The sequence below is a fragment of the Amblyomma mixtum genome, chromosome 5, assembly GCF_055824585.1.
Source record: "Amblyomma mixtum isolate Tamu chromosome 5, ASM5582458v1, whole genome shotgun sequence".
Lineage (NCBI taxonomy): Eukaryota > Metazoa > Arthropoda > Arachnida > Ixodida > Ixodidae > Amblyomma > Amblyomma mixtum.
The window spans coordinates 157,900,911-158,189,268 of NC_143016.1; the positions used below are offsets into that span (position 1 = coordinate 157,900,911).

Below are 288,358 nucleotides of genomic sequence, written 5' to 3' on the forward strand. Positions count from 1 at the left end.
TTGTCAGGCTGACGCAGTCCGTTCGTGAACACCTGGCGTGAAATTTTTCAAAAAAATCCGCGTCCTTGAGGCGCCAAGATCGGCTAAGACTCGATGTGGGCACAGCTGCTGTGGAGACGGCAAACCCTGGACGATATGAATTTTCTAGAAGAGAGGTCTCTGTGGCCCCGATTTGTGCAAAACCAACCGCCGCTACTGTCAGCCAAAATTTTACAGATACGGTTCAGCTTGCTTCAGTTTACGGCGAGGGGCTGAAAGGTGCGAGGTAGGTTTTTCTCTGCACCATCTTCACCATCTGCTGGGCAATGAATCCCACGAGATTTACGTGCAACACGCTGATAACTATTGCTACGTGTTCCGGAGAAGTGACACATCGATTTAACTTTTCTAAATACTCCATAAAAACAACCCAGTTGGTAAAGCGCATCCGAGAATTTCGGAGACAGTCGACTCAGCGAAGACATAGATGCGTCGACATGTAATCGCCTCCGTACTTCTCGGTATAACGCACCAAGCAGGACGCAATGACTGAAATCTTGAAGTTCAAATCTTCTGCTGTTAGCTGCATCAAACAAAAAGGCGGGGATCCCGTCGTTGGGCATGCTAAGACCAGAACCGTAAATAAAATTGCCGACGTTGCGTCCTCGAGCGTTTGCTACAGTTTCTACAGGCATTGTGTTGCGCAATAAATCAACCTCAGTAACGTGGGCTTTAGGCTCCTGTTAAAAATCGATTTCAAGAGAACCGTTTGAAATCTACTCCTCGACGAGACCCAGTACTGGCCGAGGCTGCGCTGCACTTGAGCTTCCGATTCACGGTAAATATATTCGTGATTGGTCTGCTTAGAAGCTTGATGCCGAACATATGATAAGCCGCACACGAAGCGATTCTATAGAACTAAACCCCCTGGGCTGCGGAGAACGCGTTTTCAACTGCATCAAAGCATTACTCTGTGACAGAGCAGCCACCATTGGGCTGGAGACACGCCCTTAGAGCTCGAAATGCCTCACAGAGGCACTCCGCAAGGATCCCCCCCCCCCCCCCCCCCCCCCCCCCCCCACTTCCACCCTGTTCCCAACTCTACATTGCGATGATGGGGTAAGCAAAGGTGTACTACAAATAGGACCACATATTGCCTTCACTATCTACATCCACGACATCACTATACGGGAGACCCGGGGCTCAGTGGCCCAAAAAGGGGAAGCCCTCAAACAAGTATGCTCAAGTGGCGATGTACACTACAAGGAGTGTACACTGGTGAGCGCCAGAAAAACTGCGAGTCACCCGAGTCCACAAACACCACTACATTAGCCTCGGCCCGATAGAAATCTATATTGAAGGACAGCGCATCCAGGAATCCACGCAGATCCGAATCCTAGCCCTACGCACCCGGAGCTCACACTTTAAACTCTAAAGGCAACCACCAGCAAAGGACACGGATGATCAGGCGTATCACCAGGATGTGGAAGGGTGATAAGACGACACACACTGTGTCGTTCAAGGAATCTTTATCAGTAGGATATCCTACGGGCTACCCTACCACTGACTCAACAAAACGGATCAAGACAAACCGAATACCATACTAAGGTACGCTACTACACGACGCTGGGGCTACCTCTCCACACCTCCAATGAGAGGAAATAACGCTTAGGACTCACCGAAACCTTCTACGAGGTAAAGGTAGCCCTCCTAACATCGCACACCGCAACTACTCCCAATCACCAAAACAACACGCACCATCTACAGCAAATGGCCTCACCTGCGGACAGAAATTAATGGCTTTAAGGACTTCCCTTAATCACCAGGAGCAGAATCAGGGTGGCCTCCAATCACAAAACACATGCACAAGGAAGCCCACGTGGGTCGACGTGAACTCAGAGTGGCACGACTTGAAGGCTCGAATGAATAGGGTCTACGTTGGCGCCTCTGCCTATTCGAAAAAAAAAAAACTAACAAACAAGGCAGCCGTAGTGGCTCTTGACCACCAAAACCAACCGATAACCTTAGCATTCCTAGCGAGCTGTAACGCTCAGATGGCAGAAGCAGCAGCTGTTTGCCGCGGTTTCACGCATGGAGAAGCGACCGGACGATCTCTAACAAAACTCTACGCAAGCTTGCCGAGACTTCAGAAAGGGCATAATCCCGGAAGTGGCAGTAGCCCTGCTCACTAGGGTGGGTTCCTCCCCTCCGCTTTCACAAAAATATTGTCATCTGGATTCCTGGACGTAATGGCCTAGAAGGAAACGAAGTGGCGAACAGTATAGCTTGGGCACTAACCAACCAAGCAGGCCACGTTCCTCGCCTCATAGCCCTTCCCCAAACAACGGAGACCGCCTAAAACTCCTCAAATTAAAGAGAAAAATACTGTCCCTATGTCATAAAAAACCGAACCACGAGAGAGGCCATATCTTAGCGACAGATACAAACTCATATCCCAACCTGTAATCACGCAGTTGGCATTTCCTTATGGGATACCCTAATACATGCACCTGGTGTGGCAACCACCCAGCACTCTTCCACATCTCATGGAGCTGTGGTGATAAACCACCGCACTTAAAAACACCATACGCATCGTTCGAGTAGTGAGAGGCAGCACTGTCCAACAATGAATGATCTGAAAGATCAGCGCAAGCTCATCGACTGGGTCAAGGCAGCAGCGGGAGCCACCGGCATGGATTACCAACCTGCCCAAGCCTATTTTGTTCTGAAGACTATTTCCAGTACACTGGGCCTTTCTTCACTCTCTTCGTTTTCTTCTGAACCTTGTTCCTTCATTTCTCTCGCCCCCAATGCTGAAGTTCAAGCTCGTGCCCTTTCTTTCTGCATTCTAGCGCTTGTCCCGTCTCGTCTTTGTCCTGCGTTCTTCCCGCGCTATGTCCACTGTGTTACAATGGATTACCAACCCGTCCAAGCCTATACTGTCAGTAGTAAAATGCAATTTTTCTACTCGCACGACACTGCGGTCACAACGTTAATATCTAGACTGCGTTGTGTGCCCTAGTGGAGATAAATCTCGCGTCTTTCGACAGCTACAGCTTTAAACTCCTTGAGTCGCCGCTAGCGTTTCGCTGTTTCGCGCGAATATTCAGACAAGTAGTGATTAATGATACGAATATTCTATTCGTATATGATTAGGTTTTTTTCGCTACTTGATCCGTATTCGATTCGGTTTCTGACTGCAATAGTTGTATTCGATTCGGAAGCAAAGCTGGATTACCCGCATTATATCCGGTTTCGGAAAAGTACTATTCGCACACCCCTACACGCAGACCATACCGCACGCATGGGCATATCCGGTCGACAAGTCCAACAGAAATGTTTGCGTCGTGACAACATATTTTCTGTAATATTCTTCACCAAAAACCTGTAACAACAGAATTTTGTGTACTTGCTAAAAAAAGTAATACAGTACTATAGACTGTAGAAAACTACTACAGCAGAAACGGCAGTACTACAAAAGAACCCCCCCCCCCCCCCCAAAAAAAAAAAAAAAAAACAGATAAATCTATTATGACAAAACTCAAAATATTTTTCGTTTTTTTTCGACTGGTAACGTTCATTCTCATTGAGTGGGACGCACTTTCAAACACCTGTCGGAACCTATGTGCGCGCCTGTGTACGAGTTATAAGTAGTTATAGGAATATATTCAGCAGCTGTCTTATAGTCTTACATTTAAGCAAGAGTTGAAATTGCTAGAGATTTAAAAAGCAGGACACGCTTACACTTGCTGTCGCTGTGTCTGGCAACCAATGCAGCACGGCGTAAGCGCCGTGAAATATTTAACCACGCGAGTTCCTCTCGCTTCTTTTTCTAACTGAACGAGAGGGTTCACTATTACGCACATTCTTGACAGACTGCGCTGGATGTCGATATACGTCCACATCCGCAACTTTAGGGCATCAGAACTGTCCCTGCTAACGCTGCAACCACGGGGCTGGACTGGATAGAATTGTTAGTGACTGCGACATTGCAACTAGCATTGAACAATAGAATTGGGAGCGCAGCGGAAGTTGACTAGTGACTCGGTTGGCATAATCGTAGTGTTGTGACAAAGGGGCGCTCGTCCAAAGGAACGAGAAAGAACAATGCAGAAGCAAAATAAAAATAAACAAGCCGCTTAAAACGAAATAGAAATGTGAGCAAGTGCAGTCTGGTGATTAAGCAGGATAAGCGGTCAGTGAAAGCTTTCAGCTTACACGGTTAAAATTTTTGGGCAGGAGACACCTCTCGCGTAACCCCCCAGCTTTGCGCGCGCAGACGGTAGCGCTTCACGGCGAGCAACACGTGCCGAAGCGTACGTGTATCCCGGATGCGGAGGAAGCGTCGGGAATGACTTTCGGGACCGCCGACGCCGGGAAAGGGGAAGTGAGGAAGAGGGAAGGCCAGCGCCTTCTCCATATAAGCCTCTGGCTTGCGCGAGACACTGGCGCGTTGTATTGCTTTACGATCGCCGTCGCCTCAGCGAAAGAAAGCTCTCCCAGGAGGGAATCTTCCACGCCTGCGCTGGACGTAATCCCTCGTAAAGGGAACGCTCGATAGCGCTGTAAATAACCGACGCAACGGTACGAGTGGGGAAGAAGGGAAAACAATAAAGGGAAACGCAGCGGCACCAGCGGCGCTGGACGGCAACGAAAAGATAGAGGACGAGCAACATCTGGTTTGCAGCTTCGAGACCATGCGCGCTTGATTGCGCGCCAGAGCGTTTTCTATGCAAACTGACGGGAATCGAGGAAACAAATTGAGAACAAAAGAAGAAAGTAGAGAAAAACGGGAGGCCCCATTGGGCAAGAAGGCAATCGAATAGGAGAACGACAATGGTAGTCGCCTGAAAACGCGTCTCGGAATGGTCGGCCTGTTTGTTTTCCCATATACGTTCGCCACGGAATAACGACGCTGATTGCGCCGTTCACGAGGGAACGATAAGTATGGGGGAGAAAAGGTAAAATAAAAGGTAGGACGGCCAACCCAGATTCCCGAAACCGTAGAGCGGTTGCAAGAGGGAGGCGACAAGGAAATAAAAAGGGAAGAAAAGATAGAAAGAAACACTGGGGGAGAAAACAAATTAAATGAGAGACAAGGATGAAGAAAAAGCCCGCTTCTGATTGGAATCGCATTGCAGCGTTTTATTTCGCGAAAATGGCCTTTTCATGCGCTGTAGCTGTTCGTCGCCGGACTTACATAGTTTTGTTCTACGAAATGGCAGGCGTGGAAATAATGTACGCCGTTTCTACGGCTGCTCACTTTTTAAACAACGGGCAATTCGTTTTGAGTATAGCAGGGCTTGCATTTGCCTCTTCTAGGTCGTTCTTGTGCGATTTGGTACGCCGGCTTAGCACCCTTTCCGCAAGAGCGGCCACTCGAAAGCGGGAAAAAAATTCGGGGCTGAGGGTGGATGGGCTGTTCTCGAAACATCTGCGATGCTCGTTAGGGGATAAAAAAGTCATTGGGTAATCAGTTGCACGTCCTTCCCTAGGCGCCTCGGGTATCGTCTGCCACCTGCTCTTGCACTGCGGGCCTTTTCGTTGTGTTATTGATTTCCTCTTCTTAACTGCATCGTTATTTTCGCTTAGACGGCCTGCCATGGAGGATGCTGTTTAGAAATTAAAGTGAACGAACCATGGTCTAGCTTCTTGAACTGCGTTGGGAAACTTTTAAATTCAAATAATGTAAACGGAGAAAAAACCAGTCACACAAGACGACGGACAAGAAGAGTGTACACACCACAACGACTGTGGTGTGTACCACCAGTCGTTGTGGTGTGTACACTCTTCTTGTCCGTCGTCTTGTGTGACTGGTTTTTTCTCCGTTTACAATGTACCAACTGGCCCGCATTTCAACCCTTCAAATAATGTGTTTGTGCACGCAGGCACGCATCTAGGATTGGAGGCACGACCTAATGAATGATTGCGGATCTATTTTGACCATTCGTGGGATTTTAGCTTGCACTTAAATTTCTGTTCGCGATCTCGCCGTAGTGGCACAGTGGCACCGAGCGCGAGGTCGCGAGTTCGATTACCGGCCTAATTTTGAGGCAGGCGCAGTGCAAGGATGCTTGTGCGCCTTACTGACTTTCCACGCGTCACGGTGAATCTCTGTCTACCGCGGTCTGTTCAACACAGTTGGCTTCTCTCAGTCCTCCCTTGCCCCCCCCCCCCCCTCCTCTCCTAACATAATCTAGCCACAATCAGTGATCAGACGATATCTGCACCTGCACTACCGAAGTGATCGATGAGACGGATTACATAATGCTTTGCACGAAGATCCTTCTGTATACTTCCGGAAGCCAAACCTTGAAAGTTGCGACTATCAAACGAGAAGTCCTGCTTCCTATTCTTCTTAAGTTAAAGTGAATGTGCCGCCGCGGTGGCTCAGTGGCTATGGTGCTCGGCTGCTGGCCCGAAAGACGCGGGTTCGATCCCGGTCGCGGCGGCTGAATTTCTTTGGAGGAGAAATTCGAGGCCCGTGTACTGTGCGATGTCAGTGCACGTTAAAGAACCCCAGGTGGTCGAAATTTCCGGTGCCCTTCACTACGGCGTCTCTCATAGCCTTAGTCGCTTTGGGACGTTAAACCCCATAAACCATAAACCAAACTAAAGTGAATGTGGATTAAGCTTGCCATAAACACGGTTTATGACGTACAAAGCGGCAACAAAACTTATTATGTACTCCAGGTCTCCCACTGCGTTGGACATCACCTCCAACGTTTTCATCGAATATCTGCGACATTTATAGGTTCATCCAATTTCGAACCGATGCGGCGAGATTGATTTTCAGGCCTGTTTGTTTACGCAGACTGGGCTTCGTGTACCTGTATGGGAGACAGTTTATTGCTCATTTCATCTATCGTGATTATTCCTATCAGATTATTTGAGAATTCCTGCAGGTTAGCTTCATGACCCTGCTTTCCTGCTTAATGTTTTCTTCAAATTTTACCGACCGCCCTTGATACTAGGATTATGTTGCTAGTTTATGCTTCGATGCATTTTTCAACAGTCCGGTTTTTTAACGACTACGAGGTCTGTTAGAAAAGTATCCGACCTATGGCCGAAGAAAAAAAACTGGGATAACTGGAGCATTGGAAACCTAATCACCTTCAAAGTAGTCTCCTTGGGACCCCACACACTTCTCCCAGCGGTGCTGCCATTGCTGGAAGTATTCCGAAAAGGCCCCTTGCGGAATGGAGTTTAGCTCAGCTGTCGTTGCAGCCATAATGTCCTCTCTTGTATGAAATCGCGCTCCTTTCAATGGCCTCTTGATTTTGGGAAACAGCCAGAAGTCGCAGGGGCCATATCAGGACAGTAAGGAGTCTGTTGAACTACAGGAGTCTGGTTTTTCACCAAAAAATCTGATTCGAGTGCGAGGAATGTGCAGGAGCATTGGCGCGATGCGTGCGCCAATTTCCTGTTGACCTCAGCTCCGGGTTCTTGCGCCGCACAGCATCACGTAGGCAACGGAGGACGTCCCTGTAGTATTTTTTGGTCATTGTCTGACACTGTGGGGTGCGTACTCGTGTTGTGCCACACAGAGGGAGTCAAAGAAAGCAGTCAGCATCACTTTGACAATGCTGCGCACTTGGCGGGCCTTCGTTGGTCTTGGTGACGTGGAATGCTTCCACTGTGACGAATGGGATTTTGTTTCCGGGTCGTACCCATACACCCAAGACTCGTCACCAGTGATTATGGTGTTGATGAAGTCGGGGTCACTGTTTGTGGAATCCAGCATGTCCTGTGAGACTTCAGCACGAAGCTGCTTTTGCTCCACCGTGAGCAGCTTCAGCACGAATTTCGCCGCAACTCTCTCCATGGCCAAGTCTTCGGTGATAATAGAATGTGCAGAAAAATTGCGATGTCCACCTCTTCCGCAGTTTCTTGGATAGTCACACGACGGTCCCGCATAACCACATCGTTCACTTCGGCAATGACCTGGTCATTTCGGCATGTTGATGGCCGACCGGAGTGTGGCTAGCTCTCCACCGATGTGCGGCCGTCTTTAAGCCAATTGTACCACTGCTCAATCTCTGTGCTGCTCATAGCATCGTCACCGAAAGCTGTCTGAATATTCCGAATGGCTGACACTTGGCTATCGCCCAGTTTCTGACAAAATTTGATGCAGTAGCGCTGCTCCTGCCGCTCCGCCATTTTCCTTGCAATAAAAAACCGATGAGGGCACTGCGCACTACCTCACTCAAACGCTGCATCCCAGCGACTGACGCTATCGACAAGCAGGAAAAAATTCGTGCTTGCGCACGAAGGTTCAAGGTCGCCTGATGCAAGCGTGTTTGTATCATATCCATCAGGTGTTCACAAAAAGAAAATAAAGTCGGATACTTTTCTAACAGACCTCGTATACTTATGCTCAGTTTTACGCAAGGATATATTCAGGGCATTGATAACGGTATTTTTTCCGCCTCCGCTGTATTGCTCTGTCTACTTTGGTCCCAATGAACGTGATGTGTTAACCCGAGTACGTAAAATGCCGATTTCTCCTTGCACTAAAAAGTTTTTCTATCGACTACACATCGAACGACTATCGATTGGAACGTGGCTTCTTAAGAAAAATATTTTTGCCTCTTCTGTTTACTGTCGTTTGTGGGATGTAGAGGAAGCCATCGGACGCAGTTTGTAACGTTTGTTTTATCAACGTGCTACGAAGGAAACTAAAACAACAATTTTGTTTTAAATTATGACACTGTAAAATACCTGGGGGCTTCTGAAGATGATTACGAATTCTACGCTATAAGGTTCCTGACTGCGGAAAACGTGCGTGTTGTGCCGTAAAGCTCTACCTGTGGTTTCCCCCGGAACACTTGTAAGAGGAATGATGCAGGAGCTGAAGGACATCTCTGAGCAAAATTACTTTCCACTCGACAGGGCTCCATTGTTTATGCGTTATCTTTGCTTGCTGCACTTTTAGTTGTGTTTCCGTAGTCGCGTTTTCTGTCAAGCGAACGCAGCGAAGCCGCTAGCTGATTGCTTTTTATATATAGTGGGTACAGGCCCTTCCTGGACATGCACATAGGCGCATACAAAAAATGGCACGTGGGGGAAAAAAAAAAGCCTCCGTGATGCAGTCAGCTAGCCCATTCGGCTGTCAATCGATAGGTTTAAGGTTTGCGTCCTCCCGGGGTTGGTCACTTTTTTGCAGTCTTTTTGTTCCTTCCAATTATTGCTTTTTCAGTTCTATGGCCATGTCCTTGCGGAAGCCGCCAGCTGATTTCAGCACGATCAACAATGCCAATTAAGTGTCGCACGATAAACCTTTTAAAAAAACATGTTGAGCAGGCTGAAAAAATTAACTGAAATTAGGTATTTCATGATGCGCGAGTATATTGCATGCTCTATTAAAGGGTCCCTGAAAAGGGTGTTTGAAGTTGGCTATAATACCCTTGCATTACGAAGAATATAGACGACCGAGCGTTCAAGCCACGTACAAGACCCCAAAAGCGAGCTAATTATTCACAATATATTTTAAAAAATTCGCGCTTCTACGCTTCGGGGCTACCAGCGGTGCCGGGCTTTCCCCCGAATCTGCGCTCAACGCGTCAGGCAGCGCGCAGTACGTCAGCATTTTCAGAATTAACTGGGATTTGTGCGCAGCATACTGAGTAAAGGGGATAAATAAAAAATGAATGATTCGCTTTGAGAACTTGTGAAGTATAACATCTTTCAGCATCGTAATATTTTTGCCATGCGTTTGGATTCTTCGCCCGTGGGGCGGGTCGAAAATACCCTTTTTGTTTTTAAGGCGCTTTAGTGCGTTAATGAACCACGGCATTGTAAGCCGCTCGGTTACAGTAATTGTAGTAATATATCTCTTAACGAGGTCGTGAATTTTGTTTTTGAAGAGTGCCCAGTTAATCTCGGAAGTTCCTTGTTCAGCGTAGATTAAAGCCAACCACAGAAAGCGTCGAGTTCTTGATTATAATGCTAGCGTAATCGCATTTATCGTAAAGTGCGATTGTTTTAGTTGCTGTCTTCGGCTCGGGCAGGCGGTTGAAAAATGTGGCGTGCTGTATTGAATGATCCCTCAGCCCGGGCAAATAAGGGAGTGAAGATATGGCTTCTGGGTGCGACGTTAGCATCAGATCAAGTATGCTAGAGGATTAAACAGTTTGCCTTGTTGGAGAGGATATCAGATGGGTTCAAGCGAAGGTTTGACACGTGTTGATAATATCACACTTATGGGAATTTGATGCTGTTTCAGACGAATTAGACCAAAATACTGCGGGGAAATTAAAGTTACCTAGTATGAAGACCGTAGCATGTGGAAGTTTTGTGGTTACCGTGTGAAAGGTGCTGTGAAAAAGCGGGATGAAGGAAGCTCCAACTCTCGGCACCCCTACGGTGGATTCAGGTACGGATAGTGGTCACATGGTTTTGATGTGAAAGTTTGAAAATTAGATTGAGGACAGTGCATCCAGCCATGCAAAGAAAAATAATAGGGACAACACTAGAAGACAGTAAGTTTAGAGGCATGGATTAGAGAACAAATGTGCCCTACTGATACTGAATTTGAATGCCAGACCTTATCGCTTATTTTAATGCTTCACCATGTAGCAGTGAAATGTTAATCTATGCAGGACGCGGTTTATGCAATGCTTTTACAGTGCTAGCAAACATAGACGACTTTTTTTTTTCTTAAACGCAACCTGCCTTCGTTCAATCATTGCAGGTCAAAAATAATAACAGTGGTAAGGGGATAAATCAAGTGCATTTGGTGAAGTATACTGAAGTGGTGATAGTACGCTATTCTTAGAAAGGCGGTCCAGAAAGCTTTGTGCTGTGTGCGGTTTAACGTCCCGCATCGATTCACGGGCTATGAGGGACGCTGTAATGGAGGGCTCCGCCTTAATTTAGATCTCCTGGATTTCTTTAAAGTGCTCTGACATCGTAGGGCATGCACGTATTTTTATTTCGTGATATTGCAATGCCGCCGCCAGGATTCGACCCCGCGGCCTTTGGATCAGCATGCAAACACCAAAGGCACTAATCAATCAAGGCGGTGTGGCCTAGATAGCTTTCACAAGTTACTAGTATGTTCTAAAGCAATTTTTATTCACAATCATATACTCAAAATTTCCACAGTGCGCGAATTTCTATACCGGAAGCTCCAGGAAACATCATCGGCACAGTTTTCTGTTCTTTAGTTGGAGCTGTTGTGGCCCATGTCGGTCAGGAACCAGGCGGTCGGTGACGGACTTGAGAGAGAGATAAGCTTTATTATTATTTTCTTTTGGCTCATGACAGAGCCTTATAAGCCCTTTTAATGTACACTATGCAGCGGGTTAGAGAGAGCTGGAGAGCGCTGAAGAGGAGACGGTAGAAGTTTATTTTACATATTTACAATTCTCAAAGAAGCATCATCCAATAGCCATGCGTCGGGTTTTATGAACCTTTTCATGACACTAGAGAAAACCGTTTTTCAGGATTGTGGGGAAAACGTGGGGGAGCTTAATCCTCAACTATTTCGTGTACTACGAGCCCAGCCCAGTGCCCAATAGGGCGGCGCATATCGCCCCTGTTTTGAAAAGGCTTATACCCTCCTATGTCTCTAGCTCCTGAACTGGGGAATCTCGGCACTGTATGAATGTCCAATCAGGGATCCCTCGAGCAGACATGGGTTGCAGCCCACCGCACAGTATCCCCCTCACAGCGCATCCGGTGGTGTTGACGATGATGCCACCGTGACTCATCAATATTTGCGGCGATGGCGATTCACCGATACTTTTAGTAGAATTTGCTGAAATCGAGGTTCTCCATTTACAGACGGCCATCCCCTTCGAAGAAGTGATCCTCTATCAGGCGGCTGCTCGGAGGACTGGGGCCTTCGTTTCCCGGCTGTCCTGCTCACTCTATGTCCGGCTGCCCGCCTGATTCTGTCTCGCGCTATTTCGAGCGCCCCGTTGAAGTGGCCTGCAGGTGAGGTAGGGTCATACCTTTCTTCCCCGAGACAAAAGGGGGATCATCGTCGCAGCCACCGTCCTCTGTCTGGAAGTGGTGTCGCACCATCATGAGCATGACGGCTTTGTTAACATCTCACGTGTTTCGCGTGCTTGGGTCCGCGTGGCTAGAAGTACGATCACAACAGGGCAGTCGGCGTCTGCGCTGCAGCATCTTTCTGAAGACTTGGCGTGGAAGACGTCGCGATACTATTCGAAACCACACAGCTGCGGATGAGATGTGGCTTCATTTTCTCCGCGGCGTGCGGCTCAATTGGTAATGTTGGTGACACCATTTTCGGTGAGACCATTTGTTGACTTCTTCACTGCGACCCGGTGCCGGTTCGGGGATTTCGCGCGTCCTGTTGCTTTGGCCCTTGCTCCCATAATTGTCGCGAACTTTCCGGGAAATGCGGTGTTTATCAGCGCGCAATTTTCAAGCAGCATTCTGTGGGCTCTGATTTTTTATTTGGAAAAGTACGACATTAAGGGGAAGAGCTTGGCACAGGAGCCTTGTACTCCCTTTTCACTACAGCAGGCCGCTTATGTGCTGAGCCAAGGACCACTGCTGGCCTTTTAAAGCGGCGCTGGGTGATGAGAATGCATAATTCATACGCCGAAATTTGCCTGTCTGCAAATCGCGCCTGCGTCTGTACCTAGAAGTAGCCCAAGAATAGTTATAACAAGCCTGAAAATTACGAATTACGTCTCAAAGCTGGCATAATGTAACAAGCTAACTTAAAGTTAACGCAACGCTCGCGATGCAGATAAAAAAAAAAAACGTTTAGGCAGATGCGACGTTCACGATGTGTCGTGACACTTTTTTTTTGTTTGTAACAAATGAAATTCTGTCTTCCTGCGATGCAGACTCGCATGCCAGCAGGTGTTCCTTCGAACCGCCTACGAACCTCGCAGGAACTACCCAGGCAGGGTCAGGACCTGTGACCAAGAAAGCGTAATCTGCACGGCGTACCAACAGGCCCCGGAAAGTGCATTACTTTCTCTTTTGTTTATATCTTGGGCCATGTTACTTACAGCCCATCCTACGCTTCCTTAAAGTTCCTCCTCTGCGCCTTCCTGCTCCCTGTGTGCTCTTGTTTGGTGCTGTAGGCATCCTGTGTACTTCGAATATGTGCGATGCACTGCAACCGTAGCTTTAGAAATCCAAGAAGCTCTCCTTCAATTCCCCTTCATTTAAGAGTGAAGTGCTCTCGTTTACGCCACATCGGAGAGCAAGAGCAAGAACGAGGACAAAACACGAGGGCCACGGGGGGCGGAGTCGGAGCGACCAGCAAGCGCGGGATAGGCACAGCTAGCATCTTTATTTTCTCCAGGAACGTTCTGAACGGCGTCTGCTACGTCGTTGTTTGCCTACTAGCGACATCGTCGCTAAGGGCCCGCCTCTCGCAGGGCGGACAAGGAGACGCAGTGGCCCGAAAAAAGCAAGCTCTTTGGCGCGCGCGCGCGCACGCTTTTACGACGCTCTTGATCTCAAACGAGCTAACGAGGGAGGGACCCGACAAACAGAAAATCAAAGTGCACCTCTTCTCTTTCTGTTCAGGGCAGTGTTGCGAAAGCTAGTTGCATGAGCGGACGGCGCTCCTGAATGCGTTCTCAGTTAGTATGTATGCGCTCGTACCGCGTGGCTTTGAGAAGAGCGTATACGCCACGATGTCAGATATCTTCAAATCAAGCCGTAGTGTGAGGAATAAAACCCACAAATGAGAAGCTACAAGGTGCGGTAAATGAGAAAGAGAAATCGCACTTGGGAAGAGAGTGTTTCTTGTTCAACAATACCTCCGAGGATCGGAGATACCACGCTGCAGCCTGGCCTTCAGTGAACTGCACCTAACTCCTGAGGAAGGGCGAATTGGCGGCAGCTTGTTTCGCTGCGACTTCCTCGCGCACCTATCCTCGCCCTTTGATGCTTCCTCCTGTACACGCTTCACATGCTGGGCGTCTCCTATACTAGACTGCTTGGAGGAAAGCGCTGCCCGGGTTCCGCGACGCAGCACCGCTTAGGCGTACAATAGCGCGCCTGTAGTCTCCCGCAGCTGCGCAAGTCCGGCCGGCTTTCGTTCAGACACTGCCTCACAGTGTCGCGCAGTTTTCGAAGGCAGCGCGCAACGATCTTACCACTTACCACTTCCTGCGCCTCGTTACCAATCGTAAACTGTTGTTGCCTTCTGAGACTGTTGAACATTACTTTGGTCTTCTGCATGTTTATTTTAAGACCTACTGTTCTGCTCTGCCTGTCTAACTCATTGATCATGCTTTGGACTTCACCTCCTGAGTGACTTAGCAAGACAATGTCATCAGCGAATGGCAGATTACTAAGGTATTCTCCATTAGCGCTTACCCCAAACTGTTCCCAATCGAGGCATCTTCATACCTCTTGTAAAGAGGCGGTGAGTACGCGTCTCCCTGCCTGACACCCTTTCTTATTGGAATTTTATTGCCGTTATGAAGGACCATGATGAATACTGATGCCAAAAGTACGGCACCATCTTGCACGAGATTTCGCGAAGTTTTGCAAAACCTTCCGCTGCGACAGAAGATATTGCGCTAAGTTCTACTATTTTCTTCTTTAGGTTTGACATTTCTAACGCACTATAGTTAGAGCGTTGACCTTTGAAATGTTTGGCAAGTTTTGAATGCCGCTAAGTCTTGGTTTAAGTGCCATTGTATAGCTATCTTCCTCTTTTTGCACATTAATGGTCCTTTTCTTTTGTCGCGAATTCTTAACTGGCATTGCTGCTGCAAAACATCTCCTAATCCGTGATTTCCCTAGACACTTCATATGTGTGGTGCACAGCCCCCTTGTTTTTCGGAAAGCACCTCCTGAAAGGGGCCCTGCAACATAATCTGAGTGCATTGTTTTGCTTCCTTGTTGTAGTTGTTGAGTTATGGCGACGCTATTACCAACGGTCATACCACGCATATTTCTGCATTTAATATTTTAATTTGCTCGAGAACCAAAATCATTGCACTCACGGCGTCGGCACACAGCGGTGGTCTTTTGCAGCGGATTTGACTTCAGCTGGCGGGCGATTATGATTGGATGAAGAACTAATAACAAGGTAATTGTGTTCGTTAGCAAAAATATATTCTGTTGTGTCGTTTTATATTAAATTGAGAAAAACTAGCATCTTTTCTTACGCAAAAGCATTTCAAAGCTTGTTAGAAAAAAAAGCCCCAGCAGAGGCGCTGGCTATTACTTTGCATCAAATAACTTCGCGACCTCCTGGGTGTATTGGTACCCTCTACACATATGTTGAGCTTGCTTCCGATGCATTTCCGCTGGTTTCCGATGCATTTCTGATGCATGGCGTTTTACATTAAATATTTTCATGACAGTACCTTACAATTTTTTAATATTCAAAATGTTTATGCCAAAATTTTGGATATGGAGTGATTGCAGGTGAACCGTGTGCGCTCGTTCTATGGCCTCGCATCGATTGCACGGTGTCAGGGAACGAGACTCCTGGCGAGTCTGTATCAGATGTGGGATGGTCGCAACAACTGCTGCTTAACGAGAGAGTTAGGCATCGGGGATGCACGTGCTTGCTACAAATACCAGAAAAGGAGAAAAAAAAAATAGGCACGACGACAAAATTGACTCGATGGCGTCATTAACTCTCGCACGCGTAACAGGATTCCGTATCGGGCAAAGCGGACGGTCTTGGCCGCAGGAAATTGCTTCCTGGTATCGCTCTGAGCTGTTCCACCGCTTGCCATTCCTGTTTGTTTCCCCTGTATTTCCTTTTTTCTCTCTTCCCATTCAGTTTCCTCGATGCAATGTCCCCTACCTCGCCCCTGTTTGATCTGCGAATGTGGCCCTTTGGTGGTTCTCGGTTATGAGGACCTTGGTCGACCACTTCCGCCATCTTGTGTTCTTGCTGCTGGGGGATATTATGTGTGCCTTTATTTCTGCATATACGCGCATATACATTTTTCTGGTGGTTGCGGTATTCAGCTTAATCTGAAAACCCCCAATATTGATTTCTCGTGACAAACGTATTGAACAATAAAAGTAAGGCTGCAAATGGAATACGAACTGGATGGACCCCCGTTCGCATATCCTAGATCGTATACGTGATGTTTCCCTGCATTTCTTCCTTTCTCCCCTATTACAGCCACTTCATCCATTCGCGTACGGCGAGGTATGCGTGTCCACATGGTGTCAGACGGCCACCGCGTGTTTCCTTCCCTCGTTCCATGGGAAAGAGATTCATCCGCTGCCCTCCACTATGCCCCACTTTTTCTCTTCCTTCGTTCGCTCCATCTTTCATCACATCCCTCTAAGCGCTGTTGCGGTGGTCTCATTTCTATGGGAGCGAAATGTGAACCCCTGTATGTTGTACGATGTCAGCGCACAGTAAAGAAACCCAGGTGGTCCAAATTCTGGAGCCCTCCACTGCGGCGTTTCTGATAGCCGGTGTCGTTCTGGGACAGCAAACCCAATGAACCGAACCAAACTGTCTTTCTGTACTACCCCTACCATGGCATTTACTGATCTGTTTCTGTGTATGGCTCATGACAGCGCATCCACTAGTCTATCCGAGACGAAGCCAGCTTTGGCAGCATAGACCTCGTCGGCAGATCCTGCCCTGAAACCGTGCTCGAAATAACATGCTTTGTTCGTAATATAACTGGATAGGAAGTTACGCGGCCGCAAAGCGTTCCGGTATTAGCTAGTCTCGCGAGTCTTCCGGGCAAGTCTATTCCGGGCAAGCGGCTAGTCTTCCGGGCAATGGACGAAATTTACTACAGACCAAGAAACTGAACGAAGTGACAAGCGACAGTGGTTTGGAAGCTGCCAGTCCGCCACGTCATGGCATGCTGCGGCGTTGTTGTTGTTGTTGTTGTGACTGAGAGAAGGATGAAGAGGAAATTGCACGGGCCTGCTACTGGCTCGAGCCAAGCCACCACCGCTGCCACGTGCAGATAGAGGAGAGTTAAAGAGCAAAAGAAAAAGAAAAAGGAAACAAAAGACGCGCGTCGCAGCAACAACTGCGTCCGCCGGAGCGGACGCTGCTCAAAAAACAGATAAGCGGCCGAAGCCGCGCTCGCCGAAGCGAGAACAGATACTCTTCCCTTCCCTTCGGAATTTTTATGCTGCGGCGTGTCGCCACGGTCGTGTTTTACAGGGCAGTGGGAGTACAGGGCAACCATTGCTCGAGGTGCGCCGCTGAACGTCAGAAATTTTTTTCTGGCTTAAAACAAAAAGGCATCCGATTGAAATGACTGAGAAGTTTAAATGAAACTAGCTACCAATTGGGCTACATTTGATATTTTTACCAGAAACGCCTCTGTGCTAAATTTATGGCCGAAAACATGTCAAACACACTTTTCCCAAGTTCGACATTTTTTTTGAGAAACATGTAGATTTTTAATAACACTCTAAACATTCAATGAGACAATACATATTGTATAGAAGCGCCGAAACATATGTAGTTGCTCGCTAATGTCGCGATACAGTATAAAAAATAGAAAAAACGGTTTTCCGTGGGAAAAAATAGTGAATTAATACAGCACAAAAACTTTGTGCTAACTTTTTTTTTGCTGCGCGATAAAATGCCGCAATGATAAAATTTTTCGAAGAAAAAGTAAAATATTTGAGTCTTTGTAAATATTTCAGTCAGACCAACTTTCGCAATCCTGTGAAATTCAAAGGGCTGTCCCGTGGCCAGAAATTTTTTTCCCCAAAAGTTATTAAGGATAATTACTTTAGACTGTTCAATAAAGAGCCACGAATTTTGTGGACAAGATCGCGCAAACTCTCGTACGTTTGGCATCGGATGACCCTTTAGTAAGCAGACGAATGTTGTATTTTTGACATGGTCGAAAGAATGTTTAAAATATTACTCAACATACTTAGAAAACATTCGTTTTGCTATTTAACTGTACAGCCCCGCCGCGGTGGCTCAGTGGTTACGGCACTCGGCTGCTGGCCCGAAAGTCGCGGGTTCGATCCCGGCTGCGGCGGCTGAATTTCGATGAAGGCGAAATTCTAGAGGCCCGTGTACTGTGCGATGTTAGTGCCCGTTAAAGAACCCCAGGTGGTCGAAATTTCCGGAGTCCTTCACTACGGCGTACCTCATAGCCTCAGTCGCTTTGGGACGTTAAACCCCAATAAACTAAACTAAACTATTTAACTGTACATAGGGACAAAAAATTCGAAATCAATATGAAATTAAGACAATATATTTTAAATGCATTTTTAGCACTGCCTTTTTTCGCGAACGGCTAACTGAGGAGCCCTTTTCATATTTCTTAGAGGTTGTGCGACTGGACTCTAATACGCGTGCAGTCATCCAGGCTTTATTCGACTTTCTTTTTTTAGCCCTGATTACACTTCACTGCAAACAATAAATGCGGCGGCGAGTAGCCAGCCTTTGTTAGAAGTTCACTTTCATCCACTCTGTCATCGTCGCCACCGACAACGATCCCGACTAACCCCATTTCCAACCCTTGGCGTAAATTAGCTGGTTAGATCAGTTAGATCAATTTGAATCAAGCCAACGCCTCTACTTTAATGCCTTAATGTTCCCTCGACGCTAATTTCTTGTTGTGAGTTAATACAATCGAGCTTGCTTTCCTCCACCAGAGACGTCTGCAGTCTGAAGACGTTTAGCGTGCTGCACTGCGCGGACCGGAACCCCACATGCAGCTAAGCGATGTGAATCTCAGCCAGGGACAAAGGCATCCTGGCGGTTGAATCGATGCCAAACGCTTCGATGTTTGAAGTCTCTCGGTCGGTGCAAAACACCACTGTGGTCCCTGATTCTCGAGGGCATATATCCCTTACAAAAAAGTTTTAGAGAGTCTATAGAGTGTCTATAGACTTCTGTCTATAAAGTCTATAGACAAAAGTCTATAGGCAATACAAAGACCAGACAGTCTATAGATAATCTATAGATTTATGGCCATACACTTTTAGTAGACTTTTATCTATAGACAGTCTATAAACTACGAATAGACAAGCAATATCTATAGGAAATAAATAGAGTCAATATGAAGTCTATAGACTGTCTATAGACCATTTTCATAAGGAGCACCTTTTCCCTCCTTCTGCCCTGCACCTTTTCCGCTCCACTTTTATGTCCTTCTCCACCATTACGCAACAGATGACCTGTATTCAGATACCAGCAAGAGGCTGACCAGCATTGACGTGGTCGGTAGGACTTTTTTTTTTGCAAACAACCTTCCCGCACTTACACAATTTTTAATAAAAAAAAAGGATGCTATCAGTATAGCTATTGGCCAACACCACAACGCGTAAGGGCAACTGAATACTCAGTGGAAGCTGACACGTACTTTTCTGGTTCCGTTCATTCCAATTTCAACGATAGATGGATAGCAGCGAAAGCTTGGGCCCTCCCTTTGGCCGCACCATGTGGCCGCGGGCGAATGCATAATGCAAGAGGTGTCGCCAAACACCCGCCGCCTTCCTCCTTTCGTTGTTCGGGCATCCAAACGAATACGGCCAAGTCAAGCCAAGTCAAGCGCGTTGGGAAGTCTCCGGATTTTGCCCGGGAACCGTTTTCCCTGTTGCTAGAGAGCAGAAGTTCATGCGGGGCTTGTTTTCCTGAGTCTCGGCACTTCCGTGTAAGCGACCTTCGCGGTGAAGAGCGCCGTTTGACATCCCTCTACTTACCCGACTGCATGGGCACGACGTGTATACCGCGGAGGTCGAAAAGGGCACGTGTTCTTGTCTATGGTGACCGGTTGCGCAGAACTCGCTTTGTACAGGTACCGTCAGAAGTAAATGGAAGGCAATATTAGCTAAAAAATTTAATCATCGCCCCCCCCCCCCCCCCCCCCCCTCACCCCCCATTTCATGCATCCTTGAATACATATGTGCAGCGTAATTGTAATTGTGCGAATTGCACTGTGCACCGACAAACATAGACCATTATGCTTCAGATTTAAAGAAATTAAATTTTTTTTAGGAAGTCGCCTTCCATTTACTTTTTACGGCGAGTGTGCATCACTTCTTGATGGAACAGCGCAAAACAACGGAACAAGAGACAAGCGCTTGTCTCTTGTCCCGTTGTTTTGCGCTGTTCCATCAAGAATGATTAACCAACATGCCCAAGCTGCTGTCCTGTGCATCACTTGCTATGGGATTGCAACACGACCGGTGCACTACATCGCAAAAACACACGTACGGGACGGAAAAGTGCGAAATACAACGGAAAGTTCAGCTGTAGGTCAGCGCTTCTGTTCTTTTGCATTTTCGTTCTATCCGTGTGTCTTTCGCACTGTTATCAAGGGAGAGAATCCCTCGTGCATTACACGAAGCATTGCAGTCTGCTTTCAACGGGAGGATTCGCAGAACCCGGCAGTTGTAATGGCGATTCTATCACGCCGGCTGCTGCCCTTACATTGCAGCACTAGCTGTGTATAAGAGGTCTTCTGAGTGGTTAATGGTTTCACAGTCAGCGTGTTATGCTATATCTACAGTAAAAACTACCACGTATTTCTTCAGACCGATAAGAATGTGACCCGAGTCGTCCTGAGCAATATGGAACATGTGGGCCTGGTTATTGGCTCATTCATTGGTAGCGCGGGACGCCACGCAGATTTTACTGCCACCTTTTTGCCCTGGGAAGAAAAAAGTTGTGGGTTCTTTTTTTTTTTGCCTTTTGCTCTATTACCTACATTTTACTTCCTTTACCAAAGAAGTAACACTCTTCAGCACAGAGAGGGGCGGCTGTGAAAATAGAGACCTTTCGCCACTTCCCAGTGCGAGCCAATAGCACATCCCAGAGAGACCGCTCACTCCCAAACCCGCCTGAATGACGTAATGGCCACAAGTTCCCCATTCTCGAGAGCGTCCGCTCCACAGCGCAGCAGAATAGCATTTTCGTTGCTCAATGTGAGAAAGCGTTTTCAATTGCTCATACCAAGGAGAAACTACGTCATCGAGCAGGATCTGTAAGTAACGCAGTAAAGGAGGAAAAGGAAAGGGGTAGGCTAAGTGGCACTTTAAGAAGTGCCACTGTACCTCGCTCGTATTTCTCCAGGAGATAATATGATAGTGTTTTTGTGTTTGAATTTCAGTTCACCTTATCGTGTTTGGTGTTTCGCAGAAAGTACATGCTGATTTCGCGCTGAGAAGCCTTTCATTCATTCCGCTCTTACCAACGCACCAATATGCGCTCACATTTTTCCCCGGCCAGGAAAAGTGCAAAATTAAGCCCGACCCAACGCCCTCTTATTGTTTTTGTCGGTTTTCAGTGTCTCGCCAAACATGAACGTTTTAAGAAAAATCTCGTGCTCGGCTAGTTTTCTATGTGACGTGCACGTAACGCTCCACTTCACGATTGGGTGCTGAGGGTGCACCATGCAATTCGTTTGCTGACGGCATCAGTAAATAGAACGTCAGTCTCAAAGATCGGGTGCCAGCCCATTACCGCAGGTACAAATATTCCCTCCACCGCCCAACGCCTGATCCTTGTCGGGCCTGAAGAGATAAAAGAATTAGACAGTAGTGCTGGCAGAATCCGCAATGATATCTGCTCTAAATGAGCATTTCAAATTTCCTTGAACCGGACTGTCGTTTGATCAAACTGCCGGTCTTGTGCTGTTACCCGAGGTTTTTCAACGGCAGCAGCAAGAGATTTCAACGGTTTTTCAAATGATTGGCGAGTAGAGCGGACGTGGTCTACATGCTATGCTGGAAGATCACCGGCTGTTGCTACGGCAGTGGACTGCGCACAAAGAAACTACCAGCGTCATCATTACAGACTACATGCCTACCAAGGCTGAAGAGGTCACTGCAGCTCTAGGGGTAACCATCGGCAACGTGCGGGAGAGCCTTTGACCATAATCACAGACTGCAGGAAATCAGCGGACGACTAAGCAAGACAGCCATGCAGCTCATTTATCAACGTAGGGGCCTCGAGCCCTGGAATCAAACATCCCATACTATGGACATCAGGACATGAAGAGGCTCTGCGGGAACCACACGGATGATGTCATCGCTCGAGGCCTCACTTAGAGAGCGGGTGATGAATCGCGGCTCCCGGAGCCTGCATCCAAACGATAAAGCGTAATACTGGAGCGCATAAGGGGCAGTAGGAGACGGTACCAGTTGTGTTCCCTACCATAACCATAATTTCCCTCTCTCTGCCGGCACATAGAACGAACTTCCCAGACAAGGTAACAGGTAAAATACAAAGGTTTAATTACATGAAGAAAGTAAGACAAGAAGGTAAAGTAGGGAGACAAGGTTACAAGATTGAAGAAAAAGCCCCTCTTTCCATGCCGAACAGCGGCGTAAATAGGGTGTCCTGTCCCCAGGTCCCTAGTTGGGGAATCTGGTTAATCAAAAATGCGTCCAATCACTGCGAATTGGGTCACGTGTCCATTTGTAGTGTTCCGCCCACAAGGACGTCCCCCAGTTCACCCTCGCCACTTCCTCGAAGATGCTGTCCGGCCGATCCCTCGCAGCAACGATGACAAGCCGTTAAGGTCGAGCCATTCGTCAGCCGAAACACAAGTCTGACACCTGCACTTCACAGCGAGCCGCGGGGACGGAGGGCCGGCGTCGCACTTGCGCCGAAAGGTTCCAGGAAGACCGGAAGCCGTTACCGAAGCGCGAGCACGACAGCACCCGCGCTGGCCACAAACAACACAGAACAGCCGCCGACACACCATACCGTTGCGTTGCGTTTGGGTTTGGCACCGCTAATGGGAGTTGAGCCAAAGACCGTTCCCGTGCAGCGAATGTCCCCGCATAAACCACCAGGGGGTCCCCTTGTTGACGCCGCTCCCTGCTTTCGGGGTGCCGGGGCCGCCACGCCGACGCCTCTCCGAAGCCTGTCTATTGACAGTTTCCAGAGGTCTGTAGATTCCCTGTAGGCTGGCGCTTCCCGTCTTTAAAACATTAGCAACAGCCCCAAGGAGCCGTCCCGATGCTTCGGCGTTTTGGCGGAAGGAGTCGAGCGTAACAGTACCCTTCGCGTTATCCTAAGCTCAGCAAAGAGGAGGCCACACGTTTGCTGCAGCTTCAGACAGTCATCTTTCCGTGCCTATATATATCCAGAAAAATTCATCTCACCAGGTATGAGGATAGGTGTCGTCATTGCGGGGATAGGGCTGCACTATTCCGCACCCCGTGGGCCTGCCAACGTAACAATGCAGTTCTTTCACACTCAAGGCACACATTGGAGCAGTGGGAAGTGGCCTTAACCAGCATGGTCCTGGAGGACTAGCTCGCCTTCATAGACTGAGCCCGTGGAGCGGCTTTCTCAGTGAGGGACTAGAAGAAAGAAGTCCTGAGTGGCCCACACTGCTCCCACCGAGATGCCTTTCAGAATCAAATTTAACTCTTCTTCTGTACTCTCATGGGCACTGCTTTCACACCATATTTTCGAAAACAAAAAAATTACAAGAAGATAAGTGGGTTCAAACATGGATTAGATGAAACAGTGTTTTCCTTTCAGCTACACAGAATGCCGGTTCCGATGATTATATTCTGTTTCGTTGGCATTTGCCTCCTCAGTTTCAGAGTCTAAATACTCGGTAGCAGCCGTCCTCAAATAACTTTTAAACCCTTCATCGGCGATGCTTTTACATCCCCCCATTCATGATTGTAAACAGCAACTGTAGCACTCTCATGAAACTAGAGAACGGAAATCTACGCATGCACACGAAGCGATGGCAAATGAGTGTTACCACGGAGTAGGAAAATAAAGATGGCCGCCTGTAAAAATTGGTCAAAGCGACATAACTCGCTTGCATTAAAAAACAACAAATAAACGCCAAATGACGTTCATAACGACTTCTTCGCATTAGTAACTAATTTTTCTTACAGAGGTCAGCCTTATGCTTGAAAGATTCAAATAAAGATATAAAACAAAACTTCAAGGCAGCAGCGTTTGTGCAATAGGCCGAGTTAATGTGGAAGCTTCCAGCCACGTTTTGAAGTCGTCGTGAAACATCGATAACTCCCTTGATTACGCTGCGATCATTGGCTATGGCACTCAGCAAATGTGGTCAACTCGTAACTGAGTCTTAACTGAGAAGGCAAAAGGGCAAATTGGTATCCAAGGACAACAGCTAGTGATATCAGCAAGGTGGTGCGTGAGAAGACCGGCAGTAGTTATATAAAAGTTTTTCTTTTTTTTCTTGCACATTCTTGTAGAGTATACGCCGGAGGTGGAGCTGCAGAGCGCTATTCTGGAAAGTTGAGGAAGACGGTGGATTTTAAAACTAACACGCGGAAAACCAAAGTAATGTTCAACAGTCTCGCAAGGGAACAGCAGTTCACAATTGGTAGTGAGGTGCTGGAAGTGGTAAGGGAATACGTCTATCTAGAGCAGGTAGTCGCCGCTGATGTGGATAATGAGAGGAAAATAACTGGAAGAATAAGAATGGGGTGGAGGGCATATGGCAGGTTCTCTCGGATCATGAATGGCATTTTACCAATATCCCTCAAGAGAAAAGTATACAACAGCTGGACCTTACTGGTACTCACCTATGGGGCAGAAACGGGGAGGCTAGCGAAATGGGTTCAGCTTCAGTTAATGACAACGCAGCGAGCAATGGAAAGAAAAATGATCGGTGTAACGATAAGAGACCGCAAGCGGGCGGAGTGAGTGAGGGAACAAACACCGACTAATGACTTCCTAGTCGGAATCAAGAGGAAAAAATTGACTTGGGCATGGCCTGTGATGCGCAGGCAAGAGAGCCGCAGGTCATTAAGTGTAACGGGGTGGATTCCAAGAGAAGTTAAGCGTAGCAGGGAGGCAGAAAGTAGGGTGGGCAGATGAGATAAAGTTTACCGCAGGTCCTTAAGTGTAACGGGGTGGATACCAAGAGAAGGTAAACGTAGCAGGGAGGAAGAAAGTTCGGTTGTGAGATGAGATAAAGTTTGCGGAGATCTGGTGGCCGCAGCTGGCAAAAGACAGTGTTAATTGGAAAGACATGGTAGAGGCCTTTGAAATGCAGTGGGCGCAGTCAGGCTGATTATGATGATGATGATGATGACTAATTGCGAGCATTCTGGAAGGAAAAGCTTAACGGGCATTCATTAACGAAATACTCGTGTTTTTTTCAAGCGGCGCGATCAGCTTGCGATCAGGTATGACGTCTCTTGAATCCTGCACAATATTTCATGAATTTTTACCTTCGCAACCTCAGCAATTTTTGCATTTTTCCACTTTGTACTTCTGACAAGGTATGTGACTTCGGCTTTTATTGGATTGTGGATTAGAGCACAGTATTAGCTTCTTTATCACTCCTACCTTATTTTCTTCATTGCAGTGCTTGTCAGCTGTTTATTTCACCTTTATTTTATTGGCCTTCTCTCTTTCTTTTCTGACTCCTTTTTGCTCGTCCCACAGTACTGTGAATGTGCCGGCTGGGAAATGTATAGAATCGACTTTTACTGGTTTGATCAAGTGTCTTTCGTTTCTTGTTTTTGTAGTTTGGCAGTCTGTCAAGTTTCACATCCCAATATCTGGACAAATGGGTAGACAATAAAGCAGAGAGAACCGCGATCGGGAGTTAACCGTTTGCCGCCTGTCGTGGTATCCGAAAGTGAGCTGGCGCTTTTTAAACTTCAGTAGGTCAAAGAAGCTCGCGTAGCGAAGGAACAATATTTTCTAGATCCAGGTCCTCACAGCAATGAGCGGGCGCAGAGTCGCAGGAACCGGCTGCGAGCAGCCACCAATGCGCAATATATGCGCGCTCACAGACTGACCGCTGCTGCGCTGGCCCATGGGTCCGTGGCGCCTTGGCAGCACCGCAGCATCGGCCGCTGGCAGGCACGACGGGAAGAAGCTCCGAGCATGGGACAAGCGGAGGAGCGGCCCATTTGGAAGTCAAATTCGGCGGGGGCAGCTTGCACGCGCGGGAAGAGGAGGAAGCGGCCAAATCGCTTCATTCCCGGCGGGTTTCCGGGCAAAGCCGGCGAACCCATTCATCCTGAGGCTGCAGGCCGCTAGCTCCGCGGAGGGAACGCGGGAAGACTTCAATCCCTGAGGCGGCTGCATCTCGGATCGCGGCTCCGTCGACTTTCTCCTCGGCACCGCCCGCTTCTCGGCGGTGCGTCGACGACTCGGCGCTCCTGATGAATCGACCTCATATCGCCGACCGGCGCCCGTCCTGTTTGGAATTAGCCTGCGTGCCCGGCGGCGGACGGAGGGCGGTGGTGTTTATGCGCGGGCAACGCAGCTCGCCGAGGGCGTCCTTCCACGTCTATATGGATTCGCGCGAGGCGCACTCCGGTGTCCGTAGCTATATAACTGCCTCGTTTGGTGCTCGAAAGAGAGGAAGGGTAGGATGCGAGTGGGGGAAAGGCAGTTGCAGTGAGGAGTGCGCGACTTGGCTGGCAGAATACAGTGGCGGCTCAGTCGCAAACCTCACACGCGCCACACGCCACTCCTGGGTGACCCGCGGACCGTTCCGTCTAACACGCCGAACGAATATATATATATATATATATATATATATATATATATATATATATATATATATTATGGGGCCCCGCTAGTATAGCTGCATAGCTAATCGGCGTGCCGCGGGTGTTTATATAGGGTTGGCCTTTCATAAAGGAGTGAGGATACGGATGGAGGAAGGGAGGCGAAGGGGAATGTGGTCGGGGCCGGAACGGAAGGAAGTCCCGCTGGTGGCGAACAGATTGAGAGCACGGGGTCGGGTGTTGGCACGCTGCGCGAGCGAAAGGAAGAGTTTCTCGCGATTCTGCTCATCGCCTGCGGACTCCTCGCGATGGCACGGCAGCTCATCGACTGGCGAGGCTGCAAGAGCTCTCGCTTCCTTCTTGGGGCGTCGGAAGCGCAGCCAGTGGCGAGAAGGAAAGCTTACTCCGGGGAAAACGGAGGGCGAGAGTGCTCGTGAGCAACGATGCGCCGCGAGAAAAGCTCATTTCAGGCGCGCTCCGCGGCCGCTAATGTACGCACATGAATAACGCCGCGTTGATCTCTTAAAACGAGTTCCGCCTAATAAATCCTTCCTTTGCGCTGAGCCGCTAAATGCTTTTGTTATGCGTTTTTTTTCTTTTTGCACCACTCGCGGCTTTTCCCGCTAAATGTGCGTGGTCTCTCGATTCTCGAAGGTCCCGCGAAATAGCCTCGGATGTGTTTATTGGCTTCCCGCACGCTGTCCAACGAAAACCTCTGCTATCGTTCTGACGATCGAATAACGCACTCCCCGACCGGAAGGCCTCGTCGAAGCATCTCTCGCTTCCGCTTCTGCAAGTTAATTTATTGCAGATGAATGCTCACGCCATGGTTAGTCTTGATTGGGTACTTCCTAAACAACGCTGCGAATACCGAAGCTTCCAGTGTAGTTTGGAATTGCATGATACGCCGATCTGGCAGCTCTACTGAATGAGATTTCCGATAAACTTCACGCCTCTTACTTTGTGAAATCTGAAGTTACTACTGTTCATCGACCACTTGTCGCCAAACGAGATAAAAGGCCGGGGGTCACTGCCCAGCTCACGAAGCAGACAATGAGGGATATTTGTATCAAGAAAAAGAAGAATCTTGATGCAGCCAAATAAAATAATGAGAGAGAGACAAAGGCGACAAGCTCGTTCTCAAAAGTGAGGTAATGCGCGGAGTTAATGCAAAGAGGAAAGCTGATTTGTACCGTCTCCAGCTTTGTTCTTGCTTTTTTTGTTTTCTTTGACAGGCAGCCAAATTGCAGAGGATGTGTTGTCATCTCCTGCTTGACCTTAACAGCTTCTCTTCCTGTTTGGCACTCACATCTATTAACGCTATGTAACCAATTGATGTCTCCGTAACAAATAAAACAATGTGTTTCGAAGCATTCTGTCGTTAATTTTCATTTGCGTTTTCTTTGATTATGCTCTGTGAAACCCGGAGTAAAATCATAGGATGCTCAACTACAGAATAAAGTACGGCAATAATTTCGGTTTTTGCAGTGGTGGAGTTGCATCGTTGCTGTATGATTTGAGAATTTTGTATGCGAATTGCTGGACTTGTACAATGTAATGATTTTCACCTGTTTCCATTCTTCATCTGCAGGTTCGTGTTTTCTTGCAGTTGTCTTCTGCAACTTTACCTGCAACTTATTCTTGAATTCTATCACCATTTTCTCGCATTTTCCGCCGCTAATAACCACAGCCGCATTACTGGAGCTCGTTTTAATATTGGCATGTCCAGAAGAAAAAAAATTGTTGGAGAATTTAACAGCTGTTTGGTCTCCAGGTATTGCTATCAATATGCCAGTAAGGTTTACACCACTGCGAACTTCATTCCACGAAGCAGAAGCAGGCGCACCTTCGTGTGGGATCGAGATTGATCTCCCAGTTTTTTCTGTCTGGGCAAGACAGGAAGAGCACCGAGCTGATGAAAAAAAAAAAGTCAGTGCCAATGCATAGCTTATGCTTTGTTCAATTCCTTTGACGGCTAACTGGCACAAAGGATTTTTGATAAAGTTGTAGCACAGATGATGCAGATATGGTTTATAATGCCTTACTTCTTCCATAGATAGGTAAAGGTGCCTGGTCAAAAAATTAAACCTTCATTTTCCGCCATAAAAACACCTCTTCTCACTTGACAAGAGACCAAGTTATACATGACACCGCGATAACGATCACCGCTTTTAATCTTATGCATAACTAAAGCCATCTGACCCACATTTCCAGAAAGCCATCCGACCGAGACCTGCCGTGGTGGCTCAGTGGTTAAGGCTATCATCTATTTATCCGGAGTACCCGGGTTCGAACCCGACCGCGGCGACCGCGTTTAGATGGAGGCGAAACGCAAAAGGCGCCCGTGTGTTGTGCGATGTCAGCGCGCGTTAAAGATTCCCGGGCGGTCGAAATTATTCCGGAGACCTCCACTACGGCGCTCGTTCAGCGGTATCTGTTTTAGCTGCCGCCCGTGCGGCCATGAAATTTTAGGAACTCTGCCATTCTTCCTTCACCTAAAGCCTGCCTTCGTGAATCGAAATAAACCACTGAATTCCTTATGTTTTTTGCGAACCATTAAGCATGACACGTGTCAACATGCACACTTTCGGGCAGTCACGAGTTTTCATCGTTCGATATTCTGCCAAGGAGGATCATTGCAGTTGCTGACAAATGGCACTGCAGAGCTGTCATTGCATACATGTGTTCCACGTTCAAACACTGTATGGTCATCCCTCTTGAGAAAGCAGGAAAAGGCAAGGGAAAACGGGATAATTTGCGGGGCAGTGTGTTCGAAATTTGATATGCTTAGATGGTGCAGTTGGTTCAGATTCATTATGAGACATCATCCTCATCAGCCCAACTATACCCACTGGAGGGCAAAAGCCTCTCCCATGTCTTTCCAATTAACCCGGACCTCTGTCATTTACGTCCACCGTATCCTCGCAAACTTCACAATCTGAGCTGCCCTCCAAACTTTCTGCCGCCCCCTCCTATGCTTGCCTTCTCTTGGAATGCACTCCGTTACCCTTAAGGACCAGCGGTTATCTTGTCTTCGATCTACATGCCCTGCCAGAGCCCATTTCTTCCTCTTGATTTCCACTAGTATATCATTATCCCGCGTTTGTTCCCTCACCAACTCCGCCCGCTTCCGGTCTATTAACGTTACAACTATCATTTTTTTTTCTTTCCATAGCTTGCTACGTTGTCCTTAACTAAGCTGAGCCCTCTTCGTTACCCACCACGTTTCATCCTCGGTAAGTGAGTACGGGTAAGATACAGCTGTTGTATACTTTTCTCTTGGGGGATACTGGTTAACTGGCATTCATGATCTGAGAAAGCCTGCCATATGCGCTCCAACCCATTGATATTCTTCTAGTTATTGAAGTCTCATGATCCGGATAACCGGTCATTACATGCCTTAAGTACACGCATTCCCTTACCACTTGAACCACCTCGCTACAAACTGTAAACTGCTGTTCCTTTGCGAGGCTGCTGAACATTGGTTTAGTGTTCTGCATAATAATTATTAGGTTCACCATTCTGCTCCGCCTGTCTAACTCATTGAACATGCTTTGCAGTTCATCTCCTGAGTTACTTAGCAAGGCAATGTCATCAGCTAATCACAAATTACTTAAGTATTCTCCTTTAACTCTTATCCCCAGATATTCCCAATCCAGGACTCGCAACACTTCCTGTAAACAGGTGGTGAATGGCACTGGCGAGATCGCGTCTCCCTGCCTGACACCCTTCCTTATTGTATTCCTGGGCCGCCGCGGTGGCTCGGTGGTTATGGCGCTCAGCTGCTGACCCGAAAGACGTGGGTTCGATCCAATGGAGGCGAAAATCTTGAGGCCCATATACTGTACGATATCAGTTCACGTTAAAGAGCCCCAGGTGGTCGAAATTGTCGGAGACCTTCACTACGGCGTCCCTCACAGACTGGGTAGCTTTGAGACGTTAAACCCCCTATATCATGAACAATATTATGTTCCTGACTTTATGCAGTACTGTGGTAGCTGCTGTGCAATCGTTATAAATATCTCCCAGTATTTTCACATAAGACTCTTTTACACCGTCATGACACCCATTCTATATTTATTATGAGGCAAACAGCGCAAAAACGATGCGACTCAACATAAAATAGCAGAACTAGCGCTTAGATGATTAGTAACCCGTTACATACTCGGAAGGTGTCCTCAAAGCCGCAAATCGTCAGTGGCGTTCATTTCGTGACCAGTGATCCCATAAGAAAACTGGCTTCGATGCTTTCTATTTTAGTTTAATTAGCTCTCTTACTGCCCGAAGCTCACTTTTCTGTGTTTATTTCCGTCGCCTATAATGAACTATCCCTCCACTTCGTAAAATACTGCCCCAAATTTTGCAACGTTTACTTTATTTTTAGCCGCTCTCTTAGACTATCAACGCCTTCGAAAGTAAATGTTGCTCTACGTGCCTTAATCGCTGCATCTACACGAGTGGTACGTAAAGCAGAAAATAGAAAGCTGATTGCACGCGCAGCTTTTGATATTAAGGATCTTTAAAACTTTGACCATAATTTTCAGCAATTAGGTTTATCATCGTCCTGGTATGAATTTTTTTTGTCATTTCCGCATGCGCATTATGTAAGCGTGCAGTTTGTTTCGTAGACGCCACTCTTCTCTACATGGTGTTATCTCGTAGGTTCGATGCCATTACCGCGCTGTCTAGCGCAGCTTTCGGGGCTAAATCTGCGTGGTAAAAGATCTTTTTTGTGTAAAATAAAAAAAGAAAATAGAACATCGTGTTGAAAAAAAAGTGAGGCTGAACCTTGCCCCGAACGGGTCCAGAACGGTGCATCTTAATAACTCCTGTTCGGGTTCAGTTTCACGTGTGTGGAAAAAATGCGTTTCAGTCCGGTTCACGTTCCAGCCAAAAATACCTGTTTGGGTTAAATTCCGGTTCTGATTACAGGTCAGCACCCTGGATAACTAGTTATCCAGCCTACTGGTTAACGTGACTCACCTCTTTTCTGTTCTGACGTCTTCATCCACTAGTATTACAATGCCACAAAAGCCCCTTCGTACCTCAAAAGTTTATTTTTAAATATTTTTGGCGGGTTTCGCTGAAACTGTATGCCGATATGTGTGTGGGAATGCCATCGAGCTCGAACAGCCCAGATCGCAGTGTCCGAGAGAAAAATTGCCCATCAAGTGGCGTATACATCACAAGCTTTCTGCGTTGCCAACAGCTCTGACGCAGAATGCTATCAGTTCAGGTTAGTTGCATAAATAAATAAACAGCTTCTTGCAAACCCAACCAAGAGCCCTCATCACGCGCTCTCAGCCCGATCCTTCCGGTGGTTGATAATTGTTGCCACCGACGACGTAGTAATAAACTTTCCACGTTTTGGTGTTGGATCTTTATGCTGTAACTGGAAAAAACAGTTGTTTTTTAGTGGATCCTAATCATTATTTCGTTTTCAGAAACTGTTAGACTGATTGTGTTGTGTCAAACTTAGAAATGAAACTTAATGAACATGCTTTTAAAAACTAGGAGGTATTATACGCAAACTTAATCTTTACTGGACAGTTTGTGTCGCCAAACACGAAATCTCAGTAAAGATTGCAAAAAAAAAATCGGTGAAGGGAAGCCTATACACCAAAACAAAAACTGCATACAAAATATGTGAAATATTCCCCATTATACTAATAAATCTTGGCGCGAAAACCTAAGTTATAGCTGGCAGAATCTTTGACCTATAAAAATTCGAGTCAACCCTTATAACCGACGCGCAATGCGGCGAAGCGGTTCAACACTCAATGTGGTAACACTCAATTACACTTCACCGGTCTTGCAGAAGGTATTTATTTTGTGCTTTATTGTTTTTTTGTTTTCCTACCGGTTTTGGCAGTTTCGACGCCTGTGAATTTCCACTGCTGTGTGCTTGATACCTGCGGGCGTGGGAGGGACATGAACAGTGGGTGTGCCATCGAGTTCGAGGAGTCGATGCACAAGCTATAACCTAGAAGAAAGCCGTAGTTTAGAGCTCGCAACTGCTGTCCAATTCAGAACCGTCTATCGATGATGCGACATAATCGTGAGATGCACCACAATGCCGCACGTGGGATGGGCCCTTGTCTGGCTGTGGGTGTCAGTGGTTACTACGCGGCATCGATTTCGCGGCTGCTTAAGAATCTTACTCTGGCTACCAGAACTCGAACTACACAAAAATCGACACTTTAGTCACTAATCTATCAATGAAATGGCGGGATGAGCCCGGCGCCCAGGAAAGGTTTAGATATAGGAGCTATTCACATGACGTCATTCGCAAGGGTCGCTAGCGTTCGGCGCGGCATTCGACATGTTGGTGGTGGCCCACGTGGCCGCGGCAGCGTTTTAATAGCTAGTTATGTGTGAACTGTGAGTGTATTTCGCGTCTCGACGCAGATCATTTCTGTCCTACCCGTAACACCACGCGATTGAGTGGATATTGTGAACTGCGCGAAGCAGAACAGATTGGTTTGGTTTATTGGGGTTTAACGTCCCAAAGCGACTCAATCTATGAGGGGCGCCGTAGTGAAGGGCTCCGAAAATTTCGACCACCTGGGGTTCTTTAACGCACACTGACACTGCACAGTGCACGGGCGTCTAGAATTTCACCTCCATCAACATTCGGCCGCCGCGGCCGAGATCGAACCCACCTCTTTCGGGTCAGCAGCCGAGAGCCGTAACCACTGAGCCACCGCGGCGGGCCGAAGCAGAAAAGAGCTGGAATGCTGAAAAGGTTCCACTTTGTGAAAATATTGACCCGTAGGAAAGCGGAGCCGCCGGCGCGGCGTGAGATGAACAGGACTGCTGCCGCGCGTTGAATTCACCGGTATCGAGGCCCGCCTTGTGCACGGCTTAAGTTTGCTGGCAGGCCAAGGAATTAAAGCATACAAACCTATGAGAGGGTGCCATTACTTGACAAACGGGTGAGTCCAAGAGCCGTGCTGAGGGGTGCCGACGTCCGAGGTGCCGATGGCCGAAGTGCCGTTTTTGGAGAGGTAAGAAATTTGAAGGGTCTGTTCGCTTAGCTGTAGCTTAACTTGTCATCTCTATCTGCTGAAAGTGACGTGTTACTACTGAATCTAGCGGAATGGCTGCACACTGCGTTCTGCGAAAGGGCTAGACGTCTGCATACGAAGCAGCGCTGCGTAGCGACAATCAAAACTGCAAAACATTCTCGCTGCGTCTGCCGTTCGTGCTGCGAACGCATGTCAATATTTGTTTGACCATTCTGTCGTGTAAATAAGGCAGCTATGATGCTTTGCCTTTCTGCTGAAAGACTGTCTCAGAAGCTTCAGCGATTCGCGGACTAAGGCGCTGGAAATAGGAGTTTCTGCTGCGCCAGTTTTGGAATTTCAGTAATTAATCGTGCTGTTTATCCACGATGTGCCCTGCATGGCTAGCTGACACTTATTAACTGATAATAAAAGTTGCAAGTCGTGTACATTCTAGCGTGCAGTGCAGTCAGCCAGTTCTGCTGCCGAGTTAAGGCAGCTCGGTTATATCACGGCATAGAGGAATTTTGCTGCAAACTTCATGCACATTAAGTATTGCACAAAAATGACGCAATTAATAACGTGCAAATATGTTATGGATCACTAACAGTTCAGGCCGGGTACCTCACGGCGCACCGTGACACTGCGCGAGCTGGCGTTAAACAACCGCAAACATGGCGCGTTTGCCGCGACGACGCTCGCGCCGTCTGGCAGCGCGGCCTCAGTGAATACCTCCTGTAGGCGCTCATATCCCCCGATCACTGATCGACGGTCCACGGGCGTGGTTGGAAAACAGCTAACTTTGTGAAAAAAGTGCTAGCGTTTTCACGTTTTTATACCGTGCAGACGTTCGAAACCGCATGTTTAGCCTTGTGGGATCATGGTTTTGCATTGCTGCGTCGTAGACACTCCGCAGGTTCAAAACCCAGTCGTGACAATATTTATTTGATTTCTGCATGGGCTGTTGCTACGCCACGTTTGGTCATGGTCGCCTTCAAGGTCCCCCTTGCATCGGCTGCAGCTTGCGCGACGTTCCTCCTGGCTAATCCGATCTTACGCGAGTCATTCCGAGGCTTCACACAAGATTATTTTCGGACAGCGTTAAGTAGTGCTTTCGCAGTAAATTACTTCCGTACCTTCTGGCTATCTTAAATTAATAAACGCAGTTGCGGCAACTAAAAGTCTTAGCCACACAAAAAAAGAGGCCTTCGAATTCTGAAACTTGGTGATGTGCTGACAAACGTAATATCAGAAAGTCTGTCAGTGAGTCTCCTCTGGCAGCGCACTTTCATTTTTCCACAGGTGTATTTTCATGGCAGCTACGAGTGGTCCCTCCTGTGGAACCAGGCAGGTAGTCCTCCCTTTGCTTTCAGGGCCATCTCAAATGTCATCTCCACTTCTTCGAGCGGCCGAGAGGATGTTATTGTAAACTTGGAGAGGACCCTGGCCAGAACAACCTTGATTTCCATCATGGCAAACTTCTGCCCTGCGAGCGTGTATAAAAATGGGCGGGTTAGTCCAAATATTTCATTCTTTGAATATTTCCGTCGGCATCACTACGTACTAGCCCACACCTCAGAATAAGACAGGAAAGCTTCTTAAAAGCACTGCAAGCCGGCAGAAAGCTCGGGTTACAAGTATCTAGCAGGTAAGGGAGATACAACTGAGAGTGACCTTGGTGAGTCCGTTGCTATTCAAACTTTGATTCGCCTCGCTGCTTTGAAAACTAGGGTCCGTGTGACCCAAGCTTTCTACCGGTCAATGATCAAGAACTGCGCGGTATAGAAAGGAAAACAGTTTTGAAATTATATTTCCCGTAGTTCAAGCGGTAGATACACGCGCAGTGAGGAACTGAAGATATGTACGCTTACAGCTTTCTGGATTCACAAGCGCTATTATTTACTGAACAGGGTGGTTTCCAGCTAACCTCCTTGAGTGCTGCCAAGCTTATTCAGGTCAGCGGCATTCCTTAAAATTAATTAGTGAATGAAGGAATGAATTATGAACATTTACTAAATGACTATGCGTATGCCTCTGATAGCATAGGCTGGGAAGATTATATTACCTCTTCATGACCAAAGTTCGTCTTGAGGACGTCTGTTTAGTGAAGGTTAATTTTCTGTCATCTCGGCCTTATCGATGTTATCCTCGAGAACGGTGAGCTCTTTCAGGAACCTTTCGACATCGTTTTGTGTTTTCATATGTTTTCGAATTCTTTAAATATTTTCTATCGTGCCTTTACTCGGGGCCGGTAAATCGGCTTGAGAAGGTAACTTTTACCTTCAGCGTTTTCTCTTGCATGGTGGTCTTTATGCTCAGTGTGCGGATATGTTAAAGCGTATTTCGGCTTGTGGGTGACGGGTATGCATTTTTTCTTCACTATGCAATTGATGGCCCAGCTGGCCTTTTTCAAGTGCGGAGGGAACACGTGTTTCTAACGGTGCCGTTGAATGATATGTAATAAGCTGGTGAACCTTTGGAGTCTTTTTTTGACAGTTTTCTGAATAAATCATTTTTAATTGCCGTTCTAGCGTATTTCTGCGATTACTGTGGCCTTCTCTTCTTTTTTGTAGAGCTGTAATTGGTTCCAAGTCTTTTCACTAGCGTTTTCACAAGTGATACCCTGACTTGATGGTTGCTTCAATGAACGAGTGCAAATAATGGCCTCTAGCAAATAGCGTTGTAGAGATTTTGTGGCTGTGGGGCAGCACGTCACAATGAATACTTATTCTCAACACCACATTTCCGGTGCTCTGTTTCTGCAAGTGCGGGTTGTTGCTCAAATGCTTCTCAGCCGCTTACCTAGACAGGTTTCAGGTGCTGCAGAAAAAGGAATGTAGGCGTACGGGTGCCAGCGAGTGTGCTCTCCAGTCATGAACCTCTCCGGTTTGTACTCCTCCGGGTCCTCGAACTCGTTTGGATTTCGATGCAGAGTGAACAAATTGATGAAACAGGAGAGACCTCTGGGTAGGTAGTGGCCATCTGCAGAATACGGGGGAAAAGGTAATGCCAGAACACTTCATGAGCGGAAAGCGCCTAAAAAATAAATCCGTGTTCAATGATAACGATATTTAAGGAACCGGCACGACAATGGCAGTGAAACCACGCAGAAGGTAATGTCCCCTAACTTCTTTCTCCCTATAAAAAAAAAAAATGAAATTTTCCAGACTGGAAAAATGATATCACCCGATTTGATGCCTGCCAATTTTCTCCAGCGTCACACAGATAGAGCCAAAGTACGAGTTCAACAAACATGGCGTTGATGTCCGACGCATGTTATGAGCAACGAATTGCTAATGACAAGAATGAAAACTGTCTGCAACATTCACCAGAGTTAACATGTTGTGCATACAAGTTCTCCGGATGATATAAGGTTGGGAGGGCACCAGGCTAAGGCAATAAAAATAAAAAAAATCGCAGAAACAGCTCTGCTGTGCATATTCTTCCAACATAGCAGCGCTTGTCGTCAAGCTAGCTTGAAAAAAAGATGTGTCTGTCAAATTCCGTTCGACGGTAGCTGGTAATGCTCTTAGCGTGCAGTCTAGCGTGATTTGAAATTTATCACGTTCGTTTCTGGCTAAAACGGACCAATGTTTCCTGGCATGAGGTCACTTAGTCCGCAACGAACATGATGGTGCAGGATATCGGGATCTTTCGGATAGATAATCTTAATCATGTTTAACAACCTTCTTGCGAAAATGAGACTCGTTAGAGCAGTTTAATCCGGCTAGGTGATCGCTGAAGTGATCACCATAAAATCGCATTAGACTGCATAGAATTGGCACCGTCAAATCGTTGCGTTCTGTGGGCACTAAAGCATGAGCCTTACGGATGAAGATTTCAGACGGACGAGGGCGTCATTCTTTCTCCAAAAGAATGGTTGCGCCAAAAGAAAGGAATCATGCACAAGAAAAGCATGGTTGTTTCTGTTTGCGCCGGCATAAGGCCGCAGTATTTGGCCTATTACATAAAAAAAACAGCACTCGACTGGGACTTAATGGCTTTACTTCACGTGAATTTGAGTTTTGAGCAAACGGTGTTCGAAAGAAGAAAAAATGAGGGGCTTTACTTTATGGGTGCAGTTAATGCATCGCTTTTTATTGGGCAGTATTTAGCGCGAAAAAGAAAATCCGCCTTTCAAACGATTTCGTTAGAACTAATTTAGTACTTTCATTCGTTCAAACTTCTTTAACGAGACATTAATAAAGAGTCAGAAAGGGACCATGCTTCTGCATGGTGCACCCTTACTGCGCCCTCGATGACAAATCGTAGCCACACACTCCAAGACGACGAACGCTTGAATTTTACAACCGTTCAAAATTGTGCACAAGGAAACGAAACGCCTGACATTGACGTCTGACTCTGCTTTTATGCGGCTGCAGAACCAAGACAAAGACCGGCATGAGCAGCTCACCTGAGTGGCAACATGAAGCCTGCCAGAAATAGTGTCAAAGACCATTTCAGGGCGAATGGCGTGAGGGAAAAAGTCGATACCAGAAAGGCGGCTCGTCGCTAACCTCGCGAAAATAATCCACGCCTTTAAATACAACAGGAAGACGCGCAGGTCCGCTTGTATATCTTAAAGAGCCTACTCACAGAGGTCAAGGTGCGTCCCCTCTTATACTTCCTGGTTGCGTCAAAAGCGATTGCTGAGTGCGAGTTTCCCGGACGCAGTTTTCCGCTGGGCGTCTGTGCACGCTTCTCTATCTCGAAAATAGAGGTGCTGTTCGAAGGAGCAAGTTGACAGTTTCGAGGATTTGTGATAGCTTTGTTGGGTTTGTGTAATGTGCGTACCATCACGTCTCTGAGGATTCACTGCTAAATTGTTGCGAAACTGCGAAGGAAGCGAAATGACAGCAGATTTGCAGGTAAGTCATCAGCGATATTGTAATTCGCTTGCCTGCTTCAATTCTGCTTTTCCATTCCACGTTATTACATTTGAAGCTAAGTTCACTGTATTTGCCTGATTGCTGCAGCTTGAATTTTTTCTTATGACCTTTCTTATTTCTTTAGGAACACTGCTTTTTGGCCCTGGTTCCTTACGTAAGCTCATAAGAATTTCGTCCAAACTGTTTGACGTGCATAAAGAAGTACCTTTTTAGATTTTGTCGCACTTAAGATTGTAACTCGCAGCGCCCATGTAACTAAAATCATATCATCTGCTAACAGAAGTCTGGGATTATTAAAACGCCGTCTACACCACGCGCCACAAAGAATTGTTTGCATAGAAATCGCTTGTCTGATCTAAGCAGGAATAGGCTTCTGCCATCGAGAGCCCTAACCAAATATATCTTATAATTTTTTCAGAGTAGAGGCACTAGATTCATTCATTCATGCTGTATATAAAACGTCAGGATATTGTCACGTAGTAGATGGTGCTGGTAGCTCGCATCTAGACGACAGAAAACCACCAACACCGAGAAGATGCGACAGCACACCGAGACGGTCAGGGCGGAACGTCAGTTTTTTTTTCTTCAAAAGCGAACAGCATGGCGCACGAGCTGCGTGCAGAACAACCGCCTAGAGGCTATTGTTGTAGACGCGCCATTACCCTCCCTCTCGGAAAGAGCATCGGCCTGATGCTTTAACAAGAAAATAAGAAGACAGAAAAAAGAAAAAAATAACGACTGAGTAACGCGTAGCACTCAGCCACTAAATAAAAATAAGGTTTCTTCCACACGATATGAACTATCTCAGGTCTCTGCTGACGGAGAGTAGTCCTGAAAATCCCATCCGGAAGAACTTCATAGGTTACGCCGCTTAGCTGACGGAGAACTCTGTAGGGGCCTAAATACTGCTTTAGGAGTTTTTCGGAAAGACCGCGGCGTCGAATCGGGGTCCATACCCCCACCCTGTCGTCCGGGGCGAACGTCATGTCTGTGGCGGCGGTTGTAATGTCGGGCGTCGCGGCCTTCTTAGTTCAGGATGCGCACTCTAGCAAGTTGTCGAGCTTCCTCTGCGCGAAGCGTGAACTCCTCGGCGTCAACGTCGGGGTCGCGGCCATCATGGGGCAGCATTGCTTCCAACATTGTCGACACTTCGCGTCTTTACAATAGACAGAAGGGCGTCCTCCGCGTGGTTTCCTGTTGAGCCATGTTATACGCGAAAGTAATATATATGGCAGGATGTCGCCCCAAGATCGATGCTCAACGTAAACGTACGTGGACATCATGTCGACGATTTTGTTAAGGCGCTCGGTCAGCCCATTTGTCTGAGGATGGTAGGCGGTCGTTTTCCTGTGAGTAGTGCCACTCAGCCGCATGAGGGATTCCAAGAGTTTGGCAGTGAAAATGGTGCCTCTATCCGTGATAATTAGTGCTGGAGCGCCATGCCTCAGGACGATGTGTTCTGCGAAAAATTTCGCAGCCTCGGCTGCTGTCCCGCGCTGGAGGGCCTTGGTTTCAGCGTAGCGTGTAAAGTAATCAGTGGCGACGATAATCCACCGGTTTCCCGGAGATGAAGTTGGGAAAGGGCCGAGAAAATCCATGCCAACTTGCTCAAACGGGACTCTGGGTATCACACATATTGACTAGCGAAATTCACACACAGGACAGAGAAGGCGACAGACCACACGCTAGTACGAGAAATAGTAACTGCTAAATTTCGCTTGTCAATATGTGTGATACCGACTGCCAACTAGACCAACTTAAAGCATTAGCTGGGACTCAGGGCACTTGTACGGGGTGCAAAAGTCTAGCTGGCTTGACAGGGGGTATTTTTCGTCGTTCACAATTGCGGCACGTGCCCACATAATGTCGCACAGTCGCCGCAAGCTTAGGCCAGTAATAGCTCTTTTGGATCCAAGCTAGAGTGCGGGCGTAGCCGAGGTGACCGGCGGTGGGCTCGTCATGACACGCCTGCAAGATTTCTTCACGTAAATTCGTAGGAACGACGAGAAGGTAGTCGCTTCCGGTTGGACAAAAGTTGGCTTTGTACACCACGTTGTTGCGTTGTTGCGCACGTTCTTGAGAAAGGCTGGGGAACCTCCGTGGCACGTGGTTCCAGGAAGTCGACGAGAGGTTTCAGCGCCGGGTCCTCACGTTGCTGATTGGAAATAGTCGCTACGTCTACGGCTGCGATGAGAGGAAAGTCCGGTTGGTCGTCGTCGCGCGCAACCTCGACTGGATTTCTGGACAAGCAGTCGGCATCGTATGCTGGCGCTCTGATACATAAGCTCCAACGCGCAAGGCGGCCAGAAGGATCCCGTAAGTATGTCAACCAGCAGAGGGAGCGGTGGTCGGTTGCGACTTGAAAGTGCCGGCCGTACAGGTAAGGTAGAAATTTTATTACTGCCCATACCACGGCGAGACAAACTTTTTCGTTCGTGAAAGAATTAGGTTCAGCACGAGACAAAGTGTGGCTGGCGTATGCTATCACGCGCTCAGCGCCGTCCTGCCACTCGGCGAGTACAGCACCGAGGCCAACGTTGCTGGCATCTGTGTGGAGCAGAGTCTCCGCAGGAGAATCAAAATGACCAAGGAAAGGCATGGTTTGCAAACGGAGCCATAATTCATCAAATGCCTGCTGCTGCTGTTTTGTCCACGCGAACGGGACGTCCTCTCTTGTAAGATCAGTAAACGGTGCAGCATTTCGGGAAAAGTTGGTAATGAACCGCCGGTAATACGCGCAAAGGCCCATAAAACGCCGGACCGTTTTCTTGCACGAAGGAGTGGGAAAGTTGGCGACGGCAACTGTTTGAGCAGGATCCGGCCGGACACCACGATGGCTGACGACATGGCCCAGGAAAAGGAGCTCCTCATAACCAATGTTGCATTTCTCGGGCTTTAAAGTCAGGCCAGCAGATCTTATAGCCTATAGCTCGGTCAAGAGGCGCTGGAGGTCTTCTTCGAATGTTGGCGAAAATACAACAGCGCCGTCCAGGTATACCAAGCACGTCCGCCATTTCAGGCCCGTGAAAACAGCGTCCATCTTTCCCTGAAATGTTGCCAGAGCCGAACACAAACCGAAAGCAAGGACCTTGAACTCATAAAGGCCATGCGGCGTTACGAACGCTGTCTTCTCGCCATCCCGCTCGTCAACTTCGAACTGCCAGTAACTACTTTTTAAGTCCAACGAAGAAACGTAGCGTGCGTGCCGCAGCCGGCCAAGAGAGTCGTCAATGCATGGTAGCGGGTAGACGTCTTTTTTGTAACGCAAAATCGCAGACTGCCATCTTACTTCTTAACCAAAACCACAGGTGAAGCCCACGGGCTCCTCGATGGCTGGATAACACCATCCTGCAGCATTTCTTGGACTTGATCAGCTATGGCTTCACGCTCCCGTAATAATAATAATAATAATAATATTAATAATAATAATAATAATAATAATAATAATAATAATAATAATAATAATAATAATAATAATAATAATAATAATAATAATAATAATAATAATAATAATAATAATAATAATATCTTTTATTGCACATAGTATATACAGAATAAAGAAACGGGCCTGTCAAAGCCTCTAGTGGCTTGAGGGACTAGGCCCGGCAGATTCACAGAATCGGGCTGCGGCGGCATCGGGATCTCGGCATCGCGCTCTGGTGGCATTCGGGGGTCTTCCAAACATATGCTGTCAGCAACCTTCCTCCATGAGGCCGCCGCTTTCAGCATCTTCGGCGCGGGCTTGGAGACCGGCCCCGCCGTCCATCGGCGAAAGCTTGGCAGCTGCCTGACGTGATGCGTGCGGGAGACGGAGATCATGGTCGGCGGGTAGAGGTGGTGTCATAGGCAGCAAGGTATTCCTCTATTTCGTGGGGTCGCTCACCGAAACGGGGACAGGGAGCGTCTCGTGGGAAACCCCGGAGGCCGATGTCACAAGAGGGGCAACGGCGATACAGGCGGCCGGCTTCCCCGCAATGGTAGCAGAGCGGCTGCTGCTCAGAAGTGCGTCAAACAGCCGCCTTCCAGGCCGGTGGACGCAAGGCAGGCCCTCGCTGGGGCCGCTGGTAGAATGACGGTGGCGGAGCGGTTAGCGGCGGCGGGTGGTACGGCAAGCGTTGCACAGGTGGCAACTCGGAACGGAGAGCCGCTGCGTAGCTCATGGGGCGTGGCTCCGGCATGACTGGAGGAGGCAGTGAAAATGCTTGCCGAATCTCGCCGCGCACAACCTCGGTAAGAGCCGCAGCTGTGGGATAAGACGAGGCGAGGGTCGGTTTCCGGAGCTCTTCACGGACCACCACGCGTATGAGCTCACGCAACGACGAAATGTCGCTGGACACGCTCAAAGGGGCGCACTGCGCATGGCTCACTGCACATGGAGTCCTTTCGGCGGTAGCGCTGCTGCAAGGCCCGCTCATAGGCGGTCGCTTCTTTGAAGGAGTCGGCTACAGTCTGCGCGGGATTTCGGACCAAAGCAGCGAAGAGTTGGTCCTCCACACCTTGCATCAGGTGGCGGAGCTGAATCAGCGCGCCGACAAAGACGGGTCACGTCCTCTGCGAACATGGCAACGCTCTCATTAGGCTTTTGTACGCGAGCGTCCTGGAGGCGCCGTGCACGATCCCGGCGGTCCATGCTAGCAAACGTGTCCCGGACCTGCTGGCGGAAGGTATCCCAGCTATGGATATCGGCCTCCCTGTTCTCGAACCAAGTCTTGGCTCCGTCTTCGGGTGCAAAATACACATTCCGCCGCTTCTGCGCAGGTCTCCACTGGTTGATATCGGCTACCCGCAGTGGAGCACCACGAGTGCAGATCGAGTGCAGCACCACGAGAACCAGTTCACGCAGCGCAGGCGAATCGAAGGGATCTTGTGCCTCAGTGGTCGGCGCCGAAATGGTGCAGCTGATGCCGCCATGGAAGTAGACGACGGTTTGCGCGAAGATGGCTTGCGCTTTGCAATAAACGGCGGAGATGCTCAAATTATTCCACTCGTCGATGAGAACGGTGCCCCACACGTGCCCGAATCTGATGGAAAGTGATTGGCCACTTGAGAAGGTGGCGACGAAGCGGGGACGGCGGCCCTCGATGGCACGTACCTTGCATCTCTCGGCCACTGTGCTCTCGACGGACCCGTCACCAGCGTCTTTCCTTTGGAGTAATAAAGTTCTAACAGGATTTGCAGCCGGTTATCTGAACTAAAAAGCACACACGTGCATGCAGCATTATGCACGTTCTTGCGGGAACATGCAAGTCGGCGAGCGCACACCTCAGTCGTGTTCAGTAAAAGAACACGTGTGCGTTTCGCTTAGCTGCCGCGAGGTTGCATCGAGGCTGGTGCATGGCAACCCCTCGCTGCGATGTGCTGTTTGAAAATTCTTCTCATGGTTCGGGTTGTACGCAGCTGCTAATATATGGGCGCCATGCTGTTGGCTGCGATTTGACGGCGATGCCAAGGCAAGCTATTTCTTCATCACGTTGGTACTTGCGAGATTGGCCTGTGGCGGCGATCCCTGAAATTACATTTCTTTCTCTTTTATACCTTACAAGAGATTTGTTCTCAGAAAGAGTGGTGCTATTGTGTTTAGGAGCTGGTCTTCTATTATTACAAGGCATCTTCAGTTTCTCCTCAGTGTCCCTTTTAAAAGAGCGGCCACAAAAGACAGCTTAAGGTATCCGAAGGCGAGGGATGGTTGCCACTCTTGCGAGGAAGGGCAGGAGTGCAGTTGCTTTCTCGCATCGCTAATAGATGGCGCGGAAGTGGCATCCAGCAGAAGACCCGGCTCTGACGGAACGGTTCGGCTCTCCTTGTTCCTCGGCTCTTCGGCTCCCTGCTCTCCAAAGATCCCGGCTCTACAACCGTTTCTCCAGGACATCCGCCGCTCACTTTTACTGCGTCACAGCCCACTCGCTCTTTAAACAAAGCGGCTTAAAGGATCTAGCTCGCTCCTGAGCTACCCATCTCTACTGAGGACCGGCGGAGGAGACCCCGAGCGGCGGCCACAGCAGAGTCAACCCACCGTCCGCTTGACCCTGAGCGGCCCGACATAGTGGAGGTGGACACGGCTAATTCGTCCTTCCCTCCTGAGGCGTCCGCCGGTGCGAGCCGTCAGATCTAGTGTTCCCACTGAAGGGATCGCCGCACAAGGATCCAACAACCTTTTGTGCCTGGTCGTCCCGCGGGAAACCACAGTGCGCGACTGCAAGGCGCGAAGGTTCCTACTTGCCTGTACGTGTTTCTGTGACGTGCGCGGTCACGTGGTGAAGGCGGAGCCTATGAAGAGGCTAAAGGCCTAATGGACACTCGGCGAGATATGAGATTCCTTAGCAAGGTGCCCGGGGACTATCCGTGGTATTTAAGCCGCAATGTGTCGTGTGTCCCAGTGCTTCATTTCCGACTTTGGTCTCTCTGTTTATGTTGTAAATATGCAAAATAAACCTTCAAGTTTGCTAATTCTCCTGAAGGCTTCCCTCTGTAGTCTGCCCACTTCATTCTCATGCGGTGAACACCTTGGCCCGATCCCCGATCACATCACATAAACCATAAAACGAAACGATTGTTTGTCTAAAAATTCGGATTTCTGCTTCATGGTTTCGATCCAACAGAAAACTGAAATCAGCTTACCTATGATGAGGTCCTGATCAAGGGTCTTTCCGAAGAACGGAAAAGGAGGAAACATGCGCAGCGTCTCCTGCAAGTCACATGCGCGACAGAATGGTCATGAATTCAGCGTCGCCAGAAAAAAAAGCAAGCTTTAACCGTGCACACATAATGCTGCGTCCGCTCGCAGTGACGTACTGCTACTGTCAAATGCACAATTCTTAAACATCTTTGCACTGGTAAAGTAACTTCGAAGTGTCAATGTTCGAGTTGCAAGTAAAAGTAAAAATAGAAACCATGCATCAAATGAATGCAACTGTCAGCGCTACCGTACGTTGGGCGGCCAAACATGATATAACCGGGTAACGATACAGCTTTGAGCGTACTCAGTACACACTGAGAACTGCGCGCGTAACAACGAAGAAATGCCACAAGACGCGGCATCCACCTTCTAGCCGTTGATAATAAACGTTACGTTCAAAATATTAACCGATTATACAACTTATCACTCTTGCCAAGGTTAATTCACACAATCACGGCCTTCTCGGGACTCCCTGGTGGAGCACAAAATCAGTTATTTGACCTTTCCATGGTAAAGCTTTTGTGAACACATTGCAGTGGGTACTGAAACAGCAAAAAAAAAAAAAAACTTTCTGAGATTGCGCCATCCGCCGAAGCGAAAGAAGAACTTGGAAAGTTCTTAAAGAACTGGGGTGGGGGGGGGGGGGGGGCGCTTAAAGCAGACTGCCACCCCTGATGCTTGCTCGCAGCAGTTCCTGTGGCAATGGAGCCACCATGATGCAGCCCTTCGCTGCCACGAAAATTTACTACCATGTCAAGCAGCCCCGTTGGAATCGTGTCATGACCCGGGTCAGCTTAGAGCATCTTTTCCAGGTAGGTCACCTGCCCCCGAGGAGGTTGTCGTGTTCAGTCTGCAACGACGCGTGGAAAAGGATCCCTTTCTCCCCACTGCCGCCGCTGGTTCAAGCACAGGGGTTACGAAGGCTTTTATGTATCGCCAAGACTTTTATTGGCCTAGCTGGTTGCTATAATTCGACACAGTTGCTACCGCACAAGGAAGATGTACACAGAAAGAATCCAGACAGGACAAACGCTAGACCTGCAACTGAATTTTACTTCTGAAAGGACGTATTTATACAAGATTTTACCTTCCATTCTCGTTTACTTGCGCCGCTGGTGCCTCCTACAGTTGCAGTGGCGTCGAAGTATGATAATGAAACCTAAAAGAGTCACGTGCTAGAAAAAGCTACGGGTGTTACTAAAAGTGATATGGCTGGAATGCAGATGTGAAGAAATCATGAAAAAAGTATCTACGATGTAAACCTGAGGGAAAATATGAAAGGTGAGCCCAAAAAACAACGAAAACGCAACTGTGATGGTGAACGAAGCTTGCAAAAGACAAGATAAAGGTTAAAAAATGCAGGCCTGTGTATAGAAAGGCCAGGGTAAAACAGAGAATTCACATAAAATCGCAAAAACGAAGATACAGTAAAGTCAAATGAACTAATACCATCCAAACCCGTGGAAGGAATGTGAAAACACCAAAAGTGAAAAGGACATACAAAGATACCCGACAACTACTGCCGCAAAAACACAGGTGCAGGCCAGGAGGCTGACAAGATTATTGCTCTTGTAGGCGGTGGTATTTAAACCAGTCAAAAGCCTAGCGAAGGCTAAGTTGAGCAAAAAACTTAATCACCAGCTGACCGGTTGGGAGCAAAAGTAACGGAAGTTCTTAACCTCTGCAGGGCTGCGTACTGTCCTAGGAATTTTGTGTCATTATTGATGAGCGCGACAGGGGGGGTTGCTCACGCATTCGTTTCCAGCCTGTTTAAAGAAAAGGGCCTCTAGGATTTCCCTGCTCTCCCTTGGGCTTATTTTTCCTATGCCAGCTGTTTCTTTCCATTTTGGAGTACAAGCAGGTTTGTGCGGGCATTTTTCGCGATGTTCGGCCAAGTGGCCATCTATCGCAACGGCTGAAACCTTTAGCTGGTGCTCTTGCAGTTTTTATTCAAGCAACGGCCTGTTCTTCCTAGGCAGCGTTTGCCGCAGAGCAGGGGAATGTTGTACACGACGCCATTCTGAAATTTCACGGGTTTCGTTCGGTGCTTCTTGGTGCAGGCATTCTTCTTTTTGCCGTCGTTGACGACTCTGCATAGCCTGCCCAACTTTCTCGGTGCTGTCAATACTACCGAGACGCCGTTCCTTTCTGCTAATTTTTTGAGGCGATGAGACACACCGTGTATGTAAGGAACGGCCACTCTTCGCTTGTTTGGCATGCTCTTTTCAGTGCCCTTAGGGCAAACCCCCTTATATACCTCTTGAACGAGTGCTTCTGCTACGGATGCCATAACTTCCATCGGATAGCCCGATTTACTCAGCCGTGCCGCCTGCTCATTGAGACTGTCATGAATCAAGTGAGGGCAAGACAAGAGTGGCCGTGCAGCGGTATCTTCTGTTTAGGTAGAGAATCTTTGCACGCTTTGCGCACCTTCACGTTGGCTACGTCTATTTCGGGGAAAATAAGCAGCAATCTCTGATGCATAGCTTCGCTTACCATGTCCAGATCTCTCAGAAGCCACAATCGATCACATACGCCGCACGCATAGCTGAATGGATTTTGCATAACCTCTCGCTGACACTTTGCGATAGCAGACGCGGAAATAGCCAACCGCATTTCTGTTCCACGGTGAGATGTTGGTACTATTAACGCAATAACTCTTGTATAGCCCGTGTTCAAATTTCGCTGTCCCTCAAGGTAACCGCTCGTTGTTGAGGTATTTCAGCACCTCACGCGGCCTGGCACTTCGGTCGCTTATTCGCAAGTTCTTCATTGCATTTAGCCAAGTCCTCGGGTTCCCTACACTCACGTTGACGCCGTCTTCTTCCTGGCTGCGTAGACCACGCGTAAGCGCCGTGGACCGCGCAAATCCTCCTCCGATACGTTGGACAGATTCGGCTCGCATTCGATCATGGCGTGGTTCGCTTTGCTTCATCTCGTTTGTTCGCGCCGCAGGTGGAAGATGATGAAGACGGCGTTGTGGAATGCGCAGCGCAAAAGGGTTAAGCTTGAAACAAACTCGATGAGCAGGTTGGACCTCGTGAAATAGTGGTTTGAGGTTTGTTGCTTCTGGAGGTTTAACGTCCCAAGTGACTCAGGCTATGAGGGACGCCGTAGTGAAGGGCTCTCAAAATTTCGACCACCTGGGGTTCTTTAACGTACACTCATATCGCACAGTACACAGTGACATCGCACAGTACAATTCGACAGCCGTGGCCGGGATCGAACCCGTGTCTTTAGGGTCAGCAGCTCGGCGCCATAACCACTGAGGCACCAGGGCGTCCCTCGTGAAATAGTGCTTTCGCAGTAAAACAGAAGAACTTGGGAAGAACTTGGAACTTGGGTATGCAACCGTACACGTATAAAGGAGAAAAAGATGCACATTGCCTGGGACGCAGCAAGAAATAAAGCAACCTGCCTTCACGCAGCACTCCATGTACTGCAGCCGCTTCAGGTCCTCAGTTGTGCAAACCCTTTCGGTGTCGTGGCCGAGGACATCCTCCAACTCCTGCTGGACTCTTCTCTGCTTCTCGGGGTGGAGGCCGAGGAGATAGAGGGCCCAGCTTATGGCACTCGCAGTGGACTCATTTCCCTGCGAACAGTGTCGTTCAGCGGCTTAGGAATTCAATTTTTTCGCGTTTTATTTTTGTACGTAAATGAATGTACCACTAGTCACGTGCCATGTGAGTTGCTGCATATAAAACTGAAATATCCTCCTGGAAAGCATGTTATGTGCTGAAGAAATGGGAATCAACACATTGTTACCCGTGAGAGGTGTTTTGGCAGGCGCAAACGGTGGGGTGAGCAAGGTAAAGTCCGTTAGCTTAACCGCGGACGCTACTGGGCGGTCGCTCGCCTCTTGACTGCCTCTGTGGCACTGGTGACGTCACCACTGGATGACGTTACACATAGTTAATGACTAATTACTAAGTAATCAAAAATTACTAATTAACGACTAATTACTAATTAATGACTACAGACAAATTAACTGTTACTTAATGACGCTTAAGCTTCACTTTTAGGAGTGGAATGCGATAGCGTGTTGTAGCGCTGCAAGGGAGTGCACGGAACGCCACCACCCGTGCGGCGCGATGCCTTGCCCTTTGAACGGAACGCTTTTTGAGGAAAGGAAGTGACGCAGTAATTGTCTGTCATCACGGTGGACACCCGAACCGCACCGTACAGGAGGGGAGGATGTTGGAGGGAAAAAAGAAAGAGAAAGGGGGGCTCGTAATGAGGAAAATGAAAATTGTATTTGAGGCAAGGAAACTACACAGCAACTGCCTCACATATCTCGGTGGACACCCGTCAAAAGCCTGACACCTCTGACAAGCTTCTGCTGACAGCCTTCTGTCGACAACAATGAGGCATTAAAGGTTTTCGCCTTAAAAAGTTTGGTCAGGCTATGGGCTCACTGAAACTCAGACTCAGACAGTCTGGGGTTCACTCGAACTCATGAACTCAGACTCATTTAGGCTCACAGCCAACGTTGACTCACTCCGGCTCACGACTCCTCCGGGGTAAGCCATTCGTTAAGACCCACGACTTAACTCGACTCTCAACTAATGCTGGCTCACCGCTCATTTCGGCTCACTACTGATTTGCGCTCCCTCACTTATTTCAAGTCACGACTCATTCCAACGCACTCAATCATCTCAACTAACGACTTGAGGTCACTCACTCGTTTCGACTCATGACAGAAATTGGCTCCTTGAAGTGCCGGAGTGACACGCTCCCAAACTGATGAAGACCTGCTGCAAAGACCCCGCCCAACGCGCAGCGACGTGGTGAAACTCTAACAATGCTTCCTACACATCCTCATTACCGCATCCGCGTAAACTAGCAATGGGGAAAGGACAAAACGATAAATTCTCCGCTTCGCGGAATTCTCTTCTCCTCTTCGGTCCCCCACCTACAACGCCAAGCTGCCTCACCCTCAAGCGTGCTTGGTCGTGGCAGTAAACCGTTGCTGCTTTCCGCTGGAAGCAAACAGAAAAAAAGAAAAGGCTAAGCACACGCCGTCGTCGCGCAAACATAGACCATGACCTGAGCTTGAGCTCGGACTCACTTACGACTCAGATCATGATCTTAATGTGAGCTTTAGTTAGGCCTAGTGATTGGACGCATCAGTCAGTTCGCTGACCTATGGTCCCGTCTTTTTTGAAGCAGTGGCATGGCTACCAGAGGGAAATGCTTAAGAAATCTCGAGAAACACCGATTACAAGCTCCCACTGCTTACCGCGAACATCAGTGCGACCGCGTCTTTCTGCACATCGTCTAGAGTGTACGTAGGCGTCCTCATGTGATCCCGCAGCAGGCTGTCCAGGCATGAAGGAGCGCTTCCGTCGGTGCTATGCAGGAGCTCTTCATTGACGTCACCACTGAGGGATAACTTTTGGAGCGCGTTCATACGGCTGCTTAGCACCTTCGAAGAGAACAAGAAGAAAACGCAATGTGGCGGAACTACTAAAGCACACTGTTAGCAAAGAACTATTGGACAGTGCGCCCGATACATTGAGCAGGACTCAAGGAACCCTTCCTAGTTGATACGGACACAGTGTACGAGGGTTGCTGAAAGCCATGCGCGCAGCTTTTTATCGCATCAGTTTAACTGTAAACAACAGTATCTTACGGAACACCAAAAGTCAATTCTTTCGGTTTTCTCTGGGTCAGTGACTAAAATTTTGCTTTCGTTGAATTCATCTTGAGCAGACGGTATTCCATCGAACTTTACACTGTGATAACCTTTTTAGAACACATACCAACCATATTGCGGTGTGTTGTACAAAAGCAAACAGGAGAAACATAAAAAATGACATTATTTGGGTTAATGCTCAAGCTCACTTTTACCCAGAGCAAGCATGAGCGGCATAACGTAAAAAGAAACTATTAGCCTGTTCAAGAAAACGGGCTGTAAACGCCATAAAATGCTCTAAGTTAACAATGCAGAGGAGAGCGCCGATCTGAATGATGCCGGCAGCCTGCGCAGCTGTTGACCGCAACTAGGTAAATCTTTTCTCCCCCAAAAGCCATAGGCTCTTTTTTCAGCACGAATTAAGCACTTATATCGCAAGATTCGTTGAAGTTTCTTCATCCAAAAGTTCGCTCGCACTGCAGTAAGGAAACGGGTGTAAATGGTTTCACCACAAGTTTTCATTTTTTGTTTGATGCTGTAATGCTCAATGAACCTTGGTGCAGAGATGACCGTCCCCTTTGATTCGAACGAACCGTCGCAGTGGTCCTGTAATGCTGTCGTTATGAGTGCAATTGAGCTGCGAGTTGCTTTCAGACATTTTGATCTGATGAGATGATTAGAAATTATAAGAGCTTGCGTGAATGCTCATAACTTTTCTGTTTGCTACAGACCCCCCCCCCCCCCCCCCCCCCCCCAGTGGAAATCTTTCTAGCTCTGTTTTTTATGAACAGCTGTTGTCATTTACCTCAGAAACTGGTAATCACTCGGTGTCTGCTGGTAACTTATTATTGACATGTTACTCTTAAATTGAAGGTTGCGCAAACACGGGACGATCCACAACGAAGAGGCACAGATGCACAACACGGGACGATCGTCCCGTGTCTGCGCAAACTTCACTTTACAAACAGTAACATTTACCAACTAGGCCCAACGGAACTTTTATTATTGACATGTTGACCATTCCTGGACCACAAAAAAAAAACATGTTAACTACTTTAGCTTCAAAAGATTATGAAAATGTAAATAGTATGCCGGTTAGGATTACGATCGAAAGCGACCCGCTGCTACATATGTTTATCTAGCTAGATATACGCTGGATATGTTGCTAGATATGTTTATCTAGTGTTTGTCCTTCTCTTGTCTCGTCTTCCGTTGCGCTGTTTTATCCAGTTCTAAAAAAATGTACTAGCCAGCCCGTATTTGCCATCTTCTGGATGTTATTACAAATGCGGAATCAGAAAATGCCACTGCTGGGGTAGTATCATATGACATCAGCGATCACCTTCAAATATTTTTTTTTGGTCAAGAAAGGACTATATTATAGCCAATGAAAAGCTTCAGTGCGTTTCTTTTCAAAATATTACCCAAACAGGTTTGGACAGTTCCAGAACTCTATTACTGCTGTTTGATATTAGCCAAATCCTGTAAGTAGATAACGTTGAAATGGCATACAGTAAGCTTATTGATGAGGTCTCATGAAGGTATAAGCACTATTTTCTGGAAAAAATGTGTAAACTGGGAAAAAATATGGATGTCGTGGTTAACCCTAGAATTGCAAAAACGACTTCATAGTAAAAATGGACTTTATCACAAGTTTATCACATTCAATAACATAAGCATACTAGAGAAATACAAATCGTTCAAAACAAAATCAATAAGGAACTAAAACTGCATAGGAGAAGCTACATTCATGCTGAATTTTACATGTGTTTGAGTAAACCTGACATTTTGTGGCAAAAAAATTAAATACTGTCTCAAATCGCCGCAAATCAACCCCACGTTGTGGAAAAGCTATTTCTCGATGCCTACGAAATATCCGGGAGTGCCCTTGTAGACGCTTTTAATGAATGTTTTGTGAAATTTTAAAGGGGCTTTGCATCTACTAACATATCTAAATTCGTGTATGATAGCATATCGATTGTCATTTTTTTATCTCCCATTTCTGGAGCCTGACGTACAGTCAATTTTCTTTGGACTAAAAAAGTAGCTTAGGCTGAAATGTAGAAGACATAAGGGTTCGCCAATCAAGTATGTGTTCGATATTCTTTCTCTATATCTCTCCAACATTTTAAGAGCTTTAGCTCTAATTCATCATGTTTCTCGATTTCTTGGGGTCTGCTACCACATCCTTTCAGCGTGAAATTTTCCAAGTCCGAGGAATTGAAGATGGCGGCCCCCATAGTAAATCGACATAGCAACCCAATTGGCGATTCAATGGTGACGCCATTAGTATATCGAATTGGTGATTGGTGACGCCACTGATATTGTGACGTCATGATTAACTAGTTAACTAGTCGCATGTCGATGTTTAATCGCTTTTAGCTCAGTAATTAATGAGGGATCATTAAACGAATTTGATATTTGGAATCCCCTATATGACTTGAACAGGTTAGGCCCAAAATTAACTAATGCAGTTAATATTTAGTTAAGGTTATGCTTATATTTAATTGCTTATAATTAACTAACCGATAATGTCTTGATCTAACTAATGGATATTCGTAACGGGCTCGATGAGTAGGACATGTTAGACACCAGTATTGTCGAATTAAGTTAATACTTACTTTTGGTTAGGCTTAACATGGTGGCTATGTCGTCAGCACTCGGCAGCTCCCAAATTTGATACCTCATGGAAACAGGGCACGTACCGCCTTGAGGTAAGGAAAAATGGCTCTCCAAACAGATGAAAAACTTTTCGGCCCAAATTGGTCAAAGATATCCGACCTCCAGGCGGTAGGCGCCCGCTCGTCGTATGGCATGGAAAAGCAGCGTAATCACGTGGCAGGTCATCACATGGACGATAGATAGAGCTACCCAACAGCTAACGCTCGTTACTTCAACGCCTTCCAGACGGTGGCGGCCATTTTTTAATATCTCTTTGGCAAGGGCTATCTTTCCCAGGAGAATGCAGGCTGCCCGATCTTCGGCGCTGTTTAAGAAAGGTGACCTAAATGATTAAACAAATTACCCACCCATATTCATATTAGCAGCGCTATTCACAGGGTTAGAGAAGCTAATGCATTTGTATATATCCAATTATTTTTATGCGCAGAATCTAATTTCCGCAGCCGTTATGAATTCAGAATACCCCGGTCTTCGAAGTTAGTACTACTTCAACAGAAAAATTCATTCTATCACAGCATGAACTCAAGAACATTGTGCTTAACCTTTATAATTATTTCACTAAAGTTTGTGATTATATCCATCATTGCATACTACTTGATAAGCTCCAACTTAATAGCATTCGAGGAAACTGTCGAAGGCTTGCGAAGTCCTATCTTGATGATCGCTATCAATCTGCCCGGGTGAAGAACTGCCTCTCAGATTTAACACACATCAACACAGTGTTCCTCAAGGCGGTATTCTTGGCCGTTTCTTTCTATTTTGTGCACCACTGTCCTAGGAAATATCTATACACATGCAAAATACAATGTACGCTGATGATGACAGTATATTTTTTCGGACCTGGCAGGCTTTAGGACAAAGCCAAGTCTGCAGTAAAAACTCGTCACGAGTGGCGAAAAGTGAACAGCAAAAAAATAAATACGAAGAAGGAAGTGGCCATAAATTTTAGGCGGAAATCTAAGCTAATGAACAGTAGTCTCATTAGACTTCTCTGTGAAAGTGACGCCGCAGAAATAGCAAGCAGTGTGAAAATACTGGGAGTTTCATTCACATAAAATATTCTTTGGGTACACACAATGAATCGGTTTTAAGCAAGTTATATCGTGTTCTTGAGATGATCGAATGACACAGACCTACGTTACCTCGCAAAATAAAGCTTCTTGTTTACTACACTCATTTCTTCTTCACTATGTAATTTCTTTTGAGGTGGAGCCTAGCGACGTGTACAAATCTTGAAAGATTACATATACTCAAAAAAATGTTTCTTCGAGCCCTATTTAATGCACCATACCGACCACATATTTTGCGTGTCTAATCTTAATTACAAGCTAAACATGTATCCAAGCGCGAGATGGAAATTTGAAGTTTCTTTATGAATTTTAATATCTGAATCAAAACACACGTTCATACGCCAGTCGGTACACAGAACAGTGGGAGATGGTCACTGCAGGAGAAAATTGCTCTACACAAAATATCATACACCCCTCCAACAATTTTATGTTCATTCTGTAAATTAGGCATTGATTTAAAATAACTTCTGTATGAACACTACGCGAACATTTCTCCAATCCTTGCTGACATGATAGATAGTGATTTTTTCTTTTTTTCTCTTTTTCTACTTTACTTAAGTGAATATTTCATGACATAGTGCATTATTCTGCATATTTTGTACTCTACATTTTTGTATTTCGAACATTTTGAATTTTGATGATTTTTTGTTCTGAACAAATACTATCTCTGCTTGCTTTGTAAAGGATGATGTGGGCTTCAGACAGGTCGCTTTTATCTAACCAATCATTAGTGCAAGTAAGCAATTCATTATTATCATATTGTGGTCAAGATGTGCGTTCGACAGAGCGTAATAGTTCAAGGCAACAACTACCTACACCTTGCACGACGGCTTCTGTTTTTTGCAGCGTAGTTTGAAAGAGCCTTCCGTTGGGTGTAAATTTGTAGATAGCGTCTAGCCAGTTCCAAGGCTGGAATGTCCGCTTGCCTATCAAGGCTGCCAGCCTGCACAGTAAGAAACAGGGAGGAGGAAATGTCAAGCTCAAACCACGGGTCGTCACACTGCTCAGGCGCCGAGAACCAAATGCGTCTACTGGACACAAGAAAGGGGCATACACTCTTTCCGAAAGACTTTTTTTTTTGTCCAAAGCGTCTGAAGTACGCCGAACGCATGGAAGGATGGGTCTATAATATAAATAATCATTATCATAATCATCCTAACTACGACCATGCAGGATAAAGGTCTCTCCCATGACTCACGGAATAGCCCTGTCCTGTGCCAGCTGCGGCCACCTCATCCCCGAAAACATTTTTATCTCATCCGCCCACCTAACTTTCTCTTGCCCTCTGATACACTTGCCTTTCTCTTGCAATCCAATTCGTTGCCCTTAACGGCCATCGATTATGTTGCCTTCACATTACAGGCCTTGCCCAAGCCCATTTCTTCCAATTGATTTCGACTAGGATGCCATTAACCCGCGTCTGTTCCCCCACCCACTCGGCAGTTTCCCTGAGAAGAATGACAGGTTAGTGTTGAGAGACAAACACAAGCTGGTAATTTAGCTGTAATTAAAAAAAAAAGTCTATTTGGGCAGGACCTATAATAAAGACGAATGATAACTGCTGAGGTGTCATAGATTGGCAGAGCGGGAGTGCTGCTTATGGAACTCACCGCCGCTAATGAGAATCCACTCACAGGACAGAGATGAAGACCTCAAGACCAGTGCGCACTCAAAGGTGTGATTTATTCATAAAAAAGGTATATTCATGTCCATATTAATGTCGTTAAGAAATTTTATAAACGCTAGCTGTGTCAGGCATCTGCCCTATTGTCCTTTCTTTAATAGTTTTATCTCCTTCGTTAGCGTTATGGAGGGAGCACATACGCATTTGTCTTTGCCAGCCTCTTTTATTTATTTCTTTTTTTTTCTGCTTCCCTGGAGCGAATATTGTGGTTCCTTGAAAAAAGGTGTCCTTTTATGCCTATTGCAGTGGTGGGAAAAGTATCCGTACGACCTCGACAATGTCGAACTATCCGGTCTTGTTGCACGTGAATCAAAGGTGGCTGACCGTCAACTAGCGACAACTAGCGTAGGATGGGAGTGACTGGGGATGAATAGAAGAGGCCTTCATCGTACAGTGCAGTAAACTTCACTGATGGTCATAATCGACTAAAATTTTGTGTCTCCAATTTACTCTTCTACTCTTGCCAGAGCTAAAAAAATTGTAAAGGCGTTTGCGGCCTTTTGATGAGGGGCTAGACAGGTCGGCAATATTGCCGTTTTAAGGTTCAGACCTTGAGGGCAAGATAAAGCAATTTTCTTTCCTTATCAGCAAGGGAAGACAAAGTACCTTTACGACGAAAATTAAATGGCCAATTTTTTTCTTCGTTTTGTGGTTGTTACTGTGGGCTTCTTATCAAAGTCTTTATGTTAACGGACATGCTCGAGGAAGCTTTCATAATAAAGTTTATTTCCCTTAGAAGTGAGAGGCTCTTGATCAATAATTTTGTTTCACCTGAAACCAACACTGCGTCCCGGCATTCGGCGTCACGGGTTGGTTTACTGTCACTTAATCCCTCTGAATCTTATCACGGAAATTTGGTTAACGGCAAAGTTAAATTTTTCCCTGCACCTTGGATGCGCTAACAAATCCATAGTCAAAAGGAAATGATGTTAAACTCGTACAGGTTTAAAAGAGATTCAGTTCCTTAGTTGTGGGTACGAAAGAGAGAGAGAGAAAGAAATTTTAATGGGGAAAAGGTGGAGAGGTCGGCCGATGGTAACATGGCTCTGGCCTGCTACTCCACACAGGGGAAAGGGATGAGGAGGAAAAGGAAACTGCGAATGAAGGTCGATGATGGCATAATACAATGAGTTTCACGGGTGATGTCTACACACACACACACACACACACACACACACACACACACACACACACACACACACACACACACACACACACACACACACACACACGCACGCACGCACGCACGCACGCACGCACGCACGCACGCACGCACACACACACACACACACACACACACACACACACACACACACACACACACACACACACACACACACACACACACACACACACACACACTGGCTGGCACTCGCATCGCGGTTAGTAGACGCACATAAAACTCATAAAACTGGTGTCTGCAATACAAACACCGACACATGTCATTAACCATGTAGGTAGTGCACAGGCGGTCACAGACGAGTATCCAGGCCTGTTTCACACAAAAAGTTGAGCACGGCCTTTATACACGCTAAGAAAGACTTCGCAACAAAGAATATATTAGCATCGAGAGGGCAGTCAACGCTTTGACTCACAAGTAGAAGTAGGAGTCATAGTTTCCGTTTTTCTCTTTCTGAACGCCGAGGTCCACACCCAGGGAGAAACCTGCGAAGAAGCGAAGAGCGAAATGTGTTCACGCCACCGGGAAACTCTTGAACATTTGACATATATCGCCGTTAAAACAGAGCGTCCCAAAAGGGCGAAACACTATGTTTAGAGTAGGATGAACAGACGCGCACTAGCAAATGACACAAAATCGTAGAACACTTCTCCTCAGTGAGCATGGGCGCCTCCTTTCTGCACTTGTCAGAAGCCTAGAAAAATGATACAAACTAATCGTGATGAGGCTATATTCTTGAAGTAAAGAAAAATAATAAAAAGACGGAAGAAAGCCTAAAAGCGCCCTTAAGCGAATCCTGCGTGTGTAAAAGTGAAAACTTAATGGCGGCGCATATGATAAAGCGTATACTTAGCCGTTAGGAACTTACGTACTGTATCCAGCAGTATCCCCGGTGACAAGCAGATGCATGCCTCACTTCCACGATTACGTTGGAGGCCTCCAAGATATCAATGTTAATCTTCTGCTTCTCGCGGCCGATGATTCCAGCATCATTCAAGCCTGGGATGCACTCTATCTCGCCGTTCGTGCTTTTCTTCCCACCCTTGATTTATTTGCAGTGCATGAGAATGTTCGAACCAAATCTTGGTGCGAGCTACGTTGCATGCTCTCGTAGCCCATAGTTTACGAGCTCCTCCGTCGGGCGGACATTGAAATGGCCGCAGCAAAAGGGAATGCTGTAAACGACACCTGTCGCACACACAACAATGTTTTTCTGATGGTTTGAACCCCACAGGGAAGTAAGCACCATAAATGCACTCGTGTGACCTTACTTCTTGAGAAAGAGTTTTTAGTTGCGGCCGCAATGTTTACATCGCCATGCTGCCGTTGCCTGCCTGGATATTGGGCCGCAGAACGCTATTACACCGCTCAAAACGGGCACAGACGATGAGCAGGCGGTGAAGACTACTGTGAATGAAATACTATTTATTGAAAGGGACAGTGAGGAGAGCTCCAACAAAATTTTTTTTATAGCAAAATCCGATAGTTTGGCATTTCATGGCTTTGTTGCCACTTGGCCGGCAGCGAAAGATGCATTTATTTCGAACAAATTTGGATTCCAAGTTGAACAAGTTTTTCCTGCCGCTCAGATTCAAACTTGGGATTATCCTATGACGACACAGGACTAAGTGACGTGAAACATGACGTGCACATGACGTAACGCAGACTCCGTGATTTCTGTGGGCCAGCAGAGCGGCCTAGCAGCAGCCGTAATGAAAGCTACTACCGGCCGCACGTTGAAGGCATCTATCAGCTATTGCGGCCGTCGCTACCGTCGCTTCGCTTACGTTTGCACCGGGGTTTTGCCAGCGTTACGATGGATCCTGTTCTCGAAGTCGTCAACGAAGTTCTCGCAAATAGACACCTTTTGCCTTTAGCACACCGTGTACCTTGCTACTGTGTACCTTGTTACCGTTAGCGGAATACCGGGAGCCCGCCTACAGCCGGTGAGCAGGCGCTTATTGGTCCCGATGCTGCAGGCGCGCGCGTCGCTGCCGGGTACGTGGCGCCATCTGGCGACGTCAAGGAGATTTACGCATGCATTGGCTGCTCCTCAGTGATTTGTGGATCCTCGTGTGCCATTGTTACTAGAACCATTGGTTCTAGCAACACTGTTTGGTCCTATGACGTCAGCACTCTTGTACTTGCGAGTTTGGCCTGTGGCGGCGATACCTGTTTTTTGGTTCTTGCTCTTTTCTACGTTACAAGAGCTTTGTTGTCGGTATGAGTGTCGTTTTTGTAATCAGGAGCTGGTATTCTGTCGATACAAGCCAACTTCAATTTCTTCTCAGTGTCCCTTTAATGACAAACTAGGCTGCTTATTGGCCATTACTATGGGGGAAGTTGCTTTGCGGCCCCGAGACGAAAAATAGAATACCATAAGAAGCAATTAGTCATTCTGCTGCGCTAATGGAAGAAACAGTAACGGAAGAGCATGAAGTAAAGCAGCACATCGCATGACGTTCAGCCTTTTTGAACATAAGCGGTGCGTCGAACAAAACGTGAAGCGAACAGGCATTGCACGAATGCTGGGGCAGACAAATGAATGAATGGAAGATAGGAGCGTCCCCTATGAAACAGGGTGGTGGCAGTTGCCTCCATGCTCGGTGTGTTTGTCTGTTCGCTAGCACTCTTTAAACAATCTGGTGACACGAAAGACGCGGGTTCGATCCCGGCCGCTGGGATTGAATTTCATTGGAAGTGAAATTCTAGAGGCCTGTGCTCTCCTCTGTGTCAGTGCACATTAAACAGCCCCAGGTGGTTGAAATTTCTGGAACCCTTCAATACGGCAGCCCTCATAAACTCCCACAAACCAAAAACCTTAAGAAATTCCTCAAACTTAATGGTATTGTCTTTAAGTTCGCAGTTTTTCTTTTAATACAATTTTTTATCCGGATCATGTCACAGTCCTGCTGCTGTGCCACGAATCTTCCAAAGCTTTTTGTAAACTTCTGCCACAAATCCATTCACATTACATTTATCATTAAACCCTAGGACTTCACGAGGGAATGACTGCCTGCATCAACATCGGAATGGATACCCCCACATTCGAGTGTAAGATGAGATGTTCGATTACGTCTACATGTTCACCAGAAAAGAGAGGAACACGCGCCACATTAGGGGTTGAAAGCTGTCGTAGGGACGTGCTGAGGCGCGCTTCCTAGTTAGCACCGAGTACTCACGTCCGATGACTTCCAGAGTGCACTTTTGGACATTGTCGAGGCAGAGTACGGGCTCGCCGGGTGATTCTCTGAGTAGCTTCTCGATTCGGGCAACCAGAGAGTCGGCGTTGTCACGCATACAGCCCAAGTATCCGTCCACGGTACTTGTATGGAAAAATGTTGAGACGAAACGGCGCTTGGCCTTCCAGACATCGCCGCCTCTGAACCAGGAGAGGAGTTGCGAGCAAGCAGATAAGGATTACACCATTCCGTAAACCATGAACGCGAAATGAACATTGACGCGACCAGAACTCAGCTGTCTCGAATATCTAAGCCTCCTCAGTGGCTTCCCCCTCGTTTCGGCTCTGGGATTTCAGTGATTGAAATGTAGCAATGAAACACCGGTTATTTGGGGTTTAACGTCCCGAAGCAACTTAGGCTATGAGGGACGCCATTGAGACACTGATTGAAATAGCTGCTTTCAATGAAAAAAATCTACTGCAGCCGAGGCAGTGCCAACGTATTCCTGCGCCGCTATGCGGAACCCCTGGCCCATATTCTTACTCATCTGTTCCAGTTATCATTGCGAGACTGTGTTCTTCCTGACGATTGGCGAATAGCCCGAGTTATTCCAATCTTCAAAAAAAGGTGACTGCCTTGATGTTAGTAACTATCGCCCAATTTCATTAACCTCCAGTACGTGTAAACTCATGGAACATGTCTTGTCCAATTTCATAATCGCATTTCTTGAAAAGCACAGTGTTTTAACGCGTTTCCAGCATGGATTTCGGAGAGGTCTTTCAACTGTTACTCAACTAGTAACTACCATTCACGAAGTGGCATCCTCACTTGATAGGGGCGAGCAAATTGACATGGTATTTCTTGACTTCAGTAAAGCGTTTGACCGCGTCTCACACAGCAAACTAATCTTAAAGCTCCAGAACACTGGTCTTCCTCTACCGATTGTGAAATGGATTCAAGCCTACCTTAATAACCGAAAATAGTTCGTCCACGTCAATGGCTGCTCATCTGGAATTCTACCGGTTGGCTCTGGGGTCCCCCAGGGAAGTGTCCTTGGCCCCATTTTATTCCTCATATATATTAATGACATCGTTGCCTCAGTTGACACCGCATCCGTTAGTATAAGGCTGTTTGCAGATGACTGTGTCCTATTCAAAACTATCCGTTGTACCAATGACCAAATCGTTTTGAACAATAACCTTAATGCTGTGAACCAGTGGTGTAATCTTTGGTCTATGGAATTAAACAGAGAAAAATCTGTCCTTCTTCGGGTAACTAACAAGAAATCTCCGGCTCAGTTTTTGTACAAAATCAACGAATATCCATTAGTTCAGGTCAACGAGTGTAAATACTTAGGTGTTACGATAACTAACAACTTGAACTGGACCAGCCACATTAATAAAATCTGTACATCAGCCCTTAGGAAACTAGGGTTTCTTCGTTTCGAATTAAGGTCGGCCCCTTCCAATGTTAAGCTGCTTGCATACAATACCCTTATCAGACCTCAACTGGAATATGGCTGTACAGTATGGGACCCTCACTTGAAAAAAGACGTGAATAAACTAGAAATGGTACAGAGAAAGGCAGTTCGTTTCATATTCAATTCATACCGCAGATTAGATTCTCCATCGTCTCTAATGAGTGCTAACAACATTTTGACCTTAGAAAGTAGAAAAAAGATTTCCAGGCTGCGGTTTCTGTATCGGCTCTGCAATGACCAACTTGGTATCAACGCGCAATTGTTCACTCATCCACGTGAGGGTCGTCAAACTCGGCACACCCATCTTTACAACCTGGAACCAATCTTTGCGCGTACTAACAGGTTTAAGAACTCATTTTTTCCGCGCACTGTCTCACAATGGAATGCACTCCCAATAGAAGTTTTTTCCGCGCATGATGCAAATGTTTTCGAAGAACGAGTACGAAAAGCTCTGGGTTGATGTTACTCTTCGCTTTTTGCTGATTTATTTCTTTTATTCTTTTTCTGTGTTTGCACTGCATGCTGCACGTTTGATTGCTTTGACTGCTTTGACCTGTTGATTGCTTATGATTGCTTGTGTTTTTTTTTTGTGATTGCTTGCTAATGGTGGCGCTGAATTGCGTTTACTTATGACCTGTATCGCCCTCCTGCTTGGTCTTCAATGACTGCAGTATGTTTTAAATAAATAAAATAAAAATAAATAAAAAAAGAGTGTTCGTCTTCAGGAGAAATTAACTGCCCATTGTGCACAGTGGCGAAATGTAAAAATCTTCACAAGTTACTCACAACCGGAGCGGCGGAAAAAAGGAAAACAAAGAGATTTACTCGCCGGCGATGACTGTCCGCCGAACAACCTCAAGGGCTGCAGAGTGTGAACGACCCCTAACTGGCTACCGGCGTGTTCGTGGACCGCAGCTCCCCGCTTTGCCATCCTGCTGCTCCAGCGATTGGTCACTTGTACTAATATTGTTTACTCGCCGCTGTTCTGATTAGGTGGTGCATGCCAAACGGTAGAAGCGTGCGTCATTAGCTCTGGAAACTAATTTATACGAACTTCCTACGACAAACGACTAAAAGAACAATCCTCCAGTGTAATTGTTTTTCTTTCTCACGTGTTGTAAACTCCGGAAGTTTTCCTTTTCGGTCACGTGCACTATAAGCAGTAGTCTGCTGCTTGAAATCATCAAATGCCGAATAACAACCTTTCTTCTGAGAAAGAGTAACTATCATATTCTCGTAGTAGTGATGCACGTTCTCAAGGGTGGGCTCATGACTTGTCAGATAGCTATACAGTGACAATCGCCTGGTGTTAGCGTCCGCACCGTATGATTGCAGCAGATGCTGGGTTGTAATCCAAATGCCCCTGACAACTGAAATACCACATGGCCGCTGACCAAACCAAAAAGCCGTCGGCGCACCTCGCTTTCTGCATGTGGCTGGTTCGAAGCCATTGTAGGGCACTCACTGGTATAAAAAAAGCAAAAATTTTTTTATACAAGAAAAAGCAAGACCGGCAAGCAAGCGAATTGAAGAGTGGTAACACGCAGCCGTGTTGGTACCGATGCATTATTACGCGATGCAAAATGCCAAGGAGTAAACGATGGGACGCGACGCCGGTTCCTTTTTTTTATGTAACCACAACGCACGACAACATCAGAAAGATAATTTCCCCTCCAAAGTGTACGGCAGTGTGTTTGGTTTCAAATACGGTATTTTCACTGAAGATCATATTTAAAAAACCCTTCACGGAGCCTGATGATTCATCAGCGCACAGTATTAGTCAAACCTGGCCTCCCGTGAGCACGGAAAGTCGGACGCCCCCATTTCTCCGTTAGGCGTGTTTTGTTTTTTTTTTTCGGAGTCTTAATGTCGCAGTCTAGTGGCTTAGATCATATACCCGAAGCGCTTCTTGGTCTATATGCCCAATTAGCGTTTTGCAACATTTTTCTCCCGTTTAAAACTTCTTTTCAATATCCTGATTCGTTAATCGCAAAGTTAGACCTGGTAGGTCTGAATTGGGGACAGTTGGCGATAAGAGTGAATCGATTAACGGAGAATATTTCAGTAATCTCCAATTCGCTGATGACATTGCCTTGATAAGTATCTCAGGAGATGACCTGCAAAGCATGATCAATGAGTTAGACACGCAGAGCAGAACGGTGGGTCTAAAAATTAACATACAGAAAACCAGAATAGTGTTCAACATTCTAGCAAGGAAACAGCAGTTCACAATTGGTAGCGAAGTGCTGGAAGTAGTAAAAGATTATGTCTACTTAGGGTAGTTAATGAATACGTCTACTTAGGGCAGGTAGTGACCGCTGATCCGGATCATGAGAGGGAAATAACTAGAAGAATAAGAATAGGGTGGAGTCCGTATGGCAGGTTCTCTCAGATCATGAATGGCAGTTTACAAGTATCCCTCAAGAGAAAATCATAAAACAGCTATATCTTACCCGTACTGACCTATGGGGCAAAAACGTGGAGGCTAACGAAAGGGTTCAGCTTATGTTAAGGACAATACAGAGAGCTATGGAAAGAAAAATAATAGGTGTAACGTTCAGAGACCAGAAGTGGGCAGAGTGGGTGAGGGAACAAACGCCTGTTAATGACATCCCAGTCGAAATCAAGAGGAATAAATGTGCTTGGGCAGGACATGCTATCGATTATACATAGGCTCAGCACGTTTTAAGTAGCGGATTGGATTCCAGGAGAAGGCAGGCGTAGCAGGGGGTGGCAGAAAGTTAGGTGGGCGAATGAGGTTAAGAAGTTTGCGGGTATGCGGTGGCCGCAGCACCAAAGGACAGGGTTGGAAGACATGGGAGACGCCTTTGCGCTGCTGCAGCGTAGTCATGCCGGTGTTCATGATGATATAACGATCAAAATTTTACTGGACACGAGTGTACGAAAAAAAAAAATATTCTAGGGAAGTCATATAATCTACTCGTACGAAGCGTATCGAGGTATGAGGGGACGTGCATGCTTTATCCGATGGTAACAATGCAACGGTACTAGGTAGGGAGGTTGAGCTAAGATAAAGTTTTATCTAGAACATGCTTCCCATTATATTTTGATTGTGATCAAATCCCTTTCTTCCAGGCGACATTAGGTTGCAGCCCTGAGTTCAGTAAAGCAGAAAGTTTGGCTAGTTGGTAACGATCCATCTAAAAACGGCACACACACACAAAAAGAAACACGAAAAACACAGGGAGAACAGGACGGACAGGAGCGCACTAGTAACTGATGCGCGGTCGATGCAGTGATGCACGCTCATTGAGCGTGCGCCAGGTAATTCAGCACGTGTCAGCAAGATAAAAACCCAAATAAAAACATGACGTAGCTCTACGGTCGATATAAAAAAAATACGCCAAAAAAACCTAAACCCATCATGTGACAGAAGAATACAATCGGCACATGTCAAAGGCGAAAACTGTATGAAAGCACTGCCGCTTCAGCTATGAGATACCGAGGAACTATGTTCTTTTTCCAGTGATAACACCGATGTAGAACTGACACACAAGTCGTTACCTGCGGCGATTCTGTTCGAGGCCTCGAATATCTCTCTATCTATTCGTTTTCTTCCGCGCCTGATGATACTTGTCGCATTCAAGTTGGGCAGACACCCGCCCTCGCAGTCCTTGCATTTTTTGCAGTGCAGGGGAAGGTTTGAACCATCACCCGTCCTTAGCGACGCTGCGTGGTCGCGCAGCCTTGTTCACGCATTTCCCTGTCTGGCCCACGTAAATCCGGCCGAAGCTAAGGGGAACGCCGTACACGACACCTGCCTCACAAGGAACAAACGCAGTTTGGTGGTTGACCCCAAAGGAATTTTTCTTCGTGTGCCCTTCGTCAACAAGCCTACAAAATTTAGAAAGCTCATACGGAGCGGTAAACACAAGACAAACACCAGCCTTCTGGGCTACCTTCTTAAGGTTGAGTGACACTGTGCATGTAAGGTATCACCTCAAATGCCTTTTTGGATGGATTCTGTTCTTGAGAACCCTGTACACTCTCCGGTTTCTTCTTTTTTCGGTAGTTCTTCAGTAATGACTCAGACATGACGCTGATTAGGTCGATTCGGAAACCTGACTCCTTCAATCTACTAACTTTTAAGCCAAAACTTTCATCAACCCTGTATGCACACGACTTAGACAAGGCGGACCGGAGACATGAAGGCGCAAAGCTCCTTTTCACTAACTTGTATGGGAAAATGTGAAAGGTAGAATTTCTTTCTTCGACCTCGGCATGTAGGCCCAACAGTCGTGAATGATCCCCCGAAGGCACAGCCGCAAGTCAAGAAATTGAATGCACCCATTTTTCGGATGTTCAGTGGTGAATCTCAGGGAATAAGACCAACCCACGAACAGCCCCACCACCGCATCTGCGACAGAGGCCAGGGCATTTTCATCAGGGACATTAAGGAAAACCAAAAGTCGACTACATATCTAAATTTTCCTAACCCACCCCAGATCCGCAGAGCTTAGTTTCTGCTCCAGCCTTCTATCAAATTGGGCCAGGTGTTGCAAGCCTGGGTTCGACCAAAAATTGAGAGGCGATGCGGTACAAACGTCTGAGCATAACGCTCAACAGCCGGAACTCGCTCTCTCCAGTAATGGGCACTGGATTTGTAGGCATGAAGTGGAACGCCAAGATATTTAGGAGGCACACAAGACCATTCTATGCCAGCGTACAGAGGTGGAGTTGTGCCCCATGAACCAAACCATAGGCCAGAACTTTTGGAGCGATTCATTTGAGTACCAGAAACGATGCCGAATTGATCTATTGTGGACAACACATTATCAATGCTGGGCTTGTCAATGCAGAAAAATGCAAGGTCGTCAGCATATGCCAGCAATTTGACTTCATTACCCAAAATAGGGAACCCATGGATATTACTGTTACGCAAAACACTCAAACAAAGCGGTTCCAGGTAAAGAGCAAAAAGCAGAGGAGACATCGGACAGCCTTGCTTCACAGAAGAGCGGATTGGCACAGGGTTCGAGAGCTGGCCATTAATGATCAATCGTGTTGAACAGTTGCTGTAGCAAAGTTGCACCCCTTTAAGTACAGTAGAACCCACGTTTGCTCGCTCTAGAAGTGAAAACAGAAATGAATGGCGTACGCGGTCAAATGCTTTCGCAAGGTCAATCTGAAGGAGGGCAAGCTGCTCATGACAGCTGGAGGAATATTCAAGTATTGTCCGCGCAATGTGCACATTACTTTGAATGGAGCGGCCTCTCAAACCGCAAGTCTGGTGAGATCCAATGAGTACCGACATTGCAAATTGCAGGAGATTTGACAAGACTTTAGCAAAAATTTTGTAACCCACATTTGCCAATGTAATGGGCCGATAACCTTCTACGGAGCGCAGTTTTCCTTCATCAGTAGTTTTCGGAATTAGGACTGTGTGGCTTTTTGTAAAAGACTGAGGAAGGGCTCCTATATCCAGCCCCACTGTGAAGACCCGCAGCAGGACAGGAGTGAGAATAGATTTAAAAGCCTTGTAAAATTCGCTTGAAATGCCGTCAGGACCAGGCGTTTTTGAGACGGGTAACTGATCAATTGCATGTTCCACCTCTTCCTGCGTGAAAGAGCCGCTAATAACAGAACAATCATCTTCTGATAAAGGGCTCACTAAGGTGCTGAAATACGCCAAAATTTCCGAATTATGCACATCAGGTGAAGCACTAAACAAGTCTGTGTAATAATCTACAAATACGGTCATCACCTCATTTGTACTGGACACTAGTCTGCCATTGGACATCATCCCCGAAATAAACTTCGCAGTCGCATGACGGCGCTCATCAAGCAAAGCCTGTCGTGTCGGGTGCTCACATTGGAGATCACGCTTGGTACGAGATCGAACACGGGCACCCCGGTAACGTTCTGCATCAAATCGTTGTAACTCACTTTTGATACTAGCTAATTCATCCGTATATAAACCAGGTGCTTCGCATTCCATTTCATACAGATTGTACAAATTTTTCCTGAGTGTCTGCTCCTGATGTTTCCTGTGAAAGGACCGCACGGAACCAATTTCTATAGCTGTAGCACGCACGTCTTGCTTAAACATTTCCCAAGCGGCGAACAACGGCATCTTGCTCGAGAGACAGGATTCCAGTTGCGAGCGGACACGAATGACAAACTCTTCATCATTAATTACTGAAGAGTTCAGCTTCCAAAGCGCCCATTTCGGCCTAAATTTTGAACAAACACTGCCTCCGAGGCGAGCAACCACCATGCAGTGATCAGACAACGAAACTGGTACAGTCTCACAGACCAATCCTCTGGAGACAAGTGAAAAAGATGCATAAATTCGATCTAGGCGAGCGTGAGAATGGCCCTGAATGCGTGTGAATAAGCGGAAACCAGGACATGAACTTCCGGTATCAATGAGCCCTGCATCTTCCGTAACAACAGACAAAAATTCACCGCTCCTATCGCTGGGTGTATCAGGACCGGCACGATCAGCTGGGTCGCACACACAATTAAAGTCACCCATTAGCACAACGTGCCGGTCACAGTCCAGTAAGCTGGCAATGCATTCAAAAAGAGTAATGCGCTGTGGCACAGTATTAAATGCATAGACATTCATTAGTCGCCATAGAGAAGAAAATCGCAGCATATCAACCGGCCCTCATTATCGACATTATAGGTCAAGCCCGAACAGGGGAGTGTCTTGCGCAGAAACAACCAGCAACCCGCCGACAAGCCCACCTTGATGTTATCGCCGTCCAGGAGACGAAAATTGAAAGTGAGGAGGATACTGAGGTGGCCCTGCAGCCCTTTTTATGAGAATATAATGTTCTCGTAACGTCGGCCATGCCAGCTCGATGGTTTCGAATGAACAAAGGCGCGTCTAGTGAATACGGTGTCTTCACTCACTCTCATCTTCCTCCATTCCCTTCCGGCGAGGTTTAGGTGTCCACCGACAAATGACAGACAGATACATTTCCTTTCCTCAAAAACCAATTTACCGACGAGCGAGGTGTAGAACCGAATGGGTGATGGCGTTCTATGGACTCCTTGGCAGCGTTGCAAGACGCTGTCGCGTTCCACTCTTAAGTCCAAGCTTAACATCTTAACCACACATCAGTGACCCCACTTTAGCTCAAAAAAGTGCCCCCCTGAATTTTGACGGGTGTCCACCGAGATATGTGAGACAGTTACTGCGTAATTTCCTTTCCTCAAATACAATTTTCATTGTCTTCATTACGGCTCCTCTTTATCTATCTTCTTTCACTCCCACTGCCTCCCTTCCTCTACGGTGCGGTTCAGGTGTCCACCGAGATGACAGAGAATTACTGCGCCATTTCCTTTCCTCAAAAAGCGTTGCGTTCAAAGGGCAAGGCATCGCGCCGAACGGGTGGTGGCGTTCCGTGGACTCTCTGGCAGCGCTACAACGCGCTGTCGCGTTCCACTCCTAAAGGCGGAGCTTAAGCGTCATTAATTAGCAGTTAAGTAGTATTCAGGGATTAATCAGTAATTAACAATTAGTTAGTGATTTGCCATCACTTAGTAATTAGTACTCAATTATATGTGATACCAACAGTGCCACAGAAACAGCGAAGGTGGTGCGGAAAACGCTTCCGCCTCTACCCACTTTAGACAGTCAAAGTGCCCCCTGAATTTTTTTATATCTCTTCTATTGAGAATTCTGATAACTTGAAAAGACAGTGCTTGACGACCATAATTTGTCCTTATCCTCGGCATCTCTATTTTCGGGTCTCTGATAGCGTACAAGTTTACTCTGGCGGTTGATGTGACGTACAGACGATTTTTATGTATCCATTGTAGCAACTTAAAGTAGTATACCTTATCTGCCCTCAGCATATTGTACTTTAAAAAAAGTGGATGCGTTCTTAGTTCCCTTTTCTCGCCATGATAATTTTTGCATATGCGTAACACTTTTTTCTGTAAAGTAATTAATTTTTTGTAATTAGAATCAGTTGTCGTACCCCAGACTAAAATACCATAACTTATTCTAGAATAGAATAGAGAATAATATAGTGTCTGCTTCATCCAAGATGGAATCAAGTGCTAGATTCTGTAAAGACAACCAATGACCCGTGATAAATCGGACTTAAGGCAACTAACATGGGCGTTCCAGGACAGATCACTGCTGAACCATACACCCAAGAATTTTTGCTCAGTGACCTCCTCCAACAGGCTACCTTCATATCTGATGCTAATAGGATTCTGGTCCCTAACGCTTGTGGCTTTAAAAATTACGTATTTAGATTTTGTTGTATTTAGAGTAATGCGATTGGCTTGTAGCCACCTGGAAAGTTTCAATAAGTATTCATTGACAGATTTTTCAAGGCATGTTTTTGTTGTTCCTGTAAAAAATATGTTCGTGTCGTCAGCATACATGATTAACTGGGAGGATCCTGGTACCATAGTTATATCATTCACATATATAAGAAAGAGTAAAGGCCCCGAAATTGATCCTTGAGGGACGCCGTGTTGTATCTTCATTCTACTCGAAGTGCGATCGTTTATGACTACATACTGTGATCTGTCTTTCAGGTACGTTTGCAACAGCCTCAGAGCAACGCCCCGAATCGCGCAGATCTCTAGCTTGTTTATCAATATGTCATGCGGCACAGTATCAAACGCTTTCCGAAGATCTATAAAGAGACCAAGGGTTAAGAGTTTCTTCTCTATGTTTTCAATAATTTTGTCTTTTATATGTATAAGAGCTTGTTCCGTAGACTTATTTGCTTGAAAACCATACTGTGCATCAGCTATTGTTTTATTTTTCTGAAAAAAGCTGGTAAGTATATCATTAATGACGCGCTCAAATATTTTTGAGAATACAGTTAGAACAGAGATTGGCCGGTAGTTATTCATATTTGTTGCACCGCCCCCTTTATACACGGGTACTACTTTAGCTATCTTTAGGTCATCCGGAAACTCCCCAGTAAGAAGCATTAGGTGATTATATAGGACAACACATGACGAATATGATTTATTTATTTATTTATTTATTTATTTATACATACTGCAGCGCAATTATATGGGCTATGGCAGGAGTGGGAAAAAACAAAAAGCAAAATACTAAAGGTAACAAAATACAACAAAATGTACAAAGTGAGCACAATGAAGTTCAAAACACACAAAAAGTAACAAAGAAAAAAGGAACTGTTAATGGCACGGTAGGAACATTCAGGTATTATGTGTCTTCCATGGCAGTTATAAAACTTTGAACTGGAGATGAACGAATGGATCCAGGTAGAGAATTCCAGGCTTCTATTGAACGGGGAAAAAAACTGAATTTGAACAAATTAGTACGTGCAAAATACGGTATTAAATTTAGCTCGTGATGACTTCTTGTAGAAGATAAAGGTGCAAAGTTAATGTAGTGGTTAACTAAGAGCCTTACCGAGGAATTGACGATACAATGTAAGAATTTTAGTGATTCAGTGTGGCGACGGGCGGAGAGCGTGGTTCAATTCAATGAGAGAAGTGTAGAAGAGGGTGAGAAATCGCGATCATAACGATGACATATAAAACGCACAGCTTTTTTCTGGACTGCTTCTAACATGTTAATTTCAAACTGCTTGTACGGGTTCCACACTACAGCTGCGTAATCAAGAACAGGGCGGATTAGAGATTTATACAACAGTAGCTTTGTGTCTTTTGGTGAATTGGGTAGCGTGCGTCGTAGATAACCTAGTTTTTTTAATGCTTTATTACATACGTAATCAATGTGTTTAGACCAAGACATGTTATGCGTGAATATGACACCAAGATATTTATACTGAGAGACCCTATCTACCACACGGCCATTGAACGAGTAACTAAAATGGGAAACGGAAGATTTGTTACAAAAAGACATGAGGATGGTTTTGTTGAAATTAATTCGCATTTGCCAGGTACTACACCAACTACAAAACATAGCAAATGACTCTTGGAGGTGACGATAATCATTAGAGCCATTAATTACTTCGTATAAAACGCAGTCATCAGCGTAAAGACGAATGTTAGAAGAAATGTTATGTGGCAAGTCATTTATATATATTAAAAAGAGTAGCGGTTCAAGGACGGAACCCTGAGGCACTCCTGACGTCACATCAACAGCAGCGGAATGAGAATAATTATAAGATACGAACTGGGAACGGGATGAGAGAAAGCTAGAAATCCAATCAACCAAGTGAGGATTGTTTAGTACAGCATTTAGTTTAGCAAGAAGTTTGGAATGTAGAACAGTATCGAACGCTTTCGAGAAATCTATAAAAATGGCATCAACTTGGTTGCCGATATCGAGGTTAAGTAATATATCATGAGTGATTTCTGTTAATTGTGTTACCGTACTAAAACCGCGCCTAAACCCATGCTGAAAGTTAGATAGCAAATTACTGGATGCAAGAAAAAGCATGATGTGTTTATGAATGACGTGTTCCAACATTTTGCATGATTGTGATGTCAAAGAAATCGGTCTATAGTTAGACAAGCATTGCCTATCACCGGATTTATAAAGAGGGAGCACTTTGGCTAATTTCCATGAAGAAGGGACAGTAGCAGATGATAAGGACTTATTGAATATGATGGGCAGGTATTTCGATGACCACATGGAGTAACGAACCAGGAACGCATTGTATATTCCATTTCGACCGGTACATTTCTTAGCATCGAGGTTTAGTACAAGATTTAGGATGCCATTAGGGTTTACCACAACATCACTGATTGCTGAAGAAGAAATTTTATTGGTGAGCGGTGGAATGACATTGTTATCGGGAACGAACACTCAGTGAAAATATTTGTTGAAAGCATCTGATATTACTGCCGGCTCACTGATGACGTCATTATCTAATCTGAACGAAGTGGATGAAGTATCGCGAGGTAAGATGGATGACCAAAATTTTCGGGGGTTAGTTCTTAACAGATCGCGCAGGTGGACACGAAAAAAGAAATCTTTGGCCGTATGCAACTTAAGATTAAATTCTTCTTGTTTAATTGGCAAAGCCTTTATACCGTCATCTCCAGGCGCTACGTCACTTTTCAAGCTTCCGATTATTTTGGAAATTTCAGTTGGACTGCATGGACAAAGCGAGATAGAGCTCATTGGACTGTTTGCATGTGTATGGCAGGACATGTTAGCAAGTGGGCCTGTATATTTCCCTGTGCTAATGAACCTAAGATTCATGTCTTCAGCAAGCTGATCATCAGACAGACGTTCGCCATCGACTGTGATATCTGTTACACAATGGCTTGAGCGCCTTTTGTTCATTAGATCGTTAACCATCTCCCATAACCTTTTATAGTCATTGCGAGCACGAAGAATTTGAGCCCGAAAGTACTCGATCTTTGCTTTTTTCAGGTCTGAGTTCAACTTGTTTCTGTAGGATTTGAATTCTTCCAGTAACTGCAGATCACGACATTTAAGAAAAACATGAAACTTCTTGTTTTTTTCTCTTATTCGTTTAAAAATGTCCACAGTCAACCAGGGTTTCCGCATTCTATTTCGTTTTGTTTTATGCTCGCGCCAGGGAAAAGCTGCATCGTAGCACTGTAGCAGCCTACTCAGGAATATTTTGTAGGCGACTGTAGCACTAGTTTCCTTGTAAACGTCGTCCCAGCTTTCTTTCTCGATTAGGCTGCAAAAATGTCGCAGGCTTTGGTCATTAATTGTGCGATGCCAGCTAATTTCTTTGCTACTTCTATATTTACCAGTCACAGGGGGGCCCAAGCAGAATAATGTAAGGTGGTCACTGAGGTCGCATATCATGACACCAGCAGAAATATCCTCACAACTCATGTTGGTAACACAGATATCCAGGGACGTTGCGGTATCAATAGTCACCCTTGTAGGTAATGTCACAACATTTGTGCAAGCGTACAGGTGCATAATGTCGCGGAATTCATTTGCATTCGTGCTGTCCGATATTGTATCAATATTCACATCTCCGAGAATAATAAACGACTTTGTAATGGCTCCAACATAACTCAGTGCACTTTCTAAATAATCACAAAAATCGGGCGTGATATCAGATGGCGGTCTGTATATGTCTCCAATCGCGGTATCAGATATTTTAACAAACAGGCTTTCTGTATTTTGATCACTCCTGGTCAAGTTATCTAGAACTTCATACCGCACACTTTCCTCAATATAAACAGTTACTCCACCTCCCCTTTTTTCCTCCCTGCATATGCTTTCGCACGTATAACCTGGCAAGTAAGGCGGAATGTCGTCCTTTATTTATTTATTTATTTATTTATCATCATACCCACAGCGCCATTGGCTGGCATTACAGTGGGGGGGGTAGAAGAAAAAGTACACAAATGCCACCGCGTGCAGGTGGTTACAAAAAAAAGATAACAATGATAGAAAGAACACGGAATTATTATACACAAAAAAATGTCACAGCATGGAAGAAAATGAATCATTTGATAATATGGACACTACTTCCTCAGGCAGCTTGTTCCATTCCGAAACCGTTTTGGGGAAAAAAGACATTTTAAAAAGGTCAGTCCGGCACCTGTATTCTTTAACTTTAAGTGAATTATCTCTACGTAAAGACACGTAATCAGGGTTGGCTATATATTTGGTTCTGTCTATTCCAGTTCTAGAATGAAATATATTATGAAATAATTTTAAACGCAGTACTTTCCTACGTTTTTGAAGTGAGTCCCAACCCAATGATTTTTTCGCGCTCGTTACACTAAAATATCGCCCATAGTTATTGAAAACAAAACGAACGGCCAAATTCTGAACTCTTTCTAGCTTTTGAACGTCAAGCAAGGTTTTCGGATCCCAGACTGTGCAAGCATACTCAAGTATGCTTCTAACGTTTGAATTATACAGCAGTTCTTTAGTCTTTAAAGGGAAAAGTTTAGCATTACGTCGCAGGAAACCTAAAACACGACAGGCTTTGGCAGTAACGAAATGCACGTGACGATGCCAAGACATTGAACTTGTTAAATATACACCAAGATATTTAAATTCCAACACTGAAAGCAGTCTGCTATTATTTATGTTATAAGTGAAAATATGGGGAACCTTCTTTTTAGTGAAACACATATGTACAGATTTTTGTAAGTTAATATGCATTCTCCAGTTCTCACACCACTGGGCCACTTTACACAAATCCTGTTGTAATGCATCGCAGTCACTTTTATCGTTAATAATTCTATACAATACACAATCGTCCGCAAAAAGACGCATGTATGAAGAAATACCTGAAAAGATGTCATTCATGTAAATTATGAACAGTAATGGGCCCAAGACGGATCCCTGAGGCACCCCTGATGTTACAGCCACCTCATGCGATTGTTTCCCGTTGACAACAACACATTGACGCCTAACGCTCAAATATTCCTTTATCCACCTAATAACGTTCTCATTTATGTTGTACCAGTATAATTTTTGTATTAATAAGGAATGTGATACAACGTCAAAGGCCTTCTTAAAATCTAGAAAAATACAGTCAACAGAATATCCCTTATCTAAAGCACTTGACAGGTCATGTACAAATTCGGTAAGCTGGGTGACACACGAGTAACCACTGCGAAAGCCATGTTGATTAGTATTTAATAATGAATGTATACTAAGATGATTCATAATACTAGTATAAAACACATGCTCTAAAACTTTGCATAATACACTGGTCAAGGACACTGGTCGATAATTTGAAACAACATTCCTAGGTCCCGATTTATGTATAGGTACAACATTAGCAAGCCTCCATTCATCAGGCAAGGAGCCTTCCTGTAATGACTTTGTGAAAAGAATTTGAAGGTACCTTGACAACGCAAAAGCGCAAGAAGAGAGCAGGATCGTGGGTAAGCCGTCCGGTCCTTTGTTAACCAGGTTTCAGTTAAAACTATTACTTTAAATTTAATGGTCAGGGACTGTAGGAATATAGCTAGATCATCTGCATTGTTTCTTATGCTGCGCATGTTGAAATGTTTAAATTTAATGGTCAGGGACTTGGGGGGGGGGGGGGGGGAGGGTAGGTGCCTACTCTTCATATCTGGTGTACGTCGCCAATGGAACTTCGTTTAATGAGGCTAGTAAGGCTTTGCTTAAGGCTTTTTCGTTGATTACTAACATGGATTTCTTAAAAATGTCTGGAGAATAACAGAACTGTCTTCTGTTATTTATGACCATGATTCTGCGACCGATAATTAGCGCAAAATTCGTCCTATACCTGTAGGACTCTCGAATGCATTTGACTGCGTTACGTAAAGCTTATACTCGAAAATAGTGAAAGAATTAGGGCGCCATGATTTATTCGTTGCCTGGAAGCCTGAATATTTGCTTACTGCATGCAGTTTGTATAGAAACAATTTGCAAGCCTTGATCGCGGTACCACAAGGTTCAGTGTTGGTCCAGTTACTGTTTACTGCTCGTTTTCCTCCTCATTACTTGCATGAGTACATCCTTGATTTGCGCCGCGAAGCAACCGAAATCCCGCTGAAATATGGTTCCGCAAAGTCTTCTACTCTAAGGAGGCGCATGCGAAGGACTCAATAGAAAGGTGCATGAGTCACTCACACTGTCAGAATGGATTTCTCGCCGATCATTGGTTTCAGGAAATTGTACAAAAAAGGCTTTTCGGACTTCACTTTTCCCGTGAGGACAGCCTGGAAGGAAAGCGCACGCCACGCCGAAGAGTAACTAATTAATTGGCAGTTTCATAGCGCATGCGGCGTGTAACTTCCTTTGTTAGCGGAACATTTCTCACATGCGACTGCACAGAAAACATACGCCATCCTAGTATCACTATTCTCGTTATGTACAGTAATTTAACTTTTTTTTTATCCACGATCTGTAACCCTGTAGACTGCTTGCACAGTAAGCTGTGGTTCTAATTGCGCAATAAATGATAGTTTACGTTCAGGAAAACACTGTAGGCTTTCGAAGTTACCAAATAACACTACCTTTTTTCCGCTTTGCGAGTACAAATGTCAAAATTTTGTTTAGCGCAGCAGGGGCGTAACACTATTTCGTGAAGCATGCAATAGTGATAATTCCAATATCGCGTTACCACATTGCTTCGCTCTCTAAATGAGGGCATCTCGATCAGAGCGAGGACGCTGGTTTGCATTCATAGCTTTTGACGGCGCAGAAACTGGCCTTCAAGAAGAACTAACTTTCTGCTGTGATAGTTGATTCATTCTGACTTGAGTAAAGCAGCGCGAATGCAGGTGCCCGAAGGATCCAGAAACAAGATGAGACAGGAAGCAGCGTCCTTTCCTGTCCCATCTTCGTTTCACCTTCGGGCACCATCAATCGGGCTTCATTACTTATGTTAGAATCTGGCCCTCTGTGCACATAGCGAACAGATGTATCCTACTGCGAAATGAATAGCCAGTCACCTGCGCTGCTTCAGGCGTCTGTATTACAACGACGGGCGTGAAGAAGACGTAGCTCCTGAAAGTCTTCGCCTCGTAGTCCTTGCACAACTGGAGCACAATGCTGAATATTTCTGGGAGAACGGAAGACAGAGTCATGGCAAAAAAAAAAGAATAAAGAAACCTCTTAGTTTTCATTCGGAGCAAAAGTCTGCGGTAGCTATCACTAAGCAATGGTGTCAGGTGCGGGTCTTGAAGCTCTGGTGCATCTACGAGCTTTTATGCTTACTGCGTTCCGAATATGAATAACTGATGCCTGTACTCACGCTTACACACGCTTATTTCTTTCTTAGTCTTATGCATATCGACAAGACACTATGTTGAGTTGCACCATCTCCCGCTAAACCCAGTGTAATCTGATCTCATCACCCCTTAAGTTGAGTTGAGTTGTTTTAAGCTACGGGTGGAATTAGCCTTGTTTATTATGCCGGCAATTGCTCCCCCGTAGCGTCACTTATATGTTAAAAATGTCCTAAAACCAGTCAAATCTGCCCTGCTATACACACTGTCGATTATAATAGAACATAGGCCACTCCAGCAGTAATTATCGGTGCACACAGTCACTCACAGCATAACATTATCCACTGCAGAAGACACCATCTATACACATATTCAGTCACAGTGGAACATAGGCACATAGTCACTCACAGCATAACATTATCCACTGCAGAAGACACCATCTATACGCATATTCAGTCACAGTAGAACATAGTTCATTGCAGAGCCACCATGCATGCACACATTCATTTACAGAATAACATAGACCACTCCAGAGGGCACCATCTGCGCACACATTAAATCTCAGAAGACCACAGACCGTCCCTGCTGTCACCACTTAGAGTCAAGATCAGTGTCCTGCAGGAATGTTAAAAGAAGGGGTGAAGCGTCTATTCGGCATGTCTCATTTCAACTCGGGTAGACAATGTCCTGAACTTTACTGCGAAGGGCTCCTGTCCTCTTGAAGGAAGCGAACATCAGAGATCTTTCCGCGTTGTACTGTGGGCAGTACATAATATAATTTTCTATATCCCCGCACACACCACATATAGAACATAGCGGAGACGATGCCATGCCCGTCTTAAGCATCCAGGCAGGAGTACGAGCACAGCCCGTTCGGAGTCGATGTAGTTGAGTGGCCTGAGATCTTCTCAGACCCTTGGTCACACATGGCTTGTGGGGCGCACTCCACAGGGTATAGAAATAATCGAGAACCTTTTTCTGAAGCAACGTTTTGCATCTGGAGGGACTCGTTTTGATGAATTTCGTGACAGAGCATTATGGGCGAGACTGTCTGCCACCTCACTGCCTCTGACTCCTGTGTGAAGGGCACCCATTGGCTATTTAGAGTAGAGCTTCTTTTGTGCAGATTCTCTACCAAGGGTAGAGAGCTTATAGACAAGGTGTCAGTTGGGAAGCCGCGCTCTAACCTCTGAAGGGCAGATTTTAAATCAGTTAAGATGACAACAGGTTGAGGCGGACAAGACCCTAACTTCCGTAAAGCCGCCTCAATAGCAACAGTTTCGGCCGTTGTGGAGGATACGACAGCAGAAATGCGTACAGACCACTTACAGGCCAAAGGTGGAATGTAAAAAGCCGCTGCGCTAGCTTGTTTGACCTTCTCCACAGAACCATCCGTGAAAATTTGTGGACGGTGGTCATACTCTTTTTCCAAATGTTCAAGTACGAGCGAACGCGTTGCTGCCAAAGGAGAGCTGCGCTTTGCGCTCACATGGGAAATTGTGACCTTGCAGTCGAGGGTCGGAGAAGACCACGGTGATTTCAACCATTTCCTTTGCCATGGAGCATTAAGGCCTAAAGAACTAAAAGTATTAAGTGCCTAGTAGGCCTTCGACTCATATCACTTGCAGAGCCGCTGGAGAAGGGATTGCCCAGCTACCGTCTCTCTTAGGCGGCCAAAATGCAATAGTAGTCTCTGTGAAGGTTTTGGTAGTGACTCATGAAGTACTGCCTCGCTCGAAGTCGCCTGAGGAACTCCAATGGCTCTACTTAGGCCCTTTCTATAGAAAACTTCCAGACGATCAAGCTATGAGGCCGAGGGAGAAATTAAAGGTAATTGATACATTATGCGACTGGCCACCAGCGCTTCATGAAGCTTGACCATTGAAGAAGGATGGTTTGTCCATTGCTCACTAGCAATTCTAAGGATGCCATTGGGACGCAAAGATAGAGAAGGGACAATCGCATCGACAGCTTTTCGCCGCTGTAGACGGGAGTCAGTAATGACGCTCAGAAAACGCGTGTGATTTAACTGGCGGATGCAAGAGGGACCAAGATCAATCCGAAACCGCGTTTGACGCCTTCCTACACCTGGAAACAGAATAAAGCCGGATTTTTCCACTGATAGAGACAATCCCACACCTTGAAGGTAAGCTTACACCGAAAGTAGACGCTGTCGAGCTATCAGGGCTAATCGCTTGTGTTGGTAGCCAGTAATCCAAATACAAATATCGTCAGCGTATTTTGACATACGCATTTGTCTGCAATTTGTTTTCGATCAATCGGGAAGGCCAGCCATTACGACGTTAAAGAGCGTGGGGGAAAGAACACTTCCTTGAGGCACACCTCGTGATAGAACCCTTTCGGTGCTTATGGTACTCCCTAACCGTACACGAACCGCATGATCGCTGATAAACAAGTAAATGAATCTTAACATATGGCCCTGTATGCCCATGCCGTGCAAGCTGTTCAGAATTGAGTTCTGAAGCACGTTGTCATAAGCTTTTGCAACGTCAGGAAATATGGCTAACGTGGAAAGGCCGAAAGCTCTCTGGTCGTCAATGTGACTCACCAAGTCTAAGACGCTATCTTGGGCGCTAAGACCTGGGCGGAATCCTGTCATACATGATGGCAGTGCTTTGCTGTCCTCAAGCCACCACAATAAGCGTTCATTTGCCAGCTTCTCCATCAACCTAGCTACACCGGAGGTCAATGAAAAAGGGCGATACGAGGCAAGGTCCGTCATGTCTTTGCCAGGCTTCAGAACTGGAACTACATATGCCGCCTTCCATAACGAAGTAACATCGCCAGTCTCCGAAACTCGATTGATGAAGTTTAGGAACTCCTTCCTGAGGTCCAGGGGCAGGTTATGTAGCATTTGGTTGGTCATACCGTCGGGACCTAAGCGTGAACGGGACGTCCATGTTAGACCTGGAGGAAGCAGGTGGTGATACATATCCATTCCAGAATTTGCACGTACAAGTGCGTCTGCAAATTCCTCTGCTAAGCACGCAACAGGTTTTGGTTGCGAATTGCAATTGCTTCAAAAGGCTTCCAAGGGCGAGATTCTCCAGCAAGGCTGCCAATAACTCGCCATATGCTCGTCATCGGTAAGAACACACTCAAACTAGTGCAGAATGGGGCCCATTGCGACCTCTATAGCTGGTTCGTGTGCCGTCGAATGGCAGAATTCAGCCTATTGAATGTCGTCTTCAAGTCGCTGTCGTCTTTCTTCCACAAGAGTTCTTGCCGCCTCTTAGTCAAACTTGTTTCCCGCCGAGTTTGCTCATCAGCGCAATCATCAACGTCAACCGCACTACATCGATGGAAAGACAAGGTCAAAGGCCTTTCCCGTATCGCACAAAATAACGCACCATCATACATTGGGCAGGCTAGTTTATCCCCCTCCGGCTAAAACGCCACGTGGAGACGGCTTCAAACGCGCTCCCTAACGAACCCGGCGCTACTGTCACTCATGTACCCCTCGCAATACGAGCCTGAATGTTTCCGCTGTGGCGAACACGCCACTTACGACCACATCTGTGGGATTGTAAGAAAGAACCGCCTCCGATGGAGGTAGTGCAGATTCCTACTCTCGAGCGGTGCGAGGCTATACTGGCCAGCTCAGACCCGAAGACGCAAGCCTGGGGCGTCGAGTGGGCCAACCAGATCGCCAACAGTCATGGACTAGCGGCCACCTAACACGGCCTCCGATCACCAAGCTCTTTTCGACGGTGTAAAATGTTTTCTAATCCAAACCCTGTCCCTTTCCAGCTGCGATATCATAACCGCTGCAAACTTGCTAATCTCACCCACCCACCTCATTTTCTGCCTTTCCATGATACGCTTGCCTTCTCTTGGTACGCAGTCCGTTACCCTTAACGGCCATTAGTTACCTAAGCTTCGCATTAGATGCCCTGCCGACGCCCACTTCTTGATTTCGACTAGGATGCCATTAACCTGCGTTTGGTATCAGACCTAATCTGCACCGTTCCTGTCTCTTAACGTTACACATGTCTCTTTCCTCTCCTCAATTTAAATTGAACCCTTTTCGTTAGCCTCCAAGTTTTGAAGTTTCAATATTCTTTAGGTTGGCCGGTTTAACCATTTCTGTCCTGCTTCCTTGATTGGCATGAACGCACTAAGAAAGATAACGCATAAATGCTTTATAGGGGACAAAGTGTCCATTTTTACAAGGGAGGAAATAGATGCTCGAAATCGCACACATCAAGTTTGCATGGCGTCTGGAACACAGCTCATCAAAGGGCACTATGCACAATACAGAAGAACGTAATATCAAGAGGGTCGCGTATATAATAATAAAGTACTGCATAGCGGTTCTAAGTGTAATTGACTGAAGAAGAAGAGCGTGATTGGCGCACTCGAGACCACCACACGAAGAACAAATTCAAACAAGACAGTAATGCATGCCGCACGCAGACAGTTATACCTAATCTTTAGTGACAGCCAGCACCGTGTCGTAATTGGAACGAACTGGGAGGAAGTACAACTAAGCGTCTTTCTGTAGGCTTTCCAAAGGATATTGCCACGTATCATTGTAGTGTCCCTTCGTTCGCGCAAGGCCGCAAGAAAGGGGTGTTATCATTTGTGTTCGTGACGCGAGAAGCGACCGGACTAATCTCGATTGATCACAGCCATGCCGAGCTGCGTCTACGTGTTTCCAGATTACTCTAGATGATCTCGATCTGTTATCTCGAAGTTTCCTTGTCAGCTTTAAAATGAACGATGCCGCGAGCAGCGGGCATTCGTAGTTCGACTACCGACGAGCACGTTTGTTGCTTACGCCGCCGCCGAGTGATTCAGTTCTTTTGCGGGCGCAAGTCAACCCAAATAAAGAGCTTCGTTTCCAAGACTGGTTGGTGTCTTCCTGACCGCTGGACTGCCGTCACTACAGCGTGACATCTGGTAGAGGTGCTGGGTAGCCTTCCATGTACCGGACACCCCCTGCAAGTCGTGACGCCAGCCCTTTGAGCCATTCACCGGAGGGCGTGACTCCAGTCCACCGTGCAAGCCGACGTCTGCTAGGGGACTCACCTCATTTCTGGACTTTGCCGGACCCTACTCGGAAGCGAAAGCCAGTAGCAACGTCCACCATGAGCTTGCCCCAGAGAGACGACTCCAATCATTCTTCATCAGCCCCGGGTGCCGCCAACCTTCGACGCTTCGCCTGGCGCCGACCCCGAAGAATGGCTGGAACAGTTCGACCGGGTGGCTGTCTTTAACAACTGGGACGATCCCATGAAACTTAGGTACGTCTTCTTCGCCCTGGAGGGACCAGCAAAAGTGTGGTTTGAGAATGAGGAAGACAGCCTTGCGGACTGGGAAAACTTCAAGGAGCGGCTTCTGAAGACTTTCACAAACGTCGTGAGAAAGGAGAGAGCCCAGCAGCTGCTACAGTCTCGCATTCAACAGCGAAACGAGACCTTTGCTGTGTACACTGAGGAAATGAAGTGTCTCTTCCGGCGTGCCGACGCGAGCATGAAGGAAGAAGAGAAAGTGAAGTTGCTTATGCGAGGAGTTAAAGAACAACTCTTTGCTGGCCACGTCCGCAACCCACCAAAAACCGTCGCGGAATTCGTAGAAGAGGCATCCACGATGGAAAAAACACTTGATGCCCGAGCCCGCCAGTATGACCGCCAGCGGCGCGTTTTCTCAGCAAACTGCCTGGACACCGCTAACAACGATAACCTGCAGGAGGTTATCCGTCAAGTTGTGCGAGAGGAGCGCCGACGATTGCTGCCAACGGGAACGCAGCCACAGCTTTCAGCGCTCACCGACGTCATCCGGGACGAGGTGCAACAGGCCTTGGGCGTGACACCGACCACCACGCAGCCTCTGGAGCCTCCAGCCATGACTTACGCCGCAGCAGTGCGCCGTCCTGCACCTCAACGATGGGACCCAAGCCCCTATCGCCCTCAGCCAGCTGCGCTGGACCGCCGCCCTCTAGCCCCAACCCGCCCGTCCTGCGAGAGTCGCACACGGCCGAGGAAATGCGACGAGTGGAGAACACCCGACCAGCGCCGCCCACTATGCTTCCACTGCGGCGAACCCGGTCGCATCCTCAGGTACTGCACATACAGGAGAATGGGCATCCGACGGTTCTCTTACGACGCCCCACGACCCCGACCCAGCCAGCGACCAGCCGAAATCGAAGAGTTTTTGCGTCGGTAAGAATGCTCATCGATGAGCCGCCTATCACGGTCCCCGTCGCCATCGCCCCACGCTTTGTATCTCCTAGCCGAGGTTACGCCGTGCGTGGACCCTCCCCCAGCCCCCGAAGGTTAAACTAAATAAAGCAGCCTCTGGAGGTGAGGTTGCTTCTAAGCGCAATGACAAAGATCCTCCATCGACGAGTACGCAAGACCATGCCTCAACTACGACGATAACACCGATGACGACGACGACGCGGCCAGACTTGAAGATTTTACCGCTGACAAGTGAAGTAACGTCGGAGTACGCCCACCGCAGCCTCACTTCTCGACGAAGCCGAGATCGGAGAAAGAAGACAACGTACAATACGAGAACGCGAACAAGTGATCTTGAAGTTACGGTCGACAGTCACGCGGTTACTGCCTTGGTCGACACGGGAGCTGACTACTTAGTTATGAGCGGGCCACTCGCTGTCCGACTCAGGAAAGTGACAACAACTTGGGATGGCCCGCTCATCCGCACCGCAGGTTGTAACCTTATTACGCCGTCAGGACGCTGCACCGCGAGAGTCACAGTAAATGGGCGAACTTATGCTACAACCTTCCTGGTCCTACAGAAATGCTCGCGAGACGTGATTTTGGGAATCTACTTCCTGAATGAACATCGGGCGATCATCGACCTTCGATCCAAGTCGATCAAGCTTTCCACAGACAAACCCATATCTGCCGCGACGACAGCGATTCATCACATTGCCTTAAACGTCCTTGACGAAGCATTGAGCGTGCCGCCCCGATCAATTGTCGTCGCCTGCATAGGTACTGGAGACATCGAAACTGCCGAAGGCGTCGTCGAGGGGAACACCCAGTTACTCTTTGATCAAGGACTGGGCGTCGCAAGGGGAGTCGCCCAAATCAGAAATGGTCAAGCCCAGGTGTTGCTAACCAACTTCACCGAAGAATACCGGCATCTAAACAAAGGGACGACGATCGCTTTCCTCGACGAGCTGGCAGACATCAGAAACGTATTTTCCCTACCCGACCAGCCCGCAGAACCATCTGACCAAGGCCATCAACCCACGTTCGACATCAACCCGGCATTACCCCGGGGCAGACAAGACCAAATACGCAGTCTTCTTAAAAGGTACAGCGATTGCATCTCATCAGCATCGAATGTGCGACGGACCCGGCTTGCCAAGCACCGCATTGTCACAGACGAACACGCCCGACCACTGGGGCAGAGCCCCTACAGCGCATCGCCGATAGAACGCCAAGCTATCCGCAAGCAAGTAGAGGAAATGCTACGTGACGACGTCATCCAGCCATCAAGGAGCCCCTGGGCAGCACCAGTTGTCCTAGTGAAAAAGAAAGACGGCACCCTTCGCTTCTGCGTCGATTACCGCCGCCTGAACAGCTTTACGAAGAAGGATGTCTACCCCCTCCCCCGCATCGACGACACACTGGATCGGCTATGCAACTCTAAGTACTTCTCATCGATGGACCTGAAGAGCGGCTACTGGCAAATTGAAGTCGACGAAAGAGATCGCGAGAAGACTGCGTTCATCACGCCAGACGGACTCTTCGAGTTCAAGGTGATGCCATTCGGCCTCTGCTCTGCCCCAGCGACGTTCCAGCGAGTAATGGATACGATGCTCGCAGGCTTGAAGTGGCAGATTTGCCTAGTCTACTTAGATGACGTTGTTGTCTTCTCCTCAAGCTTTGAACACCACCTCAGAAGGCTTCGGATAGTGCTGGAAACGATCAAGTCTTCAGGCCTGACACTGAAACCAGAGAAGTGCCACTTCGCCTACGAGGAGCTGCTGTTCCTTGGTCGCGTCGTAAGCAAGGATGGAGTTCGCCCAGACCCCGAGAAGACGGCTGCGATCGCAGAGTTTCCACAGCCTAATGACAAGAAAGCTATACGCAGATTCCTTGGATTGTGCGCTTATTACCGACGATTCGTCAAGAACTTTTCGCGCATCGCTGAACCTTTGACCCAACTTACCAAGGCTGACGTGCCTTTTAAATGGGAAATGCCGCAAGAGGAAGCTTTCAACGAGGTGAAGCGCCGCTTACAGTCCCCTCCTGTGCTCGGGCACTTTGATGAAAACGCCGAATCCGAAGTTCATACCGATGCAAGCAGTGTGGGCTTAGGAGCGGACCTCGTTCAGAAAAATGGCACACAGGAGAAGGTTTTCGCGTACGCTACCCGTTCACTGTCGAAAGCCGAAGCCAACTATTCGACGACAGAGAAAGAATGTCTGGAGTATCTTGAATGTCTGGAGCGTCAATGCATTGTACCCTGTCATTGCTGAGGCTGCCTTCGAGACACTGAATCTGCTTGGAACGCAGGCTGTGCAAATTTCTTCCTGTTTCTGAACGCTGTTGTCTCGGTTATGTACTTACGTCAACGACCCTTATTTATTTCATGACACACAAGTGTATCGCATTCGGCACCTTTTCCAAGTATTTCATATCTCGCAGCGCCTAATAACTGGCCGTGGACTCCCGTGCGTGTTATATGCTATGATCAACGTGTTCGCGGACGCAACGGTATTCGAGCCCGCCGCGGTGGCTCAGTGGTTATGGTGCTCGATAGACGCGGGTTCCATCCCTTCCGCGGCGGTTGAATTTCGATGGAGGCGAAATTCTAGAGGCCCGTGTACTGTGCGATGTCAGTGCACGTTAAAGAACCCCAGTTGGTCGAAATTGCCGGAGCCCTCCACTACGGCGTCCCGCATAGCCTTAGTCGCTTTGGGACGTTAAACCCCGTAAACAAAACCGAACAAATCTTCTCTGTGTCCTCGTCCTTTGTGCGCTGTTCAGTCCTGCCATGCACCAACTAGCTCAACTCTCCGTACTTCTACACCCCGTAGAGCTGAGGACCATTAATCAAACATGTTTTTCAAGCGAGACCTGAGCGCAGGGTAAGCAATGCCAACCCCGCTCTTCTGGCCATCAAGGTCAGATCACCCTGACTCGCAGGCGCAGTCGGCATGGCGAAACATTTAATAGAAGCGAACCGCGCACGCAGAGATACAATCACGGCACACGGCGGTGCGGCGCAACGAACGCGTCGAGAGTGACGGTGTCTGGGCCAGTGCCAGTTTTATTCGCGGACGGCGCCGCACGCTTACGTAACACTTTACTTTCTATGCTGATTTTTGATTGTTGCGAGAACAGTCATAAGATCGTCAGAAGAGAAAAAAAAATCTTGCTTGCGCATCTTGCTTGTGAGTCTTGTTATTTCCTCCCTCATCTATCTTGTGCATCGCTCGTTGCCATAGCAGGTGTGACGCCAGGCGAGAAGTATTTGGCCGGGCCACCCCCAAAATTTTACCCTTGCCGATTTGGACCAGAATCGATGTCCAACCATAATTGGGCGTGCCCGACACAATGGCCACGTCGAAACTTGATTCGAGTTATTTCCAAAAATTCTTTCCTGGCAAGTCCCAAAAGAAAGGAGTACGAGACAGCACAAATGGCAACAAAAAACATAAAAGAGGCCTTATAACTATAAGGTGTGAAATGAGCAATAACAGCTACAATAAATCGCCTAACTTACAAAAGGCGGTTAACATACTAAAAGAAAGTGCGATACTAAATTCAATACAAACTGTAACTCAAAACGTGAGAGGCTGTTTCGGGAAAACAGAATTGTTGCACGAGTTATTAAATCCGTTGTCATAATATTTTACATCGAATTCTTAGAAAGATGGTACCGACTTGCTGAGGTGATGGGTATGAGCGAGTAAAAAAAATTAAATTACGCTAAAAATTTTGACCTTGCCGTTGCTTTCAGTACTAGCCGAAATATAAACTTTGTGGGCTTGTACTATTCGCTTAATATGTGAATGTATCTAAAATATTCAGAGACCACCGTGTGAAAAATGTTTAACGCAGGTAGAGCAGGAGTAAAGAAAAATTGGTACTCAAGGTGCTGCCACTAGGGCTACGATCATATCAGGAAATGCGAAGACAGTGACTCTGTTTGGAGCCGATTTCAGTTCAATGATCAGCAAATGCAGTCCAGGATCACAGATGGACGCTGTGCTTGTTTCTGCAAACTGATAACTGTTAGATACCAAGGAACGCAACCACTCAGTAACATTAGTGCCAGCGTTTAGGTTACAGAGTTTAGAAGTAACTCGGAGATGTTATTGCGAAAGCAATACTACTCGCCCTTTCAAGCCTTCGCGTGACCCGGTCGCAGTTACGTTTGACCTTTAGCGGAGTGAATATGGGCGACCAAATCGCTCTTTCAGATAGCCCGGCTGCAGTTACGCCGCGCCGCGCACCCGTGGCGCTACTGCCGCTATGACGTCATACCAGCTGTAAATTATGGGCGACCAACTCGCTCCTTCAGAGAGCCCGGCTGCAGTTACGGTGTGTGTTTGCCGCGCTGCGCACCTGTGGCGCTACTGCCGCTGTGACGTCATACCAGCTGTAGATTATGTTTTCTTTCTCTCAGTCGCAACAACATCAAAAACAAAATATAAAAAATTACCGAAGACACTTTGAGTCGTCGCACAGCAGCGGCGGCCGGTAGCCCCGCGTGGCCTGTAGACGCAGCGCACTGCGTTCCTTCAGTTGGAGGCGCTGCGCTTTTGCTTTCGCAGCCTACCAGGCTTAACCAAAGCTAAGCCCCCGCGAATTTCTTACAAAGGCATTTGCAGAATAAAAGATTGCGCCGTCTACACCAGATCTCCGGCAAAAGACCGAAGATCATTAGTTAAGTGTGAGAGCTGCGCCTCGTAAAAAGAAAATGATTCGCGGACTACATGCTAGTAACATAAAGGATCAGTGGCTGAAAAATTTACATGACAAAATGACATGCACCATTATTTTAGATGGAATGCTCGTTCAAGAGATGGGACTGATAGTAATTCGGTGGTTGTTTTTTAGCCGGACACATGCAATGACAACTGATATGCCAGTCCTTCCATCCTTAGGTATTCCGACTGTCTCAAGTGGTTGCTCAGGTGTAGTAGGCAAAATAGCGGGACTGCATATTTTAGCCTTCACCATGAATTAAAAGATTATTCCATTAACTCTAGAAGACACCCAAGTAGTCCTCCAATGCCAGCCGTTTTAGAAACATTATGCAAAGCGCAAGAACCTCAAAACTGAGAAAAAAAAAAGAATGTTTAAGGTAGGAAATGTTCTTTGTTAAGGATATTTAAGCACTCGTCACACCGAGTGAGTTATTGTATTAAGCTTCAGGAGAAATGCTCAATGCGTGTTTCTTTTTTAACAGCTAGCTTACGGAAAGGAATTAATTTCATTAGTGCGGATATAATGTAATATATCTAAAAGAATACTACATTCTATCGTTGTTTAAGGGCAGTTTTATATCGGTTAGCCCGAATTGAAAGGCTAAATCGAAATCAGAAACGGAGAACGTGGCTGAACACAGTGTACCTTTCTTCATGTTGGCCAGCTTTTTCAACGTTCAATTGCACTTCGCTGATTGTTTCTTAGAAATCACCAACCTGAGTGGAAGAAAAATTGTTTAGGAGAGAAGGAACCTTATTTTTAAACAAAATCGAGCTTATGGTAAAATGGTGTTTCAGTAGATAATCGTTTAATATACGGACTACTTATCAACAATGGAGATAATGCCAGCGTTTCAGTAATCATGAATCTGGTTTGTGTAATTAGGCTGATGGGGTGCAGAGCGGGTTCCAAAAAAAAAAAACTAATCGATGAAAATTGTCGCTAAAGGCTGGAAGCCACGAAATGGAAGTACCAAGCTCAGACGAGGAAATAAACATTAAATCTAACGTCTGCAGCGTGGTGCAAGGTACGCTAGTAAGACGCGTAGCAAGATAGAACTAGATGAAGGTGAAATGCAACCGCAAGAACCTATCGAATTCGCTGGAAAGAGGCTTGCAGGGTTATGTGAGACTAGGTTTGTGTAACTGAAGCTGTACATTTCACGAATAGAAACATTGAGCAAATGAACTCAAATGTTACATAAACAGCACCTTGATGATCGTGAACAAAAATGACACTGCATGGCGGAGTTCGGCAGCATCTGCCAACTATCAGCCTTTTTTGAACATTTGCGAAGATAACGCATAGAAATTCTATGATGCTGACGGTGTTCATTTATGAAGATGCAAGGATGTACGACGACGTTGCTAAACCCCGCCACCCTATCTTTGCATCATCTCATCGATGAACATTACACAGTTGTTTACTGTAAAAAAAAAATCACTGCAACCAGTGTTAGTGCCTCATTACTTGGTCAGAATTACTTGAACTTTTTGGAGTGTGTGGGATTCAATTGTTCCAAACCTGCCTGTGGGTTTCACACAAAGCTTGAGGGAAAGAAGAGGTCGAGTGGAGGCGACGGACAAGCATTGTGTTTTCTGCACGCTTTCTGTCAAGTGGGGATTACCAACTCGCCCAAACTCACGTCTTGCTAAGCTGTAAGCGGGCTATGGTAGACGTCGTAGTGATGAAAGACTCAGGAGGGCTCCGCAGTAAATTCTATTCATTGGGTTCATTTAACACACTGACATCGCACAGCACGCGGGCGTACTTGCATTTCACCTGCATAGAAGTGCGGCCACCGTCGCATGAGTTCCATTCCGCTACGTTTCGCTCAGCAGCTAGCAAACCACCACAGCGGGTGGTTCATTCCTTAAATCTACTGCCGACTTCAGCTCACAGCTTTTACAAAAGGATTCCGTATGTCAGCTACAGATAAACTTCCTTATTTGCAGTCCCCTCTGGAGATTCTTGATGAGCTATTATTTGTAAGGATTACAGGTACTGCACCAAGTGCTGATTCAAACTTTGGCGCGACGAAGCCTAAAAAGGTGTTCCGTTGTGTGCGTATAAACTTCCTTCTGGCATGACGTTACCCTATGGAATGGGTAACGTTAACTGCGATCTTTGTGATTTTTTTGTTCATTACTTTTATTACAGAGGTGAAAGAAGAATCATTCCGAGCCAGTGCCCTTCTTCGACGGCGAAAGTACATATAAACAGCGCTAAACGACAGGACTAGAAGAGGAGAAGACAAACACGGCGCTGAACTTACAACTGAATTTATTGGAAGGAAAAATTTTCAATATATACATACAAAAACGCGCACACGTGCGCACAGTCACTACATCAAAGTGGAGATACAATCAACAAGCCACGTTGGTCACACGTGTTGTACCTGCCTTCAAGCTACCCTTTGTGCAGCAATGTCATTTCTTTCTTTGACAAAGCTAAAGAAGTATTGCTAACGCAACCTTTTGATTTTCTAGTGATATGAAAAGCTTCGGCGACTTCTCTTGTAATCTTGTCAGTATGAAAAAATAACAATTCTGTATCGTCAAAGAACGGCACGCATTTGCATACACTGCAATGACTTGACAAGTTAGTATCTTTTTTTTGCAACGAATTAGCATGCTCCATAAGCCTAACATTAATACATCGGCCTGTCTGGCCTATGTAAGTGCGACCACATGATAATGGAATCTGGTAAACTACCCCCATCTTGCAATTAACGAACTTGTTCACATGGTTAACTTTGCAGACAGACTTACGTTTGGCACCTTCCTGCTTTCTCTGAACTGCTGCTCCTAACCTACCCAGTTTATTAGGAGCAGAAAAAACCACCCTCACGCCATACTTGGCCCCTACTCTTTTAAAACGATGTGACAACGCGTGCACATAAGGCATGACAACTGTTTTCTTCCCCTCAGCATTTTCTTTAGGCTGACCCGAACATTTCAGTGTTCTAAGAACCTTATCTGCACCAGCCACTAGTACAGAATCAGGGTACCCAGCCTCCCTACATCTCTGGGCTTGGACTGCAAGACTAGCAGACATTTGATGCATACAAGATTTTTTGACGGCCATACCAATACATCCTGTCACAATACCGAATTTCACAAGCTTGGAATGGAAAGACGCGTAATTAACAAGAGGCTTTTCACTCCTGGGAGCATATCGCCAGCATACATGGTTCGGCAAGAAGGACAAGCTCAGATCTAGGAACTGCAAGGCGTTCCTTTGAGGGATCTCATGCGTAAACCGCAGTCCGGAACCATGCTGTGAAAAAACATCAAGTACCTCAGACACACACTCAGTACCCAAAGACCTAACTAGAACCAGGAAGTCATCCACGTACCGAAAAATTCTAATGCACTTTCCATTTAAGTCACTTTCTACTGCTCTGTCAACATAACTGAGAAAAATGCTGCTAAGAATTGGCGCAATTTTGGCTCCAATACACACTCCCGATTTTTGCTTAAAAAGTTTACCTTCCCACGTTACATAGGTATTCTCTAGATAAAAGGATAAAAGTTCCAGGAAGGACCCAACGGAAATGCCACAATCATTTTGAAATACGCACTCATCGTTCTGTTCTGAGATGCAATTCTGAACACATTGCAATAGTTGATTATGGGGAAGAGAATAAAATAAATCAACCACGTCTATGCTAAAACCAGAGCACGAAGCCGGGTTCTCTTTCAAGAGAAAGTTCACAATTTCCTCCGAATTTGGAACAACAAACGGGTCAAGAACGGAGAGTGATGACAAATGCTTATTAAGGCTAAAACGCATAAACCGGACGTTCCGTTTCGAGCAATAGTCTCAGAGCGTCAAACTTGGCAAGTAGAGGTTTCGTCATACCTTAATAAGCATTTGTCATCACTCTCCGTTCTTGACCCGTTTGTTGTTCCAAATTCGGAGGAAATTGTGAACTTTCTCTTGAAAGAGAACCCGGCTTCGTGCTCTGGTTTTAGCATAGACGTGGTTGATTTATTTTATTCTCTTCCCCATAATCAACTATTGCAATGTGTTCAGAATTGCATCTCAGAACAGAACGATGAGTGCGTATTTCAAAATGATTGTGGCATTTCCGTTGGGTCCTTCCTGGAACTTTTATCCTTTTATCTAGAGAATACCTATGTATCGTGGGAAGGTAAAGTTTTTAAGCAAAAATCGGGAGTGTGTATTGGAGCCAAAATTGCGCCAATTCTTAGCAGCATTTTTCTCAGTTATGTTGACAGAGCAGTAGAAAGTGACTTAAATGGAAAGTGCATTAGAATTTTTCGGTACGTGGATGACTTCCTGGTTCTAGTTAGGTCTTTGGGTACTGAGTGTGTGTCTGAGGTACTTGATGTTTTTTCACAGCATGGTTCCGGACTGCGGTTTACGCATGAGATCCCTCAAAGGAACGCCTTGCAGTTCCTAGATCTGAGCTTGTCCTTCTTGCCGAACCATGTATGCTGGCGATATGCTCCCAGGAGTGAAAAGCCTCTTGTTAATTACGCGTCTTTCCATTCCAAGCTTGTGAAATTCGGTATTGTGACAGGATGTATTGGTATGGCCGTCAAAAAATCTTGTATGCATCAAATGTCTGCTAGTCTTGCAGTCCAAGCCCAGAGATGTAGGGAGGCTGGGTACCCTGATTCCGTACTAGTGGCTGGTGCAGATAAGGTTCTTAGAACACTGAAATGTTCGGGTCAGCCTAAAGAAAATGCTGAGGGGAAAAAAACAGTTGTCATGCCTTATGTGCACGCGTTGTCACATCGTTTTAAAAGAGTAGGGGCCAAGTATGGCGTGAGGGTGGTTTTTTCTGCTCCTAATAAACTGGGTAGGTTAGGAGCAGCAGTTCAGAGAAAGCAGGAAGGTGCCAAACGTAAGTCTGTCTGCAAAGTTAACCATGTGAACAAGTTCGTTAATTGCAAGATGGGGGTAGTTTACCAGATTCCATCATCATGTGGTCGCACTTACATAGGCCAGACAGGCCGATGTATTAATGTTAGGCTTATGGAGCATGCTAATTCGTTGCAAAAAAAAGATACTAACTTGTCAAGTCATTGCAGTGTATGCAAATGCGTGCCGTTCTTTGACGATACAGAATTGTTATTTTTTCATACTGACAAGATTACAAGAGAAGTCGCCGAAGCTTTTCACATCACTAGAAAATCAAAAGGTTGCGTTAGCAATACTTCTTTAGCTTTGTCAAAGAAAGAAATGACATTGCTGCACAAAGGGTAGCTTGAAGGCAGGTACAACACGTGTGACCAACGTGGCTTGTTGATTGTATCTCCACTTTGATGTAGTGACTGTGCGCACGTGTGCGCGTTTTTGTATGTATATATTGAAAATTTTTCCTTCCAATAAATTCAGTTGTAAGTTCAGCGCCGTGTTTGTCTTCTCCTCTTCTAGTCCTGTCGTTTAGCGCTGTTTATATGTACTTTCGCCATGGAACACCAACTCGCCCAATCTACCGTTCTTCTACCCTTCTTCGACCTTTGTATTTTTCCTTGTAAATCTCCGATCGTGCTGCCCGAAATTTCGGGTGAAATTTCAACGTTTCGGACTGCGCTCTCTACGCCACCAGTGTGGTGCATATTGAACACAAGCTCAGCGCACATGCGCGCTTGATGCATGGCTGCTGGTGGCCTCTGCAAACGTCGGGCCCGCCGGCAGTCCTGTGCCCAGTACGCTTTCGCGACTACAGCGCAACGACCCACGGTTCCGGCGGGCCAAGAAATACTTTTGGTTTATGCTATTTTTTTGTATGATGTTGACAGCACCCGACAGCAAAAGCTTTCTACAACCAAGTAGTTGAAAAACGTAACGATCAAATAATAACTTTAAGCACTGAATCACCGGTTTGCATGACAAGAAATATAAAAATTATGACCTGCAGCCTGCTATACAGCAAGCAGCAAAATAGCGCAAACATCACAAAAAGACACACAAATGAAAGTCGAGACACTGGCGCTGACTAAGAACTGAAGTTTTATTGTTTCGACGCCTCGGTAAATATACAACGATCATGTCCGTCTACCAGGCTTTATTCTGCTTGTTTCTGATGCTCGTAGTGTATTCACCGAGGTATCAGAACAACAAAACTCGTCTGCCTCTTATCGTCTTCCCTTCCGGTGGCCTTTGTGAAGTTTGCGCTTTCTTTCTTCGTGATGAAAGACCAACGCGCTTGAGGCGTGTGACTGAAATACAGATATCTGAAAGTGCACGAGCACTTACCGTCAACGATCAATGTCTTCGACCAGTTGAGCGCATCTATTTCGTGTCTTTCCCGCTCTGATGTCTAGGCATTTTCTTTTACCGGCAAAGCTTCCCGCATGACACAATAATACCATTATATAATTCGAGCTCATATCTGAAGGACAGCTGTGTATGGCGCTTTCCGACCGCAACCAGTGCCGTAATATGCCGTTAACGACAGTTCTAAGAAGAGCATGTGGGAAGGGGATGCATGGTCCAGATAATGCGGTCACTTGTGATCGTGCGGTCTCTGTGGGCATGATTATGGATAGGGTCGTAATGGCGCGGACTACCCCAATCCCTATCACAGCTTGCCTGTAGAGTACGGCGAAAAATATAGCAGTTTTTCATTCATGTTATCCTTATCCTGATGTTATCATGTTATCTGTAGTGATAATTTTCTATCGTCGCCTCTGTTTTCGTGCGTAGCAGTTCAGGGATGAAACGCGTCCGTCAGGGAATTCGAGGATCGGTGAATTTGAAGCTGTGTGATCACTGGTAAGGAAGCATTCAGCGAAGTAAGAGCCCTTGAACTCCTTATTCTTCACATATGTTTTTGTACTTCTCTCCTGTCATTTACGTTTGCTTATAAACGCTGTCAGTTTGCTGTCAGTGTTCAGCATCACCAGTGAGGCAGGGGGGGGGGGGGGGGATTTCTTTCTCTGAATTACCAGCTTTAGGCAGCATAGAGAAAATGTGCTCAATTTTTGTGACAGTATGCCCAGCCAAACATGGACTATGAAAGACGCAGTTGTGAAGAAATTGGTTTAGACCACCTCGTGTCCATTAACACGTTGTGACGTCAGACAGCACACGGGCGTTCTTGCTTTCCACCGCCACAGGAATGCGGCCGCCGAGGCCGGGATTCGCTGTCGCTACATTGGAATCGGCATCCGAACGTCGAAACCACAGGGCCGCCGTGGCCTGCCATTTCGTTCTCGGGTACGATACATGTGGGCGATTACAGGCAGCCTCCCTAGCGCGTGCTCTTCAACCCGCCATATGTTTAGGGGCGCCCGGCTACAAGCAGCGTCCGGAATGCAGTTCGTAGTGTTTGACGGCATATTACGACTGTCCGTCCCACGCAACGGCGAAAAAGGGCGCAAAATGTGCTATTCGGGGGCGCATGCAGGGAGTGGTCACATGATGACGGGTAAACGTGGGCCTCACCTTAAGACGACTGAAGTAGCTGAAGACACATGAAGGCCGTGGTCCCGATCGCGGAATTACCGACTCGTAATTTGGCGGCGAAAGGAGCTCCATAAAATAGGTATCGTTTTAAAATATGCCGAAGAAATATATAAAGCGATAACAGAGTCTTTTTGGGTGTAGTCGTCACGAGTTTGAATCGATCTGCGGAAACTTTTGATTCACTTTTCTCGTAGCAATTTTTAGGACAATTTGGGAACATCCGTGCGAGTAATTCGAAAGCATTGCCATTCTATTCTAACTCTACTTTAATTCTATTCCGATTGCATTCTAGTTGCATTCCAATTCTATTTAAATCAAATAATCAAGTGCCTAGCACCGCGCGGCCTCCGTAATTAGTCGAAACGACGACGAAGCGGCGGTTGGCTCGGGAGGCGCGCTCGGGCTAGAACTGACTCCGGGATTAAAAGGACCTCGGACCTCGTTCTTGATTTCTCCCCTACACGTACCTGCACGGCTCTCGTTGGGTCGTGACACTATTCCAATTCCTTTTCGATTCAATTTCAATTGCATTCGTATTATGTTATCTTCCTGTGTATTTTTTATTTATTTCATACTGCAGATCATGTAACAGATGCAAGCAGAACAAATACATATTTAGATATTACAGATCCAAGGGCAGGAAGTAAAAAGAACAACTAAAAAAAGAAAGCATGCAGAATGACTACGCGCGGCACTCACCGTATCGGTGAATTCTAGCGGCTTAAGGGACGCGGAAAAAAGGAAAATTTAGATGTGTCAGCTCTAGCAAAGAACGGGGTAAGCGAACCGGGATAATGCTGGCATCTGATGCGTGTAGCTGCAAATGAGAGCACAAAGGATGCTGGATTAAGCGCCGGTTTTTTTTATATGTTTGTTTGGTATTTAATAGTTATATATTAATTTGTTATATACGTGATGATATATTTGTTATATATCTGGGAAATGGGAAATCTCTTCAAATACTTTTGCTTTTTACCTCAAGAGTTTGGACGTAGTTAGATTTTATTAGCGCAGACGGAGAGTCAAACGGTGAAAATTTTAGCATAAGTAAATCTTACGGCTTTTCAGGGGATTCATTCAAGTTTCTTAATATTGTTCTTAGTATAAAGATCTCGCACTGCGTATGCATATTCGAGCTTCGACCTGATTATTGAGTTATACGCGAGTAGTTTAATCTGAGCGGGGCTTTGGAATCTTTATTTCGTAAAAAACATAGTTTAGGAAAAGCGGACGAGTAGATATTTTCCACACCTGAATTCCAGGAGAGATTGTTAGTTAATGTGACACGTATATATTTAAAGCTGGTGACTTCATGTAATGGTTTTTGTCCAAGGTGATACATGTGATCGAAAGAAGTTTTTTACGTGTCACGCGAAAGAAGTTTGTTTTTTTCTTTCTTTGGAACCATGTCCCACTTATGAAACGATGCGAGGATGTTAGTTAGGTATTAAGGTCAATCTGGTCCTTTGGACATGTAATCTCAAGGTACAGCAAGCGGTCATCTGCAAACATAAATGAATACAACGGTGCAATTGTAAGTATTATTGCTGGTTAAGATGCCGTATATTCCTGCCTTTGGTGACATCCCACCGCTTCTACCAGCGGCGATTATTCTAACACCACCGCTTTTTGGGCGACACCGGGTTTCCGTGTCGATGAGCCATTTTAAAGCTTTCGCATTAATGAATGCTTTTGCTGCCAGACGAAAAAATATTTCCTGAAAGAGCCATAGAGTCTATACAGTGTATGAACCTTGTAGGGTGTTTTCGCAGTGCGTTTTAGGCACTTTTGTTATTGAAATATCTAAATACAGCATACCGTCCTGCACCCTTAGGAATTTGGGCCAAACTATCGCCATATCTGTACGTGCAGCCTCAGCTCACCCATTGTGACCGAGAGCTGTGGTGTCGTTGTGGCTCACAACCCAAGTAAAGCACCGCAAGGCTGGGGTGCTGTACCCAGTGCACTAAAAGAGCAAACAAATAGAAGGACTTCAAACAACATATACTCGACAAAGCAAGAGAGGTGTGTTTGTCGGGGCCGGTTGAAAGGGTGAGACATTACGACTTTACACGACACGGTGGTAACGCTAAGTTTGTGTCTTGTGGTCTCTTTATCTCCACCTTTGCCTTTTTTCGCGCTCTGTGTAACCCTCACCCCTTGCAGAAGTATTAGAATGCAGCACGATTCACATTCCAAGCTGCAGCTGGTAAGTTACGCAGCAAATATTTAAACTTGACTTGTGCGTTCATAACGTTTTAAAACCTACATTTATGCATACGTTTTTTTTCGTGTTTTGGAGGTCACCATTTATCCATATTTTGCGGCATCCTTGTCACGCATCGGCACTTTCATCCCACCCCATACAGGTACACATCATTGTTACGCTTTTTTTTGCCTCCCACGTCACGAAAATGTCAGCGCTGTTGACTCCAGCAAGGAAAGATTAGTGTAATCTGGAGATAGCTGGTATGACCAATAACTAAACCTAGTCTTCTTCATGGTGCAGCGGTCATCGCTTGATCGTTAGTTCTCCACTAAACTCTGATAAAATTTCAGATGCACACTAAGCCCTTCATGCAGTTTTATTTAGGCAACTTTATCACATTTCACGCAGAGTTGGTATTGTTACAATTCCGGTATTTGTGAGTAATGAAGGGTGCTTCCGTGTGTAGAGACTTTTTTGACGGTAAGATGACGCCCAAAATTCTCGAGTAAGCTTACCTGGGTACAATGCTTATTCTTTGTCTTCTTAAACTCCGGATTCTTTAACAGGTTTTTCAATAAATCTAGTTGAAAGCCATTGCAGCCCCTAGTCCCAATGGTCGTGAACAAAAAAAAGTCAGTAGTCATAATACTAAGATCCGTTTGCACCCCCATTTATATCACCGACCTGTGGAGCTTGCCAGTGAACCAAGAAGTAAATTCTTTTACATCTCTTAGACAGTAGTGGAGAGTTGCAAACGAACACAGAATTTACGGATATATTTGGCATTGCCACCTTATTTCCAACGCTATAATATTCCACGCGCCAGGCTGAAGCCTCACCTGCCGTGAAGTTACCCCCGCTGAGCTGCTTCCTTCGGGCCCAGTACTTCGAGGCCATGTACCAAAAAGGTATCCAGTCCCAGGGCCCCGGCACCGGCCTCAACGCCAGCCAGAATTTGAGCCAGGGCAGGAACCACTTCTTCACGAACCAAGCCGCGACGAGCAAAACGAGCGTCCATGTGACAGCCGGCCATGTGGCCAGATGAGACGAAGCCGGCACGGCCGAAGCCAGTGTTGGTAGTTTGATCATCGCCAAGAGAAGCTGCCTCGTTCCTCACCAGTGCAAAGAAATATGTCTTCAATGCAGGGCCTCTTACGGCTGCATAGAAGCGTATTTAGTGCGAAGGCCACTGAACACCTCTTTCACCATTGCCTTCTCTCTACTTGATTTCTTCATGTTCATGCGCAATACGAGATGTCGAAAGGGCGACTGAGAGCAGCTTTCCTTAATGTGCGAACCAAACACGTCACCTTGAGCAGGTTTTTCCTTTCTGTTTTGTCTGGCACTGCATCAGCTATGAGAGGAATGAACTTTAATGTAGGGAAACGTGACCTGACTTCAAGGAAAACCGTCGTCGCGTTGCGACTGGTGATGGTATGCTTTGTTCGGTAGCCGTCGGTTTTTCATGGCTGAAGACGATAAAAATATCGTTTCCAAGCTTTGTATTCTTCGTTACTTTTTCTGTGATGCGTGTTTACTGCTAACGGCACATGACCTTATCGCTTTGTGTTTTACCGCCGATGGCGAGATACCGCTAATTGTCGCCAGACGCAACGACATCGCTATGGAAAGGTCGAAATAACGGCCGAAAACTTCTACGACGTACGGATCTGCTCACAGTGCTCGAGGTGCGCAATCTAGAGTGTTTAGACTCATCTTTCAATTCAGTGCAGCGACCCCAATGGCCAGTTTTAATGCACGCTTCACTAGCGCCCGCTGTATGGCATTTTTAAATTTTTAACGGTTGAGCTCTGCACAGGAGCGGCCATAAGTAAACGGAACACGTTATAGCGTTCGAGGTGCCATCACGCTTTCTCCATTGGTAATGAGGAAGTGTTGTTTGTCTACAAGATAGCCCACCAACCTCCGCTACCAGCATGCACATACAACTGTTGGAAATTTCAATTAGGTGACGCGTGAAAAATATTCGAAGACAGTTGCGTGCTCCGTTTACTTTTGTCCGCGCCTGTACAAATAAACAGCTTCGGGTTTCACACAATCCCACCTGTAGTCTTAAGGCCTCCCTGATCGCCACTACACGACAATGTAGATGAACTGCTCGCATCGTCAGGAATTTCAAGTATTCTTTTCGATTTGTAGGTTTCTTGCCGTGCCGCCGTATTAGAGATGTGTTAAATAGGTTTCTGCGAAAACCTATTTCCTGCGCTGTCGAACCTCATCGCAAGGCGTCGTTAGTTGAGTTACACTGCACGCAAAATGAAGCCTCTACTTTTCCGAAATTGGAGCAGCGAGAATATTTTTCTCTTTTTTTTTGCAACACCTCGCCATACGTTCTAGCCGTTTCCAACTTTGCAAAGCCCAGAGCTCATGTATAGCGGTACGCATGTGCAGCTGGTATTTCCACACCGGTAACTGTTAATCCGACTTCCTGGGGAATGTGTAGCCGCTGACCGCATTACGGAACATTTAGCAAACTTTTCTAGATAGTCTATAGACTGTCTATAGACTTCTGTCTATAAAAGCGATAGATTCTCTATCGACAAATCCTAGAGAACAGTCTATAGGCGATACAAGTCCTATAGACAGTCTATAGACAATCTATAGATTTATGGCCATGCACTTTTAGTAGACTTCTCTCTATAGACAGTCTATAGCTTATGAATAGACAAAAATAAATATCTACAGGAAGGCAGTAGAGTCTATAAGAAGTATATAGACTGTATATAGGCCATCTTTATAAGGGAATGGACATTATTTGTGCGGGGAGGCCACCGCGGGCGCGCTAGTGTCGTAGCCTGCGCGACCAAAGGCACGCAGGGTTCGCGATGGTGTAACACAGGCCCTGTGGACATAGATTATATTGGAACTAAAAACTAAAAGAAACCAGAAAAACGCGTCCCAGCCCGAGATGATGTGGACAGCGCACGTGGTCGGTAGACGCATAGAAGTTGGCGTATCACGCTACTGCGCTGCACAACTTAGCGCTCGCGATCGAGAGCGGAAGCGACAAGCCCGTTAGAACCCGGAGTTTCGCGTTGCGGACTCGGCGACAGAGCGACGGTTCGCTACTCAGGCTCAGTACACTCCTCTACGCCAAACAGATCCTGAAGTCCGCGACAAGCGAGCGGCAGTCGCTCTGAAACTAGGACGACGCAAGGGAGAAGAGTCAATCGCAACTGTCGCTTCGGCACTCGCGGCAGCAGAAGCTAACAACGAGGTCACAGTGCGAATTGCTTAATTATAAATATTTCAAAACTGACAGCTGAAAACTGAAAACTGACACAATGGCTTCGCTGATATTCGGGCGCAGCAAGCGTAAACACTGTGATTTTTTTTTCTCTCACAAACACAGCGGTTAGTGCGACACCATAACTACCCTATAGTGCTGGCAGTGAAGGAGCTAGTCGGCGCATAATTATCTATGCATTATCCGAAAAAAAGTCGATGCCTACAGAAACACGGAAGTTGCATAATACAAGGTTGAATCCCCAACTGAAGGCTTTATCCCGACGACAACAGGATGCTTGAAAAAATTATGCCCCGAAGAAGTAGCACGGCGGAAGTTCGATCACGGCGCGCTCTGCGCTCTTTTGGTTGGCCGATCCGGATATGCCGAAAACTGCGCCGTGGTCACATGATTCTGCGAGTGTTAGAGAGCAGCTGCGCTGACATAGCTCTTCTGAAGTACGTGAACGAAAACTACCTTTCGAACAAGTAAGAGGGATACCACAATCGCTCATGCATTTTAGTCAGTAGATGCGCACTACGCGCTAGACTGGGGCCGAGGATCCGGAATTGTTCTCATTGAAGTCGAGACGACGCTACGCAAAGTTTGACAACTTCGCCTTGAACGGCACTTGCGCCGTCACATGAATATCAAAACGCCGTAGTTGTGCAGGGGACGTGATGTTTGCCGAGCGCAGCCCCCTTATATAAAGCACCCCTTTATATTGCACCCCTCTTTCGCAATAAACCATTTGGTTGTTATTTCAGCGCATGTGTTTGTCTCGTCTTCTTCCGTCCCGTCCGTCAGCGCTGTTTTGCCGTACCATTCAACGTGAACCAAACCAGCCCGACTCAGCCCTCTCCTTGACATCGCTATTACTGACGACGAGCTACAAATCTGTAATTGCAACCAGGTGGTGAAGTGTAATCGTTAAAAACCTAATTATTAGAAATTCGTTAACTGGCTAACTAGTTAACTTTATTCTGTTGTTTGCTGATGTCGGCCAGCACTAATATTATGGTGTCGCAGAAGCAATCTCCATAACCTAAAAAGCCTATTTTTTAAAAAATTACTTAGTCTTCCCTGAAACACTCGGTATACGCAGGTCAAAAGCCACCACACGCTAGTGATTTGCGATGTTTATGCTAGTCTTCCTGTCTTTGCTCCTACGTGCTTCAATGATTACGAGACAGTGGTCACTGCCGTTGGTTTCAGCAATAAAAATGAATTATCCCTTTGAACATTTAACTAAATTTCAACCCTGGCGTTCCTCTTTTCTGGGTTGTCGTTGACAGTCATAGAAATTTTCGGAGCTTGGTCTTCAACAGGAGCAGCCCCTTTTAGCCATGGCGTATACCATATGCATTCGAATAAGGGCTGCGCTAACCTGGAAGCCAATAATTTGGGAAAGTAAAGTAGTCGAGTTTTAACGTAGCTGAACCGAATAGACGTGCGAAACCATGTGTTTAGCATGGTTGACTCATTCCTGGGTCGTCGGCACGTCTGGCGACGACATTCGGCTCAGAATAAGCCCTGATCGAGGTTCAGCTGATCTTATCTGTTCGCGCTGCAGATGGTAGTTGATAAAGACGGCGATGTGCAGTGCACTGCGCGAGAGTGTGTTGCAGTTTAACACGAGGCGTGATCAGCTGCGGCCAGCGAAGCTGATCTGTTCGCGCCGTCGTTGATATGAAACCCAGTCGCGGCAATATGTACGACGTCTGTTAGAGAAGTAACCGACCTTATTTGTTTTTGCGAACACCTGAAGGATATGAAACAAGAGCGCTTGCATGAGCCGACCTTGCATGCGTGCGCATGCGTGAATTTTTTCCCGCCTGTCGATAGCATCAGTCGCTGGGACGCAGCGTTTGAGTGAGGTAGCGCGCAGTGCTCTCGTCGTTTTTTTATTCCAAGGAAAATGGCAGAGCGACTGGAGCAGCGCTACTGCGTCAAATTTTGCCAGAAACTGGGCGACAGCCAAGTGAAAACCATTCGGAATATTCAGACGGCTTTCGGTGACAATGCTATAGGCAGCAAACAGATTAAGCATTGGTACTACTGGTTTAAAGACGGCCGCACATCGGTGGAGAGTGAGCCACGCTCCGGTCGGCCACCAACATGCCGAAATAACCAGGTCATTGCTGAAGTGAACGCCATGGTGATGCGGGACCGTCGTGTGACTATCCGAGAAATTACGGAAGAGGTGGGCATCACCACTTTTTCTGCACATTCCATTATCACCGAAGATTTGGCCATGGAGAGAGTTGCGGCGAAATTCGTGCCGAAGCTCCTCACGGAGGAGCAAAAGCAACTTCGTGTTGAAGTCTCACAGGACATGCTGGATTCCACAAACAATGACCCCCGACTTCATCAACACCATAATCACTGGTGACGAGTCTTGGGTGTACGGGTACGACCCGGAAACCAAATCGCAGTCGCCACAGTGGAAGCATTCCACGTCACCAAGACCAAAGAAGGCCTGCCAAGTGCGCAGCAACATCAAAGTGATGCTGACTGCTTTCTTTCGCTCTCGCTGTGTGCACACCACAAGTATGCACCACAGGGTCAAACAATGACCAAAGAGTACTACAGGGATGTCCTCCGTCGCGTACGTGGTGCTGTGCGGCGCAAGAGACCGGAGTTGAGGTCAACAGGAATTTGGCGCATACATCACTAAATGCTCCTGCACATTCCTCGCACCTGATTCAGATTGTTTGGCGAAAAACCAGACTCCTGAAGTTCAAAAGGCTCCTTACTCTCCTAATATGACCCCCTGCAACCTCTGGCTGTTTCCCAAAATCAACAGGCATTGAAAGGAGCGGGATTTCAGAGAAGAGAGGACATTATCGCTGCAATGACAGCTGAGCTAAACTCTATTCCGAAAGAGGCCTTTTCGGAACACTTTTCCCACACACGCTGGGAAAAGTGTGTGGAGCCCCAAGTAGACTAAGTTGAGGGTGATAAGGTTTCGAAAGCTCCAGTTATGCCAGTTTTTTGCTTCGGCCAAAGGTCGGATACTTTTCTAACGGACCTCGTATTTTATTGCTGCATGGACTTTTGCTATGGTATGCTAGAGTTTGGCCAACGTCACCCTCAAGGTAACCCTCCCATCGGACACAGCTGGTGCGATGCTCCTCCGAAAATATCCGAGTCACCTCCCATTGTCTGCAGCTTGCGCGACGCTCCTCCGAGCTCATCCGAGCTTACGTGAGCCATTCCGAGGCTTCACACAAGATCTTCAGATGATACCATGTTAAGTGGTGCTTCCGCTCTAAAACATCAAATGAATCATTGAGGTTAAATCCAACTGCTTTCGCAGAACTGCTGCGTGAAATAGCTGGCCGTATCGTAGATTTTTTTTTTTTGCCACAGTAGTGACCCTGTTCGCGAGTGTGGGGCATTACGCCGCGTATAACCGAATTTCGGCAGTTATGCGATGTGATTGTATGACTGCGCCCCAGCGAAGAGAAGGAAAGCCTAATAGCTCGGACTTGAGTTGCCAGATCGACACGAAAAAGACCAATTTCTTCAGCCATTGAATAATAGGAACAGCAGCAATTTGACCGAATGCGCGATTTGAGTACTGTTCTTCGTATCCACTTCACGGACGAAATATTTGAGAAGGAATATTACAATTTTTTGCAGCACGAATAATGGCTTCTCAGCTGCGTCCACTGTGTCTCCTGTATACTCATCACAGAAACGCTGCAGTTGGTTCACGGCATACGAACGCAGCGACGATCTTGTTGACGTTTCGCGTTTTGCCGAATGGTGCGTTAACAACGAGCTTCGGTATCCAAAGTGCGCCGAAGAGCAGCGTGGCGAAGATAACACGCACTGCTGATTCGGCGGTTATTTTGTTATTGTGAAGTAAAATGGTTCATTGCATTCACTGCTAGTGTAGCTACCGATGAGGCCCTTTTTATGCAAGGGCTATTGTATTCGGTAGGGCAGATACTTATCATTTGTTATAACTATTATTTCTTGCACCATAACGTATGTGCTTACCTTGCTCCACGTAATTCTCTTACGGTCTGTCCCTCCTCTGGATGAAGCAATGAGCCTCGATCGTACTCTCTGTTTCTTTATTGGTCTTTCGCGCTCCTTTGAAATTACCCCGCAATTGTCTCAGACCGATACAATTTGGAGCATGATTCTTGGTACGGCAGACGTCAAATACTTTTTTCCCTTTCGCTGCCTATACATGTGCCTTGCGTCAAGAACGATGGGCCGGATGTACTTATGCAAAAACGTCGCCAACCGCACGTCACCCCTACTTTTCAGATTTTGAGCACCGAATCTTTTTAACGATAACCTCAGCTAATTCGCTCAGATCAGTGAATTAGACATTACGAGAATATTACGAATGCGGAAAATATGGCCGCTTATTTGGTTAGCATATTTCCTGGTCCTAGCGGGTTATCTTTGCTTGACTTTAACCTCATGCGAAAACGCAAATGAATGTTATTATTTATACATTTGTGTATTTGCCGTCCCGGTTAGCTCAATTGGTAGAGCGACTGCTCCGGTGAAGCGGTGGTCCCGGGTTCGAACCCTGGACCAGGGAGAATTTTTCTTTAACTATGAAGTTTAAGCTGTACAGCTTTTCTTTGTAGCCGTATGGCTGCGCTCAGGTGGATGTCAAAGAGTAATTACTCCCTGATTACATAATCAGCCTAAGTTCACCTCATAGTAGTGGCGCGGTCCTTATCCTCGCAGACTTCTTAATCGCATCTGCCCACCTCACTTTCTGTCGCCCCACGCTACGCTTGCCCCCTATTCTGATCTATTTCTAATCTAACCTTGCACCGCTTACAAGTCGTCCCACAAGACATCATCATGACCATTCTTTAACTCCATATCAAGCTAAAATTAATGCATTTAAGTATTCCTTCTACCCACGTAGAATTTAGGAATGGAACAAGCTGCCTTCTAATCTCGTCATGTCTATTGACTTTATTAACAAATTGTTGGCGTCGACCTCATAGTCGTGTTTTGCATTCATCTATATTTTCTTGAAAGAGATGAACATGTATCATTGTGCATGGTAACGTGTATTTCGCGCGATGAATTCATATTCAAATTGCTGTATTCTTTTCGCCCCTCCTGCTAGGGCCCACTTAGGGCCTGCAGTATTTGTTAAATAAATAATAAAATAATCAGTACCTGTTTTCGACCTTTCACGCGATGTCAGTGTCCATGTCCTTTTCTTCCTGTGCGATAGAAGATCATTCACTGGGCCTTCCTCTTTGACCCACTCAGCTTTCTTCCACGGCAGGCAGACGGGAGGAAGATGGATTCTTTCATAACATTACACCTATCATTTTTCTTATCATAGCTGGATGCGCTGTCGTCAACCTAATTTCACACCCTTTAGTCAGCGTCAGGAATTGGCAATCACGAGTAATTCATTTGAGTTGAAATTTCCTCCACTGAACTAATAATCATCGTCCTCCCTAAATGCAACAAGACAACTGGGTTTGCTTCCTGTGGTATAGTGGAGCCCCTACGACACCCACAAAGATCAGAAGGTCTCGAAGGGTAAGATAGGGGTGCTCTTTATCTTACACAGATTTAGAGCCTGCTCGTTGCTATAAGTGTTCAGCTGCACAGCTCCGACATAAACCCCGTTGCCAGGTTACGCTTTGGTAAAGACGGTTTAAGGACTGAACATTTATAACTACCTGGCGCAATTCGTGTTTGGTCGCGGCGCATAAACGGAGAGAGTCATTTCAACAGATACACTATCGATTTTTGAATGCAATGGCTGAACAGAAAGCGATTAAATTATTCGCCACTCCACTGTAGTTGGTCTACTGACACCATCTGTGTGAAAATCGTCCTGAAAAAGTGTTTGGAAGAGCCTGTTGTTCCATTCAGATAACTATGGGCTTGTATGAACAAAGAAACAATTTATTCCTACACAAACAAAGAGGAACTGCGATTACAAAAATCACAAGTACGTTAACACCCTGATATCACAATTCATGCTTTTCGCCCTAGAATGCTCTTTTATTTCCGTACAGATGCGGTTGGAAGAAGGCTACGAGTTGTCCCGCCTACGGAGCCAGACAGGGAGTCCTTCTTTTGCTTTGAGGACGATCTCGAACGTCATGTCCACTTCTTCGAGGGGGCGTGTAGACTCTACGGTAAACTTGGAGAGGATCTTGGCCAGCACGACCTTGACCTCCATCATGACGAACTTCTGGCTTGTGAGCGCATAGAAAAAGAAATGCCTTAGTCGAGGCCTTTCAGTTAAACATTAGCGTCTATCGCGCTCATCAAAGCGACGACTGCGCCCATCATCTGAAACGCGTTCGAGTGCATCTCCTCGTATTTGTAGGAGACGGCGGGGAAACGGTCAACGGTGGTCACCGGTGGTTAAGCCAGCTTTTAAATTCTGCAGCAAGAGGCTCCACTGTATCTCGCTTCGTTGAAGTGAGTACGTCAGACCACCGGCAGTGGCGGTGACCCCTGGATCCCTGGAATCCGTGAGTGACGTGCTGCTCGCTCGAAGTGCGTCTGGCTGTCCTCGCAACTCGGCAACTTTACGGTGCGTGTCACGACAGCTGAGAAAGTGTGTGCAGTGGCGTGATTCTTCTTGCATACTGAGCGCAACAAAAGCGAATGACTGTGATGAATGGAATTCTATTATTCACTTTCCTTCACTTTGATTGCGCTAAATCGGCAAGACATATGTTAACCAACTAGACTAATACGCCATATTGGTGACATGATTTGTGGTCTGCTCCAGATGTGAGAAGAAACGCTGACGGTGTACGATACGTACTTCCCCAAAGTGTGAACTTTAGTTTGTTTATTGGGCATTGGCTAGAAATGCTGCTTTATCAAGTGCTATTAGGAGGAACCAGGGTGACCGCATCTAATGAACAAGCGTCCAACCTTTCCTCCCGTAGTCCCAGCTTCATTCCAAGGTGCAGAGAGGGCACGACCGAAACGACCACCGGTCCCTCCGTACGAGCACGGCCGGTGACGGCAAGGAACCCATTCGAAGACCAGCCGCTCAAAAGACCATCACCGCTGATTTCTCACGTGCGACTCAATGGCAACTGGACGGGACTCGCATTACGCACCGCACTGGTGTGATGGTCTTGGGCCTCCCGCGTAACTGTCGTTTCAAGATATGCGGCCGCAGCTGGCATTTGCCGAACCCACTTGCGATGCAGTGGTATTCCCATAATATCAAGCATATGATACCCGTGAAAGCATTGCAATATGTTTCTTCCAGTTGCCGTTTAATCGCCCTGTTTATTTCAGGACTGCCTAAATATATATGAGCAGCCACTCGAAAAACGCGTTTGTTATTTTTCCAATGAAATGGAAAGGGGGGCACATGCGTAGCGTCTCCTGAATATCGCAAAATGCGTCATGAATCATCTGTAAGTGTATAGGAAAGTTACAGGCGCACCTAAGCCTAGTGACCGCAGATGGGACACTTTGCAGAGCGCACACTCCTTTGGCGCATTTATGTAGGCTTATATGGCACAGGGCATGCAGTAAAATGGTGGCGCCGAATGGACAGCGCTGCAGTGTGTTGCCAGCTGATCTAAATCATATGATCCGGAAGTACTCGCAGTCCGTATCTGCGAGCACGGAGAGGATGAAGGGGGCCTGTGGCAAAGATCTTAGCGGTAGAGGTAGTGATAGGGAGATTGAGAGCTGCCTTGTAGAGGCCCACAAGGTCAGTCTCGAGAGCGCTAAGTTGTGTCTGAGTGAAAGAAGCGCAGGGTGCAAAGTACAAGACTTTGTTTAGGGCCAGCGCGTGGGCAACTAAGCACGCATGAGCCTCGTGGAGACCTGAGAGTCGAGTGACCACGCGCTGCAGGATGTGAGTTACCAAGTGGCAAGTGGTGACAGCGTGGTGGAGGTCTTGCACATTCTTGGCCGCATGCAAAGGGAAGCCAAGAACTTTGCACTGCGTCACGACAGAAATGGGAGAGCCAGAAAGGTGGAGAGAGACGAAGTGGTTGTGTGAGCGCTGGTATGAGTAATGGTTGAGAAGGCGAAGCTCGAATTTCGCAGGAGCAGGAGAGAGGCCAGTGGTGGTGAGAAAGGAGTCGATGAGATTTAGGCCACTTTGCAGGGTGTGCTGCACGTGACCGGGAGAGCCAGACGAACACCAGATAGTAATGTCATCGGCAAAAAATATATGATGTAGGTGAGGAATTCCAGCTAGTTGGGAGGCGAGAGGGGCCATTGCGAGAATGAAAAGGGATGGGGAGAGAACAGCAGCTTCAGGAGTGCCACGGGTGCGGTGGCGGCGGCCGGACAGATGGGTGTCTACTCGAAAGCGAGCCATGCGTTTAGAGAGAGGGGAATGAGCGGATATAAGAGTGCACGCGGAAGTCACAGTCTAGGGAGGCGAGTTGAGAAAGGATGTGGTCATGGCAAACACCATCGAATGCCTTGCGAGCATTGACAGTAACAAGTGCGCGAATTTGAGGGGGGGTAGGTGACAAAGTATAGATCGAGGCATAATAAATGAATAAGAAAATGGGCCTCTCCCGCACCACTACTGTATCGCAGGTTCAATTCAATGAAAATAAACGAATTGGCCGGTAGGCAATTGTAATTTCACCAGCCGAAGGTGGAACAAAATCAATAAGGGAATGCTGCTACAGCGACCCACAGCCGGGGGAATGGGCCCGGGGATACTCCCCTGATCTCCCCTGGGAAGTAGCGGAAAGGGAAATGGGACATAGGAGGGGAATGGGGACAGCGAGTTTTTTGTTCTGATCCTTCGATTGACTCGACTCCATTTCTGGCCTGCCTGGCCAGGACAGGGAGAGCGTCGAGATTGCCCAATGGTGCGGCCCCACTCACGGGATGTCCGACCACCCACCATACGCAACGGGCTCCGACCGCCGAAGACAGGAAAACCTAACACACGGTCAGCAGATACTCAAGGGCCCCTCCACGACTGGGTTTGTTTCAACATGCCGGCTACCAACCGACGAGTGCTTTTCACGGTTTTTCAGACTCCGGAAGTATGTGCGATGGGTACGGCCAGTAGAGGCCACAGATCGTCGACCTACACGGCACCACCGGCCCTCGGCCTCGGACCTGACACACTCCGGGGGCACCCATCTGTGCTTCCCACCATCCATCCATGCACTTACATGTATTTCCTCCCCTATCTTGCTCGTCTCCTACTGAGGAGCGAGTGTTCAAGGCCGGGCTACCGGGCCACAAACCAAGAACAGGGCTCAGGATGAGAGGACCGGGCCTACTCCGCCGTTACTACACAACATCGCCGGAGTCACCGGACTGACAGCCGTACTCCATCCCCGTTCCTCGGCGCCCCGCGAAGGCCATGACAGCCCTGCGGCCGGCCGTGAGGCCGCTTCCCCGAGATGTTGCTTCAGTGCCTGGCTACTGTAAACCCCCGCGCGGACCTGGCTTCTCCGGAACCAGAAACCGGCGCGTAGGTAGCCAGATTTGCACGCTCCCGCGTGCGGAGGGAAGTGGCATGTGTTTGAAACATTTCGTTCTTTTGACGTGCCTTCCGGGCCGGATTTCGCGAGTTCAACCTGAGAATGAACCCAGGCCTGCCTCCGCTCAGGCATCGGACTCACGCGCGCGACTGGCCCTCATAGTCGCCTGGGAGTCGCTGCCACTCCCATGGGGTTTTGCATCCCCAGAGGATGGGTCCCGGCCGTCCCATCCCCACTGCTGGCGTTGCACCGGAACAAAGCCTAGTAGCCGAAACTACACCGGCCCGTATCCGGTGGCGGGGGGAGAGGGGGGGGGGGCTGCACGAGCAGGCCGCACAGTCAGATTCCCCCCCCCCAGGGGTAGGTGACAGAAAGATGGGCTAGAGAATCAGAAACATGTCCTGTGCGCAGACGCGGCACCGGAACCCGATGAGAGAATTCGGAAGAGCTCCGTCGCCTCGAGAAAATTAGAGGCAAGTCAGGACCATTCGCTTCAGTGTCTTACCAACGCACGACGTCAGGGAGATTGGGCGGTGGTTAGAGAAAGGGGGAGGTTTGCCCGGCTTTGGAATCGTAGAAATGAGGTATGAGGTCCAGGAGCTCGGCAAGCAGCCGCTTTCTTAGACCTTATTGCAAGTTTGAAGGATGAATTCTTTGGCGCAGTCAGGAAGGTTACGAAGTGTGGTGTATATAATGGCATCCTCACCGGGAGCCAAGCGTGTAGCATTAGCAGCTAGAGCCGATTCGAGCTCCCGGAGAGTGAAGGTCCAGCACAGGGTTATGTACGCCCGAGTACACCGGGTAGGAGGGTGCCAGAGGGGGCGGGAGGTACGGAGAGGCGAGCTCATAAAAAACATCGGAGGGAGTCCCCTGACTGAGGGCTTTAGCTAAAGTGGGAGCAAGGGCAGGCATAGTGCCAAGGAGGGATTTAAAGAGAGACCATGTGGAACGCGAGTACAATGCAAAGTGAAGGCGATCACAAACAGCACTCCAACGAGAGTGTTCGAGGGAGGCGCAGAGGGCGAAGATCTTGGCCCGCAGAGCAGTGATCCGGGAGGAAAGTTGGGCAATGTGGGGTTGGGAGCGAAAGGAGCGTTGAAGACGTTTACGGTGACGCCATAAACGGAGAAGGTGAGGATCTGGGTTTGGGATTGGGTGACGAGAGCGAACGCACGGCTACTGGACGTGACCGCTGCAGAGATGCGCGACGTAAAATCGTCGTAGGATTGAAAGGAGTCGGAGGCAAGATAAGTGCGAAAGGCGTGCCAGTCAGTGTGAATGACCGGATGATATCGAGGGATGTGGGAAAGAGAGGTGGTAATAAGGATGATAAAGTGGTCACTGAGAACAGTTTCGGCTTGAGAATTATAGTATTACGCTTTCTTAGTATGTCTGTCTCGGTCATCTGAAGTAAACTTGAAGAAAATTATGTTGCTCAACCTCAGCTAACTTCGGCGGCAGTACCTCGCGCAAGGGCCTTCGTTTCAGCGTAGCGGGTCAAGTAGTCTGTGATGATTACGATCCACTTGTGGCCGGACGACGAGAGAGGAAATGGCCCCAGAAGTTCCATGCCGACTTTGTCGAGAGTTGTAAAACAACCTCAACATTAATACTAGTCCTATCTCATCGACGAGCAATCCACCCAAAATAATGGAGCATGTCATTTTATCTCCCCTTGTAAATTTTTAACCCACTGAAACCTTTATGTTACTAGCATGTACTCCGCGAAACATCTTCTTTTGGGAGGCGCAGTTCTTAAGTTTAAATAATGATCTTAGGTCGTTTGCAGGGGATCTGGTGTAGACGGCGCAATTTTTTGTTTTGCGAATGTCTTTGTAAGGTATCACCGAGTTACTTCTACACTCGGTAACCTTAACGTTGACGCTAATGTTGCTGAATGGTTGCCTTCGTTGGCATCTAATAGTTATCAGTTTGCAGTGTTGACGCTGCCACCAGTTGTTGGCGAAGATGGGTCGGTTCGGGGTCGTTGCTAGCTCGCTGCTGCTGCTGCTCGCTTGACGGGACCGCGGTCAAGCTTCGACACCCGTTCCCACCACCACCAGGACAGGAGTGCCGCCAAGTCAAAGAGTTAAGGTGATGGGAGGAAGAATACAAGAGGGTTTATTTACATCTTTTTACAACATGGTTAGAGACTGAAGTGAAGCTCAAGTGAGGCGAAGTGAGCTGATCTGCCGCATTCGTTCTCGACATTTATAGCCTTCTCGTTCCCCAAAGTCCCTAGGTTGACGCCCACTCTGGAGTGGGAGGGGCCCAGATCACAAACAACACAAACTTGACCGCGCAAACACACCACTGCACTTAGGGCCACGCCCCCGTCACATGTGGAGTCTGAGGGAAAGAAGGTTGTCGTCGAGGTAGCGTTGACGGCGGTAGGTGATGGCCTCCGGCCAGCCGAAGGTTTCTGCGGGTCACCGACATCTGTTGATCATCAAAGACACCCGCCGCTCGAGGCCGGACGCGAGGTCACGAAAATGCCGAAAGTGGTTCCCCGTGCCTGGAGACGTTCGCGTGGGTCGGAGATGATGTCCGCCAGCTTGTCGCGGTGCTTGGCACGCCTCAGAGCCACAGAAAACGATGCCCTTTGTTCCCCGGCATGGCTACGGCAAATGGGGAAGATAACGTTCGTCTCCCCGAGGCGGCGGCGGCGTTCTACACGTGCAGGCACTTCAAAAAGGGGGTCTGGTTTTGGTCCTGCATTCCAACCGGGCAAACTCCGTAATTGAAGCCAGCTGTCACCTGGGTCCTCTCAGTGCGTGCGGTCCATGGCGGCAGGCCCGAAAGTAATCACGCTGAAGTCGCTCGCAGCCATATACAGTGGAAACAGGTGTGCTGGCTGGTTCCAAACGAGACCCGCTGGCGTCGATCTTAATAGCAGCAACAAGCACAGCGTCCATCTGTGAATCTGGACACCAGTTGCTGATCATTGAACTGAAATCGGCTCCAGAAGCGCTTGCCCGGCATTTCCTGATATGATCGTAGCCCTAGTGTCAACACCTTGAGTACAACTTTTTATTTACTCCTGCTCTAATGCGCAAAACTTTTTTCGCCCTTGGCGATCTCTCAATATTGTAGATATTTAGATATTTGAGATATTTTAGGCCCTAAGCAGCGACAGCGATAGCCCGCATCTTTTATATTTCGGCTAGTATTGAACACAGCGACAAGATCGAAATTTTTAGTGGAATTTAATTTTTTTACTCGGTCACAACCTTCACCTCAGGAAGTCGGGACCACCTCTCTCAAAATTTAATGGAAAGTATTATTACAACGGATTTAAAAACTCCTCCAACAAATGTGTTTGCCCGAAACAGCCTGGTTTTGAGTTTCATTTTGTATTGAATTTGGTGTCGCGCTTTTTATATTTTTACTCCCTTTTCGAAGTTAGGCGTTTTAACTGCTGCTGTTGTTGCTCACTTCACACCTGATAGTAATAAGGCCTCTGTAGGGTTTCTTTGTTGCCATTTGTGCTGTCTTGTATTCCTTTCTTCGGGAGTGGCCCGGAAAGAATTTTTGTAAATGACTCGGGCCAAGTTTAGAAGTCGCCATTGTGTCGGACACGCGCAATTATGGTTGGACATCGATTTTGGTGCGAATCGGCAAAGGTCAAATTTCGGGGCTCGTCAGGGCCAAATGCTTGTCGCGGGGCGTCACAGTTGCTATGGCAACGAGCGATGCACACGCAAGATGAAGAAAGAAAAAGAAGATTCATAAGCAAGATGCGCGAGCCAAATTTTTGCTCGCTTCTGACGATCGTATGAGTGCTTTCGCAACAATCAAAAATCAGCAGAAAGTAAGGATGTTAGCAAAGCATGCGGCTCCGTCCGCGAATAAAACTGGCATTGGCCCAGCCGCCGTCACTCTCAACGCGTTCGTTACGCCACAACTCCGCGGGCCGTGATTTTATCTCTGCGTGCGCGTGTCGCTTACATTAAATATTCCGCCATACTCTTACATTAAATATTCCGCCTGCGAGTCAGGGTGATCTGACCTTGATCGGAGGTTGAGCGGCGTTAACGTCATTTACCCTGGGGTCAGATCTCGCTTGAAAAACGTTTGATTCTCGGCCCTCAGTCCTCCGGGGTCTATCTCAACTTAATAGAGGAGTTTATTCGCTTTCCAATTCTTGTTTATTAATTCGACGTTTAATTTAATACGAGTTTTCAGTTGTGCACGCGAGGACTCCTTCTATCGACCTCAAGCTACGGAATGTAGCCGGAGAAGTATGCCTTTAAAAGAGAATAGAATAGTTCAGAGATGCGAGGCCCTCAGCTGCGACAGCAACAGCATTAAGAAACTAACGCCCCAGCATTGATTGGAAATGGTTTCTAAATAATAAAGGTTGAAATATAAAATGCTATTCGGTAGGCGCTTAAGGCACAGAATCGGGCTGAATTCAATCGGACGGGATTCTTTCATTCGCAGCCAAGCCTCGTAGCAAAGGCGCTTCGTGCTTCGCTTCTATTAGTACGCAGCCGCCGCGGACGGCTCCGACCGTGCTGCATCGTACTTGGCTCTACATGGTCTGAGTCACAGCTGTGTGGACGCTGAAAACACAAGGAGGAGGCTGCGCATTAGTGCTGCAGAACTATCGGAAAATTGACTATCGATAGTATCGATAGTTTTTTTGCAACTATCGTTATTGTAAAAAAAGCTATCGATAGTGCTACTATCGATAGAAATACTATCGATTCTCCTACCGATAGTATTACTACTGCTGGCTTACACGACACTATCGTGCACTGCAGACGTCGCCTTGCTGACGTAACCGCTGCAGAAATGATTTTCGCACACATGCTTCTCAACTAGGTGATTCGAACGCCAACATTTTATCCAGCAACTTTACGTAGGGAACGTCAGGAGAGCTCGGTGACGCGTAGGCCACGAAAACGGGTGAGTCCTGTCAATTACAGTACATACCGTCACCTCCATACCATACACTCGGGACACCAAATTTAGGATGCAGTGGGTATGCGTGGTTGATTTTATAGAATCGATAGTACTGTATGTAACAAGTAGTATCCGTACGGCTATCGATAGTACTATGGATACCATGCCATCGATAGTACTATTTATAGTCTTTTTTACCGTCGATAGTTCGATAGTGGCTCAAATATCGATATATATATATATATAGGTTGCGAAAGCATGAAGTGTTTGACTGCTTACAAGAATATATAGCGAAGTATACGCTTCGTTAAAGGAAACATATTTATTCGACTCGACGTTTCGATCAGAAGACCGATCTTCTTCAGGAGTGATTTTACATCGTTAATGCATCCCCTTTTTAGGGGTGGGCACAGAACAGGTAAGTCGTTCTTCCGATCGAAACGTCGAGTCGAATAAATATGTTTCCTTTAACGAAGCGTATACTGCGCTATATTGTAACGCGGCGGCCAGCCGAAAAATGAGGCGTGGTGAACCATGGCTATGAGAGGATATAATGGCCGCTGGCCTAGCGCGGGCGCTCCGTCCCGCGCCACTGCCAGCTTCGTCTTCGTCACACTACCCGGGGCCTCCGAGCGATCGTCCCGATCGGTGACGAACAGACGGCGAAATGGTCATGGTCTTGAGTGAAGGATCGAACAAAAATGTAGAAGATGGTGCAGTGCTGGCCGCCACGATGAGAAAGATGAGAGAATGAGTCCCGGTCCACGAAGCATCCGGGCCGGAGGGTGCCAGGAGCTGACGGCCGAGGTCCGTGGACGCACCGGACGGCAGGGGCAGGGGGCGGTGTCTTCACGTGTGTGTCTTGGGTCGGTCGGGTCTCGGGTCGGTCGGGTCACGGGTCGGTCGGGTCACGGGTGGGTGGGGTCTCGGGTCGGTGGGGTCTTGTGTCGTCGTGTCTTATGGTCCGGGCGGGGGACGGGGCTGAGGTGAGCGACGAGGTCGGTTCAGCTCCGGCGGGCTGGGGCACGGCCTGGCGGCGCGGACCAGGCACTCACGGCCGACCTCGAGGGCAGGCGCAGGACACCGAAGCTCCGGGACCAGGATGGCGATGAAGGGACCCCAGCACCTCACACCAAATGTAACGCGGCGGCCAGCCGAAGAATGAGGCGTGGTGAACGATGGCTATGAGGGGAGTTAATGGCCGCTGGCCTAGCGCGGGCGCTCCGTCCCGCGCCACTGCCAGCTTCGTCTTCGTCACAATATATATATATATATATATATATATATATATATATATATATATATAAATTCAGTGGACCAGGGAAGGAGAATGAGGGGCTCATTATACATATGAGAGAAGCCAACAGCCACAGAAACCAAGTAACACAGGGGATTTTTTTTGTATTTATTTTGTAGTGTTCCTCAAAGGAGACTTTTACTGAATATGTTATCGCTTAAAGATAATTGATTAGAAAAGCAGAACAAAAAACAACCACATACCACCGGTGGGAGCTAGGCTTCAATTTACGCTGAACCTCTGACAGCTCGTCGACGTTGGCAATTACGGACGAACGCAGCTGCGCCCTAGTACGGTTAATTATTTTCGACGAAACGAATGTCGGCTCTCATGGTACAACCAATTTTTGTAAAGGAAATCAGTTTCGAAATCTGCTGCGTATACCCGCTGGCAGTGCTGGGAATTTCGACTCGCATCTGCCTTCACGGTGGATATATATATATATATATATATATATATATATATATATATATATATATATAAATCCAGCAGACGATGGTTTGGTTTATAGGATTTAACGTCCCAAAGCGACTAAGGCTATGAGAGACGCCGTAGTGGAGGGCTCCGGAAATTTCGACCACCTGGGGTTCTTAAACGTGCACTGACATCGCACAGTACACGGGCCTCTGGAATTTCTCCTCCAAAGAAGGGAAGGGGAATATATATATATATATATATATATATATATAGATAGGTTGCGAGAGCATGAAGTACCTGACTGCTGACTGCTTATAGGAGTATATAACGAAGTATACGCTTGGATCACCTGTTCAAGTTTTAACCGTATTTTTTTCCCTGCACCATTCTTTGCATTTGTGCTTTATGCTTTTTCCTGTACCTCGCGGATGCTATAAAAGCTGCTTGTTTCGAATACTGTAATGCAATCGAAAAAGGCTGGTCCTCCAGTCGAAACCTCGTGAATTAAAAAATCCTCTTATGTTTTTCAATTGCTGGTGACTTTATCTTACGTTGATCAATCAGCTGTCAAGAAATCTTTTTCTTTATATATATATATATATATATATATATATATATATATATATATATATATATATATATATATACACACAGCCGGCCGCGGCGGCTGAATTTTAATGAAGGCGAAATTCTAGAGGCCCGTGTACTGTGCATTGTCAGTGCACGTTAAAGATCCCCAGGTGGTCGAAATTTCCGGAGCCCTTCACTACGGCGTCCCTCATAGCCTGAGTTGCTTCGGGACGTTAAACCTCAATAAACCAAACCAAACTCTGCGCAGCGTCGTGTCGACTTCGATGAGAACAATCTTGGATCCTCGGTACCGGACTTGAGCGTAGTGCGCCGCTACCGACTCAAATGCATGAGGGATTGTAGTTTCCGTCTTACTCGTTCGAACAGTCGCTTTCGTTCGCCCACTTCGGGATCACTATGTGAGCGCAGGTCTTCCTTAACGCCTACGGCATCACGTAAGCACGGCGAAAAAGCCGCATCAGCCAAAAAGAGCGCATAGCACGCTTCAATCGAACCTCGGCCATGATCTTTTCCGGGGCATAATTTTTTCGACCATCCTGTTGTCGTCGGGATAGAGCCTTCAGTTGCGGATTCAGCCTTATATTATGGAGCTTCTGTAGGCCTCTCCATGTGTTCAGCGGTTAAAGAGATAAATATGCACCGACTGGATCTTTCACAGCCAGCACTACAGTAGTTGGTGTCGCTCTAGCCGCTGTCTGTGTAGGAAAAAAAAAAATCATAACGTTTACGCTTGCTGCGCCCGGGTATCAGCGAAAGCATTGTGCGGGATGTGTAACAACTGTCAGTTTTGAAATATTTATCATTAATCAATTCGGGCTGTGTCCTCGTCGTTAGCTTCTCCGACCGCGAGTGGAGAAGCAACGGTTACGATTGACTCTTCTCTCTTGCTTCGCCGTAGTTTTAGAGCGTCCGCCGCTAGCTTGTCGCGGACATCGGGGTTTGTTTGGCGTCGACGAGTGTACTGAGCCTTACTAGCGCATCCTTGCTATGTCCCCGCGACGGCCAAGCGAAACTCCGGGTTCTCAAGGGCTCTTGGCTTCCGCTCTTGATCATGAGCGCTTGTTGCGCAGCGGAGTAGTGTGATACGGCACCTACCATGCGTCCATTCACCATGCGCGTTGACTACATCATCATCGCTGCACTGAATTGAAAAGTGACTCGGAACCCTCTAGATAGCGCATGTCGAGCTCTGTTAGCAGACCTGTACCTCGTAGAAGTTGTCGGGCGTAATTTCCGCCTTTCCAGAGGGATCTCCTCGCCTCTGCCGAGAATTAGCGGTATCTCGCCTTCCGCGTTTAAACGCAAAGCGATAAGGTCGTGTGCCGTTAGCAATGAAGAGACATCATATAAAAAGTAACAAAAATTATAAAGCTTGGCGACGATATTTTCCACGTCTTCAGCCTTGAAAAACCGGTGGCTATCGAACAAAGCATACCATCGTGAGTCGCGACGCGACGACGGTTTTCCTTCAAGTCACGCTTCTCCGCATTAAAATCCCTTCCTCTCGTAGCTGATGCGGTGCCAAACAAAACATAAAGAAAAATCCTTCTCCAGGTGACTTCTTTGGTTCGCACATTCCGGAAATCTGCTCTCAGTCGCCCTTTCGTCACCCCTTATTGCGCAAGAACATGAAGAAAGCATGCAAGTAGAGAGAAGGCAGTGGTGAGAGAGGTGTCCAGTGGCCGCGCACTATAAAGACGCTTCTGTGGTGCCGTAAGGTGCCCTGCATTGAAGACATATTTCTTTCCACTGGCGCGGAACTGGGCAGCTCCTCTTGGCGATGATCAAACTACCCACGCTGCCTTCGGCAGTGCCGGCTTCGTCTCATCTGGCCACATGGCCGGGTGTCACATGGACGCTCGTTTTGCTCGTCGCGGCTTGGCTCGTCAAGAAGTGGTTCCTGCCCTGGCTCAAATTGTGGCTGGCGTTGAGGCCGGTGCCTGGGCCCTGGGACTGGATACCTTTCTGGTACATCGCCTCGAAGTACTGGGCCCGGAGGAAGCAGCTCAGCGGGGGTAACTTCACGGCAGGTGAGGCTTGAGCCTGGTGTGTGGAACATTATGGCGTTGAAAAGTAGTTGGCAATGCCAAGGATACCCGTATATTACGTCTTCATTTTCAACTCTCCACTACTCTCAAAGAGATGTAAAAGATTTTACTTCTTGGTGCACCGGGAAATTCGCCAGCCCTCTGATATAACTGGGGGGTGCAAACGGAACTTCATATTATGAGTACTAACTTTTTTTTTTGCTCACGACCATTGTAACTAGGGGTTGCAGTGGCTTTCAAGAACATTTATTGAAAAGCCAGGTAACGATTCTGGAGTTCAAGGAGACAAAGGAGCAGCATTGTACCCACGAAAGCTGATTCGAGAATTTTGAGCGTATTCTTACCGTCCAGAAAGACACAACACACGGAAGCCCCCTTCAGTACTCACAAATACCAAAATTGTAACAAAGCCAATCCTGCGTGAAACAGGAGAAATTTGCCTAAATAAAACTGCCTAAAGTGTTTAGTGAGCAACTAAAATTTTTTCAGTGTTTAGTTAAGAACTAAGGATCAAGCTATGACCGCGGAACCATAAAGAAGAGTAGGTTTAGTTATTTGTCGTTCAAGCTACCTCCAAATTACACTAATCATTCTTTGCTGGAGTAAACAGCGATTACTTGCCGGTGATTTGGGAAGCAAAAAGAAACCGTAAAAAAGATGTGTATCTGTATGAGGTGGATGAAGATGCCGACGCGTGACAAGGATGCCACAAAATATGTGAAATGGTGACCTCCGAAACACATGAAAAAAATGTAGACATTAGTAAATAGATTTAAAACGTTATAAACTCAAAAGTCGTTTAAAAATTTGCTGCGTAACTTGATAGCTCCGGCTCGGAATGTGAATCGTGCTCCATTCTAACACTTCTACAAGAGGGGAGGGCTATACATAGCGCGAAAAAAAGGCAAAGGAAGAGAAAATGAGATCACAAGACATAAATTTAGCGCTACCACCGCGTCTTGTAAAGTCTTAATGTCTGATCCTTTCAACAGGCCCCGATAAACACATCTCTCTTGCTTTGTCGAGCATGTGTTGTGTGAAGTCCTTCTATTTGTTTGCTCTTTTAGTGCACTGGGTACAATACCCCAGCCTTGCGGTGCTTTACTTGGGTTGTGAACATCAACGACACCACAGCTCTCGGTGGCAATAGGTGACCTGAGGCTGCACGTACAGATATGGCGATAGTTTGGCCCAAATTCCTAAGGACGCAGGACGGTATGCTGTATTTAGATATTTCAATAACATAAGTGCCTAAAACGCACTGCGAAAACACCCTACAAAGTTCTTACCCAGTATATACTCTATGGCTCTCTAAGGAAATAGTTATGTTTGCCTGGTAGCAAAAGACGCATTTATTACAGCGTAAGCATTAAATGGCGCATCGACACGAAAACTCGGTTTCTCCTCAAAAATGGTGGCGTTACAATAATCAACAATAATATAAACGATAGGATGTCACCAAAGTCAGGAAAATATGGCATCTTAACCAGTAATAACTTAAAACTGCACCGTTGTATTCATTTATGTTTCCAGATGATCGCTTGCTGTACCGTGAGATTACATATACTAATGACCAGATTGACCTTAATATCTAACTAACATCCTCGCATGGTTCCATAAGTGGGACATAGTTCCAAAAAAAGAAAAAACAAACTTTTTTCGCATGACACGTGAAAAAATTATTTCGATCCCATGTGTCACCTTGGAGAAAAACCATTACATGAAGTCACCAGCTTTAAATATATAGGTATCCCATTAACTAACAATCTGTCCTGGAATTCACGTGTGGAAAATATCGGCGCTTCCGCTTTTCGTAAACTGTTTTTTACGAAATAAACATTTCAAAGCCCCACTAAGATTAAACTGCTCGCGTATAACACACTAATGAGGCCTAAGCTCGAATATGCATGCGCGGTGTGTGACCGTGATACTAAGACCAATAATAAGAAACTTGAATGTATCCAATGAAAAGCCGTAAGATTTACTTAAGCTAACATTTTCATCGTTTGATTCTCCGTCTGCGCTAATGAAATCTAGCTACGTCCAATCTCTTGAGGTCAGAAGCAAAAGTGTTTGATCAGATTTTCTACCCTTGCTCATATATAACAAATATATCATAACATATATAACAAACTAATATATATCTAATATATAACAAACAAACGTATATAAAAAACTGGCGCTTAATCCTGCATCCTTTGTGCTATCATTTGTAGCTACACGCATCACACGCCCTCATTATCCCGGTTCGCTACCCCGTTCTTTGCTAGAAGTGACACATTTAAATTTTCCTTTTTCCCGCCTCCCTTAAGCGACTAGAATTCACGCACACGGTGCACGTTAAAGAACCCCAGGTGGTCGAAATTTCCGGAGCCCTTCTCTGCGGCGTCTCTCATAGCCTGAGTCGCTTTGGGACGTTAAACCCCATAAACAAACCAAACCTCATTCTGCATGCTTTCTTTTTTTTAGTTGTTCTTTTTACCTGCTGCCCTTGAATCTGTAATATTTAAATATGTATTTGTTCTACTTGCATCTTGTACATGATCTGCAGTATGAAATAAATAAATAAAATACACAGGAAGATAACATAATTAGAATGCAATTGAAACTCAGTTTGAATGGGACTGCAATATTGTCACGACCCAACGAGAGCCGCGCATGTAGGTGTAGGGTAGAACCCAAGAACGAGGTCCGAGGTCCTTTTAATCCTAGAGCCAGGTCTTGCCCGAGGGCGCCTTTCGAGCCAACCGCTGCGTGGTGCTAGGCACGTGGCAATATAATTTAAATATAAGTGTAATAGAATTAGAATGTAATCGGAACAGAATTAAAGTAGAATTTGAATAGAATGGCAACGCTTTCGAATTACTTGCACGGAAGTTCCCAAAGTGCCCGAAAAATTTCTACGAGAAAAGTGGATGAAAAGTTCCCGCAGATCGATTGAAACTCGTCACGGCTGCACCCAAAAAGACTCCCTTATAGCTTTATATATTGCTGCGGAGTATTTTAAAACGAAAGTTTTTTGTGGAGCACCTTTCACCGCCAAATTACGAGTGGGTAATTCCGCGATCGGGACCACGACCTTCATGTGTCTTCAGCTACTTCAGTCGTCTTCAGTGGGGCCCACGTTTACCCGTCATCACGTGACCACTCCCTGCATGCACCCCCGAATAGCACATTTCGCACAATTTGTCGCCGTTGCGTGGGACGGGCAGTCGTAATATGCCCTCAAACACTTTGAATTGCATTCCGGATGCTGCTTGTAGCCGGGCGCCCTGAAACATATGGTGGGTTGAAGAACACGCGCTAGGGAGGCTGCCTCTAAAAGGAATTGGCGGGTCACGGCGGCTCTGAGGTTTTGACGTTCGGGTGCTGATTGCAAGGCAGCGAAAGCGAATACCGGCCTCGGCGGCCGCTTTTATGCGGCGGCGGAATGCAAAAACGCCCGTGTGCTGTCTGATGTCAGCGCGTGTTAATGGCCACCAGGTAGTCTAAACCAATCCCTTCACAACTCCGTCTTTCGTAGCCCACGTGTTTCTTGGAATACTGCCACAAAAATAGAGCGCATTTTCTCTATGCTGAGTATTGTTTAAAACTCAGATATGGTATTTTTCCCCCACTGGTGATGCTTAAAACTGACAGCAAACTGTCAGCGTTTACTTTAGTTCTTTGTGCATTCGAGAACATACGCAGCAGCCGTTACGGCTGCAAATCTGTGCTGCATTGGGCGAACTTAAACGGTTGGAGAGAAGTTAAAAAACACATGAGAATAACAAGGATTGGAATGGCTCTTACTTCGGTGAATGCTTCTTTACCAGTGGTCACAAAGCTTAAATTCATCGAACGTCGCGTTCCCTGACGGACGCGTTTCATTCCTTAGCTGCTGCGCACGGAAACAGAGGGGACGATAGGAAATTCGTGACTATGGATAACATGATAACACAAGGATAAGGATAACATGACTGAAAAACTGCCATGTTTTTCGCCGTACTCCACAGGCAAGATGTGATAGGGATTGGGATAGTCCGCACCATTACGATGCTATCCATAATCATGCCCACAGGGACCGCACGATCACAAGTGACTGCATTATCTGGACCATGCAATCTCATCCCCCATGACCTTTTTAGAATTCTCGGTTACGGCATATTACGGCGCTGGTTGTGGTCTGAAAGCCCCATACACATGTCGTTCAGATATGAGCTCGAATTAGATAATGTTATTGTTGTGCCGTGCGGGAAACTTTGCTGGTGAAAGAAAATGCCTAGACATCAGAGCGGGAAAGACGCGAAAGAGATGCGCTCAACTAGTCGAATATATTGATCGTGGACGGCAAATGTTCATGCACTATCAGATATCTGTATTTCATTAACACGTTTCAAGCTGGTTGGTCGTTCATCACGAAGAAAGAAAGCGCAAACTTCACGAAGGGCACCGGAGGGGAAAAGAAGACGAGGAAGACGAGTTTTATTGTTCTGACATCTCGGTGAATACACTGCGAGCATCGAGAATAACAAGCACAGTAAGCACTGATAGACAGACATGATCGCTGCATATTACCGAGCTGTCAGAACAATGAAACATCAGTTGTTTCTGTGCCCTCTGTGATGTTTACGCTATTTTCCTTCGTGCTGTATATCAGGCAGCAGATCATGAATTTTATATTTTTTCTCATGCAAACCAGTTATTAAGTGCTTAAAGTTATTATCTGCGCGTTATGTACGTTAACAACTCGGTTCAATGAGAGCTTTTGTTGTCGGGTGCTGTCAACATCGCACAAAAAATTAGCATAAACCAAAAGCATTTCTTGGCCCGCCGGAACCGCGGCTGGTTGTGCTGTAGTCGCGAAAACGTACTGGGCGTATGACTGCCGACGGGCGAGACGTTTCCAGAAATAGGAGGCCGCCAGCAGCCATGCATCAAGCGCGCATGTGCGCTGAGATTGTGCGCAATGTGCACCACACTGGTGGCCTAGAGAGTGCAGTCCGAAACGTTGAAATTTCACCTGAAATTTTGTCTAGCAGCATTGCGGATTTATAAGGAAAAACAAAAAGGCTGAAGAAGGGCAGAGGCCCAGGATGATTCTTTTTTCGCCTCAGTAATAAAAGGATTGAAAAAAAACACAAAGATTTCAGTTGAGATTACTCATTCCATACGGAAACGTCATGCCAGAAGGAAGTTTACGCACAAACAACGAAACAACACCTTTTTAGTTTGACTCAAAATAACAGCTGATCAAGAATTTCCAGGAGGATGGCAGGGGGGTCTACAGCTGACATACGAAATCTTTTTGGTAAGAGCTATGAGCTGAACTGGGCAGTAGATTTAAGGAACGAACCAGCCGCTTTGGTGGTTTAGCGGAACTCCTGCGAAGGCAGCAGCAATTCTATGCAGGTGAAATGCAAGCACGCCCGCGTGCTGTGCGATGTCATTGTGGTAAAAGAATAGAATGAATAGAACTTACTCCGGAGCCCTCCTGAGTCTCTCATCACTACGACGTCTATCATAGCCCGCTTGCAGCTTAGTAAGACGCGAATTTGGGCGAGTTGGCGCCTTACGCGTCTTACGAGCGTAACTTGCACGACGCTGCGGACGTTAGATTTAGTGCTTATTTCCTCCTCTGAGCTGGTACTTTCATTTCGTGGCTTCCAGCCTTAAGCGACAATTTTCATCGATTTATTTTTTTTGGAACCCGCTCTGCGCTCCATCAGCGTAATCACAAAAACCAGATTCATGATTACTGAAAGGCTGGCATTATCTTCGTTGTTCATAAGTAGTCCGTTTATTGAACGACTATTTACTGACACATCATTTTTGCCATTAGCTCGATTTTGTTTAAAAATAAGGTTCCTACTCTTCTAAAAAATTTTTCTTTTGCTCAGGTGGGTGATTTCTAAGAAAAAATCAGCGAAGTGCAACTGAGCGTTGAAAAAGCTGGCCAACATGAAAAAAAGTACACTGTGTTCTGCCGCATTCTCCGTTTCTTAGTTCCATTTAGACGCCTGTCAATTCGAGCTAATCGATATAAAACTGCCCTTAAACAATGATAGGATGTAGTCTTCTTTTTGATATATTACTTTATATCCGCACTAATGAAATTAATTCCTTTCGGTAAGTTGTTAAGAAAAAACACGCATTGAGCATTTCTCCTAAAGCTTAATAAAATAAATCACTCTATGTGAGGAGTGCTTAAATATCCTTAACAAAGAACATAGCCTTCCTTAAACATCCATTTTTTTTTCTCAGTTTTGAGGTTTTTGAGCTTGACATAATGTTTCTAAAACGGCTGGCATTGGAGGACTACTTGTGTGATTTCTGGGGTTAATGGAATAATCTTTAATCCATGATGAAGACTAAAATATGCAGCCCCGCTATTTTGTCTACGACACCTGAGCAATCACTTGAGACAGCCGGAACACCTAAGGATGGAAGGACTGGCATATTAGTTGTCATTGCATGTGTCCGGCTACAAGCAACCTCCGAATTACTATCAGTCCTATCTCTTGAATGAGCATTCCATCTAAAATAATGGAGAATGTCATTTTGTCTCACTTTGTCAATTTTTCAGCCACTGAATTCTTTATGTTACTAGCATGTACTCCGCGAATCATTTGATTTTATACGAGGCGCAGGTCTTACGTTTAACTCCTGATCTTCGGTCTTTTGCCGGAGAACTGGTGTAGACGTCGTAATCTTTTATTTGGCAAATGCCTTTGTAAGATATCTCCGAGTTACTTCTAAACTCGGTAACCTAAACGCTCACGTTAATGATACTGAATGGTTGCGTTCCTTGGTATCTAACAGTTATCAGTTTGCACAAACAAGCACACCGTCCGTCTGTGATCCTGGACTGCATTTGCTGATCATTGAGTCCGTCTGTGATCCTGGACTGCATTTGCTGATCATTGAACGGAAATCGGCTCCAAACAGAGTCACTTGCTTCGCATTTCCTGGTATGACCGTAGCCCTAGTGCCAACACCTTGAGTACAACTTTTTCTTTACCCCTGCTCTACCTGAGTTAAACATTTTTCCCTTGGTTGTCTCTGAATATTTTAGATAAAATCACAGGTTAAGCGAATAGTACAAGCCCACAAACTTTATATTTCGGCTAGTATTGAACGCAACGACAAGGTCGAAATTTTTAGTGTAATTTAATTTTTTTTTTTTACTCGCTCATACCCATCACCTCAGCAAGTCGGTACCATTTTTCTAAGAATTTGATGTAAAGTATTATGACAACGGATCTAATAACTCCTCCAAAAATTGTTTTCCCGAAACAGCCTCTCACGTTTTGAGTTCCATTTTGTAATGAATTTAGTATCGCTCTTTCTTCTAGCATTTTAACCGCCTTTTGGAAGCTAGGCGATTTATTGTAGCTGTTGTTGCTCATTTCAAACCTAGTTATAAGGCCTCTGTTCTGTTTTTTGTTGTCATTTGTGCTGTCTCGTACTCCTTTTTTCGGGAGTTGCCCGGAAAGAATTTTTCGAAATAACTCGAGTCAAGTTTGGAGGTGGCCATTGTGTCGGGCACACCCAATTAGGGTTAGACATCGATTCTGGTCCAAATCGGCAAGGGTCAAATTTTGAGGGTGGCCTGGCCAAATACTTCTTGCCTGGCGTCACACTTGCTATGGCAAGGAGCGATGCACAAGCAAGATGAGGGAAAAAACAAGACTCATAAGCAAGATGCGCAAGCAAGATTTTGTCCCGCTTCTGACGACCCTATGAGTGCTTTCGCAACGATCAAAAATCAGCAAAAAAATAAAGTGTTACCTAAGCGTGTGGCTCCGTCCCCGAATAAAACTGGCACTGGCCCAGACACCGCCACTCTCGACGCGTTCTTTACGGCGTTCCTTCAAACTTTGTCGCATGGTCAACCGGCAAAAGCTAGAACAAGACAAGGTAGACCACCTTCTCAAAGGGATTGTTGAGGACATGTACAACTTGCTGATTTCACGAGACATCCTTGCTACGGTTGCAGATGTCATAAAGCAATGTCTTGCATTTGAGGCGCTCAAAGCACGCCGGATAGCACCCATATTCGGCCGCCTTTCCAATGTGACAACAGTCGCCAGCATCGACATCCCAGAGACCGAAGACATCGCTTCTATAGTCAGGAGGATTGTACACGAGGAGCTCACAGCTCAGCGGCGACGTACAAATTTTTATTAACTTTACCGACAGACATCGAGGCCCATGTCATCATGGGAGCAGCGTACGCCATCGACTGCACCAAATAACAAAGATCCATTTTACAACTCCGATGTTTAGTGGAGCCAACAATCGACGTCGCACCCTTACTTCCAGCAGCTTCCATCCCGTCCTGATGAAGTGCCTCGTTCTGAGTCTCGTTGCGCGTCTGTCGCCCCTCTTCGGCCTTTAAGGGATCCTGCTGTGAACTAGCACACAGCCGCCAGCCACCGATATGTTACGGCTGCGGGTTCAGCGGACACATCTCCCGCTTTTGCCCACGTCGCCAATTTTCTCGACCCCCACTGCAACGCGCACCACGCTTCAGGAATGACGCCCAGTGGGAGAAGCCACCAACTACCTTCTATCGGCCGACCTCTCCCCAACGCGATGCACGCAATGACTCCCCTATCTCCGATCGCAGCATCACTCCGCCGCCACAGCCACAAGGCCGTTCACCAACCCCACGTCGCCGCTTGGTTTCTCCACCGCTGGGAAACTAGGTGGTGCGACCGATGAAGGTAAGGTCGCGGGACGGTCAATATTGAGAATACCTCTGCCTATAATTATGCTAAATAACAAAGTGTCAGTGACTGTAGACAATGTTGAAACGGATGCTTTGTTTTAGACTGGTGCCGCTTTCAGTTATAAGCCTTTCATTTAAGAACCGCCTTCAACAAAAAGTTATGTTTTTGTGGGACAGAATCGATACGTTTTGTGGAGTTCGGGGTGAAGCTTTAGTTCCAGTTCGCCTGTGCTCAACTTCAGTTATGCTTGGTGACGAGTGCTACAGAACAGAATTCTTTGTATTGAGACGTGCCATGCATGACGTGATCTTGTGTGTTGACTTTTTGCGCGAGTGTGGTGCAACACTAGACTTCAGTGCCGGTGAAATTTCTTTGAAGTTAAAACATTATCCCCGTATTCGCGGATAACATGTCCCAGCCTCATGAAGGAGTTCTCTCAATGCAGGAAGATATGCTGCTGCCTGCCATGGCTGCAAAATTTGTGCGTGTCAAATCATCCCAACCTTTCGTGGGCCAAATGCCCACGAAAATGCCCAGTCGTCGAGCCAAATGCCTCGAATGGGGCGAAAAAAAATATTTTCGTGCCACGCTCCGTCGTCGAGGCAGTGGATGGCTGCGCACACTTCTGGACTGTGAACATGTCTGAGGAGCCTGTTCGTCTTCCTTCTGGTTTAGCCCTCGGGAGATTTGAGAACCATGTGACCCACGTCATTGAAACTGTTTCTGATGTCAGGGGAGCCGAGCCCCGGAAGTCTGAATTTTGTGCTGAGCTTGAGCGCATGGTCAACAAATCGCTTCCCTTCAGTGAACGCCATACGCTGCAAGAAATCTTTGCACGTCATGCTCAAGTGTTCGACATTGCCTCCAAGGGATCGGGTAGCCATTTCCCAGCCTCTCGAATACCGCATAAAATTAGCACAGGAAACGCACCCCCTATTCGCCAGAAACCTTACAGAGTCTCCCCGGCAGAGCGCAAGATCATTCAAGAACAGGTGGATGAAATGCTGCACACAGGAGTCATACGGGAATCTTCCAGTCCGTGGGCCGCCCCTCTGATCCTAGTGCGATAAAAAGACAATTCTTGGCGATTCTGCGTTGACTATCGTCGTCTAACGGGACTATCAAAGAAAGACGCATACCCGTTACCTCGCATTGACGACGCAGCCGATTGTCTGTGTTCGGCGTCATATTTCTCCTGTGTTGACTTGCGATCTGGTAATTGGCAAATTCGCCTGCATCCATTCGACCGTGAGAAGAGAGCCTTCGTAGCTCCAGATGGCTTGTACGAATTTAATGTGATGCCATTCGGATTATACAACGAGCCCGCAACGTTCCAGCGATTTATGAACACTATTTTTCGTGGGTTAAAATGGGAAATCTTCATGTGTTACCTGGATGATGTCATCATTTTCGGCAAGACCTTCCAAGAGCGCGTTGAAAGACTTCATATTGTTCTCGAATGCATCGGATCGGCGGGACTCATTTTGAACTCAAAGGAGTGCCATTTTGGGGACCGGCAAACTCTAGTTCTTGGCTTTCTCGTCAACCAGGATGGCATCAGGCCGGATCCGCAGAAGATCGCTGCAGTACGAGATTTCGAACCTTCACGCACCCTGAAAAGCCTTCGGAGCTTCCCCGGCCTCTCTTCATATTTTCGTTGCTTCATTGCTGGCTTTGCGCAAATTGCCCACCCCATGGCTTCACTTCTACACAGGATTCGCAGTTTGTGTGGAGCCCCGAGTGCGACTCCTTCCATCTGCTGAAATCTTCTCTCACTACACCACCACTCCTGCGGCACTTCGACCCTTCTGCTCGGACGGAGATCCACACTGACGCCAGTGGCGTCGGTCTTGGGGCGATGCTTGTCCAGCTGCACAGTGGGGCTGAGTACGTTATTGTCTATGCCAGCCGCTCGTTAACAAAATGTGAGCGCAACTACACTGTCACCGAAATGGAGTGCCTCGCCGATGCGTTCACGGTGCACAAGTTCTGACCTTATCTATGTGGCCGCCACCTCACTATTGTCACTGACCATCATTCTCCATACTAGTTCATGGGACTTCGCGATCCGTCCGGTCGTCTGGTGCGCTGGGCATTGCGCCTACAAGAATATAGCTTTGCGATTTCCTACAAAAGTGGGCGCCGTCACAGTGATGACTGCTTGTCACGCAACCTATTGCCAAGCTCGGCCAATGATGAAGACGGTTTCAAAGGGTGTTTAGCCTCGTTCGAGCCGACGTTTCCCAGTATGGCGACCTTTAGCCGCGAGCAACGTAGCGACATCTCACTGCAGCCCCTTATAGAAGTGGCGGTAGGACGAGTAAATTCGACCCCATTTATTATCAAAGATGGTATTTTGTTCAAGAATTACTACTCCGTCGATGGTGCTGCCCTGCTTTTGGTCGTCCCGAAAAGCCTCCACGCGCAAGTATTGCACGCTATGCACGATGAGATAACATCTGGTCATCTAGGCCAAATAAACGTCGCAAATATACGATGGAAACGCTGTATGTAATGTCTGGCAGAGGGAAGGAGCTGGAGTACGTAATAAATTGTTGTCGCCAGAAAGACGGTGGAGGCCTGGGCTGGACCAAAAATTGAAAGCTGATGCGGGACACAAGTCTGAACATAACGCTCAACGACCGGAGCCCGCTCTCTCCAGTAATGCGCACTTGATTTGAAGGCATGGAGTGGAACACAGAGATATTTAGGAGGAACACAAGGCCATTCTATTCCAGTGTACAGGAGCGGTATTGTGGCCCATGAACCGAACCATAGGCCACGAAAGGTCGTTGGTTGGCGCATGCTGGGAGGACCTAGTGACCGCATTGTATTGCGCATGACTTAGTAAACGTGTGTTTAAGATGTGTACTGACGTTGCAGAAATTTAAAAGCAGAAACAAAAATATAAATATGCTAATTAGGCGTTCCAAACTGAGCGGAATGAAAAGGCGTAGTTATAGTGCTTCAATGCGCTGAAACAAATGGCGTGTATGTGTACGAGTATGTAGTGGCGTAGTATATACTGCAGTGCAACCTAGGTATTGATCGGTGATTGGTAATCGATAACTGTGAGTGGCGATTGGTAGTCCGTCATGTGATCGAAAACTGTGATTGTAAGCGATGACTGTGATTGGTAATCAGATTGCGGATTGGTAATCGATGAGCTAAAAATGAAAAACTAAAAGGAATACAAAGAGAAAGAAGTTGGAGGAGTTGCCGCGCCCACATTTAAGGCGAAGCTCAAGCGTCCCCCTAATTTTTTCTATGAAAGTGAGTGAACAAAGAAGAAGGAAACAAAAATTGTGCGCCATCTTTTCCTTTCTGAGCACGTTCGTTTGAGAAACACTGTAACGAATGGAAGAAAAAATTCTTCTTGGATACTTGCACGAAACAATAAAATTTACTAAACGGTACCAATTAAGTTGCACTATAACGCAAGCAATGAAATAACCTTCATAAGGATATCAGTTTTTCTTTCTTTAGCGCGGATACATTCAATCCGGATTCATGATCCTAAAACATTCGGGGAAAAAAAAAAAACGACGGACAAGAACAGAGGCAGAGAGCGCTCGTCCTGTGTCTGCCTTTCTTGTTCCTTGTCGTTTTCAACGCCGTAGCTTTACAGGCCCCTTGAACTGGAGGAAAACTAGCGCCAAACCATGCATACCTCAAGAGAACAACGAAGACGAGACACGAGCGCTATGTGCAGCGCTTGTTAGTAGCCCTTGTGTACCGCTTGTTAGTTAGTAGTTAGGACTTAGAATAGTCGAATGCAACTTAAGTCAGCAGTGAAGCTCCGCCGACATTCAGGCTCCGCGCACAGAACTGCACCACGACGAAAAAGTAGTCCTCTGCTTAATTGTTTCTTATTACGGAAACAAGAAGCTTAGCTCAAGAAAAGAATTGCGAGCTCTAGAATTTTGATAAATGGATTGTTTGACGTAGTCAAACATTAAAAATCTGATTTCCTTCAGAGTTGCGATTGGCCAGCCTAGTAATACAGGACGCCGCGGACCGCGGCCCAGAATTAGCAACTGCTGTTTTTTTTCTTTAGTTGTATCGTACTATACCGCTTGTGTCTCGTCTTTCTTCTTATCTTGTGGTGTGCATGGTTTGGAGCTAGTTTTTCTCTAATTCAAGTGTGCACCAAGTAGCCGAAAAAAAGATGTGTTTTTGCAGGCCCCGTTACGCAGGAAATAGGTCGTCGGCGCTGCCAGCGCTGTCGACGCTATCGACGCGCTGTCGGCGATGTGAGCATTGTGAGCACTGTGAGCGCTAAATATGCTAGCCCAGGCAGCCACCCCCAGAGGAGCAATCTGGTGGTGGTCGGCTGCTGTCCCAAAACACGCGGGTTCGATCCCGTCTGCGGCAGTAGAACTCCGATGGAGGCGAAATTCTAGGGGCCCGTGTACTCTGCGATGTCAGTGCACGTTAAAGAGCCCCAGGTGGTCGAAATTTCTGGAGCCCTTCACTGCGGCGTCGCTCAAAGCCGGTTTCGCATTGGGACGTTAAACCCCCTTAAACCATAAACCAAACCGTGACACAGTGGGGTAATCACAATCTACACACTTGATTGTGAGCAAATTAAATGCGTCACAGGTGGCAGTGCAATTAACGGTTGATCGCAAGAGGTTGCCCGGGAAGAGCAACTTCGGTCGCCCAAGACCCACCGGTTGCAGTACCTGCCATCGCAGGGCAGCGGTGCGTATCCATTGACCAAGGAGTGGTATCAGAACTGCCCGGGGCATATGAATGTGAAGTTGAGACTGACGAATTCCGCTCATATGGGCGCTAACTCATTAAAGATATCGCGTATTATCCTTAAGCTGGAGCTGAAGTGTTTCCTTTATTTTTTTGCGCTGTTTTAGTATCATGAAGCCAAGCAACTCGCCCAACTCAACGTTTTACTAAGCTACACTGCGATTGACTTGCTGTCGACGCCGTTGAGAGTTAAGAGGGAAATTGGCGGACCGTTACGATAGGCGGGTATTCAAGAGTTGAGCTCAGCTGCCACAGCTGCCACAGCTGGAAGATGGCGTGTTACGTTTCTAGCCGCCAGGCGGCATTGCGCTCTGTGTAATGTCATCTGTGTAATTACCTAAAATTAATTAATTGCCTTGAGTAATGCTGTCACCGCTCAAGTTTATATTGAAATCTTAGAGGCAGTGGCATTCAAAGACTGTTCTGTTTTGCACAACTTAAGTAATACGCCTGTGTCCTGAGATATGCACACCTAAAATTTCATCCCAAAGCGTGCAATCACGCATGCGAGACCACGGCGCTCCGCATAAGGCTCGTCCCTGGTGTGGCGCTGCTGAGCGGCAGCTCTTGTTGTTAACGCTTTTTCTTGTTGTGCGCAAGCTTGAATACATCATACGCTGCAGGTCCCCTGCATCCAACGTAACGGCATTTTCGTTTAGAGGCTTTCGGACTCACTTGTGCCATCGGCTGCCTAAGTCCCTTAGGGGTGATTAAGATGTGCACCTCATGGGTTCTGCGCGCCAAGCTCAGCGATTGTGAGGCACGCACAACTATCCTTTGGAAAGCCTACAGGAAGACGCTTAGTTGTACTTCCTCCAAGTTCATTCCAATTACGACACTATGCTGGCTGTCACTAAAGATTAGGCATGCATTTCTGTCTTGTTTGAATTTGTTCTCCGTCTGGTGGTCTCGATTGCTCCAATCACGCTCTTGAAGAAGAAGAGCGTGATAGCACATAGAACCGCTATGCAGTACTTTATTTTTAAGGACGCGATCATCTTGCCATTACGTTCATGGTGCCTTTTGATGAGCTGTGTTCCAGACACCATGCAAACCTGATGTGTGCGCTTTCGAGCATTTATTTCCTCCTCTGTGAGAAGGGACACTTTGTTCCCTACAAAGCATTTTTGCGCTAAATTTCTTAGTATGTCTGTGCCAATTCAGGAAGCAGGACAGAAATCGTTAAACTGGCCAACGTAAAGAATATTGAAACTTCAAAACTTGGAGGCTAACACAGAGGGTTCAATTTAAATTAAGGAGAGGAAAGAGGCATGTGTAACGTTACGAGACAGGAACGGTGCAGATTAGGTCTGATACCAAACGCAGGTTAATGGCATCCTAGTCCAAATCAAGAAGTGGGCGTGGACAGGGCATCTAATGCGAAGCTTATTTAACTGATGGTCGTTAAGGGTAACGGACTGCGTACCAAGAGAAGGCAAGCGTAGCACGAATGGCAGAAAATGGGGTGGGCGGGTGAGATTAGCAAGTTTGCAGCGGTTAGGTTATCGCAGCTGAAAAGGGACAGGGTTTGGATTAAAAAACCTTTTATATCGTCCAAAAGAGCTTGGTGATCGGAGGCCGTCTTAGGTGGCCACTAGTCCATGACTGTTGGCGACCTGGTTGGCCCACTCGACGTCCCAGACTTGCATCTTCGGGTCGGAGCTGGCCCGCACAGCCTCCCACCGCTCGAGAGTAGGAATCTGTACTACCTCCATCGGAGGCGGCTCTTTCTTACAGTCCCACAGGATGTGGTCGTAAGTGGCGTGTTCGCCACAGCGGAAACATTGGGGCTCGTATTGCGAGGGGTAAATGAGTGACAGTAGCGCCGGATTCGTTAGGGAGCGCGTTTGAAGCCCTCTCCACGTGGTGTTTTAGCCGGAGGGGGATAAACTAGCCTGCCCAAGGTATGATGGGGCGTTATTTTGTACGATACGGGAAAGGCCTTTGACCTCGTGTCTCCATCGATGTAGGGCAGTTGACGTTGATGATTGTGGTCATGAGCAAACACGGCGCGAAACAGGCTTGACTAAGGGGTGGCGACAACTCTTGCGGAAGAAAGACGACAGCGACTTGAAGACGACCTTCAATAGGCTGAATTCTGCCATTCGACGGCACACGAACAAGCTATACAGGTGACAAGGGGCCTCATTCTGCGCTAATTTTACTGTGTTCTCACCGATGACGAGAATATGGCGAGTTATTAGCAGCCTTACTGGAGAAACTTGCCCTTGGAAGCCTTTTGAAGCTCTTGCAATGCGCAAGGAAAAAGCTGTTGCGTGCTTAGCAGAGGAATTTGCAGACGCACTTGCACGTGCAAATTCTAGAATGGATATGTATACACCACCTGCTTCCTCCAGGTCTATCATTCACGTCCCGTTCACGCTTAGGGAGCTTCGGACAGCGATCAGTAGCCTGCGGCGCCGGTGTGCCCCAGGTCCCGACGGTATCACCAACCAAATGCTACATACTCTGCCCTTGGACCACAGGAAGGAGTTCCTAAACTTCATCAATCGAGTTTGGGAGACTGGCGATGTTCTTCCGTCATGGAAGGTGGCATATGTAGTTCCAGGTCTGAAGCCTGGCAAAGACATGACGAACCTTGCCTCGTATCGCCCTGTGTCACTGACCTCCTGTGTAGCTAAGTTGATGGAGAAATTGGCAAATGAAGCAATTGTGGTGGCTTGAGGACAGCAAAGCACTGCCATCATGTATGACAGGATTCCGCCAAGGTCTGAGTGCCCAAGATAGCGTTTTAGACTTGGTGAGCCACATTGAACACCAGAGAGCTTTCGGCCTTTCCCCCTTAGCCACATTTCTTGACGTTGCAAAAGCTTATGACAACGTGCTTCAGAGCTCAATTCTGAACAGTTTGCGCGGCATGGGCATACAGGGACATATGTTAAGATTCCTTTGCTCGTTTATCAGCGATCGTGCGGTTCGTCTACGGCTAGGGAGTACCATAAGCACCTAAAGGGTTCTATCACGAAATGTGCCTCTAGGAGGTGTCCTTTCCCCCACGCTCTTTAACGTCGTAATGGCTGGCCTTCCCGATTCATTGAAAAAAGAATTGCAGGCAAGTGCGTATGTCAATATACGCTGACCACATTTGTATTTGGATTACTGGCTACCAACACAAGCGATTAGCCCTGATAGCTTGACAGGCTCTACTTTCGGTGCAAGCTTACTTTCAAGTAGTGGGATTGTCTCTATCAGTAGAAAAATCCAGTTTTATTCTGTTTCCAGGTGTAGGAAGGTGAAAACGCGGTTGCGGAGAGACCTTGGTCACTCTTGCATCCGTCAAGCAAATCACACACGTTCTCTGAGCGTCATTATTGACTCTCCTTTTACAGTGGCGAAAAGCTCTCGATGCGATTGTCCCTCCTCTATCTTCGCGCCTCAATGTGATCCGTAGAATTGCTAGTGAGCAATGGAGAAACCAACCTTCTTCAATGGTCAAGCTTCATGAAGCGCTAGTTGTTAGTCGTATAATCTATCAATTACCTTTAATTTCTCCCTCCGCCTCAAAGCTTGAACGCCTCGAAGTTTTCAAGTGCCTCAGGCGGCTTCGAGCAAGAAAGTACTTCGTGAGTCACTATCAAAACCTCGTAATCTTGTCGCTTCACAGAGACTACTACTGCATCTTGGCTGCCTATGAGAGACGGTAGCTGGGGAATCCCTTCTCCAGCGGCTCTGCAAGAGATATGAGTCGAAGGCCTACTTGGCACTCAATACTCTTAGTTCTTTAGGCCTTAATGTTCCAAGGCAAAGGAAATGGTTGAAACCACCGTGGTCTTTTCCGACCATCAACTGTAAGGTCACAATTCCTCATGTGAGCGCAAAGGGCAGCTCTCTTTTTGCAGCAAAGCGTTCGCTCGTACTTGAACATTTGGAAAAAGAGTATGACTGCCATCATCAAATTTTCACGGATGGTTCTGTGGACAAGGTTAAACAAGCTAGCGCAGCGGCTTTTTACATTCCTTCTTTGGCCTGTAAGTGGTCTGTACGCATTTCTGCTGTCTTAACCTCCACAACGGCCGAAACTGTTGCTATTGAGGCGGCTTTACGGAACTTAGGGTCATGTCCGGCTCAACCTGTTGTCATCTTAACTGATTCAAAATCTGCCCTTCAGAGGTTAGAGCACGGATTTCCTACTGACATCTTGTCTATAAGCTCTTTACACTTGGTAGAGAATCTGCACTACAGAGGCTTTACTCTATGTTTCCAATGGGCGCTCTCTCACACAGTAGTCAGAGGCAATGAGGTGGCAGACAGTCTCGGCCATAAACCTCTGTCACGAAATTCATCAAAACTAGTCCCTCCAGATGCAAAACGTTACTTCAGAAAAAAAGTGCTCGATTATTTCAATACCCTGTGGAGTGCGCCCCACAAGCTATGTGTGACCAAGGGTCTGAGAAGATCCCAGGCCACTCTACTACATCGACTCCGAACGGGCTCTGCACCTACTCCTGCCTGGATGCATAAGACGGGCATGGCATCGTCTCCGCTATGTTCTATATGTGGTGTGTGCGGGGATATATAGAACACTGTATTATATACTGCCCAGAGAACAACGCGAAAAAGTCTGTGATGTTCGCTTCCTTCAAGAGGACAGGAGCCCTTCACAGTACAGTTCGGGACATTCGCTACCGGAGTGGAATTGAGACATGCAGAAGAGAGGCTTCACCCCTTCTTTTAACATTCCTGCAGGACACTGATCTTGACTCTAAGTGGTGACAGGAGGGACGGTGTATGGTCTTCTGTGATTTAATGTATGCGTAGATCATGCCTTTTGGTGTGGTCTATGCTATTCTGTAAGTGAGTGTGTGCATGGATGATAACTCTGCAATGAACTATGTTCTACTGTGACTGAATATGTGTATAGATGTTGTCTTCTGGAGTGGATAATGTTATGCTGTGAGTGACTGTGTGCACCGATAATTACTGCGGGAGTAGCCTATGTTCTATAATAAACGACTTTGTGCATAGCGGGGCAGATTTGACTGGTTTTAGGACATTTTTAACATATAAGTGACGCTACGGTGGAGCAATTGCCAACAGAGTAAGCAAGACTAATTCCACCTGTAGCTTAACACAACTCAACTTAACTTGAGGGGTGATGAGACCAGATCCCGCTGGGTTTAGCGGGAGATGGTGCAACTCAACATAGTGTCTTGTCAATTTGTATAAGACTAAGAAAGAAATAAGCGTGTTTAAGCTGGAGTACAGGCAGTAGTTATTCATATTCGGAGCGCAGTAAGCATAAAAGCTCGTAGATGCACCAGAGCTAGAAGATCCGCACCTGACACCATTGCTTAGCGATAGCGACCGCAGACTTTTGCTTCGAATGAAAACTGAGAGGTTTGTTTATTCTTTTTTTTTCTGCCATGACTCTATCTTCGGTTCTCCCAGGATTATTCAGCATTTTGCTCCAGTGGTGCAAGGACTACGAGGGGAAGAATTTCAGGGCCTACGTCTTCTGCACGCCCATTGTTGTAATACAGACGCCTGAAGCAGCGCAGGTGACTGGCTACCCATTTCGCAGTAGGATACATCTGCTTGCTTTGAGCACAGAGGACCAGATTCTAGCATAAGTAAAACAGCCCTATTGATGGTACCCGAAGTTGAAACGAAGATGGGACAGGAAAGAACGCTCTTTCCTGTCTCATCTTCGTGTTTCCTTCCGGTGTCCTCTCTCTGATCGAGATGCCGTCCTTTGGAGAGCGAAGCAATGTGGTAACGCGATATTGGAATTATCACTGTTGCATGCTTCACGAAATAGTGTTACGCCCCTGCTGCAATAAACAAAATTTTGACATTTGTACTCGCAAAGCGGAAGAAAGGTAGTGTTATTGGGTAACTTCGAACGCCTACAGTGTTTTCCTGAACGTAAACTATCATTTATTGCGCAATTCGGGCCGCAGCTTTCTGTGCAAGCAGTGTACATGGTTACAGATCGTGGAGAAAAAAATTGAAATTACTGTACATTACGAGAACAGTGATACTCGGATGGCGTATGTTTTCTGTGCAGTTGTATGTGAGAAATGTTTCGCTTAGAAAGGAAGTTACACGTCGCATGCGCTATGAAACTGCCAATTAATTAGTCATTCTTCGGCGTGGCGTGCGCTTTCCTTCCAGGCTGTCCTCATGGGAAAAATGAAGTCCGAAAAGCCTTTTTTGTACAATTTCGTGAAACCAATGATCGGCGACCAAGGCCTTCTAACAGTGTGAGTGACTCATGCACCTTTCTATCGAGTCCTTCGCATGCGCCTCCTTAGAGTAGAAGACTTTGCGGAACCATATTTCAGCGAGACTTCGGTTGCTTCATGGCAGAAATCAAGGATGTACCCATGCAAGTAATGAGGAGGAAAACCAGCAGCAAACAGTAACTGGACCAACACTGAACCTTGTGGTACCGCGATCAAGGCTTGCAAATTGTTTCTACACAAACTGCGTGCAGTAAGCAAATCTGTAGGCTTCCAGTTTACGAAAACTTGATGGCGCCCTAATTTTTTTGTATTTTCGAGTATAAGCTTTGCGTAACGCAGTCAAGTGCATTGGAGAGTCCTACAGGTATAGGACGAATTTTGCGTTAATTATCGGTCGCAAAATCATGGTCATAAGTAACAGAAGACTGTTGTGTTATTCTCAAGACATTTTTACGAAATTCCATTTTAGTAATCAACGAAAAAGTCTTAAAGCCTTACTAGCCCCATTAAACGAAATTCCATTGGCGACGCACAACAGATACGAAGAGCAGGCACCTCCCCCCCCCTCCCCCGTGAACCTCTCCGAAGAGCCATTTGATCGTAGGGCACTACTGGCGGACCTCGATGTGGCATGAACAGGGCTCTTGGCCGGAGCTCTGGGAAATAAAAAGTTCGGCATTTTGGTGACAACGGCTTGCCATTGAGGCTGTCTGACAAAGAAGGTGGTTTCACGGTCCTCCCCACCAGTATGTGTATCATTAAGGTTGTTGAAGCCATTAACAGCACCTTCAAGACTTCCAGGCTTAAACGGGTCAAGGCCAAGTCTCGAGCGGTAGCTCTACTGTCGGACTTAAAGCTGGACATGCTGGCGCATGAGGTGAAGAACTGTAAAGCTAACAGCTTGCGAATGTTTTTCTCCGCCAAAACGCATAAGGAGACGTCCCCTTTCAGAGTCACAGTCCCGGAACGGTGGTGCTGGCAAGAGCTGCATGGTCAGCAGGTACTGTACGAGAGGGCAGTCGACTGCCATCCGAGAGGGCAATATAAGTCACTTGGGGCTGTTGAGGAAAACGACGGGCTTGTGCTTCCAAGATTTTCTCAATGGCGGCTGCTTCACTGGTGAATTCCGCGAAAGTCTTCGGTGGATTGCGGGTCAGACCACCGAAAAGTGCCTCTTTAGCACCACGCATAAAAAGCCCCACCTTCTTCTCGTCAGTCATGGCAGGATCTACATGTCGAAAAAGGCGCTTCATGTCTTCTACGTACGCGGTCACAGTCTCATTCGGGTGTTGGATGCGTGATTGTAGAAGCAGCGGAGCTCTTTCTTTTCTGACGATGCTTGAGAATGCTTTCAGGAACTCCCGCTTGAATGATTCCAACGTCGCCAGGGAAGCTTCGTGGTTCTCGAACCAAATTCTGGCTGGTCCTTCCAGGGCAAAGAAAACGGCTCACCTTAGTCTGGTCATCACAACTGTTGAAGACGGCGACACGGTCATACTGTTTCAGCCATTCATCAGGATCCTCGGCCGGTGAAGAGTTGAACGCGGACGGCAGTCGGGGCTGGAGCAAAAGAATGGGGGCTGGTGTCGTAGCCATTGTTGACGTCGCACCTGAGGAGTCCTTCTTTGCTCGCGTGCGGTCCGGCAGTAGTCCGTATCCAGGTGAACGCCGCTGGAGAAGACGGCTGCTTTGCACTTCGTCGTCTGTTGGGGCGGCTTCTGCTGCTTTCTCGTAATCTTCTTCGAGACGACTTGGGTTGTTTAGCGGCTCCCAGAGGGTGACGGCGACAGGGACATCCGTCAGCACCTCCACCAGATGTCACGTAGTTGTGACTGCAGCCCGGCGAACAGGAAAACAGCGAGAATTGCTTCTAAATTAAATTCCTTATTTGGGCTGACTTGCGCCAGCAAAGAACTGAATCACTCGGAGGCGGCGTAGCAACAAGCGTGCTCGGTGTTCCTCGAACAGAGTGCCCGCCGCTGTCGGCCGCGCTCTTTTTAAAGCTTATAGCGAACGTTCGAGATCAAGCCTGGCAAGTTACTATAACAATCTGGAACAACGTACAAACGTCTCCACCTGGATGCGATCAATCGAGATAAATCTAGGTGCGTCTTGCATCACAAAAAAGCGATAAAGCGGCGTGCCGGCAGCTTTGAAGAATGAACAAACAAACACTACAAACATTCGCGGCAATATTCTTTTACTACTTCCAGCACCTCGCTGCCAATTGTGAACTGCTGTTCCCTTGCTAGTATGTTGATTTTTACTTTGGTTTCCTGTATGCTAATATCGAGACCCACCGTTCTGCTCTTCGTGTGTAACTCATTGATCATGTTTTGCAGGTCATCTCCTGAGATACCTAGCCAGGCAATGTCATCAGCGAATCAGAGATTACTTAACTATTCTCCATTAATCGATTCACTCTTATCGCCAACTGTCCCCAATTCAGACCTACCAGGTATACCCTTTTCGACTAACGAGTCAGGATGTTCAAATGAAGTGTTAAACAGAAAAAAAGTAGCAAAACGCTCATTGGGCATATAGACGAAGAAACGCTTCGGGTATATCATCTAAGCCACTAGACCACGACATTAGGACTGCGAAAAAAAAAAAACACGCCTAACGAAGAAATGGGGACGTCCGACTTTCCGTGTTCACGAGAAGGCAGGTTTGACTAATACTGTGCGCTGATTAATCATCAGGCTCTGTGAAGGGTTTTTTAAATAAGATCTCAACCGAAAATACACTATTTGAAACCAAACACACTGCCGTGCACTTAGGAGCGGAAATTGTCTTTGTGAAGTTGTCGTGAGTTTCGGTTACATAAAAAAAAAAAAGAAAACGGCGTCGCGTCTCATCGTTTACTGCTTGGCTTTTTGCATCGCCTAATAATGAATCTGTACCAACACGCCTGCGTGTTACCACTCCTCAATTCGCTTGCTTGCCGCTGTTGCTTTTTCTTGTATAAGAAAAACTTTTTGCTTTATTAAGTCAGCGAGTGCCCTACAATGGCTTCAAACCGGCCACAAGCAGAAAGCGAGGTGCGCCGCCACGGCCTCTTGGTTTGGTCAGCGGCCATGTGGTATTTCAGTTGTCAGGGGCATTTGGATTATAACTCAGAATCTGCTGCAATCATACAGCGCGGATGCTAACTCCAGGCGATTGTTACTGTATAGCTACCTGGCAAGGCATGAGCTCACTCTTGAAAACATGCATCACTACTACGAGAAGATGATAGTTACTCTTTGTCAGAAGAAAGGTTATTATTCGCCATTTGATGATTTCAAAAAGCAGACTACTGCTTATACGGCCGTTGACCGAAAGGGAAAACTTCCAGAGCTTACAAAATGTGAGAAAGAAAAAAAACATACACTGGAGGATTTTTCTTTTAGTCGTTTGTCGTACGAAATTCGTATCAATTAGTTTCCAGAGCTAATGATGTACGCTTCTACCGTTGGGCGTGCACCACCTAATCAGAACAGCGGCGCGTAAACAAGATCAGTACAAGTCACCAATCACTGGAGCAGCAGGATGGCAAAGCGTTGAGCCGCGGTCCACGAACACACCGGTAGACAGTTAGGGGTCGTTCACACTCCGCAGCTCTAGAGGCTGTTCAGCGGACAGTCATGGCCGGCAAGTAAATATTGCCGCGAATCTTTGTGGCGTTTGTTTATTGTGTTTATTTGTTCATGCTTCAAGGCTGCCGGCACGCCGCTTTATCGCTTCGTTTGTGACGCGAGACACGCCTAGAATTATCTCGATGGATCGCATCCGGACGGAGCCGATTCTAGTTTGCGCCAGAATGTTCTAGTAACTTCTAAAGCCTTATCTCGAAGGTTCGCTATCAGCTTTAAAAAGAGCACGGCCGACAGCGGCGGTCATTCTGTTCGACGACCGCCAAGAACGCTTGCTACTACGCCGCCGCCGAGTGATTCAGTTCTTTGCGGGCGCAAGTCAGCCCGAATAAAGAGTTTCGTTTCGAAGACATTCTCGCTGTGTTCCTGTTCGCCGGACTGCAGTCACCACTACGTGACAATCTTTTTGTTTTCTTTTTTTCCGCCGGTCCGGTTGTGGGTAACTTGTGATGATTTTTACTTGCCTCCACTGTGCACCATTGGCAGTTATTTTTCCTGAAGACAAGCACTCTTGGCACTGCCTCGGCTGCAGTAGATTTTTTTCATTTAACGCAACTATTTCAATCAGTGTTTCATTGCTACATTTCAATCACTGCAATCCCAGAGCCGAAACGAGGGGGAAGCCACTGAGGAGGCTTACATCTTCGAGACAACTGAGTTCTGGTCGCGTCAATGTTCATTTCGTGTTCATGGTTTTCGGAATGTTGTAATCCTTATCTGCTTGCTCGCAACTCCTCTCCTGGTTCAGAGGCGGCGATGTCTGGAAGGCCAAGCGCCGTCTCGCCTCAACATTTTTCCATACAAGTACCGTGGACGGATACTTGGGCTGTATGCGTGACAACGCCGACTCTCTGGTTGCCCGAATCGAGAAGCTCCTCAGAGAATCACCCGGCGAGCCCGTACTCTGCCTCGACAATGTCGAAAAATGCACTCTGGACATCATCAGCCGTGAGTACTCGGTGCTAACTAGGAAGCGCGCCACAGCAAGTCACTACGACAGCCTTGAACCCGTAATGTGGCACCTGTTCCTCTCTTTTCTGGTGAGCATGTAGACGTAATCGAACATCACATCTTACACCCGAATGTGGTGGTCAGGAAGTCATTCCCTCGAGAGGTCCTAGGGTTTAGTGATAAATGTAATGTGAATGGATTTGTGGTAGAAGCTTAAAAAAAGCGATTGGAAGATTCGTGGCACAGAAGCAGGACTGGGACATGTTCCGGATAAAAAATTGTATTAAAAGAAAAACGGCGAACTTAAAGATAATACCGTTAAGTTCGGGGGATTGCTTAAGGTTTTTGGTTTGTGGGAGTTTATGAGGGGCGCCGTATTGAAAGGCTGCGGAAATTTCCACCCCTGGGGTTCTTTGACGCGCACTGACATAGAGCAATGCAAGGGCCTCTAGAATTTCACTTCCACTGAAATTCGACCAGCGCGGCCGGGATTGAACCCGCGTCTTTCGTGTCACCAGACTGTTTAAAGAGTGCTAACGAACAGACAAAAAGGCCGAGCATGGTGGCAACTGCCACCACCCTGTTTCATAGCAACGCTCCTATCTTACATTCATCTATTTGTCTGCCCCAGTATTCGTGTAATGCCTGTTCGCTTTAAGTATTGTGCAACACACAGCTTATGTTCAAAAAGGCTGAACGTCATGCGATGTACTGGCTTACTTCATGCTCTTTCCTTACTTTTTCTTCTATTAGCGCAGCAGAATGACTAATCGCTTCTTATGATATTCTAATTTTCGTCTCGGGGCATCAAAGCAACTTCCCCAATAGTATTAACCAGTAAGCAGCCTACTTTGTAAACAAATAAATAGTATTTCATTCACAGTAGTCTTCATCGCTTGATCATCGTCTCTCCCCGTTTTCAGCGGTGCAATAGCGTTCTGCAGCCGAATATCCAGGTAGGCAACGAGACCATGGCGATGCAAACATTGCGGCCGCAACTGTGAACTCGTACTCAAGAAGGCCACACGACTGCATTTATGGTGCTTACTTCCCTGTGGAGTTCAAACCATCAGAAAAACATTGTTCTGTGTGCGACAAGTGTCGTTTACAGCCTTCCCTTTGGCTGCGGCTAGTTCAATTTCCGCCTGACGGAGGAGCTCGTAAACGATAGGCTACGGGAGCATGCAACGTAGGTCGCACCAGGATTTGGTTCGAACATTTCCTTGCACAGCAAACAATTCAAAGGTGGGAAGAAAAGCACGAACGGCGCGGTAGAGTGCATCCCGGGCTTGAATGTTGCTAGAATCATCGGCCGCGAGACGCAGAAGATTAAAAGGGAGATTTTGGAGGCCCCCAACGTAATCGTGGAAGTGAGTCATGCATCAGCTTGTCCTCGGAGATACTGCTGGATACAGTACGTAAGTTCCTAACGGTTAAGTATACGCTTTATCATATGCGCCGCCATTAAGTTTTCACTTTTACAAACGCTAGATTCGCTTTCGGGTGCTGTTAGGCGTTATTCCGTCATTTTATTGTTTTTTTCTTTACTTCAAGAATATAGCCTCATCACGATTAGTTTGTATCATTTTTCTAGGCTTCTGACAAGTGCAGAAAGGAGGTGCGCATGCTCACTCAGGAGAAGTGTTCTACGATTTTGTGTCATTTGCTAGTGCGCGTCAGTTCCGTCCTACTCTAAACCTAGTGTTTCGCTCTTTTGGTACGCTCTGTTTTAACGGCGACATATGTCGAACGTTCAAGAGTTTCCCGGCGGCTTGAACACATTTCGCTCTTCGCTTCTTCGCAGGTTTCTCAATTGGTGTGGAGCTCGGCGTTGATAAAGAGAAAAACGGAGACTCTGACTCCTACTTGGACTTGTGAGTCAAAGCGTTGACTGCCCTCTCGATGCTAATATATTCTTTGTTGCGAAGTCTCTCGTGCCCACAGCTAAGGAACGAATCTCTTTTAAACCTGTACGAGTTTAACATCATTTTCCTTTTCACTATGAACTCGTTAGCGCATCCAAGGTGCAGGGAAAAGTTTAACTTTGCCGTTAATCAAATTTCAGCGATAAGATTCAGATGGATTAAGTGACAGTAAACCAACCCGTGACGCCGAATGCCGGGACGGAGTGTTGGTTTCAGGTGAAACGAAATTATTGATCAAGAGCCTCTCACTTGTAAGGGAAATAAACTTTATTCTGAAAGCTTCCTCGAGCATGCCCGTTAATATAAAGACGCCTTGGCTTTCAAATGAAGCCCACAGTAACAAACATAAGACAAAAAAAATGGCCATTTAATTTTCGTCGTAAAGGTACTTTGTCTTCCCTTGCTGATACGGAATGGAAATTGCTTAATCTTCCCCTCAAGGTCTGAACCTTAAAACGGCGATATTGCCGAAATGTCTAGCCCCTCATCAAAAGGCCGCAAACGCATTTACAAATTTTTTTAGCTCTGGCAAGAGTTGGAGACGTAAATTGTAGACACAGAATTTTAGTCGATTATGACCATCAGTGAAGTTTACTGCACTGTACGATGAAGGCCTCTTCTATTGATCCCAGTCACTCCCATCCTGCGCTAGTTGTCGCTAGTTGACGGTTAGCCACCTTTGATTCAGCTGCAACAAGACTGGATAGTTATACATTGTGAAGGTCGAACAGATACTTTCCCAGTACTGCAAAAGACATAAAAGCACACCTTTTTTCAAGGAACCACAATCTTCGCTCCGGCGCAGCAGAAAAAAAGAAATAAATAAGACTCTGGCGAAGGCAAGGGCGTAAGTGCTTCCTCCATAACGGTAACGAAGGGGATAAAACTATTAAAGAAAGGACAGTAGGGCAGATGCCTGACGCAGCTAGCGTTTGTAAAATTTCTGAACCACATTAATCTGGACATGAATATACATTTTGTCTATGAATTAACCACAGCTTTCAGTGCGCACTGGTCTTGCGGTCTTCATCGCTGTCCTGTGAGTGGATTCCCATTAGCGGCGGTGAGAGCCATAAGCAGCCCTCCCGCTCTGCCAATCTATGACACCTCACCAGATATAATTCGTCGATATTATAGGTCCTGCCCAAATAGAATTGGTTCTTTGAATTAGAGTTAAATTACCAGCTTGTGTGTGTTTCTCAGCGCTAATCTGTCATTCTTCTCAGGAAAACGGCAGAGTGGGTGAGGGAGCAGGTGCGGATTGATGGAATCCTAGTCGAAATCAATTGGAAGAAATGGGCTTGGGCAAGGCCTGTAATGTGAAGGCAACATAATCGACGGTCGTTAAGGGTAACGAATTGGATTCCAAGAGAGAGCAAGTGTAGTAGGGGATGGGAGAAAGTTAGGCGGGCGGATCAGATAAAAATGTTTTCGGGGATGAGGTGGCCGCAGCTGGCGCAGGACAGGGTTGATTGGAGAGACATGGGAGAGGCCTTTGTTCTGCAGTGGTCGTAGTTAGGATGATTATGATAAAGATAATGGAGATTTATATCTTGGGCGCACCCTTCCATGCGTTCGGCGTACTTCAGGCGCTTTGGACAAAAAAAGGTCTTTTGGAAAGAGTGTATACCCATTTCTTGTGCCCAGTAGGCGCATCTGGTTCATGGCACCTCACCAATGTGACGACCCGTGGTTTGAACTTGACATTTCTTCCTGCCTATTTTTTACTGTGCAGGCTGACAGCCTTGATAACCATGCGAGCATTCCAGCCTTGGAACTGGTTAGACGCTATCTACAAACTGACGCCCAACGGAAGGCTCTTTCAAACTACGCTGCAAAAATTAGAAGCCATCGTGCAAAGTGTAGGTGATGGTTGCCTTCAGCTATTACGCTCTGTCGAGCGCACATCTTGGCCATAATACAATAGCAATCAATTGCTTAGTTGAACTAACGATGGTGGAGAAAGAAGCAACCTGTCTGAAGCACACAACATCAATTACAAAGAAAGCAGAGATAGTATATGTTCAGAACAAAAAATCATCTAAATTCAAAATGTTCTAAATGTAAAATTGTAGGGTAAAAAAATATGCAGAATAATGCACTTTGGCATGAAATATTCACTTAAGTGAAATACAAAAAGAAAAAAAGGAAAAAATTCCTGTCTATCAGGTAAGCAAGGATTAGAGAAATGTTCGCGTAGTGTTCGTACAGAAGTTGCTTTAAATCAATGCCTAATTTACAGAATGAACTTAAAAGTGTTGAAAGGGTGTATTTTATTTTGTGTAGACCAATTTTCTCATGCAATGACCATCTCCCACGGTTCTGCGTACCGACTTTCGTATGAATGTGTGTTTTGACTGAGATATTAAAATTCATAAAGAAACTTCAAATTTACTTCCACCTCGCGCTTGAAGGCCAGATTTAGCTTGTAATTAAGATTAGACACGCAAAGTATGGGTCGGTATGGTGCATTAAATAGGACTCGAACAAATATTTTTTTCAGTATATGTAATCTTCTAAGATTTGTACACGTAGTTGGTCTCCACTTCAAAAGACATTACACAGTGAAGAAAAAATGAGTGTAGTAAACAAGAAGCTTTATTTTGCGAGGTAACATAGCTCTGTGTCATTCCATCTTCCCAACAACGCGATATAACTTAGTTAAAACCGATTCATTGTGTGTATCCCAAAGAATATTTTATGCGAATGCAACTCCAAGTATTTTCACTCTGCTTGCTATTTCTATGGCTTCACTATAACAGAGAAGTCTGATGAGACAACTGTTCATTAGCTTAGATTTCGGCCTAAAGTTTATGGCCACTTCCTTCTTCGTATTTATTTTTTTGCTGTTCACTGTTCGCCACTCGTGAAGAGTTTTTACAGCAGACTTGGCTTTGTCCTAAAGACTGCCTGGCCGGTCCGAAAATATACAGGGTGTCCACGCTAACTTTAGCCAAGGGTTATAAAATAAGATATTTGAGGCAGTCCAGGGAAACCACTTACATACATCTACCAACCGACTTGCGCATCATAGGCAATTTTTTGATATGTAATTAATTACTTAGCAATTAAGATAATTTTCTAAACCCGTAAATATTGACTTTAGGTAGAAAATGTGGAGAGAACCTTCAGAAACCCCCATTCCATTTATTTGCAGTACAGAAAACCTCACGTGTATCTTTTTTCCGAGCTCCAAAGAAAGCCCGCGAGGTACAAAAAAGTCACGTGACTAGCGCATTCGCGCGCCACGATTGTGCTGCTCTCAACCGTGGCTCGAGTGAACGAAATCAGCTGCTGGCAAGGCGCGACGACCTCAATGCGCCGGCAGGCCGATATGTCAACGGTGGTTGCGGCGCCCGCGCGACCCAGTCTGCAAGCGTGACGGTGCAAGTTGCAGCGAACGCGCCAGGCATTGTGAGCTATGAAATGGCCAAAGGTGACAAACACAAGTGCGACGAGTTTTATTCGCCACTGAGAGGCAGAAGAATATAAACAATTTCGCTGCAACTTGCACCGTCACGCTTCATTGAGCATTACAGCATCAAACAAAGAATGCAAACTTGTGGTAAAATCATTTACATCCGTTTCCTTGCTGTGGTGGGAGCAAACTTTCAGGTAAAGACACTTCAATGAATCTGCGCGTCGATTGGTGACAAAAGTACTTAATTCGTGTTGAAAAAAGAGGCTGCGGCCTTTGGGGAGAAAGGTTAATCTAGGTGCTATCAGCAGCTGAGCAGGCTGCCGGCGTCATTTAGATTGGCGCTTTCCTCTGCATTGTTAACTTAGAGCATTTTGACACTTACAGCCCGTTTTCTTGAACCGGCCCATATTTTTTTTTTTCATTATGGCGCTCATGCTTGCCCTCGGTAAAAGTGAGCAGTCGAGCATTAAACCAAAGGGTGTCGTTTTCTATGCTTCTCCTGTTTGCTCTTGCGCAATACATCGCAATATTGTTGGTATGCATTCTGAAAAGGTTACCACTGTGTAACGTTCGACGGAAGACTGTGCTCAAGATGAAGAGTTCATAGAAAGCAAAAATTGAGTCACTGACCAAGACAAAAACAAAAGAATTGACTTTTCGGGTTCCGTATGGTACCCTTGTTCACAGTTAGACGGATGCGAAAAAAAGCGGCGTACATAGCTTTCAGCAACCCTCGTACGCTGTGTCCATATCAACTAGGAAGGGTTCCTTGAGTCCTGTTCACTGTATCGGGCGCACCGTCCAGTAGTTCATTGCTAACAGTGTGCTCTAGCAGTTCCGCCACATTGCATTTTCTTGATGTTCTCTTCGAAGGTGCTGAGCAGCCGTATGAACGCGCTCCAAAAGCTATCCCCCAGTGGTGACGTCAATGAAGAGTTCCTGCATAGCACCGACGGAAGCGCACCTCCGTGCCTGGACAGCATGCTGCGGGCTCACATGAGGACGCCTGCGTACACTCTAGACGATGTGCAGAAAGACGCGGTCGCACTGATGTTCGCGGTAAGCAGTCGTAGCTTGTAACCGTTGTTTCTCGAGATTTCTTAAGCATTTCCCTCCAGTAGCCGTTCCACTGCTACAAAAAAGACATGACCATAGGTCGGCGAACTCTCTGATGCGTCCAATCACTAGGCCTCATTAAAGCTCACATTAAGATCATGATCTGAGTCGTAAGTGAGTCCGAGCTCAAGCTCTGATCATGGTCTATGTCTGCGCGACAACGGCGTGTGCTTAGCCTTTTCTTTTTTTCTGTTTGCTTCCAGCGGAAAGCAGCAACGGTTTAGCGCCGCGACCAACCACACTTGAGGGTGAGGCAGCTTGGCGTTGTCGGTGGGGGACGGAAGAGCATTCCGCGAAGCGAATAATGTGGCGTTTTGTCCTTGCCCCATTGCTAGTTTACGCGGGAGCGGTAATGGGCCGCGTGAGGATGTGTAGGAAGCATTGTTAGAGTTTCACCACGTCGCCTGCCCGTGGGGCGGGGTCCTTGTAGCAGGTCTTGGTCAGTTTGGGAGCGTGGCACTCCAGCACTTCAAGGAGCCAATTTGCGTCATGAGTCGAAACGAGTGAGTGACCTCAAGTCGTGAGTTGAGATGATTGAGTGCGTTCGAATGAGTTGTGACTTGAAATAAGTGAGGGAGAGCAAATGAGTAGTGAGCCGAAATGAGTGGTGAGCCAGAATTAGTTGAGAGTCGAATTAAGTCGTGAGTCTTAACGAATGGCTTACTCCGGAGGAGTCGTGAGCCGGAGTGAGTCAACGTGAGCTGTGAGCCTAAACGAGTCTGAGTTCATGAGTTCGAGTGAACCCCAGACTGTGTGAGTCTCGGTTTCAGTGAGCCCATAGCCTTACTAAACTTTTTAAGGCGAAAGCCTTTAATGTCTTTAATTTGACGGGTGTCCACTGAGATATGTGAGCCAGTTACTGTGTAGTTTCCTTGCCTCAAATACAATTTTCATTTTCCTCATTACGGCCCTCTTTCTCTTTCTTCTTTCCCTCCAACATCCTCCCCTCCTGTACGGTGCGATTCGGGTGTCCACCGTGATGACAGAAAATTATTCCACTATTTCTTTTCCTCAAAAAGCGTTGCGTTCAAAGAGCAAGGCATCGCGCCGAACGGGTGGTGGCGTTCCGTGAACTCCCTGGCAGCGCTACTACACGCTATCGCGTTCATTTAGTCATTAATCACTATACTCCGTTTCATACATAGCTGTCAACGCAGCCAAGGCTACGGCGCCTGTTCGCGCTCCTCGTCCGCATCGTAATGTAGTGCGTCGAAAGTGACAAGAGTAATGAACTCAAAATTAAAGTTATTTTTGGTTAATATTGCAGCATAATAATAATGGTGTTTTATTTTGCAAAAAGATTGCTTTTTCTTTAATGTTCTTCAAAACAGAGTGCCTTAGTTTTCTGTTTTTTTTTCGGCTCCTCCTGTATCAGGTTTTCGCAGCTAGGCCGGCCGGTGATGTCTTCCGTGTTCGTCTTTCGGTTTCCGAGTATGGAGAAAATGGCAACGCTATCGCCTACTCGCTTGTTTTCTTCGCCCACTGCGGCTTCACAAACATCTCCTGCTCGCCTGTTCTCCAAGCTGAAGTCTCCGAAATTTTCGAAAGACTCCAAGCAGCGGAATCTCTGCTCAGGGCCTAAAAATGCAGAGCTTTCAACAATCCCCATCTCGCCGCACTAGCTCACTCCCATAACACACCGAATCCGACATCTAATACAAAACATTACTACGACCGGAAGGACTTCAAAGAATTTTCCTTGTGACAACAGCTCAAAGAGGAGACCCGAGACAGACGCTCCTCACTTTAAAGCCGCCGAGTACACCGATCAATACAAGGTTGCCGCTAGCCGAGGCTGCTCCGGATAATCGACGCCACACTGAATTCTATCACCACACAATGATTCATTGTGTGCCGCATGCTAAAAAGTCGTTCAGTACCCGAGAAAAGCACTTCGCAATCACGTCCGTCGCCAATACACTACACTGCCTTTTCCCTTCGAGACAAGTAAACAGCGCTGTGTTTTTCAAAGTAGGTATTAGAGTTTGACAGTTTTTAGTTTCTACCGAAGGAATCTTTTAAGAAAAATAAAAAAAATAAAAAAAACCACCCGAGCCGGGAGTCGAACCTAGGCCCTTTGTAAAATGAACAGAAAGGCGCGCGCTTCATACCACTCAGCCACGACGCGAGGCGGACGGATACATTTTGCTTGTTTTTTGCAGCGGACTACTTTCGTACCTTTGGCAGCGTTGACAGCTATGTATGAAACGGAGTATAATTAGTCATTAATTAGCAATTTGTCATTACTTAGTAATTCGTCATTCGTTATGTGTGGCGTCATCCAGTGCCACAGAGGCAGTCCAGAGGCGAGCGGCCGCCGAGTAGCGTCCGCGGTTAAGCTAACGGACTTTACCTTGCTCACCCCACTGTTCGCGCCTGCCAAAACACTTCTCACGGGTAACAGTGCGTTGATTCCAATTTCTTCAGCACATAACACGCCTACCACTAGGATATTTCAGTTTTATATGCAGCAACTGACATGGCACGTGTCTTGCGGTACATTCATTTACCTACAAAAATAAAACGCGAGAAAATTGAATTCCTAAGGCGCTGAACGACATTGTTCGCAGGGAAATGACTCTACTGCGAGTGCCATAAGCTTTACCCTCTATCTCCTCGGCCTCCACCCGGAGAAGCAGATAAGAGTGCAGCAGGAGTTGGAGGATGTCCTCGGCCACGACACCGAAAGGGTTTGCACAACTGAGGACCTGAAGCGGCTACAGTACTTGGAGTGCTGCGTGAAGGCAGGTGGCTTTATCTCTTGCTGCGTCCCAGACAATGTGCATCCTTTTCTCCTTTATACGTGTAGGGTTGCATACTGGGCGTTCTTCTGTTTTACTGCGAAAGCAATATTTCACGAGGGCCGCCGCGGTGGCTCAGTGGTTATGGCGCTGAGCTGCTGACCGGAAGACACGGGCCGATCCCGGCCATGGCGGTCGATTTTCGATGGAGACGAAATTCTTGAGGCCCGTTGGCTGTGCGATGTCAGTGCACGTTAAAGAACCCCAGGTGGTCGAAATTTTCGGAGCCCTTCACTACGGCGTCCCTCATAGCCTTAGCCGCTTTGCGACGTTAAACCTTCAGAAACCAAAAACCTCAAACCACTATTTCACGAGGTCCAACCGGCTCATCGAGTTTGTTTGAAGCTTGACCCCCCTCTCGCGCTGCGCACTCCACAACTCCGTCTTCGTCATCTTCCACCTGCGGCGCCAACAAACAAGATCAAGCGAAGCGAACCGCTCCATGTTGAAAAGCGAGCCGAGTCCGTCTATCATATTGGAGGAGAAGTTGCGTCGACTGCGCCGCACTGATTCAACGCCAGAAAGGAGACGGCGTCAACGCGAGTGCAGAGAGCCCGAGGACTTGGCTAAATGCAATGAAGAACTTGCGAATAAGCGACGTAAGTGCCAGGCCGCGTGAGCGGCTGAAATACCTGAACAACGAGCCGTTACCTTGAGGGACAGAGAAATCGAAAACGGACTATACAAGAGTTATTGCGTTAATAGTATCAACATCTCATCGCGGAACAGAAATGCGGCTTCCGCGTCTGCTATCGCCAGGTGTCAGCGAGAGGTTATGCGAAATCCTTACGGCTGTGCGTGCCGCGCGTGTGAACGATCGCGGCGTCTGAAAGATTTGGACATTGGAAGCGAAGCCATGCATCAGAGATTGCCGCTTATTTTCCCCGAAATAGACGAAACCAACGTGAAGGTGCGCAAAGCGTGCGAAGCTTCTCTACCTAAACAGAAGATACCGCTGCGCGGTCACCCTTGTCTTGCACTCACTTAATTCCTGACAGTCTCAGGAAGCAGGTTGGACGGCTGAGGAAATCGGGCTATCCGATGGAAGTTATGGCATCCGTGGGTGGTAGTGGTGGTGAAAACATTTATTACGAATGAACAGGAGGTATGTTTGGATCAGCCCGTAAGGGACCGATCCTTACAAACACTAGGTGGAGGTTCCTAGTATGGGACCCCAGTGGCGGTTGCCGCCGCCCGGGCGCGCCCGACTAAGGCTTGTTGGGCCTGTAAGTCGTGGCAGCCGAGCAGGGTCGCCTCCCAGTCCTCCCGGGGTGGGTTGGGGATGGGGGGAATAGCGGGGTTGGAGGGGCAGGCCCACACCATGTGATAGGTGTCAGAAGACACTGCACTAGAGTGTGGGCAGCTGCCGCTAAAGGAGGGGTCAAAATGTTTTAGCGCTGCCGGGCACAGCAAAGTATTGGTGAGAAGGCGGAGAAGGAGCCGCTCATTCGCCTTCTCCAGGCCTTTACATGGGCTAGGGTAAAGGCGATGACAATTTTGATAATATGTTGTAATATCTTTGAATGTACAGACCGGATTAAAATCGGGTTCCTGATCGGATGGGGAGGAGAAAACAGCCCGCTGAGAGAGCGCGCGGGCGGCTGCGTCTGCTGCCTCGTTTCCTGCCAACCCCTGATGAGCAGGGGCCTATATGAGGTAACGGTGTGCGGGGTCCGTATCCCGTATGCAATTTTGGTATATTCGATAGGCTCGGAAGGGAGTGCAGCCTTGTTCGACGTTCCGACAGGCCCCTCGCGAGTCGGTGATTATGTATTTTGAATTGGAATGTGAGGCCGCGAGAGCAATCGCGACCTCTTCTGCTTGTGTTGCACTGCGGGCTCTGAAAGTTAGGCCGTTAACTGTGTTGCTGTTGTGAACTACCGCGGCCGTGTACCATCCCCCGTGGTGAGGGCCGGAGGCGTCCACGTAGTATACACCTGTTTTGTTGCCATAATATCGGGCTAGCGCTTCCGCTCGTGCCAGGCGCCGACCATTATGGTCTTCATGTGACATGTTTGCTGGAAGAGGCCGCACGTGGAGGGCACGTCTCCACAGTTCCGGGATGCGAAACCTGTCTTCCATTGGAGGGGTGTGTTGGATATGGAGTCGAGCAAGAAGGCGGCGACCCGACTCCGTTAGCGACAAGCGCGTGTACTGGTTTGTAAGGCGCGCCTCCCGGAGCTCCCGGAAAGTATTCACCACCCCAAGAGCCATAAGCCGGCTGTTTGAAGTAGTGATAGGGAGGTCAAGGGCGCGTTTAACAATTTTGCGAAGGATGACCTCAAGGGCGTCCTCCTCTTGTTTCCGTAGGTGGAGATAAGGAGTCGAATAGAGAATTCGACTAGTTACGAAGGCGTTTGCCAGCCGCAAGGCATCCTTACTTCGTAACCCTCCGCGTTTGTTGGAAACCCGGCGGACCATGCGGCCGACCTGGTCCCCCACCTTACGGAGTTTGGCCAATGTGGTGTCTGGCCGCCTGTGTTTGTGGATGTAGAGTCCGAGTACCCGTATCTCATCACTTTCGCGTATGGGACCACTCTCAAGAGAGAGAGATATTTTAGTTGTGCACTTCTGTGAGGGGCGGAGCTGCACAAATTTCGATTTTTGAGGGGAACATTGAAGACCGCAGCGGCGGGCGTAGCGGTCTACTATCGTCGCCGCTGTTTCCAGGCTGGTTTCAATGTCTCCTGTGCTGCCCTGCGTGGCCCACAGAGTGATGTCATCGGCGTACAGGGCGTGCTGCACGCCGGCGACACCACTCAGCTGGGCCGGCAGGTGCATCATGGCCAGATTGAAGAGCAGCGGGGAAAGTACCGCGCCTTGAGGGGTTCCCCGCGTGCCGAGTAGGTAAGGACCATGGTCTCTATCTTGAATTCGAATGTAGGATTGATGATCCATTAAAAATTGGCTTATGTATTGGAATGTGTTGAGGCCACAGTCGGTGTGACTTGGGTTAGTGAGTATGATGTCATGTGTTACATTGTCAAATGCCCCTTTAAGATCCAAGGCGAGTACTACCCGGTCATTATGGGGGCATTCGAGGGGGTCAAGGACTTCCCGATTGAGTTGCAGGAGGACATCCTGTGCGGATCTGTGTGGGCAGAATCCGAACATGGTGCTCGCAAAGAGAGCAGAAGCACTCGTTCAAGAGGTATATAAGGGGGTTTGCCCTAAGGGCACTGAAAAGAGCACGCCAAAAAATGAAGAGTGGCTGTTCCTTACATACACGGCGTGTCTCACCGCCTCAAAAAAGTAGCAGAAGGGAACGGCGTCTCGGTAGTAGTGACAGCATCGAGAAAGTTGGGCAGGCTATGCAGAGTCGTCACCGACGGCAAGAAGAAGAATGCGTGCACCAAGAAGCACCGAATGAAAACCGTGAAATGTCAGAATGGATTTGTGTACTACATTCATTTGCTCTGCGACAAACGCTACGTAGGACGAACAGGCCGTTGCCTAAATGAAAGACTGCAAGAGCACCAGCTGAAGGTTTCAGCCGTTGCGATGAATGGCCACTTCGCCGAACATCGCGAAAAATGCCCTCACTAACCTGCTTGTACTCCAAAATGTAAACAAACTGCTGCCATAGGGAAAATGAGCGCAACGGAGAGCAGGAAACTCCTAGAGACCCTTTACATTAAACAGGCTGGGAACGAATGCGTTAGCAGGCCCTCTGTCGCGCTCATCAATAATGACACAAAATTCCTAGGACAGTACGCAGCCCTGCACAGGTTAAGAACTTCCGTTACTTTTGCTCCCAACCGGTCAGCTGGTGATTAAGTTTTTTGCTCCACTTAACTTTCGCTAGGTTTTTGATGGGTTTAAATACCCCCGCCTCCAAGAGTAGTAATTTCGTCTGCCTTCCGGCCTGCACCTGTCTATTTGCAACAGTAGTGTCGCGTATCTTTGTATGTCCTTTTCACTTTGGGGTTTTCACATTCCTTCCACGGGTTGGGATGATTTTAGTTCTTTTGATTTTATTGTTGCTTGGTTTTTGCGATTTTGTACGAATTCTCTGTTTTGCCCTGGCCTGCCTATACACGGGCCTGTTTTAGCCTTTATCTTGCCTTTTGCAAGCTTCGTTCACCATCACTGTTGCGTTTTCGTTGTTTTATGTGCTCACCTTTCATATTTTCCCTCAGGTTTACATCGTATAAACTTTTCAGGATCTCTTCACACCTGCATTCCAGCCTTATCACTTTTAGTAAAGCTCGTGGGTTTTTTGTAAAACACGACATTCTTAGGTTCCTTTATTGCTTTATTGGGGTTTAACGTCCCAAAGCAACTCAGGCTATCAGGGACGCCGTAGTGAAGGACTCCGGAAATTTTGACCATCTGCGGTTCTTTAATGTGCACTGACATCGCACAGTACACGGGCCTCTAGAATTTCTCCTTCATCGAAATTCGGCCGCCGCGGCAGGGATCGAACTCGCGTCTTTCGGGTCAGCAGCCGAGCGCCGTAACGACTGAGCCACCGCGGCGGCTTCATGCTCACACTTTGGCGCGACTGCAACTCTAGGCGGCACCAGCGGCGCAAGTAAATGAGAATGGAAGATAAAATCTTGCGTAAATACGTCCTTTCCAAAGTAAAATTCACTTGCAGTTGACCTGTCTGGATTCCTTCTGTGTGCGTATTTCTTGTTCATGTAGCCACTATGTCGAATTATAGCAAACAACTTGCCGAATAAAGTCTTGGCGGAAGATAAAAGCCTTCGTAACCCCTGTGCTTGAACCAGTGGCCGCAGGGGGAGAAAGGGATCCTTTCCCATGCGTCGTTGCAGACTGAACACGACTACCTCCTCGGGGGCAGGGGACCTACCTGGAAAAGATGCGATTGTGTACAAGCATGACAACGTGTTGCGCAGGGAAATTTATGAGGCGTACAGTATCGCCAAGGCTAAAAACACGTGCGTTCCAGTTGTTAGTCAGCGGTCGTGTCGTCTGCTCTTTCTGTCCGTGTTTTTCGCGCTAAAATTTTGCAAGATGTTTGTCAACCAACTCGCCCAATATGCAGTACTGTTAAAAGATGCTCCAAGCTGACTCGGTTCATGACACGATTCCAAAGGGGCTGCTTGACATCGTAGTAAATTTTCGTGGTAGTGAAGGGCTGCATCATGGTGGCTCCATCGCCACAGGAACTGCTCCGAGCGAGCACCATGGGTGGCCGCCTGCTTTAAGCGGTCCCCCCCACCTCTTTGCAAAAACTTTCCAAGTCCTTCTTTCACTTCGGTGGATGCTGAAATGTCCGAAAGAGTTTCTTTTTCTTTTCTGTTTCAGTGCCCACTGCTACGTGTTCACAAAAGCTGTACGATGGAAAAATTAAATAACTGATTGTGTGCTCCGCCAGAGATTCCTGAAAAGGCCCTGATTGTGTGCGTTAACCTTAGCAAGAGTGATAAGAGGTATAACGGGTGACTATTTTGAGCCCAACGTTTATTATTAACTGCTAGAAGGTGGATGCCGCGTCTTGTGGCATTTCTTCGTTGTTGCGCGCGCAGTTCTCAGAGTGTACCGAGTACACTCAAAGCTGTATCGTTACCCGGTTACATCATGTTTGGCCGCCCATTGTACGGTAAGCGCTGACAGTTGTCTTCATTTGATGCATGGCTTCTGTTCTTAGTTTTACTTGCAAGTCGAAAATTGACACTTCGATGTTACTTTACCAGTGCAAAGATGTTTAAGAACTGTGCATTTGACAGTAACAGTGCGTCCCTGCGAGCAGACGCATCATTATGTCTGCACGATTAAGACGCTTTTTTTCTGGCGACGCTGAATCTATGCCCCTTCTGTCACGCATGTGACTTGCAGGAGACGCTGCGCCTGTTTCCTCCTTTTCCGTTCTTCGGCAAGACCCTTGATCAAGACCTCGTCGTAGGTAAGTGTATTTTAGTTTTCTATCAGATCGAAACCATATGAAGCGGAAATTCGAATTTTTAGGCAAACAATTTTTTTGGTACATGGTTTATGGGGGTTTAACGTTTTATGGGATCGTGGATCGGGACCGAGGTTTCCACTGCATGAGGATGAAGTGGGCAGACTACGGACGGAAGCCTTCATAACAATTAGCAAGCTTGGAGGATTAGTTTACATATTTACAGCATGAACAGAGAAACCAAAAGTCGGAAATGAAGCGCTGTGACACACGACAGATTGCGGCTTAAATACCATGGATAGTCCCCGGACACCTAGCTAGGGAATCCCATATCTGGTCGAGTGTCCATTAGTCCTTTAGCCTCTTCATAGGCTCCACCCTCACCACGTGACCGCACACACCACAGAAACACGCACAGGCAAGGAGGAACCTTCGCGCCTTGCAGTCGCGGACAGTGGTTTCGCGCGGGACGACCAGGCCCAAAAGGTCGTTGGCTTCATGTGCGGCGATCCCTTCCCTGGGGAACACGAGATCTGACGGCTCGCACCGGTGGACTCCTCTGGCGGGAAGGACGACTTAGCCGTGTCCACCCGCGCTTTGTGGGGCCGCTCAGGTGCAAGCGGGCGGTGGGTTGGCTCCGCTATCGCCGCCGCTCGGGGCCTCCGCCGGTCCACGGTAAAGATGGGTCGCTCACGAGCGAGCCATATCTTCTGAACTGCTCTTTTTAAAGAGCGAGTGAGCTGTGGCGCAGTGAAAGTGAGCGGCGATTCTTCTGGAGAACCGGTTGGAGAGCCGGGATCTTTGGAGAGCCGGGAGCCGAAGAGCCGGAGGACAAGGAGAGCTGAACCGTTCCGTCAGAGCCGGGTCTTCTGCTGGAGGTGACTTCCTGCCATCTATTAGCGATGCGAGAAAGCGGCTGCACACCTGCCCTTCCTCGCAAGAGTCACAACCATCCCCTCGCCTTCGGATACCTACCGGTGTATTTTGTGGCCGCTCTTTTTAAAGGGACACTGAGGAGAAACTGAAGTTGGCTTGTATCAATAGAACACCAGCTCCTGAACACAAAAAACGCCACTCTTTCTGAGAACAAAGCTCTTGTAAGGTATAAAAGAGAAAGAACTAAAATTCCAGGTATCGCCGCCACAGGCCAATCTCGCAAGTACCAATGTGATGAACAAATTGCTTGCCTTGGCGTCGCCGCCAAATCGCAGCCAGCAGCGTGGCGCCCATATATCAGCGGCTGCCTACAACCCTAACCATGAGAAGAATTTTCAAACAGCACATCGCAGCGAGGTGTTGCCATGCACCAGCCTCGATGCAACCTCGCGGCAGTTAAGCGAAACGCACACGTGTTCTTTTATTGAATAAGACTGAGGTGTGCGCTCGCCTACTAGCATGTTCATGCAAGAATGTGCATAATGCTGCATGCATGTGTTTGCTTTTTAGTTAACATAACCGGCTGGAAGTGCTGTTAGAGCTTTATTAGTTCAAAGGAAAGACGCTGTCGAGGAGTCCGTCGAGAGCATGGTAGCCGAGGGATGCAAGGTACGTGCCAGCGAGGGCCAACGTCCTCGCCTCCGTCGCCGCCTTCTCATGTGGCCAATCACTTTTCATCAGAGTCGGGCCGGTGTGGGGCACCGTTCTCATCGACGAGTGGAATAATTTGAGTATCTCTGCCGTTTATCGCAAAGCGCAAGCCATCTTCCCGCAAGCTGTCGTCTGCTTCCATGGCGGCATCAGCTGCACCATTTCGGCGCCGACCTCTGAGGCACAAGGTCCTTCGATTCGCCTGCGCTACGTGAACTGGTCCTCGTGGTGCTGCGCTCGACCTGCACTCGTGGTGCTGCACTACGGGTAGCCGATATCAACCACTGGAGCCCTGCTCAGAAGCTGCGGAATGTGTACACTCTAAGCAGAAGGGAGTAAAAAGGGTGTAAAGCTGTCCTCTAGCGCGCACCCTTCTTTAAAGGGTGCGCGCTAGAGGACAGCTTACTCCTTTTTTACTCCCATATAGGTGTATTTGTGTTTAGAGTGTATTTCGCACCCGAAGACTTGGTTCGAGAACAGGGAGCCCGATATCCAAAGCTGGGGTACCTTCCGCCAGCAGGTCCGGGACACGTTTGCTAGCATGGACCGCCGGGATCGTGCACGACGCCTCCTTGACGCTCGCGTACAAAAGCCTAATGAGAGCGTTGCCATGTTCGCAGAGGACATGACCCGTCTTTGTCGGCGCGCTGATTCAGCTATGGCGGAAGCCACCAAGCTCCGCCACCTGATGCAAGGTTTGGAGGACCAACTCTTCGCTGCTTTGGTCCGAAATCCCCCGCAGAGTGTAGCCGACTTCATCAAAGAAGCGACCGTCATTGAGCGGGCCTTGCAGCAGAGCTGCCGTCGAAATGACTCCTTGTGCGTTGAGCCAGGCGCCAGTGCGGCCGCTTTGAACGTGTCCAGCGACAATTCATCGTTGCGTGAGCTCATACGCACGGTGGTCCGTGAAGAGCTCCAGAAACCGACCCTCGCCTCGACTGATCCGACAGCTGCGATTCTTACCGAATTTTTGCGCGAAGAGATCGCCCAAGCATTTTCACCGCCTCCTCAAGGCATACCGGAGCCACGCCCCATGAGCTACGCCGCGGCTCTCCGTTCCGAGTTGCCACCTGTGCAATGTTTGCCGTATCACCCACCGCCGCCAACCGCTCCGCCGCCGTCATTCTACTAGCGGCCCCAGCGAGAATCTGCCTTGCGTCCACCGGCCCGGAAGGCAGCTGTTTGACGCACTTCTGACCAGCAGCCGCTCTGCTATCAATGCGGGGAAGCCGGCCACCTGTATCACCGTAGCCCCTATTGTGAAATCGGGCTCCGAGGTTTCCCATGTGACGCTCCCTGTCGCCGTTTCGGTGAGCGGCCCTACGAAATAGAGGAATACCTTGCTGCACATGACACCGCCTGCGGACCACGATCTCCGTCTCCCGTACGCATCACTTCGCCCAGCCGCCAGGTTTTCGCAGATGGACTGCGGGGCCAGTCCCCAAGCCCGCGCCAAAGAAACTGAAAGCGGCGACCTCAGGGGGTAAGGTAGCTGACAGCAGATATAACGAAGACCCCCGAATGCCGCCGGAGCGCGATGCCGAGATCCCGATGCCGCCGCAGCCCGATTCTGTGATACCGAGTTTCCCTAACACCGGTGCAGTTGTTAGCGCCCACCTCCGCATTCAAGTTAAAGGGCAACCAGTAATTGCTTTAGTCGACACAGGCGCGGACGTTTCAATAATAAGCAAGCACCTCGCGGATCGCCTCAGCAAGGTAAAAACAGAATGGGATGGACCTCAAATTCCTGCTGCTGGCGGTCACCTCATGACGCCTGTCGGAAGGTGCACTGCTCGAGTCACCATTGCCAACTTTGCTTTTGTTGGCACTTTTGTTGTTGTGCCGCACTGCTGCAAGGACCTGATCCTTGGAATGGACTTCTTGCGCGAGCATGGTGCCATCATAAACCTTCCTGGTCATCTGGTAACATTTTCGACCGCCAGAACGGTTTCAACTGACACGGAACCGCGCAGAGCGGCCCTGCGCATCATCGACACGGATGTGACCATGCTCTCGCGATCCTGTACCCACGTTACCGTCATAAGTGACGACTGGTGAAGTGGTGGTACGTGGAATCGAGGAGTCGTATCTGTCCCATCGTGTCTGGTTCCACCTTCCAGGAGGTCGCATGGGAGCGCGTGCATGAAGAAAGACCACTTTCGCAGAACCACACACTGCCTCCGGGAATGGCCTATGTGGATATAGGTGTGATAGGGACACACAGAGAGAGTTAGGGGGGGGGGGGGGGGGGGGTAGATACACAACACCCAGCGCTTTGCGTCACACAGCTCATAACACCTGAAGCCCGGACGGGCGGCCTGCGCTATCGCTGATTGTTTCGCTTCGCTCCGCGGCCTCACGGAATGCCGCGTTGGAACAAAAGCGCATTGACGCAAAGCGCAGGGCGGAGCGATCTACGTCACAGGCGCTCATAGACGCTGGGTTACAGTGTGAAGCTGCCTTCCAGGGTGACTTTTTCTCGCTTTGTTACGCGCGCAAAACATTTTTTCATTAAAATGTTTTTTCTTGGCTGGACTGTTTGGAAGACGATCTCTAACTCTGCTCATACAAAATATCCCCTAAAATAAAAATTATAAAAGTTAACTAACGTATTCAGTTAATCAGCTAACTAATTCAAGTAGTTTTCCTCTTACCTGGCGTCCGCCGTAGCCCTCAGTATAGCCCCAGGTTTAAAATAAATCTAAAGGAATTTACCTTTCTTTAAAAATTTTGGACCTTCTAAAAAAAACACCCGGTATTACTTTCGCGTATAAAACGGCTCAAAAGGAAAACACGCGGAGGACGCCCTTCTGTCTATTGTACAGACGCGAAGTGTCCACAATGTTGGAAGCAATGCTGCCCCATGATGGCCGGGGCCCCGACGTTGGCATCGAGGAGTTCACGCTTCGCGGAGGGGAAGCTCGACAACTTGCGAGAGTGTGCATCCTGAACTAAGAAGGCCGCGACGCCCGACGTTACAACCGCCGCCACAGACATGACGTTCGGCCTGGGCGACAGAGTTTGGTTATGGACCCCCATTCGACGCCGCGGTCTTTCCGAAAAACTGCTAAAGCAGTATTTCGGCCCCTACAGAGTTCTGCGTCGGCTAAGCGGCGTAACCTATGAAGTTCTTCCGGGTGGGGTTTTCAGGACTACTCCCCGTCAGCAGAGACGAGAGATTGTTCATATCGTGCGGATGAAACCCTATTTTTCACTGCACTTTTAGTGGCTAAATGCTACGCGGTACTCAGTCGTTATTTTTTCTATTTTTTTTTTCTCCCTATTTTCTTGTTAAATCATCGGGCGGATGCTCTTTCCGAGACGGAGAGTAATGCCGCGTCTACAACAATAGCCACTAGGCGGCTCTTCGGCACACAGCTCATGCGCCATGCTGTTCGCTTTTGAAGACGCTGACGTTCCGCCCTGGCCCTCTCAGTGTGCTGTCGCATTTTTTCGGTGTTGGTGGCTTTCTGCCGTCTAGACACGAGCTACCAGCACCAACTGCTACGTGACAATATCCTGTCGTTTTGTGAACAACAATAATGAATGAATCTAGTGTCTCGATTCTGAAAAAAATCGAAGATATATTTGGTTAGGGCTCTAGATGGCAGAAGCGTATTCCTGCTTAGATCAGAGAAGCTATTTCTATGCAAGCAATCCTTTGTGGCGCGTGGTGTAGACGGCGTTGTAATAATACAAGACTTCTGTTAGCAGATGATATGATTTTAGTTCCATGGGCGCTGTGAGTTACAATCTTAAACGCGACAAAATCTAAAAAGAACCTTTTTTTGCACGTTAACCAGACTAGACAAAATTCTTATGAGCTTACGTAAGGAACAAGGGCCAAAAAAACAGTGTTCCTAATGAAATAGGAAAGGTCATAAGAAAAAAATTCAAGCTGCAGCAATCAGGCAAACACAGTGAACTCAGCTCGAAATGCAATAACGTGGAATGGAAAAGCAGAATTGTAGCCCGTAAGCAAATTACAATATCGCTGGTGACTTACCTGCAAACCTGCTGTCATTTCGCTTCCTTCCTTCCCTTATGCATTCTCTCGTGGGTGGTGCGTGCGATAAACTGAGCCATTCTTCTTTTTAATGAAATAAATGTGTGTCACCTACGCCCCCATGCATTTTCTTTCCCCACCACTACCAGTTCCCTTTCTGCCAGCAGGGTACAGGTTGGCACTGAAAGCAGAAGCACTGAAAGCGGCATCGTTTAATTATGCCGAACAGACTTGGATAATATGGCGCTCGGCTGTTGCTGCTATCCATAAAGTGTACAACGGCTGCGGAAGGAAAGCGAGAGTGAAGGCAGTTGGCTTAAAGCCGCTCGTATGGAAGACACGGTGCTATGTTGGGGCAGCGTCTCCTAGGTTTAACATACGCTGATCACTCCGCATTATTAGGGCATAATCGTAGACGTGGTCAACTCCTCGTAAGGATTTGTAGAGAAAAATGATGTTGCATATTTTATTTTTTATTTAAATAGATCTGGCTTCCTGGTGTTCAAAAAAATTACTCATCAGGTGGCAACAGTACCGGGTATAAATACATTGGATGAAGTGGTTTAAATATCCCAGCATCATTATGTATCTTGCAAAAGATTCAACTACAAAAGCAACAAGGTCGTAATGAAGCAGAAAGCTCTTAAGAGGCAAAATGGCGTAGCACAAACTGCATGGACAAGGGCAAAGTTTTTAGGACTCGCGTGTAGTAACGTGGCTTCATGATTGAACCCAGACCTAAAATCGATGAGTATAGATAAACCAAACGGCGCCTTTAAAATCGACATTAGACGCTCACGGCCTACTCCAAAAAAAGAAAAAGAATCAAGAAACCGTGGCGCACAGCAGGACAGGGCTGGTCCTAATTCAATGGGAAAGAAGCGCTGAGATAAATTAGTTTCGAGGAACACGTCAAGAGATATGAACGAAAATTAATAGGAATTTCCAGACGTTATAAATATAAAATAAATATAAGGACATTGTTTTGCTCGATTGCTAGCACAGTGATAGTCCATAAGCAAGGGAACTTCACGGACTTTAAAAACTACAGACCTGTCAACATACTGTCGGTTGTGCACTAGGTGTTTACTAACGTAATCACTAATCGAATCAGATAAATCTCAAATTTCAGTCATACAAAGGACCAGGCCACCTTCCAAAAAAGCTACTCGACAATGAAAGACATTCACACTATTAATAAAGTGATATCTAAACACGCAGAATAATCAAATACGGGAAGGGACGAATATATACATCGGGAAGCCGCCGCGGTGGCTTAGTGGTTATGGTGCTCGGCTGTTGACCCGAAAGACGCGGGTTCGAACCCGGCCGCAGCGGTTGAATTTCTTTGGAGGAGAAATTCTAGGGGCCCGTGTACTGTGCGATGCCAGTGCACGTTAAAGATCCCCAGGTGGTCGAAATTTCCGTTGCCCTCCACTGCGGCGTCTCTCATAGCCTTAGTCGCTTTGGGGCGTTAAACCCCATAAACCATAAACCAACCATATTCATCGGGAAGCTTGTAAAACCGAACAAAAAGGAAACCTGCATGCAATGCACGAACCATATACACACGTGTTCAACAGCAAAAAACACTCTGGCCACTGCAAGATAACCCTGCAGGCGTCGTTTTTCACGCTACCAACAGAGATGGGCACGCTTTAGGAAATTTATTTAATTTCTAGAAACCACAACTGATGGCCGCCAGACGCAAGTGTCTCTAGAATTATACATGTAAAACGCTTCCATTAGTTCCCTGGGCAATTGGTCTTTAGGCCTAAATAAAATGGCTGGACTAGAGAAAAACGGGGTGCAACCACAGGAACGACAGTGCAGGGCAGGATCAATGGACAATTTTTGGCATGTTATTATCGCAAGAATTAATGTGTTCATGAAGCGTTTTATTAACGCATCGTCCGGTCTGTCCAATGTGCACAGCACCCCAAGAAAAGGAAAATGTATAAACATCTCCACCACTGCACGAAATAAACTTCGGACGATGTTTGACCTGGCATCCACCAATTTCACCATGCAAGCGTACGCCGGATCTCATCCGCTGTTGTGATAGATGTCACTCGACTTATTAGATGCCGAGGAAACAACCCAACGCCGTATTTTCCCCCTATCTTCTTTCACCCGTGGGGCAACGTGTGAACATTTGCTACAACAACCACCTTATTTGGATCACTAGGAACCTGTTGCTGTCTTGCGCCCCTTCTTCAGCAGTTTCATTACTTAAGGTAGCTGTGTCGTAGCAGAGCCTGTGTCGTAACGGCAATCATAACTGCGCCACCACCGATTAGACATAATCCTCAATTTCACAATTCAACAAGATGAGGAACTTGCTTTACAATCTCGTGCCAGCATGGTCACGAAATAGTGGCATGCCTTGTAGCTGCCCATCTGCGCAGTTATCTGTGATAGCAGTAGCAGTTTCGCAGAAGTTTGACAGTGAATCCTGAGAGACGTGATGGTATGAACATTACACAAACACCCAAAAAATCTAGTGCAAATCTTCGAAACTGTCGACTTGCTCTTTCGAACAGCACCTTTATTTTCGAGATAGAGAAGCGTGCACCGACGCCCAGCGTAGAACAACACTCGAGAGGCTCGCACTCAGCAACGGCTTTTGGCGCAACCAGGAAGTAAAAAGAGGGGGGGGGGGGGGACACCTTGACTACTGTGAGTAGGCTCTTTAATAGGTATGTGGACCTGCACGACTTCGTGCGGTATTTAAAGGCATGGGTTACTTTCGCGAGGCTACAGACGAGCCGCCTTTCTGGTACTGCCTGTTTCCCTCACGCCATTCGCCCTGAAATGGTCCTTGACACGATTTGTGGCAGCCTTCACGTTGCCACTCAGGTGAGCTGCTCATGCCGGTCTTTCTCTTGGCTCTGCCGCCGCATAAAAGCAGAGTCAGACGTGAAGGTGAGGCGTTTCGTTTGCTTGTACATAATTTTGAACGGTTGTAAAATGCAAGCGTTTGTCGTCTTGGAGAGTGTGGCTACCATTTCTCATCGTGGGCGCAATAAGCACGCGCCATGCAGAAGTATGATCCCTTTCTGACTATTTTTTAATGTCTCGTTAAAGAAGTGTGAACGAATGAAAGTACTAAATTAGTTCTAACGAAATAGTGTCACGTTGTAGTGACGGCAGTCCAGCGGTCAGGAAGACACCAACAAGTCTTGTAAAGAAAGCTCTTTATTTAGGCTGACTTGCGCCCGCAAAAGAACTGAATCACTCGGCGGCGGAGTAAGCAACAAACGTGCTCGTCAGTCGTCGAACTACGAATGCCCGCTGCTCGCGGCATCGTTCAATTTAAACCGGCTAGGAAACTTCGAGAAAACAGCTCGAAATCATCTACAGTAATCTGGAAACATGTAGGTGCAGCTCGGCATGGCTGTGATCAATCGAGATTAGTCCGGTCGCTTCTCGCATCACGAACACAAAGGATAACACCCCTTTCCTGCAGCCTTGCGCGAACGAACGGACACTACAATGAAACGTGGCATTACCCCCCTGCCAAACAAGCATCGTCTCGGTGCTTTGAAATGAAAATAAACACGGAGAATGCAAACTTTGAGTCCTTTAGCGTTCATAATATGGCTTCAGGCGTACGACATGTACGACTTCAGGGCGTGTGCGGCGTCGCTGAGATGCTGTCGTGCCGGCGGGGATGACTTCATAGTCAAGGTCACCGATGCGACGGAGAACCCTGTACGGGCCAAAGTTGCGTCGCAGCAACTTTTCACTCAATCCACGGCGGCGAACTGGCGTCCATATCCAAACGCGATCACCTGGCTTGTAATGCGTGTCTCGTCGGCGCAGTTTGTAGCGTCGGGCGTCCGTGTGCTGCTGGTCTTGAATGCGAAGCCGCGCAAGTCTTCGGGCTTCCTCGTCGCGATGAAGGTAGGCGGCGAAGTCGAGGTTGTCTTCGTCAGAAACGTGCGGGAGCATTGCGTCGAGTGTTGTCGTGGGTTTCCTGCCGTATACCAGCCGGAATGGGGTAAACCTAGTTGTCTCCTGGACGGCAGTATTATAAGCGAAGATCACGTAGGGCAGAATGGAGTCCCACGTCCTGTGTTCGGCGTCGATGTACATGGAGAGCATGTCTGTGATGGTCTTGTTCAGACGCTCTGTGAGTCCGTTGGTTTGTGGATGATAGGCAGTTGTCCTCCGATGGCTTGTCTGGCTGTAGTTTAAAATGGCCTGCGTCAGCTCCGCTGTAAATGCCGTTCCGCTGTCTGTGATGAGCACTTCGGGGGCGCCGTGTCGCAGGATAATTTGTTCGACAAAAAACTTTGATACTTATGTTGCGGTACCACTAGGCAACGCTTTTGCTTCGGCGTAGCGGGTCATGTAGTCGGTGGCCACGATGATCCACTTGTTACCTGATGATGAAGTCGGAAAGGGGCCGAGGAGGTCCATCCCCATTTGCTGAAAGGGCTTAGGTGGCGGTGGTATGGTGTTCAGGAGTCCGGCTGGTCTAGTCGGAGGCGTTTTGCGTCGCTGACACTCACGGCACAGTTTCACGTAATGAGAAACGTCGGTAGCTTGCCGCGGCCAATAGTACTTCTCCTGGATGCGGTGCAACGTGCGAGCAATCCCGAGATGCCCTGCAGTCGGCTCATCATGACATGCCTGCATAATTTCTTGCCCGAGATTTTTGGGCACGACAAGAAGATGCACTGTCCGGTTGGGCGCAAAGTTCTTCTTCAGGAGGACATTATTGTGAAGGACGAAGGACGACAGTTGGCGCTTGAACCCCCGGGGAGGCGATGCGGTCTTGCCTTTCAAATAATCAACTAGGCTTTGCAACTCGGGATCCGAGCGCTGCTGCTGCGCGAAACTTCTGGCGCTTACCGGTTCTAGGAAAGCGTCGTCGTCTTCCTCTTCCGGTGCTGCGTCTACGGGGGCTCGCGATAGGCAGTCTGCATCGTAATGCTTGCGGCCAGATTTGTAGACTACAGTTACGTCGAATTCTTGAAGACGCAGGCTCCAACGAGCAAGGCGGCCGGAGGGATCTTTCAAATTTGCCAGCAAGCACAGAGCATGGTGATCGCTCACAACCTTGAATGGTCGTCCGTATAGGTAGGGGCGAAATTTGGACGTGGCCCAAATAATGGCGAGACATTCTTTCTCTGTCGTCGAATAGTTGGCTTCGGCTCTCGACAGTGAACGGCTAGCGTACGCGATAACTTTTTCCTGTCTGCCATTTTTCTGAATGAGGACAGCTCCTAAGCCCACACTGCTTGCATCGGTATGGATTTCAGTTTCGGCATTTTCATCAAAGTGCCCGAGCACAGGGGGGGACTGTTAGCGGCGCTTCAGCTCGTTGAAAGCTACCTCATGCGGCCTTTACCATTTAAAAGGCACGTCAGCCTTGGTAAGTTGGGTCAAAGGTTCAGCGATGGCCGAAAAGTTCTTGACGAATCGCCGGTAATAAGCGCACAATCCAAGGAATCTGCGTATAGCTTTCTTGTCATTAGGCTGTGGAAACTCTGCACTCGCAGCCGTCTTCTGGGGGTCTGGGCGAACTCTATCCTTGCTTACAACGTGACCAAGGAACAGCAGCTCCTCGTAGGTGAAGTGGCACTTCTCTGGTTTCAGTGTCAGGCCTGAAGACTTGATCGTTTCCAGCACTATCTAAAGCCTTCTGAGGTGGTCTTCAAAGCTTGAGGGGAAGACAACAACGTCATCTAGGTAGACTAGGCAAATCTGCCACTTCAAGCCTGCGAGCACAGTATCCATTACTCGCTGGAACGTCGCTGGGGCAGAGCAGAGGCCGAATGGCATCACCTTGAACTCGAAGAGTCCGTCTGGCGTGATGAACGCAGTCTTCTCGCGATCTCTTTCGTCGACTTCAATTTGCCAGTATCCGCTCTTCAGGTCCATCGATGAGAAGTACTTAGCGTTGCATAGCCGATCCAGTGTGTCGTCGATGCGGGGGAGGGGGTAGACATCCTTCCTCGTAATGCTGTTCAGGCGGTGGTAATCGACGCAGAAGCGAAGGGTGCCGTCTTTCGTTTTCACTAGGACAACTGGTGCTGCCCAGGGGCTCCTTGATGGCTGGATGACGTCGTCACGTAGCACTTCCTCTACTTGCTTGCGGATAGCTTGGCGTTCTATCGGCGATACGTGGTAGGGGCTCTGCCGCAGTGGTCGGGCGTGTTCGTCTGTGACAATGCGGTGCTTGGCAAGCCGGGTTCGTCGCACATTCGATGCTGATAAGAAGCAGTCGCTGTACCTTTGAAGAAGATTGCGTATTTGGTCTTGTCTGCTCCGGGGTAATGCCGGGTTGATGTCAAACGTGCGTTGATGGCCTTGGTCAGAAGGTTCTGCGGGATGGTCGGGTAGGGCAAATACGTCTCTGATGTCTGCCAGCTCGTCGAGGAAAGCGATCGTCGTACCTTTGTTTAGATGCCGGTATTCTTCGGTGAAGTTGGTTAGCAACACCAGGGCTTGGCCATTTCGGATTTGGGCGACTCCCCTAGCGACGCCCAGTCCTCGATCAAAGAGTAACTGGGTGTTCCCCTCGACGACGCCTTCGGCAGTTTCGATGTCTCCAGTACCTATGGAGGCGACGACAGTCGATCGGGGCGGTACTCTCAATGCTTCGTCGAGGACGTTTAAGGCAACGTGATGAGTCGCACTCGTCGCAGCGGGTATGGCTTTGTCCGTGGAAAGCTTGATCGACTTGGATCGAAGGTCGATGATCGCCCGATGTTCATTCAGGAAGTCCATTCCCAAAATCACGTCTCGCGAGCATTGCTGCAGGACCAGGAAAGTTGTAGCATAGGTTCGCCCATTTACTGTAACTCTCGCTGTGCAGCGTCCTGACGGTAATTAGGTTACCACCTGCGGTGCGGATCAGCGGGCCATCCCAAGTTGTTGTTACTTTCCTGAGCCAGGCAGCGAGCGGCCCGCTCATGACGGAGTAGTCGGCTCCCGTGTCCACCAAGGCAGTACCCGCGTGCCCGTCGACCGTAACTTCAAGTTCACTTGTTGGCGTTCTTGTATTGCACGTTGTTTTCGGCGTCCGATTTCGGCTTCGTCGAGTAGTGAAGCTGCGATGGGCGTACTCCGACGTTACTTCTCTGGCCATCCGTAAAAGCTTCAAGTCTGGCCGCGTCGTCGTCGTCGTCGTCGTCGGTGTAGTCGTCGTAGTTTAGGCATGGTCTTGCGTTCTCGTCGATGGAGGATCTTTGTTCTTTTGCTCAGAAGCAACCTCACCTCCAGAGGCTGCTTTATTTAGTTTAACCTTCGGGGGCTGGGGGAGCGTCCACGGACTGCGTAGCCTCGGCTAGGAGATACAAAGCGCGGTAAAGAAGGTGACGGGGAACGTGATAGGCGGCTCGGCGATGGGCATCCTTCCCAACGCAAAAACTCTTCGATTTCGGCTGGTCGCTGGCCGGGTCGGGGTCGTGGAGCGTCGTAAGAGAACCCTCGGATGCCCAGTCTTCTGTATGGGCAGTGCCGGAGGACGTGACCGGCTTCGCCACAGTGGAAGCATAGTGGGCGGCGCTGGTCTGGAGTTCTCCACTCGTCTCATTTCCTCGGCTGTGTGCGACGCTCGTAAGACAGGCGGGTTGGGGCGGCGGTCCAACGCAGCTGGCTGAGGGCGATAGGGGCTTGGGTCCCGTCTTCGAGGTGCAGGACGGCGCCCAGCTGCGGCGTAAGTCATGGCTGAGGGCTGCGGAGGCTGCGTGGTGGTCGGTGTCACACCCAAGGCCTGTTGCACCTCGTCCCGGATGACGTCGGTGAGCGAAGTGAGCTGCGGCTGCGTTCCTGTTGGCAGCAATCTTCGCAGCTCTTCTCGCACAATTACACGTATAACCTCCCGCAGGTTATCGTTGTTAGCGGTGTACATGCAGCTTGCTGACAAAAAGCGCTACTGGCGGTCATACTGGCGGGCTCTGGCATCAAGAGTTTTTTCCATGGTGGATGCCTCTTCGACAAATTCCGCGACGGTTTTGGGTGGGTTCCGTAAGAGGCCCGCAAAGAGTTGCTCTTTAACTCCTCGCATAAGCAGCGTGACCTTTTCATCTTCCTTCATGCTCGAGTCGGCACGCCGGAAGAGACGCTTCATCTCCTCTGTGTACACTGCAACGGTCTCGTTTGGGTATTGTATGCGAGACTGTAGCAGCTGCTGGGCTCTTTCCTTTCTCAGGACGTTTGTGAAGGTCTTGAGAAGCTGCTCTTTGAAGGTTTCCCAATTCGCGAGGCTAGCTTCCTCATTCTCAAACCAGACTCTTGGTGGTCCCTCCAGGGCGAAAAAGACGTCCCTAAATTTCATGGTATCGTCCCAGTTGTTAAAAACAGCCACACGGTCGAACTGTTCCAGCCATTCTTCGGGTTCGGCGCCAGGCGAAGCGTCGAAGGTTGGTGGCACCCGGGGCTGCTGCAGAATGATTGGAGTGGCCGTCTGGGGCAAGCTCGTGGTGGACGTTGCTACTTGCTTTCGCTTCCGGGTAGGATCCGGCAGAATCCCGAACTCAGGTGCGTCGCCTAGCAGACGTTGGCTTGCGCGGTGTACTGGAGTCAGGTCCTCCGGTGAATGAATCAGAGGGCTGGCGTCACGACTTGTAGGGGGTGTCCGGTACATAGAAGGCCACCCCGCACCTCCACCAGATGTCACGTTGTAGTGACGGCAGTCCAGCGGTCAGGAAGACACCAACAAGTCTTGTAAAGGAATCTTTATTTGTGCTGACTTGCGCCCGCAAAAGAACTAAATCACTCGGCGGCGGCGTAAGCAACAAACGTGCTCGTCAGTCGTCGAACTCCGAATGCCCGCTGCTCGCGGCATCGTTCAATTTAAAGCCGGCAAGGAAACTTCGAGATAACAGGTCGAAATCATCTAGAGTAATCTGGAAACAAGTAGATGCAGCTCGGCATGGCTGTGATCAATCGAAATTAGTCCGGTCGCTTCTCGCGTCACGAACACAAATGATAACCCCCCTTTCCTGCGGCCTTGCGCGAACGAACGGACACTACAATGATACGTGGCAATAGTTTGAAAGGCGGATTTTTTTTTATTTTAGGCTAAATACTGCCCAATAAAAAGCGATGCATTAACTGCGCCCGGAAAGTAAAGCCCTTCGTTTTTTTCTTCTTTCGACCACCGTTTGCTAAAAACTCAAGTTCACGTGAAATACAGCCATTAAGTCCTAGACAAGCGCTATTTTTTATGTAATCGGCCAAATACTGCGGCCTTATGCAGGCGCAAACAGGTGCCTGCATGCTTTTATTGTGCATGAATGCCTCCGTTTGGCGCAACCATACTTTTGGAGAAAGAATAACGCTCTCGTCCGTCTCAAATCTTCTTCCGCAGGGCTCATGCTTTAGTATGCACAGAAGGCCACGATTTTGCGGTGCCACTTTTATGCAGTCTAATGCGATTTTATGGTGATCCCTTCAGCGATCACCTAGCCGGATTAAACTGCTCTAACGTGTCTTATGTTCGCAAGAAGGTTGTTAAAGATGAATAAGATTAGCTACCCGAAAGTTTCCGATATCCTGCACCCTCATGTTCGTTGCGTACTAACTGGCCTCATGCCAGGAAACATTGGTCCGTTTTAGCCGGCAACGAACGTGATAAATTTCAATTCACGCTAGACTGCGCACTAGGAGCATTACCAGGTACCGTCGAACGGAATTGGGCACACACATCTTTTTTTCAACCTGGCTTCACGACAAGCGCTGCTGTGCTGGGAGAATATGCACAGCAGGGCTGTTTCTGCATTTTTTTTTAATTTTTATTGCCTTAGCCCAGTGTCCTCCCAAGCTTATATCATCCGGAGTACTTCTATGCACAACACGTTAACCCTAGTGAATGTTGTAGACTGTCTTCATTCTTTTCATTAGCAATTCGTTGCGCATAACGTGCGTCGGACATCAACGCCGTATTTGTTGAACTCGTACTTTGGCTCTATCTGTGTGACGCTGGAGACAATTGGCACACATGAAATCAGGGGATATCGTTTTGCCAGTCTGGGAAATTTCAATACATTTCTTTTATAGGGAGAAAGAAGTTAGGGGACATTACTTTATGGGCATCCCTCGCATTTACGCTGCGTGGTTTCACTGCCATTCTCGCGCCGGTTCCTTAAATATTGTTATCACTCAACACGGCATTTATTTTTCAGCCGCTTTCCGCGCATGAAGTTTTCTGGCATTACCTTTTCCACCTTATTCTGCAGATGGCCACAATCTACCCAGAGGTCTCTCCTGTTTCATCAATTTGTTCACTCTGCATCGAAATCCAACCGAGTTCGAGGACCCGCAGGAATACAAACCGGAGAGGTTCATGACTGGAGAGCACACTCGCTGGCACCCGTACGCCTACATTCCTTTTTCTGCAGCACCTGAAACCTGTCTAGGTAAGCGGCCGGGAAGCATTTCAGCAACAACTCGCACTTGCAGAAACAGAGCATCGGAAATATGGTGTTGAGAATAGGTATTCATTGTGACGGGCTGCCCCACAGCCACAAAATCTCTACCATGCTATTGGCTAGAGGCCCTTACTTGCACTCGGCATTGAAGCAACCAGCAAGTCAGGGCATCATTTGTGAAAAAGCTTATGAAAAAACTTGGAACCAATTACAGCTCTACAAAAATGAGGACAAGGCCACAGTACTCGCAGAAATGCGCTAGAACGGCAATTAAAAATGATGTACTAAGAAAACTGTCAAAAAAAAATGAAGTTTCACCAGCTTATTACAAATCATTCAACGGTACCGCTAGAAACACGTCTTCACTCCGCATTTTAGAAGAGACAGCTGGGCCATCAGTTGCATAGTGAAGAAAAAATGCACACCCGTCACCCACAAGCCGAAATGCGCTTTAACATATCCGCACACTGAGCATAAAGACCACCATGCAAGAGAAAATGCTCACGGTAAAATTTACTCACCTTCTCAAGCCGATTTACCGGCCCCGAGTAAACGCACAACAGAAAATAATTAACGAATCCGAAAACATACGAAAACATAAAACGATGTCCTTAAGAGCTCACCGCTCTCGAAGATAACTCGGATAAAGCCGAGATGACAGAAAATTAACCGTCACTAAACAGACATCATCAAGGTGACCTTTGGTCCTGAAGAGTTAATATAATCTTCCCAGCCTACGCTATCAGAGACATACGCACAGTCATTGAGTAAATATTTATAATTTATTCCTTCATTCAGTAATTAATTTTATGGAATGCCGCTGACCTGAATAAGCTTGGCAGCACTCAAGGAGGTTAGTTGGAAACCAACCTGTTCAGTAAATAATAGTGCTTGTAATCTGGAAAGCTGTAAGCGTACGCATCATTAGTTCCTCACTGCGCGTGTATCTACCGCTTGGACCAGTGGAAATATAAGTTTAAAGCTGTTTTCCTTTCCATTATTCCATTATTCCATTATTCCATTATTCTATACCGCGCAGTTCTTGATTATTGGCCGGTAGAAAGCTTGGGTCACCCGGATCCAAGTTTTCAAAGCAGCGAGGCGATTCATAGTTTGAATAGCAACGGACTCAGCAGGGATACTCTCAGTTGTGTCCCCATAACGTGCCAGATCATTCTCACCCGAGCTTTCTGCCGGCTTGCAGTGCTTTTAAGCAGTTTTCCTGTCTTAGTGTGAGGAGTGGGCTGGTACGTAATTATGCACACGGAAATATTGAAAGAATGAAATATTTGAACTAACCCGCCTATTCTTATACACGCCCGCAGGACAGAAGTTTGCCATGATGGAAATCAAGGTTGTGCTGGCCAAGGTCCTCTCCAAGTTTACGATAACATCCTCTCGTCCGCTCGAAGAAGTGGAGATCGCATATGAGATATCCCTGAAAGCAAAAGGAGGACTACCTGCCTGGTTCCACAGGCGGGACCACTCGTAGCTGCCATAAAAATACACCTGTGGAAAAGTTTGGTTTGGTTTGGTCTGGTTTGGTTTGGTTTATGGCGTTGTAGCGAAGGGCTCCGGACGCCGTAGTGAAGTGATCCGGACATTTCGACCACCTGGGGTTATTTAACGTTCGCTTATATAGCACAGTACACGGGCCTCTAGAATTTCTCCTCCAAAGAAATTCGACCGCCGCGGCCGGGATCGAACCCGCGTCTTTCGGCTAAGCTGCCAAACACCATAACCACTGAGCCACCGCGGCGGCTGCACCTGCGGAAAAATGAAATTGCACCGTCAGAGGAGATTGACTGACAGCCTTTCTCATATCACGTTTGTCACGACATCACCAAGTTTCAGAATTCGAAGGCCTCTTTTTTGTGTGGCTAAGATTTTCAGTTACCCCAACTCCGGTTATTAATTTAATATAGCCAGAGGGTACGGAAGTAATTTACTGCGAAAGCACTACTAAACGCTGTCCCAACATAAAATCTTGTGTGAAGCCTCGGAATAACTCGGGTAAGCTCGGATTAGCTGGGAGGAACGTCGCGCAAGCTGCAGCCGATGCGAGGGTGACCTTGAGGGTGACCATGGTCAAACCTAGCGCAGCAACAGCCCATGCAGGAATCAAATAAATATTGCCACGACTGGGTTTCGAACTTGCGGCGTGCCTACGACCCAGCAAATGAAAACCACGAGCCCACAAGCCTAAACACACAGTTCTGAACGTCTACACGGTTTAACAACGTGAAAATGCTGCCACTTTTTTCACAGAGTTAACTGATTTCCAACCACGCCCAGAGACCGTCGATCAGTCGTGATCGTGGGATATGAGCGCCTATATCTAAACCTTTTCTTGGGCACCGGGCACATCCTGCTGTTTCATTGGTCGATTAGTAGTTGAGAGTGTCGACTTTTATGTAGTTTGATCTCTGGTAGCCAGGGTAAGATTCTTAAGCCCACCCTGAAATCGATGCCGCGTAGTTACCACCGACAGCCATAGCCGGACAAGGACCCATCCCACGCGCGGCATTGTGGTGCATCTCACGATTCTGTCGCATCATCAATAGACGGTTCTGACTTGGAGAGCAGTTTCGAGTTCCAAACGACGGCTTTCTTCTAGGTTATAGCTTGTGCATCGACTCCTCAAACTTGATGGCACACCGACTCTTCATGTCCCTCCCACGCCCGCAAGTATCAATCACGCGGCAGTGAAAATTTACAGGCGCCGATACTGCCAAAAGCGGTAGAAAAACAAGAAAAATAAAGCACAAAATCAATATCTTCTGCAAGGCAAGTGAAGTGTAATTGAGCTTTACCACGTCAGTGAACTGCTTCGCCACATGGCGCGTCGGTCATAAAGGTTGACTCGAACTTTTATAGGTCAGAGATTCTCCCGACTACAACTGAGGTTTTTGCTTTATGGTTATTGGTCTACTGAGTAATATTTCATATATTGTGTGTGAATTTTTTGTTTCCCTATATAGGTTTCCCTTCACCAATTTTTTTTTGCGATCTTTATTGAGATCTCTTGTTTGGCGACATAAATTGTCCAGCGTTCAGTCTGTGTGTAATACTTCGCACTTTTTAAAAGCATGTTCATTAAGTTTCATTTCTTTGTCTGACACAACATAATGAGTCCAAGAGTTCCTGAAAACGAAATAAGAATTAGGATCCTCAAAAACAACTGTGTGTTTTCCAGCTCAGCCCGCAGTGTCCTCACGGACACTTTCACACACATATCTGCATAGAACTTCAGTGAAACCCGCCAGAAATATTTAAAAATAAACTTTCGAAGGGCAAGTGGGGTCGAGGGAGGGGTGGGTGTTTACCTGGAAATGAACGCACCAGGACTGGGCACATACATGAGCGGAAGGGTGGGCGGGTAGAGGAGCAGCACAGCGGCGGCACTTGGCCGGAACGTTGTGCTAGGAATCCACTTGCCCCTTCCTTCTACGTAAAGACTCCTAGCTTTACGCCGGGCAACTCAACCCACCACCCCCTCGTCCTCCTCTAATCATGAACCCCCATCAGCTCCGATCACGTCACCACCAGGCTCCCACGCAGCAATAGTTAAAGGATCCTCCGTGCCAGCGTCCCTCTCTTCCACTACACCACCCTCTCCATCCTTGGCTGACGAGGGCCTCTCGTTCGACCTCCTGCTCGCTATGCTGGAACTCCAGCAGCAAGAGCAGCAGCGCATTTCCCACGACCTACAACAGCAGATACATGCCTTGACCCAAACCCTCCAGACAACCACCTCCTCTCTTACCTCCCAGCTTAGCAAGCTAAATGAGCACGTTGCCACGTTCACCACTCCCTCCTCCACCGCCCAGGTCGCCCATTTGGGTGATCTTGTCGAAACCACCACACAGGCACACCGCACTCGCTTGGTTCAGCTAGAGACATCGGTTCTCCAGATTCTTATCACCCTCCAAGCACAATCAAAGCAATTGGAATCATTCACTAATACGCTCCACTCCCTGCATGAGTCACTACCCCCGGCCAAAAAGAAGGAACGCGTACCCTCACGAGCCTCTACCTCTACACTATCATAATGGCTTTTGTAGAGGACCTCTAGATTGTGCAGTGCAACTGCCGAAATCTGTGCCATAATAAGACTCCCCCTCCACCAGTATCTACTCACCCGCCTCTTCCTGCCCCATTTTCTCCTTCTCCAGGAGACCCGGACGGCCCGCAATGTCCCAGGCTACCGCGCCTACCATGCCACTACGGCCACACCATTTGCGTCCATTTATGTACGCAGTCACGTGCTCGTAGAGCAAATTGACATCCCCTCCACCCTCCTTAAATATTTAGTTGGTGTGGTTTATTACCACCCTTCTTCCGACATCTCACTCGTCCTATTGTCTTTCTACAAACCCCCTGTCACTTCCTCTTCATTCTCTGCTCTGGACAAGTTCCTTCACTCTCTTCCTTTTACCTCCCATCTCCTCTTTGGTGGTGACTTCAATGCCCCTCATACACTCTGGGGCTACCCTCAAACCCGGCCGTCTCCTCCACTCTCTGGCCCAGGAGCGCCACCTCACGCTTCTCAATACTCCCTCCCCTACTCCCCTGGCTCCCCTACTCGAGCGGGCACTGCCTCACAGCACCCCACGAAACCTGACCGCACTTTCTCTCGGGGTTCCACTTTCCTTTCACTGGCAGGTGACAGCCGAAACTCTTCTCAGTGACCACTTTCTCATCCATATTACCACCTCCCTTTCCCACATCCCTCGATGTCATCTGGTTATTCACACTGACTGGCATGCCTTTCGCACTAATCTCGCCACCGACTCACTTCAATCCTACGACGACTGGACGTAGCGCATCTCTGCAGCGCTCACGTCCAGTTGCCGTCACGTTCGCTCTCGTCTCCCAAGCTGAGACCCAGATCCTCACTTTCTCCGTTTATGGCATCGCCGTAAACCCCTTCAACGTTCCTTTCGCTCCAAATTCCATAATGTTCAACTCTCCTTCCGGATCACTGCTCTGCGTGCCGAGATAGTCGCCCACTGCGCCTCCCTCGAGCACTCTCCTTGCAGTGCTCTTTATGACGGTCTTGACTCTGCATTGCTCTCGCGACCCGCATGGTCTCTCTTTGAATCCCTCTTTGGCACAAAGCCTGCCCTCGCTCCCACTCTAGCGAAACCCCTCACTCAGGACACTCCCTCCGGCATTTTTGATCAGCTTGCTTCTCTCAACCTCCTGCACCCTCTGGCACCCTCCTACCCAGGCGGACCTAACCCCGATCTGGACCACTCCTTCGCTCTCCAGGAGCTCGAGTCTGCTCTGGCTCCTAATGCGACACGCTCGCCTCCCGGTGAGGATGCCATTACATACACCACAGTTCGTAACCTTCCTGACTACGCCAAAGAATTCCTCCTTCAAACCTATAATGAGGCCTGGGAGAGCGGCTGCCTGCTGAGCTCCTGGACATCCTCCCTCATTTATATGATTCCAAACCCGGGAAAACCTCCCTCTCTCTCTAACCTCCGCCCAATCTCCCTGACGTCGTGCGTTGGTAAGACCCTTGAGCGAATGGCTCTGACTCGCCTCTCTAATTTTCTTGAGACACGGGAGTTCTTTCCCCATTATCTAATTGGCTTCAGACGCCCCGTCTGTGCACAGGACATGTTTCTGATTCCCCAGCACATCTTCCTGTCACCTACCCCCACTCAAATTCACGTACTTGTGACCGTCGATGCTCGCAACGCCTTCAACTGTGTTTGCAACGACCACATCCTTCCTCAACTCGCCTCCTTGGACTATGGCTCCCGCATGTACTTTTATATCCTCTCATTTCTCTCTAAACGTGCGGCTCGCTTTCGAGTAGACACCTATTTGACTGACGCACACCACCTCACCCGTGGCATTCCTCAAGGTGCTGTTTTCTCCCCTACCCTTTTCAATCTCGCTATGGCACCTCTCGCCTCCCAGCTAGCTGAAATTTCCGACCTGCATCATATATTTTATGCCGATGACATCTCTCTCTGGCGTTCGCCTGGCTGTCCCGGTCACGTACAGGACACCCAGCAACGTGGCCTAGATCGCATCGACTCCTTTCTCACCACCGCTGGCCTCTCTCCTGCACCTGAGAAATCCAAGCTTCTCCTTCTCACACAACCACTTCGTCTCTCTCCACCTTTCTGGCTCTCCCATTCCTGTCGTCACACAGTGCAAAGTTTTTGGCTTCCCTTTGCATGCGGCCAAGAATGTGCAAGCCCTGCACCACGCTGTCACCACCTGCCACTCGGTAACTCACCTCCTGCGGTACGTGGTGAGTCGACGTTCAGGTCCCCAGGGGGTCATGCGTGCCGAGTTGCCCACGCGCTGGCTCTCAACAAGGTCTTGTACTTTGCACCCTACGCTTCCCTCACTCATACGCAACCTAACGCTCTGGAGAATGCCCTTGTGGGCCTCTACAAGGCAGCTCTCAAACTCCCTATCACTACCTCTACCACTAAGCTCTTTGCCACAGGCCTCTTCCGTCCTCTTTGTTCTCTTCTCAGTCTCCATCGTGACTCGCAGCTCCCCGGACTTTCCCTTACCCGTCAGGGTCAGCAGTCATTCACTCAAGCGGGTATCTCGCCCATTCCGATCTTCCCGTTTACCTCTCCTATTCCCACCTCGACTCCCAATCTTCGTATCCTTCTCCTCCCGACCAACATCTCCCCCGTCCTGCACGCCGTCCGTCGTCATGTGGCCGCGCGGTACCATTCCCCTCTCATTGATACCATGGTGTAGCCTACGCGGATGCCTCCTTCGTGGCTCCTCGAGGTTCTTGCGGCTCCCTATACCGTCCTCAACTCCCCGCTCCTGAACCCCACACCAGCGGGCCGTATCTACACCCTCCAGACGCATTTTCCCTGGAGGTTCTCCCCATGGCGCATGCCCTCCATTCATTTGCCCTCCTTCCCTCTCTCCAAAAGTGCACAGCCTATTCAGACTCACAAGCCGCTATACACCACATAACGAAACGCACCCTAACCCCTTCCTTCTGTTAAGGGCGAGGTAGCAGCACCCCACCGCTGCCACCAGTTTGTTACATACGAGGTAGCATGGTCGTGTGCCGGAGAGAGAATGAGGGACGTCTGAGACGAGGCTGCTGGAAAAAGACAATGATAGAGGACTTTATACAGGAATATTTACAAGTGAGCTGCAGGAACGCTGCATCACGACAGCTCATCAGGAGATCATTTTATGACAAAGAGCTCTCGGCCATGCCGCTGCCGGCGTTTTTAAGAGTTCCCTTCCCTAAGGTCCCTAGATGGGGGCCGGGCCTGCAGGGGAAGGAAGTTCTCACTGGCACCAATCACAGACACACACGCACTCACTCACTCCCGAGAGATCACGCCGTCGTCACGCGCTGGGAGAGGGGAACGATGCCATCCACGTAGCGCAGACGCCGGAATGTCCATGAGCGGCGTTCGCGCGCATTTCGAACGCGCGTTCACACTCGGTGTACGGGAAACGCTCGCTCAACCGGGCAGACGGACGCGGCTTCCGTGGCAATCCAGGCGCTCACCCAACGCGCGTCTCGGGGTTTGTCGACGTTTCGCTGCTGCCATGTCGTTGTCTTCCCCACGACGAAGGCGAGACGTAACACTTCCAACAGGAGGTCGAACGAGCGGTCTCGACACTGCAGCCCTCCATCGTTTTCCTCCGATGAGTCCCTAGGCATTCAGGGATTGACGGCAATGAGCTGGCCCATCAGCTTGCTCGCGACACACTTATCCGGGCACCGTTGATCCCCTGGCCCAAGCCCTCGAAGGGCGGTGGGAGACTCACGCTTCGCCGCACCATAAAAAATGTCTACCTTGAGCTCCGCCTCGACAAACGCCTTTACCCACCCCTTCATCCATCACTGACGGTGCCGGAGGCTCACCTTCTTCGGCACATCGAAATGAATGCAGTCATCACCCCGTCCCGCCTGTTTCTCTATCGCTATCGATCGGACCCTTCCTGTCCCAACTGCCCCGGTACCTATGCGTACCTCGCCCATTACCTCTTCTATTGCCCGGCTGCTCAGCAGTCGGGTCCCTACCCCCCACCCTCTCTATCCATCACCACCTGGCTTTACTGGCTTGGCGCTGGAGGGGAGGAAGAACAGCGACTTCCAGAAAAACAAATCGCCAGAAACAGCACTACTTGGAATAAAAGATGAAATTCTGCACAATATCGAAAACAAGGCACTAACTCTGGGTATATTCCTCGATTTCAGAAAAGCGTTCGACAGTGTACAACATGATATACTAATAAAAAAGCTTCAGCATTACGGTGTCAGGGGTATAGCTGGTACTCTCCTCATGAGTTATTTAACTTCACGTGAGCAGTATACTGTCATCAATGGTGTATGCTCAGAGACAAACACTCTGTTGTATGGTGTACCACAAGGGTCCACCCTAGGGCCAGTCTTATTTCTCATCTATATCAATGATATTGTAAATATACCGGGTGCCTCGAATTTGGTTTTATATGCGGACGACACCAATGTGTTCTTTTCGGGTAGGGATTTAGATGTGCTGTTCAGGGAGGCAAACAATTGGATGTTGGGCTTAACCTCATGGCTGGGAAGTAACCGGCTCGCATTAAACATAAACAAAACAAAGTATGTACTCTTTCGCTCCAAAGGTACTGAAATGTATTCAATTCCATGTTTAAAATTTAATGGCCTGGACATACAACAGTCTTCTACTACCAGATTTCTAGGTGTGACATTCCACGAAAATCTCTTATGGAATGCTCACATCCACACACTTAGAACTGATCTCTCTCGTGCCTTAGGCATCTTAAACAGCCTGAGGTGTTACCTCCCAGCTTCTATCAAACGACTGGTGTACTATTCCCTTATACATTCACGTTTTAGCTATTGCTCTCTTGTGTGGCAAACCACGACGAAAAATAATTTAGATTCCCTACTATCAATACAAAAAAGAGCAATACGCGCTATCAGTAACTTAGAGCTGTCCTCTAGTTGTGCGCCCTACTATAGATCGCATGGAATACTCCAAATGCCTCAGTTCTACAAATACAGACTAAGCCTGGAAGTTTACCGCCAATACCGGTTGGATAAATCTACCTTTGAAACAAGATACCAGGAGAAAAGAAGTGTGTACGATTTAAGAAAGAGCATCATAGTCAAGCCCCGAGCTCGAACAAACTATGGACATCAAAGATTAAGCTGTCAGATAGCAGATTTATTAAACAGCTATCCCGTCATTCATGCCCTATTAACCGAAAATCTTTCATTAAGCAGGTTTAAGAAAACACTGAAGGGATTACTCTTAAAGGAAGACTAGTGTGTTGTTTTCATGTTTTTCTTCTTGTTTTCAATTTCATGCTTCATGTGCTTCAAGTTCGATAGTTTACATGTATTTTATGTTTGGAAGTGTTTTGTTAACATGTATTGCTAGTAGAAGTTGCTGCACTTATTCTTGTACTCCGTTCCTGTACATATTCTTGCACTGTAAAAAAATATAATAAGGGGGTTGGGGGATACAGTTTCATCTAAGACATTTCTCTGCATGTAAACTCTGTTGAAACTCTGCATGAGTGTCAAACCGCTGCTTGCCACAGGGTGGCGTGACCTCGTCAGGCACTTTTCCGCCTTTTGTCACGTCCCCCAAGACAATAGTTTTGTATTATTGTCTTGAATAAAAAATGATTGATTGATTGATTGATTGATTGATTGATTGATTGATTGATTGATTGATTGATTGATTGATTGATTGATTGATTGATTGATTGATTGATTGATTGATTGATTGATTGATTGATTGATTGATTGATTGATTGATTGATTGATTGATTGATTGATTGATTGATTGATTCCTGGTCGCCCAGGCGGTCGACATGCTCGGCCTGTAAATTATGGTCGAATAAAGGTCTTCTACTACTACTAATACTACTAAACTTTCGAGGTACGAAGGTGCTTTTGGGACATTGTAATACTAGTGGTTAAGGACGTCAGTACAGAAAAGAGGTCAGCCACGTTAACCAGTCGACTGGATAACTAGCTTTTATCCAGGGTGCCGAGCTGTCATCAGAACCGGAATTGAACCCAAACAGGTGTTTTTGGCTATAACCTGAACCGATCTGAATCGGTATTTTTTTTCATGCACGCGAAACTGAACCCGGACAGGAGATATTAAGATGCACCGTTCGTAACCAGTTCGGAACAAGGTTCAGCCTTACTTTCGGTTCTGTTTTTTTTTTTCAGACAAAAGAGATGTCTTACCACGCAGATTTAGCCCGAAAGCTGCGCTAGACAGCACGGTAATGGCATCGAACCTACGAGATAACACCATATAGAGAAGAGTTGCGTCTACGGAACAAAACTACACGCTGACATAATGTGCATCCGGAAGTGATACAAAAATTTTACACCGGAACAATGGTAAACCTGACTGCTGAAAGTTATAATCCAAATTTTAAAAATCCTTGAAATCAAAAGTTTCACGTGCAAGACGTTTTACATTTTCTGCATTACGTACCACACTTATGTGAAATATAGAGGTCCCGATTAAGGCACGTTAAGCAACACTAACTTTCGGAGGCATTCATAGTCTAAGAGAGCAGCTAAAAATAAAGGTTGCAAAAATTGTTGCAGTATTTTGCGTAGTAGAGGCATTGTTGATTATAGAAAACGGAAATAAAGGCAGAAAAGTGAGCTTCGGGCAGTAAGAGAGGTATTAAAACTAAAATAGTAAGCATCGAAGCCAGTTTTCTGCTGGCATCGCTCGTCACGAAATGAGCGCCGCTGACGATTTGCAGCCTTGAGGGTACCTTCGGAGCTAGTCACGCGATAGTACATCTCTCAGGGCTCGTTTAGCGATTGTATGTGGAGACGCTTCGTTTTTGCGCTGTGTGACTCCTAATGGGTAAGAATGGGAGTAGTCAGGGTGTTGAAGAGTATTGTGTGAAAATACTGGAAGGTACTTACAACGATTGCACAGCAGCCATAGTTATTCATAAAGTCAGCAATAAAATTCCAATAAGGAAGGCTGTCAGGCAGGGTGACACGACCTCGCCAATGCTATTCCCCGTCTGTAAGAGATGTGCCTAGACCTGTATCTTGAAGAGTTGAAGATAAGAGGCAATAGAGTATACGTAAGTAATTTGCGATTCGCTGATGACATTGCCTTGCTAAGTCACTCAGGAAGTGAACTGCAAAGCATGATCAATGAGAGACACAGGCAGACCAGAACGGCGCGAACAAACATTAACATGCGGAAAACGAAAGTAATTTTCAACAACAGTAAATAGCAATTCACGAGTGGTAGCGAGGGACTTGAAGTGGTGAGGGAATGCGTCTACTTCAGGCAGGCAGCGACCGCTGATCCGTATCATGAGAGGGAAATAACTAGAACAAGAATGAGATGGAGCGCATATGGCAGGTTCTCTCAGATGATGAATGACAGTTTGCACATAATAGCTGTTTCTTACCAGTACTGATTTACGGGGCGGAAACGTGGAGGATGACGAAAAGCGTTAAGCATAAGTTAAGCACCAAGTAGCGAGCTATTGAAAGAAATTGGTAGGTGTAAAGTCAAGAGACCGTAAGCGGGCAGAGTGGGTAAGGGAACAAACGCGTGTTAATGTCATTCTAGTCAAAATCAAGACGAATAAATGGGCTTGGGCAGGGCATGTAATGCGAAGGCAAGATGACCACTGATCCCAAAAGGTAACGGAGTGGATTCCAAGCGAAAGCAAGCGTAGCAGGGGCCGGCAGAAAGTTAGGTGGGCGGACGAGATTGAGAAGTGTCGTGGATGCGGTGGCCGTAGCTGACAAAGGACAGAGGTGGTATGGGAGAAGTCTTTGCCCCTCAGTGGGCGTAGTCAAGCTGATGATGATGATGTCTCATAATGAAGCTGAACCAATGGGCCTGTCTAGCATATCTATTTTTGAACACACTGCCCCGCAAATTATCCCTTGTTTCTCCTTGCCTTGCCCTACATTATCAAGAGGGATGACCATAGAGTGTTTGAACGTGGAGCACATGTATGCAATGAGAGCTCTGCAGTGCCATTCTGTTAGCAGCTGCAATGATCCTCCTTCGCAGAATATCGAACGATGAACCCCCCTGACTGTCCGAAGGAGTGAATGTGGACACGTGTTACGCGTGTTATGACATTATTTTCACCCCCAAAATTTTCACTCCAACAACCGGAATAGGTATTGTATGCACGCGACTAATAAGAGCGGCGAGATTACGTCGCCCAGCATGACACCTTTCCTTATTCGTATATTACAACTTTGCTGCTTATGGCAATCGTAGCGCTGCGCACTCGCAAAAGATGTTTTCTAGCACTTTTACATATGTGTATTCCGCGCCCTGATTAAGCAGTGTCTGAGCTTTTGCTGACGCTCCCACTTAATGAAATGCTTTTCAGCGTGAATTGCTTTCAGCTCCCATTCGTGCTAGACTGCGGTGAACATTGCCCGGAGACCACGGCCAACCTAAGTCCGAGCCTCAAGAACTAATCCAAGGATTCCAAAACTTCCAAAGTGTCAAGTGTTGACGCTAGGCTGCATAACGCTCGTAACTGATCGAAATCTGTTGCTATTCTGCAGCTCCTGTTTGGCTTATGTTTAAGAGCTGCAGTGAAGTACACCACCTACAAACTTTGTGGCCTAGGAAAAAATTAGCTGTGGCTTAGCTCTGGTTAAGCATGAGTGATTGCAAAAGCAATAGCTCCCTGGCTGCGCTTGGCTCTGCTGGTGGTTTGGCATACTACTCTCGCTCACTGAACTTCTAGAACGCCGCCGGGCTCGCCATTCTGCGGCATAGGCGCGTTGCTTAGCCAACCGCCCTTGCCTTTCTTCATCTGTCTCCTCGGCACGGCGCCGGCGTTTGCGCGCAGCACGTCGCTCCAGCGACGCCTTGTATAGCTCCTCAGACATTACTAAGAGGAGCGCGCCTGCGGCGCCCCGTTTATCCTCTCCTAGCGAGCGCCCTCGCGCGGCGGGCCGAGGAGGCCGCCACATGGTAGCCGCCGCGCCGAGCGAAGGAACGACTACGGCCGAAGAGACGAGTTGGGGCCCCTGCTCTCCTCTGGTCGTGACGTCACGCTGTCACGTGGCCGTGTGCCGCAGCTGCGCTGGAGCAAAGGAACGACATCCACCGACGGCAGAAAAGTGCTAGCAGTATTGCTTTCGCAATGAAAAAAAAAAAGAATGTGAAAACCGAAACATAGGACAGAAGAAGGCGCACACGCACTGTCGCTGATATCCCTGAGATGTCTTTAGTATCTTCTCCACTTGGAAGACGCATATTCCCAGCAATAGCTTTAGGACAATAGTGGCCGAAGAGGGTTCGATACACAAGTCTGTGTCAAGATTTTTGAAACACGCCTTCAAGGGACTTGTGCTGCCGGATCATTTTGCGGTACACACTTCGCAGAGGGCCTTTGTAACGGATTTCCCTGAGTCAATGCTGCTTTCTGTGTTTACATTGAAAAGGCGATATTGTGCGTGTGCCTTCTTCTGCCCTGTGTATCGGTTATTGCCGGTGTTTCTTTTGCTAGAACGTCAATAGTTAACTCGCACAGCAGTTCACGCTTCTGTGCACTTCATGGCAACCTGGGCTAATACAACGATCACAAGGGGCGCACGGTTACGTGCGTGCTCGTCACGCGGACCGCGCAGGTCGTGTCATGACCCGTGATGTCAGCATGGTCACATGACCACCAATTCGGCTCACGTGACCGGGTGTTTGCGAATCACGTTGCTATTCCGTAAGGAAGGGTCCGTATGACAGCTTTCGCTCTACGACTTTTCTATACTGTGGTCCCAAGTAGGATTCGAACAAGCGACGGCGCGAACAGACAAGCTACGTTTTCTGATATCTTAGATCACTCGACCGTCTCCCCAACTATACCGCTCAGCGTGTAGTGTTTTGTTTAGATGTTTGAAATCGTCGCTTTATTGCATTTTAATCCTGCCGTTCTGGGACGCGCACGTTTTCTTTTTGATCCTGAAGACCGGGTGAGCACAAAAAAAAAAGATTTGATTTGATTTGTGGGGGTTTAACGTACCAAAGCGACTCAAGCTATGAGGGACGCCGTAGTGAAGAGCTCCGGAAATTTCCACCACCTGGGGTTCTTTAACCTCCACTGACATCGCACAGTACACGGGCCTCTAGAATTGAGCTTCCATCGAAATTCATCCGCCGCGGCCGGGATTGAACTAGCGTCTTTCGGACCTACCCTCCTCCCCACAAAGACCTTAGTAGAGAGCAGTCGGTTGCCTGGAGACAACTGCAGATTAATACATTCTCCAATCTGAGTTTACTCAGCAAAATCTATCCTTCCAGATATGACAACAAATGCCCGCAATGCGGTGAACACCCAACGCTTTACCACTTTACATGGGCCTGCCAGAAAATGCAGGCAGCGCCGATAAACAACCCACCAACACCGGAGCAGTGGGAGGCTGCGCTGTCCAGCTCGAAGCCTGAAGAGCAGCTCAAGCTGATCGACAGGGCTCGCAAGACTGCAAAGGGCACCCTGGACTGACGGCTCCACCTACGCTGAGAGAAAACACCCTTGTAGTACAATAAAGTTTTTCATTCATTCCTTCATTCGGGCCAGCAGCTGAGCGCCGTGGCGACTCTTAAGCTCCTATTTGAAGGCTATGGCGTGACAGTGCAATGGCTTCTTTCAGCGGCTTCTCCACACATAGACGCTGTTCTTCGCTCATGTCCCCCCATTTAATCCTAATTGCGCAACACAGTTTCGACATTCTTGTGTTTCAACTTGTAGCGCCACCGTTTCGGAATGCGGAAGAGGACGAAGCGGTGGGCACGCGCTAGAGGGAACGCTTGGACGTCGGCCTCGGTCGGATGCTGCCGCCGCCGCTCTGCCGCTAGACCTCTCCGTGCCTGACACATAGAAGCCCCCCGTTGACGTTTACAGTGGGAGTAACCGAACGGCAAAGAACCTGCGGCAGAAAGATATATCCTTCACCATTGTTTACGTTATCTGGTTTGGTTTGGTTTGGTTTAGTTTGGTTTATGGGGTTTAACGTCCCAAAGCGACTAAGGCTATGAGAGAAGCCGTAGTGGAGGGCTCCGGAAATTTCGACCACCTGGGGTTCTTTAACGTGCACGGACATTGCACAGTACACGGGCCTCTAGAATTTCTCCTCCAAAGAAATTCAACCGCCGCGGCCGGGATAGAACCCGCGTCTTTCGGGTCAGCAGCCGAGCACCATAACCACTGAGCCACCGCAGCGGCTGTTTACGTTATCTGCTTCCGGCATAGTGAAAACCAAGGCAAAAAAGAAATACACTAATTATGTACCCTTTTGGTCATGTGTAGTCTGACAATAATTAAACTGACCAGATAAAAAAGCACAAGCAATAAATTAAAGCTCTCGCCCAGACCACTGAAATTTCTTGCAACAGAACTACTATATGTTCTCATAAAGGTTTATTAATTTTTACGGTCTTTCGGACGCCTTTAGATTCGGCGATATGCAACGACACTCACGTAACGGTGGCAGAAAGACGGAAGAAAATGCCGTTAAAGTTGAAGCATTATTTTTAACGGTCGATTCCCGTAGTCAGCAGTTGCGTTTGCTCCACTGGGAACTGAGTGCCTAGTTAAGATTCACTGTTTCAGTTTTAGAGCACTGAACATTCGGGGTTTGCACTGGAGAGGTTCAGACAGAAGAAATTGTACGCCATGGCGCCATTTTCGGAATGATACCTGCATTTGTAAGGCATTTTATTGCTCACATCATGGTGGAGCGAAGTCATCCTTTGTTGGCTCGCCTATGTTGAGCATAACTCCTTGTTAGGAAATTTCGTTCAGGCTCCTATTATTTCCACCCTATTTCTCACATCCGAGACTGCTCTATAGAATCCCAATTGGGTTCCGCGCACTTAATCAAGACAAAGCAAAAAGCCCATAACTATCGTTCCAGAAAGAGCTAGAGGAACGCGAGCTGAATTTTTTTAAGCTGCACACACATCGTTGCTTATGGTGGGCCGAAACTTTGAAAATGAATTTCAAAAGTTGGTTGCGCAACAGTTGCAATAAAAACTATGGCTATAAAAGTTGCGAGGAAATTTGTAGATAGACGCAGCTTGCATTAGAGCTCAAAACTAGTTTAAAATGTTTTATAACTTATAGCCCCGCCGCGGTGGCTCAGTGGTTACGGCGCTCGGCTGCTGACCCGAAAGACGCGGGTACGATCCCGGTCGCGGCGGCTGAATTTCTTGAAGGCGAAATTCTAGAGGCCCGTGTGCTGTGCGATGTCAGTGCACGTTAAAAACCCCGTGTGGTCGAAATTTCCGGAGCCCTTCACTGCGGCGTCTCTCATACCCTCAGTCGCTTTGGGACCCTAAACCCCAAAAAACCACACCAACGTTTTATAACTTATAGTTTTGTTTTTATTTTTCCACTATTATACGTTTTACCTAAAATGCAGAGCGTTGACACTTTTTACAAGAGTATGTACCAATGCTTTACCTAAACTGTACTAAAATTATCAGCTTCGAACAAAAACTAGATTTAGTATGTCTTTCTTTGCCGATACGATTACGTTGCCTCTCGTGAATGTTATTTCTTTTAGTCAGAAGACAACAAATGAACTTAAGGGTAATGATTATGCTGCCAGTTATGTTAAAGACGTATATTAACATCTGTAAATAAGTTTGGTTGTGCTTTATATTTCGCGAGAAAATGGTTCCGCAACCTCCAAAAATATTGTTTTGCGAAGGAAGGAAGGAAGGAAAAACTTTATTTTACTCTAGTCCTTTTTCCTGCGGTTTGGGAGCATCTTCAGAGACGTTTTCTCCTTGATTTTACCCCCAGGAGTCTTCTCTGTCGAAGTCGTCCGCCTCTAATCAGTGGTCGGTTGCCCTCAGTCCAGGGCTCCGCTGGCCACTGCCGCCCGTTGAGCTCGCTGTACCAGACCTTCTTGGTCTTCACAGCGGTCGCTGTTTTGCGAAAAACGAACAAAGTCTCTGAAAACACACTTTTCCAGTCAACGTAACGACGAAAATGAACGGAAAAATTAGTTTTGAAATCGTGAATAAGCAGTTGTAATATATTTTTGAAAGTTAAAGAAACTCTCTATCAGATGATCGCAAAAGCTTAAAATATAATTTTTTGAAGAAACGAACTCTCACCCCACCTTGCCACGATTAGGGATTTACACTTATTACCCGTTAGGGTGCAGAGCTCTTTGCGTAGTTACGGCTTACTTGCTTGACTTTTTATCTACATTTTTCTTTGTCTGCTAGTGGCGATCACAGAATTTAGGCTACTTCCAAATCAGCCACTTGCATTTTTTATCTATATTTAGTCACACTTTAATTACTGACACATTCTGCTTGCCTACCATATTTTGCTGCACTGCGCACAGTGAGTTGTACCTACTTCTGTGCTGCGTTGTTCAGTGCATTCCGAACTCATGTGCCAGCTCTTCCCTACAACCTTCCCTTCCTAACCCAACCTCTTCCCAACCTTCCCTTCCCAACCTCTTCCCTTTTTCCCTACTGTGAGAGAAGGGGCATCCCGCCTCTGTAAGTATGTCCTGCCCGTGCTTTCATGTTTTTGTCACTCGAAAAAAAATTACAGCGGCAAGAAACAACTCATCAGACGCTGCCTTTTACACTCACTAAGTAGAGATCCTTCGTTTATCCGTCGTAAACTACGTCAAAACTATGTGTGCGTAACCTGGAGATATAGCATCAGTTATTTCTATGCGTGCGGCTAGGAATCTTAATCTATATACTGTAGGTCCTTGAGGCCTATTTCCCGCGCACTTCCATGTTCACAGCTTTGCCTTCTACGGTGCTCAGCACGGAGGGAATGGCGATTCTTTTTTCCTCGCTCTGTCTATCTCTCCATTTTCCGTTCTCCCAGAAATCTTCAGCGCTGTGCACGAAGTGAGCAAGGAGTACGGAGGGAAGACATTCAAAGGCTACCTCTCCTTGACGCCCATCGTTGGAATACACACGCCTGAGGCAGCGCAGGTGACTGACCATCCGCTTCGCACTCCGCTTTTCCTAAATAGGTTGGATATCTCCTTGTACTGTGAGTGACATGGCGGGCACATTCTTCGCACTAAGACGACGCATCTGTTTTATTTAAAGGGATGGACTCGCTTGCAGAGCGAAGCTAAGCTGTAACACAAAATTGGAAATGTAACGGGCGCATACTAGCATATACAGTATCGCCCTCCCAGTGCACCAGAATCTCGTTTAAGCGTTGTACGTGCAAGGCGTGACGGTTTCGCCGAATTTGTTATGCACTGATTAAGACTTAAGCGCATCCGTAGGACGGGGCATTACAAAAGTGTGCGTGGCGAAAGCCTTGTGATCAACCCACTGCAGCTCCCCCGAACCGATTGGTCCAGAATCACTGGGCCGCTTCGGAGCCATGCGTCGTACTCACACAACTGCAACGAGACGTCTGGCGAAGGAGCGGCGGTGTAGCTCCCACCGACGACGCGCGCACGCTCGTTCTACCACTAATGTGTGACGTCACGGTTGCTACGCACAGCTGCTCCCCCCACCGGCGCGCCGGTTGCTAAGGAGGGGAGGAGGTTGCGCCGCAGCGCGGAGGAGAGGCCACAGCTGGCACGATTACAGCGCCCGGACGGACACCGCGAGCATGAGCCATTAAAGGCTTTCGCCTTAATACTAATTAACTGCTGATTAATGACGCTTAAGTTTCGGCTTTACGAGTGGAACGCGACAGCGTGTTGTAGCGCTGCCGTGAAGTCCACGGAACGCCACCACCCGTTGGGCGCGATGCCTTGCCCTTTGTACGCAACGCTTTTTGAGGAAAGGAAATGGCGCCGTAATTCTCTGTCATCTCGGTGGACACCCGAACCGCACCGTACAGGAAGGGAGGAAGTGGGAGTGAACGAAGAAAGAGAAAGAATGTCTGTAATGAAGAAAACGAAAATTGCATTTGAGGGAAGGAAATTACGCAGTTACCCCGAGGGCTGGATCTAATGCCGATGGACTGTCGGGAGTATGAGCCATTAAAGGCTTTCGCCTTAAAAATATTGCACGTCTGCCGAGAAACATGCACCTGCTTAGATCAAGTAAATAGCCGGCTCATCCCTGGCCTTCAACAAATATTTCTCTGAAGTTGGAAACAGTCTACACAATCCAGGTACTTTTCGTTTCTTGTATGTCGGACTAGAGGAATCAATGTTTCTGCAGCCAACAGGTAAGTACTTTGAATATTACGTGAATCGAGCCTTGGCGTGTTCTTTAAACTCTTACACAGCGAATACACCTCACCTTCATTTATTGGCTCCAGAAACATCGATTCCTCTAGTCTGTCATCCTAAAAACAAGAAGTACCTGGATTGTATAGACTGTTTCTAACTTCAGAGAAATATTAGTTTAAGGCATTAGCAGGGATGAGCCGGCTATTTCTTTGCCGTGAATAGTGGTGGGAAAAATATTTTAATGAAATTGTTCAGGAGGTTGTAGCGGCGGGTGGAGCCCTCAGTCCGGAGCCCCATTGGCGTAGGCTGCTGTCCGGGCTCATTCGATGAGTCGCTTTTGACTCGTTTCGTCCGAGCTGCTCAGCGCTGCCTCCCACCCCTCCAGCGTTGGCTGGTTAATGACAGTGATCTCCTGATTTCGTTGGCAGGCCCATACCATATAGTACAGGTCTGCCTTCTCTCCGCAGAATTTGCAGTGTGAGTCGAATGACTCCGGGTCTATGGCGTGTAGTCTTCGTGGGTTGTTGTAAGTGTGTGTCTGTAGCTTTCGGAGGTGTTGTTCCTCCCCTTTGTTCAGTGTCTTAGGCGGCGGAGGGTAGACCTGACGGGATAATCTTAAGTGCTGAAGTATGTCTTTGTATGTTAGTAGTGGGGTAGGAGGTTCCACACCAGGCTCTTAAGATCCTATGGGTGGCTACTTCGAGTTAGAAGAATATTTAGGCTCCTCCACATTTCTCTTGGGCTGTGGGAGAGGTGCGTATTAAACAAATAATCATAATAAGCAGTCCTAGATTATCTAATTTCATTGTTTAAGCGTTTCCTCATGGATTTGTTACTGGCCAGAACATCACGAGCTTTATTTTTTATGAATGTCGCAAACAGCTTATGTTTATGCTTCTTTTTTACCAGTCGTACCAGGCGAGTAGTTCTCCATGGCTTTTGTGCCTTTTTTGACGGCACTATCTCGACGGTAGGGAAACAATCGTTATCAACTGGGAGAAAGAGCTGAAGGTACTCACTACATGCATCATCAGGCGTTGTCTTCTGAAAAACAGAATTCCTATTCACAAGTGAAATACAAGTGAAATCCCAGAAGCGCTACAGTTGGCTTACGGCGTACGGCGGAAGCGACAATCTTGATGAAGTTCCGTGCTTTGCCCGACGGTGGGTTAACAACGCGCTCCAGCATCGAATGTGCGCCGAAGAGCAGCGTCGCGAAGCTGACACGAACTGCTGATTCGGCTGTTATTTTGTTATTTTGAAGCAAAATCCTTCTTTACATTAACTGTGTGCATAGGTACTAGTTACGCCCTTTTTATGCAAGGACTATTGACTTGTTACGGCACATACGTATCAATTGTTATGTCTATTATTTTGTTCACCATAATGAACGTGCTCTGCTTGCTCCACGTAGTTTTTGTACCGGCTGTTACTGCCTCGTATTCTCTGTGTCCTTATCGGGCTTTCGCGCTCCTTTGAAATTACCTCACTATTGTCTCAAACCGATCCAAGCAGGTGCATGTTTCTCGGTACGTAAACTAGGAAAAAGCAGCGTTCAACAGCAGAAGCGAAGTACTTTTTCTCTCTTTCGCTGCTTAGACATGTGTCTTGTGTCCTGAACGATGGGGCCGGATATACGGATGAAAAAACGTCGCCGACCTCTGGTCACGCCTACCTTTCTTCTTGTGAGCACCGACTCTCTCTTCATTCCTAAATTCACTTGCTTATAGCAGTGAATTAAGCATTACAAGAATATTATGAATGCAGAAAATGTGGACGCTTATTTGGTTAGCATATTTCTTCCTCCTATACCGGATTACCTTTGCATGACGTTTACCACAGGGCAAAACGCAAATGAACGTTACGATTTATATTCTGGGTTTCATCTACCGTACTTTCACTGAACAATCTATTTAACAATTGTTCATGAATGTCTATATAAATGTAGTATTTTAGTGACCATTAAAATATCTGGCCTACTATCGCCAAATATCTTAAACCAATGTTCATATTTCATAATAAATGTACACCGTAATGAGCCTAAGTGCACTGCAATGTACTGGGCCGGCTGCAGCCTCTTTATCCCCGCAAACTTCTTAATCTCATCCGGTCCACCACACTTTTCTCGCCCCACGCTACGTTTGCCGCCTCTTCGAATGTACTCAGCTATCTGCCTTCAACCTTTCACGCACAGTCCATGTCCATCTCCTCTTCTTCATTTCAGCTAGAAGATCATTCACCGGGCCTTCCTCTTCGACCCACACCGCTTTCCTCCACGGTAGACAGATGTAAGGACGATGAGGTTCTTCATAGCGTTACACCTATCGTTTTCGTCTCCATAGCTCGCTGCGCCGTCGTCCACTTAGTTTCAAGCCCTTTAGTTCGCCCTCAGGAATTGACAGTCACGTGTAATACATTTCAGTTAACTCTGGCTCCACTAAAACTAATTGTCATCGTCCTCGCAAAATGCAACCGGACAACGGGATTTGCTACCTGTGGTATATCGGAGCCCCTACGGCACCCACAAAGAGCAAAAGGTCCCGAAGGGTAAAAAAAAGGGGGTCTCTTTACCTTACACAGATTTAGAGCCTACTCATTGCCATAAGTGTTCCGCTGCACAGCGGAGACAAAAACCCCGTTTCCAGGTTACGTTTTGTTTAGACGGTTTATAGACTGCACATTTACGACTACCTAGCGCAGTGCGCGTTTGGTCGCTACGCATAAACGGTGAGTCGTTTCATCAGAGTCACAACTGAATTTTTAAATCAATGGCTAAACAGAAAACGATTACATTATTCACCGCTTCGCTGCAGCTGGCCTACTGACACCATCTGTGAGAGAATCTCGCTGAAAAAGTGTTTGGAAGAGGCTGTTGTTTCATTCTGATAGGTACGGGCTGGTTGTATGCACAAACAGACTATTTATTCCAATACAAAGAGAGAGGCACTCCGATGCCAAAATTCACCAGTGCGCTAGCAAACCTGATATGACAACGCACGCTTTACGGCCATGAATACACTTTTATTTCTGTACAGATGCGGTTGGATGAGGGCTACGAGTGGTGCCGCCTGCGGAACCAGACAGGGAGTCCTCCCTTTGCTTTGAGGACGATCTCGAACGTCATTTCCACTTCTTCGAGGGGGCGTGTGGACTCTACGGTAAACTTGGAGAGGATCTTGGCCAGCACGACCTTTACCTCCATCATGACGAACTTCTGGCCTGCGAGCGCGTAGAAAAGGAAACGCTTTAGACGAGGCTTTTGAGTTAAGCAGTAGCGTCTGTCGCGTTCATCAACACAACGCCTGCGCCCAGCATCTGAAACTCCTCCGAGTGCATCCCCTCGTGTTTGTAGGAGACGGCGGCGAGGCGGTCAACGATGGTCACCGGTGGTTAAGCCAGCTTTTCAATTCTGCATCAAGGGGCGTCACTGTATAGCTCATCGTCGTTGGAGTGAGTCCGTCAGACCAGCGGCGGTGGCGGCGACCCCTGGATCCCTGAAATCCGGGAGTGACACGCTGCTCGCCGGAGTGCGTGCGACTAGCCTCGCAACTCAGCAACTTTACGGTGCGTGTTACGACAGCTGAGAAAAAGTGTGCAGTGGCGTGATTCTTCTTACATAATGAGCGCAACAAGAGCGAATGACTGAGATGAATGGAGGACACGGGCGCTGAATTCTATTATTCACTTTCCTTCACTTTGATTGCGCTGAATCAGCAAGACATAAGTTAACCAACTAGACTAATACGCCATATTGGTGACATGATTTGTGGCCTGCTCCAAATGTGAGAAGAAACGCTGACGGTGTACGATACCTAATGTCCCAGAGTGTGAACCTTAGTTTGTTTATTGGGCATTTTCTTGAAGCTGTGTTATCCAGTGCTATAAGAAGAGACGAGGGGGACCTGGTGTAATAAACAAGCGTCCAGCCTTCCTCCCTGAGTCCCAGTATCATTCCAAGTGGCCCAGAAGGCACGGCTCAAACGACCGCCGGTCCCCCTGTACGAGCACGGCCGGTGACGGCAAGGAACCCCTTCGAAGACCAGCGGCTCAAAAGAGCGTCGCCGCTGGTTTCTCACGTGCGACTCGACGGCAACTTGGCGGGACGCGCCGCACTGGTTTGACGGTCTTCTGTCCCATGCGTAACTGTCGTTTCAAGATTGGCGGCCCCAGCTGACACGTGCCCAACTCTCTTGCGAAGCTGTGGCATTCATGTAACATCACGCAGCCGATACCCTCGAAAGCATTGCAATATTTGTCTACCAGTTGCCGTTTTATCGTCCTGTTTGTTTCACGAATGCCCAAACACATGTGGTTTAGCTGCCACTCGAAAAGCGCGCGTATTATTTCTCGCAGTAGACATACGTAACCATGCAAACCCTTGCAAACGAAAGGGAATTTATTGACGTTGGCCGGAATTCTCAGGCAACGGCCAGCTATTACCGTGCTTCCTCGTGTAAGACCCACACGTTTTTTTTTTTTTTTTCGATTTTCACCCACTTGTGGTTCTAATGCAATCCTCGAAACGAACAATGAAATAAAGCCTCTCTGCAACAGCCCAAGGCAGCTTTGTCGTGTTCTGGTTTGTGACGATGAGTATTATCAGCGAATAATACTGAGGCGTATATCTTCGTATACTCGAGGTTCCACGAGGCTGAGATAAGAAATTCAAGTTTCAATACTTCCTTTTGACAGCTAATTGTTGTAGTATTGCTCTTGTAAGGGAAAGGGATGCAAGAACTGATTGACGCCTTCGACGCTGCCGGAGTTGATGACCCCAATTATTCGCGTGTGGAACAGCGTTTCACCTTTATCGTGCTTCCAAAGAAATAACAAATGTCCTGTCAACTCTTGAGTATGAAGGGAAAATTCTTCGATTTCTGTTGTAAACGATATAAACTTTAAATTCGTTGTTTTAACATGTTTCTATCGTAAAGGTGACCTTGCCTCTTCGTCCATACTGTCGCTGAGTGTCAAGAAGCGCAGCATATATTTCGTCTGCCTGCTAAACAATGAAGATGGCATGATAGACAACTTACCGGGCCAACGGGATTGACATCGTCTCTTTTCCTAATTCCTCTCTTTTTTAAGCGTGCTACTGCATAAGCTAGCACCGCTGGCCCAAATTCTGGCTCGCAGCGGCCAGGAAATCTGCGGCAGGCTTCTTTTTTTGAGTAACGAATCTCATTAAAATACACAGCACACTAAAAGGTATATTCGGTGCCACTATCCCGGTACTCTCATTTTTGGCCAGCGGTACCTAATATCGGTACAAAAAATATATCGAATGATAGTACCGAAGATACATGGATCTTCGATGCTGCCCATGCCTGTTCATTAGACTCTGTATGGACTGCTGGTGCCTGTTCATTAGTCAATGCATGCATCCTCGGTTTCCCTTGAAGTACACTGGCGTTATTTCCACGCGGCGGGCAATAGCCAGAGCTTCCAAGCATGCAATCGTAGTTCACAGCGCGTAACCGTTAACGCCATGAGTGTAACTTACAGGCGCCTCTCCAAGTTTTGGAGAGTTGAATGGTTTTCCATAAAAAGCCTATCGGGCTTTATTGGTCAGAGCGAGGTCAATTTTCTGGAGGCGCCAAGTTCACACACATATCTTGTCGACGTCGTACTTGCGTCTAGCCATCCGATTGCTGTGTTGCTCGGTGTGGCCGATCAGTTCAAGTTTCACGGCCGCAGTGAATGACGAACAGCAGCGGCGATGATGATGACGGACGGCTGAAAAGCAGCTAGCACCATCCAGTCGCGCATTGAAGAACTGAGTCGTGGCGGTCTCAGTTTCTGTTTTTTTTTTTTTATGATCCCTGGGTCCCTAAGTGCGGTTGCCGCACTCACACGAGTGCGGGTCTTTTACGATTAAATACGGCAGTATTCCTTCTGTCGATGCATTTCTCTTTGCCACATTTCTAGGGAATGGATTTTGCCAGTGGAATTTATTGCTAGAACGTTCCTAGGCCACTCACCTATGCAGTTTTTGGGGCCAGCGGAGAAGGGAATGTAGGCATACGGGTGCCGGCGGCTGTTCTCTTCAGACATGAACCTCTCAGGCATGTACTGCTCAGGGTTCTCGAACTGATCTGGATTTCGATGGAGACTGAACATGTTGATGAAACAGGAGGTGCCCTTGGGCAGAGTGTGGCCATCTGCAGAAGTCAGGGACAGATTAGTTCCAGCCTGCCGCCCTTGATCGTAGTGCATGAAACACATATACACGGTGTTGTTTCAAGAGATCGTAAATACATCAATACTCGGGTTGTGATTGGCAGAAAACCACGTGACCACAAAACAGCATGGTCTTTAACCGCGTACACTCCTCAGTGAGTACATTTATACTTCCTAATGAATATGCTTGAATGATTTACACCATTGGACACATTAATTTAAGTTCTTTAAAGAGGCGGCGAGTAAAAACCGATGAAGAGGAAGTTTTTGTATCATGCAATGCTTCTGCTCGCTCTTGTAAAAAATTACGCTTTATACATTAACGGCAAAAGCATTTGGACTTCACACCGCCGGAGAATACTAGGTTACTGAGGAAGGCGGCGTGGTCTTCACGCCTAATTCTGCTTTATATGGCGTCGTAATTATTTTTTATGTGCCGACAAAAACAACACTAGGATCCGCTTGCACAGTTTGCGTAGGCTAATGATTATTAATAACCCTGACGCCTGCAATGCCAAGGCCCATTTCAATGCAAATGTCGATTAATAGTAAAGATAGCACTTCCAAGTAACCGGCCAGTTTGTAGCTGCTAATCTCGCGCAAGCGAACGGCATCTCGAAAACTGTAGAAGAAATACTCAACGACCTTTCAGCTGACTGCATACGTAAAGAAGCCTCATCAGCAATCATACAGATGTTAGGCAACGCCTGCTCCCTTATATCCTGGTTGCGTCAGCAAGCCGCTGTGAAGGACGTCGACCCAACTTCAGCTGTTCGCCAAGCCGCTGTGCCCGCGCGTAACCAGCCGTAGCTGCACCTCGTACACTCTCTCGACGGACTCAAAAAGAAGAATTGGTCCCGTGAGAAAACAGCAAGCGGCAACTTCCCAAACGCTATACGTGCTGACTGCTTTGGGAGCTCCGGAGAAGCACTGCACGTGTCATTAGGTCTTTCAGGATCCGCCTGTAAAGTAACGCGAAGGCAGAACCACCTCCACAACTAGTTACACAAATGGCTGCAGCCTGACTGACGCAGCCCAAAGTTTGCTCAAAGTTGGCTCATTCAGAAACTAGAATCCCAGCCACGTCGCCCTCATTTATTTGTGACGGAACAGCGCAAAACACCCGGACAAGAGACAAGCGCTTACATACAACTGATTTTTATTTCGAAGAAACACTGCTTCTTATACCTTCTTCGCCCCCTCAAAAAACACATGCGTCACAACCATATCGTTCAAGCGTCCAAAAATGACAACATAAGACAAATAATCACAGAGATTTATAATCACATTTTTAACATGTCAAATTCTTTCTTTGTCAAAGCAACAGACGGCGTGCTGACACAATCGTCGCGCAGACTCGCTATCAAAGCTGCCTTGATTATTTCCCGGACTAACTGGTCTTTGTGATTAGCCAAAGCTCTACATTTATAGTACAGCGCTTGTCTCTTGTCCCGGTGTTTTGCGCTGTTCCGTCACAAATGAATAACCAACATGCCCAAGCTACTGTCCTCGCCCTCATTTAGATGGATGCGAGATGCAAAAACGCCCCAGTGCTTGTTTTTCTTTTAATGGTTCTGAATTAACTAAGGCGTTCTTCAAAAGAAGCGATTTGTGAGAAACTGCCAGGCGTCCATGTCTTTTCTTGAAGGCTTGTTATGCGACATCAAGAGGGTTTTACAGACATCTGCACAAAAGATGATACCATATTTTATATGTGTCAGGAACGGACTGCCAATATCACTCGACTGCGTTGAGTTCGATGCTGCAGCGCATTGTAATCAGGCAGTTTCAACTAAGACTATTAGCAATTTTCAAAAATTGGCTTTATGCGTTAGCAGGGCGCGTTTTCCGGCGTATCATTTTAACCTATGTACTCCATCAGAAAGCAGCTAAGAAGCGCTAACTTAGCAGGCTCGTTGCGTTGTACTGAATAGTTAACTTGTAGCCCTCCATGAGTAATATTCATATAAGTTTTTATAATTTCGCAAATTTCATTCTTGTCGTCGCTGCGGTGCAAGCAATTCCGAGGCGCACATGTGCGAAACAAAACCACGTGATCAGAAAGAGCGTTCGCCATGCCTACGAGCACGCCTCACACAGCGGTGCGGGTGTCACGTGTTGCCTTCGCAGCGCTCCATTGGTTGCGGCGAGTTGGAAGAGAGAATGTGACAGGCACGTGGTGAACTACAGCGCTGAGAACGCTGACAAAAGAGCTCTTCGAACTCAAAAAGCTTTTTTTTTTCAAAAATTGCTGACATTCTTAGGCGAAATACCCTCTTAAGTGCAGCTATCCTACATCTAAGCTCTTGAGCCCTTGCAATCAGTTAGGTGTCTGCGCGCTCAGAGGCTCGTACACTTTCTACTTTCCAGATCTCCTTTTCAAACATTTTTGTTCACTGACTGAGATTTTTCTCAGTCAGTTTTGCCAGGCAAAAGAGGGATTTTGAAAGGCAAACAGGCGTTTTTTGAAGAACACACCGTACTTTCTTTGGTGCGGCCTCTCCACCCATGTGCTCCCAATTAAGTACACCTAGTATAGCGTTTCATTAACGCGCATCATAGTTAGGAGCAAGTGTACAAAAAAAAAAGAAACTATGGCCACGCAGAATGTTAATGCCTTGAACCTATTCTGCATTGAAAAAATGAAAATTTTATTCTTCACCCTCGCAACAAAATGCACTCGAGGACAAAAGTCTTACCTATGACGAGATCCTGGTCAAGAACCTTTCCGATCAAAGGGAAAGGGGGACACATGCGTAGCGTCTCCTGCAATTCGCAAAGTGCGGCATCAATCATGTGTAAGAGTATCGGGAAGTTTCAGGCGCGCCTAAGCCATGTGACCGCAAATGGGACACCTCGCAGAGCACACACTCCTCGGCGCATTGATGTATGCTTATGGCGCAGGCCATGCAGTAAAATCGGGGTGCCGACTGGACCGCGCTGCAGTGCGTTGCCAGCCGATCTAAATCATATGATCTGGAACTGCCCGCAGCCTCTATCCGCGAGTCAATTCATTACCGACTCTGATTATTGGGCGGCTTTAATGCTCAGCCCCGACCCGGGAGTACAGATCAAGCTCCTCCAGCTGGCTGAAGACGCCGCCGCTGCCCGAGGGATAGCGGCCGCCGTTTAAGCGGGGGGCGGCTTCGGGTCCCTCCTCTGCGTCGGCTCGTAATTTATTTATTTATTTATTTATTTATTTATTTATTTATTTATTTATTTATTTATTTATTTATTTATTTATTTATTTATTTATTTATTTATTTATTTATTTATTTATTTATTTATTTATTTATTTATTTATTTATTTATACATACTGCAGCCCTATTGGGCTATTGCAGGGGTGGGTGTGAACAACAGTTTAGGAAAACATGGAGCACAACAATGGCAAACATCCGAAACAGTAGGAGTGAAAACAAGAAAAACGAAAAAACTATTCGATAGCCGCTAAAAACAGCTCTAAAGGAAGAGAGCGAGTAGAACCGGGTAAACAATTCCAATATTCGATTGCACGCGGAAAAAAACTGTATTTAAAAGTGTCCGTGCGGGCAAAATAAGGCGTGATGTTTAGGCTGTGGTGACTTCTAGTTTTAGATGGTATAGCAGGGGTTAGGTAATCATTTGCAGAGGTCCGGCAGAAAGAGTTAATAATGCAATACAAAAGTTTCACCACCAGCACACAAGCAATAATACCTCGCAAGCGTCACTCACTCAGAAATTCTTCTGTGCTGTCCTCCTCCATTCCCCTTCTACCGCCGAAGCGCAGCTTCTACTTTTCACCACTCTTCTGACATACAGATGGACCGATGTTAGCAGCGTGCCCTTTGAACCTGGCTGGTGGCAGGTGCCACCATGCTTGGTATTTCTTTTTCATTTCTTTCATGAATATGCCAAACTTAAGCGTATTATCTGTGAATTTGCCGTTTTTTTAAATATAAGTTGCATTGATTTTACATGTGATCAACTTTTAATACTGAAGTTTAATCCTAAGGTCACAGCCCTGCTTTTGAGCCACCAACCTTCCAATCGCTTTTTGCGAACGCCTACCACAGAGCCGTAAGCGATTCTGTAGACACACGACCTGTCGTCATTGCTGTGAAGCAAAATGCGTCCTCGTAAGTCGGGCCGGTAGGCGGGAGCGTCATACGCGGCATTTGATTACCTCTGATTACACCGCGGCGCCGTCTACGGAAGCTGCACACCGATGAAAGGTTAGTCACGTACGCTTAACGTTTACCCCAGAATAAAGTGCAGTGCACATCTGCAGCTTTAAAGAGCTTTGCACAGTACGTGGACACGTACTGTGCAAACAGAGACGTGAACACGGGCACGTACAGAGACGTGGACACGTACCTTCACACAGCACTCCATGTACTGTAGCCGCTTGAGGTCCTCCATTGTGTAACCGGTGCCGTGGCCGAGGACATCCTCCAACTCCTGCTGGACTCTTCTTTGCTTCTCCGGGTGGAGGCCAAGAAGGTAGAGGCTCCAACTTATGGCACACGAGCTGGAGTCGCTTCCCTGCGAACAGCGTCAGAGTGGTTGCCAAAAAGCTCCTTATTTTGCCTCTCCTCGCTGAAGTGAGCCAACACATCATTCCCACAACCCCACCAGCCAGTGTAGCCAGTTACCAGGCTAACACTTCGAGCGGTCAATAAATTTTCATCACAATGTATAAGCTGAAGCTCACTGTAATGGACTGCTTGTGTGATTTGCACATGAATACACCAAGTTTGATTGATGGCGATAATGCATTTTTATGATTTAACCCTAAAGAGCCCGAGCACCTACCGGTGGTCGATGGCCGGCACCGCGGATCGATACCCGCTCCTTCCGCATGCTCAAACCTCCAGGCCACCGCTACAGTATCAAGCTTGAGTGCATAATACTTCGTTGTTATTTTCGCATCATCATCATCATCATCCTGACTACGCCCACTGCAGGGCAAAGGCCTCTCCCATGTCTCTCCAATTAACCCTGTCCTTCGCCAGCCGCGGCCACCATATTCCCGCAAATTTCTTAATCTCATCCGCCCACCTAATTTTCTGCCGCCCCCTGCTACGTTTGCCTTCTCTTGGAATCCACTCCGTTACCCTTAAGGACCAGCGGTTGTCTTGCCTTCGCATTACATGCCCTGCCCAAGCCCACTTCTTCCTCTTGATTTCAACTAGGATATCATTAACGCGCGTTTGTTCTCTCACTCACTCCGCCCGCTTCCGACCTCTTAACTTTACGAGTACACCTATCATTTTTCTTTGCATAGCTCGCCGTGTTGTCCTTAACTTAAGCTGAACCCTCTCTGTTAGCCTCCACGTTCCTGCCCCATAAGTGAGTACCGGTAATATACACAGTTCTAGACTTTTCTCTTGAGGCATATTGGTAAACTGCCATTCATGATCTGAGATAACCTGCCATATGCGCTCCACCCCATTTTTATTCTTCTAGTTATTTCTCTCTCAGGATCTGGATCAGCTGTCACTACCTGCCCTAAGTAGACATATTCTCCTACTACTTCCAGCACCTCGCTACCAAATGCGAACTGCTATTCCCTTGTTCCGCAGCCTACGCAACTGCGACCGCTCGCATTCAGTTTGATGCGATAGCGTTAGCGGTCCTGTTGAGCGGAGAACCCGGCGTATGTATGACGTCGTATGCTGGTGTTTGCGAAAAAGCCGGATTGGTCGAAATGGTGGCTACGTCACATTTGTCGCGGTAGATTTCATGACTGGTTAAAACTTTAGAAAACAGGTGACTACAACCTCGCAACATTCCGCTAGATTCATTTGGACACTCAATTAAATAAAATAAATTAAATTCGAAGAAAACAAACGTGGGGAAATTAGTCGGGAATTTTGCCATTAACAACAATAATCATCCTCATACGGTAAAGAGGCAAGTAGACCTTTATTCCGAGGTTGATATATTTTTATGTAATAAATGTATATGTCTAGTGTATTTTTACTGTAATGTAATGTATTTAACATATATTTTTAGTATATTTTATTGTATAATAAATATACTAAGCGAGCAAAACTTGTATCTTTCACGTATTTGTTAGAAGATTGAAAATATTACTACTGGCATACTTAGAAAGGATTTCTGTTGGAATTTAAGTATAGGGAGAAAAAAATACAAAATTAATATGAAATTAATAATGTGTTCGAAATGAATTTCTAGCACATCCTTTTTTCGCTAAGGGTGGTGCGCGACGTTCTCCGGTTTTTATGTGAAACAGGCCTAGATACCGGTCTCTGACCCACGCGCGTGTGATTTGCATAGGCAGCACGATTAACGATGCGAAACACGCATATGCATACACGTGTGTGCCAGGACGCACGCGCGCGCGCCTGTGTGTGTCTGCGTAGAAGCCCGTCTCTGAGTCATGCGTCCGTGATGCACGTCGACTGCGACGTTAACAGCGCGCAACCTGCGTGCCCTTGCGTGCTAACACGGATATACGTGGAAGTTCATCGGGGAACCACATGTCCGTGATGTGTTTGTGCGCGTGCCGGACACGCACAGCGTGTGAGATACACTGAACACGAATGCGCCTGCACGGGAGTAAAAGGGAGTAAGTACAGAAGTGCCAGATGCCGGGCTAGTTAGTATTGCATAATGAAATAAAACAGCGCAAGGGACGGGACGAAACACGAAGGAACAAAACACAGACACGGGCGCTGACTAACAACTGAAATTTTATTTCGATGTGGTACACATACGTAAGGTACAAAGAGGAGGGTGTGTCCAAGGCGATCCTGCACATTCACCGAAACAGGGTAGTCACGTCCAAGGGTAAAAACGATAAAAAGGTGAAAGGCCGAAAAAGACAAAAAGCGATAAAAACCACGGTGTAAGAGGCCGGGACGGAAAGTGAAACCGATGAAAACAGATATACACATAGCCAAAAGGCGAAAAAACGGCGTTATACTAACGGGGAAAAAACGGGACTAAAATCGCGGCACAAGGTGATTAACAAAAATGACAGATAGGGGCATTTAAGAAAAGGATTAAACATTTACCCTGCCTGTAAGAAAATCCAATTCTTTTTGCGACAAGCACAGGGAGGGTGTACTCACACATTATCCTTTGCGTTGTAGATTTCGAACGCTTCTGCGATTTTCCTGGATATCCTATGCCGTCCTCTAGCAAGAATTGTGCAGCGATTGAAATCTGGGTAACAGGTTTCGTCCGGATCAACATCCTTACGTTTGCACTTTTTGCAGTGCTTGGCAAGGTGCCCAGAAATTGCAATACTGTCTACATTGTTCCTGTGCTCTTGAAGCCTATTGTTGAGGCATCTGCCTGTTTGGCCAATGTATCTCTTCCCACAGGATACGGGCAGAGAGTAGACGACGCCAGTTTTGCAGGGGACGAGTAGTCGTGCGGCGGAATCCATTTTACAGAAGGCAGTACACGGCTGGCTCCCTTTTTATTCTTTTCGTCTTTATAGAGTACGTGTTCAAATCCGCGCTAGAGAAGAGTGCAAGCGTGTGCGCGGACAGGTGCGTCTCCGGGTCACTTGATGCTAGCCATTGTATTACGGCATCACATCCTTCCACCTGCGCTCTACCTGTCCCTTTCCCTCCTTCCGCATTTCACCTAGTGCGCAATATACCAGCCCAGGCTCACGTTACTGCGGGGCCGACCCCTTCCCTTTCCCCGCTCTCTTTTTTTCTCCCTCTCTTCTGACTTTTTCAAGCAGTGCCATCACGAAAGCATTGGGACTGATATATTTGTCGATGCTAGAAGCGTGTCCCACCAGGCATCGGATCCAAGAGCACCGCCGCTGTGCCGAAGGAGGAAGGAAACGTGGGCCGGAGACGGGGAGTAGGGGAAGTGAAGGAACAACTGTATTCACATATTTACATTATTTACATAGAGCGGGACTGAGAATGGCTCTCAGTGGAAGGGGAACGTCTTCGTCAACCGTAGTCGACTGGAGCTAGCAGGCCTCTCTCGGCCACACTCACGGCCGAGTTAAATATCGTTCGGTTTCCCTAGATCCCTGGCTGGGGAATAATGGTCGACGAACACTGTCCAATCGGATGGACCGAAGGGGACGTTCTTGTTACCGCCCACGGCTGGGCAGGTGCGAGCTTTTCCACTCTCTCTCGCAGCTGGTTGATGAGAGGAGGAGATGCTGACCCATCCAGCGCTGCGGGATAGGAATCTCCCGAAGTCCTCCAGCAGGTGAATAAACTTGCTTCCCCGCCGAATGCCCAGAACGCGAGTCAGGGCCACAGAATTCTTCAATTATCCGCCAGCGTGACCGGCGCCGGCCCGTCGCCTCCTCTGTGGTCGCTCGAACAATACCTCCGGCTTAGGAATTTCGCTGGGGTCATTGCCGACAATGGCACCTGGCATTCTTGCTACACTAATCCGCTGAGGCTCGGAGGGGCATTCCAAGCATCCCACTTCCCACCGCCGTCGCGGGGTTGTCGGCCTCGATGAATGTTCACGGTAGCTGCATGATCGGGCCCACGTGGTCCGAAGTGGTGGTACCAGGAATCCAGGAGCTGAATACCTCCCTCTTGTTCGTTTTCCACCTGTCATGAGGTTGCATGGGAGCACGTGCTTCATGAAGACCACTGCCTCTGGGCATGGCCTAAGTGGACACAGGTGTGACGGGAACACACAAAGAGAGTTAGGGGGGGGGGGGGTAGAAACACAACAGCACGTCCGCCGCCCGAAGAGGTCTCGTAGAGGTTGCAGCCAACGCTGCTGCGCGCAGAGACCTAGAGTTGTGTCCGTTCGGCTTTTGGTCACAGCTGGGCCCAAAGGTACTTCTTGCTTCGTTGACAACTGTAACGAGCTCAACCAGCAAAGTCCCAAGCCCAACAAGCAGAAAGCGCCAAACCGACTTCAAGAACTGCCAAGCTGTTTTCGGTCAACAAAACCTCTTTAGAGAAAATGAGCTGTAGCGTGAAATTTACGTCCTCCTCCGAAAGTTGACATGTTTGACCAAACCAGAATACACAGAGCTTGTTTAGCCAAAAGGGAGGAAAATTTTCTAAAATTTTGGGGGGGGTGCCGTAGCACGGTTTATGTCACAGAAAGCCACCGCCCGTGAGAGCACAAAGGGAAGGTGGAGCTGCTGAACATACATACAAAACAGACAAAATGATTCCCGCTAAAGCAAAAAACAAAATACAAATTTGCATAGCGGATTAACGTCCGGGGAGTCAGGAAAGGGCATTACACGGGAAAGCCTCGGCTGAGGCCATCAGCGTTGCCATTATCTCTTACGTTTCTGCAACGCATGTGAACAGATTCCCGCAATGCCAAGCTCCAAAGTTTCGCTCTCATCCTTGTACAGGAGAGATATATGAGCAAAAGACAAAAAACAAGCATTAAACTCAATATGAGATTATGCGTCATATCCGCCCCTTGCGCGGCCGCGGTCCGACAGCTGCTTTAGCAGATGAGACATTGCATAATGCTAGGAATTCCAGCTTGCATTTCTGTACAGGAGAGTTAAATGAACAAAAGAAACAAGCATTCAACTCAAGACGGGATTATTCCTCGAATCCGTCTGCAAACGGCGTTGCGATCAGAGGAATTTACTGCTTCCTATTCTTCAGCCGCCCCCTGCGCGGCCGCGGTCGGATTGCTGCTCTAGCAGGTGCAACAGGACACAAGGCTAGGAATTTCAGCTTGGGACCCTTAACTGTTCCTCGTCCAAGTCTCGCGGTTCTGAAGTTTGGCTGACGCTCAGAAAGCAGAACGCGAGAAGGGAACGGACGAGTGCGAATGCCGTGCCAGCGTATCCGTCTCTCTCGGATCGGGTTCGCGCGTTGCGTTCTCTTGGCTTTTGTTCCCACGGGGCGGGTGCGAACTCTTGAGCACCGAGGTGCCAAATTGGGGCGGCTACGCGGTTCGGATTTCAGTCGAGCAGTCAACAAGGGCCGCACTTTCCCCTTAATTAACTCTTCCCGTTTGGCCACCTCTGTGCGCTGCCGCTCCGTGGAAACCTTCGCAGGTGGTTTGCGTGGCGCGTCACTAGCAATCGCTGAACCATTACAGGTAAAGTCGCTGGCGTTCGCCTCATGATCAGTTTGTAAAATTGCCTGTTCTAGCTCACCACCGTGAGAATTTATCAGGCTTACTGGGTCATGTTTGCCCTCGTCACCCGCGTGCTCTGCTGGCGCTGCGAAGTCTGGAGCCTTCGAACTGGTGAGGACCTGCGCAGCGTTATCTCCAAAACTAAGGCCCTTTTCTTTGGGCAGCACATCCAGGCGATTTGAGAAAATCGAGGGATAGTGCATAGGCAGGTTTTGGGAGACGGCTGCCTTGGTCAGACGCAGCTCGAGCGGGCTCTCGATCGCGACGCGGGCAGTAAGTTGGTCGTGTTGGATACCTTTCCTATCCTTATACTGGCGGTACAGCAGGCCAGAACGGAGCTGGAAAGGTATGTTCTTCCGTGACACACCTATGTCACTTTGGTGACTCAAGTTTCGTAGAGTCTGGTCTTTCTCTTGCTCAGCGGTGAACGTTTCTCTGTCCACACGAAGGAGTTCGAGAAAGCCATCTGAGTGGGGCAACACTAGATTGGTATTTAATTCCTCACCTAGCCCCAGCTCATCCCTTGCGCCTACTTCGGAAGACTCACTATAGCCTGCACTATTGACGGTACTCTTTACCCCTGTGCTACCAGTGAGTAAGTCCTGGGCTGGCTCGTCATTAGGTAGCGCGGAGCCGTCACAGCTTAAGTCGCCGGCGTTCGTCTCCTCCACAGTTTGCAATAAAGCCTGCTCTAGCTCATCACCGTGAGAATTTACAGGCTTCGGGCCTACAGGTTGAGGTTTGCCCTGTTCAACCACGTGCTCTGCTGGCGCCGCGACCTCACGAGCCTTCGAAATGGTAAGGACCCGCGCAGCATTATCTCCAAAACAAAGGCCTTTTTCTTTGGGCAGCATATCCAAGCGATTTGAGAAAATCGAGGGCTGCTGCTTAGGCAGGTTTTGGGAGACGGCTGCCTCGGTCAGACGCACTCCGAGCGGGCTCTCGATCGCGACGCGGGCAATAGGCAAAGACACACTGGTTTCATTGGAGCATAACTCAATTTCGGGTGTTTGGTCGCGAGCGGCTGTCCTTCCCTGATTGTTGAACTGATCATTGTTTCGAGGCAGCGCTGAGGCGCATTCCTCGCTTACAATAGAACTTGCAGTTGCCGCTTTCAGCGCGCGACTGCTTTCTGGAGGACTACCTTTTTGCGCTGCGCCTACGCCTATCTGGGTTGCAAGGGCAATCTCTGCGGCATCCCGCTTTTCAGCCAACGCTGCGCTTTGGCTTGGAGCGCCATAGTCGCTGTCAGGTGACTGACAACGACGCTCCGTGCCGCAGATTATCACATCAGCTTCCCGACTGCCACTGTTCTTCTGAGCAACTACAATGTGCGTAGCTGACCAAGCGGGGCTCTTTGGCTGGTCGCTGACGCACTGATGGGAGCGCTGCCCGCTGCTATCACTTCGGCTTTTAGATACGGTCCGTACACGAATTCCGAAGTATCGGAAGAGGGCACTTTTGGCTTTGTCGTAGTTTCTGGCATCCTCATCGGACAGTCGCGCTAATACGGCGCTGACATCGCAAGGAAGGATGGCCAGCAACATCATTGACCATTCGCCCTGATCTAGTTCCTCCTCCACACATACCTGTTCAAAATTCGCGAGGAACGTTCTGAAGCTCTCGCCTCTCTGAAAAGTCCGCAACCGATCTCGGGCCCTTCGCTGTCTGAGAAACTGAGTAGTACGTATGAGCTCCTGCTGTTCTCGTTTTCGTAGTTCCTCGAGCTCAGCGAGTCTCTTACGGCATTGCTCCTGCCATTCTTTTTCAACCCTGTCGGCCTCCTTTTTAGCGGCTTCCTTGCGGTAAAAGCGTTCTTTTTCAATCCTGTCAGCCTCCTCCTTAGCGGCTTCCTTGCGGTAAAAGCGTTCTTTTTCAATCCTGTCAGCCTCCTCCTTAGCGGCTTCCTTGCGGTAAAGGCGTTCTTTTTCAATCCTGTCAGCCTCCTCCTTAGCGGCTTCCTTGCGGTAAAGGCGTTCTTTTTCAATTCTGTCGGCCTCCTCCTTGCGTTCCTTTTCAACCCTGTCGGCCTTCTCCTTGCGTTCCTTTTCAACCCTGTCGGCCTCCTCCTTAGCGTTCCTGATTCCCTCCTGAATGACTTCCCAGGTCTCCAAAATTTTGTCTCCCTCCTTAGCACCACATTCCTTAATAGCCTCAATCAGCTGCGGCTTTCTGTGACTTTTCCTGGCCTCAATACCCAGTTTTTCACACAGCAACATCAACTCTGGCTTCTTTAGCTTGCTCAAATCCATGGCAATTCCCGAACGAGGACTTTCAAAAATAAGCTGCTACGTGAAATGCTTAAGCGAGCACGTGCAGAAAAACAATCTACAGGTAGTGATAAATTTCCAGAGTTATCAAGCCTGGCAGATTCTCAAAGAAAGTCAAGCGCTCACCACTGCTGAAGCCAGGACCAAGCGTGGAAGATCCCGCCGCTGCCAACCAGTTGATATATTTGTCGATGCTAGAAGCGTGTCCCACCAGGCATCGGATCCAAGAGCACCGCCGCTGTGCCGAAGGAGGAAGGAAACGTGGGCCGGAGACGGGGAGTAGGGGAAGTGAAGGAACAACTGTATTCACATATTTACATTATTTACATAGAGCGGGACTGAGAATGGCTCTCAGTGGAAGGGGAACGTCTTCGTCAACCGTAGTCGACTGGAGCTAGCAGGCCTCTCTCGGCCACACTCACGGCCGAGTTAAATATCGTTCGGTTTCCCCAGATCCCTGGCTGGGGAATAATGGTCGACGAACACTGTCCAATCGGATGGACCGAAGGGGACGTTCTTGTTACCGCCCACGGCTGGGCAGGTGCGAGCTTTTCCACTCTCTCTCGCAGCTGGTTGATGAGAGGAGGAGATGCTGACCCATCCAGCGCTGCGGGATAGGAATCTCCCGAAGTCCTCCAGCAGGTGAATAAACTTGCTTCCCCGCCGAATGCCCAGAACGCGAGTCAGGGCCACAGAATTCTTCAATTATCCGCCAGCGTGACCGGCGCCGGCCCGTCGCCTCCTCTGTGGTCGCTCGAACAATACCTCCGGCTTAGGAATTTCGCTGGGGTCATTGCCGACAATGGCACCTGGCATTCTTGCTACACTAATCCGCTGAGGCTCGGAGGGGCATTCCAAGCATCCCACTTCCCACCGCCGTCGCGGGGTTGTCGGCCTCGATGAATGTTCACGGTAGCTGCATGATCGGGCCCACGTGGTCCGAAGTGGTGGTACCAGGAATCCAGGAGCTGAATACCTCCCTCTTGTTCGTTTTCCACCTGTCATGAGGTTGCATGGGAGCACGTGCTTCATGAAGACCACTGCCTCTGGGCATGGCCTAAGTGGACACAGGTGTGACGGGAACACACAAAGAGAGTTAGGGGGGGGGGGGGGGGTAGAAACACAACAGGACCATAGAAGACTGCACACGCAGTCATGAGAAACGGAGACTACGAGATATCGCTGCTCACCGCGAACATCATGAAGTCCGCGTCTTTCCGCACTTCGTCCAGAGTGTATGAAGGCGTCTTCAAGTGAGCCAGCAGAAGACTGTCCAGGAACAGAGAACTGCTTCCATCGCTGTTCTGCGGGAACTGTCCGATGTCGTCAGTGCATTGGGATAGCTTATGCAGCACATTCTTCCGGTTCTTCACCACCTTCAAAGAGAACACCAAGAAAGGCAAGTTTCAGCTAAGAAAAAAATGTTTTACCTTTATTGTGTGAACAAGCAAGACACTCATGCGCTACCTACATTCTACAGTAAACCAGAGAGCAGGGCTAGTTGATATATTGTTTGACTAGAAATAAAGCTCTGCGCCAAGGAACGAAAAAGAAAGAACCAGCGCTATGATGACCCCCCAAATAAACGAAGCACTAAAGATAACGTGTCCTTTTTTTTCCTTGCCAGGAGCCCTAGGAGCTCAACCTTTTTAAAGTAAATCCGTAGTATTGTGTTGCATCATTTAGCACTCTCCCCTTCCCTGTACCAGTTGACAAGAAAAATGTTAATCAGTTCGTGGCGCATCACAGAAGTGTAGCCCTTGAGTTCGGGATAGATTAAAGTTTTCAGGCTGCCTTATATTGCCACGCTTTGCAAAATGATAAATCATTAAGGGCATACAGCATTTGGCCTGTAATGGACCGCACGGCTACTGCGTCTTGAAAATCCGTAAGTGCAATAACTACGTCACTGTAATCAGACTTTAGCAACAAACTGGCTACAGAAAATTGGGTCGCGGCAGCTGCGAATGATCACTGCCGTTTACTTTTTCACTTCTGTAGTTGCCTATCACTGAAGAAGTAAATTCACGGTCATTTACTTGTACCCGGCCATAAGACGGCACATCAGTATATGACAAACTTTTCGCAATTTATTTTTAAAGAACAAGAAGAAAAATGCCACATTCGGACGGCATGCGCATGAGTGGAGTTAAACGCAGGGCATGCGTAGGTCAGACGCCAAAAAGAAAATTTCGTGGGTTGAAAATTAAAAAAATATCACGCAACTTTTAGGTATAAAAGCTCTGTGCGTTGACAAATAAGGCAATGCTGCTGACAGTTAATTCCATGAACAATGTTTCACGATGGAAGCGAAATACATCGAGTGTTTCTAGAACACCGACAGTATCTTCCAATTATGAATATAGGAAGGGAAATATAACGTACCCCCTACGGCTCCTGTTGACCCCTAAGATAGAGTTGTCTGTAGAAGGTATAATTAGAAAACGCGACATGATGGTGTTTGTTGCCAACCAGCTAGCCACGTGCCAAATATACATGCTGCGTCCTGGTCCCATTCATGTCTACACAGATGGCTCAAGTCTTGAGTATTCATCGACATCTGCATTCGTAATTGCAGAGCTGAATGAACTACGGCCCACGCAACAGTGTCAACGACAGCTGAGATATATGCAAGTTATTTGGCTCTACAGTTCATATCCGTACCAGATCGACACAGGTGGGTTATCTTCAGTGACTCGCTGGCTGCATTAAAATCCCTCTACAGCCAAAGTTCTGCATCATGGAAGACAAGTTTGGCTCATGAAACGCTTAAAGTATTCTCCAAGGCATCACAGATGCAGCATTTAGTAGTCTTTAAATCGATACCCCAGCATTGATTTGTCCAAGGAAACACTGAAGGAGATGCAACAGTCAGCCAAGATCATGGTATTGCTTCGTCTTCAGGCCTGCTATTATCAGGATGTGAAATCCGCCGTCTTTTAAGAAACATGCGAGTCAGTGTGAGCAAAAAAGTGTGGTTGCAGCCAAATTATGTAACTTTTAACTTTCCTCAAATTGGCCCCCTCTCGCGGTTCACAATCCCAATATCACTCAACATAAGTCAAGAAACTCTCATTCATTCCTTACAATAGGGAACAGCCTGCACGAATCTTTTTGTACACAGAACTGGGCGCACAGACAATCCACGATGTGCATGTGGTATGAAGAATGAGGGTGTACAGAGGGCAAAACACATGCCTAGAACAACTAAACTGTGTGTTCCGCCGCTCCCAAAGCCGCTGCGACCAAGAAGGCAAAAAAATGACGATAAAATTCTAGGAGTTTAACTGCACATGTTTACATCCAGACCATTTTTAATCAAATCTTATCGCTAGTTATCGCGTGTTAAGCCCGAAACACGCTGAGAACGTGTTCTAGACATGCGTTTTCCCCTATTTACCTCATCTGCTACTGGATTGCCCAAAGCATGCCACTTTTAGTACACGACTGAAGAAGGGCTTGACCACCATTGATAAAAGGCCTTTCAGTTCTCAAAATGTATTAGGTCCATGGACGATGCATACGCTACATAAATGTATTTTAAAAATGTTTGAATGTGCCTCTCCTGCTAGGACCATGCATGGTCTGCAGTATTTGAAATAAATAAATTGGCGTTCATAGCACTGAAATCTTTCCTCGAGGAAAGTGTCATCATCGGGAAGTAGTAGATATTGCTGGTGCAAATTCTGTGATTGTTCGCCTCGGGACGTGCTGTCCACTGCCCTGGCAATCGTTTATATTTGTTTATATCTTATGCATGTGATATCATTATATTTGCAGCTCATTTTTCCTTTCAATTTCTAGAATTTGTGGTTTTTATACCGGTTACTGTGATTAGTGCATATCATTGTTCATAGTATATGCGCATTTTATGCCCTAGGTAATATCAGTACTTATAGTTTGATTTTATATTTTATGTTAGCATTTCCGGCTTGTCCACTGTGTTATTTGTCTCGTGGATTATGTGTGTTCTAGCTGTTCTTTGTTGAGCGTTACATCGCCAGTTCAAGTGCTTTTTTTTTACAGTTATGTGCAAACGAGTAGCCAGTGCTGTAATCAGGCACCAACCTCTCCTTTTATGTACATGTGAATAAAAAGATAAATGTCGTTATTTAGCATAACAGCATAAAATCACCGTCACATACGCCTTGCACGATGTCTTCTATCTTTCGCAGCGTCTTGCGAAAAAGATGTCCGTCAGGCGTGAAGTAGTAGATTGCTTCTAGCCAGTTCCAAGGTTGAAACGTCCGCTTGCTTATCAATACTGTCAGCCTGCAAATAAAATGGGAGACGGGATTGTTAAGGTCAACAAGATGGCGTTATGTTGCTGAGGTACAGAAATTCAATGTGCCCAATTATCATCCAGATAAAATATATTTCCCTTTTAAAAGGGGCATTTAGCTCAGAATGAGCAACATGACATCGTCCAAGGTTACTTCAGGTGACCAAGACCGATGGACTAATGAAGTGCAATACTATGATTCTCAAGAAGCCTGAGGTCAATTACCTCAAACCCTGATGACCGACTAGCTTCCATAATGCTGCTGCCTGAAAAGAGTGTTTTAGAAAATAATCTCTAATCAATCACAGCCAAATAGTCCTCAGTCAACCGAGGGAAAATACCTATTTTCGTAAAGAATGCTTGATAATGAACCAGACTTCTGCATCAATCAGGCTAAGATGCTAGCTGAACAGAATTAGGCCCCACACTCGTCTTCACGTATTGTGAAAGCTCATTTCGTTCCGCATCAGCGGTCATGCAACTACTGTACGCCGACGACAACACCGGCTTTTTTCGCGACAGGGGACCTTCAGCGCTGTCGGATTAATCATAAATACGACGAAATATTACTTATTTGCCTATGACCTAAATTCAGGGCACCTCGAAAAAGAAATTGTCGAGAAGGCAGGTACATTTGGCGGTCATTATCCGCTTATGAACAGTAGCTTAAGAAATCTCTGAAAACCTAGATATAGCTTTATATACTGTTAGTACTTACCTCATGTTGCTAAGCTTCGAGGTCACAAAAAAAAAACCAGAATGGAAGTTGTGATACTGCTGGAAGGTACAGCGACTAAGGCACGAAGGACAGCAGTGTGGGCTCATGGGATGACGGAAAATCTAGAGGGTAGCTGGAACTCAGGAAAGGAAAAAAAATGCAGGGGGCACTTTAACTGTCAAAGTGCGTAGAGGCGAAAGCATTTTCCGCACCATTTTGACTGCCTCTGTGGCACTGGTGACGTCACCACTGGATGACGTCACACAAGTAAGCACTAATTAGTACGTAAGGCCAAATTACTAATTAATGGATAATTACTGATTGAACGCTAAATACTAATTAACTGCTAATTAATGACGCTTAAGCTTCGCCTTTAGGAGTGCAACGCGACAGCGTGTTGTAGCGCTGCCAGGAAGTCCACGGAACGCCACCACCCATTCGGCGCGATGCCTTGCCCTTCGAACGCAACGCTTTTTGAGGAAAGGAAATGGCGCTGTAATTCTCTGTCATCTCGGTGGACAACTGACCCGCACCGTAGAGGAAGGGAGGAAGTGGCAGTTCCCTGCCACATGGGGGTGGCAGGGAACCAAGAGGCCGACAGGATAGCTCGAGGATACATTACTTTCCGAGCATCCGACGAGACCGCACCCAGGGGATACTCGGTCATACTACAAAACTACAGAGGCAGAAGAATGCGATATCCCCCACCGCACAAATCTCTCAGCAGAGAGGAAGCTGTCACTTGGAGACAATTACAAACAGGCTCTTTACCAAACCTACATATACTAAACAAAATGCACCCTACGATATACACTGACAAATGTCCCTGGTGCGACAAAAAACCTACTCTATACCCCATCACATGGGCCTGCCAAAACATAGACGTAGTCCCCAAAATACAAAACCCCGAGTGCGGAGCATTGGGAGACTCTGCTGTCCAGCGACCGCTTGAAGACCAACAAGGTCTGGTACAGCGGGCTCAACGGGCGGCAGTGGCCAGCGGAGCCCTGGACTGAGGGCAACCGACCACTGATTAGAGGCGGACGACTTCGACAGAGAAGGCTCCTGGGGGTACAACCAAGACGCCTCTGAAGACGCCCCCCAACCGCAGGAAAAAGTCTTAGTGAAAATAAAGTTTTCCCTTCCTTCAAGTGTTTATGTTACTAAGGTCCATAACACTGGCAGCCCGGGCGGTGGCGATGGTCTGTACGGCCGGGTCCTCCGAGCGCAGCAGGGTCTCCCAGTCCTCCCAGGTCTTGAGGTTCTCTAGGTCCCGCGGGGGAGGGTCCGTCGGGCAGAGGGAAAGGATGTGGATGGAAGAAGCGAAGGGTTCTGGGCATAGGGCGCATGCCGAAGTGGGGAAGGAGGGATGATAGTGGGCTAGGGTAAAATCGTGGCACCTCTGCTGACAAACTTCTGGTGACAACCTTCTGTCGAAAACGTTGAGGCAATAAAGGCTTTCGCCTTAAAATTGGTTGTGGTTTAGCTCTCGTTAAGCCACGAGTGACGAGATAGCAACAGGTGGCCGAATGGAACTCGCTGAGTCGAACTGCAAATTCAGTCTTCCGCCGCTGCGTTTGATGATGATGATGATGATGTCCTCGGGCTGAATGGCACATACCCACGGCGGGGGATTGGCCAGGGTGCATTTAGCTGGGCGTTCCTCCTTCATCTTTGTCTCTAGACGTGGATTCACAATTACTGCGTAATTTCTCCTCAAACTGATTTTCTTCATTACGGCCCCTCTTTGTTTCTTCTTTCACTCCTACGGTCTAATAAATTGGTAAATTGGTTTTTCAGGAAATGAAATGGAGCAGTATCTGTCTCACATACCTCGGTGGACACCTGAACCACGCCGTAAGGGAAAGGAGAAAGGTGGGAGTGAAAGAAGAAAAGAGAAAGAGGTGCCGTAGTGGAGGTCTCCGGAATAATTTCGACCACCTGGGGATATTAAACGTGCTCTGACACACAGCACACGGGCGCCTTTTGTGTTCCGCCTCCATCGAAATGCGGCCGCCATGGTCGGGTTCGAACCCGACTACTCCGGCTCGGTATACGAGCGCCTTACCACTGAGTCACCACGGAGGGTCCCTTCCTCTACAAACGGATGACGGGTGTCCACCGAGATATGTGAAACAGTTACTGAGTTATTTCCTTTCCTCAAATACAATTTTCATTTTCTTCCTTACGGTCCCTCTGTCACTTTCTTCTTTCACTCCCACTTCCACCCTTCCCCTACTAACGGATGTCGAGTGTCCACCGAGGTATGCAAGACAGCTACTGCGTAATTTCCTTTCCTCAAATAGAATTTTCGTTTTCTTCATTACGGCCCCTCTTTCTCTTCCTTCTTTCATTTCCACTTCCTCCCTTCCTGTACGGTGTGGTTCGGGTGTCCACCGCGGCGGCTGCTAGGCAACGGCTCAAGGTCGGTGCGACCACGGCCGAGGTGCAACCACGGCGAAAGTGCGACCATTCTGAACAGGCGAAGCGGCTGGCGCAGCTACAGTAGTGTAGCTATCGCTACAATAAATCGGACAGGACATTCATTGCGCGAGAGTGACAACCAGGTTGTTTAGAATGGCACGCTAAGAGGAAGATGAGGAAAAAATGGGCGCAGGTGATCTGGTGAAGTTGAGAATATTGCTGGAATAAGGCGTCCCAGCTAGCGCTAGACACGCAGGCGTGATTGGAATCCATTTGAAAAGGCTTCGGCGTACAGTTTGCCTACCCTGATTGAGGAAGATGTAAAATAAAAACTTTGGTTTCAGTGCATTGCAACCACCGGTATAGTATTGCCTCCATGCAGTTAGGCTAGAAATGAAATTTTAAATATTAAAGAACACCCTGAGAATCTAGGTCCATTTTATCGCCCCTTTCGTATCTCGGAACATCGTTATTTTAATATTTGGTCCTTCAGAAAACAGTCAGGGCAGTTATTGTCTTACGAGGCGAGGGAGACAAAATGCTTGTCAGTGATTAACATAAAACGAACGATGGTTCTCCCTTCTTCCTTTTTCTTCGTTTTGTCTTCGTGGTCTGCCTCGCCACGCTCAAGTTGCCTGGTAATTTATAGACATGCTCGATAACACCTTCATGACTTCCCGTAACAATTTTCTATCAATAGAAAAGCACTTTTAAATCACAGCGCAAGACGCATCTCAGTCTCGTGTAGGTTACACCTTTCGGGTTTCCTTATTAAGGAACGCACCGGCAAGGAGAGGGTGCAGTCCACACTTTTGACTCACAAGTGAAAGTAAGTGCCGTAGTTTCCGTGCGTCTCTCTCTGAACACCGAGCTCCGCTCCCAGGGCGAAACCTGCGAAGAAGCGAATGACGAACCATGTACAATGCACCTGGAAACGTTGCAACGTTTTTCGCATGTTGGATGTTTCGCTTAAGACTGTCAGCAATTTTTTAGCGAAAGCAATACTACTCCCAAGAACGGTCTTTCGAGTAGCGGCGGCCACTTGGCACGTTTGACCTTTAGAATGACCCCTGACGTCATACCATACCTAGTGACGTCACAGCGTGACGTCATACCAGGAGCGAGAGACGGGCTACCAACTCGGTTCGTCGGATAACGGTGGCCGCTTGGCACGGCGCGCAGCGCTCTTCCCACGAGAGGCGCTGCATATGCAGTATAAAACACCTGCTTTCGCAACCTACCAGGCTTAACCAGAGCTAAGCCCCCACCATTTTTTTTTATGCGTAGCATATTGCAATCACTCTTTCAGCCCTTGGGCGCGGCCGGGCAGCCACCAAACCACGTGACGTCATGTCACGTGACGTCACCAAGCCACGTAAAAAAAAAACAAAAAAGGAGACAAAAAAGGACGGCTGAGCATGATGGCGGTTGCCACCGCCCCGTTTCAAAGGGGGCGCTCCTATCCATCCATCCATACGTCACGGAGGAAAAGCTGCTGAGAAAAGCGAGTGCCGCCAAGCAATACCTCGCGCAAAAAGACCGCGCAATATGCAAAGCATTCTTGGCTTAACCAAGCTAAGCCTGGGCATCTTTTTTTAATTGGTTTTCGAGTTATAAGAGCGCTCACTTCGGGATATCGTTGTCAGTGGTGGTATACATTAGAGTACCCCTATGAAGTGTTAACTAGCATGCTTGTTAACTTTTTATTTTTTACAGCTAGGCTCTCTATTTATTGAGAGGTTTGTAGCCTGCCGTATCTGATATCCCTCTCAGCTTCGAGATTTTCGACAGCGCCATCCACGTCTAGGCTCCAGCGCAAGGAATTCTGGGGCCACGCACGGGCAAAAGCGTAACCGCGCGGCCAGAGAGGGCGCTATCCATGCCTACGAGCGCGCGCGATACAACGCAGCGTTGTCAAGCAAGCACTCCCTGCCCGCTCGCCGCTCCAGTCCGGCCGTGTCCAAGCGCTTCTAGAAGAGCACGTGACACCCTCGCAGCTTTGTGACGCGCACTCGTAGGCGTGGCCTAGCGCCCTCTTCGGCCCCGCGGTGTTGGTTTCTCTGCGCAGCAGCTGCGACGAGAATGACATTTTCGAAAATCTAGAAACTGATATAGGTGTTACATAAGGGTGGATTACAAACCGCTCACTAAATGTGGAGAGTAAGTGAAATAAATAAAAATTTAACTGCTTAATACTAGTTAACCAGCGTTCTAGTTAATACTTCTTAGCTGCATCCTGATGCATATAACAGATGACAACGATATGCCGCAGAAAGCACTCATATAATACAAAAAAGCCTCTTTTAAATATGGCTATCATCCATAGGTGCAGCACCTTGCATATTAAATTGTTCTAGCGTGCTCTTTTTCCTTTAGAAGGAGTTGTGACTGTGCACGCAATTTTGTCGAGGCTGTTATGGTCCAATCTGCTTTGCTACCTGCGCATCATTCCCTTGCACAACACATAAGAGGGTAGTAAATGGTGGTCATGAGCAAGATGTGAAGATTAAAGAGAGTAAACAACCGTTCACGCATTACGAAACTGACAGGTCTGAGACCGCTAAAAAAATCAAAGTTAAGAGTAGCGCTGCTTGGTAACAAGTGGCTGAAAATAAAGTGACCAGTCTGTAAGTTTTCCAAGCGACATGGAATTAAAGCAAAAGAATATGAAGTAAAAAATATATGAAGAGCAGATATCGCTGCTCCCAAGTACGATTTTAACCTTTCTGCACAGTCGCCTCAGCCTCGGTAGAAACCTCTCCCCAGCAGCGTCGTAAAGAACTCGCGCTTTGTGAACTGCTACTGTGTACGGACTTCCCCTTAGCTACAAAAGCGGGAATGTCGCGTGTAATGTCGTCGCCGTGTTGCATCTTGAGTACTACCTCATCGTGCAGTTTTGTGTTGCAAGCGAGATTGAACGGCTCGCCTTGCATCATTGTTTTTTTCGAACACTGAACACTGCGCTGCACTGAAACTTGAGCGTCTTGCTCGTATGAAGCGAAATTACACGAAATTACATTTTAAAAAAATGCTAAACGACGGCACAGTAGTATTAAAGTTCTTCTCTTTCTGATACTATTAGTAACACCGTGCCAAAGAAGTCCTTAAACCCTCTTCCTAGAGTTTACTGCGTACACTGTGTACTTACGTCCGATGATGTCCAGGGCACACTTCTGGACGTTGCTGAGGCACACTACGGGTTCTCCGGGCGAATTTTTGAGCAGCTCCTCGATACGCGCAACCAGACAGTCGGCGTTTTCGCGCATGAAGTCCAGGTATCCGTCCATGGCATTTGTGTGGAAAGCTTGCGAAAAGACACGGCGCTTGGTCTTCCATGCGTCGCCGCCTCTGGACCAGGAAAGAAGTTTCGATCAAGCGGATGAGAAACTGACAGCCACAACTCGGGAGCACGAATTACGACCACGAATCAGCTGTGCCGCAGGTGGAACCTTTTCTCTTTACTTTCAGTTCCCTTTGTTGTTTAACAGCTAACAATTAAAATGCACTTCATCAAGGCAGGTAGATGAAAAAAATTCAGGGGGGCACTTTGGCTCTCTAAAGTGCTGCAAGGCGAAAGCGTTTCCTGGCTCATCCCTCTGCCCGGTGGTGGTGGTGGTGAAAAACTTTAATTAAAGAGAGCGTGAGGGTAAAAAAAAAACCCTGCGGCATGGTCGGTATCCTTAGTCCCGGACACCGCACGACGAGGCCCCGTCTCGCGCCCGCTTGACCAGAGCCCTTTGGGACTCCAGTGTGGAGCAGTTGAGGAGGGCAGTCTCCCATGCCTCTCGGGTGGGGGTGGGGGAGGGGGGAAGGTGAGGATTCTGAGTACATGCCCACACCATGTGAAAGGTATCGCAGATCTCTCCACAGTGCGGGCAGCGCCCATCTGTATTCGGATCGAAGTGTTTTGCTATTGCAGGACAGAGAAGGGTTCCTGTCTGCAGGCGCCGCAGAGTTTGCTCCTTCGCCTTACTCAGCCCCTTGGCAGGTGCCGGGTAGAGACGGTGGCTGTCGCAATAATAAATTAGGATTTCGCGGAACCGCAGAAGCGGTTTATGAGCTTCTGAGCCATGAGCGCTAGGATGAGGAGCCCGGTGTGTGAGCGCTCGGGCGGCCGCATCAGCGGCCTCATTGCCTCGTAGACCCTGGTGGCCAGGAGCCCAGATCACATTTGTGCGAGTTGGATCGGCGAGAGCGCGTCTTAGAATTTGTGAGGCAAGAGGTGATATTTCGCCTGCAAGATAATGTTCATAGGCCCGGCGAGAGTCTGTGATAACCGTTTTCGATTTTGGATCGGCGGCAGCGAGAGCTATTGCGACTTCCTCCGCTCGTGTTGAATTTGGGGCCCGAAAAGATAGCCCATCGTGACTACGGACAACTTGAGACCCATCTCATTAACCTCGTGTGTGGGAAAGCTCATGGAGACGATGGTTCGGGATCGCCTCTCTCCATACATGGAGGGTAAGGGCCTCTTTGCAGACACTATGTTCGGGTTCCGCCCGCACATGTCTGCACAAGATGTCCTACTCCAACTACACAGGGACATAATACGACCCACAGCCATGCAACAAAACGACAAGGCCATTCTCACCCTCGATCTTAACGGGGCGTTTGACAATGTTAAACATGGCACCATACTCTCTAACTTGAACACTACTAACTGCGGGGCGAAGGTCTTCGCCTATGTCAGAGACTTCCTCTCTGCGCGTCAGGCACTCCTCCGGATCGAGGACGAGGAATACGGCCCGTACTCTATGGGTACACGAGGTACACCACAGGGGGCGGTGTTATCACCGCTCCTTTTCAACATCGCCATGATGCACCTGCCCGGCCGACTGGCTCAGATGGAGGGCATAAAACACGCACTCTACGCAGACGACATTACAATCTGGACCACTGAGGGGAGCCTTGGGGAGATGGAGGACCGCCTTCAGCAGGCCGCCCCCATAGTCGAAGCATATGCTGCCGACTGTGGTCTCCAATGTGCTCCCGCCAAATCAGAGCTTCTACACGTCAGGACAAACCACAAGGACAACACGTCTCTACACATATCTCTGTCGGGCGGTCCCATCAGAGAAGTGGCAGAGCTCCGGATCCTGGGTCTGTTCATCAATAACAAACTTAGGCCGGACTCTACTATAGCGAAACTCAAGAGCATAGGTGAACAGGTAGGGCGCATGATCCACCGTGTTTCCAACAAGCGGGGTGGTCTGCGGGGCAGGGACGCGCTACGGCTCGCCTATGCCTTCGTGACCAGCCGGATCCTCTACGCCGTGCCGTACCTACGCACCACCAAACAACAAGACGAGCGCATTGACGCCATCATCAGGAAGGCAACAAAGCGAGCACGGGACCTCCCGGTGGCTACCTCTAACGCCAAACTGAAGGCGTTGGGAGTGGTAAACGCCTATCAGGAGTTGCGGGAGGCCCACCTCGTGAACCAATATACGCGGCTATCGCAGACGGTGCCTGGGCGCCGCCTGCTAAACCGCTTACACATCCAACACACATGCATACCAGAGGGAACGGAGAACATCCTGGTGCTCTGGCGCCACATGCTCTTGGTCGCTCCGCTCCCGCGTAACATGGACATGGCTTCACATGAAGGCAGACGACAAGCGCGGGTTCGCACGCTTGAGAGGCAATATGGCTATAAAGAGGGCGTCTATTACGTGGACATCACAGAGCCGTCGCCCGCGGGATTCTTCACGGCTGTCGTAGTCCACCGGGGGACGGCGGACCCTCCCCCGCGGGACCTAGAGAACCTCAAGACCTGGGAGGACTGGGAGACCCTGCTGCGTTCGGAGGAACCGGCCGTGCAGACCATCGCCACCGGCCGTGCTGCCAGTGTTATGGACCTTCGGAACATAAACACTTGAGTGCAGTGGGGTCGTGCGGGGACGCTGGGGCGTGCCCCGAATTCCTGTGTAAATAACGTTTATTTCTCTCTCTCTCTCTTCCTGGCGCACTGTTTGTTTTTATTTATTTATTTTATTTTTCATATTTTGTTTTTTTGCGCTTTTCAAATTTGTATTGATTTTTATTTATATTTTTATATTTGATTTTTATTTTGTTTTATTTTAGTATCTTTTTTCTTTACTTTTGTTTAGCGTCTGCTAACGACAGTATGAGGCATTCGCCTTAAAAGGCCATATTTCGCAATTAAAGGGAAAACACTGTGGAGGGCGATGACTGTTGTCAAAGATCATGAAGGTGAGATCAGTGTGAAGCGCGCTGAAGCATGAAAAACCTTCTTGAGTATGTAATCTCTTAGGGCCGCGCTCGTGAATTGGCTGCTCCCCAAACAGTTTGGAGGAAAAAGTCGCAAAGACCAACTGCATTTTACTTGTGTACAAATTTCCTTGAGCGGCACGATATCTGGGGAGCCGCTAGATGACGACAGCTGCCTACGGCTATCATGTCATCTGCGGACATGCACTGCTACGCAGCTGTGTGCTATCTGAAGAAGAATTCAGGCACCTGTGTTCGGAGCGCATGACAACGGCCAGCCACGACCTGACACCAACGTCCAAGAAAATCATTACTGCCGTTCGTCCGCTTGGGAATTTTGAATGCGTGGTGTACAATGAACTTGGACGAACTGAAAAGTTTTAAATTTACAGAAATTTCGGATCAAATGGATAGAATCGAAGATAACATCATTTGTGAGAGTGGCGAGGAGCAGAGACTGAGCAGCGGCTACCGCGATATCAAAAGAGAAACTTAAATCTATCTGCAACCAGGCACCAGATTTGGAGGCAGAGTGCATGATACAATGAGGCACTTTCCTAGGAATATATTTAAAAAAAATAGTGCTTAAAATGCCACTTTCCTTCAAGGGCTGCACCTCAAAGAAAGTCGCGAAGGAAAAAGCGCGGCCCTTAATCGAGCGTATACTACCGCGATGGAAAGAAACACGAACAAAACGGAGCGTACGCGCAACGCTGTTCGAATTTCTTTTGATCCCGCTTTTACCTGGGTGGCAAGAAAATGGCGTTAGAGTCGTCCTAGAATGCAGCATAAGTGACTTCTCTCGGGTCTTTTTGCTACTACCGAAGTTGAAAAGAAATGTGAACAGCGGTGCGCCCAGGCTCCACTGTGTTCGCGTTTCTTTCCATCTCCCCTGTACAAAGTACTTCTTCCTGCCGGTGGCAGCAAACTAGCTCACAAACACCTCTGTGCATAACGTGATAACAAAAGATACAGCAAATGTGCGGTCACCGGGAAGCCACAGATATTCGAGCCCGACAGAGCAGAGAGGAATTGGGGGAGCAGGGCCTCCTGTGTTTCCGCATGTCAAAAAGCCCCGACGGCACTTTAGTGTAATGACTTGTAGGAGCCACGCGGCCACTGTGCAGTGTCTTTTAATTCAAGTGAGCTTGTCATGATCCGGACGCGGTGCGAGTTGTGTGCTAGAGGAGAAGTGTTAGCAGTAGCTGCCGGACGACGTATGAGATAACAGGGATGAGTCGAGAAACAACAACCGCACCACTGAGATCGAAATGCACGAACTTTTGCCTAAAATTGGAATTAATCATTTTATTTTTAAGCTTTCATACTTAAGGTCTCCCGAGTGGCCACAAAATTTATTTGACTCCTGCTGTGTTAACTATACACCAGGGAGAGGTATTGATTCATATTTACCTGCGCTGATAATAAGCGCATTTAGCCAAGATTGTCCTTCTAGTCACCGCTTCCTGCATTTTGTGCTTGTATTTTTAACCCTACGAGGTATGCATATCCCTATACCATATTTTTCCCACTCAGACAGCAGTGGTTGTCGCTGATGTTCACATCATTTATCGGGTGGTATAAGAGAATGGTGATTGTAGTAGTGAAGTTCGGCTGCTGACAATCGCCTGTTTCGATTATGCTGATTACATGTGTCCGCTGACGCCCTCGCAATATCTTACGTTTTATAGCCATGGACTTTTTGTTGGCAAAATATTTCCGCTATCGAAAATCTGCTTCATCCATAAGTGTCAGTTTCATTCACTACAGTCTGAGTCGAGTGGAAGCGATTGTCTTTCTATGCCACTTAAGGGTGGAACGAGCCCCGCGATGTCTTTTAAACGAAACATTTTTATTTACATCGCGAGTTCCTTGCAAAACGCAAAAAATTAGCGAGGAAAACTATAATATCACACTTTCATTTTTGAGCTCTTCAACATTCGGATAAAGCAAGTTTAGGCTTCTGTGAAAACGGCGTCTTCGGAGAACTTCAGAGAAAAAGAAATAGTGGTACGGCGTTAACGCACTGAAACCGAGGAGACGTGCAGACGCATGTGTTTAGCCTGATTGGCTCATGGTTCTCTTTTTCTAGGTCTTCGGCACGTCTGGCGACGATATTAGTTCAATAGTAGTTTTAGTTGAAGACGATGTGCGAGAGGACTGCAATTTAACTGGAGGCGTGATCGGCTGCGGCAATAGCAGAGTGCTGTCGGGCAGTGGCCAGCGAAGCTGATCTGTTGCGTAAGATTTATAATTTTAACATAAAATTTAGATGTGGCGTTTTGTAAACTTTTTCGAACGCAGACGGACTAATACCGAGGAAGAAGATGGACACACGCACTACTGCTAACACCTGAAAAATTATTGCTGCAGTTCACACCAATGTTAACACTTTCGCGTGCCTACTGTTTGACGACTGTTCAGTTTCTAATTTTGAATTCTCTTTCCAGCTTTCATTTCCTTGCAGTCATACTGCTGCTTTTCCCGTAAGTGCCGATGACATACAGCGATTCCAATTCTCTCCCTCTGTGTGGCTGACTTCCACCGCTTTCCCTCTTCACCATTGGTTCAAACCCACCGGTGGCGAGGATGCGGCTTCGTTAGAGCCAACCGCACGAGCTATACAAAAGTGGCAAATAAATAAAAAAAGGATCGTTATGTTTCCCGGTTTTGCTCGCCTTCGAAATATCGTTTTTCTCCTGCTTACCTAGCAAATTTAAAGCGTGGAAACTTAGGTTACTGGAAGGTGACCTTCTTTTATTCTTTTCTTTTTTTTTTAAATGATAGTGGCACAAGGCAGACGTGAATGTTTCCCCGCGAAGTGACGCATACGATGCAGAACTAATGCGCCACAGTGAATGTAGTAGTCAGGGTTCCCTGCATGGTTGCTGTTTCCGATGTGAGGAAATCGAAAGCCGGGGCTGTCGGAAAGTGCAGCAGCCACAAAGCACTTGGTTCAAAACTCCAACCACCAATTTAGCCTTCAGCCCCTCTTTGCTTTAATCTTTCACCGGACTCTCCCCGAAAGCAAAGGCCACATCGTCAGCTAGCCCAGGCTGCCGGTCGATGTCAATCAAAGTTTTCGTCAGTGTCAAATTCTTAAACCGCTACCTTCAAAACACTGCTCCTTCCCTCAAGGGGCAGCTTCCACAAAGCTGATTCACTCTCATCGTAGCATATCTTACGTTTGTGGAGTCTGGCCTCCTACAAAAGCGTGGCAGCGCTTATAGCTCAGCTACGCACGCCGTTTTTGCTCAAGTGTTTTCCTCACACCACGCCCGATATTTGGCAAGGGCAACGATGCATGCGCTGAGCCGAGTGAGACGTAGCTGCAGACGAAGGCGTTTCTCAAAGCTGACCTCTCCCACGTCAGACCGCAAAAGGAAGACACTGATCTTCCTCGTTTGCCAACACCGGGCTTGGGCGTCGTCCGGCAGCAGAATACAGACAGCCCTGCTGTCATTATTGCGCCTTTGGCGCTGTTGTTTTTTTTCCTCTCTCTCGCCCTTTTTGGGCGTGCAAGGTCTAATCCGTGCAGAGACCACTGCGTGCCAATTTTGGAACAGGGCATAGGTTTAGAAGAGCTGTTAGCCAATAGCGTGAGACGGACGAGGGACCAAGACCTCCTTTCTGCGCCTTGATACAAAAGAAAAAAAACAAGTCTCGCGGCCCTCTAATGTTGCCTTAAAGTCTGCGTGTGTAGAGCTCGAACGAATTCGCTTTCGCATTCCTAAAGCCGTCTATCGTCTGCATGATCTCTACACCTCACATCCAACGCATGCAAAGGCACATGTGGTTCTTTCTTTGTTCATCTCCATTAGTCGAGAAAACAAGAGGCGCACAACGTAGCGGGAGCCCCAATCAGCGTTCTAACTTGCCTCCTCGCTGCCACCTCGAAAGCAACGATCACCATAAAGCCCACCTCGATTTCTTTCTGAAAGGCATCCCTTTCGGTTTCAGTCGCATAAAGCGTGGACACGTGCACGGTGCACCATTTGTCGGGAAGAGTGTTTGTGCCTTGTTTTCACCCTACATTGCTCGGCTTGTACCATTCATGGCTCAGAAGTTCTCGCTTCGTTACTTTAGCACACTTATTCATCATCATCATCATCATCATCATCATCAGCCTGACTACACCCACTGCAGGGCAAAGGCCTCTGCCATGTCTCTCCAATTAACCGTGTCCTTTGTCAGTTGCCGCCACTGTATCCCCGCAAACTTCTTAACCTCATCCGCCCACCTAGCTTTCTGCCGTCCCCTGCTACGTTTGCTTTCTCTTGGAATCCACTCCGTTACCCTTAAGGACCAGCGGCTATCCTGCCTTCGCATTACATGCCCTGCCCAAGCCCATTTCTTCCTCTTGATTTCAACTATGATGTCATTAACCCGCGTTTTTTCCCTCACCCACTCCGCCCTCTTCCGATCTCTTAACGTTACACCTATCATTTTCCTTTCCATAGCTGGCTGCGTTGTTCTTAACTTAAGCTGAACCCTCTTTGTTAGCCTCCACGTTTCTGCCCCGTAGGTGAGTACCGGTAGGATACAGCTGTTGTATACTTTTCTCTTCAAGGATATTGGTAAGCTACCATTCATGGTCACTTATTATTCGCACACTTATTATTCGTCCCTTGTTATTTATTGCACGTTCACGAAAAGCTCCCAGCGGATACTCATTAAGTTGAACATTTCTACGAGCTATTCGTTATGAATCAGCACCTGCGCATTCGCAAACCACCGCAGAAAGATCGAGTGGCTGCCATACTATTCGCCAGTGATTCACTGATTGTGCATGTAAAAACTATCACACATACATCGCACAAATGTACACAACCTCATTCATTGTCATTAATTTTGTACGATGTTTCATGGTAAATTATAACATTCGTACGACGAAACCTGCTTAGGATATTACATCATACAGCTTTCTTTCAATAGGCTGGGCTTAGGAGTGGCTACTCTCGCGACCAGGGAGGTGCAGTCATCTGTTCCTCTGCTTCGCCTGTTGATTTTGCTAGTGAATTGTGCAGCATGCGTCCTTTGAATGCTGGGAAGACCATAAAATCAACTTCACCGTTCTGGAAACCAGAAGCCTACTGGAAACCGTTCTGGAAACCAGAAGACTACTACATGAGCCTTGGCATATGCGATACACCACAAGGAATGTAAACCGCTCACGAGGCAACGTTCTCCTCGTGTACAGACATGAATTTATATTCCGCAACACGATAAATGCAAAGAAAAAACCCACAACATAAAACGCCAGCAAGTCGCCCCTTGTCAACCCTCGCTACCACGAACAGAGAATCAAAGCCATGATATTCTTTTCATTCTTTCTTTATTTCCCATTCTCACGGATGGAGGACGCACTTTATGGAGCACTTCCACAGGGTGACAGATCGTAATGGGTATAACACATTTTCCTCCATTCATATCATATCCAGATTGATATTGTTACGGGACGGCGGGCCCGCGCAGAGAAAAGCACAGAGACTCAGACATAACCGGCGCGGCGATTCACCTTTGTTCTCTGCCTCACGCGCTAGCGCCGCGCGCTCTCCCCTCGCGCTCGCGCCGCGCCTCTTCTTTATTTGTATACCGCAGCGCGCTCTTGGTTGCGAAGGTCGTATGCCGTTACATCTTTCCACCGGGGGGGGGGGGGGGGGGGGGGAAGAGGTGGAAGATAAGAGTCTCTTCCGGTCTCCAAGATAAGAGGGGGAAGACACCGCTGGTGTCCCCTAGCGCGTGCTTCGCTTTGCAGGCGGCATCGAACTCGTCCCGATGAGCCCGGGCTGATGTTCTTCGCACCGGCGCAGCTTGGTGCGCAGGAGGCATCGTCACGTCGTGATGACAGTGTCGTCTGACACGAGACGGTCCCGGTAGATCCCGGGGCTGCTTGTAGGCGACTCCTCGCCGTACGAAAAGTGCGAGGGCTTCTCGCACCGCGGGACTTGGGATTTCGTTCACGGAGCAGCGCTCCACTTAAGGGACGGCATTCAGGAAGGGAGGCCTGGTGCTGGTACGGGAGGGCGGCACTAGGGAGCATCGCTAGGGGGCATCGCTACACCTGGGCGCTCGGAGGGGCTCGGTTCTCCGCAGCGGCTGGACGCCGGTATTGAGCGCCTCCTCGATATTTTTACTCAGCGGATGGACGCATGGGAGGCCCGTCTGACTGTCCAGGCTGGGGAGATGGAGGCGATCCGGCGCGACTTCCGTCGCCTTCTGTCAGGCGAGCCGAACACGGGTCCGGTGCCTCTGGACGTCCCCGCCACCGCTGTACCCAGCTCTGCCATCGCTGTACCTGCGGTCGTAGCCGCCAACAGCGTACTCGGCGCGGGCGCATCATTGGACGTCGTGGAGTTGCCCACGTTCGACGGCACCATTTCGTGGGATGCTTACCGCATCCAGCTGGACAGTATTGCGGCGGCGAGAGGCTGAGACGAGCAGATGAAGGCACGGATGCTCGTCGCCAAACTGAGAGGCCGCGCGACTGAGCTGCTGCAGAACGTGCCGCCTGACCAGCTGGGCTCTTATACTGTCCTGGCGGGCCTCCTCGCCGACCACTACAGTGCCTCAGGTCACCCCGTGTGCAGTACCACCGCCTGCGAGTCCGCCGTCAAGAGCCCGGGGAGGCATACCAGGACCTCGCCGCCGCCATTGAACGCCTGGCTCTGCAGTCGTTGCCGGGGGCGCCTCAGAACGCCGTGGCCCTGGTCGGCACCGAGGCATTCGTCGACGCCATCCGACTCCCTGAGGTGCAGCGCTTGGTCCGCTCTGGGCGTCCTGAGTCCGTCCGCGCCGCCATGGCGCTCGCCGTCGAGGCCGAATCGACTTTGCTGGCCACGCGGGGGTCGCCACCGTCTTCCGAGCACAGCGTCCCGGTGCAGGCTCCTCGGTTCTCAGTCCCCACAGCGGCCTCTACCCGACGCAGGCGTAATGACACCCGCACGACCTGCTTCCGCTGCGGCCTGAGGGGACACTACGCGAGGGACTGTGCTGGCCCTCCGAAGTCGGAAAACGATTCGGTGGAACGGTGCCCCCGGATAAAGTCCGTCCCCGCACTCCTTAGTTCGCCGCGTCCCCTTCTTTCGTCGGCTTCGATGACAACGGAAGCTCCCTACGTGCTCGTTGACGTCGCCCTGCTTGATCGGCACGTAGCGGCCTTGGTCGACACTGGAGCGGCTGTTAATGTGCTCGACAAATCGCTTATTGTCAACGCACCCCACCGCTGCCACCAAATGTTACGGGACGGCGGGCCCGCGCAGAGAAAAGCACAGAGACTCAGACACAGGAGACTCAGACATAACCGGCGCGGCGATTCACCTTTGTTCTCTGCCTCACGCGCTAGCGCCGCGCGCTCTCCCCTCGCGCTCGCGCCGCGCCTCTTCTTTATTTGTATACCGCAGCGCGCTCTTGGTTGCGAAGGTCGTATGCCGTTACAATATCTAGCTGTATTTACCCCTCTCCCTTCCCTTCCCACACTCTTTCCGCACCCTTAACACCCCTCTCGGTTCCCTCCCTTTTCCTTCAACATAAAGGTGCACACTACATTGCCTGTTCGTACTCCGTTGTCATCTGTGTAGAAAGAACCCAGCCTACTGTGTAAAATCGAGGATTAATTGCTGTAGATATTGGAAGAGGAATGTGCTATTTTTTCCAAAAGTAACGAGGCAGCCATGACCACGGAAAAGGAAAGCGGGCAGCAGAATTACGAAGGTGTGGTGGACAGGCCCTTCTTGACGCGAACTGCGTCACCTCTATCGTATTCTGGATGATAATAAGTATGTCGAGAACATTTGAATAGTTAAAGGAAATGTGTTTACTTTTGGTAAAGAGAGCACGCAAAGGGTGAATTAACAAAGAAGTTATTTAGTTTTATTAAACTCCGCTACAAAAGGAATAAGTGTGTTTAGTTTCATATTCTAATTGTGACAAAACCGAACAAAGGCGAATGCCCGATGCAGCACACATCATGTTCTAGGTCTATTGACTAACTTCCTCACACATGTACAAAAATACCAGGGGCTCTTACTTTGTGCTTACAATCGAGATTTATTTTATCCTCTGCATCAGACTTGGAAAATTATTGAAGGTCCTATTAATCAAGATGTGAGCTGCATAAATGAAAGGATAGCTCGCACTCCGGTAGTAACTGTTCACTCCATTTTAAATAAATGTTGCCTTTAGTACCTCTTACGCTTGTACGCTCCTGATTATTTCCACGAAGCCAAAAAGATCATGCTGAAATGCGGGCGTGTATATAGTATTTGCGACACTCAAAAGGCGTCTGCCGACGACTGAGTGGAGAGGTGCTGGAGTCACTCACATCATCAGAAGGCTTTTGTGTCCCAGCCATGGCTTCAGGAACCGGTACAAAACAGGCTTGTCTGACTTCACCTTTCCCGTGAGCACAGCCTGAAAGGAGCGCAGATTTTCTGCCATTAGCGAATAAACACGATTTTCGTAGAGCATATGTTTAATAAATTTCGTCGTTATCGAATGTTTTTTTTTCAGAAATAACTGCGAAAAGTCATACTCAGTGATTTAATTATTTCCTAATATAACGTATGTTTTTCTTACCAAAACATTGGGTGTTTTAGTCCGGTATTTTGCCTGTTTAAAGAACAGCTCCTAGAACTGTGCTGCAATTGACGGGCGAGGCTAAGAAAAACACATCTGTCGTTTAACATGCTGCGTAGTACAATAAGGTTTTTTGGCTATTTCTTGATTTCCAAGTATACTGAGTGACACTTTAGCGCATACAAAGATTATTCTCGCATCGTGACGCATACATAAGGCGGGACATAAAGACAGAAGCAAGCACACCGCGTCCCGTCCTACGTATGCGCTTAAGTCTCAATCAGTGCGCAATAAATTCAGCGAGACCGTCACACCTTGCACGTACAACGCCTAAACAAGATTGTGGTGCACTGGGAGGGCGATACTGTAAATGCTAGTATGCGCCCGTTACATTTCCAATTTCGTTTACAGTTTAGCTTCGCTCTGCAAGCGACTGCATCCCTTTGAATAAAACAGATGCATCTTCTTAGTGCGAAGAATGTGCCTGCCATGTCACTCACAGTACAAGAAGATATCCAACGTATATAGGAAAAGAAGAGTGCGAAGCGGGCGGTCAGTCACCTGCGCCGCCTCAGGCGTGTGTATTCCAACGATGGGCGTGAAGAAGAGGTAGCCTTTGAATGTCTTCCCTTCGTACTTCTTACTCACTTCTCGCACAGCGCTGAAGATTTCTGGGAGAACGGAAAATGGAGAGGTAGACAGAGCGACGAAAAAAGAATCGCCATTCCCTCCGTGCTGAGCACCGTAGAAGGCAAAGCTGTGAACATGTAAGTCGCGGGAAATAGGCCTCAAGGACCTACAGTATAAAGATTAAGATTTCTTTTTTCCCACCCGCATGCACATAAATAACTGATGCTGCGTTTCCAGGTTACGCACACCTAGTTTTTGGAGTAGTTTGCGGCGGATCAACGAAGGACCTGCACTTAGTGATTGTAAAAGGAAGTGTGTGATAAGTTGCTTCTTGCCGCTGTAACTTTTTTTTTTTCAGTGACAAAACATGAAAGCGCAGGTAGGGCACACTTACAGAGGCCGGATGCCCCTTCTCTCACAGTCGGGAAAAACTCTTAAGAGCTGGCGCATGAGTTCGGAATGCACTCAACAACGCGGCACAGAAGTAGGTACAACGCACTGCGCAATGCAGCAAGATATAGCAGGTAAAGAAAAATATAGATAAAAAGTCATGCAAGTAAGCCGTATCTACGCAAAGAACTCTGCAATCTAACGGAGAATAACTCTAATCCCTAATCGTGGCAAGGTGCGGTGAGATTGTTTCGTCAAAAAATTGAATTTTAAGATTTTGTGATAATCTCACAGAGAACTTCTTTAACTTTCAATTAATATATTACAGCTGGTTATTCATTCTTTCAAGGTAATTTGCCGTCCTTTTTCGTCGTCACGTCACGAAAAGTGTGTTTTCAGAAACTTTATCGGCGTTCTTCTTAAGACATTATTTTTGTAGGTTGAAGTACCATTTTCTCGCGAACTATCAGGCATAACAAAAATTACTTACAGGTGTTAATCTACGTCGTTAGCATAACTGGTACCATAATCAATAGCCTTAAGTTCATTTGTAGTCTTCTGCCTAAAAAAAAGCTTTCACGAGTGGCAATGTAATCGTATCGACAAAGAAAGAACATCATAAATCTAGTTTTCGTTAGAAGCGCATGATACTAGTACAATTTAAGTAAAGCGTTGCTACTCTTGTAAAAAGTTTTAACACTCTGCAGGGTGCATATTTTAGGTAAAAGGTATATTAGCGAAAAAAATAAAAATAAAAATTAAACAAAATTTAAAACTAGTTTTGAGCTCCAACGTAAGCTGCGTCTATCTATAAATTTCCACGCAAGTTTTATAGCCATAGCTTTTATTGCACCTGTTGCAGAACCAACTTTTGAAAATCATTTTCAAAGTTTCGGCCATAACCATAAGCTGCGATGCGTGCGCAGCTTATAAAAAGCCAGTTCGCGTTGGAACCCAATTGGGATACGATAGAGCAATCCAGGATGTGAGATATAGGGTAGAAATGATAGGAGCCAGTACGAAAGTTCCCAACGCGGCGTTATGGTCATATAGCCGAGCCAACACAGGATGACATCGCTCCACCATGATGGAAGCAATAAAATACTTTAAAAATGTAAAAATGCAGTTACGGTTCCGAAAACGGCGCCACTGTGTACTATTTCTTCTCTCTGAACCTTTCCAGTTGAAACTCCTAGTGCTCAATGTTTCAAAACTAAAACAGTGAATCTTAACGACGCGTGAGAGAACTTCTTGTTGCGCTAGTTGGTAATTCGTTGTAATATAAAGGCGCCAAAAACCACGCACACACACAAAAGAAGAGAACGAGACAGAGCGCCTGTCCCGTTATCTTGTCTTTTATGCGTCCGTGTGGTTTTTGGCGCCTTTAAATTACAATTAACTGCGCAGTCAGTTTACAGTGGAGCAAAAGGAACAGCTGACAACGCGAATCGACCGTTAAATATAATACTACAACTTGAACTGCGTTTTCTTCAGTCTTTCAGCCAGCGTTAGGTGAGTGTCCTTGCATACCGCCGAATCTTAAAGCGTCCGAAAGACCATAAAACCAATATGAGGACATACAGTACTTCTGTTGCAAGAAATCTCGCTGAGATTTACAATTTATTGCTAGTGTTTTGGTTCTTAACCGGTCAGTTTCGTAACTGTGACACTGCCTGTGACCAAAAAGATACAGAATTGTTGTCTTTTTTTCTTTTTTGCTTTGTTTTTCACTACGCCGGCAACAGATAACGTAAACAATAGTGAAGGGTATTTGTTTCTGCCGTAGCTTTTTTGCCGTTCGGTTATTTTCATTGTAAACGTCAACGGGGGGCTTCTAAGTATCAGGCGCTCAGAGGTCTTCACTCGAAGCCTGCACTGTGCAAACAGGATTCACGCGCTGTAGGTGCGGTGACGGCGGCTACACCCTCCACCCCGCTCTTTACGCTAAAACTGCGAACGAGCTTGGCAACCTTGAGACCAGACAGACGCAGCCTCTCTCCAAAGAGGAAAAAGAAAGGCTGCGCGCGAGAAGCCTCTGCTTCCGCGATAAATGTAGCTCCTCCTAAAGCAACCTTCCTTCTATTTCTGTGAATCTGTTGAGCATATTCGCCTTAACACGCCGACCAGGGGCGTATCCAGGAGGTGCGTTTCGGTGTCAAAACACCCCCCGGAATTCTTGTGAACGCCCCCCCCCCCCCCCCCCCCCCGCCTCTCCTTCCTGCCTCATTTTCTCCTGTGCAATTTATTACACACCGCATCGACATTTTAGAATGTAAAACACGAAAACGACAAGAGTGTCTGTTTGTTAACAAAAATTCTTCCTAGTCTAGGTCTACAATTAGGGGAATCCCCCAAGCTGCAGTACATTTTTAATAAGGGAATAATTACTCATTCTCATCCACCCAAGCACAGCCATACGGCTGCAAAGGAAAGCTGTACAGCTTTCTCAGAAACTTCGCTGTTAAAGAAGTATTCGGACCCCAGACCAGGACGATTTTTTCTTAACTGCGACGTTCTTTCCGTATTGCTGGGCTTGGGTGGATGTCAGTGAGTACTTACTCCCTTATTAAAAAGTGCTCTTTCTAATAGGAAGCGAAATTTATTGCGGAAAATGGTCGCCTTCTTCGCAATCGCACGACGTATTGCACTGATTTTAATTGTAGGCACAGTTGACTGAATGAAACATACCTTTCCACATCAGCCTACTTTTTCTTCCTTTGCATTGTTCTCAAATGGGTGCAAGTTTTCATGGGGTGGAAGTTTTGACAAATGCCATTTGTTCGCATTTGCCGGCTTTGTTGTAGAGCAAAAGCTTTTGTGTTGTATACGTTATGTGAAAATATTGTAAATAGCCGTGATTTCTCGTACGAGCGGTTTTTTTTTTTTTAGAAAATGAATGTTCTTTACTAATCAAGTCCGCGGAGTTCCGTGTGCACTCGCATTATGTAGATATTACAGGTAAAAAACAACAAACCTTTCGCCTTTATTGCAGCAGAAAAATGACTAAAGTATCGTTGAGGCGCAGGCTCTCTTTCATTTTTTTTTTAACCGGCACCCTATAACATCCCCCCCCCCCCCCCCTCCCGAAAAATATTTCGGCCTACGCCACTGACGCCGACCATTATGAAGTGTGTGTGGCTGCGTGTGTCTACTCGTTCACTGGTCCCTTGCCTTGCGCTGCTGGTCAGAATAATGCTTCACACTTATTCTGTTTTCAGTGCCTACGTAGCTGTAGGTCGGTGTCGATACATAGAGACAAGCCATGGAAAAGATGTTTACACTGTGGCTTCGGTGGGTGTTGAAGAATACCAAGCGGCTGAAATAATCCCAGCACCCTGCGCTAGGGCGCCCGCTGAGCACCGAGGTAGACATTTAATAAGATGTTTTATTTATATTTCGTAGAACCTCGTCTGTCTGAAGCACTTTTTGTGGGCCGCGAAAACATGCCTTCCTGGCCTCGCACGAAGCTGGCAAATAATTGTTAGGAATTTCCAAGCAACAAATAAACAAAATTGTACGACAAAATTTTTCAGGTAAAGGCGTTTCGAAGGGCTGTTGAGCGTAAGAAAAGGCGAAACAATTTCACGGCTGTATAGGCGATGTAAAAGTAGTATGACTGGAGATCAAGGTCGCATCATCTTGACTTGAAGGTAGAATCTTTGTTAAAAGTAACCAGGCTGCATGTTTTGCTTCTATCTCGTACAATGGCGCCCTTACAGCTTCCCTGAAGCCGAAATGGTCATTAAAGGTAAGAACTGGGGGTCTTCTTACCTTCCAACAATTTGTAATCTTCATGAAAGTCACAAGAGTTCTACTACACAAGCTAGAAGCAAATCATACAGCCTGGTTACTTTTGACAAAGACGGTAAGTGGCTTAAAAGCTTTCTCCCAAATTAGTTCTTGAAGTGGGTAGCAGGCAAGGAATGACTGTAAATGCATAACCGTCAATTTCGGATAAAAAAAAGTAGCGAATGAAGCTGTTTCAGCCTTTTCCGTATAGTTGGCTCCGATCACGGTGGAATGCGGGCTGAATGACGACAATTACGTTTAAAGTCCTAGGCGTTTTCATTGTCCATTGAAGGTCGCCGAACGCTCCGATAAATACTCGACGGCGTGTGGCAGACCGTTTTTAGGCAAGATTTCAAGAAAGTATTCTGGAGGCAAGTGCGAGGCTGCCTTCAAGCGTTTCAACTCTATGCCCCATGGAATGTTAGCAGGCGATAAAGAGGAATGCGTGCTGCTGATGGCGTTGCACTCGGCAGCATTAAGGCTAGCTAATAGAACTGTCTCAAATATGATACGTAGATAAGTTTATTGATTGTACGAGCATAGAAGCCGGCCGGAAAGATGAATATCTGGCCTGCCACTCGGCACTGGGGAAGGGGAGAAGGAGAAGAAAGAGAGTCGTGATGGGTGACGATGTGGTGAGAAGAAAGATGGAAATATGTCCAGGCACATTTGTTGGCATCACAGCCGGGAGTCGAGGGCCGTGTGGATTAAAAATCATGAAAACGCCCGCACTGCCCGCACTACTTTTCAACACTGGACTCAGGCGCCTAGCAGTGTGTCTTGAGTCTGCGCGCGCAAAAAACACAATGCACATTTTGCACTTCATCCTGAAATGTCCAGTGAGGAACATCGCCCTAAAAATACAAAATGCATGTGACAACGTGCGAATCAGTACGTACTACCCAAACCACACTGGCTCTGATTTTTACGAAAAAATTCCTAGAAGAACAGCTTTTCCTTTAAAACAGTGATGGAATGGAATCAATCACCACCGATGGTTTTTGAATCGACCTACTTCCCAATAGAAGGGAAATGTATTTTCTTTTTCTAGAAATGGCGCCTTTGTGTTAAACTGTGTCCGGAATGTCCTTCCTATAGTTGATTTTGTGGTCTCGATCTTTGTAATTTTTTTATGCAGCCTCTTTACCTTGCAGTCTTTTTTCTTATAATGCCACTCCTGCAAAGGCATTCGCACGGATTGTGTTCGTACTCCAGGCTGTAAGACAAACGCGACATCGTTTCACCTGCGATGATTTTTCGATGATTGCGAGTCTCCACTTGCGATTATTGCGATCATTTACACCACTATCTTTCACGCTTCCCAGATAATAACGCGGATAGGCGGGTCCTGCTCGGTTCTTCAAGAAGACTGGGGTGCTACCTGGTTATTTGCAAGATATTGTTTACCTGCGTCGGAAGCGGACATTAAGGATAGAGGCTTTCAGACTTAAGGTATTCCTTCGGGATACTGGACAGTACTAGAGATGAAGAAAGCAGATAACTATTATGACCGATTGTGTGCGTGATTATTAGTGACCCGCATCGCACCGTATGGCATTAAAGCAGGGGGCTACAGGTTTGAAAGGTAGATATAACAAATTAGTTCAAAACATAGAAAGAAAAACTTTAGTTGAGAGATATACGGTGCCAGATAACAATTTGTTCCTGTATCGGATTTTTGGAACAAAACAAAAATGTCGAAAAACTTCACTCCCATAAGAAAATTCCTTGACCTTCAAGCCGTAGTCCAGTCGCTTCGACATATAATTTAGTACCTGAATATCCTTTCCGCGATTTATGTCGATTCTCGAATAATGAACACGCTGAAAAATTCTAAACTGACATTACTGCCACAGTCCTTAAGCTCTTGCCGTTTAAGTTTGTTTGCTCACTCTCATGCTAACAGATATCTAATGACAGAGGTCTACAAGGTCGTAGCAGTGTGCGAAAATAGAGTCTTCAATGCATAAATAGGTGTCGCAATGATGGAGCAGTTGCCGGAAGGATAATCGCAAGGCCAATACCAACAGTAGCTCACAACCACCTCAACCTCGATTTTCCGCCATCTTGCATCATAGTTTAGTGCCCGCTTTGCGATGATCTCAATTAAACCTGTCTGGCACCTGGTTTGCAAAGAAACTTCTTCCAGTACGCGAAGCGAGTACCGCATGCAAATGAGCCTAGTAAAAGATGTACGGGTCCCTGCAGCAAAGCGCTACAACAAGTACTGTTGCTCATCGCCGCTGGAAAGGGGGCAAGGCTTGGAAAAAGTGCAATCGCTGACAGTGATTTGCAGTGAATAATGGTGATTACAGCCTGTCTATCTCATTAGAACTATGGCTTTAGAAAGGAGAGCTTAGGGGCCTTGTTAAAGTTTGACAGAAAGACGCGCTCTTTCGCAAAATTCGTCCATTTCAGGTTAAGTTTGCGACCTGTTCCAGACTGGACGTTGATTTAAGTTAGGAGGCATTTCGCTACTTGAGTTAGGTCGCCTAGGCGCTATGCCACGAGGAGTCGTTTTCTAAACTGAAGATGAACGCAATTTCATACATCGTGTATTTGTCCCAGCGGTTGGAGCTAATCTCCGTAGGCTACATTCACCACGTTTCCAGCTCTTTGCGACGCCTTCCTTCGTGAGGAAATTGCCTTGAATGAAGCTACTTGCATCTCCGGCGTTATGAACCAGACGCGTGATACCATCCTTGCCGTTATCGAGAACACTAACGAACTATTTTCGGCTAGTATTCAACGCAATAACAACGGCCTGTTTTTCTCAGCTTGGTCATGTTGGCATCGATGACGGCATTCGCAGTTGTCCAAGCAAGCACAATGAACCCAACTAGCATGAGCAAAATGGAAGCACGCGCTACTACTTGCACCTGTATTTTAGTATCGCTTTGGGACGTTAAACCCCATAAACCAACCATAAACCAACCAACCAGTATTGAGCCGATGAGGGCACCTGAGGCTTATTTCTTCTGCCTTGTATACCCGAATGAATGCTCACTGGTGTGGCTAATAGAAGCGACAACCTTTACACACCTTGGCCGTGCAACTTACGACGGCAGTTGAAAATCACTTAGATCTCTCCTTGTGCACTTTGCGGCTGAAGCATGTGAACACGGCCGATCACCTTGCTCGTCGTATTAGGACGTTATCAAAAGCTCCAATTTAAAGGGTTATTTCAAAATTGGCCCTTCCTGACCGAAAGCTCTGATCGCGTTCATATTTTGTGCTTTTGCACTTTGTACCATCGTTTGTGTGCAAAATATTGTAACCCCTCCCCTCACACAATGTTCCATGTGTGGAACCTGCGAGGTATTTCTATAAATAAATAAAAAAAAATGTAGGTGGAGCATCATGTGATGCTATGTTATGAACTCGTTCCCTCACCATTCCCTTTAATTTTGCATGCTAGCGATAATGTGTCAGTCATTGAACAGAAAACATCTCGAGCAATTTTCTCCTCTAGAATGATCTGCGCATGTACTTAAAAACAACGCTTATCAATTCAGGTGAAGCATCATGCCAACCTTTAATTGATTTCATTTTAATACGTTAAAGGCCCAAACGCATATTACGTATAGAGGACGCCTCCTCAAAACATCGTCAAAGCATTAACATAGCGGCCCAGAAGCATGGCAAGCTCATCAGAGATTTTCCTTGTAGCGTTACCTGCCTTTTGTTCTTGTGAGATAAAGTGCGATATAAAAAAATCAAATAATCTGGAATAGCAATACTGGTTAGTGAAGAACAAGTAAGACGGGTAAAAGGATTTTTTTTTTTTCAGAAACAGGGAGGAAAAAAACAGTAAGCGCGCTCTACACGAGTAGCATAAACAGTGGCAGCCATGCAGCGGAGTGACGATAAAGATACGAAGGGTATTGCGATTCGGGTGACTCAAGTAAGGACTAGAGGATTTTTTTTTTGCCAGTGATGTGAAGTATTCAGGGCACCGGCGCTCATAAAAATTAAAAGAAAATGAACGACAGGGAGCAAAAGTGGGAGAGGGAAACAGTTCTCGGTAAGGCCACTAATCTTGCCTAACCACCTAGTAGCGTGACCAGATTCTCCTAAATTATTGTTGTTCTCCATGTAAACGGTGCCTGCAGTAACACCGTTCCATTCTCTAATTACCGAATGAATAAACGAAAATCGTAATAAAATTGCCATGCAAATGCATATGATCATAGTCGAGGTGAAGAAAGATTAAAGTGGCAGGCTTAATTTGCTCGGCGGTGCAGTCTGAACGGTTACGGTAAACTTGTGAAAGAGAATTACAGGATGACTTTTGCACCCAGTGTCTTACAGCTGAAGATCTGAGTCACTTTAAGGAACGAAACAGCGAAACTAAAACGAAGGACCAAGAAAAAGAGAAACACGAACACGCGCTGGTTTTCTTGGTCCTTCGTTTTAGTTGCGCTGTTTCGTTCCTTAAAGATGCAATACCAACTCACCCACTATGCTATGATCTGAGTCATGTTTGGACATATTTAGACAAATTTTTAGGCATATATAATGGCCTGAAATGTGGATTGAGCATTCCCTATTTTAAAAGTCTGAGGCCTAATGTTTATTCCTCAAGCCAGTCGATTCCAGTGCTTTCAGCGTTACTTTGACTCGTTTGAAGTCTTAGTCGTTGTGCGCAAACTCAAACTCTAACTCAAAGTCATTAAATATGGTCTCAATCTGCTCTAAATTGTGTACATTGTTGTTGATGTCTGTGGGTAATTCAAAGAGCCGTACATTATATATAACCAGCCACGCGGAAAACCTTGATGACTGGCGAAGTATGTTTTTGTGAAAGACAACAGTGAAGAAAGCATATGCTCAAATAATATGCACCCTATAGTTGCTAGCCACATAGGTAAGTACGAAATCCAAGATAGCTTCTGAGCGTGCTGGAGCAAGGACAGTGTGCATCATTTGAAACAGTGATAAGAAGTCAACAGTCTTTACACTCATACGTAAGGCGTGTGACCACTGGCGGACTATCTTTCCATAGTGAATTCGCAAAAGTGAAATCACTTACAAGTAGAGCGAATGCATTTGCATGCTGGTTTTGCACATGTGATGATACATCGCACAGTTCGACAGCAGTGTTCGCAGAATAATAGCGAGGCATCTGTTCATTTCAGTCCACGTAGCAGCTGGTATACGTTCACCAGCATATATGACAAAAGGCCCCTTTACTTCACGTCCACTTTGAAGCCTTTACTTTAGGTCCTTTTTTGCGTTTTTTTTTTCAGCAATGGCTGCTTCAAAATATTAGGCTGCATATGTGTCACGCGTCATTATCTCCATTCCTACACGTACAATTTTCTTACGGCTTGTTTTTTACGACTCCTGTAGTGTGACGGACACCATCGCCTGCACAGAGCGTGACAGACTTATCGTTAGGCAAGGTTGCTCAGATGACAAACAAAGCAAACTACATATCATTTTCATACGGCTCTCATATATTCTTCGGAAGCGACAATAAGGTTGGTTCCATAGGAAACCTGCAGGGCTAAGGACGCGCTGCGTTTCTACTTCTCCGCGCCTAAAAACTGCTGCTTTCAGCCGCTTAGGTCACGACAGGCGAGAGTCCACATTCTGAATGATTAGAAGCGCATGTTTGTATGAGTAACCGGCTACGACATTGTAACTGACACCAAAAAAAAAACACAACGGAAATTGTTGTGACGGACAGTTACAAGGTCGCAAGCGGCTACTCAGTGCCAGCTGGCCTAGCTTTCCCCTTTAATAGCATTTGGCTGGCAACATTCCTTGCGTAAGTGCTCTGGACAGAGCCTAGATAACTGACGCATGCCACATGGGAATATGACAGGGTAAGGAGGTTTAGGCAGGTGGCGTGGAAAAGCCATACTGCTCTGCCTAAAAAAATGCTTGTTTCTCTCGCTAGTTATTTACGGCGCTGCGATCGATGCTGCGGGTTTCATCCCAGGTTGCCTGCAACCCAACTTCTCTGCTCTGCACCACTGAGATTCTCCGGGAAAAGAAAGTGCGCCGCCTTTGTTTAGGAAAGTTTGGAGTGTTTACGAAATAGTTACATTCTATATGTACTGTTTAGCTATTTGCAAGTAACTCGTCTGTACTTTCTGCCGGGATATTGTGCTACTAAGAAGACAACTAAAAAATTCTGCAGTTAGTTTTGCAGGCGACCGTTTTTCGCTTTCGGTTCCTGGTCCACTGCAAGCACTGTTGAAGGGGGGCAACATAATGTTAGATATAAAGGTAATGTGAGAAAATAATAAACTGCAATAACAACTCGCGTATATACCCCCAATGACAATATCGCACTGGCTAGTTTGTTAGAGTACCAAACATGATATTATTTTGTTTTATCGTGGGCACAGTTAACTTCCAAACGATCTAGAGTGTGCAACATTCTTAGACAAAAATTTTGAATATTGGAAAATTGTATGATACTGAGAAAGAAATATTGAAGATAATCTTCCTGAAGAGTTATATTTATAAGGACGTTAGCAGCGCCGGCAAAGAAGACTAGACCACACGTAATCGGGAAACAGCGGGACGAGGCAGGGCTCACAAAGAGCAGTTCTCAGTTCTCCAGTCCATTCTTCTGATGTGTGGCAAAATCTTTCGTAGTAGTTCCATCGCTCGCATTGAGCAGTTAGGACTGCCATAGAAAACCACTGGTGAAGGCTTTCGACGGGAGCAAAAAAAAAAATGGAAGCTCGCCAACGGGAGATCTGCATTTATATTGACCGTTGTAGTGAAATATCACAATATGTGAAAAACTGCGTTCATAAACTCTTTCCCGCCCAAAATTGCTTCCGTCTAGAATTGTTGGGCATGTGACCTACGGATGCATTAGCGCGGCGTTCGTTTTTTCTTCACCGGAATACTTCTCCACGGGCAAGGTGCAAGTCTAACGTATTGCAGCGTGAGTGCTCACCTGCCGTGAAGTTATCCTTGCTGAGCTGCTTCCTCCGAGCCCAGTAGACGGAGACCATGTACCAGAATGGTATCCAGTCCCAGGGCCCAGGTACCGGCTTCAACGCTAGCCACACTTTGAGCCAAGGCAGGAACCACTTCTTGACGAGCCAAGCCGCGACGAGCGCAACGAGTGTCCATGTGACAGCCGGCCAAGTGGCCATCTGAGACGAAGCCAGCGTGCCTAGTTGGATCATCGCCGCGCCAAACCGTCGTGTTTCGCACCGCGCAAGAGAAAGCGTCTCTTCTCCGCGGGACGCCCCACGGCCGCTTTATTACGTCTTGGGTTTGAGGGTCACCGACCACCCTTGTGACTGTTCCCCTCGATCTGCCTTCCCTTCTCTCGCTTAACCGCTATAAAAGTAAGTAGACAAAAGTGCGCAAGGGAGCGAGGAGGGTGTCTGCTTACGTGCATAGGTGCAGTCCAAGCCCATCTCTTCGAGTAGGCTTCGCTTGACGTTTCCTTTATCAAAGTTTTAACTAGGTGTGTAATAAAGTTAGCGGTACAAGGATGTAGCTAAAGTTTGCGCAAGACACTCGTAGCTAGGCGACTCAATGTGGTCCGTTTTCATAAGGACTGAATACGAGGAAACTATGGAAAAACTGCTCGCGTCGTCAGAAATTAAGCATCGCTTTTTCTTTCCTTGCGTGTGGCGTCGGCTCCTTTACCATTTTGTTTTACCTCATTGTAGTCCCGCTGCGGTGGAAACGTGGTTGAGGGCTTCTGCGAGAAAACCAGTCTCCTCGTGGACCTCTCGTATTTTATGCCTGTGCATGGAATACAAGAGGAAAGAAGTACTATTTCCCGGGGAGTCGTAAGAAGGAAGAAGTAGTAAATTTAGCTGCCCTTCATGCAAAACACATCCTTTCATTCTCTCTAGTTGGCTGAGCCGTCGCAAATAACATGAGTTCTTTCGATATTCCACGGCAAACAGGTACGGACGCACGCCTTGCGTTAGGGTGCGCATGAGAAATCGGAAGACTTAAGACTGCTGACATGTTCGAGTCCGAAAGCATTAAAGTGCTTTGACCACGAGCCATGAGTCATGCCTATGACTACGAGGCATGACTCTGCATACTTTGCACGAACTCCATACACATTACACTAAATTACGTTAGTAGTAAAGTGCTGAGTCGTGCAACGTTACATACTGACTGAGTCATGAATCATGACTAGGAGGCATGACTATGCGTAATGTTTGCACGAACTCTATACATCTTGCATTACGTTCCTTGTAAAGTGCTGACTCATGCAACGTTGTAGATATATGATTATGAGTCATTATTCATTACTTTGACTACGAGGCATGACTATGCACAATGTTTTGTACAACATGTTGCAGAATGATTATGAACCATTATTCATGAATACGACTACGATGCATGACTATGCATAATGTTTGTACAACACCTTGCAAAATTATTATGAGCGATTAGTCACGACTATGACTACATTGCATGACTATGCATAATGTTTATGCAACTCCATACACCTTAAATTACGTTACATGTAAAGTGCTGAGTCATGCTAGTCGCAGAAGTTAAGCACTGAGTCACGCCTCATAACTGTGACTACACGCCATTACTAGGCATGCTTTGTACAACCTCTATACATCTTACCTTACGTACCTTGTGAAATGCTGAGTCATGCTACATTGCAGAAAAAAAGGGCTGATTAATGACTGACTACAAGTCATCACTACGCATACTTGTAGAATTTAACTCTGTACACCCTACTTTTCATTACTTGTAAAGTGCTGAGTCATGCTACGTTCCAGATTGATTATGAGTTATGACTATGACTACGCGTCACGACTACGCACATTGTACCAACTCTATGCCCGTTACATTACGTTACCTCGAAGTGCTGAGTCATGATAAATTGCAGACTCAACTATGAGACATGACCTTCAAAGGTCATAGTACATTGCATTCCATCAATCATGAATATACTTGTTCGCTCACAAGTGCTGTGACATCGTACACCGGCATTCGGACATCCTCCGAACTTCGTGCGATAGGCAGCGGTCAGCGGACGCCGGCTTTCACGCGAACGGGACACATAATGAATTCGCATTCGAAACAAATTATAAAGATAGTGGCCTTCTTGCAACGCCACCGACACACTCACTTAAGACGACACAGAATAAGCACTGAAAAAGGGGCGCCGACACAAAGTTTTAGGGTGTCCGTTCTTTTTTTTTTTTTGTCTTCAAATACGCCTACGAGAAAAGTAATTGCGCAAATGAGCTCAGGACACCGGTGCGCAGCGTGAATAATTAATGATGAGCTGTTCTGTGCCAGCAGGTTCAGTCTCGGCAGACGCCAGCTCTGAAATACACCTCGACGTCTCGGTCTACCGACCAGCCTGATCAACCACATTCCTGATGACGACGGCGTAGCCGACAAGCACTGGTTGTTGCTGTGAACGACCGCCGGGTTCTGTGACGTCACAACAATGGGGGAAAGTGCAACTTCACGTCACTCAATGTAGGCGGAAATACCGAGCGGTTCATCGAACAACACTCAAAATCATAATAAATTAGGTTCCACTCAACGCCTGCGACTGAAACTTCCTAGAAAGCATCTCCTCACGCACATAAAAAAAAATCACATCATTTGTTCGCGTTCGAAATTTCGTGTCTGTATCTGTTTCAGCTTAAGCTCGACAGAGCGACAGTATCGCAGCTATAGCAGCACCTCAGCTATAGCCCCTCTGGTGGCTAGCGTTTCGTTTCTGCATAAACGCCATTGTCCTGTACTTCAATGGGAGCAACAAAACGAGAAAACCATTGTGGCGGAAGGCTGCATACTAGCGCACTTGATGTTCTCTCCAACGTCGTGGGGGCCACGATAAAGTAGTGTTAATGGATCTATCTTGTAGTATATCCGAGAGTAAATATTACGCTTTTTTTTTCTTATTTTTATCCTGATCGCGCATCATTTCACGCTGATGGCTCAATCTGCTCATCATGGTGCGCATTAGATTCTATCCATTTTCCCCTTCCTTTCATTCACACTGCGAAAATGTTCAAAATTGTGTTTTCTAGAACCCGCATTGTAAACGGTGCACTGAATCAAAAGCGTCCAAATCGTGCGCGAAATGTTTTTTTTTTTTTTTTTTCGTACACACACTGCCTTGCAAGGAAGCTACGTAGCTGACCCGGCACGCACTTTATGAAATTCTCACCTAAGAGGGCGCTGATTTCTCACTCCCGGCGCGTCGCCTGACGGTGGTTGGTATCCCTATGAGACGTCACGAACGGCTCTTACGCTGAAATCATTAACTGTGCGTGGCCCACCTTTCAACTCACAGTTCGGCAGCTTTGGCAAAGCGTGGTTCTGCACGACACAGCAGCTTGCTTCAGTGAATTGCCGCAGAGTTTTACTCTCTCACTCTTTCTCTCTCTCTCTCCCTCTCGAGGCCAGCAGTATACGTACTGCAAATACAATTCGTATTAATCGTTTTGCAGCGACGGCTATTAGTGCAACTCTCGTTCCCGACCGCGGCGGGCGTCCAGGCATGCCTAAAATTCCCCATTATTCACGTGATGCTTTGGGCGATACCAGCTGCGCCGACACAGCGATCGCAGTGTGGCAGAACAAAAACGGAAGTTAGATCGCGACTCGCCGCGGTAGCTAAGTGGTTACGGCGCTCGCTTACTGACCCTGAGCACCCGGGTTCAAAACGCGGCGGCCGCGTTTCGCTACATGTCACATTTGAATGCTAATCATACACGAGTCCTTACAATGACGGCTGTAGCTGAATAACACAAAAGCTGTAATAAACGACACTTCGTACTAGAATACTGCGTCAAATTATATAGTGTGTTTCACCTGAGACTTTACACGATTTTTAAAAACAGGCTGTTTGAGTTAAAAGAGCGATTTTTCGGCATATCATTGTCAGTGATGTAGCAAAGACGTGATAACTAGCAGGCTGGTTAAGTAATATTGAATATTTAACTTTTTAACTATTATTGTTAGGAATCTTCGCTATTAAGATGCGTGTAGCCCACAGAAAGTAATATTCACATCAGTTTTTACAATTTCGAAGAGGCGGTTAGCTGCGACGCTGCGGTCCAACAAATTCTAGCTACATCGCGCCAAAATGCATGCGCTTTCTAGAAGCTTGCAGGCAACGAACGCAACCTGTCCAGTGCAGGTAACTCGTCGAAGTAGCCAAAATTTGTTAGACCACAGCGCCTAGGGTAACCGCATTTCTGGAAAACGAATGCGACACGAATGCGACACGAATGTGACACGAATGTAGGGAGCAACGCAGGGATCGTGTCCCTTTAGTGTCCACAGTAGCGATCAGTGATGCTATGTTAGCGCTTCAAACGTTTAGCATCACACACGATACCGACTACCGGTGAATCTTGTCTGATTTTTCTTATTTGAAACAGCAACTGCAGGTAGGTTTTAGTAATATTTCGTTTCGAAGACGCCTAACCTAAACTTTTGAAAATAAGGGGTCGTAGTCTTGAATATTAGCCCTGCCAGGTCCGTTTTCTTCGTTGGCAGAGTACACAGACTGTGAATAATGATGTCAGCAACCAACCCTATAGAGCTTAATTCCATTATCATTCCTCCGACTGGAAAACGAGGCTGTAGTTGCTTGTGCTTAGAAAACGCTGCAGCGAGAAAGATTTCGTGCCGCCTTTAAAACGCCTTTAAGAGCGAAACGTCGCGAAGGTGCAGCAGTCGGCTGGGAATGAAAGCGACCTCGCAGTTGGGCGACAACTGTCTCGAACCTTTCACGCCATTTGATGGATGCGAAGGGCACTGGCGACCACTCCGTGCTAAAACTCTACGCGCCCGTTGATGCGCACCTTGGCCGAGACGCTGTAAGGGGCGGCCTTCGACGCCGCACGCCAGTGGCAAAAAACAAAAAGAATAAAACAAAGGCAGCCTCGCAAAGCGACGCGAAGCGTGCTCTCTGACAAGGTCACGAATGGGCCGCGCACTCCTGTCACCGTCCGTCAATGCCGGCCTACGGGCGAGGCGCCGAGAATATCGGTGATGTACTACGCTGACGCCTCTTTCTACCCGAGTACTAATGCGCGGCCGGTCCTTGAATTTGCAACACGTATTTTGTTCTAAGTCGACCCTCATGCGCACTTTTTCCTCGCACGTGCGACTGTGTTTTGTGAGGAGGCGTAGCCGGCTGATCCTGAGCGTTCTGAGTCGTCGCTCCCCGCGACGGTGTGGCGTTGGCGACGAAAGCCACGGTTGTTATTGTACGGAAGCTGTTTCGCTTCATCGTCGTGGGGATGGCGGAAGGTATGAGGGCGCTTTTCCCGCACAACAGCTCTTTTTTTCTCATATCTACTCTATTGCTATCGCCCGCCCTGCCAACTCGTCTATTTCGCCGATAGCGGGGGGCGTGCCCCCCCCCCCCCCCTTCAGTCACTAACGGAGCGCTTAGAACTAAATAATAAGAGAAAACGATTAAAACAAAATCGCGGTTTCATGCCCACCCAAATCTGCAGTTTCTGCCTGGGCCGCATCCATTGGTCAGACTCAGACGTGATCTGAACGAATTTTGTGAGCTATGGTTTCCTCATTTCACAGCTCTCATCGTCATACGGTTGTCATAATTGTTGACTGTCAAACTGCCACCTGCGCTGCAAACAATGCACACAGAAAAAACTTTGTTGCTGCTCCGCAAATTCAAATATGTACAATAGCATGCCACCCGAAGCATCAGGGGCTTTGGAAAGGCGCGCATAGGCCATGGTGGAGAGCCAAGACAGGGAACAATGAATATCAGCCATAGCACTAGCGAACGTAAACCGTACTTGAATAGCGATAAAAATATTCATAGCCAGTAAAGGCGATGCTAATCACAGACAACACGTACGAATCGCGGTCTCAGTTCTTCACATGTACCTCTCTCACGGAAAACGGTGGGCGGTTATAAATTGGTAATTTTTCACCTAGCATTGATGGCATTGTTGTCTATATTTCACATGACGCCGGGGTTTGAAATAACTCCCCTTAGATCTGGCAGAATGAGGCGGTACATTTGTTGCATTTTACATTACCTACCCAAAAAGTTTCATTTCATTAGTTTGCGTCACAAGATAGTGAAAGTTAAATATAAAAACTTACATTTTTTAATTCTCAGTCTTATGCAATGGTTTCGAGCGATGAGCGGACGGCTGAATTTATTCTCTTTTCACTGCGGCCTGACCAGTCGGAATAGGTGGCGGTAAAATTCTGGAAGAATTACCTTTATATTCATTGTGTCGGCAAGAGTACCACTTATGGAGCGAGATCACATCTTCATTATACAACTGAAATTCAGTATTCAGTGAGCCGATAGCCTAGCGAAACATTGAAAATACCACAAAAGCGCCGAAACAAATTGATCTGGGCCGCGCAAGTAGTTTAGGTTGCGTGACTTGGTGCGGGAAGGTTTTTTCTCAGATTTGGAAAAGCTAATTCCTCGAAACGCGGAGTATGTAAATCGTGCGTACCTTACATTTTAACCTCCTTTATTACGGCACACTCAGAACAACATCAGTAATGCTGGAAATATGACAACGCGCAAAAAACTATGCCTAGTAGGTGGCCTTTATCTTTTTATCAGTCCCTCGTGAAAAAGCAAACTTGAGACTACCGAATGTGTGCGTTTACGGATATCTACGCACTCCATACATAGCGATAAATACCCTGACTGAATAAATTTGCTGGTAGCCTTCAGAGATAAAAAAAAGAACATTTGAAAAACCACCGTAGAAGTCCTTGCGACCAGAGGACACTTCAGTTCGACGAAGATGTCGATACTGCGGAAGCGCAGCTCCAAGCAGCCCAGTGAGCATTGCAGATATTTTGTAGGAGGGCCGCCAGGTACACAGTACACCCCGGATATGATGCGCGATCTAGTGCCACATTAAAAGAACTCCTCATGCACTACCCTTACGCAATGATTTCCTGAGTGCCAGCACACGCAGGCATCGAAGGATACGGCAAATCAGCTATAAAACAAGCTGCAAAGAAGCTACGCCGCAACGCCATTAAGCACCTGCGCAGAGAACGATAGGGACGCCCTGAGGAGCAGCCGTTCTTTGTTCCATCCATGCCAGAGGAGTTACTGAGGGACGCACAGATTTCGGTTCGCCGCCTCGCAACAATCACTGATTTGTCGCGAACATTAGTGCACAAAATTTTTCGCGATGACAACGAGAAAGGTGAGGGCTTCAGCAGCGGTTTCCGAATCAAAGACAGATCGTTACAAGTGAAAAGCCAGATATCAGTTTATGAGGATTCTCAACAAGATGTAAAAGAGCTTCGTGCCACAGTGCGACGTCTCGAAAACGACATGTGTACCCTTCGCTCAAGTCTTGATGATGAAGGAGGCCGATCTCGTCGAAAAAAGCAGATTTTTTGTAGAATATGCGACACTACTGATGAAACTTCATCCAAACCAGAAAAAAAAAGCACTTGATCTGCTGAATAACAGGCTCAGTGCTACTGTCGCAAGTTCCGGCATATGTCGGGCTCACAGAATTGGGCGTTTTGACAATGGAAAGCCGGGCCACTCATAACTAGATTTGAAACCTACAAAACCGGGGAGCTAGTCTCTTCAAAGCGTGGTTTAGTCAAAAATACTGACACAGCAATCAGCGAAGATTTTTGCCAATCAACACGTAACATAATGAGAAAATTAATAGAATATGGCAAATCCAAGTCCACATTTTTCAAACTCTGATATAAAAGACTAACCTTCGATGGGAAGACATACTCATATGACAGGACGAAACGCAGTTTGCGAAATACGCTGTTTTGCGGCACAACGCTCAGGTCGCTTTATATCGACAACAAGTTAGGGTGATCCGTCCTCAAGGTGGTAGGCGCCTTAAGGACGGATATTTTTGACGAATTTGGGCTGAAAAAGTTTTTCGACTCTTAGGATGGCCATTTTTCCTTACCTCAAGGCGGTAGGGGCCCGGTCGCCATGAGGTATGAAATCGTGAGCTGCCGAGTGCTGATGACATGGCCGCCATGTTAAGCCTAAACATAAGGAAATATTAACCTAATTAGACATTATTGGTGTCTGACATGTCCTACTCATCGAGCCCGTTACGAATATCCATAAGTTAGGTCATGACGTTATCGGTTAGTTAATTATAAGCAATTAAATATAAGCATAACCATGACAGTTAACTATCTCCTCCTGATCGTCGTCGGAATGGCCGGTTGGTATGATCGAATGCTGGGCACTTCGCGCCTTCGTCCACTCGTCCGGCGACACGTTGCCAGTTGCGGCAGCCACTCCAAAATTCTTGATAGACAAAACTTGTTTATTCAAGACGGGACCGAAGATAAAGGCAACAGGAGAAAAAGGCGGTTAAAAGAGAGGCTGTCTAAAAGCGGCCGAGACTGGGACTCGGCGCGCTCCCCTCCCACTCTTTGTTTCCAGCGAGTTTTAATACCTTCGATAATTGGGCGGAGCTTTATTAAATCTGCTCTCTCCCAATTTCAACCAATACTGCTGCAGTGGCACTGTACATACAAGTGAGCGGAGCCCTGTGCTCGCCAGAGACCGACTCGGCGCACCGCGCACTTTTCCTGGATCTTTCGCACTTTTCGAGGCACCAGCAAAGCCGAATTCCACCGCCTAGCGCGACAGTCGGGTGGTTTCAGAAGGCGCCGACCTTACTGACACCCACCCCTTGAGAGCTAATCTCCCCTCAATGGGAAACGGTCGTCGGCCCTTGGTCCCCGTTTCCCGCGGCTTTGGACAGCGTCCGAAGCACGCGGCGCGCTGTCAACATTGTCAAACCCTTCCGACATCAGACGGACACGGTAGAGGGGGGGGGGGAATTAGCTACTGGCGCCGTAGGCTTCTACCTTAACAATAACTAAATATTAATTTCATTAGTTAATTTTGGTGTCTACCCTGTTCTACTCTTATAGAGGATTCCAAATATGTAACTTGTTAAGGATGCCTCATTAATTGCTGAGTTAAAAGCGATTAAACATAGTCATGTGACTAGTTAATTATGATGCCACAATCTGTGACGTCACCAATCCCCAATTCGATATACTAAAGACGTCACCGCTAATGACGTCACCAATCAATAACCAATTGTGTTGCTACATCGATTTACTATGGGGGCCGCCATCTTGAATTCGTCGGACTTACAAAATTTCACGCCGAAGGGAGGTGGTAGCAGACCCGAAGAAATCGGGAAATGTGATGAACAAGAGCTAACGCTCTTAAAATGCTGCGAAACCTTATCTTAGTGCCTTGAGGTAATCAAAATCCACAATTCTCAATCGTACACTTCCAATATTAATAAAAACTAACCCAAAGCGATTTTGGGACACCATGCCATTGAGTACTAATGAAACCGTAATTATGTATTTACTCAATCAAACTTATCCCCTAAAACCTCTGTTCAAATGCCTGCAATAAGTTCTGCTAACTATGTTTTCATTGATCCGATCCTTTTCGATAAAATTCACATTACAACCATAATAAAGAAATTGAAACCGAAAGCATCATGTTGGGTAGACGAGATGAATAATATTTATTTTCTTAAAATACGGTGGGATCTTGCTCGATCATGCTACAATGGATTTTCTTCGCAATCAAATAGCTCTGGCACCATACCGTACGATTGGAAAACTGGCATAGTAATCCCCGCTCGCAAAACCGGTCCAGCACACGACACACAAAACTACAGTCCCAATTCCCTGATATCACTACCATGCAAAATTACGGAACATTTAAGATACACGCATCTATATAATTTTCTTGAAGATAACAATTTCTTCACTGTTGAGCGGCATGGCTTCCGTAAGCATTTCTCGTGGCACACACCTCCTTCACTATTGATCTGCATGGCAAACTAGACTTCGATTTTTTATCTGACTATATATTTAGCGACTTGTCCAAAGCACTTGACAAAGTAATCCATGCATGGTTCTTCATGAAGTAAGTGTTCTATAAACATGGACCTTGCCTTAATTTATTGGATCCGCACTTCCTTACGCCACGTGTTCAATTTGTAACTACTAATGGCGCTAACTCACCTTCAGCTACAATTGATTCCGGTGTCCCGCAAGGCTGAGTGCTCGGTCCTCTATTATTCCTAATTTATATTAATGACTCGCCAACTCATGTTTCTTCGAAAATTCCTCTGTTGGCGGATAACTGCGTAGTATATAATAAATTAACAACCCACTCAGACGTTATGGTTATTCAGGCACGTCAGTTACAGAGTACCATTCGTAAGGACTAACTATGGAACCGAAATGCTTTCATATTTAATTCCCAGTCTTCTAAATAAACATACACAGGCCATAGAAATTATTCAGAAATCTGTTTCCCAAAAGTCATTCAATAGAAATGCTAAAGCTTACCTCCTTTCTCGCCCGAATGATTAAAATTCTTGATGTCCCTGTTTTTCCGTCAACTCTTTGAATTGTCGTGTTTTTCTTGTTGTGATGTGTCTTGTAAATATTTACTTTAATTATGTCATTGCAAAAGTATGCACCTTCCTCCTACTTTTACCTTGTATAATTATGTGTTGTTTTTTGTAATGAGAGTGTATGAAGCTCTTGCTTCTTTTGCCGCTTGTCGTGAGCATTGTGTCGGGTGCTTGGGCCCCGTCAGGCAAAGTGCATCTGCCTTTTGCCCCTGCATCCGAGACCTTGTTGTCTAAATAAAGTTCTATCTATCTATCTAACATTAATGAGTGGTGTCTTACATAACGCATGGAATTAAACATTAACAAATGTAAGTCTGTGAAAATACCCCGTACTATCGTGATGAGCCCCACCTACGTGATGAGTCCTACGTCATATCGATAACTGGAGGTTCACATTGACAGTAATCTATGTTGGAAAACAAGTATTGATCCCTGAACCTTTAAGGCATGTCGCATACTGGGATATATTCACCACAGTTCTTCACTGGAACTGTTAAGCTAGAAGCTTACGGGGCCAGTAGCTCATTTCCCCCCTTTCGCCGGTAACTGCCATGTGCGTTGGAAAGTCTGGAGAGGTCATGAATGATGACAGCGCGTCGCGCGCTTCGGACGCTGTCCAAGGCCGCGGGGAAGGGGCAGCAAGACCGCGAGCAGCCTTGTCAGGGTCGCAAAGGGCCGACGGCCGTTTTCCACTGAAATGAAATGAGCTCTCAAGTAGAGAGGGAGGGGGGGGGGGGCTCAATAAGGTTGGAGACTTCTGAAACCACTCGACTGTCGATCTAAACGGTGGAATTCTGCTTTACTGGCGCCTCAATAGGTTGCATGTTCCAGGAAAAGTATGCAGTCCGCTGAGTCGGGCACTGGCGAGCACAGGGCTCCGCCCACTTGAATGCACAGTGCCATTGCACCGGTATTGGTCGAAATTGGGCGAGAGCAGATTTGCCAAAGCTCTGCCCGCCCAATTATAGAATTGATTCAAAACAGGTGCAAACAAAGAGCGAAAAAAGGATCGCGCCGAGTCTCAGTCTCGGTCGCTTTTAAACAGCCTTTCTTTTTAACCGCATTTTTCTCCTACTACTTGTATTTTCATCTCGTCTTCAATAAATCAGTTTTTTCTGTCAACAAGTTGGAGTTGCTGCCCCAACCGGCAACGTGTCACCGGACGAGCGGACTAAGACGCGAAGTGCCCTTCGTACTGCTAACCGCATACGATCATCGACCAACGTGTCATCGCTATTCGTCGCCATCGACGAGCATCTGACTAGACCAATCGGCCATTCCGATGTTTTACAGAAAAACTTAACTGGAACCATCATCGATAAAAGTTGTATTGTATACAACTTAGGGCGGCGATGGAAAGAAATTTGAACAGAGCAGATCCCACGCGCTCCGCTGTCCACATTTCTTTTCTCTAGCAAAAAAAGATGCTCTAGCAAAAAGATGCTACAGTCGTCCATGATAGATTCTAGGACAAATCGTTTATCATCCACGTAAAATTGCAATGAAAAAATTCTAACAGCGGATTGCGTAGGTGCAGTGTTGTTCGCATTTCTTTTCAACGCGATTGTACATCCGCCCACAGCTTGGATACGCTCATCAGTTTGGGATCCTGGACATATGTCACCCACACACAGGCCCTTGAAGCAATATAAAATATCTCAGCCCGATTCATCCTAAAGTACTATCAAAAGACTGCCAGTGTTATTAACATGAATAATTTCCTACAACCTCCCCTCTTGTGCACCCGAGGAAAGAAAATCTCGCCTCTGTCTTTTTCAAGAAGTAGTTTATCACAACTCATACTTACTACACGTGCTCTCACTCCGCTGTGTACCTGCCCCCTTCCCCCGAACTTATCACTACTGGAGGAGGTCTCTCTTAGGCAGCTGCGGGCCGCAGTGGTCCTTACGCCTGCAGTTCGCAGCCAGTGGCGAAGTGAGCAGATTCCCGCGCCGAAAAAATGCCATCACTGCAAAGCACCCGCTTCCGACACCAGTGTTCGCTATCTACGGTGTACATGGCCAGGAACTTCACTGGTGTGCGCTCGTGCTTTTTAAAAGGCAGGCCTGTCTTAACTAATGGCTCAAATTTTCACTTGTGGTTGAAAAAAAAACATTTACGCCCGAAGTTTATGTGACTTTTCATACACAACTTGACTTAAAGCTTTTTTGTAACGTTTCCTAACATTCGTTACTGACATCACGTTTTATGCCATGTGACAACTTCAGCGTCACAAATAATAATAATAATAATAATAATAATAATAATAATAATAATGGATATAGCTATAATTTATTTTGTCACCTTCAATAGCAAAACAGGTGAGACAGGCCGGTCTACGCCTTTAGATGGCTTGTAGGGCCGTGCCTAAAAAAAATACATAGCGACTGAAAAGCATGAAAATGCGTACATAGACAAAGAATAAGACAAAAAAATAATAAAGATGAAAAAGAGCATGCTAAAAATTAGTAAGTCCATACAAACAAAACTGAAAGGAGCACAAAGGCACAAAATCTGACAAAGCAAAATAGATTGCACTAAACCTAAAACTCGACCATTCATTCTTCAATAATTGTCTCGGCTTGCCTCTAGAACTAGTCGTAATTTGTTAAAAGTAGCCGATTATATTATGTTTTCTAAGATGTCTCGTCGGGGTATATTCCTGTTTAAATTCACTGGACCCGTAATGCTTAAGACCAACTGTATCAATGCACAAGGATTTGAAGTTTGGGAGCCCTAGTTCACGGAAGATATTTTCAGCTGACGAAATGGGTGTTTTATAAGCTACGTTTTTCAGAATATTCTTTAAAATGCAGTCGATCCTGCAAATGCAACGCTCCGAGCAAAAGGTAAAGATTGTAATACCATATCTTAACACACTGTACGCCAAAACATTTACAATCATTTTTTTTACAGTTAAAGGCGCAAAGCTTTTGATATTAAACAACATCCATGCCAGTGACCTCAATTTAGAACACAGATTAGATAAGTGGTGATGCCAGGTTAAACTACTGTCAAAAGACACTCTTAGATACCTAACACATTCCACATAATCAATAGGTAAACATTTTCAAGACATACAGTTTGAAGTATGTAAGTATACAGGAATGTTAATAACAGTCGTCTTTAGTGGAGAACGAAAACAGACAAGCTGTGGTTTTTTTGGGCGTTGACAGCAATTCCATTCTCAGCAAACCAGGGCATGGCATTGTAAATGTCATTTTGCAACAAACCAGAGGCCATTTTGTAGAATAGATGCTTTGCCAGTAACGCTGTGTCATCAGCATATTGGAACACCAAACATTCGGAAATGGCCAAAGGGAGTCATTGACAAAAATATTAAACAACAATAAAGATAAAACTGATCGCTGAGGTACACCCGCAATCAGGGGCAACTTACAACTGAAAATGCTCTTATCATCGGTAGCCACCACTTGATAACGATTGCTGAGGTAGTTTTCGAGCATGTGGTAAAAAGGCCCATGGAAAACTGACGAATACAGCTTGCTTAACAAGATTTGATGGTTCAGGGAGTCAAATGCTTTCGCTACATCTAAGAAGAGAACAGACGTGAAAATATTCTGATCAAACGCTAAAAACAGTTCATCCGAGAATTCCTCGAGAAGGGCAACAGTACGACGCCCAGCGCCAAAGCCAAACTGACGATCATTCAGGACCGAAAATTTGCTAAGTAAAGAAGACGTAGTGCAAAAAAGGAATTTTTCCAAGACCTGAGCAAATATAAGTAAGACAGAAATTGGCCGGTAGTTTTCAATCTTATCTTCATGTCCTGACTTGCGTAGGGTTAAAACAACTGCAGTTTTCAGGCGTTCCGGAATTTCGGCACCCTCCAAAAAACCATTCTGTAAACAAAAGAGAATATCTTACAGAGCATTAAAGTTCTTGAGTAGAATGTGTAACGGTATTCCATCATATCCAATAGGCATGTAAAAAAGAATCTCTTCCACTTCACATTTCAAGATTCTAGGAAGAAAAGCTGACGCAGGTATGGATTCAATTAACAAACTAGAGCAAATAGTTGGAGTAATAGCCCTTTGCGACGCTTTTGCAAAGTGCCTGTTGATGGCATCTGCTACTGCCGTCGGTGACTGACGAAAAGATTCGAAAACAGAACATTTATTACAATTATTACCTCTGAGATAACTTACCAACGACCAAGTTTTCCTCACAACATTTGACGATTGCTGGCATTTATAAAGAAAGTATCGGCGCTTGGCCCCACACAAAAGGGCGACAACCCTGCTTCTTGCTGACTTGTATTCTAAACGCACAGATGGGTTTCTCGGACTTCTTTTGGACCGTCTCCACAAACTGTCACTATACAAAATTGCATTAAAGGGACAGTGAGGAGAGCACTATTATTATTTTTTTTATAGCAAAATCCGATAGTTCGGCATTTCATGGCTTTGTTGCCACTTGGCCGGCAGCGAAAGATGCATTTATTTCCAAGAAATTTGGAGTCGAAGTTGAAAACGTTTTTCCCGTCGCTCTGATTCAAACTTGGGATTCTCCTATGACGACACAGGACTAAGTCACGAGAAACATGACGTGACATGACGTAACGCAGACTCCGTGATTTCTGACGGCCAGCATAGCGGCCCAGCAGCAGCCGAAAAGAAAGCTACCGCCGGCCGCACGTTGAAGGCATCTATCGGCTATTGCGGCCGTCGCTACAGTCGCTTCGCTTACGCTTGCACTGGCGTTTTGCCAGCGTTACGATGGATCTTGTTCTCGAAGTCGTCAGCGAAGTTCTCGCAAATAGACACCTTTAGCATACCGCGTACCTTGTTACCGCTAGCGGAATACCGGGAGCCCGCCTGCCGCCGGCGAGCAGGCGCTAATTCGTCCCGATGCATCAGGTGCGCGCGTAGCTGCCGGGCACGTGGCGCCATCTGGCGACGTCAAGGAGATTTGCGCATGCATTGGCTGCGCCTCAGTGATTTGTTGTTTCTCGGGTCCTAGAGTTGCTAGAACCATTGGTTCTAGCAACACTGCTTTGTCCTATGACGTCATCACGCTTGTACTTGCGAGTTTGGCCTGTGGCAGCGATACCTGTTTTTTAGTTCTTGCTCTTTTCTACGTTACAAGAGCTTTGTTGTCAGTATGAGTGGCGTTTTTGTAATCAGGAGCTGGTATTCTGTCGATACAAGCCAACTTCAATTTCTCCTCAGTGTCCCTTTAAGAATTTCCGGCCTCATCCAGCAGTGACCCTTACTGGCTGCTTTAGTTTCCAACCGAATGCTCTGTGGTTCAAAGTTTTTGAGCTGCATACAAAATTTTTCGTAGACTTTCCCGCTGAAATTTCCTTAGGTAACGTTGCCCCAATCAAATGAAGCTATAATATTATCAAGCTTGGATTGACTGACAACGGGGATAAGACATTTGCGTTCACCAGAATCAGCTGCCGTATTAGAGGTTCCAGACGCGTTCGAGGTTCCAGACGGCATGCTAGGAAGTAGTGGTCGGCCAACCTTTGTGAAATCGTAAATGACCGAAATGAACAATCAGGAGCTCTTACCGCTATATGATCTAGGCATGACTGCACTAGTCTGTTATTCACAAATTCCACTCTAGTAGAAACTCCAATTGTTTATTCTAGACCATAAGCAGCCAACTTCGATAGGTAATCACAAACAGATACTTTCGTAGAGAATAAAATGTTGATATTCAGGCCACCAGACAAACAGAATTGGTCCACGGCACTCAAAAACAGCTAAGTTTCATCAAGCTCAATAAGAAACCGTGAAACGCTGGAGGAGGACGGTCGATGAAGAGATAACAGATGCACAGAAAATGACTTTTTGCAAACTCTGAGCATTAGAGCCTCAGCATGCTCGAATACATCTACTGGAGAAACAGCACAGTTCTAATTTACAAAAGCAGCAATACCCCCATCCCGAAGTCAGTTTCGTGCAATTTATTTATTTATTTATTACAGATACCTCATTACAGATACCATTTTGAAGCGAAGAGCTTCACTAGGCTCGTCAACACCGCGCTTCGCGTGAGTCACCCCTGGGCGCCGCTGCGGTGCGCGCTACCCACTTCTCTACCTCGCCACAAGTTTACCCCTCGCCGCTGCCGCGCGATCGCCGCCTCCGCCGTCCCAAGAGGAGAAGGTTCTTTCGCAAGGCGTTGCGAAAACGCGTGAGCGGAGGCGGCGGCCAGAGAAGAGGCGCAGACATTCGCCATGGAAGGAGGAAAAAAAGACCCAGAAGTGGTAGCGAGGGAGTTGGCTCAAAAGCAGCGAGCATATGAAAAGTGCAAGGCTAGACAAGCGGCTGAGACACCAGAAGCACGAGAGGCACGCCTTGCTAAACGGCGGCGAAAGGACGCTGAATTGCGGCGTTTGGCTGCGTCAACTGAGGGTGGCCACGTGAGCGAAGGCTGTACTTCGGGAGACGTCGAAGAAAGAATGAAAACGCCAGGGCTAAACGAGCAGCTGTTTGACCTTTCGCCGCAGCCGTGCGCAGTGCACATTTGAAAGGCGAGCTTGCCCATAGAACAGGCGAAGACACTCGCCATGGAAGGAAAAGAAGTAGCAACAGTCAGACGGCGAAGTGGCATTGGCTGAAAAGCAGCGAGAGCTTTTCGCTTCGAGATATCCAGGCTTAACCTTAGCTAAGCCACAGCCAATTTTTTTGCTTCTAGAGTGCTGCAGTGAAGCGCACAAGGACCGCTGGTGTACCATCAGTTTTGGCTTTCAAGCGATGGGCAGCTGCAATATCCTCAGATGAAAACCCTAACCAATTCCAGTTTAGATGCCAGTTGCATGAGTGACTGTGTTAAGTTTTCATTGCTGATCTCAGGCAAGCCATGAATCTCAAGATTCATTTTTCTCCTGCATTATTCTATTTCATTTTGATTTACCTCTAGTTGTTGTATTAAAGCTTGTACTAATAATGATAATAATAATAATAATAATTCATACTTATGTTCACTTTTGGTGCAGCAACCAGCATGCATTTCATCTTGCCTTAACTACTCCCAAAAAGTAAATATCACGCATTGCAACACATTCAGCTATTCATATTTATTCCTTCTCCGGACCAGTCAAGACTGAAATAACTTACCTGCCTCACTTACTAACATAACTAGTTGTGATAACTTTAAAGCGGCTGTTCAAGGTTTTATTATTGTAGCGACTGATATCTTATGACTAATTACACTGTTAGTTATATACACTGTACATGTCCAAATTTCTTGAACAACAAATTTTGAATAAATAAAAATTGCATGGCACTGTTGTAGAAATGTTGAAGGTAACGGTCCATTCTTCCGAAGAATAGCAAAATCTTTAAAAAAGTTTTTAAATCGCTCGCATCCAGCAGTTAGGACTGCCCCAGAAAACCAGTCGGGAATGCTTGTGACGGTAGCAAAAACTTTAATAGCAAAAAAGTGATAGCTTGCCGACGGATGATCTGCGGACATATTGATTGTTACAGTGATATCTTGCAATATACGAAAAAATTGCCTCCATCAACTCTTTCCCGTTCAAAAATGCTTTCGTACATAATTGCTGGGTATGATTTTTGTATTTCTATTTCTACTTGCGCTACAATGTAACACTTCCAGGACTATCATTGTTTCTATGCAATATATTTCATGTTTGTTTTTCGTCATTGCTTCAAATGCTTCCGTTATTTCCGTTCTTTACTTTGTATTATTACTAGGGGTGTGCGAATATCAAATTCTTCGAATACGAATCGAATACGAATACTTGGCTCCTAATATCGAATCGAATATCGAATAATCAAAGACAGACGCATTTAACCACTACAAAACATTTATTTGAGCACCGAAGAACATCACAGTTCAACTATCGATGATTAAATGAACACAAAAGGTGTGTGTGGCTGCACAAAAAGTATCAGTCTCGAACATTATTCTTAGAAGAGTGGAAATATCAGAGAAGATGGCTGGTACACAGCATTGATTAAGGCTAGCTTGCCATCAGCACGAACGCGCGTCGCTGGGATGAACATGAAAGGTTGTCGTGAAGGAAAACCCGCTGCTCCACATGGTCAGGCAGAAGTAGTTCCGTTCTGGCTGAAACGACTCCTCCAGCCACAGAAAATGCCCTCTCACTTGGCACTGAACTGGCACGTATTGCGAGGTACTTCGTGCACAGCTCTGACTATACCAGCTTCGCAGGTATAGCCACAAAAAAGCTCACCAGCGCAGTCAGCTACGGCATGGCCCTTGGAGGAAGGAATGCGCATTGCTCTGGGCGCCGCCTTGTTGTTATGTCTGTCAATAGGGCTTGCGGACCGAAATGAACGCCGGTGCTCACATTGAATATTCGGCTAGATACGAATATTCGCGTCGGGTCGAATATTCGAGACAACACGAATACTTGGATTTCGAATCGAATTCGAATACTAAAAATATAATATTCGAATTATATTCGAAAATTTCGAATATTCGCACACCCCTAATTATTACTTAAATTGTTTGTAAGATTTGCCTTTTTGCTCTTCATTGCTTTTTCCTCTCCCCTCTATGATGCACCATGTACTCCGAGAGTAAACGAAATAAATAAATGTGCCGGCCCTGCCGAAGCGACCGCTCGGCTCAAAGTCTGGGAGCGCCATGTCTATTCGCAGTTATACACAGGGAAGCTATTGCGATCTGACTGGGAACGTACGGCGACCGTCTATTTCTTACACAATTTATGATACAGGACAGCGCGGTCGTTGCTCTTTTTTCTGCACAGCTTGTTGAATTCTTTTCGGGGGGACCAGTCGCCGGCCACCGTTACAATGGTGGGGCTGTGCGCCCGCAGTGATGCCTTAATTGAGCAAAAAGTATGAAAAGGGGCAGTAACACGAAATCCTTTTATATCATTTCTTTGAGTTACTCCATTCACCGCGAGGTGGCGCTAGTCGTCCAGCAAAAAAATAGGGCGCCTTGATGCCAGCGCCGCCGTCGGTGCGCTCCATAGAGGCTACTATATTAGCTCTATGATCGAGGCACCCTAAGACAAAAATAGCTATTCCAGAATGGTGTCACATCCTCCATGCAACCGAGCACAATGGCAGAACGGGAAATGTGGAAAAGTATATAAAAAGTTTTCTTACTCAAAACAACTCGAGAGAACGATTATTCGTTGTCCTGGTTCGCTCTTTTCTCAGTGCACCGGGGGTACTTGGCGTTCTTTGTTGTAAACTGGGAAGGATTCAACATTCTTTTTTTTTTTTTGGAGCTACAGAGAGGTTTTCCATTGTTTCGATTAAACTTTCGACGTCGTCAGCAAGGTCGCCGTTGTTGCACGTCTCTCATAACCGAAACCTCAACATCACCCCTCCTTGGTCACAGCGTCACTTTCACACCGATGAGAGTGAAACACTAGCCCATTCGTAACGGCCAATCAGAATCCGAAAGAGTCTTCCGACGAGGGAACGAATGGTCTCTAAAGGAGAGCGGAGCCGGAGCACCAATCTTTGTACCTACTTTTCTCTGGGTGAGAAAAAAAAAGGGGGGGGGGGGTATTTTTTTCTTGTTGTCCTTGGCTTATGCTTCATTCTCCACAACACCGTCCGTAATTATACCCCTATAATAGATTCATATCTCTTAGCTCATCACTTCCATGCCACGGTGTCTGTAGAACATAACCGTTGCTATGATATATGAACGCTTTCGGCCACCTCCAAACAGTTACTTTAAACTCAGGCCGTTCGTCCCTTTGCCGGAATAGTACATGCGAGGTTAGAGCATCTTCACGTATTTCTGAGCAATGGATGCTCTTGAACTCTACAGGCGCAGTGATCACATAAACATTCTAAGCAGTATTGTCTACTTCGCTTTCCTCCCTGTCTCCCACCTTTTAGCCCCGGATGAACAACGCACATGCGCCGCACACGAGCAGTGAGCACAATGGAAAACGAGCAGGCTTCCTCGCGCGCGCACGGTAGATCCGTAGGAGGATATAAACGGCACGAGGACGCTCCAGACTATACGGCGGGGATGGGTGGGCCCGCTTCAAGTGTACTTCGCCAGCGCCGAAACTGCCGCAATTTCGGCTTTATTACGGGGGGTGAGCGAGGGCATCGACACGATCCATGCTAGGCGCCAAATTCAATGCACCACTGACTGCGAGTCGGACTGCGCGCGTGCTCCTATTGCACCGAAAATGAAACGGACCCGCTTCCGGTCGTGTTCTCACCACGGGCCTACGCCCGCCATCGTTACCTCACGTGCTTCTTCAGCCATGTACTTGGCCAAGGAAGTTCCGGCAGAGGTCAATGGGCATCTTCGCGCACCGACACCAAACCAAGGAGACCTAGAAAGGCAAAAGAAGGTTGATCTGCTGGAGTCCATGCATCTAGAAGGCACCGGTTAATTTATTTATTCCCCAGTCCACAACAACCACGTACATTATGCCGCTTTAACATGTATAACCCATTCTCGTTACTGAAAACATCACTTTTCTGCCACGGTGTCGGTACAATATAAGCGCTGGGATCATATGTACGCAACTTCCGCAACCCTGATAGGTTTCTCTAAAGGCAAAATAAAGCCGTTCATCCTATTGCCGCATTGGTTCATGCAAGGTTAGAACTTCCTTATGCATATCTTTTCCGGAAGGCCACTTTTCTCATTCCAACACGCGCTTCTAGGTGAGGGGCTCTGCAACATAGTGCACAAAGACGTCGAATGCAAACTGCAACTTCTTAAACTGCACCAACTTCTAAGCAGGAAGTTATAAAATCGCAAGGAAAAAAAGTTACAGCGTTGTAGCAGTCGCAAAGGGAGCGTAGCCACAGCTTCCGGCTTCTGTAACACATCTGGCTGAAGGAGTGAGTGTAATCGAGCAGTTCTTATGCGATGATAGAAAATCCTATCTCTTTTTTTTTGCCCTTTCCCTATGTCGTCAAGTTTGGAATAGCTCCCATTTTAGAGTCGTCATTCATGGTACAGCATATGCCTCCGGTCGCTAAGCAGACATTGTTGACGGTTACCAGTTCGAAAATATGAGGGCTGCTCAGGTCCGAACCATTGTAAGTTTATGTATATCGACGAACCACTGCACAAACGAAAAAAGAGGAAACGAAAATCAAGAGGAATAAATGCACGTGTTTTAGTTAACTTGAGCGTTTCGTCTACTTAGAGTTCCTGCTTGCTAGTCTGTACTGAACTGATCGGCTTCCGATCGTGTTATGGCGTTCATTTGGTGTGAGATGCCCTTCAATACTTCCATCCTGATGTCGTCAATCGTCGTATTTTCGGATGTGAGGTGGTCGCGAACACTTTCAAAGCAGCGTGGAAGCGACATACAGTCTATGTGATTTTGAAGGTGCGGCAGTGGTTTTGGACGAACGCGCGAGTTAATTTATGCTGCTTTCACAGTCACTTGCTTTCCATTAAAATTGGCGGTAAGAATAAAGGAAACTCGTGCACAGCTAAGCTCTCCATTTCGTTCAGTCTTGTTCCGGAAATAGCACCCGCTAAAGCGTGTGAAGCCGAGAAGGTTAAGCCTACATTAATCCCCTTCAGATCATGTCACTGAACACCAAGCAAGAATTGACATGTTACTCGCATTTTTGCAATATATTTAGAAAATTACGCAAAGGTGAACCAGATTGCAATTTACTTGCGGCATCGCCAAGGTGAATTAATTACTAAATAGCACTAATGTGGACGCTAATGAGTAAGTACTTTTCAACTAGTTGCCTTTGTCTTCCCAGATAGTAGTAACCCGACCCTTTCTAGGAACCCGTTTATTAAGGAGAAAGCCTTTAATGGCTTATACTGTCGTCCGTTAACAGAGGGTGTCACACGTTTGGCAGCGTTTAAATCGTGTTAACTCTGGAACACAATAGATAGGAGAAAAATAATGGTTGCTTCAGATAGAGGGAAAACAATAAACCTAGAAGCCAAGTTTGATGACTGTAGATTAATTAGTTAATTATTTATAGGCAGAAATGTCGAAATTGAGCCGAAATAGCGCGGACGTCGATATAGGCCACGGGAACGGTGTGACGTCACATCCACCGGAAGTCTTCACGGCATAGTGTCCTCGGCTTTCGCCTTTCAACACTTTAATGGCCAAAGTGTCCTCGCAATGGTTCTATAGTAGCGACCACTTTTGGCAACCTTTAAAGTGTGCGCACCTGCACGACCTTACATCCTTGCTAATGAAGAAAGCCGTGAGTCACTTGACACTCATCACTTTTACATCAGCTCTTTTTTCTTCATGTTTATATCGCCCTTCCCTTCACCTTCAGAGCAGGGTAGCAAGCCGGTACTTCCTCCTCATTAGCCTCGCCGTTTCTCTTCCCGGAATCTCACCCGCTCTTCACGGTGCTACCTAATTCCGGGCAATGGTCCGCCTTGTGCAGTAAGAGGCATGCTCTATCGCGATTTCTGTTGGTGGGTAACGTTCGCTGTTGCTCAGTATTAGCTCTGCAATGCTGTGCCATCCCTGGAAAAATAAGGCTGTGCACCACTCAGCCAAAATATTAAGCCGCCCAGAGAAAGTGCATGTGTATCAGACTCCTTAAATTCCCCGATACTTTCAGTTTTGTTTCTTAATTCTGTGCACCGGATTGCTGAGTTTTTTTTTTCTTTGGCGTGAGTCAGTTGCTTTTCATGCCGACATTACATGCAAGCACGCCGAACACAACACGAACAAAACAACTTAAATGCAGAGAGGAAAATGAGATCGTTCTTCAGGGAGGCTCAATGCCACACCTGTTGATTCTAATGCGAAAGCATTACTGTAGTCCCATTACGAGAAAAGCCAGTGGACTGTGTGTGTGTGAGTGTGTACACTCGCAGATGTTACGGGAAATCACAGTGACAACAAGAACAATAGGGTGACGTTATCAGGCGACCTTATAACGCACACACAAAGCCCAGCACCGCTTCTTCAATAATATACTCTATATATATACTCCCCAGTGGTCGACCTCAATGGGGCGCCAGTTTTTCCGGCAACATTCTTACCAAAATTGTGACGCACCCATTTGTCGTACAGCGTTCCGGGTGGAGTCATAAGAATTCTCGTTGCATATAGCTTACAAGTAATATCCTTGCTTGGGCGAGTTGGTTCATCTTTGAACGGGTACATACTTGCGCGAGGAAGACGGGAGACACCAAAGGAACACACACGACATGTACAGATCTCTGTACGTGTCGTGTGTGTTCTTTTGTTGTGTCCCGTCTTCATCGCGCAAGTATGTACCCGTTCAGATATAGCTTACACGTTCTAGCCAAGTCAGAGGCTAGTTGGCGGCACGGATTCCAACCGACGACATATGCACCTTCAATTGTGTGCCTTCCAAGACTTTCGTATCAAAATTGGGATGCAGCTATTCGACGTACAGCGTTCCGGCTGGTGTCATACGGACATGGACACTGCCTTTAACACGGTAAGAGGCTATGGCTTTCATAAACTCGTAGAAAAGAACTCTTATGGATGTCAATCATGACGCGTAAACGATTAATCAGGGACAGCAATGTTGTCGCATTCACAGACGTAATCAGCCCTAAGTGCCTGTGCCGGATTTTTTTTTAAATGATATTTATTCATTTACCGTAGCATTTACATGACGGCTACAGCCTGTAGTAAAGGCTTCTTTATGGCATCTTTTCTTTGCAAAATGGCGAAGTACCTCTTCCATTCGAGAGCGTAAAATGAATGTTCTACGGGACTAACCCGTTGTGCCATAAGTGGTGTGTACGGACCACTGTCTTTCTTGCTTGTTTTTATAGCCCACCCTAGTAAATATTCTCCGGATAAGTTATACGAGACACAAATACCCTCGAAATTCGAAGGTTGAACAGCCGTGCCGTACCTCAGCTAGAAGTACTTCACGCGACTCACGGAGGAAAGGCAATGTCGCCGGTGGGATGTGTGGGCTTCCATCTCAACGACTGCACCTGGCTCCCTTATCTTCTAATTTGTAATCAATTATCTTCGAGGTAAAAATGATTCAACTATTTGCCGTTGACCAACGCCACGTGCACAAAAAGCATTCCCGTATGCTTTCCTTTGCTCAGGGACCGTGGGTTCGCTTCGTATCTTTAACACCCAATTTACCTTTGGAGGAAAACTACAAAATTTACCCCGCTTTTTCCTTATTTCATCTCATGTCATTTCGAAGCCGAAAGTGAAATGTTTTATTGAATCCTTAAAGTTCATAGCACTAAAATTTTAAACGACAAGCTGTCTTCAGAGAATCTTTCCCTCCATGCATGCAACTCTTACGAGACTTCCGGTTTTTAAAAGCGCAGTTTTTCATAATGTTTCATACTGCGGGAGTTCCACATAGACGACATCGCCTACTTCGGCATCCCTTTCAGATTCAGCGGCTAGGCAATACACTCCCGGAGACATTCGGTGTCTTCGTCGTCGCCAGTGTCCGAACTCCTTCAACAACAGCTCGTTCCGAGGAGTGTCGCTGTCAGCGGCATTATTCAAGAATTCAAGAGTACTACTATTTCTAAATCTTCAGTGCCAGTCTAGATGCCACTCAAAGGCCAAAACAGGATTGTCTCTGTTTAATTCTGCTCTGTGTAAATAAGTTTGGTTTGGTTTATTGGGGTTTAACGTCCCGAAGCAACTCAGGCTATGAGCGACGCCGTAGTGAAGGGCTCCGGAAATTTCGACCACCTGGGGTTCTTTAACGTGCACTGACATCGCACAGCACACGGGCCTCTGGAATTTCGCCTTCATCGAAATTCGGCCGCCGCGGCCGGGATCGAACCCGCGTCTTTCGGGTCAGCCGCCGAGCGCCGTAACCACTGAGCCACCGCGGCGGGGCCCTCTGTGTAAATAAAAACAGCGACCGAAATTGAAGGACAAGCCTAACCCGTCTTGGCAAGTGAAAATAAAACTGCATCGGGCTGGACGTATATGACTCGTCTTTGGTGATATTCGTGTAGCGCCCATTACGAGGGTAGCTCGACATTAAAGCTGCCATTTAAAGGCTTAATGAACCTGGCCTTCATTTCGTATCCGGCATCTAATATTTTCGTACTTTTGTGTTTTCATTTTAGTTCCTTGTTCACATTTGACTTGTCGCATACGGGTAACAATCCTTCACCTTTACCCTGTGGTATAAATTTTGCTGGTCTCCTATTTGTGAACTTTAATTTAACGGGCATTCTTCGTGTCCTTCGGAGAGTAGAATGTATAGTATAATGCTCGTTTACAGCGACCGTGATGGTCACGGGGACCACGTTCGTTGTATCCGATACTCGCAGTAAGTGGGCTTCCCCTATAACAGTGAAAAATGCAAATTTAGGCTAAGGTGGAGTTTATTTCCTTAAAAGGTCCGTTAGGTTCTTCAAGCTGGCACTATAACTGCACTTTAAAAGCTATCCAGGGAGGTGATATGCTACTCACCGAAACGGCGTCTACCAGTCAGCTGCTTCAGGAACGCAAGATTTCTAATTACAATATTAGCATTCAAAGCAAGCAGCGGTAGGTGGGCCATCGCGTCTCCAGTCGCCGACAAAGTTGCACGGCACAGCAACGAAGCTGGTGCAGCGCACGCGCGCAGAACCTATCATTTGCGCAGCCTCTTATATGAAGGCTGCTTCTGACTGGCAGCATCGCAAAGCTGGAGAACCGATTGGAGAATGCACGCCATGCGATCGGCTGTGCCAGCAAGTCATTTCATGTGGCTGGCAGCGGACGTCCTCACAGAGCTGCCATTTGTTTACTGCCGACCGCTTGCAGTTTTCCTTTCAAGGCTGCCCTTCGCACACACGCTTAAGGTCCGGTCACTCTTGCTCAGAAATCCAGGAAGGGAAGCGGATTCGGCAGCTTTTGACGTTGACCAGGGCGGAAAGCGGCGCGGCGAGGCCGATCTGTCAGGACCGATTTCCGCCGCCGGCAAAATTCCGCGACGCCCTTTGAAGCAGGACCTCTTGCTTCGGAATTTATTCGTCGTTGTTGCTGCGTTTTTCAGTTCATTCACTCGCCATAAATGGGGCACCGCTCTTTCGCTTCGTCTCACCTCACCTATGAGAAAACGTATAAGTGATAAATTTACTTTATTTTTATTCACAATGACGATTCTGCCGCTACTAGGCTTAAGGAGAGCGTCAGTTTCTTGGCAGTAATGGTCCCGTTCCTGAGAAGCAGGTGGGGCCATTAGGCTGGGCTTATTGTTGTGTGTGTGTTTTCACACGCTGAACTAAAAGTCTGAATATGCCTCCGTTTAATGTACGTAAGCGTGCATACGGTTATGGTGCACAGACAGCTTCGATATATGCTCTTTTTTAACCATACCTGTGTACCCTGCCAGCGATGACGTGGTGGCCGGGAAGTGTGTGGAAAAGCGAGAAACGGCAGCGGCGCGGCCTCGGCCGGGGGCAACCTATAGAACAGGTCCTAGTTTTTGCTGCGAGCGAATCCGCTTCGCTCGCCAGATTTTCGGACACATGCGAACGCGCCCTTACGCTTCTGCTTCCAAATTGAGACCAACCGGCGCGCGTTCATACAACGATTGACACTGCAACCCATCGGTGCGAGCGCTTGGTTGATGGCTTCAATGCTGACATTTTGTTGCTCTTTAGGCGCGGCCACTTTGTTCTGAAGGGGGGCGGGGTGTCACAGAAACTAGGAAACGTTACTCGGTCTCCACGCTGGCAGAAAGCCCGCGTTTTCGACTTCGGCATCGAATTCACAGCGCCTCCTCGTTCGCACTAACTGAGTAGTGCACTCCCGGTCGTCCGTTCTATCTGAGGCGCAGTGCCACTGCTGCAGTGCATATTTTGACGGTAGCACAACGTTCGTTCGCACTAAGTGAGCGTTCGTTATAACTGCGGCCGTTATAAGTATACGCTTGGTTGTATCTCCCTATTTCGTGACGGCCCTATAGAAGTCCATGGCAAATAGAAACATAAAAAAGTCCTCCCTTTTCATTCCCGATCCTGCAGGCCTGAGAAAGCAAAGGCCTTTCTTCCGGGCTTGAGATGTACGGAAGTAGAGAGACCCGGTGCTTCGCACCCGACAGGACCTCAGCCCCTTTCTATGGCTGCCAGCGCTGCCGTGTCGTAAACCACGCCGTGACGGAGCCACGCGCTCGACCCGGCAGCCCTCCCTTCGTCGGTGTGGTATGCTGTCCCAGGATCCAGTGCGCACTCCAAGCGCCCTTTACGAGCGTGCAGACAGCGCATAAAGTGACCCTCGCTCGCAGTAGGCCCAGGGAAGCGGGACCCACCTGCCGCAGAATGGGCCCCGTCGCATCCACGGCACCCCCCCCCCCCCCCCCCCCCCCCCTCAGCCACTTTTCTTTGTTTCCTGCCTTAGCGCCATGATCATTATTCTCCAGCACTGATATAGCGAAAACGCCGCAGTGCAATCGCCAGTATGCGAGTAAAGTAAAACTAAGTTATGAAGGTGAGGAGGCTGCAGAACTGCTTCGTAATAATGATTTTCCTTGATAAAACGCAAAAGACATCCACCTGTAGAGACTTTATTTGATACGCACTAACGTAGGCCGTCTTATAGGAGGAGCAGGTCGGATATAGGAGCAGGTCGGATTTCGAAGTTGGTCGTAACCGAATGATATCAAGATTTAAAAACGACCTAGCACAAATACGTGACTATACACAAAAGTACACACATTAGTCGTCGGCGCTGCTGTCATAACATGAAGACCAGTTTAGTGGCTTTAAGAAGCAGTGTCCTTCCTTCCTTCTTTAGTGTATTTTCTCCTTGTGCAGTTCTCTGGCGGGTAAACATTGTCTTACTGTCACAAAGTTCGTGCATGCCTTGTCTTTCTTTTTTCTTTTGCGGGCGAGGTGGCCACGGCGCCGGTGGTTCGCGGGCATGTCGCGATGCGGCGGCTATGATTTTTCCCTCCACTCCGCATGGACCGTTGACCGCTCGCGACGCTGGAGGGTCAAGGCTACACCGCCCCCTCCTAGTACTATCGCCGGGTAGCGAGCGCTTGCGGGGCACGGGAAGCGGTCGATTGAATGCCCCGGCACCCCTCCCGACCTTGGCAAGTTAGCATCGCTCCTCGTGAGGACCGTGGCCTTCCCTCGCGTCCCTTCTCAGTTTCTACGTGTTTCATTTCCCCCCTTTTTAACATCTGCAAACCGTTGGCGCACTAGGCCTTGATGATTTGTTTGTTTTTTGGTTTGCCACGAGAACGCGGCGGCGGGAAAACCGCGAGCCAAGCAGTTGGCTTGGAGGTTTCGGTGCGTGCGGACGTGTGTGAGGTCAGCCAGGAAAGTGGTCGGCAAGCGAGCTAAGGCGGGTGTCTGACGCGTACAGCGCGGCGACGGCGGCCCCGAAGACGCGTGGTCCAAGTTCGCCCGTATCCGCAACCCCCCATCCGCCCCGCGCGCCTCCGCAGCCCGACGCTCCCTGCGACCGGATCTAGCCACCCCGCAGCTAAGCCACCGTTCCTCCCCCTTCGCTTTACTCTTTTCTTTGTCCTGTCATTCTTTCTCGTCGTAACCTTTTGTACAATATTGCTTTATTCTTGTAACATTGCTGTTAGTAATCGCCCCGATGTTTCCTTCTATGTGTTAATTTTAGTGTTCGGGGCCTCATTTTGTGTTTGTAGTTCGCGCCGCGCCTGTACACACACTCTTCTTTGTTGGGCTTTGTGTTCTAACTTTCTGTTGTTATCATTTGGCCGAGTAAAAGGGGTTGCTGAGAAACTTGCCTACGCCTCATGCCTCCGGTCAACGGCTAATCAGACTTGGCCCCTATCGCCGGTCAGCAGTCGAACTTCTGCCCGCGGGGTGGAGAAGTTTGTCGCTCCTCTCCCTCCAAACTTACGGAGAGTGCAGTGGTGGGCAGGTTGGCCCTATTAATCGTAATTTCGGCGCCAACCAAACTTCAAGTCGCCCACAATATCGTGACACTTACCGAAAACACGGTGGCACTCCTTCCCTCTTCAGGGAAGCAAGCAGGACCCACGCTTCCGCGTTTTGGTATGGGCAGCACATTAGATTTATATATAAATCCCTCCAAACACCGCAAGAAGAGCACAGTGGATACGACGCTAGTCATGTCTTATGCATCCACGCTGGAGTACGAGAAGAACCAGTGCGTATCCGCTGTAATAGAGCGACTTCTGCCCTCTTCAGACCATTGCGCAACTGGGTTGGTTCGATGGGCACGGTGAGGACCTGAAGGGGTTTATTAAGGCGAAATCCTTTAATGCCTCATACTGTCGGGACCAAGGAATGTAAGCAAGTTTGTCCGCGTTTCAGCGTCACTACTTAAAAGAAACTTTGCCGAGGCTGGGAATCGAACCAGCGCCTTTGGCATTTGAAGCGGAGACGCTACCACTCCGCCACGAAGGCTGAGGGTTTGGGCATGAATAAAGGCTCATCTAGTGAATGCATGGGTTTCATCAATATGAAAATTAAAAAAATTAAAAACAATGCGCCAGGAAACGCTCTCGCCTTGCAGCACTTTCGAGAGCCAAAAGTGCTCCCTGAATTTTCTTTTACTGCTTCTTGGAAGAATCGCTTGGTATCTTGAGGGACTTTTATTGATGGTTCTGTAGCGAAGGCTGATAATGTGGGGACGGCACGTAGACTGCAGACTGCCTCCATTTATTGCGGGAGCCCCTTAGCCATGATTTAGGAGCCTGCGGAGCGGGCCGTCGACTTAGCTGCCTGGGCTGGTTGATGAACCTGTCCACGTCTGCCCAAGCAGTCTAGGATCTTTAGCAGTCTATGTAAATGTGGCTGCACACTCTGAACCCACCATGCTCGTCGAAGTCATGATCGGCCGCAACTACCAACTACTGCCGAGCGCACTACTACGGGGTTCTTTCCACGGCGAAAACTTCCGCAATAGCCCTCGCCATAAGGCATTGCGGTCTGGCGGATAAATTAGCCGTTATGGTAACTGATTCGAAGCGAGCCTGTAGATATTATACGACAGGACGAGTTCCAAAAACGACAGCGGTTCTGTTCCTACCATCGTGCTTTTCACCCATTTCACACCACTCCCAGATCATTACGTGGAATCCGGACCACGGAGGGTTTGAAGGCAATGAGGCGACAACCGATATAGTTCGCGAGCTTACAAACGGAGGAGATCCTTATGCTTACCTCGCCCTTCTACCGCCAAAGTGTGTTGCACGGCCAGAAATGCTAAAACAGAGACAAAAGAAATATTCTGCTCCCAATATTAAACTCTGCGCAGAAGCCACATTCTGAAGCTTCGTACACACTTCCAGATACCACCCCACTTTTCTTTGGTGTGGCGGTGATACCAAGCTGGTCCACATTTTGTATAGTTGAGTCAGAAAACAACACCGCCTAAGAATATTACAGGCATCATACGAGCAGTGAGAGGCGACCCTGACCAGCAGTGGTCTGGACGACCAAAGTCACACCCTCCAAAAGGCCCAGACATTAGCGCAAGAAACACGAGTCGGTAACTAAGGAGTTCGAAAATCTGACTTGTCCAAAATTTAAAAAAAAAAACGCAAAGTTTTATTCTTCTTTCTGATGGCCACACGTTTTCCATATAAGAGCGAAGTGGTCGAGCTTGAGCGGGGACCTCACCAATTTGAGCTGGGACCTCACCAAGGAGGCTATCAATATGTTCTCCTTGAACACCCATGGCGAAGTGCCCCTTGACACGTGAACCAAGTACACATTTGGAGCTGTGCCAGGAGGGACTTAACTTCGAACAGTGTGCTAGCGCTTGACAGCCTTGAGCCTCTTTGCAATGGCGATATGATCACCGGCACGCCAACTGCACGGTGCTGGTGATGCTTCACCACTTTATGTTTGAAGTGTGAGCCATTTTAGCCAGAGCATAGAGTTTCAGTGTTTCTCAAAATTACCTACAGGGCAAACTGGTGCTACCGTCTGCGCTACATCCATGAAGAGCGCTTCAACAACACAGGACACTCTAAGATGAAGTTTCGTGCTTGGAGAGTGCTGGCCTGAAAACGTGAATTCTGCCACGTAATCGTGGCTAAGTCGCGATACAGCGGATAGATCTAGCAAGCTCAGCCGCGATGCTCTCTACCTTGTGCGGGTGAACTTATTTTTTTATTTTTTCTTTATTTATTCTCAGAAACAGTACACAAACTGTTGGTTGGACCCATAGCCTTTACGGCTAGTGAGGGTTCCAAATACAAAACAAGCACAATATTACTGCAGACCATGTAAAATAAAAAAAACTTTAAGATTAACACACACAATTGAATTCGTTCCTACATTTCCATGAAAATTAAATAGTGTTTTAAAGATGCCGAAAAGTTATTTTGTTCTTTAACTTCATTCGGGATTTCATTCCACACATGGGCTCCGCTGTATTCTAGGAGTCTCCGGCCGTACATATTGTAACAAGGTGGTAAATTAAATAGATTGTTAGTTGCAGCTCTTGTTTGTTTCATTGGTAATCTAAATAAACTAAGGGGCAGGGGGTTGTTAGATTTTATTACATTGCTTACTATTTCAGCTATCTTCAGTTTATATGCCATTGATAGGGGTAAGATACGAAGCTGCTGAATGAGTGGCCTGCTGGGGTATGTATTATTAAAATAAGTTATCATACGAATAGGTCGTTTTTGAAGGCGAGAAACAGAATCTAGGTATGTTTTATATGTACCAGCCCATGCTTCCAGGCAATAAGATAATTGACTGTGCACAAAGGCGAAATACAGAATGCGTAGAATTGGAAGATAAAAGCAGTCCCTGACCTTTAGTAAAACATGACAACCATAGGCTAATTTGGAGCAAATATTATTAATTTCTTCTTTCCAGTGAATATCAGACGCGAATAGGACACTAAGATACTTGTATCGAGGCACTCTCAGCAGAGTCGTGTTGTCGATAGTTAGAGATTTATGTTCGTAGTTCATGTTCTTCCTGCGCGAGTGAAACACGGTGTACTTTATTTTCTAAGTATTAAGGGTTAGCCGATTACTTTTAAACCACTGCGAAACTTCACTAAGCTCTTCATTAATTATACATTTAAGTGCCTCTAAATTTTCCCCTGTAAAAAGTAATGCAGTCTCATCGGCATATATTACAGCTTTCGAATATTTCAGCGTTGATGGAAGGTCATTAATATACAGGGAAAAGAATAGCGGCCCAAGCACGGAGCCCTGAGGCAGACCTAGATTAATGCTTTGCGGTAGTGAGGCTAAATCACAAATTTGCCCTCTTAAACCGTAGGTTTCCAATTTCTCTTGTAGCATTGTGTGATCAACCGTATCGAAAGCTTTTGATATATCTAAATATACTACTATGGCCAGCTTGGTATTATGCAGTGCAGAATTTATAAGTTGCGAAAGAACAAGAACTGCGGATGACGTTGACCTTTGGGGCCTGAAGCCATGCTGATTATGACATATAATGTTATATTTATTTAGAAACTTTTGCATACGTTTACAAAGGACCTTTTCAAAAACTGTATTAATTGCATTTAATACCGATATTGGTCTGTAATTTCGCGTATCAGATCGCTCACCGCCTTTATAAATAGGTACAACCATTGCAACCTTCAGCTCGTCAGGATATATTCCATTTGCCAATGAATGGTTAAAGATGTGTAGTACGTGGATCGCTAGTATATCAATGTTGTTTTTTATCAGTCTAACGGGTATTGCATCAGGTCCTGCCGCCTTGCCGGCTGAAAGGCTGCCGACTGCAGTGATTATTTCTTCTATGTCTATGTCAGGCAAAGCAAAACTGTTGTTAACACGTTCCGGCATCTTCGCCGTAGGTGCGTCAGCATGTACAGTCGGGGACAAAAGTCTCCAGACCACGTGTTCCTCAAACGAAGCTTATAGCTCTACTATCACGCAGCGGCTGGACACCGCACTTGTGGAGATGAAAGAACAAAAATTTAACTTTTACCTCCACAAGTGTGCTCTCCAGCCGCCGACTAATAGCAGAGCTATTGGATTCGTTAGAGGAACACGTGGTCCGGAGACTTTTGTCCCTGAGTGTACCTGCGCGGCAACCGAAACTTCACCTAAACACGAAACTTCACCTTCACCCACTCAAGTGATACCGTACGAACATAAGGTATCGCACAGCTTAAAGAAGATAGCAAGGAGATACAATGTAGACGTGCTTTTCACAGCTCCCATCGAGCTTTCAAAAATATGTCCAATGATGGTAAAAAAGAAAAAGCAGGTATGCGCAATCAAGCACCAACTTTGTTTAACGCAGTGCACAACTAACGTAGTGTATACCATTCCCCTTACCTGTAATAGAGTATACATCGGGCAAACAGGACGTTGTTTTAATGAAAAAGCTGGGGAGCACTACAATTTCGTCAAGGGAGGGAAGAGTGGGCATCTTGCCATACATTGTCGTGACTGCAAATGCAAACCCATACTTAGGAAAACCAAATTTCTTGGGCGCGGGAAAGAACAAGTCGAAAGAGAGACTGTGGAGGCATACCATATTAGATTAGCAGGCAGTCAATGTATCAGTGCACCATCTTTAGCTTTGCATGATAATGAAATAGCATTTTTGGAAAACTGATTGATTTCCTCAAGGTGATCAGTAGGACTGTACATAAGCTTCAGTTTTTCAATAAACTATCAGTTGGAAGTGCAGCGCTCGTCTTGTCGTGTTTGTTCTCTCTTGTCCCCGTTTCGTTCGTGCTGCGGCAGATTTCTGTATTATATATCAATACCAACTAGCCCAAGGTTCAGTGCTTCTTCACCTTCCAGGCACGCCTTTGGGGTAATGAAAAGCAGCACTGCCAGTTTGTTGCGAACGCCGCGAGTCGCCGAGCCATTTACGCGAACACTACGCGAGTCGCCGAGTAAAGGCCATACTGCGCATGCGCGAGGTGCAGTGACGTCACACGGCGCACAGCTGGTGCGCCGCCGCCGTCGCTGCGCGGGTGGCTCAGAGGTGCCGCCGCCACGCTCGCCAGTTGCGCATGTGCAGTAGCGGCGCATAGCTAGCGTACCGGGGCCGCCGCTGCTGCCGCGTGCTCTCCATATCGCCTCTCTCTCTCTCTCCTCGTTGCTGTCGCAATCGTCCAGGTTTAACCAGAGCTAAACTACTGCCAATTTTTTTCCTTTAGGTATGTGTGCGAAACTCTATGCCTCGCTACTCACTACCGTTGTCAACCCCATTCACTTTTGTCGGGTAGACGTGATCGCCTTTCCGTTGGTCGGTCAGTTTCTCGGTAGAAATATGCCATTAAGCCTGACGACATCATCATCCTCATCATGGCCATGGCTATGTTCCAACCACACTGACGATCCTTGGCTGCCGTAAGGAGAATACGCATTTGAATGGGCGGCCGTCTCAAAAATTAAACGCGAAAAACCGACTTCAGGAGGGCACTTTGTTGACCTAAAGTGCAGTGATGCGAAAGCGTTTAGCGTGATGTTGCTGCTTGTGTCACTGATGTGTGGTTAAGATGTTAATTAAGTACAAAACTGTTTGTGAATCTCAAATCTCAAAAAAATGGGGAGGCATCCGTCCGATTCGACGCATTTCTGCAAACACTCTCCAGCGTCCTAGACAAGGAGAACTGCATATGCGTTGGTAGGAAGTAGCAGAGCCATTCGGCTCAGGAACGGACGGGTGTTTCGAATCCCATCGTGCGCAAAGATTTTTTTCTGGCCTGACTAGAAAAGCGTGACACACCTTTGCTGACAACCTTCTGTCGACAACGATGAGGCAATAATAAGCATTTAGGGAGCTCAAATCCACCAGCCGATCAGCAACCCCTTCTTCCTCTCGCAAAACTGCGCGATACTTTGTATTTTCAGAAATTCTACTAAACCCCAGCGCTCAAGGGTTTGAGAGAGGTGCACGAATATATCTGAATGTTACTGCGTGTTCGCGCAAAAAAAAATCTAATACTGATATCAGGTAATTTCTGAGGACCAATTCACTTTATACCTTTTCAATTTATTCAGACACAAATGGGATCTCGGGACTCAGCAGCAGCTCAGCAAATTCATCTAAAATCTAACACATTTGTAAAAATCAAACCGACGATTACAATACACACAATACACTGACCGAACTGAGAATATCATGCCCAACGTCCTCGGACAAAAACTTTGAAAATTGAAAATTCTAAGACACCGTTATGGAAATATTGCCACGAATCTTTGTAGCGTTTTTTTGTTGTGTTTATTTGTTCATGCTTCAAGGCTGCCGGCACGCCGCTTTATCGCTTCGTTTGTGACGCAAGACGCGCCTAGAATTATCTCGATTGATCGCATCCAGGCGGAGCCGATTCTACTTTGTGCCAGAAAGTTCTAGAACCTTCCACGCTTTATCTCGAAGGTTCGCTATCAGCTTTAAAAAGAGCACGGCCGGCAGCGGCGGGCATTCTGTCTGACGACCGCCGAGCATGCTTGTTGCTACGCCGCCGCCGATTGATTCAGTTATTTGCGGGCGCAAGACAGCCCGAATAAAGAGTTGCGTTTCGAAGACATCCGCGTTGTTTTCCTGTTCGCCGGACTGCAGTCACCACTACGTGGCAATATTAAAGGTTTTGGTTTTTGGTTTTTTTTTATGGGGTTTAACGTCCCAAAGCGACTGAGGCTATGAGAGACGCCGTAGTGAAGGGCTCCGGAAATTTCGACCACCTGGGGTTCTTTAACGTGCACTGACATCGCACAGTACACGGGCCTCTAGAATTTCTCCTCCAAAGAAATTCCTGCCGCCGCGGCCGGGATCGAACCCGCGTCTTTCGGGTCAGCAGCCGAGCACCATAGCCACTGAGCCACCGCGGCGGCCAGAATATTAAAGGTAATGGCTCATTTTTCTGATATGTAGCAAAATCTTTCTTTGAAAGTGTTTCCATCGATCGCATCGAAGAATTAAGACTGCCATAGAAAAGCAGAGGGGAAGGTTTTCCATAATAGCAAAAATATTGATAGAAAAAAAAAAAGACAGCCATTGGGTGATCTGCGGATATGTTGATTGTTATCGGGAAATCTTACATTATGTGAAAAAAATTGCGTTCACTAACGGTTTCCCGCCCAAAAATGCTTTTGTCCAGAACTGCTGGGTATGAATACATGAAAACAAAGCGAAACGACTTGTATGCTGCCCACTTAACACTGAATGAACAGCGTTTATTATAACTGCACTGCAGGAAACAAAGTAAAGGTGGATGAAGGACGCTGGGAATTACGGAAAGCTCAACATGTTTTTGTTTTTTTTACTGCTTGTAGTAACAGAGTAATTGAAAGGCATAGATAATCATGGATCACACAAAAAATAGAGCGAAAGTAAAATAAAGTTCTGAATTACAAAATAATTAATCTAGTTGTCATTCCGCCGGCCTGTTTATGCGTCCGCGTAGGCAGGAAAACTATACAGTTTTCTTCTGTAACAAATGATGACTTCGAAAAGCTGGCAGTTCGACTCGTAACATTCTCGTGTCGACGTGCCTATGAGTGCAGTGCGGTACCAGACACCATTCATGTTTCGTCGTCATATCATATTATTGGGTTACTTGTGAAAGGGGAACGGATGATAGCAAGGGAAATATGCTATCACGACAAGCATGAAACGTCGCAGTGTGAGCGTTAACGACACTGAGTAAAGAAACGAAGCCAGACTTGTGGACGCCCGTGGTCCCGAGAAGTAACATCCCTTATACGACATAGGCCCGCGTTTGCTTTCACGACGCAACGCTAATGAGCAACGGTGGAAGAAATGAGAACAGCAACCGCAAAAAGAGAACGCCTTCCCACCGAGCTTGTACACGAGCAGACGCTTGGAGGCCATGGTAAGGGTCACGACAGAGGGTGCCCTCGTTGGTGTGGCTCGCAGCCCGTCCCGCTACCTCACTATGATGACTTCCTGGCGAAATGCACTCGTTCACTGGCTGCGGAGGCTTGCGCTCAGTGCTGTTGTTCGTGGCGGCTGCGTCGTAAAACGTATGAACGAGGACCTGGCCGGGTTATGTTTTCGCCAATGCCTGGGTGTGGTCGCTCACGTGCAGGTAGATGATAGGAATATTTGGGAACACCCATCGGGCCGCAGTCGCCTTTGTGATGCCCATGAAATGCTCAAGAAATGCGCATGGGAATTTAACGTACTGAATGGTGAGAAGTGTAAGTGTTGAGACCTCAGTTCAGAGTATGCAGCGTTGGCTGCTGGTAGCTGTGACTGCGCTTGCGTGGACAGTTTTCGAACACCTTTTCAGACGTTTTCAAGCTGTGGCGATGGGCTATAACAATAATGATCAAAACATCTGCGTTCACATCTAGCACAAGACACCGTTGCGCGTCTTCCGGAGTATCTTTTCTTAGCTCGGAGCTCAGCAAAACGAAAACTATACTTTTTTTGGCAAGACGTTCTTACTGGCTAGTTGGTTCATTTCAATGCAATGTAGGACAGCGCGAATAGGACAGAACAGGAGACATAAAAACAAAATTGACACTACAGGCGCGCACTTCCAACTGTTTATTCACGAGCAGAAACACATGCTCTACAATCGAGAAACCGAAGTGCGACGCCACCTTTGTCAGCCACACTGTAAGACCTGCACAGCTTTGACATCCACACTCTACCACTACATGCGGGAATGCCTTCCCCATCAGGCTGCTTCCACCGCCCCTGGACATAGATTAAATTCAAGGGGGTCTCGGGGGGTTCTCAGAGCCCCACAAGTATTGACAAGGGATCTGGGCCCTCTCGGCTAGAATCTAGAGACTGCATGAATCCGAAGCAGGCAACCAACTACTTTTATTCTTCTTGTCTGTGGTTATCGAGACATTTCTTCCCTACCATTTTGAAAACTTTGTTTTTCATCATTTTTATTACGAATCATTAACATGTTTTATAAAGCCTGAGCGGAAAAAAAATTGGGCCACCTTAATTTCGCCTTATGGGTATACGCGATAACGTAGTAAGCTAATTCCCATATATTCGGAAGGTCGTTCTCTACTTTACATTCATAAATCCCTGGGAGTCATTATACTCTCCTGGCGCTGTGGTGCAGCGGTTAAGCGATGCGCCACTACCCTGCCAAGGTAGGTGTTCCCAGCAGTGGGCCTTGTGAGGGCCAGGTTTGCTCTCCCCGAGCAACCAATTATTCATTTCACTGCCACCTGCTACGGTGGGCAGTTTGCTCACTATGCAGTGAGGTAAAGTGACCTAAGTGGCCGGTACCTTCCTCTTAGGTTGCTCTCTGGAGACCACCTGCCAGAGCCATGCTCGTGATTTTTCTCTCACAACACCGACAACGTCGACACTGCTCCACGTAGTGTTTGTGAGGGGAAGGGCACTAAACCTGACCCCAGAGCTACCTCCATGTAGCTCCCTCTTTTCAGAGGAAATACACGTTTTTACCACCACCACCCCTTTCTGGAGAAATGATTTCTCCCCTTTGTATCAAACGATGCGTAAAACATGCCTTCGAACGCTTTCTCTCGCTCCCTCTCGATGTCTCCTCCATGCCTGTGATCTAATCACTGAGACCGCCCTTCGATGGAGGCAGACTTTAAGCTCTGCCTATGGGATTGCCTTTCACACGGGCTTAGGGGAGGCTGCTTTATGGACCGCTCAGCTCGCCGGTTAGAAAAGCTAGTGGGCTGGACCGCGCGTGAAGCTCACGCCTGTAGATTCCTGAATCAGTAGGAGAAAACCCAGGTGACCTTATTTTTTCGCCCAATAAAGAATTTTCATTCATGTTCGTCACTCGGACAAGTACTAATAAAATTGACTAACGTGAAAAATTGGGCGTGTTGGTACATGTCTTGAACAAACAAAGGCAGCGCAAGGAGACGACGACGAGCGCCGTCCTTGTTGTCTCGTCTAGTCCTCGTCTCCTTGCGCTGCCATTTATTTGTTCAATACTAATGAAACATTGCACGCAATTGATCATACTTTTTTTCGGAAGGGCGGGGAGGGAGGAATTAAACACAAAACAAAACTTATTGCGTGAGGCCTGATTAAACAACAGGGCAGTCAGGCAGCATGTTGATAGGATATTAACTCTTTCCTTACCACGGGAAAACGACCATTTTTTCATATGTCTCAGACAAAATTTTTTTTTAGAAAAAGTGTGATAGATAAAATTATATAAAATGCATAACAATAATTGAGATAGAATGCGCTTTATAATGAAATTTATTTGAACACATATTCTGCTTGAAGTGCTGTGAAAAAAAATCAGTAAACACAACAAAAAATAAAAAAAGAACAAAAGTTTTGTGTTTATATGACAATAACTTTCCAAACACTTGTACTAATAAAATTCTAGAAGTTACAAAACAATTCAAATTCTTTCTAAAATATGGCATTAAAGTTTGAAAATTATAACTTGAATAGTTGTCGAGCTAGAATTTTTTTTCTTTATGCCTCTTGAAAACACTCGTTTGAGAGTGCCCTTTATATGATTTTTACAGTCCAACAAAAAAAATATTGGAAGTGTAATGTTATGCACCAAACGAAAGCTTGGTAAGCGTGGTTTAAAAAATACAAATCAAAACTTATTTAACTTACATCAAAAATATAAAACACAACAAAGTATAGGTGCGATATTGCGATATATAGCATGCGATAAGTATAGCTGCGATGCAGCTGCAGAATCGAAATCCGACGTTACAACATTTTAGTCCGAGTCACTGCTGCTCGGAGGATCTTGAAAATCAGCTGCAGAGGCTGAAGAATCACGTGCAGCGGGACTCTTCCGAGCGCGCGAAGCGCCCGACCTCGACGCGACGCCATCCTCACCGCGTATTATGTCGCAATAATCCTATGCTCCTAGGGCACTTCAAAAATGCCCGACCGGCGGGGAAATTACGAACTAGGCCGAAAATGGAACTAACCGTCTGTACAACAAACCAGATGCGCCCGCACAAGCGGACAGGAAAAAGAAAGCGAAACTATCAGGCCAACGTTCCGGGATCAGTTTGCGCAGTTACGGCGTCTGAACCAAAATTCGATAATGCAACATCGTCACCAGAGACTCTGCTACTGTAGTATAGATAATAATTGCAGTCAACGCAGTAGAATTGCGCGCAGCAAGGTTTATCCGAGCGCGCGCCATCCGCGCGCCCGACGCCATGCTCGGAGAGTCCGCACCGTACCCTCCGCTTCAAGGGCGTTTCAAAAATTCGCGCGTCGTGGGAAAATTGCACTCTACGCAGAAACCGAAACTGTAGTCTCTGAAGAACAACTTAGATGGCGCCACATCACCGTAACGACTATAATGAGGAGCTTCGGTTCGCACAAACAGACCGGAACGACGAATCTGAACGCACAGGCGAGCGTTCTGGGCTCTCGTTGCCCAGTTTGAGCTTCGAAAGAATACTTGATGATACAGCATCGTCGTCAGGGTCTGTGCTAATCGATACATCAAAAATATGTGGTGCAAACGCAGCGGAATTGAGTGGAACGGGGTTTTTTCGAGCAAGCGCCATTTCCGATGATGACTGCGCCCGACGCCGCACACCCAACTTCAAGCGCGTCTCAAAAATTGCCGCTTTTTGGCAAAACTATAAACTAAACAGGAAGTTGAAGTTCAATGTGTGAACAACAAACCGAATGACTCAGCAAGTCCGTAGCGGCCGCGGTCGCGCTGCCGTAGCGCTTCGAGTTTTTCGATCACCGGTGATCGAAGCGCAGTGGCGTGGTAACGAAAGAGTTAAAAAAAAAATTAGAAACGACTAGAATGGAAACTAACAAACAACCAGAGTAAAAGAGAGGGAAAAAAATTATCAAACACGAGGTGACAAAGTACGTAGCAGAATGGTTGGTTGTCGTTTTCTATTCTGCCATGTACTTTGTCAATTCGGTCAATGAGTAATTACTCCCTTATTACTTTGTCACTTCGTGTTTCATCGCGATCTTAACCCTGGAAAATCACGAGGACGGGGTGACT

At 47.2% G+C, this 288,358-nt stretch overlaps 3 protein-coding genes across 4 annotated transcripts; 1 reads left to right on the forward strand and 2 right to left on the reverse strand.

Annotated features, from left to right (window-relative positions):
- Positions 1-34,369: 34,369 nt before the first annotated feature.
- LOC149344276 (cytochrome P450 4V2-like) lies at positions 34,370-99,139 on the reverse strand. Its single transcript, XM_089547197.1, has 11 exons — positions 98,890-99,139; positions 77,180-77,289; positions 76,356-76,444; positions 60,379-60,578; positions 57,612-57,681; positions 55,149-55,275; positions 50,185-50,370; positions 48,364-48,537; positions 44,888-44,954; positions 36,183-36,362; positions 34,370-34,866 (listed from the first exon to the last, which is right to left on the reverse strand). The coding sequence occupies exons 1-11, from the start codon at positions 99,137-99,139 to the stop codon at positions 34,700-34,702; spliced, it is 1,620 nt and encodes a 539-aa protein (XP_089403323.1). The 3' UTR covers positions 34,370-34,699.
- Positions 99,140-119,688: 20,549 nt separating this feature from the next.
- LOC149344277 (cytochrome P450 4V2-like) lies at positions 119,689-176,895 on the forward strand. 2 transcript variants are annotated; one of them, XM_089542583.1, is made up of 11 exons: positions 119,689-119,995; positions 138,901-139,010; positions 139,627-139,715; positions 144,081-144,280; positions 146,088-146,157; positions 147,944-148,070; positions 150,503-150,688; positions 153,316-153,489; positions 159,352-159,418; positions 175,205-175,384; positions 176,722-176,895. In XM_089542583.1, the coding sequence occupies exons 1-11, from the start codon at positions 119,746-119,748 to the stop codon at positions 176,886-176,888; spliced, it is 1,620 nt and encodes a 539-aa protein (XP_089398709.1). In that variant the 5' UTR covers positions 119,689-119,745; the 3' UTR covers positions 176,889-176,895. The 2 variants fall into 2 exon arrangements, with proteins under 2 accessions (XP_089398709.1, XP_089398710.1); XM_089542584.1 differs by lacking the exon at positions 153,316-153,489.
- Positions 176,896-197,600: 20,705 nt separating this feature from the next.
- Positions 197,601-247,532, reverse strand: LOC149344278 (cytochrome P450 4V2-like). Its single transcript, XM_089546231.1, has 11 exons — positions 247,071-247,532; positions 235,901-236,010; positions 235,086-235,174; positions 223,680-223,879; positions 221,353-221,422; positions 217,253-217,379; positions 214,298-214,483; positions 205,129-205,296; positions 203,474-203,540; positions 200,576-200,755; positions 197,601-197,813 (listed from the first exon to the last, which is right to left on the reverse strand). The coding sequence occupies exons 1-11, from the start codon at positions 247,303-247,305 to the stop codon at positions 197,647-197,649; spliced, it is 1,599 nt and encodes a 532-aa protein (XP_089402357.1). The 5' UTR covers positions 247,306-247,532; the 3' UTR covers positions 197,601-197,646.
- Positions 247,533-288,358: the final 40,826 nt, after the last annotated feature.

Bases quoted from the DNA above. Each gene is read 5' to 3' on its own strand.
- LOC149344276 (XM_089547197.1), bottom strand. From the start codon at position 99,139: ATGATCAAACTACCAACACTGGCTTCGGCCGTGCCGGCTTCGTCTCAT. The intron at 77,290-98,889 runs GTGAGGCTTCAG...CCGTTCTCCCAG, and splicing joins CGGGGGTAACTTCACGGCAG to AAATATTCAGCATTGTGCTC. The intron at 34,867-36,182 runs GTAAGCGGCTGA...ACACGCTCGCAG, and splicing joins AGCACCTGAAACCTGTCTAG to GGCAGAAGTTTGCCATGATG.
- LOC149344277 (XM_089542583.1), top strand. From the start codon at position 119,746: ATGATCAAACTACCCACGCTGCCTTCGGCAGTGCCGGCTTCGTCTCAT. The intron at 150,689-153,315 runs GTAAGCAGTCGT...CATTGTTCGCAG, and splicing joins CGGTCGCACTGATGTTCGCG to GGAAATGACTCTACTGCGAG. The intron at 153,490-159,351 runs GCAGGTGGCTTT...TGTGACTTGCAG, and splicing joins ACTTGGAGTGCTGCGTGAAG to GAGACGCTGCGCCTGTTTCC.
- LOC149344278 (XM_089546231.1), bottom strand. From the start codon at position 247,305: ATGATCCAACTAGGCACGCTGGCTTCGTCTCAGATGGCCACTTGGCCG. The intron at 236,011-247,070 runs GTGAGCACTCAC...CCGTTCTCCCAG, and splicing joins CAAGGATAACTTCACGGCAG to AAATCTTCAGCGCTGTGCGA. The intron at 214,484-217,252 runs GTATGTGACGGT...TTCTCTTTGAAG, and splicing joins TAGAAGACATCGTGCAAGGC to GTGGTGAAGAACCGGAAGAA.